Raw genomic sequence first — 288,358 nt, 5'->3', positions numbered from 1 at the left:
AGCTTTCCTTTCTCTATATGCCTTTTGTATTCATTTTTGATTAATTTTTATCTCTACCCATAAATAAAACAAAGCCCAAATGAAAAGCACTAACATAATGCTACCACTTTATTCAAGAGATGTAAAGTACATATTTATATATTAGATTGCCTTTATTTCTGAATGATTTTACTTTATCATTTGACTAGAGGCATTTGTGCACTGGAGAGGTGATCCCTCAAACTGGCCTGTGCCCCTTTGCAGTCTGGGAGCCCTTGAGGGATGTCCAACTGATGGCTTAGGCCTGCTCCCCATGGGGAATGGACCAAAGCCACAGCTGGATATCCTTAGGACTACTGTAGAGGTGTGCCACTGTGCTTGCCAGCCATCAGCCAGGCTTCTGGCTGAGTGGTGCTCACCCTTTGGAAACACACTGACTACTAGGGGGGCAGCTCCTGCAATGAGTGTCTACCCCCCTGGGATGGTCAGTGCCCATCATAGTCACAGGTCTATTTGCATATTATATTATTTTATTATATAGGATAGTACAACTTATCGAAAAGAACCTTATAATGATAAGAAGTATAATTTACATACATAGATAGATAGGTTTAAAATAATTCCAAGGATCTCTTGAAATAGGAGAAATCATAGAAAAAAATGTTTGCAATATTTCCTAAGTAAATATATGTGGTCCCATTGGAGAGATGTCATAAAAATTCAGCTAAAAGGTATAATATTTGATGAGTACAGGTGTTACATTCAGTACTACATTTAATAAAATGTAATATCTCTAGATACATTATTTAAAAAGCAGAGCTGTAAATACATAGTTCATATTCATCTTCCTATCCCCCCACATACAGTGGCTTGTGAGAACTGGAGATATAACTGGAAGGGCAGGAAGGAAAATTAGGAAATGAAAAGAAAAAGAGAAGAAAGCTAAGAGGAAAGGAAGGACAGAAAGAAGGAGAGAATATATTCATATAGTCAACATGTCTCTGAAATTTAAAGAATACTCTAAAGAAAATAACTTCAAACACAGTGTTAGGAGGCCAAATGGCATTTTACTTCATGAGTCTATAGTGCTTATGTACAGAAAATGGACTCTAAAAATAAGCTAACTCTGTGGTCACCTATCCTAACACTCAGCTGATTTTTCAATGCAGACCCATGTGACCTGACAGTTTTGCACTAATGCTAAGATGTAACATTGGAATGTATTTGAATACTTGGAAATAACTTAAGAACTCATAGGTGTATATTTCACTTTTATCTACTATAAGGTTTAACAAGGTGAGTACCAGAGATATAATGCCCAATATAAATGTCATTATTCATCTTAAAAGTGCCTCCCTTCAAAAATTCAGAAAGGAAAAATACTGTGAGGTATATGTTTGATGAAGATTATTCAAGTGGTTCATATAATACTTTTTCCCAGTTAGAATGCTTCTGGGATTGTGATTCTGAATATGCTTACCTAGCTACTATCCTGACTTTATTATATTTTTTATAGCTTCAGAAAAAAAGGTTATTTTTGTATTTACACTAAAGGCCCAGTGCACGAAATTGTGTGAGACCCAGAGTCCCGCCAACCATGGCTGCTGTGGGACTCATCAATGCACCTCCTGGAGAGTCCAGTTGTTGGTCATTACGGTGTTACAGCATTACAGACACAGGCCTTTTATAATATAGGTGAGAGCATCTCTTTTCCACTCTTGTTCTGCATCTAATGTGTAAATCCAGTAATGATGTAATGTTTTTTCTTTGTTTGTTTTGCTTTATCATTTAGTACTAAGAACTGATACCATGGGGTCCCAGAACTTAGCTTGCAGATCTAAGCTTACATACAAGATTTCAAACTTTGTTCCAGAAAATTCTTATAAGGAAGACAAGGCTGTAAAACAATATATAACTTCACTGTTTTCTTCTATAATTTCAGAAAAAGCCATTATCTAACCAATAACGTGCTCAACTAACTCCCTTCTCAGGACAATATATCACTCAACTGGTCAAAACCACTTGCCTATCAGATAACTATTCACCAAGATACACTCCTAGCTTTCCCCTGTCTTCCAATCCTAAACTATTTAATTAATTTGACCAATATCTTTAATACGACTCCACATTGAAAGATTACTATTTATAATTTAAAAAGTGTTAAAATGTAGTGTGAGCTCCCTAGGAGAATATGTTCAGAATCTAGTCTTGCTCTATCAATAGCATCTAGTCTTAGTCAATGGGTAATATGTATCACTATTCTGATAATTTAAAAATGGCTATAGAAAATACAAGACAAATCTTTAGAATAACCTACTCCACTTAATATTCTCCTAGTTAGACTATGAACATAATTGTTATTAATATTTAAATGCCCATTTTTTTTAATATGTTCATTTGTGTAACATCTAGAGAGAATAATGGAAACATTTTTCTTTTATTTAAAAGTTTTAAAGAAAATAATTTAAACATCTATTTCATGTAGTTGTATACAGACTTTCAGTTATAAGACAAATTTATTTTCATTGAACAACTTGTTCTTAAATGTTTGTTTTAAAGATCTTTGTTTATGTGTCAGGGAATCTCTAGTACATAGTGCTTTCTTCTTGAATAAAGGACTTTCAACCTTTGGGGTTCAAAGAATGGGAAATGCAATTAAATGTTATAAAATATAAGGTAAAACTTAAGATCTTGGGACTTTAATAAGACACAAAGTTCAACAACATTTTTTCAAACAGTTGTTTTAATGTGTTTATAAAACCGACTATAATTGAATATAGTTTTCTATATAAACTCCTATGACTTTGTGAACTTTTCCCCAAACAAATAATTTTGGTTTTGAGCTGATGTTAAAGTAATATGCCGCCTCTGTAAGCTGAACCTAAATGTTAATTTATGTGGAAAATAATTTTTATACAATCTTTTGAAAATTGAGATTTTAAAATAAAGTAATGACATTATTAGGACCATATTTATAACATCACAGGATAAATGTGATCCTGCAAAATGTATCCTCTTTCATATTTACTAAGGAAGTTTGACTATATTCAAGTTTGTTGAGTTATACTTCAGTTCACATTTTAAAAATGGTGATATCTTTTTTCAAGGTTATGCTTCTAATAAATATAATCTTTACCCAAATTATTCACCAAATATTTAAATTAATATCTCAATAATTCATTATTTTAGACTTTAATAGCTATCTAAAAAGTGGACATTTCTTTTGACTCAAATAAAAATATTCACCAGGGTACTAAAATTATCTACCAGAAGATAAGCAGCTCAATTACAGCTGGTATTTACTGTATTTTGTAATGTCAGCATTTTTCAAAACAATTTTTCTTAACAGGATCTCTAATTTTCACTAGTTTAAGAAATGTGCTCAATAAATTGAAAAAATATTTTTAAAGCAGCACTGATTTAAAATGCAAAAGCTGGGAAACTACCACCAAGGTGACAGGAGGATTGAAACAGATCTTGGCTTTTGCCAGTAACAGGCATATTGTATGCCACTTTTTACACTCACTTCAGAGGCATATTTGTCTTTTAAATTGTCATATCAAATAAGTAAATTGCACATAAAATAATTCATAGTATTCAAGCTAAAATTAGCAATGGAATAGCAGTGTAATGTTGCTTAGGATGGCATGTAGCTAATGGAAAATATGGTAATGGATGTATCTCGAGTGTCACTCCCAGTCTAAATTCAGTTTACTAAATAATCACAATAATAATCCCCTCTTGCTTTCTCACCACCGACTTCTCCGTATTGTGCTTTATTTTTGCATTGTTTCGGAATCGTCGCTTCTATTTATAAAAATCTCAAATGCCATATTTACATGTGACCTAGAAGAAGGATCAGAATTCATCTCTCTAAAGGAAAGATAATTATCTGTGATACATTTGCAGCCTTTTCTTGATGAGATGTTGCATCTAATATTCACTTCTTTGGGGTGGATGTGCACAGCAGAAAGGCAGGGATGCAAAAAAAGGAGCTGCAATCAATGAGGATTGTTTTCAAGGAGGACAGAATGGCTTTTGAGAAAGCTTGTCCCAAAATAACAGCTACGTGTCCAAACATTTAGGGCTCCTGGTCTGCTTTTCTTACCAGTATCGTGGTGAGTCTTTTTAATTATGTAAAAGTTGAAATTAAAACTGTGACCTATAATGTGTTGGCAAATTTAAAACTTAGAGTTCTTTTTGTAGGTATTATTATTATTCCCCAAAAGATAAAAATAAAGAAAAGGAAATTATATGTTTTGTTTTAAAAATTATATGTTTTGTTTATGATTAGAAATCAACTACTTAGAATCCAGTTTATGGACAAAAACTGTTTCTTTAATTAGTCTATGGTAATTTTCTGCATTGGGTGGTTTATTGGGTAGTTCTATCTATTCATCACTATAATTTAATGTTTTGAAATAGAATAATGCATTAGCTATTGCAAGCTTTCAGATCAGTGGAAGTCAACTATGGCTTTATATAGGCAGGTCATGAGCAATAAAAAATATAGAGTATTTTCAAAACAAATGAGTAGATCAGCATTCCCAAAGTACTGAGTGAATGCATGTGAAAGGGCAGAATCTGGACAGTCTGGTGTAAGGACACTTTGAACTTGAGTGCTGGGGTAAGGTGTGGACTGTCTACCGAAGGAAAGATGTGCGAAGTACTCAATGATTTTAGTAGACAGTGCTTTTTGCTCTATCCCTGGTCATTTAAAAGCAGCAGGTCATCTGCATGGTTTTGACACAGGCCCCTCTATAGTTAACTATGCAGAACATCTGGGCCTCCGGCATTTGTTCTGAACTGCTGGCTTGCCTACCAAACACATGTTTATAATTCTGTGGCCTTTAGATTACCTGGCTTGGTGCTTTGGGTATTGAGAGCTGCTTCCGGCTCACCTCTAAACTCAGGCACCATTTCACGGTTTAGTGGCATTAGCACTTGTGCTCAGTAGCTTCTGTGGCTATTCAAACCATGACTGACTGTCCATTAGCTTTTTAGGAAAGGACAGCAGCCTTTTATACAGAGGTCCTGTTCCTCAGAGCCTTTTGCCAAATATCAGAGCTGGGAAAATGGATGAAGTGTCCTCCATTGCTAGTGATCTGTGTGAGGCAAGACGGTATTGAATAAGGAAGGGCACAATACCAGTCACTTTCATAATTCAGCATGGGTGAGGACAGAATTAATGAACTGGTATTTGTGCATATCCTGGGAGAAGAAGAAGCTGGAACCATGCTGCCTTGACTGTTTTGGAGAGTCAAGGGAGATTCCAGACCAAAGTGAAAAGAAGGCGTGGTCATAACATCTTTTCCCTTCTCCAGGTTCGGGTCCTTCTAGGCTGAAGTAATAGAAGGAAAAAAAAATTTTTTTTCTTTGGTAACTGACACAGGTTCAGGAAAAAGAGCTACATTTAAGTAACACAGATATGCTACCTAAGCTACCAGCAAATACAACCTGGCAATAAGAGATGGCCATTCTGTTAGGTTTTCTTTTCGTTCTTTTATACAGTATATTTTATATATTTTTTTTGTATAGTACTAGACTGCTTTTCCTACCTTGGCTTCACTCTTCTTCCAGCAGTAAAAAAAGAAAAGAACCATAAGTCATATGGGCTGTAATTGAATGGGGAAGAAAGTCCATGAGGGATTGAGGCTGTGTATCTCCTAGTGGTACAGATAAAAGGTGTCCTCCTGATGCCAACTTGATCCTGAAATGAGACCTGATTTTATATTCTTCATGGCCATGTGTGTGTGTGTGTGTGTGTGTGTGTGTGTGTGTGTGTGTGTTAGCTTCACTGGTGAAGATAGAAACTAAACTTGCCCTCTGATCTCAAATTACTGCAAATATCTCCATGATGGGTATACAGGTTGACCTAAAATCCAAGTTTTTTAAAAATGGTGCTGGTTATACATGTTGTCCCAGTGTGTTTAATAGCATGCCTATCATTCAAAGGTGTCATGATTGCTTAATAAATTAAAAGGTCACTTTAATATTAGGAAATAAGTATAAAGCTCCTTGTGGAATCAATGACTGGCTGTTATTGAAGTCTGACTCGTCCTTAATCTTCAGTCACTCTCCCTTTCTGGGTAAATGGCATTGAGCCAGTGTCCTCAGGGTCTCCCCAGGGTGCCCTTTGCCTGCGGTTTATCACAGGAATCTGAGTAGTTACCTGTCTTACACAGAGCTAGTGTACCTGGATATGGCATTTGGGTATGGCATTCATCTCTGCTGCTCAGGGAACTATGTTTGACAGCCAGGCACAAGGGCCATACATTATTTGTCTTTATGTCACAAGAGCCAAGCACTAGATGCCAGGAAAGTATATTATATTTATGGGAAATGCCTTGCTTTTCTTATGCCATCAGGAGATGAGTGCTGTGTCCCCAAATGTCACGAAATGCTATTGAACCTGCCTCCTTGTTCACTACCAGCCATGGAAATGTGAGGATCATGAGTGCAAGTCTAGAAACAACTGGATAGGAAGGTGGTAGAGGATTGGGAGCAGGAAACATGCACCTTAAACACCTCAGGTGGGAGATGAGCTTATTAAGAGTCAAGCAGAGAGAGTCTTCTTTTTGTCAAAGGAAAATTGCCCCAATGGAATTAACAGGCAAGGAAGACTTTATTCAAGTCTATTGCAATAGTAGAAAGGAATTGAACTCAACTCCACTGAAACAAAAGGTGGAGGGTGTTAAACTCTGGGGTGATCTTATGGAAGAAGTACCTGGGGGTCTTTAGGAGGAAGCATAGTCAGTATGATTATGGAACCAAAACATGGGTCTTGAGTCTTTCTGTCTCCTCAATTAGGCATCTCTTTGCCAATAGCCTCTTATCAAAGTTAGGCTTCTACCTTACCACCATGACGGAGGGATTGGGGAACACTCTTTCTTAATAATTACATTTCAGTGGCTCCTAGTTACTTGAGGATAACGTTTTTGGTAACTCTCTTTTACATCTCATTGGGGCAGAGAGTTTACAACTGCACATTTTCTAAAGTAAATATTCTAAGAAAAGGGAGGTTAGAAGCCTATAGTGAGGAAGAAACCTATCCAAAGTTTAGTTGAGCTCAGGGAAACTTAAAAGCCATTTCAGCCACTCCTCACTCTCTGAATAAATGCATCCCCAATTAAAGGTACAGGACCAGAGGGGAAGATTCCCTGTGGCCACCATGTAATTGTGCTGGGAGAGGCGGTAGGACTCATAAAACTAAAGGGGAGCAGAAGGTACCATTGCAAAATGTGCCAGTTTGGCATATGCATTATTTTGAGCTAAAGCCCATCAAGACCCAGCCAACTCAGAGAGCTTTGTACCTCCCCTTAACTGCTTAAAATAATTTAGATGGGGGTTTGTACCAGGACGAGAGCTATTGGCAGAGAAAACTGGATATCAGGAAGACATGTACATGGCAGGGTAAACATGTATTTGCCAAACCTTTGCTCTTATCTTTCTGTGAATCACCTGCCTTCCCTGTGGAGACCAGGCCTCTACCTCCTTCTTCTTAGCTCTGGATGGTATGTATTTTAGCTTGAATTGCCTGACTGCCTTTGAGACTCATGTCTTTGTAGGGCTTTTATACATATGTAATAAATGTGTGGATTTTTTTTCTCCTATTAGTCTATCTTAATGCCAATTTAATTATAAGGTCCCTCAACTGAACCTATTACAAGGGTGGAACATTTTTCTATCCTTACAAAACTTTCTGACAATGAGCTGGAGATCTCTCTGCTTTGGAGATGATTTTGGTTTTATATTCTCCATATTCTTTGATGAGTAAATAAGCATCTTCAGAGGTGATGTGGCTGAAAGGGCTATAGGTGAGACTGGGCTGTGTGGGTAGGATTGTGTGGCATCAGCAAAGGCTTGGCAAAGATGGGGGGGTGTTGATTGTAGTTAAGTTAGAGTCCCCCAGAATGAATTTGCTTATCAGCCTTTCTTCCCTACAAATGTCCCAAAGAGTAAACACTTAGTTTGCTTTTCTAGAACCAGCAGCATCAGCAGCACCCTGACCCTTATGAGAAATCCATGCTCTCTGGCTCCACCTTGGACTTGAAGAGCCAGAAACTTTGAGGTGAAGGCCCAGCAATCTGTGTTTCACAAGCTCTCCAAGTGGCTTTGATGCACTCTCAAATTTGAAAAACTCAATAGTAGCATTATTTACAATAGCCACCAGTGGATGAGTGGATAAAACAGCCGTGGTGCATTTACACAATGGAATACTACTCAGCTGGGAAAAAAAGGAAGAAAAAGAAAATCTTACTCTTTAAGACAGCAAGTACCATATGATTTCACTCATATGTGGAATCTATGAACAAAATAAACTAACAAAATACAAACACACTGAAAGAGAGAATAGACAGAAAGCTGTCAAAGGGGATGTAGCTTATGAGGCTGGATGAAAAAGGTGAAGGGATTAAGCAAAAAACAAACAACACACAGACACAGGCAACATTATGGTGATTACCAGAGGGAAAAGGTGATGGGGGAAGGGAGAAGAAGGCTAATGGAGGATAAACGGTGATGGAAGGAGAATTGACTTGGGGTGGTAAACACACAATACCATATACAGGTGATGTATTATAGAACTGTACACCTAACACTTATATAACTTAATATTTTTAATTTGAAAAAAAATCTTTATTGTTGAAAGTATTACATATGTCTCCGTTTTTCCCCATTGACCCCTTCCAGCCCATCCCTACCCCCCACCCAGGCCAATGTCACCCCAATAAATTCAATGAAATACTGCTAAATGTACCTAGATGGCAACTGTGATGGTCATGAGGTTTATGTTTACTGTTTGAGATACGTATTTTGATAATTGATTGTGGGGAAGACTGTGATAAGAAATCCTCTCAGGCCTAGAGCTATTGTTGGAACTGAGTGTATGGAAAACTCCAACTGAACAATCTCTGACAGAGGGATTGATTAACTTTAAGCACCAGTGATTAACCCTAAGTAGCCTAGGCTGATCCCCCAGGGCCTACAATTGACTCAGAGGCTAAGTTGCAGCTATTTAGCATGTAGCACACAGATTTTCTATTATTTTCTAGAGTCTGTTGTTGTAGTTTGTATCACTTGCTGTTTCTCTCTCTCTCTCTCTCTTTAGTGTAAGTACAAATCTGAGAGAAAGAACACAGGCGGAAAATTAACTCTATTGAGTTCCTACTATATGTTTGGCACTTACACAACATACCTCTTTTAAAAAAGAGTTAATTGACTCTCAAAATAGTTCAGTAATGAGTTCCAGATAAACAAAAGTACTGACAGAAAACTTGGTCTAACTTCAAAGTTTATGGCAACTATTGGGGGGATAGAATAATTCCATGTGACACCATGAGGAGCCTTAATCCAAACACTAACCTCTAATATCTCCCAACTTATTTTTCTGGCTTAAATATAATACAGTAATTAAAATAAAATTATTATTTAGCAATTATTGAGTTCTTCACATGTGTCAGGCACTGTGCGAAATATTTGGCACATATACAATCTCAACAACCTATCTAACCCCTGTAAAAGGTAAAATCTGACACTAGCACCCAGCCAAGACTTCCAGGGAACCCTGGATATTGTCACTTGATGAGAGTCACTGTAATGTCAAATATGAGAGTAGGAGAAAAGTTTAGGAGTGAGGTGTCACTACGGTTAAGAGCATTCAGGAGGCAGTATGTCCAGATATTCATCCCAGTTTCCTAGAACAGTCTGCTGGATGGCTGTGGATTAGCCCTTTCTCTTATTGCTTCAGTATCCTAAACTTTTCCCCTACTCTCATATTTGACATTACAGTGACTCTCATCAAGTGACAATATCCAGGGTTCCCTTGAAGACTAATTCTTTAGAGTTTGTAACTTCACAGTCACACAGTCCGGGTGTCCTTGGGAACTGTCCGATGATAGCTCAGGCCCGCTTCACATGGGGAGTGGCCTAAGCCATCAGTTGGACATCCTAAGTGCTGCCACAGAGGCAGGAGAGACTCCCACCACTGCCGCTGCACTTGCCAGCTGTGAGCCCGGCTTCTGGCTGAGCATTGCTCCTCCTGTGGGAGCAGACTAATCACTAGGGGGCAGCTTCTGTGTTGAGTGTCTGCCCCCTAGTGGTCACTCCACTGTTCAATCTATTTGCATATTAGTCTTTTATTATATAGGATTTGAAAAGCATTTCTGTCCCTTGACAGTCTGGGGAATATTTAGGGATGTGGAATTTAATGCTGGTTGCAAGAAGGTATTGTAACCTAAAGCAAATCAATAGCTAAGTATAATCATTTGGTATAATGTTCAAATGTGTATGTGTATACCTTTGATTCATTTTTAATATGTGTCAGTTTTAACAACATATCTACTTAAATAAATTATGTGTTGCAGAAGCTTCAAATGTTGTCATACTGAAATAGATATTGTTCAAAATTAATTTATTTTAAACTAGAGGCCTGGTGTATGAAATCTGTGCATGAGGAGGGTGGTATCCCTCAGCCCAGCCTGCACCCTTTCCAATCTGGGACACCTTGAGGGATGTCTGACCACATTTTTAGGCCTGATTCCACCAGGCATTTGGACATCTCTCTCACAATCTAGGACTGCTGGCTCCCAATGGCTTGCCTACTTTTGATTGCCCCTAATTGCTTCTGCCTGCCAGCCTGATTATCCCTAACCTCTCCCCTGCCAGTCTGATAGATGCCTAACTGCTCCCAAGTCAGCCTGATTGCCCCTAAATGCCTGACCCTGACAGTCTGGTCACCCTTAACTGTCCTCCCCTACAGGCCTGGTCCCCCCCGCCTCCAACTACCCTCCCTATTGGCCTGATCACCCCTAACTGCCCTCCCTGCTGGCCTAATCGCCCATAACTACCCTCCCCTGCAGGCTAGTCCCCCCAACTGCCCTCCATGTGGGCCTGGTCCTCCCAAATGCCCTCCCCTGCAGGCCTGGGTCCCCCCCAACTGTCTTCCTCTGCAGGCCTGGTCCCCTCCAACTGCCCCATTCTGCCAGCATGGTCACCCCTAACTGCCCACTACTGCCCTCCCCTGCAGGACATCTTGTGATGGCCATCTTGTGTCCACATGGGGGCAGCCATCATGTGACTTGGAGTGATGGTCAATTTGCATATTACTCTCTTATTAGATAGGATAAATTTTTAATTATCTTATGAAGATATACAGCCTTTTAGACTATGGGATTAAAGGATGCACAGATTCTTAAGACTTTAAGCAGGTTATGACAACAAGTTATAAAATAGCATAGGAGAATTAGTCTCATTAAAACTAATTTGGTCATTAAATAAAATTTCATAATGAATTAAAATAACTTGAAATTGTAGCATAGGAATAAAATTGTTTTATTTTTAATGTTATATTTAAATTTTTTTGGAGGAAAAAATACTTCCAAAGACTGAAAGATTGCTCAAAATGAGTTACCATTCATGATTCTTATATATCATCTCTGAACTCTATAGGTCCACGAATGGTTCCTATTGACAATGTAACTCTTCAGCAAACTCAGGACTTGGAAAACCTGAGCCTTGAGTTTGCCCAGGATTTTGCCATGGTTCAGAGGGATATTTTTTCAGCCAGCAACTTATTTACTCTGTCATTGCCAGATATAAAGGTTGCAAAACTTCTGTGGTGTGCTCCATAAAAGGTATCAAATGAAATCTTTTATATCTAAAAAGGCTTAGGATCAAATCAGAAATCTCATTTCTTAGGACGTTTCTAAATAGCTGATGATTATACAATTGTGTCGCTGTTCCACAGCGGTTCCCACTGCTTGTAAACAAATAGGGCCTCCGGGACATCCACTGTCACCTAAAAATTAATTTACATTAAATAGAATTTTAAGGTATTGTTATGAACGTGGTAGTAAACATAAGCACTACTTACCCAATAATACAACCACCAGTGATCAATCTATCTTCAAACAGATGGTGTAGTGACAAATTAGGCAAAATGTAGGAATCATGACAAGATCCTGGGAAATGCAAACAGATGTTTACAGTACAATGATTGTGATCACATTCTACTCATACATTCATACAGTGCTGGTGCCTTCTGCTGCAAAGGGATATTTAGTTTCTGAAAGGAGTTTTAATGTCTACATGAGTGTAATCAACAGTTCCCTCAGCATTAGAAACACTCACTAGTTGCCAATTCCAGCATTTCATACTATAAATGTGTGTGTTTAGAGGAGATAGATGAAGCACATATTCACTGCTCAGTCCTTACTCTTAGGTGTCAAATAATTTGGGTTTTGCATTTTTTTCAATTTAATTTTCTATTATCCTAATGAGAGAGCAGCAGTCATTACATGTATTATTATATTTATATTTATAGTTATATTATAGTTATAGATATAGTTATAGTTATAGTTATAGTTTTATAGTTATAGTTATTTTATTTATATCTATATCTATATCTATATTATGTTATATATATATATATATATATATATATATACACAAAAGCGATCTAACTAATGTTTAAATTCTGTATTATTTTCTGATGGCTAGCATTACAAATTGTCACAAATTGGGAGACTTAAAAAAGCAGAAATCTATTCTCTCAGAGTTTTGGGGGTCAGAAGTCTAATATAAGCTGTCAGCAGGACAATGTTCCCTCATAAGGCTCTGGGAGAGAGTTCGTTCCTTGCCTGTACAGCTTTTCATGGCTTGCAGCGTTCCTTGACTTGTGGTCAAGTCACTCCAATCTCTGCCTCTGTCGTCACATTGGTTTTTCCTCTTGCCTCTTCTTCTGTGTGTGTCTGTCTCAAAGCCCTTTATGAGAATGCATGCAATTGCATTTTGAGACCAACAGGAAACCCAGGACAAGCTCCTCCTCACGTAACCATGTCATTATATAAGGTAATATTTACTCTTGTCATATACAGTCATATTCACAGGTGGGATTAAACATGGACATAACTTTCTAGGGGCCACCATTTGGCTCACAACTTCTTGGTAACTTAATTGTACTGATGAAAAGAGCTTACATTTTTTTTTTTTTCAGGTTGAAAATTGCAGTCCTTATCACACTAAAATAATTTCCACATAGTCATTTTTTATGGGCATCCTTTATCTTACATTCAGTGTCCTTACTAAATTTATACCATGGATTTTAATTTTCATCTTTAAATCTTTTCTCTTTCTTCTCTGATTCAAAAGGAACATTCCCAATTCTAAGCTGGCAACTGGGAGCCATCAGAGAGGTTGCCCCATGTGTTCTAAATGGCCAGGCAGGACTGACCTTACAGAGAACTAAGGCAGCAGCAAAGCCACATAAAAATACAGGAGCTGGGCCGAGACCGGTTTGGCTCAATGGATAGAATGGATAGAGCGTTGGCTTGGGGACTGAAGGGACCCGGGTTCGATTCCGGTCAAGGGCATGTACCTTGGTTGCGGGCATATCCCCAGTAGGGGGTGTGCAAGAGGCAGTTGATCGATGACTCTCTCTCATCGATGTTTCTAGCTTTCTATCTCTCTCCCTTCCTCTCAGTACAAATCAATAAAATATATTTAAAAAAAATACAGGAGCTGGCAGTTCAAAATCAGAGTTTAGTTCATCTCTACCCACAGAACTTATATGCAAAAATAAAATAGATCAGAGTTTGAGAGAGAGAGAGAGAGAGAGAGAGAGAGAGAGAGAGAGAGAGAGGAGACTCAGATAAAAAATACCTAGGGAAAAACACATGTGTAAACACACAGGGTTATTCCTGAGGGAATGGCGCTGCACCCTTGAAACTGCTCACCCAGATTGCTTCCTTTTCAGCGTTGCATATAGTTACTAGGCAGAATTTGCATCTCACTGGTGCTCCGTTCCTCATTGGAGTTTTCTAGGGCAGTGGTACAAGTAATTGCTATTACTTTCCCATTGCAAACCGGAGGCAAAACTTTTTCTTTCATTTATGACTATCTTACAATGGTGGTTGACATTTCAGCTTGTCCAACTGGTACATCTTTTCTTTGTAGCTATGATACACAGGCAGCCAGAAGCACATTCTGTGCTTTGAAGATACCCCAAAGGCAATCAGACTTACAAAATGCTTTAACCCACATGTTATGAGCTTAAATCAGAAGTGTAGAAGGGGCAGCATCTGGAAAAGGACAATCAAAGGGTCTCAAACATAGCGTACACCCATTGTGACACATGAACTAAACAGAATTCACAAAGAGCACAATCTTGCACACATAATTATGAGGACATGCAAATTAAACAGATCCAAATCCCCCATCTTGAAACAATCCCTTGGCCTTTCCTCCTTCATTAACACCCTTCCTGTTTATCTCTTGATTTGTTGAGGAACTGCTGGAAGAAGTTCTTTACCCATGCTGATGTTTCCTATTTAGTAACCCCTTAGCTCACTTCTAGCAAGCTGGCTCTCATCCCAAATTCATCAACTGTGCACTTATTTATTCAACAAATACCCGATGCCAGACACTGTGCTAAGTGTGGGTATACAGGGGGTGAGGGAAACAGATGATGTCACTATTAGGGAACACACAGTCTAGTGTAGGCATTTGAATGTTTTGGTTTTAAATATTGAGCTTTTGTTATGCACGTTACCCATATCAATATTTACAAAAATGTAAGATAAACATACATTTTAAAATAAGATCATGGCTTAGATTAAGAATTAGTAGCAGAAATATAGTTTTTAAATATATATTGAATGTAGAATCCAAATAAACGAAGGATTGGGTGTGTTGGTGTTGACCTCCCAATGACACTGATAACCAAGTGACTAATGCGCTTCATACTGAGATACAATTAAGGGGCACACTAACAATTTGGGAGGCTATAAAGAGTTTTATATTTGCTATGTTAAGTTTGAAGTATGTGTGAAACAGTCAAATACAGATGACAGAGGTCTGGAGCTACAAAAAAAAAAAATCCAGACTGGAAAAATTAAAATGGCCTACCTGGAAAATTTACAAAGCCAGAGGACAAGAGTGGAGGCCCACATACTCTGTGTGTGTGTGTGTGTATGTGTGTGTATGTGCAAATCAAACTAAGGTCTTATTAAATAGAATATGTTTTTCCTACTATTTTAACAAACATACCTTTATAATAACAAAATGTAAATGTGTGTAAAGTCACAATTTTTAAATTAGTGAAACTTGGCAAAAATATCAAAATAAATGACAGTTGACAAAATATCCAAAATGACTGAATTTCATTATTATTGTGCACGTCTAGGTATGAAGGTTCAACAATTAACAGTGTAACAAACACATATAAACTTAATAATTTGGTATATATCTATTTCATTCAAGTTATTTGTTGTTATAATAAGACATCTAATATAACTTTTTCTTGATTATTGGTAACATCAAATTACACTAGCTTTCATGTAAGTTTTTAAATTTTTTTTTTCTTAAATCGAATTGGAAGCAACTTCAATCAGCTGATGTTATAGCAACTGGAACTCAGAAATGAACCATGAATTTTACATACTGTGTTAAAATTTTTGACACAAAAAAATATTACTATACACACATTGTGGTCACATACAGCATAATGTTAACCACTTTTTATCTAGCTACCTGCCATTCCTTAATTTTAAAAAATGTTCTAATGCTTAGATATTATAAAGAACACCAAAATTAGTGGTTTATATTGGGTTTAAATAATGTTTAATTGGTTCAAATATCCCTTAAGAAAAAAATTATACCATATCAATAATGGACAGAAAATAGTCCTTCAGAAATTAATTCTGGACTTAACTTGCTTGTGAATCTTTTTCTCTATAGTCATGAAAATACTTCTATTTTCTTGTCCTAATAGCCATATATGTTTTTTTATTTAATGTCACTTTTGTGTAGTTCACATATACTTTGTTTTAATTTAGAAAAACAATATCCTTTTTAAAAATTGTTTAAAAGTGAAATAGTCACTCTTACCTCTCTTCATCTTTGTTAATACTGCTAATAGCAAGCAGCAGATCATACCCCAAACTCTAGCCAAATGGCATAAATTTAGAATCCATTTCCTTTTCTCTTAAAGACTCTGACTGGCTCTCTTAGGAGGATCTTCTGTTCTTTAGTCTCTTAGTCTTTCTCATTGCTGGTGCACTACACCCAAAAGCTTTAATAGCATTTGATTAGCCAATCTAATCGATTCACACAGGAGTGATTATCAGGTTAAATTTAGTATGTATTTTAGCAAAATTCCTCATCATTTGGCAGGTCCTAAAAAAATCTTCTAAAGTACTTTATTTTTTTGGCACAGTTCAAACCATACATGACATAAAGAATCCTTAAGGATTTTCAATGAAACATAAGATTCTTACTTTTCTTTTTTTTTAACCAACTATATTGATACTATTACAGACACATCTTTGATGATATTTTAAATTATATAAAGCTGATTTTATATTTACTTTAAAGCTATTAAATATTTAACAAACACAAGACTGTCATTTCTATAATTTAATGCTCATATATTGCTCACTTATTTTATCCTCAATAATTCTATTTTGAAATTCTCTCATGATTTTTCCATTGTCTAATGCTAATGTCTGAAAATCTCCTTTCCTTTCACAGGTCTTCATGATTTCATTGTCTTACCTCATAGTTTATGTGTTTTTTGTATGGATATATTATTGGTCTAGATGAGCACAATGTTTGTTTTCCTAGTGCTAAAATAATATAATTTCATCTCTCTGAATAGAATTGAGGATCAGAATTGATGGTGGCATGATCATTGAAGTTTTAGCTACTTTACATAACTTTAACTTTACTATATATGAAAGGTTCCAATTTATCTGTTAAGAACATTAAGATTATTATCTTTATCATATGAGGGACATTGGAAATCTGGAGAGTTATTGGAAAACCAGAAATGTTAATTGATCATAATTTTTAAAAAGGGAATTTTATATTAATCTCTGGTATACTCATAATTGGGTGTTTGGGGAATATTTTATAAAATAGGAATATTGGCAGAAGCCATCATGACTTCAACATAAAAAGTATGTCAAACTACATCCCATTCTATCTCCTGTTTATTAAAGTTGCTTGCCGAATAGAGATGCCTATTTTTTTTCCCTGAATATAATCATAAATGCCTTTCCTTATTACAAGCTCTTTTCTAAATTTTAATGTGAATAAGATATTACTAATTAATGATAAGGTTGCAGTTAAAATCTGTTTAGACTCCTGGCTCAGTAATCTTTTCTTAACATAATGTTTGTCAAGCACTTGCATACTGTGGTGGTTTTAACAGATGTCTATAGCTTATTTAAAACTCCTCTAATCAAAAGGTGAAAAGTGGAAAATATTACCCAAGGAATTGGAATATCTAGCTGAGGAGATTTCCAGGTAGAAATGCTTAAAGTGCTACCCAGATTCTTCAAGTTGCTTCATAGTAAAATGTGAGGGAAGAGAGAAAGATGGAAGAAAGGAAGGAAGATGGTTAAATAGAAAGGATACTGGGATCGCTGGGTTCAAAAATAAAATGATTTTTTTATTCCTAGACTCTCCTGATTGCAAAAGGTGCTATAATTAAATAACAGCTTCCAGGCAAAGGTAAAATCTAGGGCACTCTCAGAAAAAGATGGTCTAAAGATAAAACCAAGGATCTAACTAAAAACCTTTCTTAAGACCTCAGGAAGTTTTAAAGTGCTACCATATAGACCCTTTCAAACAGGCAAAAGGCCCTATAAGAATCCTGAGAGAACTGTCTCCACAGTAGCATTCCAGGAAACCTAAAGTAGAGCAGACTAATCTTGAGGATATTTTTTGAAAGATTTGGTGGCTTTATATAAGAATTCTTTTTTAAAAATTGTATCAGCTTGAACTAAAAGAGGCAGAGACATTATAAAATGAAAAGAGCCCTATGGGCTCTGGAACTATTATGGGCAGTAAGAAGACTAAAGAAAATAATCTGCTACAACACTAGTCAGATTTCATGTGAGAGAAAGGATGACTCAAAGGGCGGGGCCAAGAGAACTAAAACACTTTGAGAACTATTCCAGAAATTAGGACTAGCAACATGTGTGCCTGGTTGGAATTTGACATTGCTATGGGCCAGTGTCTACTGTATACCTCCCATTCTATTTCCCCCCCCCAACTGGTGTATGTATAGTAATTATCCTATGCCTGTTCCACCATTGTTTGTTAGGTGTATAGGGTGTAAGATAACTTTTCATTAGTTCAGGCTTTCCAGATGAAGAGGAACTACTTGAAGAGCTGTAATCAAGGGACTACACCACAAGAGTCTCAAGTCACCTTGACCTAAGATAGGTGATGCCATCTGGTAACTCAAGCTTAAATCTAATGCTATAGGGCCTTTTGTGAGGTCTTATTAAGAGATGAGATATTTTTCTTGTTGAATAAATATAAGTAGCTTGTGACAGAGTAAGGACCATGGTGGCTTTAAAACACGTCCACACTCTTTACATTAAAAAATAAATAAAATAAAATAAAAAGGAGACTCTCCCCTGAAGTAGTGGCTGGCCTTAATGACTTTCTGCTGATAAATGGAAGATGGAACTATTGAAACTGCATGACTAAGAAGCTAGATTAGAAAAGGTACCACAGTTCTTGCTAAGTTCTCTCTAGGGATGCTCCTTGAAATCAGTCTTTGTGTCACATGTCATAGGCAAGTGAGGCCACATAGAGGCCACATTGAGGTATTTTGGCCAACAGCCCCAACCTAGATCTCACCCAATAGCCCAATCCAAAGGAGCAGAGGCAGAGGCTTGTCCAATTACAGATTCAGGAGCAAAATACATGCTGTTTCAATTCAAGTTTTGGGATGTTTGTAACAGCATTAGGTAACTAAAATAGTCATGAAGAGTTAAGTTTATTTACTTAAAAAAAAGTTAAGTTTATTTACTTATGAAAAAAAGCAACATATGGGCATTATATTAGGACCAATCATGTTAAAGATAATTAGATTTTATAATTTTATTCATCATTTTCTTGCCTTCTTTGAGTTTTATTCTTGAAGGCAAAGCCTATGACTTATTCACTACTGACACTGTAACACCAACCAGTTCCTAGAACATTGTAGCTACTAGGTCAAAAATGTCTTTCCTTTTAGGAGCTTACATACTACTGATAAAGACTATAAAGGAAGGAAGCAATAAAGGGAGAGAAGCAGGAGAGAGAGAGATAGAGAGACATAGAGACAGATAAGGGAGGGAGGAAGGAGAGAAGGAGGGAGTGAAGAAGAAAGGAAGGAAAGAAAGATAGTTTCACCTAATGATCAGTGCTATTAAGGCAGTTATAAAGGTTGACTTGATAAAGTGACGGGAGGTAATTAGGAACCACCAGTGTTTCAGATGGTCTTTGCTAAAGCTCTAGTTTTTTAAAAAGCATGTATACTAAAGGTTCATTGACAGTTTTTAATTGTGCTCTTGGATCAAAGAATGCAGATACAATAGCAGACATCATTGAGCTAAATCTCCAGGAAGTTCATGATCTCCAGGGAATGGGGATAGTAATCCAGACTAAGCGAATGTCTCCTCTACCTATGGCCAGTTTAAATACAGTCCAGTGTGGATTAACCTGAGCTCAGGCTGATCATTACTGTGTGGATCCTTTCCAGCTCACAGGATAATGAGGAAATCACCAGACTGGGAATTATCTAAAATCTGAAACAGAGAAGGCATAGCTTGGTCTAGTTTTTGGAGAAAAGGAGCCAGTTCATGAATTGGTATATCTGCTTTTCTAGAGTTACAAGCACACATCAACCCATATTAATCTTGCCTCTACAGTACACAATTAGCAAAAGTTAGAGTCTTAGCAACGGTAACAGCCTCAGCAGTAGATCATTTCCTCAAAGTACAGAAAGGAGTCTTAATCTGATGCATGAATCAACAGAAAAATATAGCTGTCATGAATAGTTTATTCAGCCATAGAATTCATTAGTAAACTACAGTATCCACACAAAGAGGAGTCAGTAAAAATGCTCTATTGTTTGTCTCACCATTTTGAGAAAGATTAACTAAATTATGAGTGCCACAGTCTAACAAATATATGGCTCTGTTACTGAAAATCATAGAAGTGTGATTCAAAACCCTGTCATACCAGAAATAGGCAAAGGACCTGGTTGTTTGGGCTGGAGAAGAGGATCTTGCAAAAACATTGAAGGATAAAATGCGATTTAAAATATGTTAAACATAGTTATGAGCTACAGCGGGGTCAGCAAGCTATGACCCTTAGGCCAAAACTGGCCTGCCATCTGTTTGTGTAAACAAAGTTTTATTGGAACAAAGCCACATTCATTCATGTTGCATATTGTTGATGGATAACTTTTTATCTTACAACAGCGGAGCTAAGTAATTGTGACAGGGACCATATGTCCTCCAGAACCTAAGATATTTACTATCTGACCCTTTAGAGAAAAAAATAATAATTTGTTTTTCTGAGCTAGAGTGATCTAAGTATAAACCTAGAACCAATGGAGAAAAGTCACATTAAGTAAAATTTGGCCAAATAAACAAACTTTCTAGTAATTGGATTAACCTGATAATCCAATTATCAGGTAAATAATCTAGTAATTGGATTATCCTAATATGGAAGAGGCTGCCACTTATAAAAGAGATTTTTATATCACATAATGCATTTGAGACCCAGCTAGATGGTGTGTAGAATATTCATATAGTGACAGATCTTTTTACATTTAAATTCATTTCTTCTTATCCTCAGTTATTTACCAAGTTTTTTTTTTTATTTTGTTTGTTTGTTTTGATTTGTTTCCTCCCAAGACCTTACTAATTCATGCGATTTTTTTTTTCTATTCTCACACCTCTCAATAACGAGGCCTTTCTCTACCTCACCCAACAATTAGTTTCTTCATCCCTGGTTCCTCCTATTTGAATATTTCCTACAAATTATGTTTTAGATTAATGTTCATATGTAGTACTTTGTCTTGACACCCCTCTAGTAGAAATTATCAATAGTTTTGTCTTTTGCCTGTCTTAGACTGCTATTCAAGTCTTTTCACCCTTGGCACTGACAACATTCCCCAACTTTAGCATCTGCACTCTTTCTAGGATACTGACATCAAAGGAAATGATGTTTAACCACTCATTGTTAAAAAACATTTTGTACATACTAGTATTTTTGCCTTGAATTATTTCATGTCTTTACTAGAGGCCTGGTGCACAAAATTTGTTCAGGGGGAGGAAGGAGGAGGTCCCTCATCCCAGCCTACACCCTCTTGCAACCTGGGACCTTTCAGGGAATGTCTGACTGAGTTTAGGCCCAATCCCACAGGAATCCCTGTGGGATTGGGCCTAAACTGGCAGTTAGACATACCTCTCGCAATCCAGGACCACTGGCTCTTAGGCGATTGCCTGCCTGCCTGCCTAATCACCCTTAACCATCGCCTGCCTGCCTGATTGCCCTTAACCACTCTGCCTGCCTGCCTGATCACCCCCAGCTGCTTCTGCCTGCCTGCCTGATCGCCCCTAACTGCCTCTGCCTTCGCCCCCCACCACAGCAGCATTGACCAGAAGGATGTCCAGAATGATGTCCAGAAGGTCCTTCGACTGTCTGATCTATTAGCATTTTATATTTTTATGATTATAGATGCCACTTTGATTTCAAGCTTTTCTAAAAATTGCCTCTGAATCCATATAGTTCTTTCTTCACCAAAAGTTTGGCTCTTAACATGTATGATGTTGTATAGTTATTTACTTCATAGGTGCTCACCTCAAATGGAATTTCTTGGTCCTATATTTAGAAAGGAGGCTCTTGGTCTTGAAATTGTTATTAAACTAGAGGGATAATATATACAAGTAAAATAGTTTACTATATACAAGTAAAATATATACAATATATATTCCTAGTTTAATATATACAAGTAAAATCCCCATTAGATGGCAACAGGTGTTTGCAGCAAAGAAAGCAAGTTTACTTATTGGAAACAATGCCAAACCTGGAGCCTGGGTGAACCAGTGTGCTAAAACCTGCCCCCCTGCCCCCGCCCGCCCCACTGGCTTCTAAAGGACTAAGGCAGTGCTCAGCAAACTGTAGCTCAGGAGCCACATGTGGCTCTTTGGCCCCTTGAGTGTGGCTCTTCCACAAAATACCATGTGCGGGCACGCACATACAGTGCGATTGAAACTTCGTGGCCCATGCATAGAAGTTTGTTTTCGACTCTCAACAGAAATTTCAATCGTTGTACTGTTGATATTTGGCTCTGCTGACTAATGAATTTGCTGACCACTGAACTACGGTGTTAGGGTCAGGAATAGGGTCATGGACTCCATTTATTGGTTGGCACTAGGGTGGGGGGTAGTTGATCATTGCATCCAGTCCTAATGTCAGCCATGGCCCCTCTCTGTCTTGTTTCCAAAGGGTGTGCTTGGTGGACTTGTTTGGCTTTTTGGGGTCTGGAGCTGAAACACAACTGAGGCCTAGATGTTATCTCCAGTTGGACTGAAACTCTGTCTCTGTGGTCAACAGACCCAAGGCTTTGTTCCTAAGGTGATTAACGGTGCTGACCAGAACCTTGTTGTTCTGAGGGCTGAATGCTTAAAGGAGTGAAATTGTAAGGGAGAAGGAGTGTGTGAACCCCGGTGTTGGATGAGGCCAGTTTGAATCAAAAGAAAAGAAAGGAGAAAATATCATATTAAAGAAATGAAGTTTCTGCATGTTTATAGAATGAAGGTTCTTGATTCAGTACATGAAATGCAGATTCTTGGTCCTGTGCTGTTTGACCTTCACTGTGTCTGGCATGGCACCCTAGCCATTGAAATTACATAAGAAATGTTTGTAGATAACAACAGAGTATCTTCTAAAAAAAAAAACCCAACACACACACACACACACGCACACTAAATTGAAAACATGTTTGTAGGGTTTCATCCCTTCTCCACCCCCATGGAAAACTTTATTAGATGAGGAAATTAAGTATTACAACCCCCGCCCCTCCCTTACTTCCCCAGCTGTAACATTCATTATTTGCATCACTGTGGGCAATTAGTTTAGCCTCTTCATGCCTGTGTTTTCCCATTTGTAAAACCGAAATAATAATATGTAGTTTATAGAAATATTGTGAAGCACAATTAATGTTTGTAAAGTGCTTTTTAACGACTTCAATGTCATGGAAATGTAAAATAGCCTTAATTTAAAATTTAAAAATATGTATGCATAATGATTTATTTAATAAACCCGGAAAGACTATTTATATGAATTTACATGTATGAATCTGGTTTGCAATATTAACAATTTGTTTTAACTTGGAAACAGACTTTGCTTATTTCTGACATTCTGCATTTGCATTTGTTATCTCCTTCTAACAGTGACTCCTTATATGGTTCATGCGGGTCAGTGGTTTTGAACCCTGGCTGCACATTAGTATGTGCTTTGGAAATATCCTGATGGTGAGGTTTAGAACACACTGATGACCGGACTTTACCAAATTAGATAAGCTCTCTGGGGATAGGGAGCTCAGGTATGGGTACTTGTTAAAAATTCACAGATGATTGCAATATGCAGTGAAGATTGAGAATGACTAATATCTGTCTTAATGTGTATGCACATTATCATAAGAACTGCCTGATGAAAATATTCATCCATAATGTATTTAAATATATTTTGATTGACATTTTAAACTGCATGATGAATTTATACTAAAAGAACTCAGAATTCCCTTTTGGCCGTAGTGTTTAATGAATCTATGATGTCCTCTTTGAACTTGTCAGATGGAATAGCATAGAACCATGTTAGTAATATTCAACTATTGCTTATTGAAAGGAATAGGATGTTTAGTCCTGTTTCCACACACTTATATTTGTCTACTTGTACACAGATAGATGCTAATGCAGAGTGGGTATGTAAAAACATATGTAATGAGGCATATGATACACCTCACAATTATATTGATTTTACATGAGAAATATAGTTTTACAAATTACCTTTTCTTTTTTAAATGCAAGTTGATTCTCAGTTGTCACTAAGTTGATTGCTATATCTTCTTTCTCTGCTATCAGTATATGATGAAGGAATGCATTTGCTTTTAAAATAAGGCTTTTAAAATATAATCCAGCAAGTAAAACTTATTATAAATTATATTTATGCATGAGAAATCTATTATTTTATTTTCAAGTCTGATATTCCATTTTCAAGTAGATTTTAGAAAGTTGGCCTTAGGCTCTATCTTTACATGAACATGAGTAGAGAGAGATGTGTGTGTGTGTGTGTGTGTGTGTGTGTGTGTGTGTAAATAAAATAGACCTATGGAAGTCTCTGACTTTGTCCAATTATTAAGTGTTAAGAATTATTTTCATAATTATTTGAATCATAAAGGGATTAAGACTCCAACTAGAATATGGCCATTTATAAGTCAGCTACTAGATTTTTCAATTTACATTTTAGAATGGATAGAAATTTGAATTATAATAATAAAAAATGCAACTTTTATTCATCCTGAATGAATAAGTATATTCATTTTGAGTGCTTCAGTCTTTTTAAAAAAAAAACACAAAAAACTGTATTTTTGCTCCCAACGCAGGAAAACTTAAGTTTCTTCTTTTGATGGCACACTATTACCTCTTTTCTTTGGTATTTTTTCTTAGCATATGATTTAAAAATTCAAAGTTCCTAGCCAGAAATGTACAGTATTTTAATAGCATACTTTCTGAATGATCACAGATCATGCTCACAGTTCCTAATTATTCATCATGACATTTAAAACCAATCCACTTGCCTTGATAGGAATAGAATTATATTGTGATGTTCAGATTTGCTGGAGATGACATTTTTCTCCTTTTGTTACATTCTGTTAACAACCTGTCCAGTACAATATAATTTTTGCTTTGATACCAATTAAGCAAATTGCAATACAGCTATAATCCAATTGCTGACGAATTATGTGAAACCATAGTTCATCATAATACAGTTATATAAAACACAACAAAAAGGAGCAAATGGACTGTGACGGTATGGATATTTGCTGAACTGTTTACATGATTAATGCTCTTATAATGTTTGCATTCTTATTGCCGTACATCATTTGTATGTTTTTTAGCTTTGTGTATGTGTGTGTGAATAAAACAATCTTGATGTTGTAAAATGAAAAGTAGAACACCTCAAAGAAAAATTACTCTAGAACAATAAAACAATAGCCGAGTATTGCCTATATAACAAGCTGTTCACTCTAAAACACGTATTTTAATTCTAATTTAAAGTTTAAACACACTGTTTGAATTACTGGAATTTCTTTCTTTGGAATAATAGAAACTCCATGTTTTCTCTTACTACATAACTGGACTTATTTCAAAGTCAACCTGCAATACTTTGTTTTCTTATGAAGCCAAAGAAATAGTCCATTAAGTATTAATAGCACTGGATCCCTAATAAAGAGCTAATTATCCCTCCTTAATAGTGTTTTATTATTAAAATAATAAAGGAATATTTTGAAGCAATGCAGAATTTGATTCATAAAGCTATAATTGTTAGCTTTCTGTCACTTTTTTTTAACTTCTGATTAACCTCAAATATAAAACTATCAACTGTATGTTTTTTCCTTGAAGATGGCTTTATTGTAATTTAGCATTGTTGAAATTTTATCTTAAGATACAGATTTTCTCTATGAGAGTTAGTTATATAGAATACACTGTCAGAAATTAATAATGGGTAAAATTTTTAAAGCCTGGAATGCTTCTGCTATAGGCTGCTGAATTTACATTTTTGGGTTATATTTCTTATAATTTTGTGCAGTCCCTCTATCACATTGCAGGTAGTTCTTGAATTCCATGTTTTGCCAAACCATGTATGTTTCTAAATGTTATAACATTTGCAGAGCTGAATTGATGACATATTTATGTACTAAAGCAAGTATTATTTTTAATTGATACCAAATATAGCAAATGTCATATATATGTGTTAATGTCTAAAAGCTGTCAATCCACTGTGTTTTGAAAGACTCAAATATGTTTCTGGACTTTTTAGCATCTTCTCCCTCCTTTTTTTTTCTTCTTGTAATTATGCTGATTTTTTATATTCTTCAAATAAGAAGTCTGTTTTGGTGTGAGAATGCAAATCCCTCCCAGACGCTACTCTGAAACAAGCTAAATATGCTCCCTGCAAAGGAAGCATTACCCACTTGAAGCCAAAGAAATGACAGCTGAGGAAAAGGCAGTCTGGAAATGGCATAGACTTGGCTATGTTTTATCCTCACAAATGCAATGCTTCATAAATATGGGAGACTGACAATGTCGACAAACCCCTCTGTGTTAAAGAATGCTCCATCGTTTTGGCCTGCTGAGAGACAATAGCAGTAGGAACAATCTGGCATTGAGCAACCAGAAAGGGGGTGGTTCTTTATGAGCAAAGGCATTGACCATGATTCAAAAAGGCAGGGATGCAAACTATGCCAGGTTCTGCAGAGAGCAGCTATAGCTCTGAACTCAAGGATAAAATATACCCTTTTGGTTAGTTCAGCCAAGCCTCAAGCACACCTATGATCTCTTAAAAAGGGAATTGTTAACTGCTAATACAGGGGACCTAACCTAAAATTACAGAGTCTTGGCATGCTCAAGATGTGACATTGGGCAGATCAGGATTAGAAAACCCAGGCATGCTTAACTCAGAAATATTTTTAAACTAAATGTCAATGTTATAATGCAGCATTATAAACATCCAAAGATTTCTTTATCGGATATACACTTGTGATTTTTTTTTTAACGTAGAAAAACAAGAAGATAATTTTTCCCCAATAAGTCAACAAATATTTATTGAGTATATACTATGTGCCAAGCCATTGAATAGTTCCTGGGTTTGGGGAATTGACATCAAGTGATTTCGTTTTGGGGTACTATTCTATTACTTTTCTCAAATCTGTATATTTTTTTCTTTTAGTTTTTTGGTTCTTAAACTATATGAAAAGATAGTTAAATTAGCCCTAAATGGTTTGGCTCAATGGATAGCACATCGGCCTGCAGACTGAAGGGTCCAAGGTCAGATTTCAGTCAAGGGCATGTACCTTGGTTTTGGGCATACCCTGGTAGGGGGAGTGCAGGAGGCAGCTGGTCAATGTTTCTCTCTCATTGATGTTTCTAGCTTTCTATCCCTCTCCCTTCATCTCTGTAAAAAATCAATAAAATATAAAAAGAGAATGTATATGTTATTCTAACTACATTGGTAGCCATAAAAAGATTTAATGCCAGAGTAATAAAGATCCATCTAAGTGAAGATAATTGGCTTCTGTGTTTGAGGTTGGGGATAGTGTTGTATGGGGGCCACTTCAGGGCCAGAGTGGAGAAACGATGACCAACCAGGAGATGATGGTGATTTACCCACAGGTCCTCTAGAAAAAAATAAAAATAAGAGTGGGATTTGGGATATGATTTGGAGATGAGTACAAGTCTTGGTCTTTCTAATTGATTGAATGAGTGCAGTAAGGTTAAGAGGAAGAAAAGAAAACTAAGTTGTACTTGAACTACATAGTTTTCTATTCTATCTGCAATAGGTGTTTCTACTATAGCTTGTAACTTTGTTCACTTCCTCTATTCACTCATCCCCCTTTACTTTCTGTTCTCCACTCGGTAAAGCTCCTGTTGGCATTTCAACCAGCAGCCATGCACCATGTCAAAGGTTCTCGATTATGTTTCTACCTGCCTCTGCATAGGGAATGAGCCTATTTATCTTCTCTAAGAAAACACACTGTTTTACAGGGAAAACACAGGTTTATTGATTGAATTAAAGCAGGAAAGCCATTATCCTATGAATCAGCATTCCAATGTATATTTCCTGAATTTCTCTTAGACACTACAGTCTAGGGGAAGTAAAGGAAAACATTCAAACCTAGAATAAAGAGAATCGCAGAAAAGGTCATTCATTTTTGCTCCCTATGGTGAATTCCAAAAAACATTATGGACATAATGGAAAATGTAAAAGGTGTATATGTTTTATGAAATATACCGCATAATGAATTGATCATTTATATTAAACTGTAGAATTGGGGAGGGAAATAAGGAGCAATCATGTGCAATATCTCTCAGGTGAAAATAATGAGTTTACTGTTAGACAAGGTTTCTGAACAACATTCAGTACTTCTTACAAATATGTAGAGGTAACATTATTTTTCAATCTTTGACACTAATGGGGTAATTTTTGTGATTTCTGCTTATGGCTAGAACATTGACTATGTGGAGCAGGAACTGCTCTCATTTGCCACATGCAATTTAAATCATTTTGTTAGAGGAGGCTCCCTGCCTCCAGATAGCACATATATTAGCTATCTAATTTAAGAGTGACTTTGAATGTTAGAAGTGACTCAAAAAATTCAATGAGTGGTACCTGTTTGTATTAAAGAGAATTTGTGATAACTATTTGAGGGAAAGACTTTTATACACTTAATTGTTTAAAAGCGACTAGAGAGCAAATAAACTAAGCCAAAGTGACAGAAGGTATAACTAGAGTAATGGGGAAAAGCCTGAGTCTGGTATCATGGAAGTCAGTGTGAGAATGTCCACCTTTTCCAATGACTGCTTTACAGGTCAATGTTTAGAACATTTAATGGTCAAAACATAATGCACTTGTTCCTTTATAAAAATTGTCTAGTTTTTTTTTGTAGTCATGTGTTGATAGTCCTCTTCCATTTAGATTTTATTTAAAACAGGGTCAAAGTTTACCTATGTTCTTTCCTATAGCTTCATTATACCTATACTCTAGTTCTTTGCTTAAGACAGAATAAAATGTACTATTTAATTTGCTCTACCCACGAGCTTAGCTTTTAATCCCTAAAGGATATTATAACAGTTCAGATGAAGTACCTGCTCATGAGCCTTACACTAACAGAAATCTGGGCAGCGATACAGTCCTTGTGAGAGTCTCTTTCTAAACTGGAGGTTAAGTACACTATTTCAACATTCTGTTACGCTCATTCTCTTACCAAATTTGAACAATATTGTGCTTCTGTGATGCCTTTATTGAGACCATAGTTTAAATTAAAAACCTGAAGTTTTCTTCCCAAATTATATGAAAAGTAAATTTACATAGTGCTAACAAGCTTCCATTAGAGTTATTTGTTTCAATATTGTGAATTTCTATAACACGCAACTTTTATCTGTTATTTACACTGTTGCAAAGGCATAAGTCGTGCTCAATATTGCTCACTGTCATTGGAAAAGCTGTGTCATTTACTAGTCATGTGTGGGAGCTATGAAGGTTTTTGCTTTATTTCTTCTTATTATGTATTTATTGTTTTAAAATAGTCATTTTTCATAATTTCAAGAATGCATTATTTGAACGGTATGCTGCCAATTTTATAACGTTTCTTTGGGGGGGAAAAGAGATACTATCCCCTTCTTTGTTCACATCAATTGAGAAAGGGTTCCCAACTCCAAACACTTTACAATTTTAGCTAATATCAGACAATTTTAAATGCTATGGTTAGTATCAAATAATGAGATTCAGAAATGCATTGTCTAAATGCTTTTTAAAAAACAATAACACTAAAGTTCTGGACAATCTAGTGTTAGAGAAATGCTTCCTGCTATTTGGGAAAGTAAGGACTAAAAACAAGCGAGTTGGATAAGGCCATGGCTGTGGTACCTAGCAATGCCCTGAAAAGAGTATTTTAGAGGGGTGATAGGGATCTTCCTTGGACTGTTATGATAGTATTAGAGGCCTGGTGCATGAAATTTGTGCATGAGGAGCGGGTCCCTCCACTTGGCCTACACCTTAATCTGGGACCCCTCTGGGGATGTCCAGCTGCCAGTTTAGGCCCAATCCCTGTGGGCAGTTGAACATCCCTCTCGCAATCTGGGACCACTGGCTCCTAACTGCTTACCTGCCTGCCTGCCTACCTGACACCCCTAAGCACTCTGCTTGCCTGCCTGATGCCCTACCTACTCTCCCTGCCATCCTGATCACTCCTACCCACTCTTCCCTGCTGGCCTGATCGCCCCTAACCTCCTCTGCCTTGGTCTCCACTGGGTCTTTGTCTAGAAGAATGTCTAGAAGGATGTCCAGAAGATGTCCAGCCCAATTATCATATTACCATTTTATTAGTATAGATGGCTGCCATTAATTAAGCACTTACTTGGTGCCAGGTATTCTGCGATGCCTCTGCAAGCACCTGAGTTCTATTGTCCTTCAAACAGACTTCTCCAACAGTCTGGTAACTAGCCTTTTCATTTCTCAACGTACCTTCTGTAGTGTAGTCACCATACTGCAACCACAAACAAATTTTTTAAAAGACAAAAATTAGGTCATACTACTTTTTAAAACCCTTCAGTAGTGTTGCACAGAGCTAAAAATAAGTTTAACCTTTTTTAATGCCCTTCAAGGCTGCGTGATCTGGCCCATGCACATCTGACCCCATTCTGTTCTGCTCTTCCCTCGTGGGCTGCTTTCTGCTAGTCAGAGGCTGCCCTATTTCAGCAAAAGCCCTTTGCTCTTGTTCTGTTTGCCTGTGAAGCCCTTCCCCTAGCTCTTCAGTTGTCTTCTGCTCACTCTCCAGGCCTCAACTCATAATCTATATCCAGAAGTGAAGCAAAGACAGCCCTTCTCATACAGGAGTGTTTCATGAGCTTCCAAAACATCCCATTTTCTCAGAACACAAGAAGATTTGAGGGACAACATAGAATTCTTGCTTCCACTTTTCAAATACTGTGATTATTTCAATTGTCGGTTGGTTAGGGGAGATACCTTCAAAGGTGATTGTGATGCCAGGTGTCAGAAACTTGAAACTAGCATAGCAGGGCTAGAGCACCCTGCAGGCAGCAGCCTGGGACACACAGGCCACCTGGGAGTTGAACATTGCATGTCAGCCTGAAACGTTCCCTGCATGCAGTACACACAAAACTCCCCCGCTAATGTGGACAGGGTTTAAATGGCTCTTTCATTTGCTTATCCTCTCCTTGAATAGATGCCATGATGGGGTCCAATCAGAATGAAGGCCCCACTCAGCATTTTTGTTGGCATCAAGCTCTACATACCAGAGGAAGAAATTTAACAAAGCAGAACTGCATTTTCAATAGTAAACTGCTAACCTGGTTTCAAACAGTTTCTTAGTTTGAAATATCCCAATGTGCAATGACTATTAGTGACTCCATTTTAAAGCCCCAGCATGGCCTTCCAAACATTATTCCAGAAACCAGATTTAGTGACCAACAAATCTACCCTGAAAGGGAAGAAGTAGTGGTAGATGAAGTTGGGGTAATAGGGGGCAGCTGGGTATCTAGATTGGAAGTTATGAAAATATAGGCTGTTCCAGCCCAAATGCCTTAATGATTTCAACCCCTGCCCTTTTCCTGACCTGTGAAACACTCAATTATTGTTTCACAATGAATGGGTTAGGGACCAGCAGATTGGCATCGCCTGGGAGCTAGTTACACTTGCAGAATCTCAGACCCCACCCTGGACACATTTAATTCAGAACACTATTTGGTTTAACAAGATCCCCAGGTGGTTATATGCAAGCTAGCACTTGAGAGGCCCTGTTCAAGGTCAGGTGTTTCATTCAAAGTGCACATGAGGATCATCTGGGGAGCTTTTCAAATTCCTATGCCCAGGCCCACTTTGTGTTGATTAAATGAAAAATCCATGAGTGGTGTCCAGGCAACTCTCTTTTTTCCCTCCTTAAAGCATGTCCGATGATTTGAACAGGTGGCCAAGCTGCAGAACTATTTATTTCTGGCTATTAAAGAATTCCTATAGTTTTTATATAATTTCTATATATTGTGATTCACATGACTTGTACCTGACAAAAGAAACATTATTCATTATATCAGACTCTTGCTTATAGAAAATGAAGTATATAAGATGTACTTAAATATGTCACATATAAGAATAAAATTATTAGCGAATATGTTTCTGTAAATGTCATGTGTAACTGTTCTCAGGAGTGACATTCTTGTGTGTTGGTGTGCAGGAATGCGTTTAATGGCTTAAAAGTTGGCCATTGCTATTTTTTTTTCAACTAATATCCCTTAGTTCTTTTCTCTCGGATTTGGCAGCCGTGGGCATTTTTCAACCTAACAGCACCACGGAATAGACACCCTGCTCCAAAATGTTAAATAAAAATTTACTTACAGCCCTGGTAGCTCGATGAAAGGATGTAGCTTCGTTGCTAAAATGTCAGATGCAACCCACTTAGAGGGTTGCTTTTAAAAATCTCTCCCGCAGGCTTCCCTTTTCTTCCACCCAGCAATTGCATTAATAGGTGCTTCTAAAAGGTAGCTGGTCCTCTCAAGACGCTGGCTTAGAAAAGTTTCTTTTAATCAAGCCTTGCCTATAATGCTCTTCGTTTACTTTCTTTAGTGAAAGTGTAACATGAAAGCCAATTCCTAGCCACTGGTGAGCGGGGAGAATCAGGGTTCCAGGGGCTGAAGGAAACAGAGGCCTGGTGCCTCCTCTTTGAAGTGTGGCCACCTGTGCGCTCTGATCGGGCAGCCAGTCTTCAAAGGGACCGGACTGCCCTTCTCCCCCACCTGGCCACGGCACGTTATAACGTTTCTGAGTCAGCAGGGGCTACTTTCAAGTTGAAATTCGGATTAAAACGCTAAATTGTGAGTGGTCAATGGCTCGTAAGGTAGCTTTCAAACAGGACTGTGATTTGAGATCTGCTCAGCAGTCTCTTCCCCACCTCTTTGCTTTGCCCTCTGGTTACCATTTGTATTTCAAAGGTCGGCCTCCTTTCAAATTAGTTTCTAAATCAGAATTCAACGAAGTCACTAACATGAAGGTGAATAGTTGATGTATCCAGAGCAATCAGGAAACTGAAAAACCAAAATAGCTTCCCACCTACACTGATTGACCTTGCGGTAGAAAGGAAAAGTTGGTGGAGAATTGAATTTTTTTTCCTTTTTCTTAACTGTTGGCTGCAATGAGAAAGATGATTTATTCAGATATTTGAAATAAATGTTGACAGTGGCATTTTGTGATTCCATCTATGTACTGAAGTATATGTATTAGGACGGGTTCTAATGGCCCGTTATAATCCTAAACACTCTCAGCTCCTTAGGGGATCTTTTTAGCTTGGAAGAGGGTCAAAGGAGAGAAAAGAAAGCTTAATAAGAAAAGACTCTAACATTAAGGTTTAGCCGTTGAAAATACTTTGCTTTATATTCTTTGAGATTAGTATGTAGTTAAGATTAAAAGACTACTATCTGTAATGATAGCATTTCCCTTCAAATTGGACTATTATGTTAAACATATTCTTAAAAATGCTATCCTCTAAGAAAATACCAATGCTTTAAGTTTTCATTTCCCTTTTAATCCTCAGAAAATGACTGTCTTCATGAGACCATGATTTGAAAGAATTCCTCCCACCCCTGGCTGGATGAATGCCTTAGGCACAAAATATATGTATCTAGAGTGACACCAACATTTCCCTTCTTGGAAGAATATAGACCAGCTTTGGGTAAAACCAGAATGACCCTTGAACATTTGATCCAAATAAGTTGCTAGAAACATTTCAAAATTGTACTAAAATCTATAATCTGGTCCCAGGATTAATTATAATTTATCCTACTTTTCCATTAGAAAGGTATACCAAATCACTTGAATTTATTATTATTATTCATACTGTACATTCTAGTGTATTCATATTATACACTAGTGGCACAGTGTACAAATTTGTGCACATTGAAAGGAAATTAATTAGAAATATTTTATTATCACTATTCACCCTTTCTCTATCATAGAAATGTCAACCAAATTAATGATCGACAATGACAAATCAAAACACACACCTGCAATTAATCTTTATACAATATAGAATAAATTTGCTTAATTAGACCTGCTTTCTGATTTAGCTAAACTTTTTCCAGCCTAGTAAAGCACCCCAACTTCTCTTTTAGGTAAATGTCAGCAACACAGCAGTAAATATCAACATGAAGCAGATTATTATTGTAGATCACATAGCAAGAACAAAGGATAAATTGCAGCAGTGTTTGACTATATTCTGTGCAGTGAGAAAACCTAAAGTCATTTTCAAGGTCCACCATTTCTTCTTTTCAGTCGAGTCAAATTTCTAAGCTTTCTAAATCTCCTTTTTCCAGCTAATGAAAATAAAATAGGGTTCCATCGAGTCTCCTATCTACCTACTCCAGGATTTCTGTGAGGATCAAATGAGATGAGGCATGGGAAAATGCTTCACAGACATTTAATTATAGTGTAAAATGTTTCCACCTGGCTATAAATCAAGTTGTATTCCTAGGCTGAAGAAATTTCAAGGAGGTTAGTTACTAGAGAGAGGAAGCCAAGCATTGCTACTTGACATCATTACCCGGTGCCCACAGCAATCATTTCTGGGCTGGGCTTGGCTGTGGGCCACATTTTGTGCCATGGGTTATCAGCAGTGTGGGCTGTAATTTGGTGGAGTGTCACTCTGAGGTAGTGACAAGGCCTATGTCCCACTTGGGGGAAGCCGAGAGTTGCTTTGTGGGTGCCAGGTCTGAAGTGCTGTTTCTCTGTAAATGGCCAGTGTGTGCATCACAGCAGCTCCTGCATTGAGTGTCTGCCCCTTGGTGATCAGTGTGCGTCACAGTGACTGGTTGGACAGTCAGACACTTAGTTAATATAACTTACTTTTATATTTATAGGTTATTATTATTATTTTACAATATGGCACCTGTCATTCAGAATAGGGCGGATTATAATCTTAGATAAGAACATGGGAGATAAATGGAAAAGTTAGAGAAAGGAAACATGTATAAATATTTCACTCTCTTTTAAGGTATTCATAGCATAGAAATAAATGGCAAAGGCTACCAGAACTGTATTGTCTATTACGCAATTTGTGCAACTTGCAATCATTTTTCAATTTACTAATCTATAGATATAAAATTTTAAAGTACTCCTAAATTTTGCACATTTTGTACACAAAATGGTAATGAGACTGCACTTTTAGAAGAGAAAGCACTGTCAGTTTTTTGCTGCGGAAGTAACATTTCATTTTGCAAACACTAGCAACAATGAAACAATAAAACTTTTTTTTTTTTTTTTTTTTTTAACATTTTAGTTCTATGGCAATCACAGGTTTTTGCTTAGTCTCTGTTAATAGAAATAATGTCGGCTATGCACATGTTATGCATAAGTAGCATTTCCATACAAGGTTTGTACTGCTGCTACAGCTAAGCTTGTTCCTGATTTTGTATGATAAGGTAAATGACCTTCCATATCCTTTTTCATTAAGGATCTTGGAAGAACAGAAATATAAGAATGTCAACCTTCTGTCATTATTATATTTCCTTTAATCTGTGACCCTCTATTTATTGGTTTAAATGTATTTGAAGTGCCATCTTATGACAAGAGTTATGGTTGTGAAATGTAATGCTTCCTAAAATATAAAACATTTATTTAAAAATCACTATTTAATGACGGCTTACCACCCCCACCCCTCCAAAGTGATTAAGGTTTGGGGTAAGTTTTTTGAGATAACTTTTAATTATCAGGTATCTTATTTTGGAGGAAATGAATCATAAGTTTATAAAATATAGAATATTGAATTTATCAGCTGACTACATTTTTAGAAAACAAAATTTATTTCAAAACTAGTAGTCCTACGCATGAATCCATGTGCCAGTAGCTCGCCCATAGCTCACTACCACCCTCCAGTAGCTCTCTGCTCACTGCCCCACCCTCCTGTAGCTCCCCCTGCTCCCTCTCTCCAGTCCCCCTCAAGCTTGCTGCCCTGCCCCCTCCTATAGCTCTCCATCATCACCTGCTTGTAGCCAGTAGCTTGCTGCTGCCCTCTGGTAGCTCCTTCTGTTCCCCAGGGCCTCCCCCACATAGCTTGCTGCCCTGCCCTGTCCTGTAGCTCTCAGCTGCCTGCTTGTAGCTCACTGCCTCACCTTCCTGCTGATCTGTGATCTGGTTATTACATGGACAGTCATTACCTTCACAGTGTAAGGACCATTTGCATATTATATCTTTATTATATAGGATTTTGAAGTACCTGAATTAAGTAAAAGGCTCTTTTAAAATATAATTTAAGAAACAATTTTGATAAAGTTGATAACATTTTCTCACTTTCTAACTAGATATTATACTAAAGTACTTAACAATGCTTAAAATATGTTTAAGTTGCAAATGATAGACAACTACTGAAATCTCCTTTGACAAATATAAAAAAATCAAGAGGCCCCAAGAAAAAGGACTTAGAATTGTAGTTGAAGCCTGGCCAGTGTGGCTAAGTGGTTGAGCATCAACCCAGGAACCTGGCGGTCATGGTTCCATTCCCGATCAGGGAACATGCCTGTGTTGGGGGCTCCTCCCCAAGAGGGAGTGTGCAGGAGGCAGCCAAGCAATGATATTTCTCTCTCATCAATGTTTCTACCTCTCTCCCCTCCTCCCTTCCTTTCTGAAACCAATAAAAATATATTTGAAAAAACTGGAGTTGAAGATGAGCATACCACCCATATATCTTCATTTTTCAAAATCAAGAAACCCGGGCCTTAGACGATTATCTTGAATATTGATTTAATTAAAAACATATTACACAATTCATCACCTAAAACATTTTATGCTGTTCTCATTAATAGGTGAATGTGTAATACATCCCATCATGATAACATACCAGAATGTTAGCATGTGTACGTTTAAGTTACTTCTTATCCAACTTCGGTTTTTATGTACAGATTAGGGGTTATTATTGGTAATAATAGTGATAGTTTCCCGTAGTGATCTAAAATATTGAAAAAATTAAAATTAAAAAAGCCAGGATTCATAAATCTACCTTAAGCTGGAGAAATGATGATAATCCCTATTATTAACACACTCTGTGTCTGTATTTTTTTTACTGCTGTCTCTAAGCAAAGAGGGAAGAGGGCATGAGTGTCAGAGAAGCAAGCGTGGAGCAGCGGAGCAGCAGAAGGCTCCACTTGTGTGTGTATTTGAGATTTTTCATAACGCCGCGGCCCAGAAGTGCTTTTCTTATCAAATTCTCTCTCCTCTTCATCAGTTTCAGAGCCCATGCACTTTGTCATCCACATCATCATCCATTACCCATTTTTCTGCCAGGCCGGGGAAGCCCTGAAGGATGAAAACACTTTCGCTGACACCGGGAGTGCTAAATAACACACCGAACAAGCAGCAGCGCGGGGACGCGGGGCCTTCCTGGTGTGTAAATGACAGCGACCACGCCGCCTGCCAGACTGACGGCCAGGTGAAGGGACAGAGAAGCCCAAGCCCACCAGGCTATTTCTAAGGTAACGGGCCTTTAGGACCCCTGAAAGGACATTTCTGTGTCTTCTTTCTTTCCCTTTTTATATTAGGCTGTGTAAATATTAGTAAAGAGAAATGTCGGAAACATCTGGGATAACAAAAGAAACAATCTTAAAATGGTCACCTCTGCTTTTCGTGTAGCAAGCTTAAAGGAAGGTAAGGAAGAAAAAAAAAAAGAGAGAAAAAAAGGCGGTGTTTCTATGAAGCATGGCCAAGTGATGAGGATTTGGCCTTAACCTAACAAGAATGTGTAATAATCATTTCTACTTTCAGGAGAACAACTGTAGAGCAGCACATGGAATCAAACCAATGTGTTTCAATGTACCAACATTTTCTTTTAGGGGTACTAGAATTTACCCAATACTGAATCCTGTGAAAGAAAATTTTATAAGGAGCAATACATTACTCAAGTGTATGTCAAGTTGGTCATGAAATATTTTATGAAAATTGTTAGTTTTAGAATAGAAAGTGAAGGCCCTTGCAACGTTAAAATCTCAAATGTTTGGGGTTTTGCTTATATTTTCTCAGGTGATAGTTTCAGTTAAAAATGTCCATGGGGCCGACCAAGAAAGACATGGCAGATTCTACTTTACGCTCCCATTTCAAGTCACATTTAAAAACTTACTTCTTACTGAGACTAAAGCAAAATGACTGTTGATTTTCTCTTTCCCTTGAATAGTAGACCCTCTCCAGGAAACAACAAAAGATACAAAGCAACACGCCAAAATGATGCCAACCATTTTCCTTTGCATAGCAGGCAATACACAAAATGTCAGAATTTTGTTAGACACTTAAGTCACTGGTATTAAAAGGATTTTATGTCAAATGGTTTATATTGTATAACATTTGTATAGCATTACAAAGTTCAAAGGTGTAGTTGGCAAAGGAACATCAAATGCAATACAATACAACTTTCAGCCTGATTCTGATATTAATATTAACCCAGACTTTATCAGAGTATATTGTTTGTTTTTATAAGATAGATAAAGGGAAGACAAAAACTGATATAAGGTTAACCTGTATAATGAAAGTTTAAATGTACTAATACCACTGATGAAAAAGCTATATTCTAAAATATTTTTATGGAAATTATTAATATTCATTACCCATCTTATAAACTTTCTCTCAAAAAGAGAGTTCAACAATAACACAATTTAATTTTTTTTGTTTTGAACCATATGTCATTAAAAAAATAAACAAATGCATTTAAATAAATCTGCTTCAATTCTAGAAAATATAAAATACAGTATAGAAACCATTGATAATAATTCATTTGATCCCAACTTTGTAATCACTTATCTTTTAAGAAGCCTGAAAACAGGACTCAGTACTAGTATTGACAGCCCTCTACCTGCTGTGCTGAATGAGAAATATGCCTGGAAGTTGGATGGAAAAGAGCTGGGAGTCAGTGGATTTGGACATTTGCTGCAATGACAGCTGGCTTTTAACCTGCTTTCGTTTTTGTGCTACTGGTACAATTGCAGGCCGATTTGATTTTTTAATAGTAAAAGCAACCACACGGGTGATATATTAGTGTTTTAGAGCATAAAGATATCCCTGAAAAGACAGATTATTTTGTTCCACTCAATTAACTGAAACACCATAATAGGTTATGTTTGAGGCAGTAAAAGTAGGCTCTCTCTCTCTCCCTCTCTCTTCATTTTTCTCTCTCCTTACTTCTCTTTCTTTTTGTCCTACTTTTATTTCTTTGTTTTAACAGTCTTCTTTTTCTCTTCCTTGCTTCTCCTCCTTCATTCCCCCCTTCCTCTTCCTCAACCTCTTTTTTTTCTCTCTGTCACTTTCTCAATTCATATTGCTCAGTACTCAGATATGGAGATTAGAATGTAACCAGAACAATTCATATTGCTCAGTACTCAGATATGGAGATTAGAATGTAACCAGAACGATGACCCTCTCTAAATTTGAAGTTGCCAGCTTACTCTAAATTCACACAGATTTTACATATACGAGGGTCTTTGTTAATTTTAGCCACAGGTAGCTGTTTAGTTTTCAAATTTATTTTTTATATGTTTTATTTTTGCCCCAAAAAGACTAGCCTTACAATATTCACATGTATCCTTTCATTTTTTTTGTTCTGTTTTAATACTGTCTTGCTTATCTCCTAAACTTAAAATTGAACTATATCTACTTTTTCAAAATTTCTTTTATTCCCTTTATATAATTCAGCATTATAGAATCATCTTCAATGTTTATTTTCAAAAGACAGGAATGATTCAGAGTAATAAATCTAATTCTGCTCAAATCCACTTTAGCTGCAAAGCCAAAACGTATTCTTCTCCATGGACTTCGGGTGCTCACTCTCTTGTACTGATTTAATCACTGAGTGTTCCTTTTCTTCCATCGTTCTTGTCTCTGTATCATTTTACATTTTTACCTGCAGTTATTTCATTATGCTATTCTTATACTGCCTTCATCCTTTCCCTTTTTAATACTTGATTTAGATAAAATCTATATTAATAAAAGGATAATATGCTAATTAGACCAGATGTCTTCTGGATGTCATTCCGGATGTCCTTCCTAATGAAGCTGGGGCCAGAGGGAAGCCAGCCCGGGTCCTGAGTGCCCGCTGGCAGCCAGTGGAAGGTAAGGCTACTTTGGCATGAATTTTCGTGCATTGTATCTTCAGTATACTATATGCCCACCTCTAAAAAACCATTAGTTTTAAACGTGGTTTTAAGGTTGTTTTTGAAAACAATATGAAAAACGCAATTACACAATGCATGTTAAATGTGTGTGCATGTGATTTAGTGTGCACCAAATAATCCTAACGAAAAGAGCATGCTGCAATAGTTCTCTGATGGCAAAAATTAACTGGTAAGTAAATTTGTTCCTGAAATTCTCTTATCTTGTGATAAGGTGGGAGACACTCTCTACAGGTCTCTTTTGTTCCAGACGAGGCTTCAGAGAATATTTCAATAGAGAATAGGCTTGGATAGTAGAGTTAATAGCTCCCTCTGAAGCAAGTAACAGGTTTACTTATTGCTCTTGCAGATAGAGATGGTTGTCCCCATCTGGAGGAAAGATTGGCAGGATGTTCACTGTCCAGTATAAAATATTCAGGTTCCCTAAGCTCAGCATCCCTCGCCTGTAACACAAGGCAGGGACCATCTGGCCCAATTCATGTCACCTGCTAAGAATTGGGGCTCAGGAAAATGGTACAAACACTGATATTTTGGCAGTGCTATTGCAATAAACCAACCTTTACTCTGTCCCTGGAATTTTGTGACATCTGACAGCCTCCATGAAGTTTGGCAGGCTAACTCTGACCTTTTAGATTTTTGTTTATTGTTTTTGACAACATAGGTGATATGCTTATACCAGATACATGACTTTCTCAAAGAGGAAAAATGAGGACCTTATAGGCTAATTAATAGGACTTGAACATAATGCATGCGTGTCTGTAGTGACATGTTGACAAAATTTTATAGGCAATATGTGGTCTCCCCAAACACTCTGGGTTTTGCAAACTGCCCTCTAGGCTGGGGATAGGAGAGGACCTCCTTACCAATCTGGCAGTCAGCCTCATGTACCCCCACTGTAACAGCTGATACTAAGATTTCTCTGAGGATTGAAGGAAGGCAAATGTTTCTGACCTTCTTAAGAAAACAGTCATGCACCACACAGGTGCAACAAGCAATATTCATGGGCTTTATTGCAGAAACCCAGAAAATTATTAGAACACTAGGGCTCAGTGCATGAATTCCTTCACCTCATGGGAGGAACTCTGCTTTTGTTACTTCTATATCTGAATGAATAGTAGGAGTCAATATGTTTTTGTATTTTCCTGTTCCATAAATGCTGGAGTTGTCCTGATTGAGAAGAGTGACAGGTATGTTCACTTTGAGTATCCTCAAAGACATGTGTACATGCACGTGCATACACACACACCTCCTTGTTGGCCTGAAACAGATTGAATATTCTAATTGGATATTAATTTTGCCTTCAACTATGGACCCTCAAATGCCTCAGTTAAAATTTTTATTTAACTGATATTATTATTGCCTTCATTATTTGTGGATTTAAAAGTCTAATTTATAGATAAGAATTGTAAGACAATCTTAAAAATTAAAACATTAATATTGTAGTTAAAATTATATTTTAGTGATGCCATTGAAGAGGTGAAAGAAAAGGAGTATTAAGTCATACATAGAAAAAATAGAGTTTTGGAATGTTTAGGTTGAGTATAGGAAAATTATGTATCTTGTTGGCTGTTAGCATAATAGAAGAGGTTGCTGGAAAAAAAAAAAGATTAGGGATTTCTCATGAGAAGTTTATACAATTTTAAAGTTCACCATGTCCAACTGTTAGAATAAAAGTAAGAAAATATCTCCAATTATGAATGCTACATATCTAATACCCTTATAGTTGGTGACACTGAGATATGCATGAGTGGCCACAGGCCCTAAGCATGAAGATGCCAGTTATTTCTGTGTTAGCCTTATAAAAAGATGTTACTTGGGATCTCTGCCCCATATGATCTAACTAGACAAAATTGCCTCAAACAATTCTCCATCTTTAATCCTATAGTTTGTGGAAGTCCTACAACCTCACCTATGATTCAAGATTTCTGTTGATTCTAATCGTCATATGTTTTTGGAAAAGCGTCTTTATGTGTGAGGTTCCTCTTCATTCCTATCTTCATTTTTTACACTTGTATACCATCTTTATACTACTCCAAATCATTCAAGACATGTTAACTCCCTTAGGAGTTTTCACAAGAAATTAGACATACAAAATACTTTATAAATTTCACTTGAATTTATGACTATTTGGAGTAAGGATTACCACATACGACTCTCCAGTGTCTTTCTAGCAATATTATCTCTCTTCTTTCTTCACTGCATTTCACCCCCTTCCTTAATTAGTCCTCTTGATAAATTTCTTTCCTGCTATGGATAAGTATTCTCTCTCTAGATCCTACTTCTCAAAGTGCATATGCAAGAACAACTCAGTAAATAGTTGAAAAATAGTTATTTTTCTTTTCAATTTAAACTTCTTTCAGATTAGATTATTCTACTTAATTTGAATTGTTTAAGTAACTGTAGATTCATATAGATATTTTATATTAAAATATATATTTATTTCTTTTCTTCATAGTTCATTCTAAAAGCAAATAGAAAACTATTAAATCTAGAGAACATTATTGCTCAACAGTAAACAAACTTCCAAGAGTTTTATTACTTCATATTGTATCATTATCATTTCTTTTGTGAATGACAAAATCATAGATATAGTCATTTTTAATTCAAATTTTGAATTTGAGTTGCAAGATAAATTTAATAAAGCTAAGACAACATTTAAACTTGTCAATTTACCCCAACAAAGCATGCATTTCATAAATTTTATACTATAAAAAAACTCTAAAAATCGAATTTCCTTTGAACAATTTGTTCAACTCATTAGATCATAGTAACTTCAAGTTATATATATAGAAAATTGATTTCTTATTAGATAAATCTTTACATATCCTGCAACTTCAGCTCTTTTTTACTTTAAGTTGTTTTCCTATTATGAATATAAATGACTTTCAGGTATCTTAACAACAAGAACATATATTTTTGTAATTTTGCTGTGCTTGTATTTGAAATAGTCAGCATTTTAATTGTGATGGACAGAAATCCAACTCAATCTAGCTGAGTAGAAAATGTGAATTAATGGAAGAAGAATGGGACCTTTCATACAATTGACGGAATTTCTGTGGACAGCAGGTAACTTCAAGTATCTCAGGGAGAGAAACTTCAAACTTGACACAAGCAGTACTCACTCTCTTTTGCATCATCCATCTCTCATCTGCTTTATTCTTCTAGGCTTCCATTATCTCCTCCAAGTATTTTCCACTTGGAGTCCAAATTGCAATCATCTTATTCCATTCAAGAAAGAAGGAATCTCTTCCTGAAAAAAAATTAAAAAAAAAAGAAGCTCCAGAGAAGTACTCTGATTGCCCTGTCTTGGGCCTGTACTTATGCTTTAGAACTCCCCTTCTCCTAGAATAATGAAATAGCTACTATGATTGACAAAACAGGATTGTGTTCTCATCCCAATGGGCCAGGGTAGAGTGAAGTACTATAATTGACACTCCTACCACAACTAATTGGAAAGAAGGAAGGGAAATTTCCACAAGGAAAAGTGTAGCTCTTAGCAAATGAAGGTAGGGAGAGAAAATATATTTTACACTGATTTAAAAACACACACAAAATAATGTATGTCTCTAGTCTGAATTCATTAGAATCTCAGCTGGTGAGCCTCTTGTTTTCAGTCTTATCTGGACAAGTCTGAAGGTCTGTGTGGAATTCATATCCTAAGATATCTTTATATCAAAGACTTGGCACCTTTTAGAAAATATTTTAATCTAAGGACATTTATTTCATTTTATACTGACAATGGGCCAGTATAAAGAAACATCAATGATTATGAAAATAGCATTGTTTCTATTTTTCATTCTATGACTCAGATTATTGTACCAGCCTCCAGGGATTCATGCCTGAGTCTTAGAGTGAAAACAGTGCAATAAAAATGTGAATAAGTCATAAGGGCTTTTTCACAAAGATCTCTGTAGAATACTGAAGTGCAAGAGGTCAGTAGAATTTATGACAATAACTTCTGCAGTGACCTGAGATCACAGCACAAATATCTACATTCTCAATAACAGGAGCTATGGTGTTAGCATAGACATTGGTAGGCACTGTTAACTGTAGTAAAGACTTTGGAGCCTAGACGATTTGGCTCAGTGGATAGAGAGTTGGCCTATGGACTGGAAGGTTCTGGCTTTGATTCTGGTCTAAGGCACATGTCCAGGTTGCCAGCTCAATCCTGAGTAGAGGGCATGCAGGAGCAGCTGATCAATGATTCTTTATCATCATTGATGTTTCTATCTCTCTTTCTCTCCCTTCTTCGCTGAAATCAATAAAAAAAATAAAGACTTTGGAAACTTGAAACATTAATTTAGAAGACTTATTCACCCCTACATTCATTGCAGAATTATTTACAATAAGATGCCCAGTGCACAAAATTTGTGCATCGGGTGGTGGAGTCCCTCAGCCTGGCCTGCACCTTCTCCAATTTGGGACCCCTCAGGGGATGTCCACCCAACATTCAGACATCCTTCTTGAAATACAGGAGCGATGGCTCCTAACCTCTCACCTGCCTGCCTGCCTGATTGCCCCTAACTGCCTCTGCCTGCATGCCTGATCACCTCTTGGTGATCTCTTCCTGTTTATCTTAAGAAGATAAATAATGCAATCAAAAAATGGTCAAAGGATCTAAATACACACTTCTTTAAAGAAGACATACAGAAGGCCAAGAGACATATGAAAACATGCTCTAAGTCACTAATCATTATTGAGATGCATATCAAAACAACAATGAGGAACCATTACACACCTGTCAGAATGGCTATCATCTACAAATCAACAAATGACAAGTGCTGGTAAGGATGTAGAGAGAAAGAATCCTCTTGCACTGCTGGATGGGAATGCATACTGGTGCAGCCACTGTACCAAAAAGTATGGAGTTTCCTCAAAAAATACTAAATGGAACTGCTATTTGACCAAGTGATCCCATTTCTAGGAATATATCCCAAGAAAACAGAAACACTGATCAGAAAGGATATATGCACCCCTATGTTCATAGCAGCAAAATTTACAATAGTTAAGATTTGGAAACAACCTAAGTGCCCATCAGCAGATGAATGGAATAGAAAATGGTGGTACATCTTATCATTTGCAACAGCATGGATGGACCTGGAGAGCATTATGCTAAGTGAAATGAGCCAGTCAGAGAAAGATAAATATCCCATGATCTCACTCATTTGTGGACTATAATGAGCATTATAAACTGATGAACAAAAACAGAGACAGAGACAAAGAAGCATCTAACAGACTGTCAAACTTCAGTGGGAAGGCAGGGGAGCAGCGGGGGATAGTTGTAAGAGATCAACCAAAGGACTTGAAGGAGCTGAACCTCTATTTCCTGTTGTAAGGCAGTGATACACAATGTGAAATCCAAGGACATGGGATTATGAACTGTTTATAGCTGACCTAAGATGAGATACATAATACAGACATCTAGAATAAGTGTTTAGAAACCTGTAACAATTTGAGAGGGCAACTGTGTAAGTCCCAATCTAATGAAAATGTGTGACTTATTAAAAAAAAATGCATAGCAATTTCCAGGATGACTGCTACAAGCTATAAGTGCTGCAGAAATTCAATTAATGCTAAAGCTTTCAGGAAAATAATTGTGGATTAAGTAGATGGAGATTTTGGTCTTAAACAGTGAATGAACTTTGAATGGGAGTGGGCAGAAAAGTCAGCAGTTGGAGTAAGGGGAGATCAAAAGTAATTTACCTCATCCTCTCTTAAAAATAACTTAATTAAGTATCTATGCAGTTAAGTCTACTGAAGAGTCTCTTAGCTTGTATGTTATTAGACTAATTAGAATATGAATGGAATGCTAAAATATGTTTTATTTTTTACCTAAAGTAAAATATGCAAAATGTTTTTAATAGATATTTCTTGTTACTTTACCAGTTACTGGTAATTAAACCAAATAAGTAATGTTAATCAGGGAGCCTCCTGTCAAATTATTTTTCTTTTTATTTCTTAAAAATTTTAAACTGCTTTTATTTTTTAACTCTTATACTGTACCTTATTCCATGTATTTTGTTAAAAATATCCTTACAATGCAAAAATAAAAAATGTAACTTATGGATGATTAAAATTCAAACATCCTATTATTAGTGAATATATCTACAGCCTATTTGTAGTGTAAATAAAACTTTCTACTTTCTGTCACCTTTCACTTACTTTTGCAGTGCTAACATATGCCTAAATATAAATACTGCAGGATCACTACAGAAAATAAAGGTATAATATTTTTTACACATTGAGGGTGGAGGAAGGAGATCTTACTTGTAACCTGTAGTGTTTTCTTGTTCTGTTGACAGACAATGGATTGTTTCCCATTATTTTTTAAAATAACTATTTTTGACTAGAATAGTTGAGAAAACTCTTGTATTATTGGACTATTCGGGGCAGAATCGCCCCAAATAGAAAAGCCTTAGATGAACTAAAAAGGAAGTGGTCTAATTCTTGCTTCATATATTTTTTATTAGAGATAGAATAATTATAGTCTCTTCTATCTTGATTGAGTGTTATTTTTTTTGTTTTTGTTTTTGTTTTTCCTTTTTATTTTTAAATGAACTCTATATTTAGGAGTTTGGATTTAAAGAAAAATTGAGAAGATAGTACAAAGAATTTCCATACCTACTACATCCAATTTTACCTATTATTAACATCATACATTAGCATGGTATTTTTGTTACACCTAATGAACCAATATTGACCTTGTTATTAACTTAAACTCATATTCATTCAGAGTACCTTAGTTTTTACTAGGATCTATCTTTCTGTTTCCGGGTACTATCCAGTATACTACAGTTCATTTAGTTGTCATGTCTCCTTCCAATTTTTTTTTTTTTTTGACAGAGACAGTTCTTCCAAAATATCTAGGTTTTTATTGAAATAGGAATTTTTATGGGTGAAAAAAGGCAAGTTTAGGGAATTTATAAAATTAAGGGGGGTCCATGGCAGAAACATGGGGCTAGAGAGCTACAAAGGTTACATTTCCATAAGACAAGGGAGAGGCAACAATTACATTTCCATAAGACAAGGGAACTGGAAGTAGCCAAAGGTCTATATTTACAAAATAAAGAAGGAGGGCTTCACACATCCCATGTGAGGTTTGACCTTTGAGCTCAGGAGTTGTCCTGACCAAAGTGACCAAATCAAAGGAGAATAGTGGCCAATCAGAGGGGATATCAAGGTGCAAAAAGTGTAGCTTTTATAAACGGGGGTGGGTGGGGTTGGAGGGTAGGGGGGTAGAAAGGAATTTGGTGGGACTCTTTCCCCCTTCCCAAGTGTGAGTCTCTACTTGTTCTTTAATCAGTTTCCACCTTTGCTGTACCATCTTCAGTCTGTGGTTCTATTCCTGGACTCCAAGGGACAAAGTATCGGGGCAGTCATCCTACCCAGGGTAACACCGCATGTTCTAGTCCAAAAACGCTGTATCATTATGACCTCGATACTTTTGTGGAGTACCGGTCAGACATTTTTCCCTCAACTGGAATTTGTCTGATCTTTTTCTCATGATGAGATTGGGGTTATGGGTTTTTAGGAGGAAGACCAGAGAGATAAAGTGTAGCTTTCACTTCATATCAATAGTACAAATTATCAACATAACTTATTACTGTTGATGTTGACCTTGATCACCAGGCTGAAGCAGTGTTTATCAGGTTTCTTCCACAATGCAAAGTTAGAAACTACTATTTTTTCTTTGAACTACACTGAGGAACACTACCTTGCAAGCTTCCAGTCACTATCTACCTTATTTTTCTCATTCTCTACTCTTCACAGGCAATATTTTTTATTACTGAAATATTTCTTTCATTTATCTTCTACAATTCCCACCTCATTCAACACCAGAACTAAACCCCGACATAAAATGGGAGGTTATTAAGCAGTGAGAGCTGAGTTTATTAAACATTGACCTGCGCCAACATTCTGTTAATGTATGAAAATGGCCATCGGAAAGGCCCCATGTATAATTATGTCATCTGAAAAGGATAATAGAGTAGCAAATAAATTATTGTAGCCATAAACTAACTGCTTGAATTAGTTTGTTGATAGGCTGTTCACCCAATTGGAGAATCCTGAGTAGAGCTGGTGCTGGCATTGGAAGAGTCAGTGCAGGTGTTGGCATTTACTGGTGTTGGCTTTGGGACAGGCTAAACCTACTGGAAAAGGGAACATGTGAATTAGAGTTGCAATACTATTTAGCTTCGAGGGTGTATTGATTTTCTAGGGCTGCTGTGACAAGTGCCACAGGCTGTGTGGCTTAAAACACAGAGATTTGTTCTCCCACCTTCCTGGAAGCTAGACGCCTGAGGCTGGCAGATTTGTGTTTTGTTACTGGCAGAGCTGTGTACTCCTCTGAAGGCTCTAAGAGAGAATCCATCCCTGCCTCTTCCAGCTTCTGCTGGTTGCATGAGTTTCTTAACTTCCATGGCTTCCTACCTTCAGTCTCTGCCTCCTTCTTCACACTGCCTTCTTCTCCTTTTCTCTCTGTATTCTCTTTTTTGTTCCTCTTACAAGCTCACTTGTCATTGGATTTGGGTCCCAATAATCTCATCTTGATGTCTTTAAGTTAATTATTACAACTGCGTGAACTTTTTCTAAATAATGTCGCATTTATAAGTTCCAGAGATTAGGACAGAAATATATCTCTTGGAGATATATACTGTTCAACCCATTGCAGAGGGTAAGGGTAACACACAGTTTACTTAATTCCAGTATATTTAAAAGCCAACCTTGGCATTATACCCATGAAATTTTCAGGATAAATGAAAAAATAATGATGATTTAAATGAATCACTCAAATAAGACAGTACAATCCTTGGGGCACTGAAATGTGTAGGAAGATGTAAAAATTTGAACATTATTAGATCTCTTATGAGAGAAAATGAAATGAATAGTTAGAGGATAAGTATATTAGCAACAGTATCTGCCAACAGCCTCTATATGTCACTACATGCTCATTTGTTCCCTTCTTTTATAATAGTATCCATGGGAAATCATCATGTTTCTACTAGAAGATCCAATTTCACATCCAAATGTTATTATTTTTGATAAAATCAGCACCATCACAACCTTGTAGAAACATAATTTAATTTTTCTTTGATATGCGAGTATATTTATAGACATGTTTGCTAGCTTACATTTCATATCTTTAACTTTAGCTAAATGTTATAGAAAAAGTATTCTCGGATTCATGATTACACATGATTCTTTATTTCACTTACCATAATAGTCATCAAAGTGTGTTGTAGTTTTGCATCCCTAGTAAGTAGTAAATGCTTATAAATATTTCTTATGTAAATTAATATTGAAAAATAAAGACAAAATGTGACTGAATTATTTAAATAAAAGTCACATGTGTTTGTTCATGGTAGAAATGCAACTAATAATTTCAATTCTAGTCTGTTCCTCTAATTAACTGAGAGTAACATTATTATGTTATACTAGAGGCCTGGTGCATGAAATTTGTGCATGGGGGGTATGTCCCTCAGCCCAGCCTGTAACCTCTCCAATCTGGGACCCCTTGAGGGATTTCTGACTGCACATTTAGGTCCAATCCCACCTAGCAATTGGACATCCCTCTCACAATCCAGGACTGCTGGCTCCCAACTGCTCACCTGCCTGCTTTCCTGTTTGCCCCTAACCACTTCTGCCTGCCAGCCTGATCACCCCCTAACCTCCTCTGCCAGCCTGATTCATGCCTAACTGCTCCTCCACCAGCCTAACTGCCCTCCCCTATAGGCCTGGGTCCCCCCCAATTTCCCTTCCCTGAAGGCCGTTCACCCCCAACTTCCCTCCTCTGTCAGTCTGGTCACCCCCTAACTGCTCTTTCCTGCAGGCCTTATCACCCCCAATTGCCTTCCCCTGCTGGCCATCTTGTGTTCACATGGGGGCAGCCATCTTTGACCATATGGGGGTAGCAATCTTGTGTGTTAAAGTGATGGTCAATTTGCATATTGCTCTTTTATTATATAGGATTATCAATACTAGAGGCCTGCAGGGATAGGGCCAAAACTGGTTCTCTGACACCTCTGAGGGGTCCTAGATTGCAAGAGGGTAAAGGCCAGGCCAAGGGACCCCACCAGTGCATGAATCCATGAACTGGGCCTCTAGTATGTATATAAGACATTTGGTTATTCTTTCCCCACCCTCCCCTCATCCCCCTTCCCTTTGAGATTCATCACTCTGTTCCATGTTTCCATGCATGTGGTTTCTGCTCCTACATTGAGTGTATGCCCCCTGGTGGTCAGTGTGTGTCATAACTAGTGGTTGGCTGGCCGAAAGGTTGGCCGTTTGGCCAGTTGCTTAGGCTTTCATATATATAGATGTTTAAATGCAGCTACAATTGGTGACAAATAAAAGAGAAATTACATAATATATTTTAAGGATCTAGAGATAGTAATAAATTTAAGAAATATTTGATGATTCCAAACAATGGATCATGTTAGAATCTCTGAAAGGAGAAGTGGTGAAAAGACATGAAGTAGTGCTTTTGTGGTACCTGATTGCTGAGATGCTTTCCGATGGTCCTGCCTCCTGTATTCACACCACTTTACAAAACCCTTCCCACACATTCTTTGTGAACAATAGAATATGGTTAAAATAATAATGATGTCATTTCTTAGATTAAGCTATAAAAGACTTGTTTTGGTTGTGTGCCCATCTCCCTCTCCTACTTCCTTTCTCTGTATCTCTTGCTGCCTCTCTCTCTCTCTCTCTCTCTCTCTCTCTCTCTCTCTCTCTCTCTCCAGCTTGTTCTGGGCAAAGCACTATGCAGAGGCCCACATGTTGAGGAACTGAGGCCTCCAATACTTTCTTAAAGTTTCTCCATTTTTGTTTTTTTTAATTGAAATGTTTCCTTGATTTACACACTAAGTTAATAATACCGGCAACATCTCAGGCTATGATCTCTTTACATCTTGGAAAACCTAACAGCTCTAAATGTAGCCTGTTTCCATGCTTTTATACTGAAACCATGAGAGTCCTACAGTCAGGAAAAGCATTAGGAATTCCTGCCTTCTGCAGTGGTTCAGAAAGAAGATGGTGGACCAATGAAATAGAGCATTGATCCCTTTACTTGGAGGTAGTCACTTTGTGTTTAGTTATTCTCTGTGTTTCTGTATCTTTCCATCAGAAGATTGCTCTCTGGCCCAACTAGATTTCCTAGCAAGTCATGAGCAGCTCTATGTTAGAGGCCCACATGCTGAAGAATTGCGGTCTCTGACCAGAGAAGAACTAAATCAAGAATATGCTGAAGTTCAGGGAATAACTTCATTTGACTAGAGCCCAGACTGACAGCTGGACTGAAACTCACAAGACACACTGAGTTAGCCACCCAGCTAAGCCACTGCTGGATGCCCAACCATCAAAGAGTGGGTGAGATTAAAAAAAAAAAAATTGTTAAGCTGCTAAATTTGGGGGTCATTTGCCATGTAACAATAGATAAGTCATAGCATTTCCATATTATTGGAAAGGCAGTTTTGAATGGCAAAGCACATACACACAACAAGGTAACTACCAATAGCTGCATAAATATTAGATTCTAAACGCATTGTTTGCAAAATAAGTCCAGAGGAGAGAAATATGATATTCAGCTCGATTGGTAGGGAAGGCTTTGTAAAGAGAAAAGAATTGAGCCAGGTAAGATTTGCATAGATCTTCTAAAATGTGTGCATAAATCAATACACACCAGATAGATGTGATTTTTATGTATGCCTTGTGGAAACCAGTCTCATTACTTTATTGTTGAGGCACAGTAATCTATGCAATCTTTCATAAATTCTCCCAGTAATTAGTTTCCTGGAATATTGCTGGGTGGCAGATTCAACTTTTGCTACTTTGCAGCACTCTGGGGAATATGTGAATTATAGGACATATAGTGCTGCTAGAAAGTTATGCTATGATGTTTCATTTACAGAAAATATACATCGTGTATAATCCCCTGCACAAAGACACCGAGAACTCCACAGGGACGATACTCAGCCTCACCTATGGACTTGGCTTGTGGCACTGAATGATGGATACGGGAGACTTTAAGGTTCAGTGCTCTTGACCTTTCTGGAATGTTACCTGTCCATGTAGAATCTTGGAAGAGGTTGGAATTTCCCTTTGAGTCTTTCTTGAACTGAAACACCGCCTTTATTTACATACTCAAGTAATAATGCTGGTTCTGCCTCCCAGCTAACATCTGTGATCTCCTCATAGCGTGGAAAACCGGCTAAGGTCTAAATGTAGCCTGTCTTGCATGCTTTGTACCCAAGACTCGAGAGTCCTCAGGTCAGGAAAATCATTAGGAATGTTTACCTTCTGCAGTGGTTCAGAAAGATGTGGTTGATGGCAGGTAGAATGTAGTATTAATCCTTGTACTTGAAACTAGCCATCTGACTTTTATTCATTCTCTATCTCCCTTTATCTTTTCATCAGAAGATTGATCTCTGGCCCAGTGAGATTTTTCTTGCAAGTGCTCTTAGCTCTTCATGCTGCTCTCTCAGACTTGTAGTAAAATATGGTTGTACTTGTATTGGCTTTGAGGTTGTAAACCTGTAGTGCTCATAAAACTTATGTAAGAATAAACTTATGGGGAGATTTCAGGATTCACTAATGAAACTCTGTATGAATGAATTTCTCTAAATTACATTTTAGAATAGTTGAGGTTTGTATTGCCAATTGGGAGTACTACATAATTAATATGAGTTACATAATTAATATCTACTAATGTGGATATTGCAAGCAAATGCTGTAAAATATAATGACTGTATTTTCTTCATAAGCTTTCAAAAGAATGTTTCAATTTACTGAAATCTTCAGTTTTGATGATGAAAGTGTAAGTAAAGCATGAGCACGCCCACCTACTGTCACTGGTGTTAAATTCATTGCTGTATTATCTACTTAGTCAATATATCACTTTGTTTTCCTATCTGTGCTGCTTTGGAAGAATGGGAGAGGAGATGGAGAAAGAGAGGGAGAGGAAAAGGAGAGAGTGTGCTTATGAAAGAAAAAAACATACTGATGGGAAGATTTGATAATATTTTAAAATAGATACAATATTAAACAATAGGATCATCCACAAACCAGCCTCAGTAGAAGTCAAAGAGATAATTAAGTAAATGCTTTCTCACTTTCATAGTCATCATGCTATTCACTGGCACTTGTTAAGAAGTAGTCAGTGCCAAGTGCTGGGGAAAAATGTAGAAGTACATTTGGCATGCTGAAAATCCTTCTGACACTTCAGAGCTCTTGAACTCTCAATGTAAAAAGTCAGGGGCAAAAGGCAGCATTTTGCTACAATTAGAAAGGTTGGCTCTTGTGCATTCTCTTGTTGGTTTTAATCCAGGAACTTAAAATCTCTAATCCCACTTTTACATTTTACGATAGACCACATTTCAATGCCCCTGTGTAGAGAATGGTCCCTAATATAGCCACCTAACACAGGGAACAATGAGCTAACCAGCTAGCATGGCATAGGCATTTCTGTTTAGCAAAACTAATGGCTTGGTCTCTGCATTTGTTTGTGTGGTTGTCTTAAACTTGACTCACTTCTTTGTGTCTGGAACTTGTCATACTGGCCCCTGGCCAGGGTGTTCATTACCTCTATTAGGCATCCTGTGTACATCCTGGGAAATACTGATGTCACTGACTTTTTGTGTGTCTTTGACTGTAAGTCAGCACTTAGTGTAGAATAATTTATAGGAGGTAAAGAGAAAGAAGGGCCCTCTCACATGCTTCTAAAAATGAAATTAGTATACTGTGGGAAAACACACACACACACACACACACACACACACACACACAGTATGATACAGTCTAATATGTGTTCTTGACAATTGGTCTTTTCATGACAGATATTCTAGAATTTCAGTCTGCCATCCATTTTCCATTTCTCATGCTGGTTTTTATTTCTTTGAGCTCTATATTTCCCTTCCTACAGTTTCCTCCTTTCTCATCACCTGTCTTCTGTCTTCCAGTGAGATAGCATTTTACGAAGATCTCCTTATTTTTTTCATTTAAATAGGATTCTGTCAAGAAACTTAAAGCTCCAGGACTGGCTTGGCTCAATATTACAATCAAAGGACAGAACTCCTAGATTAAAATATCTATTTTTCAAGCATAGCATAGGATTTTTCTCAGGGTAATTATGACATACACAGTGATAACTTTTGTTTACATATACCTATCAAATTCTATGCAAGAACAGTGACTAAATTAGGCATCCTGCATGCAAAAACTTAAGCCTTATTTTTAATGTAATTTAAACTAGTAAGCCTAAATGATGATTGAAATAACTTATTAAAAATATATTAGGACACATTACATGTAATTCTCCCCATCCTGTTGAAATATGGTAGCAATCATCTAAGATAGAAGCTTCTGTTTGGGTTCTGTACTTACTTGTTTGCTAAAACAATAGAAAGTTATTTTGATTTTCTGAACTTATGTATGATTGAATACTCCCTTGATGGTGGTGTGAGTGTCCCATTGATTGTGATCTCACTGGTCATCAAAGCACATTCCTGGAAACCAAGACAGATAAATTATCCTACATTGCCTCAGTAGCTACAGATAATGCGTTCCTGTTGACTCAGTGATCCCAGACTCTGGACAGCACAATTATTCTAAATTGTCCAAGTGGCCCATCTCAGATAATGTGTTTCTGTTGATTCAGTGATTCGTAGATACTTTAGATAACTAACTTGCTCAGTATCACTTCTGTAAAGTCACGAAACCGGTTCCTCATTCCAGACCTAAAGATGGAATCAATACTTTTCTGATATTCTGCCAGTATAACCCAGACATGACAAGTTGTTTGGGGCTGCAAGATTTGGAGCTTCAGCCCCGCATATGCCACCAGCCGGTAATAAATGACTCCATAATTTGACTTTTTTGAGGTGTCCTTTGAAGATGGGGGTTACACTACAACACTGTAACCTACATTTGCCAAAGAGGTAAAAAAAAAAAAAAAAAAAAAAAAAAAAAAGTTTCAGATATTATAAATCTTCCTAAATTTGGTGGGAAAAAAAATCAAAATAAGACCAAAGTAACTTCAGATTATTAAGGTGCTTTTCTACTGGTTAGAACCTCTTATGCATTATCTATTTTAGAAGATTCAATTAAGGTCTTATAAGTGAAACAGGAATTTTAGGGGAACATAGGCAGGCTTAGGACATTTTTAGAATCGGGGTCCATGGAAAAAAAACACATAAAGCTTTGGATGGGGAGAAGATACATCTCCATAACTCAAGGAAGCCAAGTGCAGTTGCATTTCCATAAGACAAGGAAGCAGCAACAGGTATATTTCCATAAGACAAGGAAACTGGAAGTAGCTAAAAAGAAGAAGGAAGAAAGCAGAGAGAAGGAATAGGAGGACAATGAGGGAGGAGGGCCTCAGGAGTCACTATAGTAACCAATTCGAAAGGGAATATTGACCAATCTGAGGAGATGTCAGGACACAGTAACTGTAGGTTTTATAAACCATGAATACAGGAAGTTGATGGGTGGGACCCTTTCCCCCCTCCCCGCGTGGGAGTCTGTACTTGTTCTTCAATTAATCTCCCCCTTTGCTATGCTACCCTCTGTCTGTGGATTCATTCTTTGACTCCAGCGGACAAAGAATCCGGGTTCCAGTGCAACCGGGTTCCAGTTCAAAAATTCCGTTTCATAAGAACCTTTATTTCTTCTGACAGGACTCAGTAATTAACATATTTTGTGACTAATCTATTTTAGTTAACCAAAATATGGAAAAATATGTATTTTGAACTTTCATAGCTTGGATTTCACAATTGATAACCTTCTCTAAGTTTTCATTAAAACATGATAAAAAAAAATAAAACCTCTGCTTAATCTTTTGTAGTTTTGTACAGTTGCTATTAAATATAAACAAAATATAAATTAAAGGAGCATATTTGCATACCTGTCCTTTTTATTCAATTTTCTAGAAAGCTAGAACTACTTGTATTTTTACTGCAGTTTATTGTGGACAATGAATAAATATATGTAGTAAATGATCAATAATTGAATGCAGTCCTATTTCCATTTGTTTATTTGCCTTAGAAAGGCAAGATTAATTTATTGACCACATTATTTATAACCTGTTAAACACAAAGAGGAGTTGTAGAATAATTGTTGCTTTTTGTTCAGCCTTCCTCCTTGAGGATCTATAGCCTCATTATGGGGCGATGAGCTGATAATTTCCAGCTTCTGTTTTCAGCTCTTCTCTTTCCTGCCCCTTCAATAATTCATAGTGTAGACCAAACTGAACAGTTGGGTGGAGGAAGGATTTGTATGCGAATGTCTGAATCGTGGGTATTTTCTTTGCTCTAGATCATGCACACATTTCCCTTTGAGGAATTGGAAGGACAGCCAGCTTTATGTGTGCTTCTGAAAGCCTGGCATTGTGAGCTTCTTTTGTCTATAATAACTGCAGGTGCTTTGTGGCGCAGAAATGGTCCTGCGATCTGATAGCTGTTTTTCGCTTTCTGTGATCATGGCCAGTTCACAGAACACAACAAGGGTGGAAGATTGCTGTTTTCCCCGGGGTTGTCTAAAGTTACCGTGCTGATCTTTTGACCCTTAATTTCAGTGAGTTTGATTGCTCAAGAAACCCCAGTGTTCATATTTGGAGCTGGTATGGCATTTTGCCGTTGAGTTGATTGTCAATATCCTAACACACTCATATTATTTAGAAAGAGAGAGAGAGATAGAGTCATTTATGTAATTGCCTTTCATTTTAAAGAGTTAAATGCAACTAGTGTCACAAACAAACTACCTCACCTCCCCTGATGGAATATTTTGGAGCTGGTGATATATTTCAGCAAATGACTGCTGTGATTAGTGTCACCTCTTTCCCTCCTTGTGAGGCATCACACGGCCCATCCCCAGGCTGCAGGGTCACAGGGGAAATGCAGTCAGTCATCACTGGGTGAAGTCAAAACAAGAATTCCAGTTTTTCAAAAATTAAATTACGAAGACAGGATTTTTAAATAAGTCATGCAACATAGTATTAGAAATCGCTACTCTTACTTTCATGCCTAATCTCAGACCACATTAAAATGAATTGGTTTTAGTAAGTATTTAATTGTTTCCTCTCCTGATTTTCATTTCCTTCCTCATCAGCCAGAGTTTAAAATATTCCCAGAGAATATTCATCCATGTTCATTCCAGGGAAATCGATCAGGCATTTAAAGTATGAATTCGTTTCTCCATAATAACCAGCTTGATCCTACTTGCAAATCATTTAATTTAAGACGGATGTTCCTTTCTGCCTCACTCAATGCTGCCTTGTTCTCAGTTCCTGCTTTGTTTCTCAAAGGTGACTCGGTTGATGGAGTTAAATGCCTTTTAACCACTAGAGGGAAACACCAATCTACTGTGAGCCACGCAGTGTCTTTGTATGGCAGCTATCTTCCCGAAGCTTCAGGTGCCAGTTTGTTTTGTGTTGATTTCCCCCCCTTGAATATTGACAGCATTGTAATGAGAAATCAGCAATGGGTGTATATTGATCAAAAATATTTAGTGAGAATAATTTCCTTTTGATTGAACGCTCTTTGGAGCCTAGTCCTTGCTGTGGTTAATGTATTTTTGAACTAAATAAATGGCTCCAGGTCACTAGGGACATGCTCTTATACAAGCCTTTCTTTTCACAGAAGATCCAGAAAGCAACGCTCTTCAAATGCTGCTGGATTGTGCTCACACAAAACATATCCTGTGAGTAAACAAGCAGTTACTGAGTGTTACTGCATTCTAATAGAAAAAATATATTTTGTAGACAAATCAGATTCTGTTGCATCCTAGAGCCATGATGTTAAAAGTGTTCTTCACAACATCCTCAATATTGTTCTGGACCCATATACTTTATTTATTGAACTTATATATTTTTAATTATCTGTATTTATTTTATAATTTATGTGTATGGATACTTGATATGAACTTAGTTGTAGTGATAGTCTCTTATTACTACAGTTATGTAGTTTCATCTCCTTTCCTTATAACTTTATGGAGTTTAAAAGCAGAAGTTTTGGGACAATGTTAAAGGTTGAGGCTCATGATAGCAACACTAGGTAAAGGGATTTTAGGAACCCAGTAAAAAAAAAAAATACACAGTGAGCCCTGGTGGGTTCAGAGAGCTTTGGCCTGTGGACCAAAGGACCCCGGGTTTGATTTCGGTCAAGGGCACGTACCTGTGTTGCAGGCTACCTGGCACAAGCCCTGGTCAGGGCTCATGCAGGAGACCACCAATAGATGTGCTTCTCTCACATGGATAGTTCTCTCAGTCTGTCTTTCCCTCTCTCTTCCACTCTCTCTAAAAATCAATGGGAAAATTCCTTAGGTGAGGATTGAAAAAGAAATACACAGGTGATCCAGTGGCATAGAATGGCCGTCAAAGTGAATATGCTGAAGCAAGTAAAAGCAGTGAGAGAAAATTAGAACATTCAAATATCATAAGTTGCAAAAAATAAATGTTTTTTAATGCATGTTGCAAAATGTTTTATTTTGCTTGTTTTCAATGCGAAGAAAGAATTCAAGATGCTTATGGATTGTTTAATTCAGTCCCAATTGGTTTCTGTATTAATAAACCTGGAAACATAGCCAGTTAGCCCATTAAAGCAGTGTGTTTGGTACTATTTTTTTTTTATCTTTGCAATGATCTGTCTTGCTGATCACTCTTCCATTCAACAGAGTTGAGAGAAACTTATTTTCCTTATAAATTATACCCACACTTTTAACCGCAATTAATTGGTGCAGGCATTGGCAATTCACCAAAGTTGAGCAAATGCACACCACTGAAGCTGCCCAGGCATTCCTCTTGGTAATCATGTGATGGAAACCAAGACAGAGAGGGAATGAAGCAGATATGCAAAAGGAAATGCAACTCTGATGGTCCTGTTAAGCAACTGTATTTCTGCAACTGCATTTTTATACATTACTTCACGTGTGAGACCTGAATATTCATAAATATATATGCATTTCGATATGTCTCTTATATGTCTCTTACTTGTGGTTAAAAGAATCCCTACTAATCTTGGTATGAAGCAAATTTTCCCTGAGAATTTCTTCTGTGAACAGGCAAAGTACATTTTCAATAGGTAACTATCTTTCTTGTTTAAAACTAGAATGCAGATTTCCCTTGAAAACATTCTCGTTACATTGTGTATGTAACTGAAGTTTCTCCAGTTTAACAGGAGTTAATCCCAAGGTTGGTTCTCTCCAGAAATTTAGTCACCTTCTCCCTCCACTCCTATAACCTCTTACACATTGATAGTGAAAACTGAACATGGAATTATAGAAGTTAGTTTTAGAAAATGTTTATCATTTGCCCATTCCTCCTTGCATCCACTCATTATCCTCCTACCCCCTACTGTGTGGCAGGTCCTGTTCTGAAAACTTGAGATGCAGTGATGTATTTTGCCCTGAGACCTGAAAGAAGAGTTCAGGAGTCAGCAAGGTGAAGAGCTGGATGAGCTGGGATCTGCATTCGTTTAAGCTCCACTGGGTTCACTGAGAATTTGAGTTGTCTGGTTTGTTTTTTTTTTTTTTTTTTTTTTTTTTTTTTTTTTTTTTTTTTTTTACAATTATTGTTTTCTTTTATTGTAGTAAAACACTTAATAAGAGATCTATGCTTTAAATGTATTTTTAAGTGTACAGTGTATTGTCTTAGTCTTTTTATGTTTATTCTAGTTGATTCCTTCAGGTCTTTTTTTTTGAGAGTACAAATTATCTTTATAGTTAGTCTAAATATTTATCTGTTCCACTAAATTTTACTATATTTATTTTGTAATTTATAAGATATATATTTGTTTCTTTTAAAATGTGCCTAGTTTTTGTTGTTGTTATTGTTGTTGTTGTTAATTTTTAGTGGTATCTGCTTTCTTGCTCATTTAAAATGTTTTTGGGTTTTTTTTGTTAAACATATTAAGCACATGATTTTATATTTAAGATCCAGAAATTCTAATATCTGCAGTCATAGGGCATGGATGTCTGCTTTTATTAAATTGGTTTTCCACATTTTTCTTTACAGTGACTTCTTTGGTAAAGCAGTTTGTAATTTTGGATTGTGAATTCAAGTTCATTTTGGGGAATACCAAGTCTTGTTTTCAGGGTATATCCCTTCAGGAAGAATTTGCATTTCTTTCTATCGGGCATACAAAAACTCTACCAACCCAAGATCAATTTCATTTAATTTAATGCTTCTCTTCAGGTATTTAAGACCAATATTGTGGTAGAATATATTAGAAGACAGCATCCAAGCCTGGGGTAATACATTTTCAGAGGAGGCTTTCTCAGTCAGAGAAAATAAATCTCCCTTTGCTTATGCATGATGATTTATACAATATTCTCTTTTTCTAAATGTATATCCTTTTAAATGATCCTGGATTTATGAGAAGTCTCTGTCACAACTCCCCAAATTATGGGGATCAAGGGCTTATCTCCTGACCCCACACAGCCATGAAACTCAAAGCTCTAAATTTCTGATATTGGCACACACCCTTAGTCACTGTGACTTGTCAGACTGTTTATTATTCTGCTGATAAGTTTATAGTTTTAATTCCTGTGGACTTTTCTTTCTGTTTTGGGAGCACAAATATACATTTGCAATAATATTTTGTAGTGCTTTATTTAAAGTTTCTAGGTATTCTGATGTAGAAAGATTTTGCATAATATCTAATGTGCCCTGTACACTTTGCAATATTTTTTTCAGATGAATTATCTTATTTATTCTTAATAACAAGAGGATATACTGTAGCTACCTGGCTTTCTCCATTTCTATATATATTCTGGTTTTATTTGATTGTAAGCTTCTCTGAGAGAAAGAATAAACTTAACTTTTCCATCATTCCAAATAAAACAATAGCTATGTAAATAAAAAAATTTAGCTTAAAGTCTTTGTTTAGAACACTTCTGAGAACATATATGTTTTATTCATAAAAGTGGCATATACACTGAGTGGCCAGATTATTATGATCTCTGAGTGTGTGTGTGCGTGTGTGTGTGTGTGTGCGCGCGCGCACGCGAGTCCAGTGTATAAATTCGTGCATGGGTGGGGTCTGGCTAGCCTCATCAGGGGGAGGTGACATGGGCAGTTGGCCAGCCTGCCTGCTGGTTGAACTCCTGGTGGAGGGAACAATTTGCATATGTGCCTTTTATTATATAGGATATACACTGAGTTACCAGATAATTATGCATTCAGAGATCATAATAATCTTGCCACTCAGTGTATGTATATTTTTTATAACTATCGATAAAGCAGAAAAGCTTATATAGTAAAGATGGTACTACTCCTGCTAGCGAGGACTTAGACAAATATGAAAATGAGGCAACTTTTATTTTTCCAAAGTTTCCTACCTCTGTTTTTCATAGAACCTTCTTCATATGTTCCACTTTTGTCACATACCCTTTTATTATTAGACTAGAGGCTCGGTGCATAAAATTTGTGCACAGGAAGTGGGTCCCCTCAGCCCAGCCTGCACCTTCTCCCATCCAGAACCCCTTGGGGGATGTCCAACTGCAGGTTTAGGCTCGATCCTGGGGATTGGGCCAAAACAGGCAGTCGGACATCACTCTCACAATCCTGGATTGCTGGCTCCTAATCACACAGCTGTCTACTTGCTTGGTCACCATTCACTGTTCCCCTTCCCCCCCAACCTGGCCACCTCTTACTGCCCCTCCCCCGACCCCCCGCCAGCCTGGTCATCTCCAACTGATCCCCTCTGCTGGCCTGGTTGCCCCTAACTGCCCCCCCCCCCCCCCCCCGCGGGCTTGGTTACCTCTTATAGCCCCCCTGCCAGCCTGGCCACTCCATACAGCTTGCTTGTTCAGTCATTTGATTGTCCCTCACTAACCTCCATGCAAGCCTGGTCATAGGCAGCCATCTTGTGATGGTGTGAGGGTCAATTTGCATACTATATCTTTATTATATAGGATTATTTTTTATGATGAAGTTAATATTATTATTTTGTTACATGTTAACTATGAGTTATATATCCTTGATTTTGATTTGTGTTGATGAAATTGTGTCACATCAATTTCTACTATGGTTTAGTTGTTAAGTTATAATGTCTGTTAGAGACAAAAGCAATTATTCATCATCATGGTGATACTGAAATATGACTGGTAAATTATAATAAATCTTATATTCTTAAAAGTTAATATCTGAAACTTTGTATTTTAAAATATGTTTATAATAAAATATCTCAACAAGTTATCTATCCCTGGTGTGACAGTGAGAGTTTTAATCTTCATTGATTGAGATTTTGCATGTGATTCTCTAGAGAAGGTATGTAGAGAGGCTTACATACTTGTTTTAGTTTTGGTGACTAGTCATAGTGGGTGGAGTTATTGTACGCACAGGGTTCTGAGCTGAGTCCAGGCTCAGGAAATAAGAGCATTTTTGGTTATAGATGGAGAAAAGAGAAATGGTTGCATGGGTGCTAGATATTTGCCATCTGTGTTCCTATGAATCGCCTTGTTTACTGTATGGTAGATAATTCTTTTATTTCTTCTACATACCCAGTTGACACTGTGGGCCAGGCTGGTTTCCTATATAAAAAGATAGCAAGTTGTCCTTATTCCTCTGATGAAACCATTCTACCTCTTCCAAACATTTATATAAGGCATCAGAATATACTTCATGATAAACAATAAGAATGAGCACCCAAGGAACTTGTTTGTTGGAAATAGAATTGGAAGTGCATAGCAATTGACTACAGACCATGCAGACCACAAATAGAGATCTCAATTTAATTCAGGGAAGAGAAGGACTTGTTTTCTCTGCTTATTCCTATACCTTCCCAAACCCAACAGAGAAAACCAAATTTAATGCTTGTGATTAATATTAACAAGCAGTAGCCCACAATTTTAGGAGGTTGGCTCTAACATTTTTTTAAGGTGAAACTACTAGAGTAAATTGGATCAATACTGATCCTAAGTAGAAACTAAATTGAAGCTTATATGCTATTGGGAAAATAATTAAAAATCAGATTAATTTTTATGCCTTTGGAAAAGACATAAATTTCTTGTACTTCTCTGGCTGCTATGAGACAATGACATGTGGGAAGATATAAATCAAGAAGAATCTGCACTAGGAAGTGTAATTTCATTTAATGTAACAGAAACAAAAAATGATGATTATTGATTCTGGCAAATTACATAGCCTTATACGGACTATTACATGTGAATATCTTAAATTTTATGCTAAAGGAGAAAGATCCAGTTCATTTATTAAAGAATTATTTAGCACATATAATATGGCAGGCACTACGCCAGTCTCTGGAAACATATAGATGATTAAAAACCAATTTTACCTAAAACAGTTTATAGATTAGCAGATGAGACAGATGGGGGAAATTATTCTTAAAGCAAAGTAATGATGGAAGTACGGAGGTCCCTTTACAAATTAAAGGTTGCTCAGGTAAGCCTGGGGAAAACGGGAAACTTTCAGAGCAGGAGCTTTGATCAAAAGACACATAAAATTAAAAAGTAATTCAATTTAAATCGATCTAAAAGAAATATAAAATGTTCAACATTATATAAATAGCTACTAGTGAAATTAAATTGGAAGTACCCTCATTCATACATTTGAAGGTGGGAGTGGATGAGGAGCATGTATGAGAGAGTGAGTATGCCGAGAAGGGGAGAAACAAACAGATATAAAATTTAGGAGAAGGGAAATGGAGATGGAAAGAAGAGAAGTCCTATGACAATACTTTTAATTGGGAGTGGATCAGGGTCACTCATCTGCCTTTCAGACTAGATTGCCAGTATCATCACTTTTTTTTTTTTTTTTTAATGTATGCCATCATGAGTGTTCCTTACAGAACAATGAAATCATTTTCAAGAAAAAGAAGCAGCCGCCAGTGTGGCTCAGTGGTTGAACGTGGACCCAGGAGCAAAGAGACCACAGTTTGATTGCTGGTTAGGGCACATGCTGGGGTTTTGGGCTTCATGCCCAGTAGAGGGTGTGCAGGAGGCAGTCAATCCGTGATGTTCCTCTCTCATTGATGTTTCTACCTCTCTAGATCTCTCCTTTTCTTCTCTCTCTAAAAATCAAAATAGTAAAAAAACAAAAAGAAGAAAATAAAAATCAACTGTGATTTTATTCTTTGCATTTTAGGTGCATATGCTTTTAGACATTTTCCTTGGCATTTTTATAGTATACAAGTAATACATAAGTATGATTTTTAAAGCAAAATGGCATTTTACTCTACTGAATAATATTTGTTATTTTTATCTTTATTGTTGAGAATATTACAAATGTTCCTCCCTTTTTTCCCCTGTTGCTCCCACCACCCATTTCCCACCCTGCCCCAGGCCTTCACCACCCTATTGTCTGTGTTCATGAGCAATGCATATGTGCATATAAGTTCTCTGGTTAATCCTTCCCGTGGGAAGAGTATCATCACTTCTGCTCATGGACCTACACATAGTTAATACCCCATGATGCCCCTCATTCCTATCAATGAACAATCTTTGATCTTGTCTTTTTTATATAACAAAGAACATATGTCCTACTCAACTATAAATTGAATAATATTCAGAATCCTTAGATTTGCTATTAAGGTTCACCATTATCTGGCACAGAGTTGGATCTCTTACTTCTCCCCTCTCTGAAGCTCTACTCCAGAGGAATGGGACTCTTCATTGTCCTTTGTGCAGGTTTTTGCTTATTTAGGGTTTATGTCAATGTCCTGCCTAGGAAGTTTTTTTTTTTGTTTGTTTTTTTGTTTTTGTTTTTTTTTTTGAGGATTTTTCAATTCTCAGTACCCATGTGTTAGACTTTTCAGATTGCTACCAACTGGTAACTAAGACTATTTTAATTACTAAGGACTTTAAGAGAGTGCATGGACGAGTGAGGGATACAGGAAGAAATACCAGCAGATTCAGAACCAGAATTCATTGATAACTGAACCTTTAGAGACGTAACAGCAGCAGCACCTAGCCTGGAAGGAGCACATAAAACAATGCAGCAACTTTATAGTTCCATTGCCTGAGAATCAGGTAGCCCTAATTTATCCTGCCTCTGTTGCTTCTTGACTCTTGCTTCTTTTTCTCAACAACATTCCTCTCATGTTTGGATCTTATGGCTCACTATTCTGCTTATTTCTTCATTTATGTATCTTTTTTATTTTGTGTCATTGGCCCCGAATGCCAGTCAGGCTGAGGAACTCCACCTGTGCACAAATTTGTGCACTGGGCCTCTAGTATGACAATAAAACTCCCTGAAAGAGAAGATTTGATTGAATTCATAAGTCACCATCAATAATAGAGTAGTAATTAGGGGTACTGTCCTAAGCCCTGTTAGACTTTGAATCAAGTACATAGTTCTTAAAACATACATGGTCAAGGTAATGAATTTATGATAAAAAGTGAAGTAACTGAAATAAGGAACTATCTACCATAAGAAGGGATGTTGGGAATGGCAAGCATTCAGACTTATTTGGCAAATGAATAACAAATTGTTTGATAATATCAACTCTTTCTTTCATTATAGATAAAACTTTTATTATTATTTTATTTTTCATAGGTTTAGGTCTTGTCTCTTAAATAAGAAAATGGGATCATTGAAGACAGGGAATTTAAAAATTTTATATATATGATTTTTTAATTAAATTTTTCTAATTAACATGCTATATATTAGATTCCAGAACTTTATCTTATAGTTAGAAGTTTATACCCTTTGACCAACACTCTCCATTTCCCCATCTCTTAGCTCCTGACAACCAACCCCATTTCTACTCTATTTCTATATTCCACATATAAATGAGATCATACAGTGTTTGTCTTTCTCTGACTTATTTCAGTTAGAGTAATGCCCCTGAGATCCATTCATCTTATCACAAAAGGTAGGATTCACTTCTATTTTATGGTTGAATAATATTTCATTTTTACATATACCACATTTTCTTTCTGCATTAATTTGATGATTGATACTTGGGTTATTTCCATATCTTACTATTGTGAAGAATGCTGAAATGAACATGGAGGTACAGGAATCTGTTTGAGATAGTGATTTTATTCCTTTAGATATATCCTCGGAAGTGGAATTGCTGGATTATATGGTGGTTCTATTTAAAACATTTTTAAAAAGTACCCTCCATACTGTTTTCTATAGTGGCTGTACAATTTTACATCCCAACTAATAGTGCACAAGTGTTTCTTTTTTTCCATAGGCTCATCAACAGTTGTAGTCGCTTGTCTAACTGCTAATACTCATCCTTTCAGGTCTGAGATGATATGTCTTTGTGGTTTTGACTTGCATTCCCCTTATGATTAGCTATGTTAAGCATCTTTCCATATGCACTGCCATATGTATGTCTACTCCATTTTATTGAAATGTCTATCCAAGTCCTCTATTTACTTTTAAATCAGACTGTTTTTTTTTTTTACTAGTGTGCTGTGTTACTTTCTTGTATATTTTAGATATTAACTACTTATCAGAAAGATGGTTTGCAGTTACTTTCTCCCATTCTGTAGGTTGTCAATTGCTTATATGGCCTTTATATAACAACTTATATCACAGATGTTTAAAAAATGTTTATTGATTTAAAAAATGCAGCTCAAAAATATTCTTTTCAAAAATATGTCTAAAGTAATTAATTGTTCATGCATGTTATTTCCTTTGTTCCCATGATAACAAGCTAGCAAAAATAGAAATCACTAGTATCATCATATTGATAGTGATAATGATAACCAAGATTTATAAAATACTTTCTATTTTGAAGGATACTTCTTTAAGTCTTTCCAAACAATTTTATTTTTAATTTTCAGATAAACTTCATGAATGTCAAAGACTACAAAGGGTCTGAAATTTTGCTCTACTTACAAGTTACCAAGTTAACCTTCCATCGTTGAATGGATACTGGCTGTACATACAACATTCTTGGCTCAGAGACAAAGAACAGTGTATTAGTCAAAGCAATAGGGGTTGTCAAAGTAACATCAATGTGCCAGTTGCTGGAGCCCAATAGTTTACAATCAATGCAACAAGGGCTAGGTGACATCTTCACACTTATGGGTTGCATTACAGGAAAACAAAAAACAAAACAAAACAACAACAACAACAAAAAAACACCCAAGTTTTAGAAGCAGCAAACTTTTATAAAGAAGCCGCTAGCAAAACTGTCCAAACTTTGCCACAGAGGGAGACATTGTCTTTATTGCTCTGGAGAGCAAACAAAACTTCCCTCTTGCCCACAAAGTCTCTCTCTCTCTCTCTCTCTCTCTCTCTCTCTCTCTCTCTCTCTCTCTCTCTCTTCCCTCTCCCTTCTTCCCCTCTCTGTTTTGCTAATTCTCACTGAAGGATATTTTCCCCATTGATTTTTCGAGAAAGTAGAAGAGGGCAGGGGGAGAGACAGAGAGAGAGAACAATGGTTGTGAGAGATGAGAGACACATTCATTGGTTGCCTCTCGCGTGTGTCCCAACCAGGGCCGTGGATCTAGCCTGCAACCAAGATATATGCCCTTGACCTGACTCGAACCCAGGAACCCTTCAGCCACTGGCAGATGCTCTATACACTGAGCCTAACTGGCTAGGGCAGAAAAGCATTGTCTTTTAACATTCAGGGCTGTTGGCTGTACCGTGTACAAACATTCATGAGAAGGTAATCCATAGCAAAAGCTGCCTGTGCTTCTGCCCGAAGATGTGCAGAAATATGGGAGATCCCTGAGAATAAATTCCCAAAATGAGATGCACAGTTTTAAGCCCTATCTTATGGGTGAAGAGACTATATTTTAGAAAATTTAAGAAACATGTCTCATAGCAAAGAATGTATAAGTAGCAAAGTCATAAGGTGGCCTCATGTCCTGTGACTGCAGGTCCCTTTTCACTTGATCTTGCTGTCCTCCAGGTCCTCACTGTTCATTGCTAATGAAGAGGCTAGTGGCTCAGGCCTAGGCTTCTTTTCAATTACATGGAACATAGTTAGGAGTCAGACATTGTTTCTACATTAGCTACAGTACCAGTCATCAAGAATTTACTGCTTTTGATTGTTTTGGCTAGTTTCTAAGTGCCAGTGTTGTACCTTGAACAAATGAGTAAGATCATTTCATATAGCCAACAAAAACAGAGACCTAAATAAACCTTCTCATGTCCGTGTAACAATAAAGAATTTGGCCTTTGCTGTTAAAAGCACATTGATTTTCTTGAAACCGTTTTTTTTTTTTTTTTTTTTAAAAAAGCAGACATTGACTTTATTCCAATTAGAACTGAAGGTTACAAGTGTTAATCCATCGGTGTCACAAGACCCAGGGTTCGCACTGGGGAGGACTTTTGACACATGTATTTGTAGTAATTTTTCATGTAAAATATAGCAGAGTGTTTTTGGAGAGAAAAATGTGCCTGGATTATTTCAGCAACATAATTGAGTGTTTTTATGTGTGTCATGGCATTTCTTAAAACTTTGGCTGGGATGGTGGCATTTCACATCACAGAAAAGGAAATAAAGCTGTATTGTAGTTTGCTTACAGCAGTACCTAGAAAAAATTGAAATTTCAAAGGAGCGAGAGTTTTCCTTGTGGTAAGCAGGGGTCTGGGTAGCATTTTCATTTCCTGTCTCTTTGACTTCCAGTGCCCCCCTTCAAAAAGTTCTGAATACAGAAAGCAGAACTTGCCTCCAGCACAAAACCAGAGCTCACTTTTATTATTGTTGTTTCAGGGCTCCTGGATCTCATGCTGAACCTTAAAATCCTATTCGCAGCTCAGCTGCCAGCAAGCTGTGAGCTAGGCAGTGAGAAGTGGAAGAAATAACAGGCTTCACCATGCAATCAGTAGTTCCCTACTGCAACCATATGTCATGCCTAGAATCCAGGAGACTTGAAAAGCCTTGAAAAACTGCAATGCCACTAGTGCTCCTACTGGGAATTAGTGACGGGCAAGTGCCTGTCAGAGGGGTTAGAAAAATAGAAGGAACCAAGCAAAAGAACTGAGCTAAGGGAAGTGATCAAAATAATTGTTCTCTATGGATGCCATCATTAAGTGATTATAACTTCTATCTGTGAAATGCCTCTTGACCCCAGCAATCAAATGCTAAGTGCCTAATGCTAAGGAAGTATAAACACCCTTTATAATAATGTAGCTTCATGTCACAGTAACAAATAGTTATCATAACCACTATAATAAATTCTTTCTGTCTCGTCAACTTTTATTTTTAAAAGGTAATATATCATTTGTGATTAAGTGCAAATGCTTCAAAATAAAAAAGAATCAAATCCTCACGTTATTCCTTCTAGTTAGGCAATATTTGAAAAATGTTGTTTTCTTCCTCCAAAACACAGTTTCTCAGCTGTAAAATGGAAATAATCATACTTAACCTGAAATATGTACAGCTTTATACCATGTCAGGGATATGGAAATATTAAATAAATGATGTTATTAATAATTATAGGAAGAAGCACAAGTATTATTTTTAAGGTTGCATATGGATGTTAATATTTCATTTTGTGGATATGATTAAAATAAAATAAAGTATGTACATTTTAGTTAAAATATTACATTTTTTATTTTACATTTATCAGTGTACAAGGGTCACTGATTTCTATGTTCTATAGAAATTTATATAAGTCAAACAAGTATTCATAATACACACCTACATACATTTAGATTTTTATGAAACTGTGAAAGGCAATTTAAACCTGTAATTGGATTGTGTTTAAAAGAGTTATTTTAAAAAATCCATTATTGGGATCTTGGAACCCATTTTCTCTTTGAAATAATGCTATAAATTGCAGTGAAACTCCCTGACCAGCTCTGAAAAATCTTTTAACCTTTCCTATTCTTAAAATATTGTGTTAGCTGAACCATGCTGAATATATCTGATCATTATATAACAATTTTTGATAGGAAAATGACTCCTAATTCCCTCCTTTAAACATGGAAACATACCAATATATATATTATTTTGAGCGTGCATATAGTGCCCATAGCTGAAAGTCACTATTTGAAGACTGAAGTAAATTATTATATTATATTATTGTATTTTAGATAGATTACATATTCAATTATATACTGTACTTTATTTTAGGTCTATTTTATATTAAATTAATGCCTTAATTCTTTCTGCTTTTAAAATTATATAAAAAAAAGATAAGAAGCAGTTCCCTCTGTGAGTTCATCTTTAAGGCTTCATAGCAAGGCAACATCATTCCTGCCAGTTATTCATAAGAATGCGGCATAGATTCACTTGAAAATAATCATGTCAAACCAAGTCCAATCCTGTTTTACATATGGTTGTGTGGTGCACAGAGGAATGGCATGAGTACTGTGTTATTTTAGGGAATATTTGGAAACAGGATTCTATCCCATCCTTGTGAATAAGATAGCAAAGGTGACCTGGATGCGAGACCTATGATGTGGATTTACAGAAGTGAGAACAGCCAGTTTAATACGTGCTAATTGAATGTTTGGTTTCTGTCTAAAGATAGGATGCTAGGAGTGGTGCATTTCCCAGTCCTTTTCAAGAGCTGTGTCAGTGACTTGGAGGCAACACATACCAACTTTCTACAGAAAGAAAGTTAGAAAAGATGTCTTGTGTGAGGCCTCATCCCACGTGGCTCAGGGTTCGGGATCTGGAGAAGGGCTGCAGGCAAATGACAGGATAAGACAACAAATAATAATTTGGAAATTGGGGGCCAGGCAGAGTCCAATGCAAGGGGAAGGACTTCACTGGTGCCCAGGCCTTGACTACCTTTTATTCAATTTTGGATACACATATTGTCCTTAGGCAAGCAATGCAGGTAACAGACAGACTATCTTAAAGGTCAGTAAATATTAGTAAAGATTTACTTTGAGACTATTTGGTCAGGAAATTGCTTGAGCCACCATTGTCTTGACTAAACAATGGTGCATAGCTCTGGCCCTTGCCAGAGTTCATGGTTCATCAGGGTTTCTGGCTCCTTGTTTACACTTTTCTGATTTTCTGATAGTGAAGACAATGGGTAGTTTCCAACAATGTCTGACTAAATTCACATTCCAAACAAACTTGGAAATAAATGAAAAAATAATTGACTTTAACTAGAATAAATGTAAATTTCTTCATGTAAATTCAGTAAATACTTTACACAAATTATAAATTGGGAGGAGTCCATCCTGATGGCATTGCAGGTGAAAAAAGTATGATGATTTTAGTTGATCAATTAATAGGTAATCAATATTATCCCAGCCTTGGCTGTACCTTCCTCCTTTATTCTGACAGGTTTTTAGAGTAGCTGCTGTATGTCCCACTGGACCACAAGCTATTTTGTTTTGTAACCAAAGCACTTTAGTCCAGTACATGATAGATTCTCAATAAATATCTGTAATGAATGAACTGAATTTATGATGGGGCTAATAAAAAGGTAAGCACAATCCTAAACCACTTTAATAGATTTATAATGCACAGAGCATGAGAAGTTATGATCCAATAAATTTACCATTGACTATTTCTAGCACACTTAGTTTGAGCAAAATATTTAAAAATAGAATTGACCAAATACACATTTAAAGTACAAAAATCAGCATGGCAAAGTGGCTAAAATGATATTTTATGAGAAAGAAGAAATAAATACAAAGAGGCTGATAAGAAAAATGTTTTCGAGTATTTTACGATTTCTCTTTATAGAGTAGACAGACAGATTTATGCTGTCTCCTGAGGCCGGAATAGCACAATGAGCACATGAATGATCAACTGTGGCCTCACAAGGGAACTTGAGAGTGAATGCAAGGGTATACAAATAAAATGTGCTGCCTCAGAGGTAGTCAATTCTTGTTTATTGGAAGTATTTAAGCAGGTAACATCTGTCAGGATGCAGCAGAGGGAATTTCTCGGTGTGTATGATTCTTTTTTCAGTGTGTACAATATGTAAAGTCTTTTTTCAGCTCTCGCTACCCGTTCTCTCATCAGCAATTGCTCACAGCCAGAGCCATATCTTCTTCAGGATTTTAAAAGTGCAGTAACTGTTGCTTGAATTAAAGAAATGGAATGCCTTCAGAAACAACTTTCTGTCAAACTCATTTCTAACATAAGGTAACTTGATAATTTTCTTTCTCCTTCTGCTTCTCCTACTCTGTTCCTCTCTACCTCTTCCTCCTCCTTTTTGTTGCTGTTCAATGTTATTATTATTCTTTTCCTTCATCTTCTTCCATATATTCCCCTCCTCCTCTTCCTTCTCTTCATTTTTTTTTCTTTTCATCTTTTTCTCTCTTGACTTCTTTCTCCTTGCATTCTTGGTAAATATCAGCTGTAAAGAAAAATAATACTGTTTTTCTTCTTTGGAGATAATTTTATTGGTTTTATTAGAACATATTTTGTTATTTTCCATCAATATTCATAGCTTGTGAGATAAGCTAGTTAAAATGTGAATGCACCAAAGTTTTCATGTTGGAAGTGATGGTATTTCTAAGAGAAAAAAAAGTAACACTGTTTAGAGGTAATAATGCACACTATAAAAACCCAGGGTATTGAAGAAAACATTCATAATACAAGAAACAGGAATGATCAGTTATGATATACATATAATATGTATTCCTAAAACATATTAAAATGTTACTGATGAAATTGTGAGAGTATTGAAATGTGTGTGATTGAAATTGCCAGGTTTGATGTTCGTGATTCATTCATATAAAATGATGTAATAAACTATTTTCATTTCTTTCAAAGCTATACATATCAATATGGTTTATAACCGTGCTAATATAGCAGTCAACAGCCACATGTGGTTACTGACCTCTTTAAATGTGACTATGTGAACTGAGATGTGCTCTCAGAGTAAAATACAGTTTTCAAGAGTTGGTGCTAAAAAAAAAAAAAAGAACTGTAATTTGTCTCACTAATACTATAAAATATTCACTATATGTTTAAATGATTCTTTGGATCTTTTAGGTTAAGAATATATATTATTTAAATTATTTTTACTTTCTTTAATGTGGATACTAAAATTTTTAACTTATATGTGTGGTTTGGATTTGTAGCTCACATTATATTTCTGTTGTATAATCCTGATTAATAATGTATTGAAATCAAACTTTCACAGATCTTAACTTGGAAACTGGATGGAAACTTAGTTTGATCACCCATAAAATGTTAAGCACTCAAGATTTTAAACCTCTAACAGTGTTTTTCAACCTTTTTTGGGCAAAGGCACACTTGTTTCATGAAAAAAATCACGAGGCACACCACCATTAGAAAATGTTAAAAAATTTAACTCTGTGCCTACATTGACTATATATAAAGTAATTCTCTTGAATAGGAATCAAATAAACACAAAGAAAGTATTTTATAATTACTTTATTATGAAATATTAAGTAAACAAAATAGTGAAAAATTATAAAATTCTTGTCTTGTCTGCACCTACGGCACACCAGGCAACAGTGTGCCGCGGAACAGCAGTTGAAAAACGCTGCTCTAACAGAGCTCTTTTGAGGAAACATTATGTGCCCAAATCTTTTGAATGCACACCTCATAATTAAATATATCTATATATATCTATATATATTGATATATATCTATATATCCATATATATAGATATATATATGTGTGTATGTATATAGATATGTGTGTATATATATATATATATATATATTCATTGATTGCAATAATTTCATTTTGTACTCTATTAGATTCTGAAACACAGTAGTGAGTTCAGCATTCAATGAGAACAAAATAAATAAACTATTCTCTTTTCTTCCTCTACATAGATTATTTTGAAATCAGCAATTCGGAAGGGAACCACAAACATAACAACTATCAGCTCCAATTCAGGAGGCCTTGTTCTGTTTGTTATCAACTCCCTTTTCCTAAATTGTCCTCCAAACAGAAACAACAGCAGAAATGCCTACAGGCACCGGGAGTTTTCCACTCAGCCTTTGGCAATCAGGTCCTGCAAAGAAGGATGACATTAACCAGAAACTAGGCTATGCAGACAACATCTACCAAGCAGAGCCTAAACGTTTTAGAATGGTGGTTTCAATTCTATGCTCTCTGGCCTTCAGTCTTCATTTCCCTATTCCGCTCCCCACTGTTCTTTCATAGCTTGAGTACAAACTGTAAATATTTCATATTTGATTTCATCTAAAGTACTTGGAAACAAAAGTTTGAATGAGATCCTAAGGGCCTAGATTTTTTTTATAAATAGCTATAGTAAAACATTAAAGAGCCATTCTGCCACCTCAGGAAACAGCCTAGAGGAAAAAGGACTAGGATGATCATTTTACTGGTTATACACCAGGCCCAGAAGGAATGGTAATATCATAAATTATTCTGTGGGTATCACTGATGTAATTCTTCAGAGTTTGATATTCCAGTGAGTCTATAATTGTATTCACAATGGAAGTGGAGAGTTGAAATAAATACAAGAACATTTTAGGCCTCTTGGAAGCTTATGTTAAATTCTAGAATTTGACAAGCCTCTGTTTCATGGAATTTTTTATATCCAAAAAAATGTATGCAATTAGCTACAAAAAAAAATATATATATATATATAAAATTGCAGCTGAGAAAAAAGTTTCACACATGAGTACTTGATATCATTAGGTTTTAAATGGGGCAGGTTTGCCTGGTAGGTGAGATCAAGAAAGATTTTTTTCAAAAGTGATTATCAAGGTGAGGCTGAATGATAAATAAGAATTTAATATGTGAAGAAAGAACTGAAGATTTGTCCCTGAATAATATCATGTACAAGTCTTACAGAGAGAAGGAGCACAGTATGAGGGCAGCAAATCTGTGGCAAAGAGGAAGGGAGAGATTGAGATACAATGAATGATAAGTTGGGGCCAAACCATTGTAGAGCGCTGAGTATTCCATACTTACATGTATGGAATAGTAAGAAGCCATCAAAATGTGTTCAGCAGGGAGTAGACATGTTTGAATTTGTACGTTAAAATATCACTCTGAAAAAAATTATTCTGGTATCTTCATGAAGACAAACTGGACAGGAACTAAAAAAGGGTGCATGGAGACACATTAGAAAGCAATTGTAGCAGTGTGAATGGCAAAGAATGGTAAGGAATTGGAAGCAGTAGAGAGAAATGGTGAGATCTGATGGAATGTTGGCTTGCTATAGGATTTTATGATGAAAAATTATGTTCTTCTGGATTTTGAGAGATATATTGCATTGTTGCCTTCTTATCCTTTTTCTTTGAATATTTTTAGATATTTCTTTTATATTTTGGGGTATTCTCTTTATTCTAATGCTTTCAAATATTGTAAAATATATGCTGGTTTGTGTGTGTGTGTGTGTGTGTGTGTGTGTGTGTGTGGAGAGAGAGAGAGAGAGAGAGAGAGAGAGAGAGAGAGAGAGAGAGAGAGATTTTCATTCATAGTACTCAGCATTTGATGAGATCTTTTAGTCTGGGAACTTGTTTGCCCTTATGTTATAAGAAATAGTCTCTGCTAATTAATTAACTTCACCATTAGCTATTTTTCAAAGATAGTGAAATTCTATTGTCTACCAATATCTTCTCCCTCTTTCTCTTTGTTTGTAGCTATTTGTAACTTAAAAAAAAAAATTATCTTTATAGTAAGGCCTTACAGCATGTGGACAATTCAACATGCTTATTAGAGAGTCTCATGATATTGATTTTTACTGTTTTCTTTTTCTTGCTAGTATTGCTTCCAGCAGTCTTCAAGAGGTTATTTTGCTTTTATAAGACATTATTACTTTATAGGTATGGCTTAAAAAAAACACATGCAAAAGCCATTATAGAGCATTTTTACACCACAGTAAAGAGTTTACAGAATGTAAAATAAACACTAACAGCAGCAACAACAAAAACATAAAGAGGAGGAAATTTATAACTCATGATTTATCAAAGATTTACTTACCTTATACTATTAAATTTTCCTCTCTTACCAACAATTGCCGTCCTTAATGTGATAGAAAACATGGCCATTGAAAGTGCCAAAATTTTACATCTTATTTCTGTTATAGAATGGTAAGAAGCTAGGAAAATTCCAGGAAAAGTGGAATAGGGAAATGAAAACTGATAGTTAAACAGCAGTAAATCCTATCTTCCCTAAACGAAGGACAGTTAAGAGTAAATGTTGGTACTTCTCCTCTCCAGCAAGAGGATAAATAATTTAAATCACCCTACTCAGGGAGTTAGGTAACAGATATCCAGTTAAGTGCCATTTGCCAAACACACCAAGAACAGACAAATTAAGATAATAAATCTCATTTTGCTCTATCAGCATAAAGCTGATGAATATTCTATTGATCAGCCCCCAAGACCTCCCCTAAATGCCCGGCTTTAAAACCCCTGAACTGAAAGTCACAGTATGCACATTCCCTCTCCTCCCCAGCACATATTCCCTAACTTCTAAGGGACCCCATGAAACTTGCAACCAGGGGAACAGTGAGCAGCAACAGCTCATCATTATGGCACCTTGGGACAATGAAATGGTAGAAAACGTGGCAGTGGATTCGAGCATTTTAACATAATCAGTAGTGCTCTAAGTGTCTATATGAGCTAGTTATAATTCCGAAAATAACTCAATCTAGAGAAAGAATAATTTAAAATATTAAAATGACAATACAATATCCCATATCCATGGTTTCACCCTCCATGGTTTCCTATGATTAACTTGGGTCAAAAATTATTAACTGAAAAATTCCAGAAATAAACTATTCATAAATTTTAAATCCAGCAAGGTACCGAGTTGTAGGGAGCAGTTATAGGGTTAAGCCTCGGACTGACCTGCTGGCAAAGTCACAAAAAAGTCCCAGCTTGGAGGGCATAGTCCTCTAAGCATAAAGCTTGATCTTGTGACTGTTCCCTAGATCTTTCCTGGGTGGCGAATGGGCTGTGGGAGGGGCAGCAAGTGCTGCCAAAACAAGTGAAACTTACAAGAACATTGTAAATTACCTTGTTTGCCCCTGACCATAAATAAAGTATTAGCTTTGCAGTCTGGATCTGTTCTGTGGCCTCAGCCAGGCACAGAAGATCCACGTAGTCCCAGCTTATTGTCCTGTCTGTCTTTTTCTTCATCCTTCACTGCCCTCCCTCAGGCTCACCGAACCCTTGGCTGTGCTGGCACCACGCAGCAAGTAGCATAACAAAATCTCTTGCCATCCTGCTCCATCCTATCTGGTATGTGAACTATCCATTTATCCAGCCTATCTATGAGACATATACGCTATCCTTCCCTTTGTCACTTAGTTATCATATAGACTTTTGATATATCACAGTGCCGATGTTCAAATAACCCTTATTTTACTTAATAATGGCTCCAAAGTGCAAGAGTAGTGATGCTAGCAATTCAATGGGCCAAAAAGAAGCCATAATAATCTCTTACTGTGCCAAATTTATAAATGAAGCTTTATCATAAGAATGTATGTATAGTAAAAAACAAACAAACAAAAAACCACTATGCATAAATGCATAAGATTTGGTACTATCTGATAGTTCAGGTTTCTCTTTGGGTTCTTGGAAATTATCCCCAGTGAATAAGGGGGGACTACTGTATACAAACTAAGAATATGTATTTTTTTAAAAAAATATTGATAATAAAATATGGATTAAGTCAATTATTGGAGCATAGGAACAAATTTACTGGTACTTTCAAAGTGATCTTGATTTCTCTTTTAGGCATCCATGATAAATAGGTGATGGAGTCAGTAAGTTTAAAATTAAAGATAAATTCTCAAATGATCTCAAACCAATAGACTGGATACATAAGAAACACAATTGGGTCATGGTTAGAAAGAAAATTCTATTTGTTTTAATCTTTCAAACAGGCTATTCACCTGTTTAATTTTAACAGGAATCCATTACTTAACCTCCTTATGAATTCTAGAATTTGGAAAATGTATTTTACTTCAAAAGCATAGTGAAAATCATTTTTAAAGTTTCCCTTACTTCAGGTAAATGTATTAAATAAATACTGAAGACACTTCTATCGGTCTGTGTTTTTGTTTGTTTGTTTGTTTTAATTTAACCCAACTAAAAAATAAGTAACTAAATTGACTTCTGAGCTGGGCCATGAAGAAGGGCCCCCTGTAGTATCTGGAATGAATTGAAACTCTTTTTCCTTGGGGGCCTAGGGCAAGTGGCAGACCCTTTCTTTTGGTAACCTTTCCTTTAACTACCTCTTCCATTTCCTATAAGCTCAAATTATTACCCTTAAAGAGCATTTGATCTGGAACCATTGTGTACCTAATTAAAAAAAAAAGCATTTTAATTGTAGATACAGATACTGACATACTTAAAATTCTGCTGTTTAAATGCTTTCTCCCTCCTTTCTTTTTTAACTTCCTGGTTTTGCAGGTGAATCATGATTAAATTTCACCTTCAATAGGTCGAATTTGAAATTAGCCCCTATAGCTATATCTTTGCTTAATATTATCACATATTGTTGTGAGGATAGTTATGGAGAAGGATTGAGAGCATATGTTTTAGGTAAGAAACAAAAGAAAACAAACAAAACACCTTAATTTTGAGATACGTATAAACTGTATCACAAGAAATAGTCAGTTTTTAAGTTCGTTGCTAGTTTTGCATCACTTCCACCCTCCAGCAAGATGTCAGGGATGATAATGGAAGGTTGGCATAGAAAAAGGAATTTACATTGTTCTTTCTATTTACTTAGGTTGCAGGGAAGAACCTGGAACTTTATGATTTAAAATATGTTTTCTGGAAAATATTACAAAATCATTAATACACATTAGACCAATTTTTAAGATCTAGTCACATTGGCACTTCAGACTATGCTAATTTTTTATTTGTTTCTTAAGAATTTTTAAAATATATGTTTTGAAATAAGTTCTACTGAAAGCAAAGTAATGATAAAAGCAATTAGTTTTGTTTTTTTTCCTTTAGTATTGTATTCTATGATTTTCAGTTGAGAATTCAAATTTAATGAACTAAGGGAGAAACTGGCTTCTAAGAATTTCATTAAAAATCAAAGCTCTTTCTTCTCTCCAATGAGAATATGCCAAATTGCCTATAGTAATGATCTTCTGTGAAGTTTTCAAAGCTTGATTAAGCTTATCCCATCTTAAGAGTTATGTGTGATTTGTTATATGTAGTAGACAATGTTCAGAGTTGTTAATTAAAATACACATTAATCACGCATGTGTTTACCACTAGTGATACTAACTCAACAACCGTTTCCCCATTCTATTTTGGTTAGATGCACTATTATAATTGGATTTAGATTTTGACTGAAAATATTCTTTGAAGCACTCTAAGATGTAATGATTTTTAATTATGATTAACTGCTAACTGAAGAGTAAATAAACAAACAAACCAAACTAAACACTTCTGTGTATTTTGTCATACTAGTTTAAGATTCTGAAACAATCACAAAATATAGCTTCTTATTAAAAATAGGAGATTAGAAAATCGATTAGTAAGAGAAACTAAGAGTACCAATAGAGAATAAAAAAGACAATAGCACTGCTAAAACAAACTAAATGAGGTAAAAAAAAATGAAAACAAGCTATTTTAACTAAAACATACTGTAAAAGTGAAAAGTGAGTTGTGATGGTTTATATCACACACAGCCCTTTGTCCACATCAATGGAAATTTAATATATAACTAGGGAGTTGGGGAAAATCTAATCAAATCACACCCAGAGCATACTATTTACTTCTAGGAACAAGCCTTTAAGGAAATTACTAATATAAACTAGACTCTATTTAAATGTGCATGACCAGGCAGTGAAGGGATCTGGACTAAGGTATAATAGGGAATGGAGATATTTATTCTATCACAGGACAGAGATTGCAGGCTTAAAATATTTGTAGGGGTGAGACAAAGATAGAAATTAAAATTGTTCTGTGTAATTATCAAGAAGCTGGACTTTACCAAACCGATTTAAAATACTGTGCAAACCAGAAGAACTGGTTTGATTAAAAAATATATATTTTTATTATTCAGACCTTAATGAAGATAAAACAAACTTTCATAAATATTGGGTTCTTCCACCTTGGAAAATATTCAAAACCAGAGATTGAGATTACAAACTGGTGAGGTTAGAAAAGTATTGGGAACATTTTATTGCTATGAAATTTATACTACTGGAGGCCTAGGGCATGAAATTTATGTAGGAGTGTGAGGTGTCCCACAAACCCAGCCTACCCCCTCTCCAATCTGGGACATTCCTCTCACAATCCAGGACTGCTGGCTCCCAACTGCTTGCCTGCCTGCCTTTCTGATTGCCCCTAACTGCTTCTGCCTGCCAGCCGGATTGATGCCTAAGTGCTCCTCTGAGAGCATGATTGCCCCTAACTGCCCTCCCCTGAAGGCCTGGTCCCCCCTAACTGATCGCCCCTACAGGCCTGGTCACCCCTAACTGCCCTCCCCTGCAAGCCTGGGTCCCCCTTCAACTGTCCTTCCCTGCAGGCCTGGTCACCTCCAACTTCCCTCCTCTGCCAGCTTGGTCACCCTAACTGCCCTCTCCTGCAGGCTTGACTGGCCCCAACTGCCCTCCTTTGCAGGCCTGTTCCCTCTCAAATGACCTTCCCTGCTGGCCATCTTGTGGTGGCCATCTCGTGTCCACATGGGGGCAGCCATCTTGTGTGTTGGAGTGATGCTCAATTTGCATATTACTCTTTTATTGGATAGGATAGAGGCCTGGTGCACGGGTGGGGGCCAGCTGGTTTGCCCTGAAGGTGTCCCTGATCAGGGTGGGGATTCCCTTGGGGTATGGGGTGGCCTGGGCTAGGGGCCTGTGGTGGTTTGCAGGCTGGCCACGCCCCCCAGCAACCCAAGCGGAGGCCCTGGTATCTGGATTTATTTATCTTCTGTAATTGAAACTTTGTAGCCTTGAGCAGAGGCCAAGGCTGGCCAGGGCGGGGGGGGGAACCTTGGCTTCCTCCATTACTGGGAGCAATCCAAGCCTCCTGCTTGCTCCAGTTCTATGGCCACTGCCATATTTGTTTGGTTAATTTGCATACTCACTCCTGATTGGCTGGTGGGCATGGCTTGTGGGTGTAGCAGAGTAATGCCCAATTTGCATGTTTCTCTTTTATTAGAAAGGATAATGAAAACATTTTACAAGATATCAAAATTTATATATTTTTGCATACTGTCTAAAAAAATGAAGAATCTTTCATTGTGTATTGAACAACATGACATAAAAAATTACTAATTCAGCAGAATTGTTCAGACTTTTCCAGTAAACATGCATTGCCATTAAGAAATGTTTGAAAAAGTAATGTCTATTATGTATGACACTGAAGATGACTACTCTTTGAAGTCAGCAAGCAGAAGTAGCAAAATCCCTAATCAGAAAAGATCCAAATATTATCATTTCCAGAAAGTAAAATGAAGAAAACAGCGTAAGCCTATGTCCTCATTCTTCAAGCTACAGCTTATTTGCATCCAGTAGGGAGAATGCATGGGGTCACCCATCAGAGCCAGAATTTTCTCCTAAGGACTGACAGTCCTTCTCACCACCATAATGAAGGCTCATAGAATCATATTTCCCTCATGTTGAAGACATAATTAGTATTTTTTTAAAATATAAGAGTATAGGATATGTATACCCTTGAAATTAGATTCTGTGCAAAAATGAATAAGACCAAGAAATAAATATATACAGAGGTGGGCAAAAGTAGGTTTATACTTGTATACAAATAAATAATACAATCCTATCTCATAAAGAGGGAACATGCTAATTGACCCTTACACTGTTGCAAATATGGCAGTACCCACAGCCAATAAGGAGGGCATATGCTAATTGACTATCCCACCCTCAAAGATTGTGGTGCTCACAGCCACAAGATGGTGGCAACCAGTCCCCTCAGCCCCACTGGCACGTCTACCTCCAGAGTCCCCCAGTCCCCTCAGTCCCCCAGAGCCAGCCCAAGTCACAGACAAGCCTCGGATGGCAGCTGCCCAGTCAATGCCCGAGGCACAGGTAAGCCTCAGGTGGTGGCTGCCCAGCCGCCCAGGGCTACCTGAGGCTCAGGAAACCAGAGCCAGCCGAGGCTTGCACTGCTGGCAGTGGCAGCAGCGGAGGTCTGATGAGGCATTGCCTTTCCCTGATCACTGGATCACCTCCTGGCCCTGAAGGCTCCTGGACTGTGAGAGGGGGCAGGCTGGGCTAAGAAACCCCCTTGCAGTGCATAAATTTTCATGCACCGGGCCTCTAGTAATTAATAATAGCACAAGAATAAACTGTGTTTTGCTTACTCACAACTCTAAACCTAGTCTTGCTCACTTCTGTGTGTAACATTCCTTTTAAAATTACCACCCCATTCATGCAAAGAAGTGTGTTTCTGTGGGAAATATGAGTTTTTGTATAACTTTCATGGTGGGAATGTGATGGCTTTGGTAGGCAGACCCTTTTCCCTCCCCCCAAATATTTTCGTATCCCAATTCCTGGAACCTGGGATTATGCATGTTTCATGGCAAGGATGGCCTTAAAATAAAGAGAATATCCTTGCTTATTTGAGTGGACCTAGTGTCCTCACAAATGAAAGAGAGAGGTAGAAGAGTGAGTCGGTATCTGAGTGATAGGATGTGAGAAATACTTCATGGACCATTGCTGGCTTTGGCGATGAAAGAAGAGAGCCATGAGCCAAAGGATGCTAGAAGCCTTTAGAAGCTGGAAAAAAAAAACACAAGGAAGTGGATCTGACCTCCAGTGCTGTAAGATAATAAATTCATTTAGTGTTAAGCCACTGAGTTCGTGGTGATTTGTTATAGGAGCTATAGGAAAGTAATACAGGAGTAGTGTGACTTAGGTTTTGCCCTTTGTGGGGTTTGTTTGTTTGTTTGTTTGTTTTGCACTTTGATTTCTTTTCTTAGAGACTCACTTAAGTATTTTTCTGTAGCCTTTTTACCAGTGATTCACTTGACAGCAAGAGAATGTTTTACAGCATGGATTGTCTATTAAACAACCTAATCAAAATATTATTAAACAATTACCCTGCAGTAGGCTGTTTAATGAAGTGTTTTCAGTGTGGCTTGAACACTAATAGCAACAATGTTAAGCTGCTTTGTGCTCTGGGTATCAACGAGCTTGTAATAATGTGAGTCGAATAAGAGCCAGATAAATCTTAAAGCACCTTTGACAGACACATACTTGTGTCAGTGTAAATCTTGTCAGATATTGTTATTGTGCATGAAAATGGGGAAAAAACAAGACTGTCAAGAGCTTCTGTGTACTGTATATCATGTAAATGCCCCAATAAGTAGGTACTTCCCAAGCTTTCTCCCATCGATGACATGTCTATTAGCTTGATCTGAATTTAAATTTGAACATAAAAGAACATAACCTAAAGTTAAGCCAAGTACTCTTGAACTACCCTCTATGTCAGTACCTAATTTACAAATAGTGACACCCATAGTGAATTGAAAAAAACCTCTTAGAATTGAGGAAATAGCACTATATGACTGATAGACAAATTTAAATAAGACTCATGCAGATATACCTGAAGATGCCATTACAGTGTGCTTTGGTTTTTAAGTAGAAAATTTCCATCTAGCTAATTACATTTTCTTTCTTCTATGCTTCTCCTTTTGTAAGAGAGTTCCAGGTAAGAAGTTTACTATTATATTTTGTTCATCAAAATGATCAGATATGAATTTAAGAATAATCACTATTCTAAATACTATTGATAGTCCTAGAGAAATGGAAAAGGGTATGAACTGAAGGTTCATGCAAATGACTTTGAAATGATGGGCTAAAGTTCTCTCTAGTCCAGGTCTTCTTTTTCCTTTATCTCTTAATGGACAAATAACTGATATTGCAGTTATTATCCTGAGAACAAAAACAATGCATTATTTCAGAATGAAAGCCACTTTCTCCTCTGTGTCTAAGGGCAGTGAGTCCTCAAAGACACAACAGTTGGCGTATGATTTGGAGGAGGTAATTGGAGTATGGACCTCAGACTTTGAAATTCATCCCAGCCATGACTTGGACCACTCTGCTGGAGTGATACACAGCAGTGATGTCCCTCTCTCCTCTTGCCTCGTTAACTCTTCATGGCCCCTCTCAAGAAATCAGTGTAAATCCTTTACATTTGCTGTACTCACTGGTTCTCTAAGAGAACAGTGGCCTGCCACTTCCACTCCTTGCAATTTGTCTGTTATGCAAAAGTAACAGGAAATTACTGCTTAGATGTCTATCAGCTTTCTCTGTTTGGCCCTCTTGATCCCTCTCTTATGAGATATTCAAGCCCACTCAACTCCTCTCAGTGTATTCATCACAGCTATCATTTGTCTCTGTTTTCACTTCCATCACGCATCATCTTAATGCTGAGGTGTTTTGACAAGTGCAATGAATTCCCATTAGCTGTGATTATCAGAAGTGGACGAGAGAAGTTGAGGACAGTGAATGACACGCTATTTCACATTTTACTCTCATCTAATTCACATCTATCAAGAAGGTCTTAGAGTGTTATCCATTCAGCATTCTCCAAATTGAGTCATTTTCTCTAATAGCATCAGTTCTGCTGATGTTTCTCTAAGTCCAGATGATTATTGAAGAACCATGCTTCAATTGTTAATGTGTAAAATCTTTCTGTTTTGAAACTAGTGGAGAAATTTTTGTTTATTTCCCAAATCAGATGACAAAATCTTCCTATAATCTCTCCACATCCCTCAAGCTCAACTTTGTTTTGTTTTTAAGTAAATATTAGACTATGACTCCAACACCCATTTAGTAACTCTTATTAGTAACGGGGATGCTATTGGAATAGTCACAGATTCAATTATGTCTTTGATGTTTCAGTGAAAAGGAAAACACAGCTTATTACTAAATGTAAGGATATAAGCAACCTGCCTAAACATGCGTAGTGGTAAAATCCTTCTGGAAGAAAATCAAATAAAACCAGAAAATTTATTTTTAGATGAATAATAAACAAATGTGTATCATTACATCTTACCAGATGCTGAGGTCTGAAATATTTTATTGAGGTTAAAAAATATTTACTATTGCTCAAAGCGATTCACTATTTAAAGTTCTTAAAATATATAATTTAAAACTTAAGGAATGCCAAAAACCTAATGTTTACGTAGTTTATGTATGTATCAACTAAATACAATTAGAACTTTAGGTTATGGGACCTAGTTAGTTATCCTCTTCCCTTCGCAGATGTTGGTACCCCATGAAATCATAACCAGAGAAGGAGCTTCTTGATTCCCACATCTTCAATTTAAAGTTTTTCATATACACTAATACTATCTTAAATTATGTTTATAATTTTCATGTGTTTGTTTCCTAGAAGTTCCAGTGTTCCCACCTTGGTTTTCTTCTTCTCTCATTTTTAGTTTCTAAATATACCAATTATATGTTATAGAATAAATGATACTTTGATGAGCAAAAGGATAGTATATATGATAGTATTTTCTCATTTTCTTTTTTTAAAATATATTTTATTGATTTTTTTTTTTTTTACAGAGAGGAAGGGAGAGGGATGAAGAGTTAGAAACATCGATGAGAGAGAAACATCAATCAGCTGCCTCCTGCACACCCCCTACTGAGTATGTGCCTGCAACCAAGGTACATGCCCTTGACCGGAATCGAACCTGGGAACTTTCAGTCTATAGGCCGATGCTGTATCCACTGAGCCAAACCAGCTAGGGCTTTCTCATTTTCTTAATGTTTACTAGACAAATGCCTAGTTATTGAGATAAAAATATATTCTTGCTTTCTTACAGGTTAGTCAGGCCTCAGGTTGGCTGCATAAACTCTGAGAGGCTATGTTTGTAATGAATCTCTGCATTCTCAAAACATATATAGCATAAGTCATTCTTAATAGCTATAAGCCCACAAGTTCTAGTTGCTATTTGAATAGCTGATATATTCCCAAAACTGTACTCTGTGTTGAAACAGTGATTAATTATAATATTTTAGAAAGAATACAAATTTAATTTATTTTATTCATAGTTTGAATTAAAAAAAAAACTTTTAGTAAAGAAAAAAATAAATATGTTTAATAGCTGCCATGATGCATTTGAGTGGTTATATTTTTAGTTGCCTTTGTAAGTTTGTGAACTTTGTGATTTATGTAACCAAATCCAATATTTAATAAGAATATTTATATAAAAGTTCTATTTATAAAGTGGCTAAGAAGTTATGATTGTATGCTACTTAACTGGTGTGTTCTTTTTAATATATATTTTATTGATTTCAGAGAAAGAAAGGGAGGGGGAGAGAGACAGAAGCATCAATGATGAGAATTATCAATTGGCTACCTCCTGCATGCCCCCCACTGGGGACTGAGCTGCAACCCCAAGCACATGCCCTTTACAAAGACATGACCCTTCAGTCCACAGGCCTATGCTCAACCCACAGAACCAAACCTACCAGGGCTAGCAGTGTTTTTATTGAAAGAAAAATGTGATACACCAGAAAAATTATTTAGAACCAGAACTGAAATCTGGCAAAATCTCTCACATAGATTAGAATGCAGTAATTTTTTTTTGTTTAATTTGTGATCTTTAACATTTTTAAGCCTAAATTCCCTTGAGATATTTAAATTTAAATGTTTTCATTAAATTCTGAGTTTAGAATAAACTGAAAATTTTCTTCACACGTTGCCATATTGAGCTTAGAGTAGATAAGAATCATTGTAGTGGTGGCATACTTGTTTTCTTTAATGAAATTTAGAAGCATGAGCCTAAAGTAAATGCTTCCCTAGAGGGCAGGTGGAGAAAGTTCATTGATGTTTTAAAAAAATGTATTTGGTGAGTGTCATATCATTGGCCGCTTCTTTCAGTTCCACAGTGGACCTGACTGTATATGTGTCCACGGGATATTTTGGGGTTTTTTTGTGTGTGTGTGCATACGTGCATTTGTGTGTGTGTATATATATATGTTCATGGACTAGCCAAATTTTCTATTTCAAATGTAGTAATGTTTACTTTCATCTCTTTTATTATCATGAGGTGTTAAGGGAGATTTTATTCAGAGTTGTTTTTTGTGGTCTCTTTTACCATACCATACATACTTGTAGATAAAACACCAACTCAGAGTTGCTTATTTTCTCTTCCCATATAAACATCTCCCAGAACCCTAGATGCTAGAGAGCATCACATTACCTCTCTCATTGGGAAACAAGGCGGCTACTGTTAAAGACCATAAGCTCAAGGGTTCACTTTATATTCCTGGGAGGGACAGAGCTGAAACAGAGGCAGGACCAGAGCTCCAAACCCCTAATGGGAGTCCCGCCCACCACAATGTCTTTCCTTCTGGAACTGAATCTTTCTATAAGAAAAAGCTGTTTCCGCCCTGACCTGTTTGGCTCAGTGGATAGAGTGTCTGCCTGCAGACTGAAGGGTTCCAGGTTCGATTCCGGTCAAGGGCATGTACCTTGGCTGTGGCCGCATCCATGGTAGGGGGTGTGCAGGAGGCAGCTGGTTGATGTTTCTCTCTAATCGATGTTTCTAGCTCTCTCTCTCTAAAAAAAAAAAAAAAAAAAAATCAATAATATATATATGAAAAAGAAAAAGCTGTTTCCCGTATCTTTAATGTAATGTCAGCACTCTATGTTATAACTATATTGTCACTTTGTTTCTGGATGCAGCCAGGATTCTTGACACCCACCTGTTCTTGGCATTGGCACTCCAGTAGAGGAGATGAGTTTTCCTGAGTTGGAACTGATTCTCTTTGTGATTAAACTTACACTCTTTGAACTCAATGGAGAACTGAAGTGTGGTTAGTTCTACAAAACCAATGGACCCATATTAGATGGGCTGGACTGAATGTAAAAATGGACCTCTACATATGTGTAAATATATGTCTGGTGTGAGTCCTTACCTCTACCTCTACCACTACTTTCTCTGCCTCTGAAGAATGTTTCAATATGTTAGTTGAAGAAAACTGGAGATGTGGAGATGACATTTGAAAATGTATTAACAAAGAAGAAAGATAAGCCATTTCCTAAGACATATAATTATTTATATTTGATAATTGCATGTATTTGTACATTGGAGTACAACTCAAAATACATAAACCCATAAATTCCAAAAAAAATTTTGTATATTGAATTGTATTTTGTAGATTTTCTGTGTAATATAGTGTAGTAACATATTATAACTATTGGATAATTGCTACAAAGCTCCCGAGTCAGCAGTAACTTCCACATCCTAAAAAAAATGGCTTGGATTAACTTAGATAATAAGGCTCATATGCAATTAAAACTTTGCTTTGGGATTTATAAGTCATGTTATATCCCTAACTGAAAATTTGTTTTAGGCTGCAAAGGTTAGGGTTCAACCTTTAAAAATGTATTCTCCTACAAAATCAAAATATCACAGTTTTGTCTGTATGTATCTATCATGCATCTTTAGCGACACTTTTAATTTACAGACCTCTTTGAGAAACCACAAGTTTTCTTAATGAATTTATAGATTTTTCTTTCTCAACTCTCTTGGAACCACATAGCCCATTAATCTTAGGTGATTTTAGTATCTGTATTGACAACATTGAAGATAGGTTTGGTGTAAATGTTTTTTCCTTGTTTAATACTTTTGGCTTCACTTGGCCTGTCTCTAAAATGACTCTATCATGAAAGGGACAGACTATTTTCAGCATTACTATCAACTCATATTTACTGAGTGTTATTTGCACATAGGGCATTACCCAGTACTCACTCCCATAGTTTTCGACATTTTATTTACCCTTGTAGTTTCATGAAAGTTTATTTCTTTAGCACCAGCTATTTAATATTCCAAAATAACACATCTATCCGATTGACATTTCAGTCCAAAATAATTGTTGGTTTTTTATGACTTCCAACCCTGATCTATCAATAATTCTCATTGTGCATTCTAATAGAAACCACTATTTCTCAATAACTTTGCTTTGGGAAAAAAAAAAGAGAGAGAGAGAGAGAGAGAGAGAACTCAGGTCATTTCTGATACTATGGATATTTTTGCAATTATGTACTTTAAGTTTGCCTGTTCTTTTTCCTACCTTTTGCACTAGTGAAAATATTTTGTTTGTAGACATTACATTATTACATACTAAAGGCCTGATGCACGAAATTTGTGCAAGGAGCTTGGCCCTCACAGCCATAGTGGCTTGCCTCGGCCCTCGCAGCTCCTGCTTGTCAGCCCCTGCTTCATCTGGAAGGTTGTCCAGAAGGTCTTTTGGCTACCCAGTCTAATTAGCATATTATGCTTTTATTATTATAGATTTGCCATTTCAACTTTCTAATTGATTGATGTCTTTTTACCATTTTGTGTATCCTACAATTATCAGAAAAAAAGTGGGAACATTTTATGTTTTTCTTATTACAATGCACTTGTTTCTACATTAGAAATCTCCTATATACATTCATTAAGTTAGATGTGTTTAAGAGTTTGTGTGGCATTTATATGCAACTGCATGCTATTATAGGTTCATAACTTTGAAGGATTTTGAGTAGTTCAGTTTCATTCCTTCAATAGAAGAATCCCAGATGGATGAGAACATAATGTACTGGGTAACTAGCACTCATTTTCAGAGTAAAAAGTGTCCTGCTATTGATGTGAGTTAATCAATAAAGTAGAATTCTATCTTCATATTACATGGGGAACAATTATTGCTAATAATTATTTTTTAAAATATATTTTAACGATTTTTTACAGAGAGGAAAGGAGAGAGATAGAGAGCTAGAAACGTTGATGAAAGAGAATCATCGACCAGCTGCCTCCTGCACACCCCTTTACTGGGGATGTGCCCACAACCAATGTACCTGCCCTTTACTGGAATCCAACCTGGGACCCTTCAGTCTGCAGACCGACGCTCTACCACTGAGTCAAACCAGTTTCGGCAATAATTATTAAGTTAGTAACATCTCAATTCTTCATGAACATTTATAGCTTTCTCTTTTTTAATTTATACTATTTTAAGGTTCTTTTTAAGACATAAAAACACATAAAGATCCTAAGTCACATTCCTTTATCAAATCATATAAATATTACAAATGAAAAATTCAGGAAATTTAGGTTCTAAACTTGTTTTTTTAAAATCAAATATAACTTATAATATACTAATCCTATGGGAATACTTAATTTGATATGAAGTGATAGATCATTTACATGTATTTGAATAAGGTGATGATACTTTCTATTTATATATAATCAATTTGCCCTGGAGACTGCAGAACAAATTCCTAATATTTTCCAATTATCGTTATAACATCTTATTGATGTCATAGCACTAATTTTTATTATCTCTACTGATTGGAAAATATAGTAGTAATTATTACTGATTTGTATACAGAAACTCAATGACTAACTTTACATAGACAGGACCAGGATTGAAATTGAGGTGTTTTAGTGATGATAGGTAATTGAGAATGTAAAACATGAATTTGGCAGAATTCTCCAGAGAAACACAACTAATTGGAGATCAATAGATACTTATTTTAAGGAATTGGCTCACATGATCTAGCAAATGCAAAATCTGTGGGGCTTGTTGGCAGGCTGGGAATTTAGGTAAGAGGTGATGTTGAGGTCTTGAATCTGTGTTCTGCATTGCAGCAGGCTGAGATTTCAGGTGCGGATTCTACGCTGCAATCTTCAGAATTGTTTCTTCTTTGGAAAACCTCAGTTTTTGCTCTTTACAGAATGTGCCTTCAATTGATTGGATGAGGCACATTCATATTACAGAAAGTAATCTAATCAAAATCTATTGATGTAAATATTAACTACATAAAAATCCTATACCTAAACATTTAAATTTTCTAGAAAATTTTTTTTTTCTGTGTTTGACCAAACAGCTGGACACCATAGCTCAATCAAGTTGAAGCATAAAACAAATCATCACAATTCATAAGTTTTATATTTGCTTCTAAACCTTGTGACATGGCTCATCTATTCAGAAGTTCTAAATAATTATTGAACAATGTTCTTACAATGTCTATAGCAGTGTTCATCTTTACCTTTATGCTGTATTGCTGTGGATTTATGGTTAAAATGCATGCATATTTATGGTGTAATGTCTAACTCATCCACACAGGGCATGTGGTTGCTATTTTATCAGTCCTGGTCATTTCATATATAAATTTTTGAATGCCGGGTCAGGTTCTCAGCTAGGCATGAGAGAAATTATAGTTACCAAAATGGCGGTTCTGAACTCATGGACCTTGCTGAGAGTCAGAGTCGTTACTCTGAATGTTTAGCCACTGGTGAAAATATTTTGGCTAAACATGTCTGTGATTCACTTCTAGAAACTGTTTTGAAGGTTGGCTACGTTCTAGGCTCCAAGATGGCAATGTGTTTAGGTATAACCAATGTAAATATCTTAAATTTTATTTTTAAATGCTATTAAAAAGCCAGCACTGAGTAGGGAGTAGGTGGGTTTACTTAACAATTAGAATTTGTGTATCATAGTTGTGGCCTTCTTTAATCATCTTCTCTTACTAGCAAATGTTTTAACTAAGGATAATTAGAGACAAAGCTTCCTTCCTGATTTATTTTTTAAACTTGTATTGTCTTCTCTTGTGTCATAGCCTTAAGTTATCTGTTTACTGGAATATACTATGAGCCTTCCTGGTTTACCACTGATATGCCTGGGCTCCTTCTGCATTCTTCGTGTCTGATTGCTACCCTGACCACAAAAAAAGCACCAGGCTTGATTGTTATGTTTTAACTATGTCCCTTGCTCTTCCTTCCCCGGGCTTCTCTGTATGTTCTGTATGTTCCCATGCTACATATGTTAGTGCTGAGTTTTTCTTTGTGCTCCTTGCTTGCGTTGCTGTGACTGAAGTCAGCACTTCACCAGCGAGACCTTGGTAAGGTGGGGTCTTCAAACTACGGCCCGCGGGCCACATGCGGCCCGCAGAGGAGTCTGATCCGGCCCGCCAGGTTTTTTGGGCAGTGAGCGCAGCCGAGGTGTTACAGTAGGAATTAGTAGTTCATATAGTCCGGCCCTCCAGCTCTCTGAGGGACCGTGATCTGGCCCCCACTTGAAAAAGTTTGAGGACCCCTGGAAGCATGTGGTCCCCTTCACAATCTCAGCACCATGTCATCATGGAATCACTCACCTCAGGGGTTGCACTTCCTTCTTTCGATTCACTACCTATACTTTTTAGTCTAGTTTCTTGTTCAATGAATACTACTATAAGTCTTTTTTAAGATTACATTTCCAGAATAACTAACGTGGCATCATGATCAGACTAATGTGCATCTCAGCACTTGCTTCTGTGTTTTAGGCTCAAAGAGATAGGTTTCAGGTAGACAATATTATTAGCAACAAGAGTGGCTCAGTATTAAAATAACAATAGATAATTTTATGTATTGTCTTTCACTGTTACTTTTGGAAAACTGCTTTCACTGTTACTTTTAGAAAACTTTCCTGACCATTCACAGTCAAGAAAGATATAACATATATCATTGACAGGAATGTAGTCCTGTTTCTGGTCACATCAAACAGTTCTCTCAACATCTGTTTTCTTCTTTCCCTTACTTTGCAACCAAGGGAATGGATTTCAATTAATCTGGGAGCAAAATAGGGTCATCAATACATGGAAAAGTGTTCAGCATCATGGGCCATCAAGAAATCAAACTTCCTACTCTCACTGAATCACTATAATAATAAGACAAGGATGTGCAGAAATTTGAAACCTACATACACTACTGGTTATTATAAAATGGTCTAACTGCTTTGAGAAACAGTCTGGCACTTTCTCAAAAGGTTAAACAGAGTTGTCATATGATTCAGCAATTCTAACCATAGGTATGTACATACCCAAGGGAAATTTGGACATACATCCACAAAAACTTGTACACAAACATAGCAACATAATTTATAATTTATAATGTCCCCAAAGAGAGATAACCAAATTTCCATCAACTGCTGAATATATAAATAAGATACAGTATTTTCATACAATGGACTATTATTTATCAATAAAAAAATGCAATCCTGATACAGGCACACCATGAAAAGACCTTGAAAAATTGCTAATGTGAAAGAACCCAGTCAGAAAAGACAAGCTATTGTATGATTCCATTTATGTGAAATGTCCACAAAAGGAAAATCCATACATATGTAATGGAATATCTGAGAGAGAATAAGAGCTCAATGCACATTTGTTAATGGTATCTATGAAGTGTAATACTAGGTAAATAATTAGTATTTTCAAGAGAAAGGGGATGAGAATGAAGAATCACCAGTAATGAGTATGACATTTCTTTTTATGGTGATATTTACACAATTCTATAAATATACTAAAAAACAGTGAATTAGACTATTTAAAAAGGTGATTTGCATGATATGTGAATTATACCTCAAAAAATCTATTCTATAAAGGAAGATATTATATCTCTTCACATGTAGTATAAGAACCTTAAAATAGTATACTTTCTTTTATTCTCTTTCTGACCTTATGATATTATTGGTATATATTCTGCTTACACATATGTTATAAACCCATATTTTTTTCCTGAAAGATGTACAAATAAATGAATACCCAAGATTTGTATACATAAGCTGACTTTATTTTAATCATACAATTTGTTACCATCTGTCTCAATCCATTCCATTAAAAATATTACACCAAGAGGCTTATAAACAACAGAAATCTATTTCTCACAGTTCTTGGGTCTGGAAGTCCAAAATAAGGGTGTCAGTATGGTAAGCAGAGAGACCTTTTTGGGGTGGCACACTTTTGGTTATACCTCAGGTGGTGGGAACAACACGAGCTCTCTTGGTCTCTTTTATATGGGCACTAATCCCATTCACGAGGCATCTGCCCCAGGACCTAACCATTTCCCCAAGGTCCCACCTCCTAATGCTTAACCATGGGCACTGGGTTGTCAACATAGGAATTTGGGGGAAATGAACATTCAATCACTAGTATCCTATCTTGCACATTCCACACAATTAAAAAAAAATTAAGCATTTAAATTGTTTCACCATTCTTTCTTCCATCATTGTAATTCAAATATTTGTAAACTTAAGTTTTGTTGGCATTTATTAGCTGCCAAATATTGTGATAGATGCTTGGGATACAGGTCTGCATTGCCTATGTCTCTAAGAAGAAAAGCCTGGTGAGAAGTAGCCAGATCACATACCAGAAAGAGCTGGAACCATATTACTGTAATAGCATTGAATGGGATTTAGGAGGGCTCACTATTTTCTACTCTCAATTTCAGTGCTTGACAATTTAATACTAGGGCTAGTCATTCAAAGCATACTTGCTTATATTTCCAGAAGACTGGGCTAAACAAACTACAAGGTCTCTTTAGACATAAATTTTTTTGTCACTTCACATTGACATTTTTGTAGTCCTAATAACTTGAATAACATTTATTCTGACTCTCGGGTACAAGTGTATTTTTTATTTTACATCAATAACTACTGGGCATTACTAAATACTACTATGTAAGATGAGAATTTTTCTACATTTGGCTTTAACATTGGCTATATACACAGATATATTTGAACTCTACCTTTAAGCCACGTGTCAAATACATTATCTCAATTTTTACTTCAATATTATTGTTTTTATCTGTTATGTAGATAGAAGAGCAACGGTGATGGAAATGTTCTATATTATTGTTGTCCCACTGGCCAGTAGTTGCATGTGCTTGCTGAGCACTTGAAATGTGGTCAATGTGACTGAGATTCTGAATTTTGAATTTTATTTAATTTTAATGTACTTAAATAGCCTTATGTGTATTGGACAGAACAGGCCTAAATCCCACTGTTTGCACCGATAAAACTTCACAAGTCCATTGTTTTTTTGCTGTTTTTTTTTTTTTTTTTTTTTTTTTTTTATCACAGTAGTGAAAACATTTTATTTTTATTTTTAAAATATATTTTATTGATTTTTTTTTTTAGGAAGGGAGAGGGATAGAGAGCTAGAAACATCGATGAGAGAGAAACATCTATCAGCTGCCTGTTACACACCCCACACCCCAACACTGGGGATATGCCCACAACCAAGATACATGACCTTGACCAGAATCGAACCTGGGACCTTTCAGTCCACAGGTCGATGCTTTATCCACTGAGCCAAATCGGTTTTGGCATGAAAACATTTTAGTTGCAGGTTAAATTACACAAATAATTTAAATGCTGTAATGGCTTCACAGTACATTTAATTCTAGCCATTGTGCCCTAGCCGGTTTGGCTCAGTGGATAGAGAGCCGGCTTATGGACTGAAAGGTCCCAGGTTTGATTCTGGTCAAGGGCACATGCCTGGGTTGTGGGCTCAGTCTCCAGTGGGGGCATGCAGGAGGCAGTCAATCAATGATTCTCTCTCATCATTGACGTTTCTCTCTCCCTCCCTCCCTCTCCCTTCCTCTCTGAAATTAATTCTAGCCATTGTTTATGTCTCTAAACTCATCTCATACCACTCTTCTCCTATCTTTGTTCCAGCCACTCTGGATTTGATCTATTCCTCAACCACACTATGACAAGCTCCAGCTCAGGGCTTTTCCCTGCCTGGAATATGCACCTTATATTTCCATGTCTATTTTTACTTAGGCCTCATCTCAAATGTCCTTACTTTGAACATGTAACATGTGACCACCTGTAAAAAAAGGTCCTCCCTATAGCTCATTTCTCAATCACAACCAGTTTTGTCTTGTACATAGCATTTATCTTTATTTGAGATTATTATATATTTAATGTTTTTCCCTCTAACTAGAATATGGCAGAGACCATCTTCATTATCACCATCTCTGACACCACTGAGCACTGATGAAATGTTTATTATGAGGAAGGCATTGTGGCAATATTTTTAGATATATATGTAAATTAAGTGGCCTTCTGGGCACCCAATATATAGCTTATAGATAATGGTTGGTCCAAACTCCATATAAACAATATTAAAACAAATAAAAATTAAACTCATAAGCCTCATAAATTTTCTCCACTATATTCACTTAATTTTTTTCTGTAATTCCATAAAGGTGATCTGCTTACATATATGATTATAATGGTTATTTGGGCAAGGAGGGAAAAAAAACAAAAAACCAAAAACCTTTGTATTTTATTTTATTTTCCTGATGGCAGTAACAGTTGAATTAAAGGTTTATTCCTAACCAAAATATATAACCTAAAAGAGAATAACAGCTCATAAGAAAGAAACTAATATGGCTCAACTCACTACAACCATTTTTAAAACTTCAGGAATTGTGATGCATAATGGTAAAGAACTTAGACTCCTGGATAAAAATATTCTTATTTAAACCCTTACTAATAGTGTTTTCAAGGAAAGTTATTAAGTTATTTAATTTCTCTAAGGCACAGTTTTTGTATCTATAAAATAATATAACTATCTGCTAAAATTAATTTGAGAGAGAGAGAGGATAAGAGAGATAATATGAGAGAGAGAGAGAGAGAGAGAGAGAGAGAGAGAGAGAGAGAGAGAGAGAGAGAGAAACTGATTTGTTGTTCCATTTATTCAGCCAATGGTTGATTCCTGTGTGTGCCCTAACCAGGGATCAAACCTGCAACCTTGGCGTATTGCAATGATGCTCGGTTAGAGTCTAACCAACTGTGTTACTCAGCCAAGGACATAACTAACTTCATAAAACTTTATTTCATCAAGCTTAATTGAGATACTATATGTTAAAAAGCCCTGGTACCTTTCACAAAATACATCCTTAATAAATGAGGTTTTTAAAAATTACAAACTTCAGAGGGAAAGTAAGGGAGGATGGGGGTAAGGGGAAGAGATCAACCAAAGGACTTGTGTGCATATGTATGGGCCTAGCCAGTGGACATGGACAATGGGGGTTGTAGGGGGGGCATATCTAGGGAGGGGTTTGGGATGGGAATGGGGGAATAAGGACAATTATTTGAGACCATAATCAATAAAAAAAAATTCCTGATTAATTAAAAAAATAAAAATAAAACTGAGATAAAAAAATTTAAATATGGGAAACCCAAAACATCAATCACTATTCAACAAAAACCAAGTGCATTACAGTAGAGAATATGTGTGGGGGTGCATAAAACCTACTATACAGTAGTTGGTTAACACGTTTTGAATCAATTAGACAAAATCTAAATCAATATTCCAGGCAGTGTTTGACATATAACAAGTACTATTTTTGAAAAATTAACATATAAAATAATTATCCATCAGGAAATAATTACTTTTGCATTATTAGGTTGATAATATTAACTTCAGCCTTCAGAATTTGGTTTTCTCAAATGTATGAGTTTTAAAGAGAAAAGGAAATTAAAATACTTTAAAAATAGAGCTAATGGAATACATAGCATTAATATTTTCGATGCATGTTCTTTTTCTTTTGTTAATTCTCACCCAGGAATATTTTTTTCCATTGATTTTCAGAGAGTGCAAAGGAGGGAAGGAGAGGGAGAGAGCAGAAGAAAGAGAAAAATAAATGTGAGAGACACATTGATTGGTTGCCTCCTGCAAGTGCCCTGACTGAGGCCAGGGATGGGACATGAAAGCTAAGTACGTGTCTTTGACCAGGAATCGAACCTGCAACCTTTGGTTGGGTGGGCCAACACTCTAACCACTGAGCATGCCAGCCAGGGCTTCAGTGAATGTTCTTAGTTTTCCTATAGGGTTACAACATAATATATTCATGTATCCATAAATGTACTTAATGAAATTTGGCTACATCACACCCTACTTGTATAATGAGTAAAAAAAAAAAAATGTTTCTTATAACTCTCAAGATATGGTAGAGAAGTCGTAGATCTTTCCACATCTGAATCATAATTGCTTAGCTTCCCAAATTTTAACTTCAGATGGACAGAACAAGAAATGATGCTCTGAGGAATCTTCTTGTATCTTCAACAAATCTGTAGTCAAATAAATAGTCTGTTGTGTTACTCTGTGAACTTGCATGACATATCCCTTGAACAGCCATTTTCCAGAGAAGCTTGCAAGTTTTCTTTGCCAGACAAATCTCTCATTATCCCTATAACTTAGATAATTGGAGAGTGCTATGGACCGAATCACACACACTCCCCTGCTTCCCTCAACCCCATTCATATATTAGAAGCCCTAACTCCCAATGTGACTGTATTAGGACATGGACCTTTAGGGACGTAAAGTTAAATGAGATCATAATGGAGCAGGGGAGGCAAATCCAGAAAGGCTGGTGTCCTTACAAGAAGAGATGCCAGACTCCAGTGCTCTCTCCCCATCTCCCGCTTCTCCTCTCGCCACAAGCACACAGTAAGTGTCACCTGTGATTTAGGCCCCACTTCCAGTTCTGGGGGACCATCATTTCTTCCTTCTAAATGTTCTTTATAAATGGCGATGATAAATAAATAAATAATAAATGAATAAGTAAAAAAGCCTTTTGTAAAAAGAGGGAATAAATGGTGTTTACCAGGGGATGGGGAATAAGGGGATAGGACAGATGTTGTTAAAGGGTACAAGCTTCCAGCATCTTATAAATAAACCCTAGAGATCTAATGTACAGTATAGTGAATACAGACAACAATATTTAATTAAAATCACCAAACGTGCTAAGAGACTCAAATTTAGTGATTCCAAGCACTTAAAAAAAAAGATAATTATATAATGTGCTAGAGGTGCTAATTATCACTACAACTATTACAATATATAAATGTATCAAATTAACACTTTAAACACCCCAAAATATACAATGTTATAAGTCAAATATATTTTTATTAAAATAGCCTTCCTGACAAAAAATAAGAAAATAAGCATTTTTTTCTACCACATTTCACATTTGTTTATTCTCTCCTGGATTTGTATTTTTCTCTGACAGTTTTTACACTAAAACTCCTCTTATGCTATTTTTCAAGCTGTGTGACCCTGGATTGTTTTAATATTTCTGTTTCAGTCTTTTAAATCTGTAAAATAGCAATAATAATAGCACTTAACTCTTTGGGAGCAGTACATGAATTAATATATCTGACATACTTTAATGAACACATAACAGGCATAATAAACATTAGTTACTCTTTGCAGATGAAAGTCCTGATACCTTTTTAAGTACCTGGCTTTGGAAGACATACTGCTAATTTACTTCTGACTACATTTCACCAAACTTAGTGAATAGCACACTGTTTTCAAAGTGCCAGTTCCCTTTTGCAGAAGTTACTGACTAAAAGGATCTCATTTATGAACTACAAGGAGGAAAAAAAAATGATTCTAATGCATATCTGTGATACTGCCAACTAGTAATGTTTGGTAGTGAGTTATTCCGGAATAATGGAAAACACACTGCGGGAGCCTCCGTCTTTGCCAAACTCCCAGCGAAAGCATTTTGAGTCCTTCCTCTCTGTGCAAGCAGCCAGTGTAAGGGCATTTGCCCTGTCTCACCCCAGCTGAGGCTCTGCTCCAGTGCTTTTTCTAAGTGTGATTTATGTTAGCCCTCCTAGATCATGTTAAATAAACTCCAGTCATCCCTCTGCCCTTAATGTGACTGACTGAAAAGAAAGTGGCCTCATGGTCATAGCGAATTGCATTTAATTACACTTATTATGGCTTGTATGTAATTTGCAATTATTTAGGGGGGCCGTTATTGTTATTGTTTTTGTTGCTTAGAGTAATTTAAGGAACAGGCACTGCCACACAAAATGACACAAATTTGTTCAGATGTTATTTTCTGTCTTGAGGGAGGGGTGTGGGAGGTAGGTAAAGACAGGAGGGAGAAAAGTTTCCCTGAATAGTAAGAGGAAGCAAATAGATTGGCAGAAAACGTAACTCGACTGTGGCAGTAAAACAAAGCTGGTTGATAGTAATGTTTATCTGGGTGGAAAGGTATAAATGAGGCATTGAATGTTTAGTAATAGTCAAATGTGGCAGGATAAGTTGTTTTCTACATACACATTTAAGAGAACATCATTAAGTATAAGTTCCTACTTTAAAATGTTGAAGTTTAAAAAAAGTTTTAATTCCTTTATTTGTTTTAAACGGTTGTGATAAACATAGAGCCATCACCACCTCACCACAACTACCACCACCACCACCACCACTCTTTACTATTTTATGAAAAGTTGAAATTTTAAATTTATGGGACAATAGGAAGGAATCTTAACATAACCCACTTCTCTTATGAGAATTTCAGCTAGCGGAGACTGCTGTTTTAGGTGAAATTGTCAGATAATTCAGAATGCATCTGAGAGACAAAGGGAAAAATGGTTGCTCACAAATACTTTCAAACTTTTGAATGATTCTTGAAACTGTAGGGTAGTAGGAATTATATTCTATTGAATTAGAAGGTGAAAAATACTGGAACTTGTTAGTTATTTAAAAACTGGCACGCTTCTCAAAGTCTATTCTTTCTTCCAAAATAAATAGTACCATGAAGTTTGGCATTGTATTTGTTTTTCTTGCGATTCTTCTGTAAACTTAACATTTCACCCTTTAAAAAAAGACAGTAAATTTGCCAGTGGTGGCTCAGTAGATAGCACATACAGTATGCACAAAAATACATTTAGAAATAAATTGTTAGTCAGATGTAGTAAGGAAGAAACTGAAGTCTGGATTGAGCACCCACTGAATTGACATATGTCTTTAAATATATTGAATGCACATATTCTACCATATTATTACACTTGATTAGAATGAATCTCATATTAATTAAAAGGAAGTCTATTATTAAATTCACCACTTGGATAATCAACCAACAGTTTTGAATGAGTTTATTTGTTTTATTCCAAATAGAAAAGTAATAGATAATCATGAAGTATGTGAAATTTCAAAAAAAGTTACAAATTAAAGAATATATAATTATTAATAATTTCATCTACTGCCAATGGCTACTTAATATTTCTATGGTTTTATTCCAATGTCATAGAAATGTAATTTTACAAATATATAAAATATTGACAAATTTGAATTAATATTATAGTGCCTATAAACTCTGCTTTGATTTTTACTTAACAATATATGTACAGTCGCAAAATACCGTAGTATGAGTTATAAATGCAGATAGCCAATTCCAGCATGTTAGCAGGGCTGAATCATCTGGAGATGGCTGAGGGCATTTCCCCAAATCTAAAAAGGATGCATAAATGATTGCTTACTGCCAGATAGCTGAGGGCAATTCAATCTACATGTTATTGCCTCCTTCAGGCCAAACACCTGAACAGCTGAAGGCAATTCTTCTAACCTAACACTCAGCAGTGTTTTTCCAAAGTGTGGTACGCATACCCCCAGGGGTACAGGAAGAGTTTGGTGGGGATACACATTACACCGGAGTTTGGTGAGGTTATGCACTGCACCGTGCTTAGCTGCGCCTAATTCTATGTTCTCATGAGTATGAGGGGTACTCAGCGTTACGAAAATTATAGAAGGGGTACACATATGTCAAAAGTTTGGGAAACACTGTTAGGAAGCCCTAGCCTTTGATGTGTATATCTACCTCACCTTAGGACAAATTGTGTTAATAAAAAACAAAGGGTCCTGAGATGAGGAGAGCTTAGTTCCTTTAGATACGGTAAGTCTTCTCTGACTCCCCATGATGGCTTTTAAAATTATGTTTTGTCTCTGGATTCTTGATTAATTTATGCACAATGCCTTCTCCAGGTTTCTGAACCTTTCTAGATGCTGGATCTAGCCCACTGGCACTATATAATAATTGATCATATGCACAATATTATTTTATTTACCTTTACCTACATTGATATTTATTTTATAAGTAATAATTGCTATTATGAATGTTTGATAAGCATTCTTATATATAGCTTTTATTTTCTTACAGATTTCTATGAGTGAAAATAGCTGTCAATACACTGAGCTTAACACATTGATTAGTTGCTTCATGCACCAACCAGGGCTCGGGCCATGGAGGAGCCTGCAACCGAGGGACATGCCCTTGACCAGAATTGAACCTTGATGCTCTTTCCACTGAGCTAAACTAGCTAGGACTGAGCTGAATACATTTTTAAGGACTTTGAAATATACCTTAATGCTCCAAAGGTAGCTCAGGATATATATATTCTTGGATATGGGGCTCTAACTGAATTAGAGTTCCACTGATTCATATAGCATAGATACATAAGAGACCCTTCTTAGTATTCTATGTCGGCAACTCATTTTCCATTCGTCATGCTCCAGGTCTTAGTCTCCCATTTACTATTTATATAATTGCTGGTCAATCCCCCAGGCTATACTTCAAAATGTCAAAGAATCCTCACCAGCACTAATTACTTGCTAATCCATATTTTTTGTTCCCTCTCCCATTTGCTGGAAGATGTCAGAGTGTCGTTAGCTTAATTAACATGAAGATTTATAGACTTATACACTTTTTGTTCATTTGCACTACCCACTTTTACAGTTTTATCAGTCAATATGGAAAAAAAACAAAGTAAATATCAGAATGAAAGGCCACAGTGAAGTAAACATCCCAAATTTCAGATCATATGAAGCTTGGGATAGGTTAATGGAGAGCACTTGAGGGCAATACTGTTTGAGATGTTCTAATACTCATTGGACAAAGCATTTAATGCTGTCTGCCATATACTCTCACTGGCTCAGAGCATAAGGTAGCACCCAGAGCATGAAACTAAATAAAAAATAATATTATGCTAAGAGATGTATCTTCACCAATCTACAATTATGTCTAGCTATTTCTCTTTCTCTCTGCTTTCTAATAAAAATGCTTCAGAAAAAAAAGTTTACAAATTCACATTGTGAAGTCTAACATTAAATAGAAGATGCCTGCTTTGCCAGAATACTTTACAAAAAGTTCTTACCTTCACCTTACCAATAATATGTGAGAGTTTATCACACTGAACTCTTATAATTATTTTTCCTGATGCCTATTGGTGGAGGTTGATTATGTTTCCTGTTTACTAGCTATCTGCATGTCTTCATCCATGATTGGTGTATTTGTGGCTTTGTTCATTTGCATTGTAATCAATGCATTAAAGTATGTGATATTAGGTAAATAAGAATTAAGAATGTTTGCCTAATGTATTATATATTTTCAAGTCCTATTATAATATTTTATTTATAATTTAAGAATAAATTTTAGCCGAAACTGGATTGGCTCAGTGGATAGAGCATCGCCCTGCATACTGAAAGGTCCCAGGTTGGATTTCAGTCAAGGGCATGTATCTTGATTTCAGGACACATCCTCAGTGGGGGGTGTGCAGGAGGCAGCTGATCCATGTTTCTCTCATCACTGATGTTTCTAACTCTCTATTCCTCTCTCTTCTTCTCTGTGAAAACTCAAAATATATTTAAAAAATAATAAATTTTAGAATGTGCTTTAATAAAATTTGTAGAATTTTAACATTATACTTTATAAAGGCCTTCCATAAACATAGAGTAAATACAGACTCTCATAAAGTTGCTCTTAGTACTTTTTTTTGTGCAAAGGTCTGGCCTTTTTCTCTCCAAATAGTCACTGAGACATTCTTGCCTCTGATAATTGGTCTGATACTAGTTTTATGTTCAACATGTTTCCTTTTATTTTTTTTATAAAAATTCTCAAACATAATCAAGAAATTATCTATTGAGTGCTTATTCTGAAAAACTATGAATGTGATTACCAACTCTCATGAATTTTGAAAAAATTTAAGGTATAGATGGCTTTCTCAAACAATTAGAAAATAATAAATTGATAATTTCCTAAATTTCAATAGTGATAACATACTTGAACTCTCCAATTTCATAGGTTCCTTTGTACTTGTTCCACAATGTCCTTTAAAAAATCAACTCTTTACCCTGAGTGTCAATCTCGCATTTTCCCCTATGATAGAATAATGCTATTGATTTTTTATTCCTAAATTCAGGTGTAAGTTCTGACATATAGGATTTGGGCTAGAACTATAAAAAAAAGTCCAGTAGAGCTACCACTATGTAGACCCCATATTAAGAAACATTGAACTATTTAAAGAAATGAACTTAGAGACATTCAGAAATAGAAAAATTGCAAGTTAAAATTGGTTTTATTATTTTGCCTTTATGTAAGTTTTCAGGTAAGATCTCTGACATTATGTACTCAAGGGAATTCTGTGCTCAATGAATTATATAAATGAACATCTCTTCCCCTTTCATGTTTCTTATTTAGCATACTTTCCAGTCAATTAGAAGTGTTTGAAGTTTATTTTATTAGTTAAAAATAGCAGTGATTTTAAAAATTTCAATAGTACTTAGAAAATTGAAATTATAGGTTATCATCTTCAGTATATGTATAGTGCAGTGGTCTGCAAACTCATTAGTCAACCAAGCCAAATATCGACAGTATGACGATTGAAATTTCTTTTGAGAGCCAAATTTTTTAAACTTAAATTTCTCCTAACACCACTTGTTCAATATAGACTCAATCAGGCTATGGTATTTTGTGGAAGAGCCACACTCAAGGGGCCAAAGAGCCACATATGGCTCGTGAGCCACAGTTTGCCGACCACGGTATATGTGTTTGTACATATGGCATGAAGAGCAATGAATGAGAGGTAAGAGGCAATTCCAGAAGCTAGTCAGAAGAAGAGATTAGAAAATAATTGTCTATCTACCATTAGGGTGGTTGCTTCAAAGTCATTCAATTCATGATTTTTTTCAACTTTACTTTGCTTTTCATTTGGGGAGTTATCCAGTCGATATGTGTAGGCTTGAGGAGAAACATTGTAGCGTTGATGATGTGGCTCAGTGGTTGAGCATTGACCAGGAGGTCACGGTTTGATTCCTAATCAGGGCACATGCTCAGTTTTAGGGCTCGATCCCCTTTGGGGGTGAGAGAAGTAGCTGATCAATGATTCTTTCTCATCATTAATGTTTCTATCTCTCTTTGCTTCTCCCTTTTTCTCTGATATCAATGAAAATATATTTTAAAAAAAAATTAGCCGAAACCGGTTTGGCTCAGTGGTAGAGCGTAGGTCTGCGGACTGAAAGGTCCCAGGTTTGATTCCGATCAGGGGCATGCATGTACGTTGGTTGTGGCCACATCCCCGGTTGGGGGTGTGCAGGAGGCAGCTGGTCGATGTTTCTCTCTCATCGACGTTTCTAGCTCTCTCTCTCTCTCTCTCTTCCTCTCTGTAAAAAATCAATAAAAATATTTTTAAAAATTTAAAGAGAAACATTGTAAACCAGACAACTTGTCCATTCCATTCCATCACTGCTGGGAAAGCACGTAGTATCTCTGATTTATATGATGATATTAGTCCAGCTCCCTGCCTCATCTCCTGTTTCCACATGGCATTTGAACGAAAGCCTCCATGATTCTGAGGAAGGCAGCCCTTGCTCTCTGTTTTGTGGTTCCTTCTACTTTGGAGCCACTGGGACTTGGCTTCCTGAAAGCTCATCTATACATTTAAAGATGTTTGTTACATTTGGTCCAGCTTTTTTAGACTTTTACTTTATTTTATTTTTGTATTTCACAAAGATGTATAGGTTACCTTTTTGCTGTACTGCCAGAGTATATGGCCTTTTGGCTACTATTTCTTCAGCCATCCATTTGACTATAAGGACTACTGATTTGATCACATCATTTCCATAAGAACCTAACCTCTAATGTATTTATTTACTCTTAAAGTATATGGATTTGGTTTTGAGCATCAGCAGAGAATGTTAGGAATCCAGGTTATTTCAATCCTATATAATAAAAGCCTAATATGCTTAGTGTCTGAATGTCCAGTTGTCTGTTCAACCAATCAAAGCATAATATGCTAAGGCCACCCAACAGCTTGCTATGATGTGCACTTACCACTAGGTTGACCAGCAGTTTAATTTGCTGCTGGGGTCTGGGCTGTCGGGACTGAGTGAGAAGGGCTGGACATATCCTGGTGCCCTCCCACAGTTCCTCCCTGGCTGGTCAACCTCTGTGTCCCTTCCTGGCCCTGGTCTTGCACTGGTGGGGTCCCTTGGCCTGGCTTGTGCCCTTGGGGGTTGTTGGAGAGCCAGTTTCAGCCTGATCCTGCAGGCCAGACTGATGGTCCCCACTGGTGCAGGAATTCATTCACTGGGCTTCTAGTAAAATATAAACTTGAGTTATTTTTTGACAGTTTGGCAGAAACAACATTTAAGGATAAATGCATGCAAAGAAATTCAATGTGCTCAAAATTTAAAAAATTTAACTACAGCTCAAGTCAGAGCATCAGGGAGTACCAAAGTAAAACTCAGTGTTTCAGCTTTTACTATATTTGATGTTGATATCATGCTCCTCAATTACATTGATGTAAACTATAAAAACAATTGCATGAAATTATTTTTTGAATCATAGACAGGATGCGCAGGTAATTTTCCATAAGATCACACAGTACCCAATTTATGAATATTCATTCAAAATGTATTTCAGAACCCTCTGCCAGGAAAATATTCACTTTGGTTGGTTTGTTGTTGTCTCACAAACACTTTAAAATCTTAAAAGTGATCATGATTTTCTTATTCCTTGCCCTTAAAAAGTCAAACTTACTTAATTTTTAGGACTTGTAAAAACATTTATGCATTACAAAAATATCTCATAAATGCATCATTTATTTGTCAATGTTAATGTTTTAAAATATTTTATACTTATGAGAAACTTAAATACTGTATTAATAGACTAATTATAAATAAGTTAATATGGTGCCATCATATATTACCACAAATTTGAGTTTGTTGGGGCATTATCATTAAAAACAATATCTTTTTTCAATTCAGAAATTATCCCTACAAAGTTAGTACAGAGAACAACAACACAGTTATATTTTTAATGAGCACTAAAGCAGAATCTGATATGTGTCATGGGCAACCCGATAAAAGTTTGTAAAACAGAACGATTGTAAAGCCACTCGGTATGACCAAGCAAATCTAAACCATTATATACCCATTTTCTAGATAAACCATAACTAGTCCATGTAAGAGAACTTGACAGCTTCATTTGTCACTCATGGTTCTTCCTGACTTTACCTGGTAACTGGAGTGACATCTGTGTTAGCTAATTGGTTTTGTCCAGAAGAAAAACAAGCTTCTCATGTGCTTATGACAGGAGGTAGTTTTGCAGCTTGGAGCAAGACATTGAGGGAATGAGGCTCCTTCTGTCCCACAGACGCTGGGAGACAGAGGCACTGTGTCCTCAACGTTTATGTATCAAAGAGCTGGCTCCCAGGTCCTTGAGAAAGACATTGTTGGGTCATAAAGATGACAAATGACCTAGCTAATCTTCAAAAGGTGCATAGCTTTCAAAGAGATGAGAAAGTACGGTAGTTATGAATTTTGTAAACTAAATGTTCTAAGAAAAAGAGAGGAGGGAAATGGCCTCCCTTATTTTTAACAGGAAGAAGTAAGCCACTAATTTTAAAGAACGTGCCCTTACAAGTTCTTAATGAATCCATTAAGATAAAAAGTAAGAAATGTATATATTTCAGTTAAAATACCACAAAATTACAGATTACCATTATTTCACTATACTGCTTCATAAAAATAACAAGTCACATAATCAATAAATTGTCTGGAACACTGGCATATTTTTCACAAATTAAGAACATAATCAGTTGAATGGATCCCATGCCAACAAAAAAATGATGTAACCTATAGCTTGAACAAATATATTAATAACCTAAGTTCCTAATGGTAGAGACTAATGCTACAGTGCCCAAGAAACAAGGAGAGAATGCCTCCCTTTTCCTGGGCATAGGACAAACGTGACATTGTGACAAAAAGTGCTTTATCATTGGTGCACCACTGTTTCTTTTTCTGTATTCCACCACCACTTCATTAAAAGATAAACTGAATCCTGCTAACATTTTAAAAGTGTATTTGAGCAAAAATTGATTCAAATTAGACAGTGCCAATCCGGAAGTGGTCAGAGGTACTGTGTTGATGGAAGTTGGGGGGAGAGTTTGGTAAAGACAAAAGCAAAATAAGAAAAAAATTATTGATTGGCTAAAGCTTAAAAACCAGTTGGCTGTTTGTGATTGGTGTATTTACAGGCTCAGATTTAGGTTTGCTTATGTAGGCACCATGGCATTAGGGTTACCTCAGTCTAATGGCCTCCTTGATTAATTAGTCTAACTTCCTTTTATACCTGGTTTTGGTACCGTATGTCTTATAGTTGCCCTAAGCCATGTTCTGTGAAACTGAGATTGTGTCGTACTATCCTCCTCTGATTCAATGTGTCTAATGTCTAAATGTACCTGCTATTCTTCTCTATGTTAAATCTTCCAATTTTTTTTTTTTTACTGAGTACCTCAGCTAAGTATGTGAAAGAGTGCAACCTGATTGCATATATTCAAATATATGTGTGAATGGCTGGAAAAAAATCTATACTCCTCCCAGACATACCTACATACATACATATATATATATATTTTATATTTAAATTTTTTTTTCAACACAGAGAGTTCTACATCAAATGAAATCTCAAGCTTTAAAAAGGTAGCAGTATATCAAAGCCATGCAGGTAATTCAAGTCCAGTGCCACAGGTATTTTGGGGTGCAGTTGTTACTAGGTGGACAAAGTACAATTTGTTTTCGTTTTTTGTTTGGGGGCAAATCTGTCTAAATCATTCCTGACTTTTTTGGTTTACAGAGCATGTGTCTCTTCTTTTCCCATTTCCCTGTAAACAAATTCTTTCAGGATTTCGATTGTTTGTTAGTTTCACTGTTACTCTAATGGAGTGACAGCAAGGCCTGAGCAGTCAGAGGCCAGGACAGAGCAGGAGTGGTTATTTGTATGAGCACAATCTTGTAAGTGACTGCAAGTAAATGACTTAGTCCAACACATAGCCAGGAAAATGAGTTTCTCTACCAGGACATGAAGAAATGCCGAGAGGATATTTTTCTAGAAAAATTAAATATAGTTTGTCTTCTGTCAAAATTAATTCAATTGAAGAATAGAAAACTACCCTTCAATTCCACTTTAGAGTACAACATATGGTAACTGCTTTCCTTTGTAATTGTCTTTATTACTCATGTTGCAATTAGTTTAGCCTAATCCACCTCTCTGTTATTAAGAGTGGATATATTACAGAGCAGAAAGAGCACTCATGTGTCAAAAAATTATTATGTATGAAATTAACTGTCTAAATCTAAATTCTCTTTTGTTTTAATGAAAAAAGGTCAGGTTCCCTTACTTTCGAAAGAAAGGGAAAGATGCTGCTGAGCTTTGTGAAGGCTTATCAGGCGGGAAGACTTCATTTCTTTGACAATTAAAAATATTGTGGTGGATAGAGAAACATGCTAATAATGTTCTTCTCCCCTTGAGACAAGAAAATGGAAAAAAAAATAATGAATGCTAATGAAGAATAAGATTTTCAACTTATCCCTTCAAACACAATTTTCAGTAGATGCAAACTGAATATTCTATATTTTGAACTTCCTAGCAAATGCCTAACCTGCACATATAGATAACTATTTTTAAGTGTCAATAATGAGAAATAAATAAAAATTAAAAAAATAAAAACAGAGCCTTAAAATTCTTAATAGTAGGAGAAAGAAGTTATAAGAGTATAAATTAATATTAAAGTGATTTTTAACTAAGCCATAAAATAATTCACAGTGGAAATGATGCATTTGATATTATAAAAATTAAAAATAGGTAAATAAAAACAGCAAACATTCACATATAGCTTACTATGTGCAAAACATTGCTTTAAAATTTTTATACCTATTAGCTCACCTAATTTTTATAAAAACATTATGAGCAAAGAACTGCTATTATCCTCATTTTACAGATGGGAAAACTGAGGAGACAAAGAAGCATCAAGTAACTTGCCCAAGGTCAGCAGTTATTAAACAGTGGAGCTGGGACTCAAGCAGAGACAGTATGACCCTTGGTAATGAAAGATATGTAAATTAAAGCAGTAATAATCTAAAATTTTCACTTCAAAATTAGCAAAAATTAAAATAATGAACTTTAATATTACCAAAAACGTAGGGACAAGAGCCTTCTTAAACTAGTGAAAATATATTTTAAATTGATCTTTCTGGTAAGCAATTTCAAAACATGTTCTACCTCTATCATACTTCTGAATTTTTAGAGAAAATTATAGATACAGTAAGATTTATGTATCAGGAATTTTTTCTTGTGAAATTATTTCTAATAATGAATCTGGAAATAGTCTAAAAACTCAATAAAAGAAGGATAAGAAGTAAATTATGATTCATATGTTGATGAAAATTATATAGCTATTATAATTATTTCAAGAAAAAGTGTCAAGGTAAAATGTTAATTAAACAACAATAAAAACTGTAACCTTATATTTCCAATTTTGACAAAACCATTGATATATATATATATATATATATATATATATATATATATCCATTTTGTTTGAGTAAATCCAAAATTTGAATTTCTTTAAAAAAAAAAAATACTCCTCACTTGTCTCCTTTTCAAACCATTAACAAGGATCATTTACCAGGAAGTTAAATGTAGTTTTAAAAGAGAATTATGTGGAAAAATTGACTTTAAAATGTTAATTTTATAGCACAACTTGAGTTGCTTTTAATATTTTCTCATGGAAAATACAGTTTAATTTTAAAAATTGCACCTATAAGCAAATCAGGTTAATAATTTTACTAGGCTATTAAAAATGTCACTTTCACCTACAATATGCAAGCCACTGTGCTAGGTGATAAAAGAGTTATTATTAGGATTACAAAATGATCTTTCACCTGAACAGTGACCAGACCACAGCGGAGCTCACTACAGAATTGAGAGAGGAATGGATAAAGGGGATGCATGGAATGAAGGGAGGGAAAGTAGAGGAGAGGTAGGGAGGAAGGGTGGAAGGAAGGGGGGATAGAGAAGGGATAGCGAGATAAACTTGTATGAGTTCAAGGTATAAACTGCAATATTTAGGTAGAAGGCAATAGAGGCTAAAATCAAAATGTAAACAAACATGTAAATGCTGATTACAGTTTAGTGGTCAGGTGATTTTTATGGATTGGCTTATAAGAACTGGATTTAATTTCAGCAGGCAGAGACTGAAATGTGGATTGTCTTAAGCAAGTACAATGAAGAGCACAGTATGGTCTGAAATATTGAATGGCTTGATGGGTCTCCCTGGGATTTTTACTTTTAGACTTATTCATATCCTCTCTCAGCAGACAAAAATGAGATTATACTTCTTAACCCTATAGAAGTATATATTCGATGGTTTGCTCTTACACTTGTAATAGAATTACCCAACGCCTTTATCTTCACAGTAAGGCCCCACATGTTTCAGCCCTTCGCAACATCTTATTTACCTCTCTCCCCTTTCTCTGTACTTTAACCATACTGACCCTGTTTTATTTCCTCAGATTTAAGTGCTTTGTGTATTTTCTTTCTTCGTAGTAGTAGACTACCCCATGTTCTTTGTTTTGTTGTCTCTAGTTTTGTTTGATTCTTATTGTTCCGCTTAATATTTACCCCCTTAGAAAGGCCAACCCTGACCACTTTCATGGCACTTACCGCCATTTGTTATCATGATAAGTAGCCATTCACTTGCTTACTGATAATTAGCGGATTGAGAGATTCATTGATTTCTCTCTCCCACTAGATGTTGATACTCATAGTCAGACAACATCTCTGTGTGATTCAACATTTAGTTCATTGGTATCACGTAGTAGGGGTTTCAGAGGTTATTTGAATATTTAATGACCATTGTATTTAATGAATGATGACCTGGAGTTGAAAGGGGTTTTAGAAGTTTGCCCATTGAAGAAGTGTTCTATCTATTTAGGATAGGAAATTACGCTGTGAATTAAAATGAGAGAGATTTCACAGAAAGTGCCAGGTAATACCTAGAAGGTTCAGCAACGATTGCCTGAAAAAGAAGAGACAGAGATTGCTCTCGTTCAGTCTCATGTAAAAGGACAGTGACTCTGCTGGTAATACAGACAGATTTAAGGAGGATGAGCAGGTTTAGCTTCTGAAGATAATGTCTGCTTTTGCTTTTTTATGTCAAAATTGAGATTCTGGCAGGAAATCCTAATTGCAAACACTTGTGGATATCTCTAACCAGAAAATGGACTTGGCCAAGTTTTAAGGACATTCAAAGCATGGCAAGGACCAGAGGGTTAGGTCAGAGCATGGCAAGGACCAGAGGGTTAGGTCAGCTGTGATTGCTGGGTTCAGGAAGAACTTTCTATGAATTTTGAATGTCCTTAAAACTTGGCCAAGTCCATTTTCTGGTTAGAGATATCCACAAGTGTTTGCAATTAGGAGGCAGATGCTCAGGAAGGTGGTCAAATTAGGAAACAGTTTGCTGTTGAGCCTAAACAGTGAAATGCCCCTAAATGTAATCACTACAGTTTAACGTGGCTTTATTAGAATTCAAGGAACACTATCTACTGGGTTTTATATAAACAATACGCTTAAAATATTTCTAATCCTGTCAACTTACACTCTTTAAGGTATGTGTGTTACTGTGTATATATCTAAAAACATCACCCTTTTAAAAATCATTTTTTGTCTCTGCTTTGGCAGGACATTTGGGGAAAACTGAAATGTTTATGATAGCGATTTCTAAAAATTGGACTTCATTAAGAGGATTTGGTTTAATGCCACACATATCATCTCTCTTATTCCGATGCCAATCTACAGATAAATGAGTTACTGTTCAAAACTTAGAAAGCGGAAGGCAGCATTTGCCAAAGACATATACAAAGAAGAAAGATGCTAAATGATGCATTAGCAAGAAGGAAAAGGCATATGTTAATAGTAAAATTTGTCAACTGTGGGCAGGATTAGGGGATAATGGAAGTAAACAAAGTCAGCATGCTTCAGAGCATGGCAAGGACCAGAGGGTTAGGTCAGCTGTGATTGCTGGGTTCAGGAAGAACTTTCTATGAATTTTGAATGTCCTTAAAACTTGGCCAAGTCCATTTTCTGGTGTAGTGCAGTTCTGCATCTTGTTGAGAAAGACTGTTTAGCTTAGAGGGGCCCAGAAAGAGCTGCTGAGGAAGGAACGTGCAACAGAAAAGGGAGAAACAAAGGAGGCTTTTGGACTCCTGGGTAAACCATGTTGCACCAGTTTTGTCAGAAATAGATACCCCACCTACGGTTGCTAGATACAGAGCTGGGAGTGCTTTATGTGTGGTTTTCCTAATATTAAATGAATTTTTGTGGTGCAGGTGCTGTAGGGGAACTGCTCACATTTATTAACAACATGCAGCTCATTTGGATTTGGGGAAAGTAACATTTTTTCTCTCTTTTCTTCTTAGACTTATTAATTCAGGTCCACAGAATGGTTTTGTTGATATTCTGTGCTTGCCGATACCATGTGCGTCATTTATCCTCTACCTGACTGTTTTCATATCCAGAAACTCAGTTGAGTAAATGTAGTTTGTTTGCCCTTTCTTATTACTGTGAAGTCCTTTCTGTCTTGAGTCTGTTAAAGTATGCTTCTCTTAATGAGTCTTTCTTCTTGTAACCAGAACATCTCTCCTGTGTACCTGATACTTCATTTCCCCCCCCTTTGAACTCACAATTCTAAGGGTTGGAACCCAACTGAACTGCATTAAAGGCCATATTTTCTTTGCCCTTTCCATGTACTACATCTGACAGTAATTCTGCCAGGCAGTGTGAAGGCACCTTGCAAGCTATTTAAACCAAACTGTAAAATAAAATAGAGGCATCGGTTTTCTTCTGCTCTGTTGTTACTTGCTTTTCCCCCCTACATACCTAGATCTTTATCTTATTACCTTACCTTTTTTTTTAAGATCAAGCTTATTGCATTTTCTTACTTTTCTTAGAGAGTAAAATCTATGGAAATCTCTCTCTCTCTCTCTCTCTCTCTCTCTCTCTCTCTCTCTCTCTCTCATCCTTCAAACCTTTTTTTCTTTCATTTGTTGTGCTCTTAACTTAAATTGCCAAAGCATTCAAATCTAGGCAAATTTTATCCTAGCTAAGACATGGTGAAAAGAGAAAATATTCTTCTTGGGTTTGATGGTTGGTTTATATTTAGAATACTAGGTAGACATCTTTTGGATAATTTAATCTAATTCAATTAACTGACCTTTCAACACTTGTTTAGGGCACAGTGAGTTTTCTCCCTCAGTGAACCAATTCTAAGCCATCTTTGAACCACAGATCTGAAAGCCTGATAATCTTTTGAATCCCATGCTTGCCTTCTGAAGAAATCCAGGGCTTGGTTTCAGACCTTCCCCTGAGGCTAATACCCCCAAAGGGTTTAATATTGTTATTACATGATAATAAAGGCTTTGTTATGCTCATCATTTTTCAATTCAATTTCTTTCCACAACTGTTCTGCTTTCTTGCCAGTTTACTGTCACATTAGTTTTCCACAGTTAACTTCCTGGACAAATAAATGTGGTGGATTTATGCAATTGTGCTTTGGAGCAAGACTGGCCATTTTGGCTATGACTGCACTTGCTCGTCATCCTGTGAGAAATGGCATATCCTTTGGCAGGGGTTTCTGAACCTTTGTGATTCATTACTCTGGTCTCCATCACCCTGATGGTTTTCTGATGATTAGAATGTTGAAATGGAGAAAGAAACAGATAACTGGGAAACAAAAAGACAAATCAGAGAGTAAGTTCTGCAAAAACAAAACAAAAATACCTTATGATTATTATACTTTCATACTATCATTCAATTATGAATATCTTACTAATAGAAAGGACTTTTTAAATGTGGTCTCAGTTGAAAAATGCTTTTAGCATTTTGGGAAATCTTTGGAACTATCATTATTTTAAGAAAAATTAACCAGGCCATGCATGGATTTAGAAGATAAAGTTTATCCATTTACATCGTCTAAAGATAAAACATCTGCAAGATCACTTTCTAGTTTCCTTGAGTATCATTCCTTGAGACCCTGCCAAGCTTTAATGTAAGTTTCCTTTAAGACAGAGGGATCTTAGCCCTACCTCAGAAAGACATAAATTGGGCTACATCACTTTGAATCAAGAAATATATATTTTTTCTATTCAAATCCATTATCCATTATCATGGATTTGTTTTGATTTTTATCTAATAGAGAAAAGGCAGTCTACCCATGAAACTAGACAGATTTCAAAACAGTGCAAAGAGGGTCTTCATCCCTAATGCAGACCTGGAGCGGGTGTGTAGCCGGAGTCCTGACGATGACAGTGGCACTGGAGGAAAAGATTAATGACACCAGAGCCCGCCAGCGTGGTGCTTGCTGTGCGTCCTCTGTATTAAGGGACAAGCTGTTTGTTTTCCCTTTTGCATTACTCTCTGCTCCTTGATTTAGTTGGCAGCTTAATGAAAACAGGATTTTAAACAGCTGATGTGATTGCCATTCTTCCTTCGTGACTCATGTCTGCAAAAACACAATATTTTCACTTGAAAGGAATAAAACAATCATGATTCCCTAGTTTTAAGAACATGTCTTCTACTCTTCACTTATAAACTAGGCCTTCGATAATCTTTTTAGTAGCATTTGAAATCAGAGGGGGGAAAAAAAAAACAAGGCTAGCCCGAATCTAAAATGCTAGATGCATTCTAGACTTCAGTAGATACAACCTAGGAGAGTTGTAGGAACAAATTGAAGATAATATAACTACGAGGGGGTTAATAGAAGCAGATGATCTTTGGGAAAAAATGTGGAATGTTGAGTTGTGTTCAATGCAGTTATAGGAGATGCACTTTAAAACACTCTGGTACTGGCTGCACTCATGTCTAAAACAAACGCTGGTCCATTTAGCTACATATTTGCACTTGTAATGGATTTGGTGAGCGGAACAGCATTCCATCTGTATAAACTGAAGAGCTTGACAAAACACTGCACACTTGTCACTAAACGCCCTTCAGAATTGTAATCAGGAGGGAAGGTTGTAAACCAACATGAATTTAGATGTCTTAACAGCGAGAAGATGACTGTGACACACTTTATAATAAATTGTCATCTTCCAAGATACATAAAAATCAGTTGTTTTTACTGTGCACCAACTCTGTTTTTGCAGGGTTGTTTTTTTTTTTGTTTTGTTTTTTTTTTTTTAAGAATCAACCAAATGACTGTCAGTCCTGTACTGCTGCTTACATAATTCAAATAACATTTCAGTGTTTGTGACTCTATGCTAGGGGTGTCGAACTCAATCAGAGAAGGGGCCAAAATCTAAAATCCAGCCTAAATCGCGGGCCGAATGGTTTACTGAACAGTCATAAACTGACAATGTCATAAACTGACAGCGGAGTGCAGTGATGACAGCACGGTGTGGGCCACATTGCAAGGCCTGGCGGGCTGGATTTGGCCCGCGGGCCTTGTGTTTGACACATGTGCTCTATGCAGTCTGAGGTGGGTGATCCCTCAGGGAACACTTGTTCTCTTTTTGACCTTGATCATGAATTACCGATCAAAGGTGAGACTAGATATTTTAACAAAGATTTGCAAAGTTTTCCACAAATAAGAACTGGGAAAAATTGAAACCATACCTTTGCATCTCTAAAGCTTTCTGTAAATTTAATTTGGAATTAACCAAAGGGATCATCAAGTCCTAGAGATAAACAAGGGGATTCTCTACCCTGGGGAATTTTTAATACATACACTAGTATATGAGTCACACTGAATACCAGTGGCCTGTACAACTGTAGAAAAGAAAATTGGAAAGGAATATAGCTTGCCTTAAAATTGTTCTGCTCATTTCCTTGCTCTTCCCATTAGTCACACAAGAAAGCGTAAAATGAAAGTAAGCAATATCAAATGACCAGCTTGGTGTCTATTGTGCACTTCTAACATAAAAACCTACTGTATAAAACAAGGTTTCATGAATATTATTTATGAGGTACTTTGTTTTTTAAAAATTTTATTTGTATTTTCACGAATATGTTGTATAAATTCTTTTTTGTTCCTGAGTGTTAGACTGAAGGTGACTTATAAACTTGAGGTAATAGCAATCTTCTCGATAAGAGGTCCTGAGGTAACTGCACCTTTTGATATTGTCTGCCTAATCTATACTACCATCTGAAGCTATATTTCTTAAAATGTAATGAGTTTAAATATTCATTGTAAACTAAAAGAAGTGTTTTATTCTTCACCTGAAAATATTATAACATCTTATTAAAAATTTCAACTAATATAAATTGAATGTGATTATTCAAATATTTTTAAGTGCTATGATGAAGTCATCTTAATAAATAAATGATAAGTCATTGCATCTATATGCATCCCCTAATAACTGATATATGTTTTGGTGCTAATGTTCAGGTTAATACCTGTTCCATTGTTAATAATTTCATTGGCTGGAAAATATCAATTTGGATTACTCAGTATAAAATGCATGCTTCTCTGGTTAACAAATTAGGTTACAATGAAGTAGTGTTTAAAGTTCAGGTTTTTACAGGAGACACCATGTGAAAAGTTGTTCAACCCCAAAGGTTATAAAGAAAATGTAAATTCAATTAAAGCCTTGCTTTTATTCATGGGACTTGTAAAATGTAAAAAAAAAAAAATACATAAATGATCACACCAACTTTTGATGATTATTTGGAAAGAGTGGCTATTGGAAATGTAAATTGCAACAGTAACTGTAGAGAGCAATGTGAAAGATTGTATGCATGCATATAAAGGTAACCAATGGACACAGACACTGGGGGTGGGGGGGAGGGGTGAGGGCATGTGGGGGGCGGGGGAAGGGTGAGATAGGGGAGGCCGGGGGAAGGTCCATGGGGGAAAAATGGGACATATGTACTACTATTGATAAAAAAGTAAAAACAAACTAACAACAACAACAAAAAGTATGTATTCTATGCTTGACATATAGCAATTATTTCTATCAATATTAACATTATCAATTTTTTGATTGCCCAATTTAATGGATGGCAAATTAAAAGAACTGAATATTTATGTTCTACACTCAAAATGTATTTGTTGAAACTCCACCTCAATCTGATGATATCACACACAGTCAAGACCAGAGGAGGCCATGAGGACAGAGCCCTCATGAATAGGGTTAGTGCCCTTCTGAGAGTCATGAGATGCTTCTTCTCTCTCTTTCCCTGTGAGGATCCAACAAAAAGCCAGCCACCTGCACCCAGAAGAGAACTCGCACCAGAACCTGGTTGTGCTGACACCAGCATCTCAGACTCCAGCCTCCAGAATTATAAGAAGTGAAATATTCTGTATCTCCTAGTAAGGTTTTGTTTTGTTTTGTTTTGTTTTCTTTTTTGTTTGTTCATTTTGTTCAATGGTTTCAGTTAGGAGGTGGGTTGAGGGGCTGGGTGTACAGGAATATAAAATACAGCATAATATTGTAATAACTATGCATGATACCAGGTGGGTATTAAATTTATCAAGGGGATCACTTCATAAATTATATAAATTTAACCATTAAGCTGTACACTTGAAACAAATATAAAATAATATTGAATGTCAACTGTGGTTGAAAAATAAAAAGACAGAAAGTAATAATTCAATTCAGTTATAGATCTCTTAGTTTTATGTAAGAATAAAAACATTATGGCACTGGTATAAAGACAGACATACTGACTAATAAGATGGAATAGAAGTACAGAAACAAATTCATACATATCCAGTCAAATAATCTTTGACAAAGATGCCAAGAACATTGGAAATAGGATGATCAGTTCAACATATCCTGTTAGGAAAACTGGATATCCATATGCAAAAAGAATGAAATTTGACCCTCATCTTATAACATACAAATCTATTCAAATGGTTTATAGACTTAGGTGATCAGAAACTGTAAAACTTCCCCCCAAAAAATAATAAAAAGCATCTTGACATTGGTCTTGGCAATAATTTCAAGGATATGACATCATAAGCACAGGCAACAAAAACAAAAATAAACAAGTGGACAATATCAAACTAAAAAAGCTGCTGCACTGCAAAGGAAACAATAAAGTGAAAAGTCACCCTACATAGTGGAGAAAATATTTGCAAGCCATTTGATAATATACTGATTCCCAAAATGTAGAAGTAACTCATACATCTTAATAGCATAAAAACTAATAACCTAATTTAAAATTGGGCAAAGGGCCTGGATAAACATTTTTCCAAAGAAGACATACAAATGGCCAACAGGTATATGAAAAATTATCAATGTCACTATTCATCAGGGAAATGGAAAACAAGGTCATAATGAGATATTACCTAACACCTATATTTATAGGCAACCAGTGTTGGTAAGGATTGTAGAACTTGGAAACCTTTCACACTTTCTTTGATGGGGATAGAAAATGGTGTATCCCCTAAGGAAAATAGTATGTAGGTCTTCAAAAGATTAAAAACAGAATTAACCTATGACCCAGTGATCCCATTTAGGTATCTTTATCCAAAAGAATTGAAATAAAAATCTCAAAGAGATATTAGCACTCCTGTGTTCATTGAAACACAATTTACAGAAGCCAAGATGTAAATTGAAAAAATAAAAAACAAAACACACACCCACAAAACCCCTTCCATGTCCATTAACAGATAAATGGAAAAGAAAATGTGCTATTTATTTAAAGTGCAATTGCTGGATCCTATGATAAGTGTATGTTTTCTTTTTCTAAGAAATTGTCAATACATTTCAGAGTCACTGTACTATTTCACATTCCCATTAACAATGTATAAGAGGTCCAATTTCTCCACATCCTTGCCAGTCTTTAGTATTACTACTATTTTTTATTTTAGCTCAGTCTGGCTTTGATATCAAGGTAACACTGGCTTCATAATAAGTTTCATAAATGTATTTTCTGAAAATATAAAAGTGTAAAACATTTTCATTATTTAAAATATTTGATAAAATTCACTAGTGAAACAATCTGGTTATGAAAAATTGAATTCACTTTAAAAAAAACTCCACAAAAATAATTTTAGGCTCTATGTCTATTCATATCATCTATTCTGTGTTGGCGAGGTGTGTAGCATTTACTAGTAGTTTGAAAAGATTCCATCTTTTCAACTATGTTGTTAAATCTATGTGTGTAGACTTATTCATTGAATTCTCTTATTATCATTTTGATATCTACAGAGTTCATAGAGATGTATTCTATTTTATTACTGATACTTGTTATTGATGTCTTTCTCATCACTATAGGGTGGGGTCTAAAGTCCCTTTTCCCCACTAGAACTATGTGGATATAATCCTGTATGGAAGGATTGCCATGCTACTGTTCTCAGATGACAGATTGGGAGTGTCATTGTTACTTCTCAACCATGATGCATGTCCTGATTTCTACTGGGTATCCTCTGACACCACTCTGGCAGGGAGGAGGAAAGGTGCCTATTTATCACCAGTTGGGACTTAAAATCCAGTTTTCTTACATGGTCTCCAATGGCATCATAAAATGAGGAAGGAGCTTTATTATAAAATAGAGGCCTGGTGCATGAAAATTTATGCACTGGAGTGGGGAGTCTCTCAGCCTGCCTGCCCCCTCTCACAGTAGGAGAGCCCTCAGGGGTGGGAGGCAACCCAGCAATCAGGGGAAGGCGACACCCCATGACAGCTCTGCTGCTGCCACTGCCAGCAGAGCAAGCCTAAGTCAGCCCTGGTTACCTGAGCCTGGGGTGGCCCTGTGTGGCTGGACAGCCACCATCTGAGGCTTGCCTGTGCCTCGGTCTGGCCCTGTGTGGCTGGAGGCTGAGGGGACTGGGGGATTCAGAAGGCAAGTACACAGAGCGGCTGAGCCCAACCCCAGGTCTTGCCGAGAGCCTACTGCCCCAGAGGGGCTGAGGGGACTGAGTGTTACCATCTTGTGGCTGTGGATGCTGCCATCTTTGAGGGTGTGACAGTCAATTAGCACATTCTCTCCTTATTGGCTGTGGGTGCTGCCATCTTTGTGATGGCTGTAGGGTCAATTAGCATATTCCAGCTTTATTAGAAAGGATAATTAAGTGGTGATAAATGCACTCATTGTCTATTCAATATTCTATGATACCACCTTGAAAGAAAAGTTTTGATAGCTGGTTATAGCTTGGTAAGTTATATGTCACCCTTTTGTGGGAGAAGGGTCTCTGTTTCCTCTGTGGTGTTTGACTGTTGTAGAATGCTTTTAGCTAAAAGTCTTGTTAGGCTGCTTTTCCCAAAAACTTCAATTAGCTGGAGGGAGGAGAATTTTCTTGGAGCTTGTTTATGAGTTACTATTGGCATTGCAATATTTCTACCTTTTCCACCCAACCTGGCATAAATAAGGCAAAAAGAAAATGCATCTCTATGCTTTGCCTTTGGTCTGAATGTCCCTAGCCAATCTGCTGCCTTCTCTCCCTTTTAGATACTTCTAGTTTGTTATATATATATAAAGTCTAGGTTTTTCAGATAAACAGAGACATAAAAATAGGGAAATATATATCTACTAGAGGCCTGGTGCATGACTTTGTGCATGGCTGGGGTCCCTTGGCCTGGATGTCTATCGGGACTATCTCGCCCAGTCCTGATCAGGGCTGATGGGGGCTGGCTGGCCAGGGGGACCACAGGGGGCAGCTTCTGTGTTTAACGTCTGCCCCCTGATGGTCAGTGCATGTCCTAGGTACTGGCCAGTTATCTGGTCTTAATGATTATATATATATATAATATTATATTCTCCTTATTTCCTGAAGTGGAATGCATCTTTATTGTTTAATTATTTTTTCTGAATTTTATTTTTGGTAATTTATATAGCTATATCTTCAATTTCACTAATGTTTTCTTCTGCAATGATAAATCTGCTGTGTTCCCAACCAACACATTTTTCAACTCATACATTGTGGCTTGACTTGGGTCTTTTTAAAATGTCTTTCAGGTCTTTATTAAGCATTGAACATGACATATAGTTATAATAATAGTTTATTGTCTTTGTTATTTTCAATATGTGTATCAGTTTAGTTAAGCTTTAATTGATCAGGTGTGTTTTTTTTCCTATTCATTATGGATTATATATTCCTGTTCATTTGAATGACTGGTAATTTTCATTAGATGCTAGACACTGTGGATTTTATTTGATTGGGTAATAAGTGTTTTTGAGTTTCTATAAATATTCTTGAGCTTTTTCTTGAATGTAGTTATTTGGAAATAATTTTATCATTTTGGGCCTTGTTCTTAGTAAGAGAACCAGAGCCATATCTAATATAAATATTCCCCATTACTGAAGCAAGACCCTTTACAGTACTCTACCCAATGATCCGTGCTAGGAGCAGGCACTATTTCCCGTACTTATTGAACTGTGCAATTTTGGAAACTTTTGTGGTTATAGTTGGACATTCATTTTCTATAATAACTTGGATATTATTCTGTAGTGAAAAATATTGATTTACAAAATCAATATAAGGGTACATTTTCTTTCTTTGAAGTGAATTTATAGTGGTAGAGCAGACTAGATATACAGGGATATATGCACAGTGTGATGTCTAAATTTGTGATTTTTAGAAGCTGCAATTTTATAGTTTAAATATAAATTGTGTTTAAAATGTATTATATCTATATTTTAAGTGCTTGTATGTTCTGGTATAAAATATAGGGAAACTTTTTAAACCGGTTTGGCTCAGTGGGATAGAGTGTCAGCCTGCGGACTCAAGGGTCCTGAATTCGATTCTGGTCAAGGGCATGTACCTTGGTTGCAGGCAAATCCCCAGTGGGGAGTGTGCAGGAGGCAGCTGATCGATAATTCTCTCTTATCGATGTTTCTAACTATCTATCCCTCTCTCTTCCTCTCTGTAAAAAAAAATCAATAAAATATATTTTAAAAAAAGATTTTAAAAAAAGATAAACTTTTATTCTTAACATAAAATACATATGGTTTCATGAACCTAAGCAATGTTCTTTTAAAGAGTATTTTAAATGGTATTTTATTTTAAAAATCATTAGTAAAGTTCTCAGGTGGTAAAAATCCCACCAATTTATTTTGGAGATTATTGCATTGTGTGGAGACAGTTTCTGATATCCAGCCTAATTTTATCTTAATTTCTTTTCCAGAACATTATGCTACCTCTACTATCATAAATCATTCTGCTCCCTGCTGAGTTCTTAATGTTTCCAATATAGGTAGAAAATGATATCTCTTCTTAGTTTTTAGCAAAACTAGTATGTAGATCTTTTTTCACTTAACTGGCAAGTTTAGTACATTAATCTGTATCATGTGGCATTCTTCATTGTGATTCACATGCCATCTGCTTCAATTTTTATGTCTCTATTTTTAAAAAAGTAAATATTAAAGTAATGAATATTATTTGGTTCATTTATAATTCAAAATATTGTGTTTATTAAGTATTCCACATATACGAAGATACCAATATTTTATGTGAAATTGACCTACTGATTAGGTTACCAACTAGCACAAGTATATTGATCTCTGATTTATGATTAGTAGTCCTAAATTGTTTACCACAATTATATTACACTGTTGTTTTATATTTATTTATTTATTTTTTATTTCAGAGAGGAAGAGAGAGAAGGAAACATCAATGATGAGAGAGAATCATTGATCAGCTGCCTCCTGCACGCGCCCCACTGGGAATCAAGCCTGCAACCAAGTTATGCGCCCTTGACCAGAATTGAACCTGGGACCCTTCAGTCTGCAGGCCAATGCTCTATCCACTGAGCCAAATTGGCCAGAGCTACACTGTTAGTTTAGTGTCAGCAAGCACATTTAAAAAATATTTGATAAATAGTTATATTAGTTTCTAATGTTGCTTTAACAAATTACCACAATTTTGTGGTTTAAAGGAATACAACTGTACTATTTTATAGTTTTGAAGGTTATAAATCCAACACTTACTAGGGTAAAATCTGACTAAGCTAAAATCATATGTCTGCAGGTGTGCCTTCCTTTCTGGAAACTCTAAGAATAAATCAGTTTTGTTTTTCACCTTTCCCACATTTCAGAGACTGTCCACATTCCTTGACTCATAGAGTCCTCCCTCCATCTTCAAAACCAGGACCCTTGACTATTTCTGATCAGTTTCTGTTGTCACATATCTTTCTGTGACCTTCTCCTGCTTCAGTCTTCCCACTTCTCAGGACCTTTTGATAATACTGGGCCCATATGAATAACCTAGGATAATTTCTCTCTTTTTTATATCAACTGATTAGCAATGTTAATACCAACTATAGCCCAATTCCCCATTGCCATATAACCTATATATGGGTCCTGAGGATTAAAACATGGCCATATTATGGAGTCATTATTTTTAAATATATATATATATATATATATATATATATATATATATATATATTTGATTTTGTACAGAGAGGAAGGGAGAGAGAGAGTTAGAAACATCGATGAGAGAGAGTCATTGATCAGCTGCCTCTTGCACACCCCCCTACTGGGGATATGCCCGCAACCAAGGTACATGCCCTTGACCGGAATTGAACCCGGGACCCTTCAGTCCCCAAGCCTACTCTCTATCTATTGAGCCAAACCGGTGAAAACCCTCATGTGTGGAGTATTGGTGAGTCAGGGAGCAGCCTATATGTAGCAACTCATGAGAGATTAAATTTATGGATATTTCTTTTTTCTCCTTCCCCAGGGATATTTAGTTTCATTGTTTTTTGTTTGTGTGTTTGTTTTATTTTTAGTCCTATTATGAATTTATTCTCTAGTTTATTGGTTTATGATAAAATATGTCAGATCAATCCTAGGTACTAATAAAATCTCAGTCAAGTTAAAATAGAATTCTGAGGGGTGAAGTTTATATTCTCAATTGAAGAACTATATAATAAATTATGTGGTGATTATCCTCTTCTTAATCAGCCTAACAATTGTATCAAAGGACAAATAATAGCATATGTGTACAAATTAAGTATGGTATTTTCCCCAAATATATAAAATATAGTTGAAATTCTGCTAAAGGCTGCTATGTATCCCTCTATACCTGATACATGAAAATGGAGAATTTCTTCTGGATTTCATGGACTGCAATAAGATGTTTTGATATTTTGGGAAGATCAGGTGGGAAAAAAAATCACAGTTGAAGCATAAAATCCTAGATTGGAGAAAATCATGTTAGTTTTGTTTTTTACTTATTAAATGTAAGCTATCTATATACATAAAAGCCCAACAACCAGAATGGCAGAATGACCAGAATGACCAGAATGACTGATGGCTATGATGAGCACTGTGGCAGCCAACCAGCCTGATCTGGCCCTGATTGGCCCCCAACACCCTGGTCAGGGGCGGGGCCAGCCAGCAAACTTCTTGTGGCCCTTCTACCCCACTAGCCCATTGATAGGTCCCCATCAGAGCAGGCCAGCAGGACCCCACCTGTGCACAAATTGGTGGACCGGGCCTAGAGTAGTTAAATATTTCCTCGGGAGTATTTTCTTCCTCCTTTAGAAAAAATTATATCTAGTATGTCCATTTCCTACCTTACTTGCCAAACAATAAGAAATTATGCCTGCAAATGTGAGTCTATTGTAAAGAAATTTCTGTAAGCTTTTAGAAATCAAACACAAGGTAGGTTATATGTGGTTCAAAACAAAAAGGATAGACTACAGATCTCCAGCCAAAAAGTTGGCAATCCCAATGCTCCACTGAGTGGAACCCAATGAAAGAAAATCTTGTCTGTGGTTGACTACTGAAGGGTTGGCAGAAAAGTCAGGATCACATTATGTGACATAATGGGGAAAATATGTTGATTATGAGGACAGAGATTCCTATTTCTCTTCCATTTAAAAAATTCTTTCAGTATTGAGAATTTTATCCTGGATACATAGAGGAAACTAGGATTGGAAATGTATTTCCAAAATATCCACATTTTAATAATCTCAAAAATATGAATACTTGCATACTTCTTACAATTTTTTGTTCAGTTGTTTAGGTTAGCTTTATAGCTCCAGGCTAAGTTTATGAAAAGTACTTCTTTTTCTTTTTAAAGTTTTGTATGTTTATGTGATTGCTTATACCTTTCCTCTGATTTTCTTGGATTTAAAACTGTTATGAGTCTCCCAGGAGTAAGTTAGATTTTAATATGTTTACTCTTCATACAACCTTATTTGAGTGTAGCAAGCAGAGAAGTTATTTCTACAATGTAAGGAAGAGTGACTCCCATGAGGTTTATGACATCTGTACTCACCAACAGAAAAGTGCTTGTTCTTGAAATTTTCTATAGAATAAATGAATATGTTAGTGTTTCTCAGATATCCTTTCTTGATGTTTAGAAACCTAGAGGAATGGGGAAATTTCTTGGAAAAGAAATGTAGTGGACCCAGAGACACAGAGACATTATCCTATATAATAAAAGCTAAGTGTCTGGTCCACCAGTCGGCTGTTCAACCAAAGCATAGTATGCTAATGATATGCTAAGGGCACTCAACTGCTCACTATCACATGCACTGACCACTAGGGGGCAGACACTCCAACTGGTAGGTTACCTTGCTGCTTGGGTCCAGCCTACTGGGACTGAGCAAGACAGGCAGACACCCTGAAGCACTTCCAGAATCCCTCCCCGGCTGGCCAACCTCCTGCATCTCTCCTGGGCCCTGATTGTGCACCAGTGGGCTCCCTTGGTGGGCCTATGCCCTCTTGCAATCCAGGACCTCTCAGGGGATGTTGGAGAGCGGGTTTAGTCCTGATCACTCAGGCCAGGCCGAGGGACCCCACTGGTGCACGAATTCATGAGCCAGAACTCTGGTATATGTGTATTTCTTCCCCCATCTCTCTCTCTCTCTCTCTCTCTCTCTCTCTCTCTCTCTCTCTCTATATATATATATATATATATATATATATATATATATATATATATATATAAACATCTATATATATGTGTGTATGTGTATATATATATATATATATATATATATATATATATATATATAATATGACTAATCATTTCCCAGCCAATATTTTTTGTTCTTTGTGTTCAAATTGAACATCAATGTGCAATGTTTATTATAATAACTCCTTGCTTAACATATTATACATCTATCCTGTGCTATCTTAGCTTACCTGTAGAGAGAGATGTGAGAAATATCGATTAGTTGCATTCCATGCTCTCTTGCCCTGACCAGAGGTTGAAACCGCAATCTAAGTATGTTCCCTGACTAGGAATCAAACCCACAACCTTTTATCCTATGGAACATGATCCAACCAACAGCCAGCTGGTCTGAGCTTTGTTTTCCTTTTACACCCAAACTTAGTTCTTAAAAAGGACCCAGATTACCCCATTCTCCTGACCCCTTTCCTTGTTCCAGTGAGAAGAGCTCTCAGAGTGGAGTGAGGAATGACAGATCTCCCTTTCCCTGCAACTGCTGTTAATGTCACATCTCTAACGTTAACAGTATTGTGCAAAGAAAATGCAGATTCAGATAGAATGCCTGCAGCTCTGGGTCAGGTAAGGTTATTATATTAATATCAATACAGATGGGAGATGTAGATAGAAAGCATGGAGCTGAATGTCAAAGAAAATCTAACTGAGCATAATTCTAATCACCACTTTTACTCACTGGAAGAACATGGTTTCTTCAGGACTACAGGTGCAGTCAGTGATGGAATTCTGAATGTCACATGTACCTCAATAATGCTGGCTTTGTGTAATCTCTTTAATGGATGGACAGACGGACAGAGGTTAGATAGACACATACTAGTAGATGGGTGTTAGTTATGGCTAGATAAACTGAAAGTCATGGCTATTATTATGTATTTTTATCATTCTTTAGCTTTTAAAAAGTTAATTGGGTCACAAATTATTCTTTAATCTATTCCACATAATATAATAATAATTTTAAACTGTAAGTGATCAAAATAACTTTAATCTGATTGTTAATTTATTCAAATACATGGCACTTTGAAGAAATTCACATTAACCTGTGGCTCATTTATTCAGCAGTGTGCAGTTTTAGGATTTATTGGAATTTGCACATGAGAAATGCATACACTTCTGTTGTTAGTAGGCATGTTGGAGTGGGGTCCTCTCCTCTGTCTAAAGTATGAGCACATCTGTCCTGGGGCACACCACTGTGTGGTACTATATGAGAGAGGGAGCAGTTCTGCTTTCTTATGCATCCTTATGTCAGCTGATGGGCCTATGTCTGGAGCAGATTCATTCTCTTCTCCATCACATAGGAACTATCACCTTAGAGCTGTCACTGTGGATGGTGGGAGGAAGCCTGCAAAATCTCAGAGATACAATACTTACAGTTTTCTAGACAAAAATGACTTAAATTAATCTCAAGTATTCTCTTGCTCTTTTGTAGTGTGATTTAATCTTTAGACCCCAATCATGTTTAAATGATGCTATTTAGCCTGTGGGGTTAGGAAGGAATAGATTTTGGATAAAATAAATATAAAAAACATTTTCTTAAGTAACCATGACATCAGGCTATATATATATATATATATATATATATATATATATATATGTATATATATATATATGCAGTTTTCTGAAGGTTTTGGTTCTGAATTTAAAGCTCTATATAGCCAGCCAGTGTGTGAAAAATTGACATTAATATGAAAGTAATAGATATCTTCTAAGTGTATTTTCCATTAGAACTATATTTTTATCTACATTTTAAAGTATGCTTTTGTTGGTTTCTGAAATTTATGACAATATAAAATGTATAATTTTGAGAATTATATATTGTAGATCATCATGTTACTGGCATGGGAGACAAAACAAGATCATCTTGTTCAATAGGGTAAATCACTTTTGTATCTTCAGTAAACTCTTTGTCAAGAAAATGTTCATTGTTTGTATCCCTGCCTGCCAAGAACATTACAGCAATGTCTAAGAATTTGAAATATCACATTTTTAAAATTTAATTAGGAGCCGATGTCATCTCCTTTCTCTACTGTTATATGTATATAAAGCGTTCTCAATTTTATATTATCTTGGTGTACATATCACACATTTAATCTTCCAATACATCTTAACAATGTTTTAAAATACTTTTAGCCCTAATATTTTTATTTCATATCATTTATTTCTCAATCGCCATTTTAAATATGTCTGGGATGGTCATGCTTAAGGGAACCAGTTCCATTAGTAAATAACAATTGTGCTCTAATAGCATGGGAATTTCAAGGCATAAGAATATATTAACCAGTAATTTTCATGAATTTGTAGAGAAATTTTGACTAAGAAAATATAGCACCACAAAAAAGATAGCAATTATCAAGCTCAAGGTGAGTCATTTGACAATTAAATGTAATTAAATATTTTTCTTTTATTTCAACCTTGGTGAATAAAAGGTATGCATATTTAAATGACAATAGTACTTCTCAGGGCCCACATTTCTCTATAAAATGTTTTTTACTAATGTGTGTCATCGGAAGCCAAACAAACATTGAATATCAATATTCAATAGCAGAATATGTATAAACACCAGCCATATATTTTACTGGTAGTTGATGAGTAATTTTCTGTTTATAGATGAAGGCTATCTTATTTATATATCATTTTATGAATCAGAGTAGTTTCTATGCAGTGCTAGAATTCCATGCAAAAGGCTTATCCAAATGTGATTATTCCAGAGGATTTGCTACATTGTGCTGTAGAAATTTTATTATCTGATGTAATACTGAGGGACATGCAGTTGTGTTACCTTATGCAATTCAAAATTGCAGACAAATGCAAGGTTTATGTAATTATTTAATTGCTGGGAGTCTTCAAAAAAGTATCATCAGAAATAGTTGCCTTGCCGAAGCCGGTTTGGCTCAGTGGTAGAGCGTCGGCCTGCAGACTGAAAGGTCCCGGGTTCAATTCCGGTCAAGGGCATGTGCCTTGGTTGCGGGCACATCCCCGGTGGGGGGTGTGCAGGGGGCAGCTGGTCGATGTTTCTCTCTCATCGACGTTTCTAGCTTTCTATCTCTCTCCCTTTCTCTCTGTTAAAAATCAATAAAATATATTTTTTTTAAAAAGAAAGAAATAGTTGCCTAATACTTTCTTGTTTAGTTTTTATTTCTGTATTGAAGCATCTTTGAATAGTATTTTTCTATTATAAACATTGAGATTTATAAATGTGAACACATTCTAACATTATTGCTATTTTTCACCAGAATATATTTTAATGGTAAATCAATGCTGCAAAATGCAATGGTATCATCATACACTTTTTGATAACATTTAAAGTGAAAGAAAGGAAACCCTATTTGTTTTATCCAAGGAGAATGCATTGTTCATGGTGTGTATATTTATAGGACATTCAGAATGCCAGGCACCAGTGCTTAGTGCTGTGGGGATGATTTTTCCATCCCAAAACCTTGAAATCAAATAGAGGTCTTAAGATACACATGCACATAATTATAAAGCAGGATAATATGTTAACAATGATACATTAGTTGCACTGAAAAACATTCTGAAGCAGCTCAAAGAAAACAATCTGTGAAGGCTGCAGACAGGGAGAGGCACTTTGGCTGGATTTTGAAAGATGAGTGGCATTTAGAGTATTGTGTAGAGACTGAAATTTAAAACAAATTGAAAGAAACAAGTATGAGGAAATCATGGAGGTAAAGAAAAAAATAAATAAAACAAACACAAGCCCTGTTTGAGGTTGACATAGAACTTGTTTGGAGTGGTGAACCGTGAGAAGAAAAGGCTAAAAATTAGACTTGGCATTTTTGTTCTTGAATGACAAATACAAGAGCTCTATTCATGAAAGTCATAGTGACACAAAAGTTTTTCAGGAGGGGAATAAAATAGCCCAAGTGATGTTTTAGGACAGCCAAGATGGTAGCATCGTGCACTGTTACATAGAAGAGATGGAGGATTTAAAAAGAGAGGCCAGCTGAGTAGATACAGCAATAGCTCAAATAATAAGCAAAAACGGACAAAGGTCAGATATCATTAGGTAAGAGCAAAAGGAAATTAATAAGAAAAGAATCAAAGCTAAGTCGCCATTTTATTATTTTTTATTTCTTGGCCTGAAGATAAAGGGACTGGGAAGGGGCATAGGTGATTCATAAATCTGTAATCTGGTTGCAGAATTAGATTAGAGAGCACTTTTTACTTCATTGAGTTGAAATCTTTATCTTTCCTTTTAGATAACAAAAAGAATAGAAAGCCAGGGGCACACAACTTAGGCTAAAGTAAGTTTTAATAGTCTTTTTTCTAATTTAATTTTAAGGTAATTTTATTACCCTATAAGAGCAATAAATAAATAAATAGGAACAATGAAGGTGACAGATAGAAATATTAAACTGGAACTTAAAAGACATCAGATTGAAAAATTCCATCTGCTAATTTTATGTAAAAGAGGTGATAAAAAGAAAATGAAATGTACCTAAACATGATTTAATGTTTTTTCGGGTAAGGTCTATCTTATATTATAGTGTTTGTATGACTTAATTTTCTGCTTTGTGGAAGGTTTGAAAAAGATAGTTGGATTTAAATAATTACAGATAAGTTGACTATCCTAATAAGAAACTGGCTAAGTTTTACAATTTGGTTCTCTCATTTAGGCCTTATGTTACAAAAGAAAGAAAAAGCAAATGTTAACTGTTTAAAGAAACACTGAGGCAAATATTTCTTCACACTTTTTTTTTTTTAAGGTTAGAGTAATTTGGAAACAGTTTACTTAAACAATTATAGTATCAAGAAAACCCTATACAATATATTGCTATCTTATATAATAAAAGGGTAATATGCAAATAGACCAAAAGGCAGAACCGAACAACCAATCAAAGCATAATATGCTAATGATGTGCTAAGGCCACTCAACCACTAGCTATAATGTGCACTGACCACTGGGGGCAGATGCTCTGATCAGTAGTTTAGCTTGCTGCTGGGGTCCGGCTGATCAGAACTGAGTGAGATGGGCCAGACACACCCTGAAGTCCTCCCACAGTCCCTCTCTGGCCTGATTATGCACCTGGAGGGTCCCTCAGCCTTGTCTGCACCCTCTGGAAATATGGAAACCCTCAGGGGATGTTAGAGAGCTGATTTCAGCCTGACCCTGCAGGCCACTCCCCTTGGGAGGATGCCAGATGCAGGGCTTATGGCTGGCGAGCTCTGCTGTGGCAGCACAAGCCTCTCCCGATTGGGACTGATTGGATGCAAGCCCTTGGCAGGCACAGAGGGGCCGGGATAAGCAGGAGCGGCCGTTAAAAGCTGCAGGCAATGTTGATTGTGGGTTTTGGCCTTATTCCTGCAGGCAACTCAAAGGGCCCCCACCCGTGTACGAATTTGTGCACCTGGCCTCCAGTCTATAATAATAAAAACATAATATGCCAATTAGATTGGACTTCATTTCTGACGTGAAGCCAGGGCTGCAGCCGCAGGATGAAGTAGCCACTGTGGCTATGAGGGACGGATCCAGGCAGCTGCCATGGCTGCGAAGGCCTACTCTTGCACAAACTCCCTGCACTGGGCCTCTGGTTTAAGATAATCGTTAAGCAAAGCATCAGTATCTTTAATTTGAAAATAAAGATTTTGTGATGACACATAGTAGGTAAAACTTGACAGCATTAAATTAATATAACTCTAAAAGACTAAGCATATATAAATATGGGTTTTTATATATAAAAACCCTGGGTTGTAATGAGCAGTAACAACCAAAGGCTGACCAATCAGAAGTCAGTACTGGCCTGGTCCCCAAGCAGCCAGTTAGGAGCAATCAAGCAGGCAGGCAGAGTGGTTAGGGGTGATTAGGTAGGCAGACCAACAGTTAGGGGTGATTAGGTAGGCAGGCCAGCGGTTAGGGGTGATTTGGTAGGCAGGCCAGTGGTTAGGGGAGATGAGGTAGGCAGACGACACCTCACTGAGCTGGCCCTACTGCTAAACAAGTGGCTAGGAGCAATCAGGCAGGCAAATAGAATGATTAAGGGTGATCAGGTAGGCAGACCAGTGGTTAGGGGTGATTAGGTAGGTAGGCTAGCATTTTTGGGTGATCAGGTAGGCAGATGACACCTCACAGGGTTGTTTCCCACCCCCCCCCCCCATCAAAGAAAGAGGGAGGCCCAGGCCAACCAAGTCATTGCACCCCAGTCTGTTTCCTGCAAAGGGAAGCCACTGGTGGCAGGGGAGGGGCGGGGGGAGCAACGCTGCCCAGATGGCAAGCAGTGGCAGTGGCAGGGATGGGGCCAGCTGCCTGCAGCCTGGGGAAGGAAAGCCCCAATAGGCCCTGATCTCTGCCCAGGCTTAGGTACCCTACCCGAGGGGTCCTAGATTGTGAGAGGGTGTCGGCTAGGATGAGAGACCCACCTGAATGCATGAATTTTCATGCCCCGGGCCTCTAGTATATTAATAAAGTATCATATAATCTCATTCATCTGTGGAATTTAATGAAAAAGTAAACTGATGAACAAAATAGATCCAGAGACACAGAAGTACGGGACAGACTGACAGTTCTCATGGGGAAGACAGGGGTGGATGGCAGGAGGGGAGAGATTAACTGGGGACTGTTTATGCATATATGTATAGTTCATGGACACAGACAATAGTGTGGTGAAAGTTTAGCAGGGGTGAGTGTGAGGTGGAGTGTGTCAATGGGGTGAAAAATTAATTTCACATATAATATGCCTTATTATAATTTAAAATGCTGCTAAATATATATTCTACCTCTCCTATTTTGCAAAGTTCCACAAAACCAAATTTCAGAAATACATTTTTTAAAATTTAAAAAAACTTATTATACAGTTACCCCTTTCCTTTCATTGCAAAAGTTTTCTATTGAATGATCTATACTTATTAAACCTAAACTCTCTTCTGGTTTGAATTTCAGAAATCAGTGTTCTGATCAAATATTTATAGTGCATGTTATCTGTCATCTTGCTCTTAAATCTTGGTATGAATTATGACCTCAGCATCCCTGCCTTATGAACACTCTTGTTCCATTGATTTGTGATTCTGTGACCTTTAGCCCTTTCTCATACTTTTCTATCTATTCCTTCTTTACCTGTTTTATACATTACCTTTCTTTGAAGTTATTCTCCAAAGTTACTTCCTTGGTTTTCATGTTAGCACTCTATACTATAGAATATGAAAAGCATGCAATATATTTAGAAAGTGTTTAAGGAAATGTCAGTGCAAGATGTCAGATTGAGCACCTGTGTTTATTCCTTCTCCCCACAGCACATTATCAAAATATGATAAAGGAGAAACCTCTCACAAGAAAGGTCACAGGCAATGACAATGAGAGAATCCAATAGATATTTTGAAGATGCAGTGTAGATGAAAGGGTGATGACAGATGACAGAGAACGGAGGAAATAGAAATTGAGGATATGCACTCTAGTGGAGGCAGGATATCTTTCTGGAAATAATCCTGGAGTCACCCAGACTCAGAAGCAGCAAGTGGGAATGGTAGCAGAGATTATGGAACACAGGGCTTCATCAGATAGCCAGGCCCCATCATCCTGCCTTACCCAGACATGAAGTGAGATCAAACTCCAAGCATTTCAACCCCGGAAAAATCCCTAAGGGATCTTCTCTAAAGTACTATTCAAACTGATGAGAGAAAAATAGACCTTTCAGGAGACTCTCATTCATCCAACAAATATTTACAGTTTGTATACTCAGTGCCAGTCCCTGATCTGGTTGCCAAATACATTGTTTAACAACACAAGTTTCAAATTTTCTTTCTTTATGAAGCTCACATTTTAGTAGGAATGACCAAAACAAAATAAAAATAAAAAACTACAAGCTAATATCAGCTAACTGAAGAAAAAATTAAGCAGATTGTGTGTGTGTGTGTGTGTGTGTGTGTGTGTGTGTGTGTGAGAGAGAGAGAGAGAGAGAGAGAGAGAGAGAGAGAGAGAGAGAGAGAGAGAGAGAGAGATTGATTTAGGTTGTATAATCAGGGTAAGCATAAAAGAGAAAGGTGAAGTTAAACAGAAATTTCCCACAGAACAATAGGTAAAATAGATAATTAAGGGCACAACAGTTGTAAAATAAGTGTGGAACATTAGTTAAAAAGAAACACAGAACAGGAATCATCTTAAAATTAAATAAAAAGATTTAAAAGATAAGGCACAACAATCTCTAAGAATATAGAGTCAATATGTAAGGATTCAGACAATATGAGATATAGAGGCTCAGATCAAGGTTGAATTGCAGCTCCAGGTGATTCCAGAGTCTGTTATATACTGATCCAAAATAAACATTTGCTTGTCCTTAAAATGGGTATGCTGATAAAACAGCCAGTATTATCTGAAGTTGAGAGATAATGCACATATAGGACAATACAGATAAAAAGTAGTAATTGGCCAGCTTGAGTGGCTCGCTCAGTGGTTGAGCACCTACCTAAGAACCTGGAAGTCAAGGTTTGATTCCTGGTCAGGCCATATGCCCTGGTTGCTGGCTCAATCCTCAGTGTGGGGCGGGCAGAAGGCAACCAGTCAATGATTCTGTTTCATCATTGATGTTTCTATCTCTCTCTCCCTCTCCCTTCCTTTCTGAAATCAATAAAGATATATTTTTAAAAAGATAGTAACTGACACAGAACAGTTGTTTTCATAAGTGCTAGTTTTTATTTTCTGTTTAGACATTTTATTTTTAAATATCACTTTATGATAATAAAAGTGAAATACAAAATAATATAGATCTTTTGAATTGTGTAAAAATAGAATTTTTTCCAAATATGTTTTTTAAATGTATCTTTATTATTGAAACTAGTACAGATATACCCTTTTTCACCCTGGAATCTGGAATTACCTGGAGCTGCAATTCAACCTTGATCTGTGCCTCTATATCTCATATTGTCTGAATCCTTACATATTGACTCTATATTCTTAGAGATTGTTGTGCCTTATCTTTTAAATCTTTTTATTTAATTTTAAGATGATTCCTGTTCTGTGTTTCTTTTTAATGTTCCACTCTTATTTTACAACTGTTGTGCCCTTAATTATCTATTTTACCTATTTAGAATATCATTTAGCTTTTTAGTAGATAAAACCAAAAAGCTAAAGGTATAGACTCAACCATATAAACATTAAGTCTATACTGTTTTAATGAAGTTACACAGTACTGAGACTTTTTGGTCTCATTTGGCTGAAACAGAAGGGTTATAGAAAAATGGAAGCTAGCAATTTCATAGTGGACAGAGAAATTGGTTCTTGGATTTTTAAATATTTTTTAATTATAAATAAATGGATCAATACATCTTCATTTTAAAAAATTAATGTACCAAAGAAGCATATTGAGAAAAATGTAAAAGCTCTATTTTACCACTTTCTTGTACATGCAAAACACAAACAAATATACATATACACGTGTACCCTACCTTTTCCTATGAGCACACATCCTAGAGTCAGTAACATTTGTTAATTTTGTATGTACCATTTCTGTGCTTTTACATGCATTTTCATGATGGAAAGGGTGGAATCACGGATGACTCAGATTATTTTGATAAGAGCAGGATGAAATTGTGTAGTAGAGATTCAATAGCTTTATTTGAACATATGTTTGAAAGCTATTTAAAAATCAATATTGAAATTACAATGAAGTATATAGCTATATACTTCCGGCTTTCAAGGTAAAAATGAGGGCTAATGACGTAAATATGTATGTCAATAGCATTTGGATAACATATAAGGACATGTTCTCAGATGAGATTACTCAGAAACTTTATGCAGAAATACACAAGGACCCATTGAATTCCAATATTAACAGATCAAGTAGTGTGATAGAATCCACGAAGGAGGATTAAGAGGAACTGGTCACTGAGAAAATGGGGCAATCAGAAGTTGGTGGGAAACCCTGGTTGGGTAGATCAGTTGCTTAGAATGTTGTCTCCATATATCAGAATTGCAGGTTCAATTCCCACTCAGGGCACATACAAGAATCAACCAATGAATAAAGAAGAGGAACAACAAATAAAACTCTCTCTTCCCCCATTCCTCCCTCTCTAAAAATAAACAAACAAGCAAACAAACAAATAAATAATTAATAAGTTGGTGGGATAACTAAAACCAAAAACAAAGAAACCAAAACAACAACAAACACATTTCAAGAAAGTGTTCAACTATTTGTAGAAGCTCTTATTGTATATAATAGAGACTGAGAACTGGATATTTGATTTGCAACATAACTGTCACTGGCAGTCTTGGATAAATTATTTTTCCTCTCTGTTCCTTATTAGTATAGTATGAAAATTAATAACATTCCATGCTATTGACATAATACATTGTCACCATCCAATGTACCTCATAAGATTAATATGGGTTAATTCATAGAAAGCACTTCGGACAGTCCCTGGCACATAATACTCACTGAATACTAGGGAAGTGAAAGAGTAGAGAGAAGCCAGTGGTGCTGTGACCATAGATACCCTTGAAGAAAGCATGAAGAGAAAAGAATAAGGGTGCTTTAACAGTCCCAGCTTTGTACTGCACATCAACTTGGACCTCATCAGTCTGAGGAAGTCTGAGGAAGTGACAGGTACATCGCTTTCTTCCGAAAAGCAGGAAATCAATAAAGTGTGGAGACAGTCCTCCTACCTTCAGGAAGGGCCTCCCTAATACCAACTATTTCTTGTACAATAATATTGAATTTATATAGATTTTTGCTTAGCAAGCTCCTATGTGGGTCAAAAATATACTGTTAATGAAACTACCCAAAGCTGAAAAATCCATTCTCTATTATATGTTTCATCACAAGTTGTAGCCAGTCATGTTATCCAATAGAGTCTCCCAGCGATACTAAAATGAAATTAAATGACAACATTAACATACTTCAAATGCATATTTTCCAATAATAAAATGTCAACAATGCATTTTGCTTCAAATGCAAATATAATGTCCCCGAATGAGTTCCAGGAAGAAAATAAAATTGAAAATTAAATTCTCTTTTGAGTTAAAATGCAAAAACATTAAAGTGAGAGGCAATAAAGTCTGAAATCATAATACTTTTGTGCTTATGAATTAAAGTTCAATGATAGTAAAGCCTCAAACTCTTTTTTTTTTTTTTTTTCAAATTTCTTATTTTTAATCCAAGTGTTTCAGGATGTCTGGGTCAAGTTACCCTTTACAAGAATGCAGATGCTCCCTTCAGGGTTATTAGGGTAGTGTTGACGCAATACCAAGTCATCAGTGAGAGGCACATCCAGGACCACAAGGAATAAAAATAAGTGATATATCTGATGTAAGGAACTTTGAAAATCTGGGGTTTTGGAAGAGATCAGCTGGGGGGAAAATGGTATGAAAGAAACAGAGGACACCTAGGGCCCAGTGCAGGACCTGAGATTCTCTACATGGGAACTGAAGGGTGAAATGTCATTACTCCAGGAGCCTTCAAAGGTAATGACAGTCTTCCTGGGAGACAGATAGGTTTGTGTCATTGGAGAAACTTGAAATGAATAGTTTAAGGACTGACTAAATTTTAAAGGGCACAGGGTAATCGGGTTGAAGAACAGACAAGTATGGGAGATTGAATGACTGTCAAGGATATACGTGCAAATACAATATGGGAAAAAGGGTCCAGGAACCAGTGATAATGATGACTGGGAAAGCAGGACGAAAAGCAAATTGGGATGAGCTGTAACATGTCTTAGAGGAAGATCAGTAATTCCTGAAACTAGAAGCACCGTGGGCATTAGATGAGTTCTATATTGGTCTCATTTTGCAAAGGCAGTTCTAATGCCTACTTAATATCAATGTTTCCCATCGCTTTCAGCATCTGTCTAATTGTGTTTTTTCTTAATTTAAAAAAGTTTATTAATAGTTTTATAGAGGGATATCACACTTGCCCTGACATTTTATATTTCCAGTTTTTGCTATCGTCTCTTCTATTTGTATGTGCGACCCATGAGCAAAAGAACAAAGTACTTACTTTAACACATGATTAAATCTGAAAAACAACCGGCATTAACCTTTCTCTCTCCAATTCTTTCCAGATGCAATTTATCTAACTTGTCCCCTCAAGGACAACATTGTAAGGTTTTCACTAATAAAATGAAAGGCCTTTGAACACAAGTGGCTAAGAAGAGTCAATTTTGATCTCAGGTGATAATGGGAGAAGTATTAGACATTGCTGTCCCTGACAGCCACTTAGTATACCATCCAATAGAGCCATGACCCATGCCATGCTGGGGAGATATAAGAAGCTTGCAAGCAGGGTCAGCTGTAAATCATTGGTTGGAGGTGAACTAGAGGCTGAGCGATCCTTCTATGTCTGAAGTAGAGGCTGAGCAAGACCTCCGGCAAAGGCATATTGATATCACTGCACAAATAATGCTAAGAAAAACAAAACATCTGACAAAGTAGCAATCATAATACTTTAAAAGCGAAAAGTTAGTAGTCATTTTAAAGCTGTGCCCCCAAATAAGAATAAAAAATGTGGTTGCAGAAAGTGTGATATATTTTACTCCGTGAAGCATGACTTTTTATTTAGATCAAATAATGTCTTCCAAATTAATTTTGTCCATTTTCAATTTCAAGTTTTTTATGCATGTGTGAAAAATGAGGCAGTAACTGTGAATATACTGTCTCCCTCAGCAGGAGGACTTCTTGGTTAAATATGCCAGTTATTTATTGTGGCATCAAATACTCCAATAGAAAAACCAGTTACTTTGAATCTGATGATGATTTGATTTTTTTAACTCAAAAGATTATAGCAATGCTTTTAAAAATTCATTCTGTTGAAAGTGAATGTTGAATTTTTTAAAAATTTTCTTTGCTATGGAACAGCAGTCTGAGTGAAACCATTTCATATATTTTCCTTTCCATTTCAGTAATTAAATCCCTTTGTATACAAACATTGATTTTGTAGCAAGTTTCATCATAATATGGAAATAAAGACCACAGAAACATTTAAATTTAAGAATTTTTTTCCCCCTTAATAATAAAAAGGTAATATGCAAATTGACTGAACAGCAGAGGGACTGGTTGCTATGATGTGCAATGACTACCAGGGGGCAGATGTTCAATGCTCAATGGTGGTCAGTGTGCTCTCACAGAGTGTGCAGCACAACCAGAAGCCAGGGAGTGCAGCAGTGGTGGCAGGAGCCTCTCCCACAGCTTAGGCAGCGCTAAGGAGCAGCAAGCTGAATAGTAAGGAGCAGCGAGCAGGTGGGCAATAAGGAGTGAGGGCTCCTGGACTGTGAGAGGGTGCATACTGGGCTGAGAGACCCCCGCTCCCCTCCCCCAGAGTTCACGGATTTTCGTGCACCAGGCCCCTAGTCTGTATATAGAACAAAGGGAAAGGAAAGAATTGGACTTGCTCAGTTCCCATTCTCATTTGTCCCTTGAAGTTGAATATACAGATATAGAAACATAATTTGAACAGAGGGTCAGGTTCTCCTCCAGAATTCTCTTTAGGGTCAAGGATCTCTCTACCAAACGATTGCCTTTTATTTTTTTTTTCTGTTATCAGAGGTTTCCTTGGTGGGGGAAATGTGAGGCTGCTGTTGGTCCTATATATCCTGGGTACAGATGACATGAACATTTCTGTAAGGAGAGGGTTGAGAAGCCTTCTCATCAATGTTCATTACCATTATTGCAATGTCCCAATTTATCCTCATTGGTCTTAAACCAAGAATATAGATCTAAGGAATGGACAGTGTATAAATACTGGATATAATTTTATGTTATAAGAAATATAATATTTGTACATATCATAAGTTAATGTAAAGTGTCTTGTTATTGTTTTGGAATGTATAGACATAAGTTACCTGTCTCGTTAATATAAAAAATTAACTTGCTCATTCCTTTGTAATACAGCTCAATTGGTCCAGAATCGTAAGGCCAGTGAGTTGGTGGAATTACATTTGTCTCCTGGACAAAGCTACCTGGCTGGACCCTGAAAACTCTGATTTCATCTACAGTAATATAAACTGGTTAAATGTTGTCTCTTATGTCTGTGTTTAACAAAACTCACTTTTAAAGACAATTCCAACTTAGTTCTAATGTAAAAGAATTCTGGATAACATGAATAGAATAAATTTATGCTATTATCAATGAAAATAAATGTGTAAGCAAGAGGATTTACAGAAGGTACATAAGCAACAAAATGGGTTTTAATGCCATTCAGAGGAAGCCAAAGTGCCCTAAATCTAAAGAGCATATTGAATATTTTGTACAGGAAAATCAATTGTACTCAATACTTCATCTTAATTATTTTCATGCTCAGGTATTTAGAGTCCAGGGAACTATTCCAAAACAAACTGTAGCAGCAGATTTCCAACAGTTATGTTACACTTAATTGAGTGATCAGCTAATGTGAGATATAAAAGAACATAACCAAATTAGACACAGCCTAGAAAACACAAGGTAATACACTTGGAGAACACTAATCTAAAGCAAAGAGTTAAACTGGTGTTTTGGAGCTGAGAGATACATGAGAGATCAATGGGGCGGTGAAAATAGTAGATATCCAATTTGATATAAACTTGATACATGGTGACAATAAGTGGAATTTTGTGCTACTAAGGCAGCCTATCATACCAGGATCTATAATAATAAAAGGGTAATATGCTAATTAGACCGGATGTCTTCCAGATGTCCTTCCTGAGGAAGGTGGGACTGGAGGGAAGCCAGCCCAGGTCCCAGCTGTTGGAGGGAAGTTGAGGCCGGCAGCTGAGGGAAGGAAGGCCTACTTTTGCACAAATTTCCATGCATCAGGCCTCTAGTTTAAAGATAATAGCTTTCTTTACACACCATCAAGAATGTTGGCCTGAATTAAGTCTCAGCCAACAGCCAGAGACAAATATCTGATAAGTGTGTGGAATCCATAGAGGTAGAGGAATAGTTATTTAGGGCTTGATCTAAATGAGTAAAGAAGTTGTGGTTTAATCTGATGGCATACACTTAATGTTTGCTTTTTAAAAATAATTTCACTCTTATCTATAACAACACCCAGATATTCATATCCCCTGTATGCCTAAGAGCATAGTTACTAAGTAGTAAATAAATATTGTTCAAGAAATAAAATTTTGCTGGATATTTCATTTATATTTTTTGATCTGAGATTCTCACTTATCGGAATTTATAGTAAGGGACTGATTTATCAGTAGCAAAAGTTATATCTGGAAGATGTTTGTTGTGGTATTATATTAAATTACAGAATAAATTAGAAATAATTTCAATAGCAAACAATATAAAGAAAAGTTTAGCAATTTATTATATAGCAATATGGAAATGGATTAAAAAGCATTACATTCATTTAAAGTAGAAATAAGAAGCAATGCAAAAATTGATGTGGTTAAATGGTATGTTTTTAATTGCCTGCTTTAATATTTTTATGTTACTATAATGGTTCTTTTGAAATATTTTCATTACTCCATTATAAAAAGCACTATATGTTTTAGAACAAAGAAAAATATACAAAAAAATAATACAGGAAATATGTTCCTTATTCAGAAAAAAACATCAGTTTACCTGCCTATAATACAATCTTATATGAAGTATAACTAAATTACTTTACATACTTCTTTATAGGCATCTTTTCATTTAATATTTTAAAATAACATAATAGTAGTCAGAAAAATGCCATTTAAGTGCATGAATGTAAATGGGTTTGAACATTTCATCAATATCCATACTGTAATATAGTTACTTAAATATTTATTTATCTAAATAATTAGTTTTAAATTTCTACATATAGAAATAACTTGGATTAAATATTCTTCAATATAAGCCTATTTTTATATTTCTGATCATTTCTGTAGGAGTGACTCTTGGAAATTTTGGTATTTGATAAAAAGGTATCTATTTTGTAAGCTTTTGTTGGATATCATCCAATTGCTTCCAGAAAATACACATAAAGTTCTAGTACATTAAATGATATAAAAAAGTTCCTGTTCCATTGCTAACTACAGATACTTCTGATACATGAAGATTTTATTTATGTTTTTTCCCATAAAATCTTTATTGTTATACTATTCACATTAGATTTAGCCCATATGGGATTTATTTTTGTGTGCTGTGTGGGGTAGATTAAGATTCTTTTTTTGATGTATAGGAGGATATTATGGTGATTAAAATTTTAAATTTGTTCCAGCATCATTTATAGAAAGGTCCATCATTCCCCTACTGCATTACAGATGCACTTGGAAAAACACACAAAAACAACAAAGAACTCAGGTGATATATACATGAAATTTTTTCTGTTTTGTTTCCTCAGCCTATCTTCCTCTTTGTTCTAGTACTGCATTATCTTCATTAATATATCTTTGAAATTAGTCTTAATACCTGAGAGCATAGATCTTCAAGTTCTTTTTTTCTTTTTCCTTTTTAAGATTGCCTTGGTAATTGTTGCTTCTTTGCATTTTCATATGAATTTTAGAATTAGCTTATAATTTATGGCTTTCATTTTTTATCATGAGAAGCCAGCTGTTACTCCTATTGTTACTAATTTGCAGTTAGTGTGCCCTCTCCCAACCCTCCACAGTCTGAAGATCTTCATTTTGATTGTTTTTCAACAGTTTACAATGACAAACATAATTTTATTTAGATTTGCATTGCATAACTTCTATGCTTTGTATAAATTGTCTATTGGGACATTTAATTTTGTGGAATATATTACGGTGATTGAAAGTTGTCATAGGTATAATAATATGTTGGAAATTTTCTACTTGTGTTTTATTGTGCTTAAGTTTGGCTTAAAAACATTTATAATGTAAAAAGAATTTATGTGTCTTATACTAGTAAAACTACTCAACCATACAAGAAAATGTAAGGGGGGAAAAACAAAAACATCCGCAATCCCACCATGCAGAGACAAGCACCTTTCCCTGTACGGGAACATTATCCCAAGCATCTTTCTGTTTACACAGACTGAGGGAACAAAATACAGACAGACGTCCTGGGGCTGGATAGTGTTATCCATTAGTTCCTACTGCAGAAGAAAACCCAGGATTTCACAAATGTGATTGAGCATCTGTGTGGGGCTTTTGAATTGTCAAATTGCTTTCAGAACTGCCATTCCATTTGAATTGTACCATGACATGCAGAGCAGGCAAGGGACTTATTATCATAAAAACAGAGATGATGAAACAGACGTAAGAGGTGTTGATATCCTGGCAAGGGCTGATCTGGGCTTATGAGTCATGCTCCAACATGGAATGTGTTCTTAGCGTGTCAGGGGCGGCAAAATATGGCACCCTAAAATGTGTCACTTTGGCACATTGACTGTTTTGGGCTGTAGTCACTTGGACAAATAGTAAAGGCAGAGAGAGTTCTTTTCTGAACTCTCCTTCTCTGCATTAAGACACATCCTCCAAAAGAAATTCAGTCGTCATAAATTCCTTCCCAGGATGCACTTGGAGTTTCATCAACCAAGAAGACAGGCTCATCACCGGAGTGGAGACTAGAAGGCAAAACCACACACAGAAACTTCATCACACACTGTCATACTCCCCATCTATTCTGCTTAGAGCCCCTTCACCTTTCCTAAAAATCGTTGATTCTCCCCGGAGAGGCCGACACGCCTCTCCCAGGAACAATGATTACCGCATGGACAGGCATGGACTTCATTTCCTCCTCACTACAGTGACCGGACCATGTGCATCCTTCACATTGAAAGGAACCAATCCATTTCGACAGCCAGAATTCTCCATTTCCATAACGGCCTAACCAACCCCAGCTTGTTTACCTCATATTCTTTGTTTAAATGGAAGACCTTAGTGGGAATAACTCTTCTTGTTGTGCCCTTTGGAATCCCTGTGGGTTTTTGTCGTTTTTGTTCCCTGTGGAGAACAGCTTAGGTGGTTACCTGAATCTCTGCCCTAGATTGCAATCTCTCCTTTGTTCAGATAAAAGCTTTTCATTCTTTATTCACAGCCTAAATTGTTTGTTGCTGTTAAATAACATTACCTGTTCTATCCTGGGTCACTAATTTGGTTATCAGCATTCAATCTCTTGACAGTTACCTTTACAAAGTGCGTGCGTGTGTGTGTGTGTGTGTGTGTGTGTGTGTGTGTGTGTGTGTGTATATATATATATATATATATATATATATATATAACCATTTTAACTGTTTTTTATATTTTGTGTTATTTATTAGGTTTAGAGTAGAATATCAAGAAAGGAAATGACATTAAAAATGTCAGCAAATATTTTGCTTATGTTGTTCTCTGATCCTGTAAAATCAAAATCATTCCTGCCATATAAAATGAAAGGGACATATTTTAAGTAATAGCCATTTTCATTTCATACAACTAATGCAATCTTGTTTTATGGTCCCTTGGTATAATTTATCCTAATATCTGTGCTAGTTGTTAAAAAAAACAACTTCTATTTTTTAAAAAATAGCTACAATTTTTGGGAAAAGTATACTGGAGAAAAGTTAAATGTAATTAATTTATCATAATACTAGTTTTTAAAAAGAATATAAAGACTTTCTCCTGAAAACATTTTTCTTCTAGTGATATATATATATATATATATATATATATATATATATATATATATATAAAATGTTGTTGTTAATCTTCACCAAAGGATATATTTCCATTGATTTTTAGAAAGAGTGGAAGGGAGAGGGAGAGAGAGAGAGAGAGAGAGAGAGAGAGAGAGAGAGAGAGAGAGAGAGAGAATCGATCTGAGAGAGACACAGCAATTGGTTGCCTCCCACAGGCACCCTGACAAGGGCTGAGGATCGAGCCTTCAACCCAGGTACGCCCTTTACCATGCCTTGACCAGAACTGAACACAGGGCCTTTCAGTCCCAGGGCCAATGCTCTATCCACTGACCCAAACCAGCTAGGGCTATATAAAAATATTTTTGCACTTAACTACAAAGTACACACTTTTATTCATTTTCCTTTTCCAACTCCACACTAATCTTAGGTAATTTGATGTCCATCACCAGGTCATTGAAGATTGTTTTCACATAATCTGATGCTTCCAACGAAAGGAAAACATACTTTGCAGTTAATCTCTCCTTAATATATGTGTGAGAAGATTAAGTGTACATTGTAAAGGGGAAGAAGAGGTTTCTAGCTGCCTTCATTGACTTTAAAAAAAAAGTTTTCTTTATGTCAAAGAAATCACAGTTAATTTCACCAAATGTCATTGTATTCAGGAATATTTCTGCTGTTTCATTTTTCATCTGGAGATTCCCTAGTACATATGAGAATTTTTAAGTATCTCATGGCAATAATGAGTGTTAAAACCTAAAGAACTTAAATACTTTTGACTTATATCTATGTTAAGAAGCACTAAGGTTATTTTTGTTAAGTTTCAGATTTTCTTATTTCACATTTATTTGAGAAACCCTTGGGAGTAAAGCATCTGTAAATATAAATTGGGATGTTACAGTATAGTCTTTGGGACACACATTTTAAATCAGTTTACTATTCATCGAAGCCCAAGAAAATGTGGACTTTTCTTCCCTGAGGTAAACAGATGGTGGCAGAAACACCGAGAATACTTTGGATATGAATTATTGTTGAAAGTATGAAATTTTATATTGTCAAATAAGCATATTTATACCATTTGAATTTAAATGATCACAGTTTTAGTGCTTTCCATTTTCCTCTTGTATTAATTAGAATTATTGTCAAACTTTTTATTTTAAAAGTAAATCTTTGTAATAGATTACTTTCATATTGAAGTTGGGAGTCTTATTGGTTAGAGCAGTCTGAAACTTAAGAGAATAGAAAATAATCTTTAAAATAAAATAAACTTCCTCTGTAGGGATTGCCCAGAGTATGGGAGCTTGCAGCAGAATCTGAGTGACGGTGGAACACACGCACGAAATATACATTTGGGTTTTCCCTGGAAGGAAATACTGAATTCTGAATGGCAAATAGGAATAGATTTGAGAACCAGTGGAACAGAGCAGTGGGTAGAGGGAAGTAAAAACAAATAAAATAAAATAAGACAAAACAGCCTTCCCCTGCCCCCTCTCCACAACATGCGGATTCTAAACAACATGTCAATGTATGCAGAGCTTGCAGGACAAGAGAGGATGAGCTTCATTTGTCCAAGAAATGGTGGAGGAACTTCAGCAAAAAAGCAGGTGGTAAGTACAAACTAATGTACAATTGAGGATCTAAGATTAAAATAAGTGGGTAGTAAGGAGAATAATGTGTCCTTGTTGTATAGTTCAACAAGTATTGTAGAAATATTGTAGCAAAAGAAAACTGGAGAAGAGAAAGGAAAGCAAAATCGTATTTGATTGTCTCTGAGATCAAAGATGAAAATAATGGCAATACTTTGGAAATAAAATAAGACACAAAGCCAGAAGACACCAAAGTAAGGAAAAGATGTGTATAAACACTGTGTAAAGACATTAACATAAGGTAACCACTAGAAAAAATGCTTCTTAACTACCAGAAGAAGTTCAAACCAAACCAAACATATTTATAAACCAAAGGGGATGCAAGGAAAAGCAGAAATAAACTAAATAGTATAGAGCCTTGATTTACCACTCTTAATCTAAGAGTAACAAGTTTATTAAAGAAATTGAGCATATAGAAAGCATAAATAGCATCATCAGAAAGATTTTTTAATGAACACATATATACTACTATTATTGAGGAACAATTATATTTATGAATATACTTCTTTCAAGTGCTCATATATGTGTGTATATATATTATTTCAAGAATTCATATATATATGAAGATATATTTGTATATACATACACACATTTATGAATGAATATACCTTCTTTGAAGTGCTTATAGAATACTTGTGAGATCAATTTATTTAACTTCTTATGTACCTTTGTCTATATCATGGCATACAAAAAAACTTCAATAGCCCTACAGGCTTGGCGCAGTGGTTGAGGATCAACCTATGAACCAGGCAGTCATGGTTTGATTCCTGGTCAGGGCAGGTGACTGGATTGTGGACTGGATCCCATGCGGGGTGTGCAGGAGACAGCAAATCAGTGATTCTCTCTCATCATTGATGTTTCTATCTCTCTCTACCATTCACTTCCTCTCTGAAATCAATAATAATATATTTTTAAAAACATAGCTTCAATAAGGACTGTGATATAAAAATCATAACAAGCAACATCATGATGGTAATGAAATTAAAACTAGAAATTAAGAACAAAACAAAATACAAAGATTCTTTTATCTGACAATTGAAAAATTGTCTACTAAATATTTCTTTAGTCAAGGGAAAATACAAATGAAACTTAGAATTATTTCTAGAAAATAATTACCATGAGCTCTTTATATATAAAAATTCATTGGACAGCTAAAATAATGGTCATAGGAAAATGTATAGGTTTAAGTAATAACTATATTAACAAGATGAGAGACTAAAAATAAACAAATTAAATACAATTCAAAAAATTTTTTTAAAAAGTAAGATATTAGGATTTAAAATCTGAAATCAATGAGTTTGAAAACAGAAACAACACAACTGATACATAAATTCCAAAGCTGATTCTTTGAAAAATTGCAAGATAAGACAAATCTACTAGTTAAACTGATCATTAAAATAGATGACCGAATACAGAAAAAAATAAGAAATTAAAGGAGTTGACTTTTACAATAGAGCAACTAAAAATCACAAAAGTGAACTTTATACAGTTCTATGCAAACAAAATTTAAAACCTACAGGAGTGGGTGACACTAAAATGGTGATAAAAAGGGAGGGCCCATTGAAATTGGATAAAGAAATCAGTGATACAAGTGGGTGTTATTGAGCAAATTTTACATGCTATCTGTTTTTGAAATAGAGGAATGTTTCACATGAGAAAATATGGACGTCTTAGCAGCTGTGATAATAAAAATTTACAATTGACTCTAAAACATTGGATAAATAAAACTGTGAATCTTGAGGAAATTTTTAAAAGGAGAGGAAATGAGAGAAAGATAATAAATAAATACCTTGAGCCAGCAAAGCTTGAAGGCAGATATCCACCCCTGTGCTTCTGAAAATGATCTGAGCTGTTATTTTTCATTTGTAATACTGAGCAACTTGGAATGCATCTTAGAGTTTAGTCTATGAGGGCTTATTTTGATAAAGTTTGAATTGTGTCTATATCTCTCTTTTTCATGTATCCTGTTTACATATAGAAAAATTTATCAAGATTGCAATTTATTCTCCTAGTGAGATAAGTTGTTTGAATGGAAAGTGTTGAATTATTATACACACATGTATACAAACCTCTATAAAATAATTCTAAAACATTGTATTTGGCACCATTTTCAAAAGGGAGAAATTTCCCCAAGAACCATACAATTCCCTGCAGTTTCCCAACTACCAACCAATACTTGCTCTCAGTAGCCTGACCTATGTGAAGGTGCAGGGTCTGACCAGAAGACCCTGAGTGACAGATGAATGATTACTCTGACAAAAGATTGGTGTGAAAGAGATAGCTAAGGGACTGCCTGGCTATAGGAACCACACAGCCTTGTTCACCTGCCTTTTTAGGCTTTTATTGTAACAGCAGTTTGAGATAAAGTTTAACTTTTATATACAATACAATCAGTAGGGTAAGCATTCTTGGAAGGGCACATGTGTCTGCAGCGTCCTTTATGCAAGGGTATCTAAAGATTAAGCATAAAGATTCCAGAAAACACTCAAGAATCTGCATGTGCACATTCTTGTTTGGAAAGGTCAAGGAACAATTAGGGATGGTTGCCTTCAGCCAACTCCCCTAGGTTGGAATTTGCTCCTTCCAAAAATTCCAACCAGGTTTCCTGTGCTTCCCCACATGAAGGTATTTCATTGTTGACATATAAAAGCAGTTGATAGTGTAAAGGACATCAACAGACATGTGGTCAATACCAGTAGATTTTTAGAAGGCAGATTTCCCCCACGTATGCCCTGTGATTTTCATGTCACATCAAAAAGTACTCTGGATCCAAACTGCTCTTTCTATATGTACTTCTATAACTATCACTGAGAAGTTAGTCTAGGGATCCTGCTCAGGAAATAGAGTTTGAAGTTTCAGCAATAAATGTTGTAAAATATATGGTTGCCTGAGCAGGGACAAAGCAGCTATGTACCTCAGAGAAGTTAACACTGATTGTTCTGAGTAGAGGTAATAATAAGGACACCTATTATGGGAACTCAGACACTTGAGTGTCTGAACCTACTTTTCAAGATAGAGTTAAATAATGGGAAGAAAACAAAATTTTCTTTTTTCTTCTCATACTCTAAATCAATTAATTTACTTAGGCAATAGAACTGTTTTTGCTTCATTTCCCTCTCAGATGCTTTGCCTGCAATACTCCAGGCAATTCCAGCCCTGAATTTCTCTTGAGAATACAATTCATGCTGAGAAATGCTGCATTTTGGGCATGTTTGGTAATATAGAAAAATAGATACCAGGGTCATATAGACTCATTTGATCAATAAATAATATACATTGAAATGTGGGCAATCTGAAACTTTAATGCGAAGCTCCAATATAAAGCTGCCTTTCATAAACACAAAACAGAAAAGGGTAAGTAAAACTCAAAGGTGCCATTGACAGATTTCCTCCCTTTACAAATGCAGTGAGGTCATTAGGGGCGTTACCTAAAGAGCTTTTTACCCAGAGTAAAAAGGGAGAATGAAAGATAAAAGTAATGATGGAAGGAAAAAAAATGAAGAGAGGGTAGGAGGCTGGGAAGAAGGACAGACAGGAGGAAGGAATGGACAGATGAAGAAAGGCAGGCAGGCACAAAGGAAGGAAAAAAGATGAAAAAATAAAGTTTTTGAATGATCTTTATCCTTTAGCTTAAGAACAAACTAAGTAAATTGGCTGATCAATCTCATTTGAGGAAAACACCTAAAGCAATCTTAATTTTACTTCAAAGTTAAGTAATTTAAAAATAAAGCTCATATACTATAAAATGTTATTTTGTGGCAATAAAATTATTCTGGATTAATTATGTTCTTTAATAAATGATAACTTGCATTAAATTATCTGCTGAAAATTTTACAGTAAAATAATAACAAGTTTTGAAAGTTAGAACTGTAATGACAATTTCATTTCAAATGATTTTTTTTAATCACTCATATGTGGTTGAAATTCTGGGAAGTTCTGAAAAGCTAAATAATATTCAAACATAGGTATTCTATACTTTTCAAAAATAAGTTTTTAAAATTATGATTCTTCATACTCTTATGTAAGTTTTTATGCCAATAAGACTTCTTTTTTAGAAAAAAATATTTCTTGGTATATTTTTGAAAATTAAATGATATAAATGTGAACATGTGGCTACAGAAGTCACCCAGTTTTATCAGTTTTATTCCTCAGGTTACTGAAACCCTTTTTTTTTTTTTTTTGAGGATAAGACATAATTTAGTGACACACAGTTCCTTTGCAATTGACTGGTTGAAAAATGATAGCTGCATTTTTGATTCAATCTATAAAGAATATGTAGGTTGCATTTTGCAAAGACTTTAAAGATTATTTACTCTTCAGATAATACCCTCTGTAATGCATTTTTGCAAAGTTTCCCTGTAAATTGATAAATTGTTCATGTCAGATTTACAACATTGTTAATGCCAAATATTTCAGTATTTGATGTAGAATCTCCGCTGTCGTTTCACTAGCTAAGAGAATTCTACTCTAAGCTGTTACACTAAAACTCAGTGACATATTCTGGCATAGGAAAGAGCAACATAATATTAACCAGATTAAACATTTATAAGTACATCCCTGCTTTCTTACTCCATACAGCAATGATTTTCATCTGGTGTTCCATGGTACACTGGTGTGCTGCAATAATTTTTAAAATGTGCAATACCTCACTCTTCAGAAAGGACCACTGATCTCCTTTCCTTTTGATTTGATTATATATATATATATATATATATATATATATATATATATATATGATAACAACCAGCACAACAATAGCCATCCAATTTGAATAAATAAAATTTATACTTTTCTTTTCAGATCAGCAAAAATATATTACTTGGTATGCAGCTGACTTTTATTTTCTTTTCTTATTTCTTATTTTTTAAATTATGATGATCATTTTTAATTGATTTCAGAGAGGAAGGGAGATCTAGAGACAGAAACATATATGATGAGAGAGAATCATTGATTGCCTGCCTCCTGCATTCCTAATACTGTGGATGGAGTCCTCAACTTGGTCATGTGTCCTGACCAGGAATTCAGCCATGACCCATGCAACCATGAAGCTACATCTGCTGGGCAGTGCAGCAGAATTTTAGTAATTAGTTTATGTGTGCTAGGAGATGAAAAAGGTTGAAAACCTATGCAATACCCATCTTTTCTCTTTCTTTTTTTTAAATTAACCTTTATTGTTGAAATTATTACACGTGTCCCCTTTATCCCCCCATGGTCCCCTTCCACCCTGCTTCTGCCCCTTCCCCAGGCCTTCACTGCACTACTGTCTGTCCGTGGGTTATGTATACATGCATATAAGTTCTTATATGCATATAAGTCTGCAAGCTGACAATCTACCCACTGAAGCAAACTGGCTAGGGCTAAAGACAAGTGATATTTAATATGAATAGTGTTTTTAAATGGCATCTTAGCGTTACCAATTCTGCTCACCTCACCCCCTCTTTTTCCTGAAATATATCATCTTATCTGAGTAACCAAGCTGTAACAACTACCTTGTGTAGAACAATTCTATGATGTTCCTAATAGAGTATATTCCTGCACTTGAAGATGTCATTATCACCCATCCATCAACCATAGTGAAGTTATGAAACTTCATATTACCGAAGGCCTTGACATTGCATTGCTCACTGTTTGTTCTACTTGTCAGCACTTCAAGTCACTAATGGACAGGGAGTCATATTCAAAATCTCATTTTTTCTCATAATGGAGATATGTTTTTCCCCATTCAATCATCTGCTCATGTGGTTTATAATAAGCCCGAGGGTAAACAGCCAAATCTGGGTAATAAGGTCTGTTGAGCTTGACTGAAGAATGGTATTAGATGATGGAGCTAATTTATGTGCCCTGATAATGCATTATTCTGTTACGTTTATACTTTGCAGTTAATAATAAAGAAGAGTCTTAAAATGTGATTATGTATTTGAATTTCTGTTAATTTACACTACATAATTGTAAAAGAAAAGTTATTTTATTTTCTGCAAATAATTGGGTACTATTCAGGGAGAGCAAATTTGTTATTGCAGGTAAATGGATATTTAGGGGGGAAAAAAAGTCTCCAAAACTCCTGCTATAAAGACAAGTTACACACACACACACACACACACACACACACACACACACACACAAACACACACACACACACACGTATATATGTTAATATTTTATTGTATTTTTAATTATCATCTGAGGATATTTTTTTCCTACTGATTTTTTGAGAGAGAGGTAGGGAGTGGGAGAGACAAAGAGAAACATCAAAGTGAGAGAAACACATTGATTGGCTGCTTCCCGCACAAGCCTGCAACCAAGGTTCATGTCCTTGACCGGAATCAAACCTGGGACCCTTCAGTCTGCAAGCTGACAATCTACCCACTGAGCCAAACTGGCTAGGGCTAACGACAAGTAATATTTAATGCAAATACTGTTTTTTAAATGGCATCTTAGAGGAACCAAATAATATTCTTAGCTAATCAACCCTGATTTCTGCATGAATGACAGGCAATGCTGAGAGAAATAACTAGAAAAATTTTTCTTTTGAAAATGAGAATTAAGTTGAAGCTAATTTCCAAGTGTTCCCTGAAAATTCTACTTGGCTAATCTGGTAAAAAGAGATGATGCAGCACTTTCTAATGACTGGACTAAATAGCAGCTCTGCTTTAGCTCACAGTTCATTGGTTAACTTACCACATTGGTCTCTTTGCAGAAAATTAGAAAGAGAGAGAGAAAGATTGATATTAGTTTTGAATCAGATAGGCCAGAGATTGTACAATAGCTAGGGGCCTGTGCCTTGTGTGACTGGGAACCAGCCTGGTACTCTATTAGGGCAGTTGGCTGGATGTGAGAAGGGACTATTTTCTCATTTTAATTTTGTATGTTGGAGTTCTTTCAGTGTTGTTTATTTCAATCATCAAATGATTATGGAAAAATCTCAAAAATGAAATATGAGAGGAAATGTTGATAATGAGAGTCATATAGGAGTGTGTAGTGGGTTGAATGATGGTGACCTTTAAAATAATATATCCATGTCCTAACCCCTGGAACCTACAAACATCCTATTTGGAAAAGCTCTTGCAAATGTAACTAAGTAACTTGAGATCATTGTGGACTAACCTGGTGGTCCCTAAATCCAAAATGATAAATTCCTTATAAAAGACACACAGAGGTGAGAACCGGAGAAGAGAAGGCCTTGTGAAGATGAAGGCTGATTGGAGTGATGCCGCCTCCAGCCATGGGACCTCTGGGGAGGCCAGAAGCAGGAAGGGTAAGGAAGGATTTCCCCCCTAGAAAATCCACAGTGAAACCAGTCCTGCTGATACCTTGATTTCAGACTGCTAGCACCCACGATGACAGGAGAATCCATTTCTGTTTAAAGCCCCCGGTTTGTGGTCATTTGCTTCCACAGTCCAAGTAAATGAATACAAGGTGATGTGGTCACCACAGTTTCTCTTCTCCAGAAGGGCTGATGAAGGAAGCCTCATGATATGCACACTTGCACAAATGACAGTCTCCTGGGAAAGGCAGCGTTGTTTCAATACTGGTACGCAGTCTACCTAACCCAAAACTTTCCCCCGACCAAGGGTTTAACATCTGGGCAAGTGCCCTTGGAGGGAGCCCTTCACATCTTTGTGATAATCTCTTTGAGGCTTGGGAGATAATGGACATGCTGAGAAAGTAAAGGAAGACTATGCATTTCCCTTTGGAGCTGTTTGAGTACGAATAGACAGGATTTTCATATTTTTTTCTTTATTTTTTCTGTTATACATTTTAAATAATATTTATTGTGATTTCTTTTTTGAAATTACCAAATTACAAAAGTGTCATTTGTTTAGTTTCTTAGGTAACTTATTGTCAATTTCCAAGAGTCTTCCATTATGGCGAGATAATTTACTCTTTAATGGTTTTTTGTTTTTGTTTTGTTTTGTTTTTGTATTTTTGAGATTGCTATTAAGATAAACATATGGTCAGTTTTCTGTATGCTCTAAATAAGTTTAAAAATAGTATGTACTCTATTTTGTTCAGTGCAGAATTGTTTGGTTATTAAAGTCTTCTATGTCCTAATGTTAGGAGGAGTTGTATTTACTTGCCTTGGTTTCCAAGAGAAGTGTGTAAAACCTTCCATTATGAGGGTGGATTTGCTAATTTCTTCTTGTAATACTATCAACTTTTTTTCTCATAAGTTTTAAAGTCATATTGATAATTTGCCATCTAATTAATTGCTGTATAATCTTCTGAACTGTTTCTTTGATCAACATGTAAAATCTTTGTTATTGCTTTTAATGATTTTTCACTTTAAATTCTATTTTTTCTTATATTAGTTTTATTACATCAACTTTATTTGGTTATTATTTGATTGGTATTTTTTGTCCCTTTATATTTAAGCTTCACTCGTTATAATTCTACACCTAAAAATCTTTAAACATCTGATTCGAGTGGTAAATTCTAGGAAACTCTAGTTGATATTTTTTTCAAATCTATTTCTTCTGTTTGTTTTTTTATATCTTTACCTTTTATTTCTATTCTTAGATGAATTCATCAACCTTGTGTCTCTCCTTCATTTCTCTTATTCTTTGTTTATTGGTGCAGCCTTCTCATAAAAAAAATTCCTCAAGTCAGTGTCAAAACCTGGTAATTAGTTCTTTAAGAGTGTCTATTTATCCCTTTGTGCCATCTATTTGAGTATTTATTCAATAGTGTCTTTCTCAAAATATCTGATAGATTTATTTTCATGACTATTTTTTTTTTCATTAACATGTGTCATCCTTCTAATGATATTTATAATGACTATTCTAATTCTCTAGTGTTTTTTTTGTTTTTTTTTAATAGTAGGTCAAACTTTCCTTTTGTAGATTTTGAAATCACTATGTTAAATAGATTTTTTTTCTTAAATATTTTGGATGTTGTTTTTATCTTCTATGAAATAATTCCCCTGAACTTTCCTTAGTTAATTTTTGCCTTCTGGCTTATACCTGTAATCTTAGGCATGCTACTTAAATCTCATCTGAAGTTTTTGACATGGCTATGTATTTATTAACTCTAATATATATTTTCTAATATTATAATTCTATAGCTCCTATAAGAAGGCAGACATTTTATTACATGTTTAGTCCATCACCTTGAAATTTTAAGTGGCATGAACTTTTGAGTCAGATTGTTTTCAATAAAATTAAAAAATAACAAATATATTGTTAAAGATTATTTACCCTTTGCTATGATTTTATTAATTAGTAGCAAATTTATCACTAATTACTACATAATCAAATATTTTCTATTATACTGCACTAAAAGTAAATGCCTCGATAATGTTGCTCTTACAATTTACTAAACCCAAATGTTTGTTCATATTTTTATTTCTTTATTATAATATTTAGAAATTAATAAATTTGTTACTAACAAGTTACTAATCAAATATTTTCTATTGTACTGCATTAAAAAGAAATGTTTTGATAACTTTGTTCTTTGAGTTTACTAAACCCAAAGTTGGTTCACACTTTGGCTTATGTACCTCCCAGTATATATAATGACACTGAGTCAGAGGCTAGGGAAACTGGCATCTTCCATTCTAGCATTTGCTACATTGCCAATGTGAATAAATAGAAACTAGGAAGGTGACAGCATCAGGAAATGAGTTAAAAACAAATAAATTATGTAGAAAGTATACCTCTTTATATATGATGTAATTGTGAATCATAGTTATATTTTTATTTACATTAGTAGCAATCTCATTTGCTTGCCTATGAGATAAAGACTGCCAAATATGACCATTGTAAATGACACAGTGGTTCATGAGAGAATATTTATACAGAATTATACATATCCTAGAATTAGCATGCTTTTCTTAAAACATTCATTATCCTGAAAAGATACTGAAACTAGGCTGGGCTTATAAATTCCACTGACATAGGGGGAAAGCAGGATCTCAGAAACAGTGTGGTGCTACAACAAGAATGTCAGCCCACAGGTTTATCAGACATCTTCAGAGGATGGGAAAATAATCAAACAGAAAATGAATGCTTTTCATTCTGATACTCTACTACTTCCTGGTGTGGGAAAGGCATTACGTCTGAAAAATTCAAAACACTGTTCAATGAAAATCAAAACAAGTATCCCAAAATCTTTATTACTAGGGAAAAGTAAATGATTCTGCCCAATTAGCTGTGGGAAAAGAAGGCAGGCAATACAATAAGAAATGTGAAAAAGGCCTGCCTTCATTCTCTCAATCACTGCCTCAATGGCCACTGCTGAAAGCCTGAGTGAAGAAGCTAAGGCAGTCACCACTTGCTCAGTAAACAGCAGGAAACAAATCAACTGGTGTTGAGTATAAAGACTGAATACATTGCTCACAGGCATGAAGCAGAATTGGGGGAGCCAGGAATGTAGGTGATACGTATTTCATATACCGTATTTTCCAGCGTATAAGACGACTTGAAACGAAAAAAAGCCTGCTCAGATTGGCCAAAGTCAGAGAGGTGGTCTATTAAAAAAAGAACTGGTGTTGCCTCGGAAGTAGGGGGTAGTCTTATACAGCGAATATAGGCCTAAACCTATGTTTTAACTGTAAAATTAGGGGGTCGTCTTATACGCCGGAAAATACGGTATATGTTATTGCTTTCTTTAAAGAGAGAGGAAGGGAGAGGTAAAGGCAAAGGGAGAGGGTGAGGAAAAGGGAGGGACAGAGGGAGGAGAGAGAGAGACAGAGAGAGAGAGAGAAACATTTATGTGAGAGAGAAACAAAACACTGACCAGATCAGTTGCATCCGGTAGGTACCACAACTGGGATCAAACCCACAACTTGGTATGTGCCCTTACCAGGAATCAAATCGGTACACAGGGCATGCTCAGCCAACTGACCCACAGCAGCCAGGGCTAAAGGTGATATTTCCAAAACTGCAATAGTACAGCTATTGAGTAATTTTCTTTTCACTTCACTTACTGCATGGGGCTTAAAACTTTTTGAAAAAATATTAGATGGGCTTCTGACATATGAAGTTTGCCCATATCAGATATGGCTGCAGAGGGAAAAGACTTCAGGAGATGGGAGGTTCCCAGATATGCTTTTATTTGCTGTGGAAACTGGAACAAATAATTGCTTCTTTAAGGCTCAATTTCCCCATTTAGAAAATAGGGTAGTATAAATAATTACAGCAGATAATGTGAGGATTATGAAATGGGCTAAGTGCCATTCCTGGGATGTGCCTTAAACCTCTCCCTGTAGTTTATCTCAACTATCCATTGCACTCCTGACTTTTTAAAATGACAAGCAGGCATTTGAACATCCTCTGACCTGCTTTTATCATTTATAACTTATTAATATTCATTTTAATGATATGAATTTAATTCCCTGCTTATTTCTCTATTCACCCCAATCCCAAAAAGGGATCCACTTGACTACTTTTAAATGGACATTATGCTGCTTGGTTAATTAGCTGTAACTCTCTATTGTGTTCAGAATTTAATATTGGACTGACTATTTGTAGAACTTTACAAATATGTATTTAAGTTAGAAGAGTTGTTTAGAATCAAAATCTCAGTCCTAACTTATGTTTAGACATGGAAATTAAGATTTTTTTCCCCTACAGTTAGCTTTGGGTGGACACAGTTACTTCAGAAAAATGCATTTTGGTTAATTTTTAAACTGTAGTGACTGGTAAACTTTGGTATTAAAACAATAAGCTGTGAAGTATGAAATCAGTGAGCACAATTCATTAAGACAAATCTTGTTAATTTTGCTTTTACTTTTAAAAAAGCCATGCTATTTTTATTTATTTACTTGAAATTTGGATTTATCTTAATATTTTATTTTTCTTAGTTTTTCCAAACTTTATTGATAATGATTTCATATCAGTATTAAGTATTGGGATTAAAATTTTCATTTATATTTAATAGATTCATTCTTTCTTCCACCATCTGCCTTCTATTTAACCAGGTATATCTTTAGTCCACACTCACACACACACAGAAATGAAATGTTGTAGTTCACTTTTGTACACATGGGGTTATAAACAATGAGAATGTCAGATCTTTCAGTTGTATTTGGCATCTTTTAGAAATAAAGATACTTTTAATATGTAAATTTAATGTATAATTTATTATAAGAGCAGTACAAATATTAGGGTAAGCTCCTTTAATACAAAATAGAGTATTTTAAAATAATTTGTTTAAAAGGTTTAAATAGCTTCAGTTAAAATTTTATATAATATATTACTAAATTTTAATATTCCTGTATTTAGAGAAAAGATCAAACTAAATTTTATACATTACTAAATAAATCAATGAAGTATTTCCATTGTTCATCTATTTAAATTGAAAAACTATCAAGTATGAATAATTATTCCATTTTTCTACTCTATCAGCCTTTTCAGTATAATTTTTATTATTCTTTTAATAGTTACCCTGGAGATTATGATATGCATCCTTGACTTATTACAGTGTACCTTAAATTAGTTCATTAACTACTTCCACAAAATGCAAGCATCTTAGAAAAATTTAAGTACATTTTACCTTTTCCATCTTTATTTTGTCATGTAATTTATTTCGCATATATTATAAACTTCTCAGATATTATTATTGTTGTTTTAAGCATTAATTTTGTTTGACTTTAATTGAATAATTACTCTTCTAGTGCTTTTAATTCTTTCCAGGGACTCTTAGTTGCCATCATCTTTAAAAACTAGCTTTGATGTTATTTTTATTGTGTTATCTATTGGCAATGAATAATTATAGATTGTGTATATCCAAATATCCTTTGGAAGGATTTTTGCTAGGTATAAGATTGTAGATGAAAAGAAGAGCTCTTTCTTACTTAAACATTTTAAAGATGCCATTCTTATATCAATAGGAAGGCAAGGGGGAGGGGTGGGAGAGAAGGGTAAGAGATCAAGAGATCAACCAAAGGACTTGTATGCGTGCATATAAGCATAATCAATTGATACAGACACTAAGAGGGGGTGAGAGTGGATGTGGGGAGTTCAATGGGAGAGAAAGGAGATATATGTAATACTATATGTAACTAGAGGCCTGGTGCACGAAATTCATGCACTCAGGGAAGGGGATCCCTCAGCCAGGCCTGCACCCTCTCACAGCTTGGGAGCTATGGAGATGAGAGAGTTTCCTGCCACTGCTGTGAGCCCGGCTTCTGGCTAAGCAGCACTCCCTCTGTGGAAGTGCACTGACCACCAGAGGGCAGCTCCTGCATTGAGCATCTGGCTTCTAGTGGTCAGTGTGCATTATAGCAAATGGTCGTTCAGCCGTATGGTCAATTTGCATATTAGCCTTTTATTATATAGGATACTTTAAACAGTAAAAAAGTTATTGAAAACAAAACAAGTGAACAAAAAATAAGGATGCCATTCCTTGCCTTTTATTTTTATTTATTTCATGGAAAAGTCATTGATCAGTTTACTCTTATTCTCTTGAAGGTAATGTAAATTTTTAAAACATCTGAATTATCTTCATTATCTTATTGTTTTCCAGAAGTTTAATATGAGGTGGTAAGATATAGTTATCTTAGTATATTTCTTGCTCATTGTTCACAGTTTTTTAAACCAATGGGTTAATGTATCTCATAAATGTAGGGATATCCTCAGTTATTATTACACCTTCACATATTGCTTCTTCCCATTCTTTTCATGGGACTTGAGTTTTATTATATTAGACTATTAACTGTGTTCTATATTTATTTTGGTATTGGCATTGTCTTTTATCTCTGTTCTTAGTTTTGATAGTCCCATTTAAATTTATTTCCTGTTCACTAACTCTCTCCTTTACCATTTTAGGTTGTTGTTAAGGTCAACCAATTAATTATTAATTTCAGATATATCATTTTTTTCAGTGCTATAATATCTATTTGATTTTATAGACTTAATTTGCCATTAAAATTTTTCTATCTTTTCATATCTTAAATAAAGGGAGGTGCTACCTTTTATACTGTCTTTTAACAAAACTCAGACATAGTAACTAAATCACGTGATGAACTTTAACAATGGATACATGATGTATTATCCTTTAGATGCCCAATAAAAGACTTGAACATGGAAAAGTCACCTTTTTCTCTCTTTTTTAAAAATATGTTTTTATTAATTCAAAGAGAGGAAGGGAGAGGGAGAGAGATATAGAAACATCAATGATGAGAATCATCAGTCAACTCCTCCTGCACACTCCCGACTGGGGATCAAGCTCACAACCTGGACATGTACCCTGGCAGGGAATTACACCACAACTTCCTGGTTCATGGGTTGACATTCAACCACCAAGTCACACCAGTCAGGCAGTCTATTTCTACTGAAAGGCCTATAATATTGTGGCAAAAACAAACAAACAAACAAAAAAAACCAAACTTTTTCATCTTAGTAAAAGTTTAGAAAACCAGATTAACTTAACCCTTAAGTTTTAGTTGTATTTGTTACTTTAAAATAAAGTTTATATTACAGTAACAATAAAAATAAGTAAACATTTATTAACAAAGTATGGATATTAAAAGCTAAGCATGTTGAATCACATGTTTTGTTCACAGTGTGTGAGTGAGAAACACAAATATTTCAAGGATTATAAGATTTTCATTGATGGGATCTATTATTTGCAACATGTTAGGTTCAATTGATGGTAAAGTACGGTGACAATTTAATATTTTGAACACATTTAATATAATAAATAAGATGTACTCAATATTTATTAAAAGTTTACTCATTTAAAATTAACCTCAAAATCAATATTCAGGAGTATTTAGTATTTGGTTTTAAGACATTTTTATAGACTTTTAAAATATAATGATTATTATTTTTCATTAATAAACCAAAACTAGGGTCATATTATAATTAACATTTTTAATGAATGTTGATTTTATGATGACAGTAATGAAAAACAGACAGGTTTAATACTCTAACTGGAAGTTGAATATAAAATACCTTAAAGGAAACAAACAAAAATTCTGATGCTTAATTTGTTGTAAACATAATTACTTTTGTTCAAACAAATGAGGAACAAAAGCAGAGGAACTGATGCATTGCCAAATACTGCTTTTCCCCAAGATGAAAATAATTTTTACAAAAAGAAATTACATATTATAGGTTGCTCAGCTCTTGCTGAGATAGTATCACTCACCCACATGGAGTACACCACAAAGAAATGTGTTTTGTCTTTGTTGTTGTAGTTTCTAATTTGAAAGATAAAAGTTTTCTCATAACATACAAAGGCATATTTATGCTGCTTTGGAAAAGCAGAGGCTGTGACTTTTTAACGCCAAAACAATTGAATAAAAATGAATGATATAGTCAATTAACTAGTTGTTTTATCTATATGAACCCCAACTACCTGTCTAATTGGTTGACTCAACTCGTTGCTTTCATTTCCGCTGTGTAAGAAAAGCTTAAAAGAAAATCGATGGATGCCATAATGAAAATATTTCAACACCCCCTGGCATAACTAAATTAAAAAAGAAGGCACTGTGGTTTGTTCCTACAGCCAGAGAAGCTCCCCAGAAATAATGATTTTTGTTAAACCAGGCATAAGTTTTCCTGAGATAGAGACTTAGTGAACTCATTCCTAATTCTTCTGTTGTGTATTGACCATAGGAGACTTAAACACAGAAGCTTATGGAGAAAAATGTAACAGAAACCTGGAAGTGCAATTCAAGGGATACTTTTCTTCTCTTTAATCCTTTCTCTAATATTTTGATTTATATATAAGCATTGTTGAAGAGATCCTTTAATTTAAAGCAGTGTCACAAAAAAGTGTGAAAGGAGAAAATGGGTGAATTAACCTGTGGGGCATATGGACATGTTGGGCATCAAGGTACTTTAAACTTTTTAAAATAGTTTTGAAGTATAACCCTGAAAGTATTTAATGTGATTATTCACTTATAAGAAGCTTCCGAAGAACATGTATTTGTAGAATGTTAAATAATACCAAAATACAGGGATCTGGGACTCTTCCCTTAAGAGAATATGAGTAATTGTAGGGTAGGGTTAACAGTGACTCTTTGGAATCAGACTGCCTGGCCTCAAACCCTTGCTTTTTCACTCACTATATGTGAAACTATTATTGGGAAGTTATTATCTTCTCTCTCTGCTTCCTCAGTTTGCTCATCCATTAGAAGGAGAGTTATGCCAAGACCGGTTTGGCTCAGTGGATAGAGCGACGGCTTGGGGACTGAGGGGTCCCGGGTTCGATTCCGGTCAGGGGCATGTGCCTTGGTTGTGGGCATATCCCCAGTGGGGGGGTGTGCAGGAGGCAGCTGATCAATGACTCTCCCATCGATGTTTCTGACTCTTTATCTCTCTCCCTTCCTCTCTGTACAAAACCAATAAAATATATTTTTTTTAAAAAAAGGAGAGCTATAATTGAATTCCTAACATATATGATGAGAACCTTACAAGAGCTACTGTAATAATCCTAACACAATGCCTGGCAAATGGAAAGCACTTAGTAAATATCCATGACCATTATTATGTTACCCTGTCTGAAGCTATATTCCAGTATATCCCAATGTAGCCACTTGACATTGACATCTGAATCACATTCTGCTTCATGATATTCTGTGGTGAAAAGAATTTTTTTGTGTCTTAAATATGCAACTCAGATGATCCTTAAATATAACACAACTTAGAGGCCCAGTGCAGAAAGTTGTACACAGGTGGGGTCCCTCGGCCTGGCCAGTGATCAGGGCCAATTGTGGCCTTCTAGCCCAGTCCCGATTGGGGCAGCTGAGGGTCAGCCAGGGAGGGACTACAGGAGTTTGGTCAGCCCAACAGGAGGGCTCCAGGGTGTGTCCTGCCCATCTTGTTCAGCCCCACTAGGCCAGACACCAGTAGCAGGCTAACCCACTGGTCAGTGTGCAGCATAGTGATTGGTCAAGTGGTCGACCAAAAGGTCTACCAATTGCTCAGAAACAGCATATCATGCTTTAATTATATAGTATGTCATTACCCATTTATTCACACCTTTATTCATTCAAGTATTTACTGAATAACTTCAATGAGCCCCTTATTGGCTAATTCTAAGTTGCAAAGCAAATAATTTTTCTTTGGAAAGTTCACATATGAGAAAACAAGAATCCCTGAAAATTCAACCATTCTTTGGTAAGTAAACACTGAAATGATGGTGATATCCACACACACACACACACACACACACACACACACACACTCACACACACACACAATTTTAATAATGACAATCATAGCATATTTTAGGGTTTTCTCACATATGATCATATTTTACATCATTAAATGCTAGAGGCACAGTGCATGAATTCGTACACAGGTGGGGTCCATCAGCCTTGCTGGCAATTGGAGCTGATTGGTGCCATCTCTCCCAGTCCTGATTGGGACCAGCAGCAGGGGTCAGGGACAGCAGGAGGTTGGCTGGCCCCAGGAGGTTGGCTGTGGGAGCATACTGAACACCAGGGGTCAGCTCTTGCATTGAGCATCTGCCCCCTGGTGGTCAGTGCACATCATAGCTACCGACTGGTTGTCCAGTTGTAACAGTTGCTTAGGCTTTAATATATATAGACAAAAGACCAGATGCATGAAATTCGTGCATGGGGCGGGGGGGGGGGGGGGGGGGGGGAAGGATGTCCTTCAGCCCAACCTGGACCCTCTCCAATATGGAAACCCTTGGGGGATGTCTGACTGCCTATTTAGGCCTGATCCCTAAACCTGCAGTCAGACATCCTTTTCACAATCCAGGAATGCTGGCTCCCAACCACTTGCATGCTTGCCTGACTGATTGCCCCTAACTGCTTGTGCCTGCCAGCTTGATCACTACCTAACCACTCCCCTGCCAGCCTGATCAATGCCTAACTGCTCCCCTGCCAGCCAAGTCACCCCCAACTGCCCTCCCCTGCTTGCCTGGTCACACCCAACTGCCCTCCCCTGCTGGCCAGATTCTCCTCAACTGCCCTCTCCTGCAGGCCTGGTCACTCCCAACTGCCCTCCCCTGCTTGCCTGGTCACACCCAACTGCCCTCCCCTGCTGGCCAGATTCTCCTCAACTGCCCTCTCCTGCAGGCCTGGTCACTCCCAACTGCCCTCCCCTGCAGACCTGGTTGCCCCCTGACCGCCCTCCCTTCAGGCCATCATGTGGTGGCCATCTTGTGACCACATGGGGGAGGCCATCTTTGTGCAAGGGCATGATGGTTAATTTGCATATTACCTCTTTATTATATAGGATATTTAAAGGCTATATAGTAACGTGAAGATGCAACTTATTTAACCAAGGCACTATTATTATGAATATACAGCTAAATTATGCTAAAATTTCATACATAAAATATTTGTGCAAATACATATTTTTTAGAATAAAGTTCTTGGAAATGAATTACTATAAAGAGAAGGACTTTGTTTCTTATTGATAAATGGCCTTCCATGAAGTTTGTCTTTCTTTACATTTTTTCTAGTGTGGGAGATTTCATTACTGTAGAAAATTATGCAGTCTCTCTGGTAAGAGAGACTATACTCCTTCTCATTGCCATGATTTATTTAGTGAAATATGCCATAATCTCCATTTATTATGTGTGTATGTTTGGTGTTCCCATAATTTTGGTGTTTATCAATGAATAGATAGTTTTTTTTTTAATTGATCCTTAGATTTTTATTCTTCTTCCAGTAGGAAGTGTATACTTTCCAACACAATGACTTCATACTTAGACATGTAACTTGCTTTAGCCAATTAACTGTGGATATTAAGTACTTAGCAAAATCTTTTAATAGACATTTCATGTTTCCTCTACCATTCTTTCCCTCTCAGACATGAGCATGTCCCCAAAAATGTCTGTTATTTCACCCAGTATCCCAGAATGAAAAAGCCACATGGAAAAGAGCAGAAATTGAGTTCACGGTTTATATAAATTGTGCAATCCACTGAAAATTTGATGTTGTTACCACAGCATAGATAAGAAAAAGCAAACTGATTCACATGACAATGTTCATTTTGTAAAACCCTGGTTAATCCTGGACATTAACATTTAAAACAAAATATTTGTTTAGTTTGTTATCACTCATCTTCTTACTGCTAATCCTTTATTTTATTTTATTTTTTTCAGTGTATCTTTTTAACCAAATCTGAGACTCTGCTTTTATAACTTGGATAGAGTTTATGGAATTTCATTCTTATTTATATATTTTGATTTTTCTTTATCTATTAATAATTTCTTAATGGCATTAGTTCTCAATCTTCTTTCCTTCTTAAATTTGTTTTTTTTTTTTTTAAGTAACTTGGAGAGGAAAACATCCTTACTTATTTAATTCAACTATTGATTTCCTTAAATTTTAAAAACAAATCATACATACATAATTTTCTTAATATCAATCTCAAACGACAAAAACCAATATATTTCAAGTTTACTTTCTCAACTCCCATACAGCTATTATTATATTTCTTTGCTTTCTTACATGCATGAAAATTAATGTTTGTTTTATAACTCTTAGATCTAAAAACTTTTTAATTCAAATGGGAAAAAAAGTCAATCTGATTATTTTATACTTCTGGTGAGTTGATTAAAATATTTCAGTCTGCTGGCGTGACTAAATTCCTATTTCATGAAATTTCCTTCAATGATATATAGTGAAGAATTTGTATATGGCCACTGAATTCCTCTCACTTCAGGATGGATTCCTTATATAATATTCTTGATTATCTCTTTTGTTTGTTCTTATCAGGTATAGCAATTATGCTAATGTGGACTAATCTCTGTTTTCTCTCTTCTTCATTTCTAATTTTTTTTCTAATATTTCCCTCCCATTTCTTAAATCCTAGAACACCTTTCCAGCTCTCCTCATCATGTACTTAAGCTTATGCATGCCAGATCTGATTTAACAATCCCTAATACAGTTACTAATACAGAAAATAAATGTTTTGTTTGTTTTTATGTTCTATACGTATATTTACTCCATTTTTTGGCCTACTTCTCTAGCTCTTAAGTTTTGTTTGTTTTCTTCTCCAATCTTTGATTCCTTATTTATATTTCTTTTTTTGCTTCTTTTGAGACAAGAAAATAAGTTGCATTCAATTTCTTCTGTTCTATATATTAATTCATTTTTCCAATTAAAATATTATAATTAAAAGTTTGACTCCAGAGACTTTACAACCACTGAATAACAACAGCCCATTTTCCTTAGCCCCTGTAGTCCCTAGCAACCACTACTGTATTTTCTGCTTCTATGAATTTGGACTACTTTAGATACCTCATATGAGTGGAATCATACAGTATTTGTCTTTCTGTGCCTGGCTTATTTCACTTGGCATGATGTCCTTTGGGTTCACTCATGTTGTCACAAATGGCAGGATTTCCTTCCTTTTAAACACTGAATAATATTCTATTGTATGCACACACCACTTTTTTATCCATTAATTTGTCCATAGACTCTTGGGTTGTTTCCAGAGCTTGGCTACTGTGAGGGGTGCTGCAATGAACATGGAAAGATAGATATCTCTTCAAGATTCTGATTTCAGTTATTTTGGGTATATGCCCAAGAAGTGAGATCATATGGTGGTTCTATTTTTAATTTTTTGAGTAAGTTCTGTATGCTTTTCCATACTTGTTGCTTCATTGTACATGTCCACTAACAGTGTACAAGTGTACAAATTTTCCACAGCCTTACCAACAGCTTACTTTTGAGGTTTTTAATAGTAGCCATCTTAACAGTTAACAATATGGTATTGTGCACTTCAAAATTTGTTTATAGGGTAAATCTCATATCAAGTGTTCTTACCGCACATAAGAAATAAACAACAGGAAACTCTTGGTGGTATTGAGAATTTATAATTCCTTGATTGTGGTAATGGTATTGCCAGTGTTTTTATAGGTCCAAACTCAACAAACTGTACATAAGAAATCTGTGCAATTCTCTATAAACCCCTAATACCTCAATAAAACTATTTTTAAAAGTTTGAGTTCTGGAAGTCATACTGTTTGGTTTTAAATCCTAACTTTATCAGTGACTGGTTGTGTAATACTGGAATCCTCACTTAATTACTCTTGACTTACTCATATGTAAAATAAAGACAGTACTAATAATTAAAATAGGTGTCATAATCAAACAGGTGGTGCTGTGCCAGACAGTTAGTGGTGCTTCATAATGTTAGCAATGTTTTTGCACACCCTCCTCTGTGCTTTGTATTCCTGTGCCCCAATGTCTCTCAACAGCCCTACACTGCTCCTTGATTTTCCATTGCTAATTTTTTGTCTATTTATTTTATTAATTTTAGTTTTATTATTTATATCTGTCTACCTACTTTAAACATAAAAAAATCTAACCAATTTTTTATATATTTCCCAACCTGGGGTGACCTGGTTTCCTGAGAAAGCAATGATGGCATAATAGAAAGTAAACAGAACAGAACTTGATCCCACAAAACTGACTGAAACCTTGTAAGATGTGGGGCTAGGAGGGGATAGATGAAAAGTATTCTACTTATGGCAATGTTACTACTGCAGATTGAACAAAACAATATGGGATAGAGAACTTCAATGTCAGATTTACTATCCCAAACCAATAGTTGACAGATGTGGCTACTGATAACTCTATGGACCTGGAAGATTCTATTAGACTTATATTCAGAGTAGCTAGAATATATATATATATATATATATATATATATATATATATATATATATATATATATATATTTCAAATACAAATTATTAAAAATTATATATATATATATATAATTTTTTATAATTTGTATTTTAAATACATTTTTATTGATTTCAGAGAGGAAGGAAGAAGGAGAGAAAGGGAAATATCAATGATCAGAAAGAATCATTGATTGGCTGCTTCCTGCATGTCCCTTATTATGGATAGTGCCTGCAACTTGGGCATGAGCCCTGACCAGGAGTCAAATTGTGACCTCCTGGTTCATAGGTCAATGCTCAACCACTGAGCCACTCTAGCCAAGCTGCACCTACTATTTCATTTAACTAGAGATCTGGTGCACAAAATTTATGCATGGGGGCGGGGGGGGCAGTTCCCTTAGCTTAGCCTGCGCTCTTTCCAATCCTGGACCCCTTGGGGGATTCTTCTCACAATTCCTCTCACAATCCTGGACCACTGGCTCCTAATCACACACCTGCCTGCCTGCCAGGTCACCCCTAACTGCCCCCCCACATCAGCCTGGTCACCCCACTTAGCCTGCCATCCAGTTGTTTGGTCACCCCTCACTAATGCCCCTGCTGGCCTGGTTGTTGGTAGCCATCTTGTGAAGCTGTGATGGTTAATTTGCATACTCTTTATTATATAGGATTAGTGAATTCTCTATATATGGGATAAAGTTCTTCATAAAATATTCTTCCCATTCTACATAAGGTTTTAACTGTGAATCTATTTTTTGCCTCCAAAATTATTTTAATTTTTTTGTCTATTTACCATTTTAGTTCCCCTTGCTTTGAGTTTGCTTTTTTTTTTTTTCTTTTTAATATATTTTATTGATTTTTTACAGAGAGGAAGGAAGAGGGATAGAGAGCTAGAAATGTCAATGAGAGAGAAACATAGACCAGCCACCTCCTGCACACCCCCACCAGGGATGTGCCCACAAACAATGTACATGCCCTTGACAGGAATCGAACCCGGGACCCTTCAGTCCACAGGCCAACCATCTATCCACTGAACCAAACTGGTCTTGGCAAGTTTGCTTTTTTATATCTCTCTCATCCCAAGGACTTAGAAATATTAGACTCTTTATCTTCTTGGGACTGCTTTAATCAGAACTCTAGCTTCATCTAGATTTTGCTATCTGATTCTTTTTGCTCATGGCTACAACCAAAGGACAGAGTCACTCCATCTCCTGAACATAGCCTCACCCAAGGAGATCAGGGCAGAATCCCGAATGTACTTCACCCCTCTAGAAGGGAAATATAAACACTTTTAGCCAAGTTTATTTCTGTACAGAGTAATACAGGCTATATATAATACCATACCGGTTTCAAATATCTGAAAGGCTATTATATAAAACTAGTGACCTGGTGCACAGATTTATGCACATTGAAAGGAAATTGCTCCCACAGTGGGGGCACTGCTCAGCCAGAAGCTGGTCTCACACTGGCTAGTGCAGCGGCAGTGGCTGGAGCCTCCCTCATCACCATGGCAGTGCTAAGGATAAGGATGTCCAACTGCCAGGCTGAGGGACTCCCCACCCCACGAATGCATGAATCCTGTGCACCGGGCCTCTAGTATATAGATAATCACCCAAAAGAACAAGAATAATATAATGGGGAAATATTACTTCAAGGTTTCATATAGGGAATACTTTCTTATATTAAGTATGATACATTTCTAAACAAAAAATGGCTCTCTAGTAAGGTACCAAGGCCCTGTCCCTGGAAGTATTACAGGAGAGACAGTGTGATTATCTGTTATAAAGTGTTTCAGAAGTGTTTTAGACAATTGGACAAATCAGCCACATCAATGGTAATCAAACTGTGCTTTGGGGAAGTTCAGAATTCTGTGGCAGGGGATGAGGGCAAGCATACTTCTTCCTCCTAACCCAAAGTTGCTACCCTTTTCATCTGTTTTATATTTGGAGTCACATATTTGATATTATTTGGAAAAAGTTATGGTGGTATAATAAAGTCGTAACTGGCTAGCCTAGATGACATTTAAATGCACTTTCATCTCAATAATTTTCTGATATGATTTTAAATGTATATGATTCAATATAAAATATAAAAATATAAAGTTAAGAAACAATTAAAAAGGTTGTCCTATCATTCCCCTCCATTTATTTTTAATAACTCCTTATTTAAATAGCATAACATAATAAAAATAATAGTTTTGAGACAGTGTAGCAAATGTATTACTCAAGATAAAGGAGTTTTAGCCTAATGTTTGCTTATGTATCAGGACATAAATTTAAAAAATTATTAAGAAGTCACCAAATCCATAGAGTATAAAAATTATTCCCTAAATATTCAGTTTATTCTATAGACAGCTAAAATATTACTTAAGATATCCTTTACAAATATTTAGATCCATTATGATTCAATTGTAAAGCAATGTGCTGTTTTCAAAGGAACCAAGCATAATATTTGTGGTAAATAAATTTTCCTTGTAATCCAGAATGCTTGTAAACGATGCATTATACATTATGTAACAGCAAGATCTGGCCTCTCTTTACACAGTTTGCAGTAATAAAAATAGACTTTTATCCTGGTTTACTCAAGGATTAGAAATTTCCATATGAAAAGCCACGATTGTGAATTTCAATAAGAGTAAAATTCCCAGTTCCATAAAATGGAAACATCCAATTACTTAAATTTATTTGTCATAAGGAACAAATAAAATAAGAATTTGACTCAGTATTTATTGAGTGCAGATGATATAGAGGAAGTATGGATGCTGGTTTCCATTTTCTTATTTTCTATTGGTAACATGAAACATTCTCACTGATATTGCAGCTTCTGTGGGTTACAGAATTTCTACCACCCTGTGACTTCAGATAACTATGGGAATCCTGTAGTCAGTGTTCTTGAATGATGTTCTGTCATTAACATTTTCTCATTGTGGTTCTGGTCCTGTCTTTGCATACTTGAAAGTACTGGAAAATGGATTAAGAAAATAGGCATGTGTTCATAGAAATAAAATTCCATTCTGTGTGAACAAAAATCTTACTCCTATGGATGAGGACAATGGGGATGGTGGGGTAAAGGAATGGGGTGGGGTGGGAACCGGATGGAGGGGAGCTATTGAGAGGGTGGGGGAAGAGGAACAACTGTAATAATCTGAACAATAAAGATTTATTCAAGAAAATCCTATTCTATGAATATATATGATTGAATACTTGATGAATCAACAAAAGGCATATCCAAAACAGGAATCTCAGTATTCCATTTTCTATGTAATTCCTGAAGAATTAAAATTTCCACACTTTTATGAAACTTTAAAGATTATGTTTTATTAGAGATCCATAACTTCCTGTAAGTATGGGGCATAGTAGTATTAATTAAAAACATAATTCTGGTACTTCACAGGCATGTTTTCTATTTGTTTGTTTGTTTGTTTCATTTCTACTTATGTGAAAACTTTGGGATTTTGGGGTCAGGCCAAATAGCACACTAAACATAAGACCAAAAATAAGATATGCTTGGTGAGCCACCATTTGTTTGCCCTTCTTAAGCAAACTTGAATTTCTTATAGTGACCAAGTAATGATCAGTTTCAATGACCAAGTTAAATACTCCCCAGCTGATTCTGTCATCAATGTAAACTTGTTTTGTAACACTGTTTATGTATGTGCATCCGTGCAATTACTTTTTGTTATCAATTTATTATTGTATATTATGATAATGCTGTATTCAAACAACATTTTTAGAACATGTATTTATAGCATACATACCATATGCAAGATACCAGAGCATTAGCCACTCCTGAACTTCACACTCCCGTGAGAGGGTTTAATCTTGTAAAGCACCAAACGCTTCCCAGGGAGTAATAGGTGCTCTAAGAGGGAGTATGGGTAAATTCCTATGAATAATTAGAAGACGCAAACATGTATGAATGTAGCAGGTTCAGGGACATTCTTATGAGAGATGGCACTGGAAATTAGCTTGAAGGAATGAAAGCATTTAGAAAGGGAGAGAAATAATGATGGGAGAGTTGGGGGAGAAAAATATACTAGGTAGAAGGCTTAGTATAGGGGGGAGGGGGAAAGAATTGTAGAAGCAGTTCTCCAAAAAGAGTTATGGGATGAGGTCAATGCCAAATATTTCACTCTATCATTCACAGGATCAGATCTAGAAGAGGCCAGTAGGGAATTTTCAACATGGAATTTTTGGAGCTGTTTTGTAGGACCATTTCCTGCCCTTTGAAAGGACAGTGAGTACAATGCCCCCAGGACATACTCTATTTTGAAAATATCCCACTCTGAAAATGGCACCAAATGCTCAATGTAATACTTGAAATCCAACCAAAACATACAAGTTAATGCATTCCAATTTCATGTTTATGTGTCATTTGCAAAATAAAACAGCATACTGTTTAGAAGGGAGTTTTCGTTTTAAAAAAAGTAAGGTTACAAGGATACAGAAAGAATGCTTTCTGTGAGGAAAGAAGCCATTTTAACAACTATTTTTCCAAATGCTTTAAATTCTTAGGGGGGGAAACGTATTTGTGAGCATAAGGATTGATTTAGCCAAAGAATAATCTTGGTAGGGGATGACATAAGCATCTCATTTAAGTGAGCTTTGTTTTATTTGTAATTGGAAATAGCTATTTCATTCAAACGTAAACATCTGAAGCATACATTCAGGTAGCCCTATGACTCACATACTTTATTCCAATTCAACTTTTGCCTGCTCTGAAAGTACTTTAAACAATTAATCTACAACTTTACGATAGAGGTCACCTTATCAACAAGTCTGTGCTTTCACTTATTTACTTATATCAAACCTTTTTTTCTGACAAATGAAAGATGTTTTTATTATGCCAAAAAAGTTCTGGTCAAGGGTACATGCCCTGGTGTGGGCTCAATCCCCAGGAGAGGCCATGCAGGTGGCAGCCAATCAATGATTCTCTCTCATCACTAATGTTTCTATCTCTCTCTCCCTCTCCTTCCCTCTCTTAAATCAATAAAAAATATTTTTTAAAAATGCAATCAACAAAAAGAATGAAGATGTTAGAAACAAAAAAATATTTTAAAATGATGCCTGCATATATTTTCTCAGCAGTCTCCAGTGACTCACTCTGATTTAATAAGTCCTTTCCTTTTTTTTTCTCTTAATGTTGAAATAATATTATTTGTCACATTACATATTTACAGTATCAGAAACATTAGTAGATCTTTATAAGTACATACACTAAAATCTCTATGAAAAGATGATTCAAAGCAGTTCATTTACTTCTGAATTTCAACATATTCTGAGACATTATAATGAATGTATTATATTATAGACTCAATAACTACTTTGAATGATGCAATTGCTTTTTTTAAACAATAATGAAGGTAAAAGGAAGAAAAACTTTCCACACATAATGACTTTCTGGGGACAATTTCTAAAATTATGTAAAAAGCAAATAAGTAAATTGTTTGTGACTGCTCTTGAAGGAAATAAACCAAACATAATCAGAATTAGTCAACTATAGTCAAATTATAGCTGTTCTACACAATAGTAAACACATGGGTTATGTATTTCAAAAAAAAAAAATGCCAGACAAGCTCTTGTTCTAGCTTATGTTTTCCTTTTGTGGAAAAAAAGAAAAGGAAATAGAAAATAAAATGTACATTGGGAAGAATATATAACAATTAAATTTTTCAAAACAACCCCACTGTAACTATTCTGAGGCTAAATAATGCCCTTTGAAAGGACAGTGGTCATTGTCACTCAACTCATTATAGCTCAGAACAGAAAAGCATTATGTACTTTAATCACTGCACAGGAGAAAAATCAAAGATGGACTATAATAAGAAGAGAACCACTGAGGTAGAGCTTTTTATTTTGTGAGGTGTTAGCTACAATTATTAAGGACTTTCTACTACACACAATATTAAAGATTTTATATCTAAGTCATCCTTTCATCTCCACAACACTATTAGGTGTTACTACTAGTATTTCTGTTTTACAGATTATGAGGTCAGAGAGATCAAACAATGCTCTAGGTATCAGAGTTAGTAAAGTGACAAATGGGAGCACAATCTGCACACTAGATTTATTTGCTCAGAACTAACTGGTTTACTCGGCCAAGGCTTCTTGAGTAGCATCTGAGCAGCAAGCAGGTAGATGTGAGAACATAGTGCTGCCTGGGCAAGAGGGCCCTTGAGCCACATTCTGAATCTTGAAGAATATTTGAGATGGAGGGAAGGGAGTAGATGGAATCAATTTATACCCCCAGGGGTTATGAACATATCTCAAGTAAGGGAGCCAGAGGAATATGGCTAAGATGATGGAAGCCTATGACCCAGCAGAAGGCAGAAAGCCTATGGCCCTCCTTCCCAGGTCTATCCCAAATAGAGTCTCCCAGTCAGAGAAGCAGAGCTTCATCTACCACCAGAGATTCAAAGGTATGTTGAGCATTCTCACCACCCAACACCAGAGTTTGTACACTGAGACATTCTTAGACTGACTGACCAACCACAGTACCTTCTATCTTCTATATAGCAAATGTTTTCAGTATTTTCCCCAAAGTTCAGTTGGGCAAGATCGTCATCTGACCACACCAGCTATTGGATGCTGAAGCTGCCAGTTGTCACTCAACATCTCTGCCTGTGAACATGCCAGCTGATGAGCAAGTAGTATTGATTTGAAAGACTTTTATGCATTTATGAGATCATATTTATTTACTTGTCAAATTAAACCTAGAATTTTCACAATGAGCATGTATATTTGAATGCAAATGCACATTAAAACAATTATTAACATTATTTTAAGGGAAAAATCTGGCACGATCCTAGTTTTAGACATTCTGTCCATACCACCCAAAACTTGACTTAGCCATTAAATGTTTATTTTTTTCTAAGGAATGTGTTTATTTAATTCCATGCTCTTTATAAGGGAGACAGCAGAATAGAAACACAGAGGGATTAAAAGAATTTTTAAACAAAACTGTAATTTATCTAAGCTTCCCTTTGAAGTCTGGAATTTTAACAATTGATATGTATTTGAAGGAAATCTTGGCAGTGAGCAAAGATGGCCATTGCCACATGGAGAAGACTGGGGTTGATGAGTGCCCCAGAAGGATATAGTAACCATATTCTGTGAAGCACATTACCAAGCTGCATGTTCCATTTTTATTTATTTCACTAAAGGCCCAGTGCATGAAAATTCATGCACTCAGGGGGGTCCCCCAGCCTGACCTGAGATCAGGGCCTATCAGAGCTTTCATTATCCAGGTTGCAGGCAGCTGGCCCCACCCCTGCTACTACCACTGCTTGCCATCTGTGCAGTGCTGCCTCCCCTCCCCTGCCACTGGTGGCCTCCCTCTGCAGGAAATAGGCTGGGTACAATGGCTTGACTGGCCCGGGCTTCTCTCTTTCTTTGGTGGGAGGTGGGGCCAGCCCTGTGAGGGGCCATCTGCCTACCTGATCACCCCTAACCACTTTGCCTGCCTTCCTGATTGCCCTTAACTGTTGCCTGGGGGTGGGGCCAGTCCAGTGAGGGGCTGTCTACCTGATCTCCCCTAACTGCTGGTCTGTCTGCCTGATCACCCCTAACCCCTCTGCCTGCCTGCCTGATTGCCCCTATCCCCTTGCTTGGGGTGGGGCCAGCACTGACTTCCGGTTGGTCAGCCTCCAGTGGTTACTGCTCATTACAACACAGGGTTTATATATATAAAGCTAATATATACAATATATAGTTTAAGTATCTCAGCTTTATTTAAACAACGAAATAAAAAATAAGGGGGAAAGCCACAATCCTATGCTTAGGTCAGGAAATGTTGAAGTGAAATCAACAACGGTGAGATGAAATTGATCATCCAAAGGTGTCAAAAGAAGTGGAAACCAATGGGATGAGAGTTGGCATTCCAAAGTTCAGCCACTCCTTCTGGGAGGTGAATGTATCTTTTAAATGAAATTACTTGAATTGTGTGTTTTTAATGAGACACAGCTGTAGGAACCCATAGTCAGACTTTTTGTATACTCAATCAGGCTATAGAAAAAGAACCTGGAAATATACGTTTTGAGGTGAGCCAGAGTTTCCCAGGTGGAAACAAGGCCTATCCTGTGTGTGGAGCTGCCATCTCTAGCCAAATGGCAGTAAGTCTAATAGTTCTCTGCTCTTCAGAGATGTGGATTGGCGACTGAACCTAAAACATATTTTTTAAGAAATGAGGAGACACCGAGCATGGAGATTATGTGTATATCTTCAATTTGGGGCACACCATTTGAACAAGCAAATAGAAAAGTTGAATAAAACCAACCAAAAAATGGGTCTGAGTCCTCATTATTCTTGCTAATAGTGGAACCAGAGACCAGCCTTTGTGGTCTATCTTAGCTGATCAGCAGTTTCCTTTCAACTCATATTTGAGCAATCTGGGTTCTGTCCAAGTTCAGCATTTTATTATCTCACTATTTTGGCACTAATCTCTTGGCTTCTGATCTGGCTATAAATCAGTTGACTTCATACCTGAGACTTAGTCAAAAGAAAAAATTTTTTTTTCACTTGGGTATTATGCAGAGACAAAACTAAACAAACCTTAGTCTGGAGGAAAAGAGGCAGTATTTTCTTTATTCATTAAAACATCATCAATTCATACTCAGTCCTTCTTAGGAAGCTATCATTTATTACCAACACTTGAAGTCTCTGTGACTCAATCCATATACACACCATTAATAATCGCCCTAAATGCAGGAATGCCATGCTACTCCAGGCTTCTTTGCCACATTTGGCTCTAGTTGCAGACCAGCTGGAATGCTACTTTTCTAATTGCATCAGAGACGGAGGAGTTCTAAGAGAATATTGCATCATTTACTTTTCCAACAGAGCTGTATCCAAATCACTGAATTAAAGATATGAATATTTTCTATTTTATCTGTTATCATAGACAAGTCTTGACAAAGCTTTTTTGATTTAAGGTTGAGAGAAGAAAAAAAGGAATTAATCTTAGGTGAGCAGAATGTTATGTACAGTAAGGCGCCATTTGAGAGCTAGCAAATAGCATTTCATAAGTTTCCACCCAAGTTTTATTGGCTCTAATACTAAAATAGGTGTCTTCTTAAAGTGAAGGCTGTTCAGCATTATGTTTAGATTAAAAATGCAATGATGTATATGCATTTAGAATATATAGAGAATCTATCGATAATAACTTACTCCACTATTCATTTCCATTTCCACGTTCAAAGCTAAACTTTAATATGTGTTCTTGATAAGCAAGCTAACATCACATAAGTATTACCTTTGATTCTCAATAGTTGGTAAACCATTTTGAAATGAACTGCCTGTGCCTCCTGACAGAAGCTTGTCTTTACTGTAACTCTTAGCAATAAATAATCAACAACTGGATATCTTCCACTATATTCATGTTAAATGGAAATACAGAGAAGTTTTAAAAAATGTTACATCTTGCTGTGAATGAACAAATCATTTCCAATGAGTCTCCATTCTAAGCATGCTGCCTTTACCAAGACCATTAGCACTATGTAATTGTGTAAAACAATCTTTACCTTTACTTATCTATTCAATTTTCATTGGTCTTTCTTCCCTATGTTGTAAGTTTGGAAAAAAGTGTTAAAAGCGGTAACAATTCAGAACCAAACTTTGATATGACACTGGCTTTAAGAGCCTAAAGGTGAAGAGGAGGAAAAAGCCAGTTTGAAATTCAATGTAGTTACTTTTCCTTCCTAAAGTAGTACTGAGACAAAGAAGCATACATTTTAATCTAAGCCTTTTTACTGGAATTGGGAAGCAATATATTTAATTCATAGCACATTAAGGAACCATCACAATATGCAGAAGAAATGTGAAAACGGTCCAAGAACCGGAGTGGGAAAGGGGAGCCGTCTTCCTCACATAAGCAGCCCCAGCTCCGCTGAGGACACGAGAGGAACAAAGGGAGGGTGCCAGTAGCAGAGTCATTTGCCTTTTATTCTGAAAGATGTTGGTGATGAATTAATTGATGTCTCATCTTTTTTTTTTTTTTGCTGCTACAGAATCAGCAAATAGTGATGAAAAAACCTTTTTCTGTGCAACCCACAGGAAGAACAGTTGGGGCTTATGGTTGAGCTGTCAAACTCCTGGCCCTCTGTGGAGAGGTCTTGTGTGTGGAGTTGAGGGATCTACAGGTGGTGGAGGCCAGGAACCACTTTCAGGTGAACCTGGGAGAGGGCAGGGCAGCAGAAGAGATGGCTGCTCAGGATGGTAGGTGGAGCAGCAATGTAGGGGGCACAGGGAAGGACCAACAAGAGATGCTTTTCTGTTTAGAAGGAGAAATGGGAGCCATATGGGCCCGCTGGGGACAACAAAGGTGGGGGAGGGGGCATTTGGGACAGGATGAGTGGGAAAAGGGAATATCAGGACTGATATAAGAGGTTTTACTAACTCTCCCAAGTGGAGACTCAGAACAAGATTTAATTTGAATTTCATAAACAACAAAACAAACATTTCTTATACCGAGTGTCCTAGAGCAATTCATATATTGTAGTTACACTGTTAACACCTCTTTAAGCTGAATCAGCTCTCATAAGTAATTCAAAAAAGCAAATCTACTTTTTCCTCAGTTCCTGTGTGTTCCCCCAAAGTTACTAGGCTTTTTAGGATGTTTGCTAAGAACGTCAAATATCTTAGGAATAGTTTCCAGACACCAGAGTGCTACTGACACAAGCACTTGTAAGTTACCTATACAACTCAATACAGAGTCTGTTGCCATAAGAACTGAAATAGGAGGGGCGACATTTATGTTCTATAACCATTCCTGTCCGTATGTCAAAGCTGTGCATCACTACTTCACTGTTTCACGAGCCCTCTATGTTTGTAACAGTTTTATTTTTAACTGAAAACTTTAAAAATTTATTTTCAAATAGAGAACGTGTATATCTTCTAAGAATGGGGATGATAGGTCTGCTGCAAAAATTATAATAAACCAAATAACTAGGTTACTACAGCCTGTTATACTTGTTTGATGGCAAATAAAGATCCAAGGCAAAAGAATCAACAATAAAACCACTTCCTGCTTCACACTGGTCGGTTTCACCACAAAAACTCTCTAAGAATGCCATTCATTTGTCTAAAGATTCATAACTATGCAATGCTGCCACTGAGGATCCTTAGCCACACACAAGGTTCTTTTCTTACTCCACCAGTTTGGATGTAGACCTCTTCAACTAAGTGAATAACCAACCAATTTTTTCTTGAAATATCTGTGAGCTACCTAGTAAATAAAAGGTGGTAAATAGGCAGGATAGAAAGTGTACTTTTTACTACCCAATGGAAATCAGGCAATGCTTTTTCCACTACAATGTGACAAAATATATGTGGTTTTTTAATTTAATCTATTTATTTCTCCCTTGAAAAATATTCTCCTAAGTTATTATCATAAAATAATTACTGATTATTACTATGCATTCGATACAGTATTATTAAAGTATGTTTATTTAGGGTACTTCTTCTCTTGTTGGATATTAAAACAAAATGTTCTAGACATGCTGACTTTATACAAAAAATATTTGTGTGCATTTAAAAATTAACTAACGAGCATCTTTTCATAGATATTTTTAATTAAAGAATATAAAAGAGGCAATCATAAATAAAGATGATCTAATGCAAATGTTAATTTAAAGATTTTTTTCTCTATAACCACAATAACAATTATTCAATATGCCTCATTCATTGGAATTAAACAATTTATAAAAGGACATTGCTTTTCCTTGTATATAGCAATCATCTACATAGAACCCTGACCTAATGTCTGACTTTTAGCAGTTATTTATACATTAATTAACTACATGCACAGGGAAGTTGTGCACACCTGGCAAATTCTGAAGTCAATTGTTTCTTCTGCCCTCTTATTGAGTGCTGCAAGACATCCTGAGCAAGCAATTCAATTATGCTTCGGGGCTGCAGGTGAAAAGAAAGGCCCATTTGAGATGGTTTCTGAGCTTTGGCCCAGTGACAAAAAGTAATCAAGATCTGATATTCAACCTTTTCCCACTCAAAACATATTTTTTAATTGAAATTGAATGAATGAAATGTGAAATTATGTGGCCTTTAAACTTAAGGAGAAATATCAGATTGCCCCCTATACAAACATAACATTACTCTCTGGGTGGTGTTATGTTGGGATTCTGTATGTGAAGTGACAAGCAAAGAAACATGACTCCACTGCATGTTATTATGTCCTATAAAATGCGACACACTGATTGAAAGGAAAACAGTATTTTCAATCTACATTCAAGTAACCACTGAAAAAAGTTAATACCCAACTTCTATTCTTCCTAAATGACCTTGAAATTTTTAACACATCCACAATTATGGTGTTATTAAACTTTATATGAATTATAAATGATATGCATGTATATATATATATATATATATATATATACAGATATATATATATATATATATATATATATACAGATATATAAACATATATAAATCCTATATAATAAAAGGCTAATATGCAAATCGACCAATTGCTATGATGTGCACTGACCATCAGGGGACAGATGCTCAGTGCAGGAGCTGCCCCCTGATGGTCAGTGTGCTCCCACAGGAGGAGCACTGCTCAACCAGAAGCTGGAAGTGGTGCTAAGCTGTCAGGTGGATATCACCCAAGAGCTCCCAGGCTGCAAGAGGGCACAGGCCACGCTAAGGGCCCCCCACCACATGAGTGCATGAATTTCATGCAGCAGGCCTCTAGTATATACATAATTATTGTCAGGATAAAGAAATCAAAGAAAAAACTTTCCAGGTAAATCACTTTATTATTTTCTAACTCAGGAGCCACTGACTTATTTTCTTGAAAATGAAATGCTTTTTAATTCCTTTAAATGTTTCTTATGTTTCATAATAGGCATTCATGAATAATGAAGAAGCAAAGGTCTGATATAAATTGAACAGGTAGGTTTCTAAAGAGAAAGTACAACTCAACCGAGAAAAGAAAAAGAAAACATTATTCTTTTTGCTAGAGACCCTGGAAAATTGAGCAAAACTAGTTGTGGAGATGGCATTAACTTCCAATGAATATTCTTAGGGAAACCATGTGAACCCTGAACTATCTTTAGGTAAAAGCACATGAGTATACATCATTATAATACAAATATTTTAATTATATTTTTAATTTAAAAATCTTATGCTATGACCTGTTTCCTGATACAGTGCCATAAAATATAGAACATGTTTTTCATAACAATGTTACATTCAATTTTGCAATTCAAAGATTTATTCCTAATACCAAGGACTGGAACCTTTAAATTTTGCCCAAATATCCACCAAATATTTGAAAATGCTCCCAAGTTTCAGAACTTATTAATATACTAGTGTCCTGATAGGCAAAATTCATGAAGCATGGGGGTCCCTCAGCCCGGCCTAATCTGGGGACCCCTCAGGGGATGTCTGACTGCTGGTTTAGATTTGGCCTACATCTGTAGTCAGACATCCTTCTCACAATACGGAATCCCTCCCTCCAGGACCACCCACGTGCTCACTCCTAACTGCCTGCCTGCTTGTTGCTTACTACTTGGCCTGCAGCTCCTTAGCACTGCCCCAGGCAGGAAAGGCTCCTGCCACCACCACCGCTGTGCTCACCAGCCCAGCTTCTGGCTGACCTCCTGATGGTCAGTGCTCAGTGACCGGTCATTTTGGTCCTTCTATCATAAGGTTCACTGGGCTTTTAATATATAGGATAACTGCCCAGAGGATCACTGTACATGGTTGTATTAATATTGCCTTCAGCTGCCAAGCCCAAAATTTAATTTTTATTCTTTCATCTATCTATATTTATCCTAATTTACAGATGTATCATTAGAATTCCTAATCTTCTATATTTCCCTGTATTTCCACCCAACCCTCTTGCCCCCACACAATAGCCTATCAGACATTTTCAATCTATTTTTCTTCATAGAAAGCATATAGTTTTATATACTTCTCTGATTTCATTTATTAGGTATCGTAAGTATTCTCCTCCACTTTTTTTTGTGAAGAAAATGAATTGTACTTTTAAAATTTATAACAAAATTAGTATATAATTATCTCAAATATTAAAAGCTATCCTGCAAAAAAAAAAAAAGAACAAAGTCAAAGCTATCATACTTCCTGACATCAAATCATACTGTGAAACTACAATAATTGAACAGTATGGTACTAGCGGAAAAAAAAAAAATAGACACACAGACCATCTAATATAATTGAGAGCACAGAAATAAACCCACATGTATATGGTCAATTGCATTTCAACAAGGACTCAGAAACATATAATGGAGAAAAGAAAACCGTTTAATAAATGGTGTTGGGAAAATTAGAATACCACATGCACAAGATAAATCTAGACCACTGTTAGACATCACAAACAAAACTTAATATAAAATGGATTAAAGACTTCAATATAAGACCTAAACAATAAAAATATATAGAAGAAAACATAGGTACTAAACTTACGGACTTTGACCTCAAAGAGGATTTTGTAAACTTGACTCTAAAAGAAAGGAAAGTAAAAGAAAAACAAATGAATGGAACTTCATCAAACTAAAAAGCATCTTCAAAGAAAAACAAACCATCAACAAAACAAAAAGGAAGTCCACCAAATGGGAGAGATATTTGCAAATGATACCATTGATAAGGGGTTACTATCCAAAATGCATTAAAAATTCATACAATTCAACAACATAAAAACAATACTATTAAAAACTAGGCAAAGTACTTGAACATACACTTTTACCAAGAAGACATACAGATGACCAACAGATATATGAAAAGATGCTCAACTTCACTAGCTATAATGGAACAACAAATTAAAACCACAGTGAGATACTGAGATATCACCCACACCTGTTAAAATGGCTAATATCTTCTGACAATGGATTAATGATTCTCAGAGGGAGCGGGGGATGGAAAGAGATTAACCAAAGATTTTACATGCATATGTGAACAACCCAAGTGTCCTGAAGGCCTGGAAAAGAGGCAGGAGTGGGAAAGAGAGAGTCAATGGAAGGAGAAAAGGGGACATCTATAATACCTTCAACAATAAAGATAAATTTAAATAATAAAGTACTGTTTAAGGATATTCTACTTCTTAAAAAAAGAAAGAAAGAAAGAAAAGTAATGTTGGAGAGAATATGGAGAAAAGGGAAACCTAATACACTGCTGATGGCAATGTAAATTGCTGCAGCCTTTATATAAAACACCATGAAGGTTCCTTAGCTACTACCTGTCTGATGTGGCTCATTGAGCATCTACTCTAGAACCAAGAAGTCACTGGTTTGATACCCAGTCAGGGCACATTTCTGGGTTGTGGACTCAATCAGCAGATAAAAATGTGGTACATATATGTGAAATATTACTCAACCAGTAGAAGAGATGAAATACTTCCATTTGCAACAACATGGTTGGATCATGAGAGTATCATGCTAAGTGAAATAAGTCATTGAAACCATATGGAATTACACACCTGAAATGTATATAATGTTAACCAATATCAATATAGTAAATTTAATTAACAAAAGAATCTATTATGTTGGGACATACTTCATTCTTAAAAAAATAATCCCCTTCTTCCTTTCATTGGTTGTTCTGAATGTTAGATATTTTTTTCCAAGGGGATCAAAAGGTACCTACGTATATTATTGCAAATAAAAAAAATAGAGGGAAAATAAAATTTTGTTAGTATTTCCCTACTTAGTTTATGTGTGAATTTTTAATATAATGGAGTGATGTAAAGAATTAAAATGTCAATATGTCAGTGAACAAGTTTTAGCAGTTCAACTTTATAAAAATTATAAATAAAAATGTTAAAATTTCTGAGAAATGTCAGCATTTGGATTTTTTTAAAGAAAAAGTAAAATTCAGTATTGTTTGTAGCATTTTTATAATACAGTAAGTAGGTTCCATCCTTTCACTATTTTTTTTTTACTTGACCTACATGCAACTACATTCTCTTAATGTGTCTCCCATGCTAGTCCTGCACTTTTGCTGTTAAAATAGCTAAGTACAGGGCAAGGTTAAAACTCTTTTTAAAAAGCACTATACTTAACCAAACAGTGCACCTAATAGTGTGGCCACTTCACTTGTACAAAGAGGCAGAACAAGTTAGTACATACATATAAGAAGAAAACTTCTAAAAAATTCTGTCCTACATCCACAATAAGACACCAACTAGGGACGAAAAAAGTTTTAAGTTTGTAAGTCATTAGAAAATCTATAATAATTATAGCCTGAAAAATCATGAAATTCTGTTAACTTTAGCCATAGAAAATTATCAGTTTAGCTCCCATAGTATTTTTCATGTAATCAATGTGGCTTTTGTTAAACCCTATAAGCTTGTTCTCCTAGGATACTGCATGATTGGATCAGGTGAATAGTTTCCACTAAACATAATTTTAGATTAAGATTAGTTGGCTGAATTCAATATGAAAAAATTCAATGCCATGAAAGCAATTAAATGAGGAACCCTCCTTTTCCTTAATAAAACAATGTTTTAGGTCTGACTATAGTTAGAATTGGTTTGGGGATTCTGCTTGTATCCCATAATAAAGCCATATCCTCAGCACAAAGGAAAGTTTTACCCTTTTGTGTTTAAAGTCAGGATGGAAAGCTCCAAGTTCAAGAGCAGTATGAAACCTGGTCCCTCATGCCCTGACTGGTCCCAGAAATATAGTTTTTATTGTTGTTATTTTTAATTAAAATTTTAACATGGAAAGGGTTGAAAAAAAAAACTAGAAAATTTGAAAGTATTTCTGTGATAATGTTATGTGAAGTTTCCTACTAGTCTTGACCCTTATACTGGTATTTAAAGCCCCAGTTCTTTTATAACCATCAAGAGACACAGGTTAGAATTGAGCTAATGCTCATAACCAATTCAATACCGCAGTGTTGAAGTTCTCAGAAAGCTTACCAAGCTTTCCAAATATTTCATGATGCCCTTAAGGCTATCTACACACAGTTTTAGAAAGCATGGGAATTGTCAGAGAAGAGGTATTATGGCTTAATTTTGCTTGCTCCTCAAATAAAATATTGACCCAGACAGATACGTAAGGATTTCTTAAGAAGCAACAGGCTCAGACTTCGAAGCAAATTGAAATAATATGATTTTTTTGTTATCTAGAAATACAAATTTCCCCATTAAATGACTCATCCAGGCAGGACTGTATATTTCCTAAAAGCAAAATAGATCATGATGATCATGTTTCCTATTATATCCTCAATGCAGAGGGTGGTCCTTAGCATATAATAGGCATTCAACAAATATTTGGGGGAAAAGACAAAATAAATGTACTATATACATTCATTACTCCTTACCTGGATTATTAAAATAACAACTTACTTAATATATCTGCTTCACTTCTGCTCCTCTTAGATCTATCCCTTGCTCTGCTGACAATGTAAACTTTCTAGATTACAGGGCTGATCTTTTATTACATTTCATATTGTATTTCCTGAAGGTTCAAGTCTAAGTGCCTTAGGATATAAGGCAAGGCCATTCTCAAGATGGACTCCCCTAACTGTCCAAACGTTTTTAGCAGTACCCTTCACATAGCTGTCTTTCAACAACTTTGAAAGTTATTATTAAACATATTATGTAGTTTCAAACTTCCTTGTTTCCTCATAGTGCAACAAATCCAAGGTGTTAATAGTCTGTTTGTTTGTTTATGTACTTGAATTATTATCTGGCAGCTAAAATTCAGAAGAAATTCAGAGGGATAAAAATAGTTTTGTGCCATAGCTGGTTTGGCTCAGTGGGTAGAGAATCAGCCTGTGGACTAACGGGTCCCAGGTTCAATTCTGGCCAGGGACACATTCTGGGGATGCAGGCTCGATTCCCCAGTGGAGGGTGTGCAGGAGGCAGCCAATCAATTATTCTCTTTCATCACTAATGTTTCTACCTCTATCTCCCTCTCTTTACCTCTCTAAAATCAATTATATATATATTTTTTTAGAGTTTTGTCCCAGTAACAAAACAACAAGAAAGCCCACTACATGAGAGAACACATTTGCCAATGTTACTTCCAATAAGGGTTTAATCTCCAAAATTTATAGGGAACTCATACAACTTAACAAAAGGAAGATAACAATCCAATAAAAAAAAATGGGCAAAAGACCTAAATAGATACTTTTTGGAAATGGACAGACAGAAGGTCAACAGGCATATGAAAACATGCTCAAAGTCATTAATCTTCAAGAGATGCAAATCAAGACAACAATGAGATATCACCTCACACCTATCTGAATGGCTATTTCCAACAAATTAATAAACAAGTGCTGGGGAGGATATAGAGAAAAAGGAACCCTCATGCACTGCTGGTGGAATGCAGATTGGTACAACAGTATGGATTTTCCTCAAAAAATTAAAAATGGAACTCCCATTTAACCCAGTAATCCTACTTTTAGGAATATACCTCAGGAAGTCGGAAACACTAATCAGAAAGAATATTTGCACCCCTATGTTCATAGCAGCACAGCAGCTAAGATTTGTTTACCAGAGCTAAGATTTGGAAACAGCTTAAGTGCCCATCAGTAGATGAGTGGATTAAAAACTGGTGGTACATCTACACAAATGGAATACTATGCTGCTGTAAAATAAATAAATAAACAAAGAACTCTTACTATTTGCAACAGCATGGATGGACCTGGAGAGCATTATGCTAAGTGAAATAAGCCAGTCAGAGAAAGATAATTTTCATGTGATCTCACTCAATTGTGGAATATAATGAACAACATAAACTGATGAACAAAAACAGATCCAGAGACAGAGAAGCATCAAACAAACTATCAAAACGCAGAGGGAAGGCAGGAGGGGTAAGAGATCAATTAAAGGTAAGAGATCAATTAAAGGACTTGTATGCATGCATATAAACATAACCAATGGACACAGACAATGAACTTCATGTCATCATATTTACAGAGTAGAGTTCTTAAATAAATTTAGGTCAGCTTAATAATGTTCAAAATGGATAGATGTATTAATAAGCAAATATCAAATTTCACAGTTTGGTTGTTACAAATTAGAATAAAGATGTCATTAAAAGATATTCTTAGAAAAAATATGTATTTGTTATATACATATAATGATTATGACAAAAATGTTAAAGGAATGGAGCTTTGTATAAGAGTTTAATGTAATGACTCTTCTTGTCAGTAAGTTGTCTATGCAACCTATTTAAAGCATTAGTAGAAATTAAATATATTAGATGTTAGCTTCAAAAAAACTGAAAACAAACAAACAAAAAACTTTATTATCATACTTCAGACCACAAAAGCACTCAAGTTAAAAACAAATTTAAAAAATGTATAGGTAACATATAGGTAGATAAATTTCCCACATTTCTCCATTCTTAACTTTGCTGACATAATTTAGATAAATTACAGTTTAAGTTACTAATTAATTATTAAAATACATTACATTTTATTTTATACAAGTACAAAATGTATATATTTTATGCATTATGTAAAAATTGTCAGTATTTAACAGATATTTGCATTAAAGTGCAGTTGATTTAATAATTAAATTACTTAATAACATAATTATTTTACTAATAGAGTATTCTTTCATATTTCTTTATAGTTGAATTAAATTATTTTTCTGTGGATTTCATGTATGTTTAATAAAACAGAAAAATAATATAAAACAGATTAATTTCTTTTGCTCTTATCTAGAATTTATTCTTAAATAACAGAATTTATTATTTCTGAGTTAACAAAATTATAAGCCTAAATTCCACAAGTTTTCTCAACTAGGAAAAAGACTGAAAAATAAAGTTTATCAAAAAGTAAACACTGAAATTTAAGTAATTACTTTCTTTGTATTCTTTATACTTTATTCATAATATATTTCAATTTTTGTTTTTAAAATAATTGAAATCAATAACTGAATTAGTATAATAGAACTTATTAGTTTTGTTAGTTCAGTTTATTCTTAAAAGGCAATTTTAGAAATTCTTTTTCCTCTAGAATGCTTTCTCAGCATAGGCCTGTCATATTCCAAATTTTCACTTTATCATTTATATGTAAAAAAAAGTGGGTTAAACCTAACTTAATATTTGCATTACACCCTTTAGGAAACTCACCGAGTACTGTTTTTACATATATATTTTCCTGTCCTTTTAAAATATATTTTTCATGGGCATACAGGTACTAAATAGTACATCCTAGTTTTGCATGCATGCCCATCTGATTTCAAAGCTTATCTTCTTATCCTATTACTTGTACATGTCATTCTTTGATTCTGTTAAGTTACCCATTCAAGTAAGCAATTGCTGCAACTGTGCGGTGAAGATCGTAGCTATGTAAAAAGAGCAAATTACACATACCATCAGAAATCTAAGTATAAAGACGAGTTGGTGAACCAGCACTGAGTGGCAACAGTCTTTATTGTTCTTACTTCTCTAGGTGAGGACAAGCCTTGATTTCAGATTGTGATCTTTTAGGAACTGGTGAGTAGAGTTGATAAGTAGAGGAAGTACTACCCTGATTATTCTTTTAAAGATAACCTTTTCAGATTAGCTCAACAGAACAACAAAGAACAAAGAATCGGGATGCAACTCTAAAGCTGCAGCCCAATGGGACTTAGCTGGGGACCCTCCACCCACTGTGTAAGGGCCACCTACATTCACTTTGCCTACAGGAAACAGAGTTTTATAGTTTTGTATTTTGCATTTAGGCCTATGAAACATTTTGAGTTAATTCTTTTGTGAGTGGTGTGGGTTCTGTGTATTAGATTAAATTTTATTTATATTTTTTGCACATGCTGCCATTTGCTAAAGATACTATCTTTGCTCTATCATATATATATATATATATATATATATATATATATATATATATATATATCAAGTGATTTGTTTCTGTCTTACCAAATTAAGGATGTTCATTTAGACATCTAAAAACATTTTATATATCATAGCAACAGTGTTCAGCAAGAGGAGTTGATTTCAGTGTACAGATTTTTTTTTCCTCCACCAATAATAGATAACCAATTTTATTCTTTTCTAACACATTTATTTTGCAGTGACTTATGTGCTCATTCTAAACAATTTCACCAAAGAAACTTCCACCCCTGAACATTAAACATTTGATCAATATAAGTTTCATTGTATAAAGTAGTGTTAAAAGTTTATTCATTCAGTGCACTCTTTAGAGATGATTAACTGTCTTTATTATATTAAAGCAAACCCAAAGCCATCTGCCAAAGGCGATTGTGTCCAAGCACTGAAACCATTTCATGTGAAAACTCATTTTCAGGCTCCTAATTATTTTTCATTATAGTGGCACTGTGGAATAGATTGGAATTGGGCAGTAATTGCCAGGTCTGAGCAGTGTGGACCATTGCAATGTATCAGTTTAGATGAAGTGTGACAAGGATACATCTAGCTACTATATAACTTCCATTAACCAACTTCCCTGTCCCTGATCATGTAACACTTCATAGAATGTGGTCAGCACAAGGTCATAATAATGGCTTTCTGACTGACTTCAAGTATTTTGTACAAGTGCAAGCTGTTAACCCCCTGTGTTAACATTGTTCTAGTAATGTCCAGTTATTGCAGTTGTCAAAAATATCTATTTCTTCTAGGAGACAAGTAAACTTTTTAGAAGTACAAGTTTCAAACTCAAGTTGGCTTCCTCCACATGTGATGTTTCAAAAGCCTGAAATTAAGACAATTTCATATGATATAATTGTAAGTGGTTAATTACTTAGTAGTATTACTCAGTCAATTCAATATCTATAATAATAAAATCATAATATGATAATTGGATCAAAAGCAGAATGACCTTCTGGACATCATTCTGGATGTCCTTCAGGAAGAAGCCACAGTGGCAGGGGCCAATGCAGAGGTGGTTAGGGGCGATCAGGCAGGCAGGGGTGTGGTGAGGGGCCATGAGGCATGCAGGCAAAGGGTTAGGGGCGGTCAGGCAGGCAGGTAGGTGAGAGGTTAGGAGCAGAGGTCCCAGATTGTGAGAGAGATGTCTGACTGTTGGTTTAGATGCCTGTGGGATTGGACCTAAACCAGCAGTTGGACATCTCCCAAGGGTTATCAGATTGCAAGAGGGTGCAAGCTGGGCTGAGGAAACTGCCACCCCTTTGCATGAATTTTGTGCATGGGGCATCTAGTACTAATATAAAAGTTCAGTTCAAGCAGGAAACACTCTCAAATTATATCTACACATGCAATCAAGTACATCATTTTTAAGCAAACTTACTAGTAGAACAAAACGGCCATACTTTATAGATAAACCCTTTCCATAAAGAAGTTTTCTCTACAATAGTAACACTATAGAATATATAAGTAATTCTCAACCAAATAATATTTCCCCCAAGAGAAATTGGCAAATATCTGGAGACATTCTTTGGTTGTCATAGCAGGGGTGGGGAAGATGTGTGGTACTGGCATATAGTGGGTAGAGACAACAAGGAATTATCTGGCACAAAACTTGGTTTCAATTTGTTTCCCTCATACCTGAGATGTAAAAATTATTCTTTCATGATTGACATTTCTAATATATTTGCCCTCTGTAAACATTAAATGATTAATATTACTTATTAATAAAATTTCCATCTATTTAATGGTCCATTTTACCTGTAGTAAGTTCACACATACTACAAATTCTAATTTGAGTCATGGTCCTTTAACTGCTTCCTAATGGAATGCTTTCTTTTACAAGGTGAGTTGAATCAAACACATCTGAGAGAAGCAGTCCTTCTAATTTGATGTGAGTCTTCAAGCTGCTATAGAGCGATGGGGTGGAATAACACCTATTTCAGAAAGTGGCCACAGATGCAGCCACTTTTTAAAAATAATTTTTAAGACTTCAGCATTATTTAAATAATTTTTATTTATATATTTCTGTAATAGTCATACAGCCATGATCACAGTTAACCAACATTGTCTTTCTTATATATGCTTGATGTTTTATAACACTTATTTTTTCCTAACTGAAAAAATATTTTGTCAGTTGTTCTTTATCCTTTAGAACACATGTGTCAAACACAAGGCCCGCGGGCCAAATCCAGCCCGCCAGGCCTTGCAATGTGGCCCGCACCGCGCTGTCATCACTGCACTCCGCTGTCAGTTTATGACATTGTCAGTTTATGACTGTTCAGTAAACCATTCGGCCCGCGATTTAGGCTGGATTTTAGATTTTGGCCCCTTCTCTCATTGAGTTCGACACCCCTACTTTAGAATGACCAACAGCTTTATTCATATGGTGTTTATATCTATAGTCTCCTCCACATGCTTCAAAGTCTTTTATAATGTTACAAATAGCAATACAAAATAAGTAAAAAAAGAATAAGGACTTAAGGCAAAAAGGGATCAATATTGATATATTTAATTAACATACTTAATCTTAAATATAAACAGAAACGAGAAAAATTGGTGTATAATATGAGCAGTCATTATTTAGTAAAATAGATATAATGACCAATAAAAACACAAAAAAAATTTATATTTCACATGTAACCAGTAACTTGCAAATTACAATTAAGGAATAATCATTTTTATCCAGTAGGCCAACATTATTTAAAATATAGTGTTGTAATACTGTACGGAGGTAAATTAGTAAAACAGAAGGACTTGGCAATATATCAAGCTTTGTGTAATATATATAACTAGAGGCCCGGAGCATGAAATTCATGCATGGGGAAGGGGAGTGTTATCCCTCAGCCCAGCCTGCACTCTCTCTAATCTGGGACCCCCTAAACAGGCAGTCGGATATCCCTCTCACAATCCAGGACTGTTGTCTCCCAACTGCTTGCCTGCCTGCCTGCCTTCCTGATTGCCCCTAATTGCTTCTGCCTGCCAGCCTGATCACCCTCTAACCACTTCCCTGCCAGCCTGATTGATGTCTAACTGCTCCCCTGCCAGCCTGTTTACCCCAAACTTCCCTCCTCTGCCGGCCTGGTCACCCTAACTGCCCACCCCTGCAGGCTTGATCGCCCATAACTGCCCTCCCTTGCAGGCCTGGTGCCTCTCAACTCCCCTTGCCTGCTGACCATCTTGTGGTAGCCATCTTGTGTCCACATGGGGGCAGGATCTTTGACCACATGGGGGTAGTCAGCTTCTGTGTTGGAGTGATGGCCACTCAGTGTGTTTGTGTGTGTGTGTGTGTGTGTTATGTGTGTGTGTGTATGTGTGTGTATACACACACATATACTTATAGAATCATTTGATATATAGCATGGTACTGAGCTGGCTTGGCAGAAAGAAAAGCGTTAGAAAAACTCAATTTACTTTAAATTATTTCTTCCCAATTCCTCTATTACAACAACAATCAATTGGCCTTTAACTACCTCATGAGGCAAGGTATTCTCCTTTAAAGTGATCTTTATGAGTCTTATCATGTTCTTATTCATAGAAAACACATATTTTAAAAGAATTTTTCTTTAGGTCTGCCATAATAATTGGAAAAATATAGATTTTTAAATTAAATTACCAATACATACAAATTTTATGATGGGGAGAAGAAGGCAATGATTGATCTCAATATCCAGTTAATGAAATAATAAATCATCAATGATCCTGAAAATTGGAAATACTCACAAATATTCAAAATAACTTGTGAATTCACTAAGATACTTTAAAATCTAAGAATTGATCAATTTTTTCAATAGGTTAACTACTGTCATATTAATTGCTGGTTTCACACATATATGGCTTCAGTTGAATTTTTAGGTTTGCAGACGTAGTACAAATGTAAAACACATTTTGTTATTTGATAGTTGGCTATTCAGCTGTTAATCAGTAAAAAAAGTTTTTTGATCTGTTTTGTAGTTTTCGTTTGGCGTTCGTTGAAAAATGGAAAATCAAAAGGAACATTTTCGTCATATTTTGCTTTTTTATTTCAACAAAGGGAAAAACGCATCGCAAGCTCATAAAAAGTTATGTGCTGTTTATGGTGACGAAGCCTTAAAAGAACGGCAGTGTCAAAATTGGTTTGCCAAATTTCGTTCTGGTGATTTTTCACTCAAAGATGAAAAACACTCTGGTCGACCAGTTGAAGTTGATGACGCCCTAATCAAAGCAATAATCAATTCGGACTGTCACAGTACAACATGTGAGATTGCAGAGAAGCTTCATGTATCACATACATGCATTGAAAATCACTTAAAACAACTTGGCTATGTTCAAAAACTCGATACATGGGTTCCTCAAGAACTGAAAGAATCACAGTTAACGCAACGCTTTAGCAGCTGCGATTTGCTAAAGAAACGTAATGAAAATGATCCATTTTTAAAACGACTGATAACTGGCGATGAAAAATGGGTTGTTTACAACAATATCAAGCGGAAAAGATCGTGGAGCAGGCCAGGTGAACCAACTCAAACAACATCAAAAGCTGATATTCATCAAAAGAAGGTTTTGTTATCAGTTTGGTGGGATTACAAAGGAATTGTCTACTTTGAACTCTTACCACCCAACCGAACGATCAATTCTGATGTCTACATTGAACAACTAACGAAATTAAACAATGCAGTTGAAGAAAAGCGGCCCGAATTGACAAATCGAAAAGGTGTTGTATTCCATCATGACAATGCAAGGCCACACACATCTTTGGTCACTCGGCAAAAATTAATGGAGCTTGGTTGGGATGTTTTGCCACATCCACCATATAGTCCTGACCTTGCACCATCTGATTACTTTTTGTTTCGATCTTTACAAAACTCCTTGAATGGTAAAAATTTCAATAATGATGATGATGTCAAATCGTACCTGATTCAGTTTTTTGCTAATAAAAACCAGAAGTTTTTTGAACGTGGGATTATGATGCTGCCTGAAAGATGGCAAAAGTTCATTGATCAAAATGGGCAATACATTACAGAATAAAGTTATTTAGTTCCATAAAAAAATTGTCTTTGATTTTCTTTTAAAAATCCGCAATTACTTAGTTGCCGACCCAATACTTTTAAAAAGCACTCTTTAATACATACATACTTTCATCAGTAAGAGTTTATTTAAAAGTTTATTTAAATAATTCAGAATGCAATTATAATTATAGTGTAGTTATTACTGAATAATTTCTGAAAAATAGTATATTGCTAACTTATCCAATACAGGAATATTTGAGAAATATTTTATCCATTTAAGCTATTATTTTAAAATTATATTATTAATTAGAAAGAACACAATTGAGATTTTACATCCTAAATATAATGCAGCATCATTCCTGTAAAATGCTTTTCTTTATTTTTGAAATCTGCTACACAAATCAAAACTTAGAAAACAGTGAGTTATAGAAAAGCAACATTTTTCTGTTCCTCAAAAACTTCCAATGTTTCTAAGAAATTACAGATTCAGCCTCTAATATTCTCCATAAAATTCCAACATTATTATATAATTTCAGGGTTTCAACTAATTCAAATGTAAATATGGATAAAGTAAAATATGTTCTGCAGTCACCTTTATGCTTGAGAGGCTTATTCAGCCTCAAAATAACCTAGCCTAAGAATACTGTTATTTTTTAATATACGCACACATAACAAATGAATGCGCTGGTATAAATGCAATCCTCTAATAATTACAGTTCCAAAGTGCTGAATAATGGTAATAGTTGTCACCACCATGACCTTTCCTAAGAAAGTCAATCACTGAGGGCCTTCCATCTCTGTTTTTAAACTTGGAAGTAAAAATATTATTTTGGGTCAGCATTAAACCTTTTTACTCTTGAATGGCTTCTCTTGAAACTTATTCTGTATTTCTTTATTAAAGCTGTTGGTAAAGTGAAGGTCAGTACAAAATTTATATAGAGAGAAATAGTAATTTTTATCATCTTATTCCACTGAAAGTATTATCAGCATGACATATTTTCATGTGACCCTATTGTTCTATAACCTTGAAAATCCCCATATGTTCCTGGTTATATTAAGATTGATTGTATGCGTCCGTCAGAAAGATATCATGGTTTATATGCACAATAAAATCCAGGTTCATGCTTTTTAAATTGACATTAAGAAAAATTATGTAAAAATTATGTGTACATATTAATGTGTATTTATATTTGCATCTACCCATATCTGTTTATATATATTTATAAACATATATAAATTATCAAAGTCAATAAATCTGGCCTTCATAGGAATTTACTACAGTTATAATCCAGACAGCTGTATATACATTGTAAATGTTGAAATTCCTATTGATTGTTATTTTCAGCATGTACTGAGAGCTAAATGTTTTTCCTATAGCAGGTCTTCAAAGTTCTGCAAATTTTCTAAGTGAAAAATGAAGATAATATATTTATGTTGATTAAGTTATATATTTATATAAACAGGGCAGGCCAAAACAAATATTGATCTTCCTAAAACCCTTTCTTGATAATGAGAGTGATCTTACAAAAAAATATAACTTTGCATTAGCACAAAACCAAACAAACACAAAGACTAACTTTAAATAGAAAGATAGCATCAAAAGTCACAATAAAACTTTAACACAAAAGTTGATGAGAGCAGAAAGAAATATATAATTGCATTTAATAATACTCTTCTAAGAAATTGTCACTTTTTAAAAACTCAACATTTTCTATAAAAATATTCCTGAAGCAAATACAATGCTGCTGTTAGAACTTTACATATTTTTAACATTTTTGTTTCAAAAGTACATGCATGTCAAATTAATTATGAAATCTTAAGTCCGTGAAATCTCTTGAGTTTTTAAGTGTTAAATTTTTTTAAAAAAAGATATGGTATATTCTAATAATAACTCTCAATTTGCTTAAACTTACTTTTAAAAATAATTTAAAACAAATACTGAATATGTTTATTTTAAACTGAGGCCCAAACTTCATTATTGTAACATTTTATAATAACTTTTCACTTTACATATTCTCACAAACATATATGGCTATAATGACCACCACCTCTATCTTATTTCAAAGTTTATTCCAATTGACACTGCACTCTTATGCACATTTCATATATTTAATATAGAATTGAACTACTCCTATTGAACATCTTGCATTCACCTCAAAGTCAATAATTCATGACTCATCTCATCAAATTCCTCTTAAAAGAAGTGGATAGACACTTTGTGATTGCACTATTTCTCTAAATGACTAAAAACCTAAATAAATGACTTCTAAGTCATTTTAATATGACCTAGGGATTCGGAAGTAGACTCCTATTTATATTGGCTTTATTTTTTACATTTTATTTATTTATTTATTTATTTAAAATATATTTTATTGATTTTTTACAGAGAGGAGGAGAGAGGGGTAGAGAGCTAGAAAAGTCGATGAGAGAGAAACATCAACCAGCTGCCTCTTGCACACCCCCTACCAGGAATGTGCCTGCAACCAATGTACATGCCCTTGACTGGAATCGAACCTGGGACCTTTCAGTCCGCAGACCGACGCTCTACCACTGAGCCAAACCAGTTTCGGCTACATTTATTTTGATGCAATGAAAACACAAACACACAGAACATACATAGTAGCTGCTGTCTTTGTGTTGTGTTAGTTCAGCTAAGCTGGGTCCAGATGCTTGACTGGCAACAAGTATCTCCAGCAATTCAACCAAATTATCTCCTCCAGCCTCCCAGGATCCTGGGCCAGTGGCAGGTGGAGCTCTGTCATGAATGCATCAGGCATGTGCTTTATCCAAGATGAAGGCTTAGAAGTTGGGAAAGATGAATATGGGCTTCAATGCATCCTCTGTAGTTCCAGCTCATACTTGCAGGTTCCTGTTTACCTGTACTCTCCTCATTTCACATCCAGAGACAGGGGCAGCAAGACTTCCATAGATCGCCCATTCAGCTCTCAGGATCTCATAAAAAAATAATCTCTATAATAAATCCCTTGTATCACTCATGGTAGTTTTGCTTATTGGATTGAATTCTCAAGTGTAGACAATCTGGATTTCAAAATCACTCTTCCATGCAATGTTTGAGTCTATCTCTTGCCAGTCATTCCCACGAACCATCACCTTAGTTTGATTCTGATCATCTTTTCATCTGAATAACTGTGGCAACTTCTTATTACTTTGTTTTTATTCCTGAGTATTAGAAATAGCTACACAGAGTTTTATTAGACATTCTTGGAGGATTATACAATAGGTCATATATGGGCTTAAAGCCACCATGGAGGCACAGTCATGTTGAGCTAATCAACCAGGAGAAAGTGGGTAGTGTTATTGGTTACATTATTAATCATCTTTTTCTTTTCTACCTTGTTACAGCAAAAGAAAGAGGAATACTAACATATTAGTGGGGATGCTAACTTCTTGTTTGGGGTCCAGGAATAAATGCTGTTTTACTTTCTTAAGATATCACCAAGATCTTTGTGTATCTCTTTGTTTCATGTCTACACCAGAGGCCCGGTGCATGAATTCGTGCACAGGTGGGGTCCCTTTGGAGAAGTAGGGATCTCCTCTGAGTGCCATGTTCTGAGGCTGAACTAATCGGTTAAGCTGAGGCAGAGGTGAGTGGCCATACCAGCCATCTTTGGTGCTGTTTACCCTTTCCTACCTCAGCTCTGTTGTAAAACCCCAGAGCCTTAGATTCCAAAGGCCCCATCCAGAGCAGAGGCCCTGGAAGGGGATGAGAGGCAGTGAGTAGGGTAAGTTTGAAAGCAGATTTGCTTGTGTGCTAAGGGATGGCCAGAGACAGTGGTGAGAGGTAGCAGGGGAAGGGCTCTCATACATACCCTTCCGTGGGGGCCACAGGTGAAAGAGGCCAGGGAATCAGGGTAGGGATGGGGCACCATGGCCCCAGTCTCTTAGGCATCCCTGTCTGTCCTCTGCAGTGTACATGGAGGAAAGGGCTGCCTCTGAGGAGGGGCCAGGCCAGGCCAGGTGACCATCTTGAGTTCTGGCTGAGGAGACAGTCCTCAGCCTGAGATGCCATCTAACTGGTGATGGTAGAGGGCCCAGTGCCTCCTCGTTTCTTGAAGAACATGCAGTCAATGAGGAATGTGGCTCCCAGCCGTACAGCCTTCACTCTCACATCCAGATTCAGTGGGAACTGCAAGCTAAAGTCATCTGCATCCAGGAGGGCTTCTTGGAGCAGCCTCCTCCTCCTCTCCCACCCTCCCCCATTTCTGCCACTGCTTACTGATGCGGACAACACTGTGGGACTCATTCGTAGTCTTCACCTCAAAGTTGGTGCTTGTGCCACAGCCACAGATCCAGCAGGGCCCCACCACTCACAGGATCCTATGAACATTGACATCTGGAATAACGAACCTGGGGAGGAAGGAATGCTAGGTCTGCAGCACATGGCCAATGGTGGTGCTTGGTGGCAACTGTACTTCCATCTCTCGGTCCCTGGGGTCCACCAGACAGATGTGAAGGTGCCTGCAGGCTCACAGCACAGACGTGCACAGCAGTTGCTCTCTTCAGCTGCCTGACCCAGGGGCTGTAGAGCCCCTGAGCACAGTTCATATTGGTTACTTGTCTTCTAGCCTAGAAGTGTTTATACTAGCCCAGCCCTCTGGGGAATCAGGATCTGATCAATTAGCACCAAGAATTCGAGACCAGAAGGCACCCTGGGCAGTGGCAAGAGGGAGGCAGCAGGCCCAGCAGCAGGCCCCAGGGCACTGGGGGCAGGCAAGGGGAAGAGATCTAAGCTGGGAGCAGGGGCAGGCATGTGGGTGGTCACTGGTGCTGGTCCAGGCCCAGGATGCTGCACCTTCTCCGGTTACCCAACAGTCACAGGGTAGTGAGGAGGCGGCTAAGGGGTGTAGCCTGTGGGGGCAAGTATCCTGCCATAGGAAAGGAATGAGGGTTCTCAGGTTGTCTCTGTATCAGAAGCTTAGTTCTAGAAGAGGAGGCAAGGTTGGGGACAGCCCGACAGACACAAAGGCAGACACAAAGATGATCAGGAAAACGTGGAGAGGTGGCTGCACCAGGCACCCACTCAGGGTCTCTCAGGCGGTGCCTCTGACTCAGAGAGAAACCAAAAGTGTCAGGCGGGTGGGGCAGAATACTTGGGACCCTAGATTCCTTCTGGGTTTTGCAGAACCACCCCTCCCCCACCCTTTGTTCTCCCATTCTCCGCGGAGGTGCCTGTTGGCAGATGGCAGGATGGATGAAGCTGCAATCAGACTGATGGCTTGACCACCAGGAGGTTTCCTCACCCCTCTAGTGCCCTGCTCATCCGAAGGCCCTAAAATAGCCAGGGTGCCCAGCGCTCAGAGGCTCCTGAGAGCTCGTGGAGACGGACCCTTCGTCATTGGTTTTTGTTTCTTCACTACATTCCTTCCACGTGCAGTGACCACACTTCCTCTGGAGCGGGGCGGGCTCGAGTGACCTGGAGGAGGCATGGGGAGAGCAGTTACCTCTGGTCGTTCTTGGTGCTGCAGGTGACATCCTTTCTTGCTTGTGGAGCGTCTAGGGAGGGGAAGTGGCTGCAGTGCCCAAGGTCAAGTTTCAGGAGGGCAGCAGCACTGTCAGATCATGCTGGCAGTATTGGTCTGTTGGTGCCTGTCCTGTCCTCTTGAGATTGAACCTGCAGTACCACTAAGGGAGCCAGTCCGCAGTTCCGCCCTGCCTCCACCACCAATTGATTGGAGTCTGAGGGCCAGGAGGAGGGACCAGGAGGTTTGCCTTCCAGCTGCTCATCAGTCAACACTCGCCAATCAGGGCTTACCAGTCACCCCTGCCACCAATTGATCAGTTTCTGCTCCCTCAGCTCCCTTGTCTGTTGTTTGGTCATCCCTCCGGTCATGACAGCACCTGGGTTTTATATATATTAGGATTGTGTGGTGACATACTGTGCTGTTTCTGGTTTAATGCTTAATAAACTGTCCTCTCACTGGCAGATATTCATAAATTATTTGTGTTTTTATCTCCAGTGTTTCTATCATCAGACTGACCCAAATATTTTTTCCCCTATATCTATTAAAAACTTTAATACCAACTAGACTCTTTAACAGGGTGGATTAAAGTATTTGTGTTCTTTCTGTCACTTGCACATACTATTTCTTCCACAGGCAATATCCTTTGTTCTTTTCCTGCCAAAACATGGCTCAAAGCTCTCATCACAAATCTTTGATGATTGGCCCATACATTACCAAGATTTGACAAAAAAAAAAAAAAAAAAAATGATGGACATATGTATGTAAGGAAATACAAAGAGTGATGAGAAAGGAAATTTGTCATGTTATATCCTAATTCATTAATCTTTATTTCAACCTAAGTCTATATTCGCTGTTACATGTTACACGCACTTAAAATGAATAAATTACTTGACATTTTAAAATGGATTTTAAATTAAATGAAGGAACTAACACTAGGAATGAAAGTTAGTATTAAGAAAAATAATTTTTAAATATGCATAGAGGAAAATCTTAGCCTAAGTAGTAAAGAAGTAATTCCTTAGGAAAATATTAATGTACTAGAGGCCTGGTGAATGAAATTTGTGCATGGGGGGGTGTGTCCCTCAGCTTAGTCTGCAACCTCTCCAATCTGGGATCCCTCTCACAATCCAAAACTGCTGGTTCCCAACTGCTCGCCTACCTGCCTTTCTGATTGCCCCTTACCACTTCTGCTTGTGAGCCTGATCACCCCGTAACCATTCCCCTGACAGCCTGATTGATGCCTAACTGCTCCCCTGCAAGCCTGATTAGCACTAACTGCCCTCCCCTGCAGGCTTGATTGCTCCCAACTGCCCTCACTTACATGCCTGGTCCTTCCCAACTTCCCTCCCTTGCTTGCCTGATCACCCACAACTGCCCTCCCTTGCAGACCTGGTCCCTCCCAACTGCCGTCCCCTGTTGGCTATCTTGTGGCAGCCATATTGTGTCCACATGGGGGCAGTCATCTTTGATCACATGGGGGCAGCCATCTTGTGTGTTGGAGTGATGGTCACTTTGCATATTACTCTTTTATTATATAGGATAGCTGTGCATTTATTTTTTCTGTATAGCTTCCTTCCCCAGGATGGACTGTGACAAAATACCTATGTTCAATAAACACTGGTAGACTGAATGAAAGAATCAACTAGAGATAAGTATAAATTAGTCCTAAAACTGGCATTAATAAAATGACAATTATTAAACTTTAGTTTGGCCTTCAAATATAAACATAAAGAATTCAATCTATAGTGACTTTCCACTGCAAATAAAATAAATCAATGCATCAGTGTGGCATCCAAAGCCTTCCATACCATGAACCTAATTTTATATGAATCATGCATTACTGTCCTCCTTCCTAGCATTTAAATCAACTTCCTTTCACTTGGTCATGTCTTGTGTTTTTTAGCCTTTAAGTATAGACTTATTCTGATTGCTCTACTTCAATCCTTCTTTGACTTCTACTAATTGTGTAAGAAAGCCTTTAAATTATATGTGTGTAATGCATGTGGTTATCCAGTTTTCTCAACACCATTTATTGAAGAAGTGATATTTTTTCCATTTTATATTCTTTTATGTAAGTTAATAGATTTACTTCTCAGTATCTCTTTTGGTTCATTGGTATTTGTGTTAATTTTTAACCACTGCCATATTGTTTGATGACTATAGATTTGCAATATAGTTTGAAGTCAAGAAGTGTGATGTCTCCAGCTTTGCTCTTCTTTCTCAGGATTTCTTCAAATATTCAAGATATTTTTGTGGCTCTATACAAATTTTAAACTTAATATTTCAACTTTTGTGAAAAAAAAAAAACAGGAATTTTGATAAGGATTGCTATAAATCTATGGATGGCTTAGGGGAGAATGTACATTTTAACAATATTCTTTCTACAAAACCAAGATCATGGCTTGCATTTCTATTTATTTGTGACTTTTTAAATTTGTTTCATTACATTCCTATAGTTCTCATTGTACAGATCTTTCACATAATTGGTTAAATTTATTCCTCAGTATTTTACTGTTTTTATGTTATTATGAATAATTTTTTTTTTATTTTTAAGATGTTTTATTGTTAGTATTTAAAAATGCAAGTGATTTCTGTATGTTGATTTTGTATCCTGAAATTTTTTTGATTAATTCTAACAGTTATATGGTAAAGTCTGTTTATGTAAAAAATGTCCAAACCTGTAGAGAATTTTTATTAGCTTATTTGAGACAAACTGATGGCATATGCTTGGAGCAAGATTTCAAACTCTCCAAAGAGGAACAGTTTTGCAGCTTCTTTTATGCATTTGAAATTAAAGAGGGGTGTAAGAAAGATCACAAGGAGGTGGGACAAAGCAAGTTGAACAATACAGGATAGTTAGGATTCTGTGCTTTCAAGAGGGTGGGTATGGTTAATTTCAAGGGTGGGTTAGCCTATACTAGTGGTTCTCAACCTTTCTAATGCCTCAACCCTGCTAGCGGTCCTCAATCTGTGGGTCGCGACCCACAGGTTGAGAACCACTGCTTTAGAGCCCAAGACCATCAGGAAACACAGATATTTACATCAAGATTCATTAACAGTAGCAAAATTGCAGTTATTATTTTTTTAAAATATATTTTATTGATTTTTTACAGAGAGAAAGGGAGAGAGATAGAGAGCTAGAAACGTCAAAGAGAGAAACATCGACCAGCTGCCTCCTGCACAGCCCCCACCGGGGGATGTGCCCGCAACCAACATACATGCCATTGACCGGAATCGAACCCAGGACCCTTCAGTCTGCAGACCGATGCTCTACCACTGAGCCAAACCGGTTTCGGCAAAATTGCAGTTAGGAAGTAGCAATGCAAATAATTTTAAGATTTGGTGTCACCACAACATGAGAAATTGTATTAAAGAGTTGTGTCATTGAAAGATTGGCGTACACACATGGAAACAAGGGACAGGGTTTGCTTAAGGCAAAGAGAAGTCTTTCACGAAAAACATAGGCCTGGGCATGACTGCCCACCATCACCTGCCCAGTCAGAAATTAATTATCAGATCACCCTGTGAGATTACTTTTCAGAGACACGTTTTTTTGTTGTTGTTGTTGTTGTTTTCATTTACAAGTCTCTAGGATGTTCTGTATGTAAGACCATGTCATCCGGAATAGAAGACAGTTTTATCTTCTTTTTCGATCTGGAGGCTTTTCATTTGTTTGTTCTGACTAGAACTTCCAGTATTATGTTGAATAAGAGTAAGGAGAGTGGTCACACTTGTTTTGTTCTTGATCTTAGTGGAAAAGCTTTCAACCTCATACACAACTTGTATTGTGTTGAGAATATCCCTCCTATACTCAATTTGTTGAGCATTTTTATCATGCAAAGATGTTGTTCTTTGTCAAAAGCCTTTTCTGTATCTATTGAGATAATCATATGATTTTTTTTAATTTTTCACTTTATAATATGGTTTGTCACATTTATTGATGTGCATGCGTTGACCATCTGGCATCCAGATGACAAATTCCACTTGATCATACTGTATGATGCATTTAATGTACTATTGAATTCAGTTAGCTAATATTTTATTGACAACTTCTGAATCTATATTCAACAGGTATCTTGAACTTTAACTTTTTTTTTTTTCTTTTAGAGTCCTTATCTGGCTTTGGTATCAGGATAACACTGACCTCATAAAATCTTATCTCCAAATATTATTCATCTTTGGATATTCCTAACTCTTTCTTCACTTGGCTTGTTGCTGCTATGAGTGTGTTTACTGCTGCAAGACTCCAAAATTTGCCAGCATGGAAGTATTCCCACATAAATAAACTTATTTCTGCATGCCCCTAATTATCGCTGTCTCACATCCTATCCTAAGCTCTTTATCTTAATTCTGTAGCAAAAATTTTTTCCTTCTAAGAGGAATTCTGGTAACAATTATTGAGATAATAATACATTTTTTTTACCTCTGATACATTTGTTTACATGCCAATCACCTGCATTTCAGTTTTTGTTCCAGATTGTTTGTGGGGTTTTGTGTGTGTGTGTGTGTGTGTGTGTGTGTGTGTGTGTGCGTGTGTTTTGTTTCTACCTCAAATGCAAAAATCAAACACATGGTAGGTAGTCAAAACAATCAGGTAAACAAAAAGAAATGCACTTTCTAGGTCTAATGTTTCTAGTTAATCATATTACAGAACAACATTATAAGACTAAGGTATATCTTTTGTTAAAGTAGAATGAAGGCATATGTATATTGTGCTGTTGATAAGCAAGGAGGCATTTTCTTTTCAACATCTTTGCTGGGTTCAAACCTCTTACCTTGTTAAATAGTGGACTAGTACATTAATGATCAAATCCCATAATTTTGAGTCACAGTAAGTCCATTTTAAAACCTAAAATCTACCTCCAGAGTATGCTATGCTGTAAAGAAAAGTAGAGAGAAGGCTTTTATTCTTCTCCAAACACTGTTTCTTGTTTTTAGCCTGTGTCTGTCCAAAGATGTTTTCTTGTGTTATTGTCTTTGGCAAGTAAGCTGTTTTTAAATTATTTATACCTTTTAACTGCCTTATTTAAAAGATTCCACATGAGTGGCTATGAAGTTGCTGCCCGCCCCCTTTTTAAAATCACCATCTAGATGAATAAGTACCACACTTAGTGGGGTCAATTTCTTTTGGCTCCTTTTGGCATCTGTGGTCTCCACTAAGATTTCTGTGGCTTAGCTGCCTCCCAGCTGACAGCATCCATCCTCCTCCTCCTGATACCAAAGAGCTGCCCTCCAAGCTCTCATGATACCCACCACGCCTGTAGTCATTATTTCTATTGACTTTTTTCAAACTAAAAACTTGAGAATGGGATTCGTGTGCTCTCCATCTAGACTTATCACTCTTTCCTCTCAATCCTTGAAAAATAAGAAAACCAAAAATTGAATCACCTAACAAAATGAGGAGGAAAATTATAGCTACTTTAAGATGTTTTTCAAATAAAATCCCCTCATGGTCAATATAATGAACAATAATATATCAGCCCTCTATTAACTAAGACAGTATGTCACATATTTAATATTGCTTAGATTTATTTTTTTAGGGTTTAAGGCTATGCAGACAGATGTCAAAGGAAAAAAAATAAAAAAGCTTGACTTTGTGAACCTCTCCTTTTTAATGTTTAATTCCATCCCAATTTTAAAGGAAATTTAATTTAAGAGAATTATATCCATATGATTCAAGTTCATTTGTATTTAACTGATCAATGTGTTGTTTTACAAGGCCTGTTTGATGTAAAGAAAGCAAAGTGAGTCCCTTTTCCCCTAGGCTTTGAAATGCATTTTTCCCCTTAGAAGTATTTGGCAGTTTATAAATCCCAACTACCAGACTGAACTTTGGTTTCAAATTCGGAGCATTAAAACACGGAACAGCATCCAAAGGGCAGTAAATTTCAATTTACTGAGAAAATAGCCTCCAACATAATGATTTTTCATGTCTTTCTGCTTATTTTAATTTTTAATTACAAAACCAATTTCTTAAGCAAAAAAAAAAAAATGTCACAGTGAAAGCACTAGAGGAGAGAGAGAGCTCTATCACATTGGAAAAAGAAGAGTAATAAATAATTCATTAAATAAGATAACTTTGGAAAATGGTGTCCTTGCCTCTTTTTAATTATCTCCTTTTATACAGAGGAAACATGTTATATTGAGGGAAACATGGACATTGTGAAATCTGCCATTTTGTGCTACTCAAACTTAACACACTCATGGATTCAGAAGAGTTTCAACCTTTGTTTCATCGCTTTAAAAACGGGGATAATATCACTAATCTCTCGATGAACTCAATTAGAGTGCATGCCTTTCCCCCACTCATCTTTCCCTTTGTACCTGGGATGGATCTGAGTCTGACCTTACATTTTTAACTTGAATTCTTTCCAATATACGTGGCTTTGAGGAACATTTCCTTGTGGAGGAGGGAAGGTAGGTTTTGTCAGAATCACTTATTCATTCTTGTTATGTATTAGGGAAATTAGCAGTCTTAAAGCTGTGTGTTCATTGATTTTAGTACAGGGATGCTTAAAGATAAATTTCAAAATAACTTTTAACAAGTTTAAGGAACACATAATCTCCATTTTTATGTGCTGACTTATTATTATTCTTTCTTGCCTTTATTTTTCTCCTTCACTTTGATTCTTTTAACAATTATTGTTTTGAATCGGACATGTTTTATAAGGTCTTTTGGTTCATTCAGGGTAAAAATGTAGGAATAAATGCACACATTTATGCATCATCAGTTCTGAGCCTGGACCTTTATTGTGAAGAGAAGGCTAAAAACAAACCTTAGGAGTTCAGGCTACGAGAGAGGAAGAGAAGAATATCTGAGAAAAAGAGAGTAAGACTATGTTTATATTTAAAACTAATATGGACCTCTCCCAAGCATGTTTGACCAAACCATTATTTAACTCTACGTTAAATATGGCTTTATAAAAATTCCCATGCTGTCACGTTTTTACAGAGTAACTTGCCAGCATTAAAATCCAAATAGTTCAAGTGTATATATAATCGATCAGCATTACACTGAGAGTAGGTTCATAGAGAAACAAAATATCTGGCATACCATATGTGACAATTCTACTTCAGCTGGAGCACGAAGGGAGAAGCAGCCATTTCTCTTTAAGAATTCATTTTTCTAATATTTTTCTTTTTTGCCTCATTTTATTGTGATTATCATATTGTCTAATAGATAGGAAGTAGAGAATAAATGTTTATAGAATTTTAAAAGTTGTACTGATGAGAATATTCCTATCACAAGTATAGCTATAGTTGTAAAAATCTAAGCCCAGAAAAATAAATAGAATATTTTATTTATTAGTCAATGTTGTAACACTGAGAACTTTGAAGTTCAGTACTAGGAAGAGGTACAGGATAAAGGCTGATCAAATTTGAGAATTCTGGAAGTAGGTAGTTCCAAAAACTGGCTACTCCATTTCTTCCCATTCATTTAAATATATATATATATATATATATATATATATATATATATATATATATATATATATATTGATTTCAGATAGGAAGGAAGAGGGAAAGAGAGAAAGAGAAAAATCAATGATGAGAGAGATTCATTGATTGGTTGCCTCCTGCACGACCCCAACTGGAGACCGAGCCTGCCACCCAGGTACATGCCCTTGACTGGAATCGAACCTCAGACCTTTCAGTCTGCAGGTTGACTCTCTATCCACTGAGCGAAACAGGCTAGGGTACCCCTCATCTTTAATGCACTTAATTCTTTGAATTTTCCCAAACCAATATTTTTGTTCTATCAGATTTTTTTGCGTTTTCAATAACCTTCCTTTTTCTTATTCCCTCATGGTATTGCCTAGCCCTTGTGGTCCCTGGGTGACTAGTGCTGGTGTTGATGTGTGTTTGGAATAAGGGTAAATGATACTTAGGAGCTACAATTATGTTATTTAAAATTATTACTATGTATTTGAACATGTCCTAGAGTATGTAAATACCAGTAGACTGTCCCTTATCTAAATTCCATTTAAACAATCTGCCAAATTAATCAATGTTCTCATTCTATTGATAATTTCCTAATTTAAAGCATACTATCTAATGCCAACAATGCAGTTAGCAGGCAGCTCATTAGTGTAGCTACACATTTCTCCTGGCCATTAAGTTGTAGTCTAAAAAGACACTGTTCATTCCATATATGCTTACTATTATAATTAGGCAAATAAATAAGTAAACTATATATAAATATATTAATAAATTATCAGTATGAAAAGAGGCTATTTCAATTAATTTGAATAATTTGGAAAACACTTAAAACCAAGTCATTAAAAAAAAAGGTATTAAATGTGGATGAGAAAACCAAAAAAAAAATGTTTAAGACTATATCATCTTTCTTTTTAAAAATCCCTTACTTTAACCAACTTGTTTGCCTAACTGATAGACTAGTTGTCCCAACTGTACAGGTTAAGACACGTACGGTATATGTTGTAATGAAATGAAAAGAACTGATTCAATTCATCCATCCAATACAATGGAACAGACACGCAACAAGCAGTCAATCATATCAGGCACATTTTCTCTCTTTCCAGCCTTAGACAATGTCTGATTAGGCACGGCTCACTTGTACAAAGCGATGCATTTCTGTAGCCGTGAAAAATGAGTGTTCTGCATAAATATTACTCTCCTCAAGGCACATCTTTAAATAAAAGAGATTTAAAATTTTGGTCAGATTTTGGAGCGTTTTCTTTCTGGTCCCCAAAGCAACTAACAGTTTTACACTCCTCACTCTCAAATAGTGACCCATTTTGATTTCCTTCTTGCTATCAAAGGCATTCTAGTAACAAATGCTTCAAACCTAGGGATCCTTGGAATCCTCCCCTCACCCTTCTGCATAGTGGCATTTTGCGGGTTTAGGTCCTTTATTTGATATACCCCACATCTTATCGTTTCCTTTTATTCCACTTCTTATTAGGCCCTTGGTTCTCCATGCAAAAAAAACAACACAAATGTAAATTTGCATTATAGCTATAAATAGGTATAACGATGGTGGAGATATGTTCAGAAACAATCCATCTAGAAGAATGTGTGAGAGACAAAAGGGACTGAAAACAACATCAAATTTCAAACCCATGCTCTTACTTCTGTTTGCTTCATTGATTCAATTCTCCCAACATGGAGCTCCCCACACATAGACCTTTCACTATGGCTCCTCATAATAGGGGTGGGGTTACCTTTATATCTGTACCTCAGGACATTTTTTTCAGCTCCACCTTTTATTGGCCTTCTTAGCACTACTTTCCTTTTTGTTTGTTTGTTTTTGTCCTTGTGTGTAAAATCAGTCAGTATTAACTTAATACATTTATATTTTTCCTAGTCCGGCAGATTTAAAGTTTAGCTCATCTCTGTGGTTTCTAATCTGGCCTCACCACTGACTCGTTGAAGTTCCCACTCTGCTGGAAGCTCCATGGCCTCAGGCTACTCCCACCACTTTCTCTTTCCCAGTTCAGTTTCTAGAATCCCAACCAGATCTGTGTTCTTCATCTTGCTTTCCCAAGGTAAGTATTGGGAATAAACTTTCTGAAGGAAATATGTCCAAAGTAAACTTTAAGAAAGAATAAAAGTCAAACTCTATATAAGGGAAAGGCAATGACTGATAACTCTGTCCATGTTGTCTTTGGACAGACTTCCAGGACACCCTCTGCTGTCCCCTTAACATTACAATTCTCTTTTTTTTTCCTCCCGTCTGACTCTGTATGGGCACATCTACTTACAGAGCATTAAGCAGCATCTGTAGGATGAGGGCACTCCTCTGAGTTATGCAATTTTTATTCTAAATTCCTCATTGAGCTCTTCATTTCAATGTCTCACAGATCTCACACTTAATATATCCCAAACTAAACTCTTAAGTTCTCTTATAGCTTATTTTTACTACTGTCTTTCCATCCTCAGTAAATGGCATGACCATCCACACCATAGGAATGATCAGGTCCCAAATCTAGGTTACATCTTTGATCATCACCATCCACACTAATGCAGCACCAAAACCCCAAAATTTTGTCTCCATGACAGAGCTCATATCTTTTTTTTTCTAATCCACTACCATATTTTGTATTCTTCACAGCAGTTTTCTTTATGAGAAATGTTGTTATTATTATTTTACTATATTGTCCGTTTCTCCCAACTAGAGGCAAAATTGAGAAAGAGCAAGGCTTCTGTTTATTTTCAAATTGTAAATGCTTAAAAAAAACAAAAAACAAACAAACAAACAAACAAAAACACCTGCCATACAATATATGTTCATTAACAACTATTTTTTAAAATATTTTATTGATTTTTTACAGAGAGGAGGAGAGAAGGATAGAGAGCTAGAAATGTCAATGTGAGAGAAACATCGACCAGCTGCCTCTTACACACCCCCTACCAGGGATGTGCCCGCAACCAATGTACATGCCCTTGACCGGAATCGAACCTGGGACCTTTCAGTCCGCAGACCGACGCTCTACCACTGAGCCAAACCGGTTTCGGCTCATTAACAACTATTGACTGACTGGCTATTCAGGTCAAAGTTGCCAGATCCTCGCCTGTATTTTTGCAATGACAACTATGTATTTCTTTTCTTATATTCTTCAAAGCCACTCTCCAGGCAGCAAACAAACTACATTTTTAAAAGTTAACAGAATATTTAACAGGGACATTTATTGTTGCCTTGAAAGCATAATGGCCCAGAGCCAGACCCTACAAACTAACAACAACCAAACACAGGGCTTTAAATCCAAAAAGAAGACTCAACAATTGAGTCTGTTTAGCCAGGGGCTTAGCACGTACTGTCAGAACTGGTCTTAGGAAAATCAAATTCTTCACCAGCCTCCCTTTGCCAAGTCTTTAAAGTCAAAGTAGTTGACCTAACAGGGGTTGCAATGACTTTTTTCTGGCATGAAAAAAAAAAAAAAAAAAAAAGTGGAATATGTTCCCAGCCTCACAGAGCCAAACTGGCTAGTGTCCCACCCAAGATGCTTGTCCACTTTAAGGTGCTTTAGGGAATACAAGTGAGAATGAGAGTTTGGGAGACTGAGAAGTAGGATGAAAGATTCAAGCAGGACATGGCTTCCTCATGGGTCTGGCTATTGCAGTGCAGAGGCCCTGCAGGGCCTTTGGAGAATTTACACCACCTCTGAAAAAGCTAGTGTTTGAATTCCTGCCTTGGAGAAAGCATTGGTGGCCTGCTGGTATTGGCCAATGAATCAGTAAAAACTGCTGATGAGTGAAGTGACAGTAAAGGCTGGAGTTGTCTCAGAACCACAGAACCACCTCGCCTCATCCCCAACTCACTTTGCATTCAAGGAGCCAATTCCAGCTCACTCTTAAACCAAGGGAGGAGATGCAAGTTAAAAAAAGAAAGAAAGAAGTTTGAGAACAAAGATTTAAACTGACTTAGGCTTTGACTATTTGAAAATGAGTACTTTATATATTATATATATATATATATATATATATATATATATATATATATATATATATATATATATATATATATATATATAAATTTGGTTTGGTTCGGTTTTTCAAAGAACAGGGAAAAAAAGAAAAAGAAAAGGGCCGAAACCGGTTTGGCTCAGTGGTAGAGCGTCGGTCTGCGGACTGAAAGGTCCCAGGTTCGATTCCGGTCAGGGGCATGTATGTTGGCTGCGGGCACATCCCTGGTAGGGGGTGTGCAAGAGGCAGCTGGTCGATATTTCTCTCTCATCGACGTTTCTAGCTCTCTATCTCTCTCCCTTCCTCTCTGTAAAAAATCAATAAAATATACTAAAAAAAAAAAAAGAAAAAGAAAAAGAAAAGGAAGTTACCAGAGTAAGAGATCAAAGAAAAAAATGATTAATAGGTCAATTAAAAAATAAATCAGATTATTTCATGATCTGGCTCAAAACTCTACTGCTCTCCCTATCTTTCTATTATCTTTAGAAAAAGTCAGTGACCTGGCCAGCCTGGCAGCACTGGGTCTTCTGGATCCAGGCAGAGAGTATCTCCAGCCTATGCTCTCTGTCCTCGGGCCAGACTCCCCTTTGGATTCCCAGGTCCCCCCACATTCTTCTTCATCTCAAGGGTTTTTGTCACTATTTCACTGACTGGATTGCCCTCCCATGACTCCTTGCTTCTCCTGGATCTAGCTTACATGTGACCTTCTTATGAAATGTGGGGTTCGGGTGCAAATTTCTTCTCATGGGTTCTTGATTCCTGGACTAACAGATTTCTTTAAGAAAAACGTAGAAGTTTATTGGAAGCATGTATAAACTCCACCTAGGCATGGATGTCCCCAAAGGGGACCCCTGGGGAAGTGTCCCCAAATGGAAAAAGCCTGCACAGTTTCTCTCTCTCTAATGGGGAAAAAAAAAATCTAAATCCAAGAAATCTAAAATCTAAAAATATGAAAATCGGTAATCTGTCTTATGTCCCTTTGTCTTAGTTTATTATAGCTCTTTATTTGAAACTGACCCTTTCTAATTGGACCCCTTCCCCATTTTATGACCCTGTGCTCTCCTAATTGGTCACTCGTTTGTTTCAAAGTCCGAAGCCCCTTCCTTTTCTCCCCCTTACTTACAACATTCCTCTATCTCCTGTGAAAATATGTTTCCCTCTTTCTGGCATCTGTCGACATTTCTGTATCCCCTGTGAAAGTATGTTTCCTTCTTCCCTGTACTCTGTGACTTTTCTTTATTCTCTGCGAATGTATGCCTTCCATTCCCTTTATGCTGTGGCATTTCTCTATCCCTCACATGTCCATCTTATCTGTTCAGGTTGGGATTTCTTTTTATCTCCCTCATGGCTCTTTCTCAGTTGTCCTGGCCAGAGATGTTTTATTACCTCTATTGCTATCCTAACCGCTCAGGTCAGGGCTACTTTTGATCTTCCTTATAACTGTTTTAATTCTCAGGCCAGAGATACCTCTGTTCTTCACATATGCATTCCCCTGCCCCATGGATCCTCTTTATTCCCTAAGCCTGCCTGTTTTGTCCCTAGAATTCCTTTCACTCAGATGTTTAACATGATACCTCCCTCCCCAACTTGCACCCCCATTAATTTTTCTGTCTGGCTTTCTCTCACATGCCCATTTCCTAGCACATTATCTTGCAGGAAGTATAGATTCAATAAATAGGAAATAAAAGAAAGTCTTGCACACTTACCACTGTGAAGGAAAAATGATCTGATTGAAGCTTTGTTTTTCATATAACTTTTTTTTAACAGTACACTGCATCTACTTTCCAAACTTTGTTTTTCCTTGCAAGATTAGCATTTCTGATATAATATTTGATAGTCTGATGGAGCGACACAACATTATGACCTACTACATTAATGACTCACCCATTCGTCTGACTCTCAGATGACAGTGATCTTTTACATTTTTTTTATTATTTCCATCCTAACTATCATTATCAAACTATCCTCTTCTCTTATAAAATACATTTTCTGGGACAGAATTTTGAAGCAGCATAGCGATCTCCCCTTGCAGCAAGCAGGAAATAAATTTTGACATGAAAAATAATTAATTTGTAAAAAAAAAAATTAAAGAATTGTGGCAATCCCATAAATATCTGCTTGCTTCCTGAGGACCACTCAAGTAAAGCCAAGACCATGCCTGGAGAAAGAAAAAAAGAAAAAAAAATGTCCTAACAAAAAATTGACAGATATTCTTTGTCTCCAATTTTCCTGATGCTGGGATCAACCAATGAGGTTTTGCTGACACTCAGTAAACTTGATTCATTTTCAGAGCCCTTGTTAATCAAAAGTTTTGTGGCTATTTTTAGGATGTTTGTCCTATTGAATTTGAGACCAATCCACATTAAGAATATTGATGTATAGTTTTGGTTAGTATATAACCACTCCTCAGAGCGAAAGTCTACAGCAGGGATTTCAAATTGGGTAAGTCTCCAGCAGGGGAGCCAGGTGCTGCACAATAGGCTTCTTGTCAGTGTTTTGTGTCTGAAGGATTCCTGGATCTTTGAGGAATCACATGACTAATTAGAGTTGGCCAATGTTTTACATTTGAGAAATTGCATGATGATTTTGAAGAGTCCCATAGCTGGGGTTATGTTGTTACAGAGAAATAACCTTAGTCCTTAGAAAGTCTGGATGGTTGTGTAATTATAGTAAGAGATGTTTTGGCTGCAGACAGTTATTTTGTGTTTTGCCTACAGAGTTTTGCTTGTGCATGTATTTGTGTCTGTTTTTGCAATTATCTCTAGCTAATTGTATAATTGCTTCAGCAGTCTTCTGTATGCCTGCTTGTCGCTGTAAGCAGTGACTGGGAGTCCTTTATTTTGATTGTCAGTGAGCTACCTTGGGCAGCCTTATGTTTAGAAGCTAGGTCCCCACTAACCAATGACATAGAGAACTAGCATGGGTTCTAAAAATCTTGACTTTCAGTTTTTATATTCACTCTAACAATGACCCATTTCCTTTTGTGTAAAACGTTCCTACCAAGAAACATACTTGTATTGGTCTGTTGTACTGTTTTATCTCATGTCATGTTGAAATAAAATGATTACTCAGGCCAGAGGTTTCTTTACGTGCCTAAAAAAGTGTTGCTGTTGGTAAACATTTGCTTTTGTTCTGTGTTGTTTCCGTTTGTGTGCTTGCTTGTTTTTGTATTGAAATAAGATGCTTACTACTCTGTCTTCTCAAACTTCTCAAAGTCCTAGGCTAGGCTTTATTGATCATGTATCTCTAGCACATAAGAGGTACTCAGAAACATTTATTGAATAACTTGGTGTACCTTTTTCATAACTGTATCCAGTGCTTAGCACAAGCTTACAACATGGTTTAAAAATGTTGGGTTTTTTTTTGTTTTGTTTTGTTTTTTAAATAAAGATCTAAAATGAATTCTAGCACAATCCACCCACATGAACATACTTGCTGGCACATTAATGTAAGCTGGGGAGAATTTTTTTGCATCGGCCTCCTTCCCTTTCTCTTCTGACTTCAGAAGAGAAAGCACATGATGTGCTTTCAACAACTCTATCTTGGGGGCCTAATGTTCATGGTAGCTTTGATATTAGCTTCTAGCCTCCTCAGTTGTAGAATTTCTAAATTAGCCTCATTCCATTTGCATTTGGCCTGTAACTCAACCTGTTTACCCTGCTTCCTTAGGTATTTCCCATCAAACCCAACCAACTTAAACTTTGAACCTGTGGGAATCAGCTGTCTGCATACAGGCACTATTTCTAGAAATGAGGCATGAGAGGATAAGAAAAGGTAGTCTGGATGACCAGGAAATGACACAGTATCCAATAAAATTTTCCATGTAATGAAAAGATTCTGGCAAAAATCTTGCATTATTTTTATGAGAACAAACTGGCTTTAAAAATCCATAATTTAAAAGTTTAAGCAGTTTTTAATATTCTAGAAGCAGACGTTTGAGTTTGCTTTTAAGATAAACTAACCTTCTTATACCATAGCCATTTCCAACCAAATAGTCCTTTATTTATAAAAATATGATGCAATAATATTATCTTTGAATGGAAAGAATTTTGTGGCTATGGCTTTAAGGAGATAAACTGCTCTGTATAATAATGTAAACATTTAAAAAAAAAATCAAGGGCAGCCTTGCAACTCTAAAAAGCACCTCTCCTTTAATAATGTGTTTAATTTCTAAATAGCTCTATAAATTGCACAGGCTCTAAACATTATTTTTTGTTTTCAGGAAATATAGTCAATAAATATTGGCTTATTACTTTTTAAGTCATAGTTAGGATTTTTGAACATCATACTTGATATGGATTCACTTTTTTTTTAAGTTCACATAAATTTCTGTTCTCTTTGTATTTATCATTTTTATGAATGACTACTTCTAGTTTTCATTTTCACTAATTCAATTTCAATTGAACATTATCAAAGCTTGCATTGTAATATTTTAACATTTATGTGAATAAATACATTTTTTAAATCAGATGCACTCATCTAAAAGATTACAAAATATTTTCCCAATATGCCTTCTTTATTGTGCTTATGTAATTTGTACCTTTCAGAAATATTTCTTGAGAACATATAGGACATGGATCTGAAAAACAAATGAAACAGAGGTGGAAAGCAATAAAAAGTGATGTTTATTATTTACTTCATATTTCTTTTTAATAGTTGCAAATATGCACTGTTGGGAAAATATTTGATTTAATTTACAAAAGTTAAATGAGAATGATATTGAATACAGATGCTAATTTTATATACACAAAATTTGTGCACAGAGGTGGGGGGGGGGGGCTTCCCTCAGCCTACCTAGCCTGCACCCTCTCCAATCAGGGGGCCCTTGGGCAGTCAGACATCACTCTCGAAATTTGGGACCGCTGGCTCCAAATTGCTCACCTTCCTGCCTGCCTACCTGATCCCCCCTAACCCCCTCTACCTGTCTGCCTGATCGCCCCCAACTGCCCTCCCCTGCTGGTCTCTTTGTCCCCAAATCCCCTCCCTTGCTGACCTGGTTGCCCCAACTGCCCTCCCCTGCCAGCCTGATCGCACCCTCTACTGCTCTCCCTTGCTTTCTTGATCTTGACTCCAACTGTCCTCCCTGCTTGTCAATTTGGTTCTGATTGGTCATTTTCTATGCCAATCAGCACCAAAAGCTCTACCTCCTAGGCAGCCATTGGCTCGTCACAGTTCACCCAGATTTGGTTCTAATTGGTCAGTTACTATGCCAGTCAGCATTTTCAGGCCTGTCTCCAGGCCTGATTAGAGAGGTGGGGCTCATCAGCAGCCCCCCGCGGAGGCTCAGAGAGAAACAGAGGCATGGCTGCTGGCAAAGCCCAGAGAGAAAGAGAGAGGCAACAGCTGATTAACATATCCCACAGAGGCTGCATATCAGACCCTGCATCTCTCTCTGAGCCTCTCTCCAGGTCTGATCTGCAGACCCCTCAGCAGTCAGTGAGGACTGACTTCCAATGTTCGGTCATTTTGGACATTGCAGACCCTGGGTTTTTTTTATATATATATATATATATATATATATATATATATATATATATATATATATATATATATATATATATATATATATATATTAGGATACCATAACCTATATAATAAAAGGGTGATACGCAAATAGACCAAATGGCAGAAGAACTGAGCAACCAAAGCATAATATGCTAATGATAAGCAAAGGCTGCTCAACTGCTGCTATGATGTGCACTGACCACCAGGGTGCAGACAGTTGACCAGTTGAACAGTCACTCTGATGTACACTGAGCACCAGGGGGCAGATGCTCCTACTGGTAGGTTAGCTTGCTGCTGGGATCCAGCCGATTGGAACTGAGCAAGATGAGCCAGACATTCCTTGGAGCCCTCTCGTGGTGCCTTCCCGGATCGATCATGTACTGGTGGGGTCCCTCAGCTTGGCCTGTGCACTCTTGCAATCCGGGACCCCTTGGGGGATGTTGCAGAGATGGTTTAAGCCTGATCCCACAGGCTACTCCCCTTGGGAAGGCCACAGACACAGGGCTCATGGCTGGTGAGCACTCCTGTGGCAGCACAAGCCTCTCCCAATCAGGACTGATTTGGCATGAGCCCGCAGGGGGCAAGTGTGGCCGGCATGAGCAGGAATGGTAAGTAGGAGCTGCAGGCGGTGTTGGACTGGGTGTATCAGCACAGTCCCTGTGGGCCATCCAGAGGGACCCCGCCCATGCATGAATTCATGCACCAAGCCTCTAGTTTAAAATAATAGACAATTTTTATATTTCCCTCAATTGGGAAGATAATCACTAAATACTTAAAGAAAAATTAAAATGTTCCCATTCTTTTAGAGCTGAAAAAAGAATTCAAAATATATTTTTACATTTTGTTCCTTAAAAGCACTTTACATGTGCTTTATATAAGGTAGAATACATTTGCATATACTTTAAGTCTTTTATTTTTGTTTTTCTCAATTTTTCATATAAGATTGCTTTTTTAATATATCTTTTTATCGATTTCAGAGAGGAAGGGAGAGGGACGAAGAGATAGAAACATCAATGATGAGAGAAAATAATTGTTCAACTGCCTCCTACATACCCCACACTGAGGATTGAGCCCACAACCTGGGTGAGTGCCCTTACCATGAATTGAACCATGACCTCCTGGTTTATAGATAGATGCTCAAGCACTCAGCCACACTGGCTGGGTTAGAGAAACCATTTTAATATGAAAAGTATCCCATCCATTGTCATGGTAAATCAAGCTCATATCCAATTTTGGGTGTTTTAGAAACGCTAGATAATCACAGGATTTCATTTGCTTTCACAAGCCTTTAATTGCATGATAGTGATAAACAATCACTCAGTGGGACAATTTTGCATTATTATTGACTGTTCTGAACATCTCTTTTAAAGACAAATTGGCAAAAATTAGGAAAACTTCTTTGGACTAGCTCTCTTGTCTTGAGACCAGACTTTAGCATCTTTTTAGATGTTAAGAGTTCCTCAGTACTTTCTGTGGGTGACACATTCTAATAATGAATGTAACTGATGTAAGCAGGTCAATTGGAAAATTGGAAGTAACTTACAGAGTTTAGAAGAGTGGAAAAATAAAATTCTGAGTGTCTTAATTATGTGAAGTACAAATTATATTAGAGTTTGTGGGGGGGGGGCATGCTGATTGATTGCTTATATTTATTTAAATATGTATTTATTTTGAATGTATTTGCTTTTATATGCTCTGACCAGAAAAATCATTTTTGTATTCATCAGAGAGTGAATATGCTGCATATGACAAAACTGCAAGTGAAAGTAGATTTAGATTGAAATGGATTTACTGGCTCAAATGACTGAAGAACCCAATATATTGGCTTTAGTTGACTTGAGCCAGGGCTTAATTAATGTCACTGGGAACTAGTGCATCTATCTATCTGTCTGTCTCTCATTCTCTGTCCCTCTCTTCTACTAACTCAGTTTGAGTACTCTTCTTAGGTGTCAGGCAATTACAAGATGAATTCTGTAGCTCCTGTTGCTAGTTTCCATTAGGTTGAAATTTAGTGATGAAGTAGTGAGGCTCTCTTTTCCAGACCCCCCTTTAATTTCATCTGTAAAGAAGTACACAACAATGTGGTACCATCTCACACCTGCCAGAATGGCTATCATCAACAGATCAACAAATGACAAGTGCTGGCGAGGATGTGGAGAAAAAGGAACCCTCATGCACTGCTGGCAGGAATGCAGATTAGTACAGATGTGGAGAACAGTATGGAGTTAACTCAAAACACTAAAAATGGAACTCCCATTTGACCCAGTGATCCCACTTCTAGGAATACATCCCAAGAAATCATAAACACCAATTAGAAAGGACATATGCACCCCTATGTTCATAGCAACATAATTTACCATAGCTAAGATTTAGAAACAGCCTAAGTGCCTATTAGCAGATGAGTGGATTAAAAAACTATGGTACATCTACACAATGGAATACTATGCTGCTGTAAAAAGGAAGGATCTCCAAGCATTTGTAACAGTATGGATAGAGCCAGAGAGCATTCTGCTAAGTGAAATAAGCCAGACAGACAAAGATAAATGTCACATGATCTCACTCATTTGTGGAATGTTAATGAACAACATAAACTGATGAACAAAAGCAGATCCAGAGACAAAGAAGCATCGATCAGACATCAAACCTCAGAGGGAAGGTGGGCAGGTGCGGGGGGGGGGGGGAGGTAAAGGTGGGAGACCAACCAAAGGACTTGTATGCATTGCATATAATATTAACCAATGGACACAGACACCAGGGGAGTGAGGGCATGAATGGGGCGGGGGGTGAGGGGAGCAATGGGAGGATAAGGATACATATGTAATACCTGAATCAATAAAGAGAGAGAAAAAAGAAGCACATGAGTAATATGCCTATCCCATCAAACCAATATATGAAGTATTCTGATTATTTAGACCTAAGTAACCAGGGTTAAGGTCAACTCAATCAGGAAATATGGGATAAGAATGGGGTTGTGCCCTAACCAGTTTGGCTCAGTGGATAAGAGTGTCAGCCTGTGGACTAAAAGGTCCCAGGTTCAATTCTGATCAAGGGCATGTACCTTAGTTGTGGGCACATCCCCAGTAGGAGGTGTGCAGGAGGTAGATGATTGATGTTTCTCTCTCATCAATGTTTCTAACCTTCTATCCTTATCCCTTCCTCTCTGTAAAATATCAATAAAAATATATTTAAAAAACAAGAATGGGGATGCAATTGACCCTTAAAAGAAACTTACTAAAGTAACTAGAAAGATAAAACTGGATAGTGTGCAACACAAATGGAAATTGTCCATAGAGTCCACTATTTTTAATATTTCTCTCACACACACACACACACACACACACACACACACACACACTCATATGTACATCTACACTAATAAAAGAGAAAGACGAAAACTGACTGTACCTTCGTGATGCCCACTAGCCAGAGTGAATAAGCAAATTAATCTCATCACCCCCATGGAGACACAGAAAGGTACAAAGAGCCCTGCTTGGCCATTGCCACAGCAACCGAGGGGTAGGCAAATGTGGCTGCAGGCAGCACCCAACATGGGCTCAGAGACCTGGAAGCAGTGAAGTGCAGCCTGCAGGTAGCTCCCAGCATGGCCTGCTTAGCAGTCTGAGAGAAGGCAGTACCCATTATGGCCTGCTTGGCGGTCTTTGTCCCCACAGAGAGCAGAGAGCCATGGGTAGCGGGCCTTAGCTGTCATCCCCTGAGGGCTCTTGGATTGGAGAGGGAGCTGAGGGCCAACCCCCCTCCTCCCGCCACATGCATAAATTTCATGCACTGAGCATCTACCCTGTTTCCCCCAAAATAAGACAGTGTCTTATATTAATTTTTTCTACCAAAGGCACACTAGGTCTTATTTTCAGGGGATGTCTTATCTTTCCATGCGCTAGGTCTTATTTTCGGAGGATGTCTTATTTTCAGGGAAACACAGTAGTATCTACAGAATATACATGCAGGTTCCATGAATACATCTGAAAATGCTCACATCTCTAAAAAGCATTTGCTAGTTCCCTAATCTATTCAACTGGGAGTCTCATTCCATTCTTGTGTACAACTCCAAATGCCAAAACTTTCAACATGTCCTGTCATCATTGAAGGCACCCAACACACGTCATATACATAGTAAAAAGAAAAGATTTCAAACGTGCTAAAATTTGACAGTGAAAAGGAATACTCTCCTGGCAGTGAACTTAGTTTCTTGACCAGCCAGCCTCACAAGCCCTGGTTATAATTTCCGAGAGAATCTACCCTGTCTGTCATGTTCCACAGCCCCTTTGGAGAAGGGCAGGCAGCAGAATGTCTTCTCTGGCACCTCCATTACCTTAGACTTAGAACCCCCTTTCATCTCATCATGGATTTGTGAAGTCAGATAGTTCACTACATCATTATTGTCAAAACATGAAGTTTTTCTCATACAACATTTTCTTTAAAAACTAGTATGGTTTCAATTAATTCTCATATTTTGAATGTCAGAGGTCATCAAGGAAAATCAAAGGCTTTGTTGAGGCTTTAAATATGGAAACTTCCTAGAAATGTTTAGTTCCCAGTCATTAAATATATATATATATATATATATATATATATATATATATATATATATATATATATTTAATTCCTTTCCTTATTGGGTGCATTCCAACTTAATCTCATCAACAAGGGCAACTGTCCTTTTATCTGGCAGAGAGAACCAAACAAGAAGTCTCTGAGAAAGATCTGCCAGTATCAACAATTTTCAAATAAACTGCCAGATAGTAAATATGTTAAGCTTTTCTGGCCTCATAGTTCTATATTCCATCTTCTTCTTAGTTGCATTTTACACTTTAAAGATGTAAAAGCCACCATTTGCTATGGGTGGTACACAAAGAGGCCTAGGACCAAATCTAATGTATAGATTGTGGTTGGCCATATCCTGGGTAGTGAATGAAGCTTCTAGCAGGATCTGATCTTCCTTCCTGTTATGGATCTTACTCTAACCCCCTGCCCCCAGCCCCCAACCTCTGCTAACAATAATTTTAGCTTAAGATAGAGATTCTCTCCCAGTACAAATTAATGGATTTAGATTACAAAAGAGATAGAAGGGGGTTATCTTACTAAAGTCATATTATCTTTCTTAACTTGAAGTGAGATAGTTTCTGTCTTGGCCATTTTTTTTTCTTTATGTAATGCTCCTGAAGATCTTTATAAGTACTCAACATATTCACATTTCAACATCTTGAATGTATCCTACATAATCATCTAATGCTGGATCAGTGGAATGCCCAAAATCTAATTCCTCAAAAACTAGAGGCATTTGTTTGCTAGTAATTGTTTTTCTGCACTATAAAATCAACTAGCAATATTCAATCCAGGCTAGAGAATTCCTTTTTATCTTTTACCTGATTCCAGATAATCCACATCACCATGCTAGAATGGTCTATTTCTTACTGTCTGAATCAGTTGGGGTCCTCTTGTTTTCAAATGATGGAAAAACTTTTAAGCCATGAATAGGTAAGTATACATATTTAATGTCATATACCTCCAAAAGCTACTACATTTTACTTTACCTACACTTAAATAACCTTCTAATACTATACTTCCATTTCTCCACCAAGTGTTATTTAAAAAAATATATATATTTTTTTTTATTGATTTTTTTTTTTTTTACAGAGAGGAAGGGAAAGCGGTAGAGAGTTAGAAATATTGATGAGAGAGAAACATCAATCAGCTGCCTCCTGCAAACCCCCCACTGGGGATATCCCCACAACCAAGGTACATGCCCTTGATTGGAATCGAACCTGGTACCCTTCAGTCCGCAGGCCGACGTTCTATCCACTGAGCCAAACTGGTCAGGGCCAAAAAGTGTTATTAAACCTTTTACATTTACATGGTATAAACTTTATACAGGCAGTTCTTGGGTTATGTTGGACTCAATGTGCATCATTTTATGGTTACATTCCCATCTCCCATTTATTTAAAAAAAATGTTCCATCATTTCGATGTACGTAAATATGTGCTTTATATTTTTTATTATTTATTCACCATAAATAAAGGTCAGGAATTGTTATCTTTCTTTTAATTTGTTGTTGCTGTTTCACTTCATTATTGCTGTGTATGTGCTCCATGTGAATAATGTAGGTGCTTACGAAGGTGGATTCCAACTTACAGCAAAAACCGCATTATGTCACGTCATAGGAACAGATCTCATAGGTAACTAGAGGTCTGCCTATACTACATTGTTATTACCTTTATTAAACTACCAATTTACTTTTAAAGATATACAAATCATAAGGAAGAAAATTATCTTAGGTATTTAACTGTGTAACTATAATTTCTATGATAGTTCTTGAGATTTGTTTGTATAGAACCGTGTTTCTGAAGTTATCGTATGTTTCTGCCTGAAGAACTACCTCAAACAGTTTTTTAGTATAAGTCTACTGGTAATGAAAGATCAGCATTTTTTATGTCAGGAAAGATCCTTATTTACCTTCATTTTTGAAAGATATTTTCAATGGGTATAGAATTCTAGGGAGAGAGTTTTTTTGTATGCGGTTTTTGTTGTTGTTTTTTGGGGGACTTTAAATATGACTCTACATTTTTTCTTAATTACATGATTTTCTATAAGAAACATTTTGTTAAATCTTTCTCTGTGCTACTATATATAACATGCCTTTTTTCCTTCTGGCTGTTTCTAATAATATTTTTTCCTTATAATTTTTTAAGCAATTTAATTTTGACATGACTTTTAGGTGTTTTATCTCTTGTAGTTTTCATTAAATTTAAATATTTTCATGCCATGTTTCTTCAATTATTTTTCTGTTCTCTCTGTTCTCCTTTCGATTATTACAGTAACACACATACTAGGACATTAAATGCCATAATTTATTAACAAACTATTCTCTTTTAATAAATTAATATTTTTCTCTTTGGGTTTTATTTTTAGATGCTTATAGTATGACTAGAGGCCCGATGCACAGGATTTGTCCACGAGGAGGCATTCCTTACCCCAGCTACTGGCACTCGCTTCGCTCTGGCACCCAGGACCCAGGCCTCTCGCTGGCCCCCACTTTGTCTGGAAGAATGTCCAGTCTGATTAGTAAATTACCCCGTTACTATTATAGATACCTTCCAGTTCGTTATTCCTTTCTTCTGCATTATCTAGTTGGCTGTTCAACCTATATAGCATATTTTTCATATGAAACATTATAGTTTTTAAACATCTTTAAATATTCAATTTGAAGGTCTTTGTATTACCTATTATCTAAGGATATATTTTCTATTTATTTTAAGATAGATAGATAGATAGATAGATAGATAGATAGATAGATAGATAATAGATAGATAGATGGCAGATATAGATAGATAGATAGATGATAGATAGATAGATAGATAGATAGATAGATAGATAGATAGATAGATAGAAACATTGATTAGTTACCTTCCATATACACCCAGACTGGGGATTAAGCCTGCGCACTAGATATGTGCCCTGACTGTGAATCAAACCTGCTATCTTTTGGTGTACAGGACAACACTCCAACCAACTGAGCCACCCAGCCAGGATGAGATAAATATTTTTTTTTTTTCTAAATGCTATGTGTTATAACCAGAAGGGAACAATAAATATTATTTTGAAGCGATGGTCAGGTAGCTTAATTGGTTAGAGCATTGTCCCAATATGCCAAGTTTATGGGGTAAATCTCCAGTCAGGGCATACAAGAAGCAACTAATGAATGTATAAATAAGTAGAACAACAGGAGATATCTCTCTCTCTCTCTCTTTCTCTCTCTCTCTCTCTCTCTCTCTCTCTCTCTCTCTCTCTCTCTTTCTCTCTCTCTCTCTCTCTCTCTCTCTCTCTCTCTCTCTCTCTCTCAGGAATCAATAAATAAAAATTTAAAATAATGTATTATATTGAAAACTCATAGCAAATATCAATCTACTTGAATTGATACCCCTCAAGAAAATTAAGTAATTTATCTAAAAAATGAACTTATTTATTCTTATTTTCTATTGTTTATACATTATATGTTTTACAAAATATATATAGACATAAACATGCAAGTAACTACAGACACACATCCATTGTGAAACCTTGAGTGTACAGAAACTTTAGGAAGTGAGTCAACTCTTCTATATAGGAGAAATTTTGCTAAGTTTCTGATTGATGAAGAGAAACTTTATACTTTTTAAGTGTTGTTTATAAAAAATACTCTCCCCTGAGCATAGTACTAAGAACAAGTAAATACACAACTAATATTTGACTAGACAAAATAGATGACTTAATTCTCAGGCACTGATAGCTAAAACTATTCATAGAAGTCTTTTACTAAATAATAGTATATGTCTTATCCTATTAGTGAGAATAATACATACTATTTATTAAAAATCTATCATGTGCTAGAAACTTTGTATACACTATGTTTATTCACAAAAATGCTAAAAGCATTTTAATAAATTCTTTTATAAAAAAGAAAACTGAGTCAAAGCATTTTTTTTAATTGACCTAAATTATACAAGTATTAAATAGTGAATTGAATCTTTTCAAACAAGTTCCTTTATTATGAAGACAAGGGTCTTTTTACAAATTATTTTCTGTGGGTCCCTAGAGTTATATAATGTGAACTTAAAGGATGGCTCTCTGCACCCCTTTTCCAATACACCCAACATCTCCCCTACCTTCCACACACACACACACACACACACACACACACACACACACACACTTCAATAGCTCCCTTTTTATCTGCCTTCCATTTAAAGTACTTGGCAAGGTTCAGATTGAAAATAATCGAGAAAATAAACAGAAAAAAAAGCAATGCACTAAAAAAAATTGTGCCTTTCTGCTCTCCTACCTCTTTCTTTCTTCCTTCCCCCTTTAATCACCCCAATTTTCCTCTTCCCTGCTTCTCCTTTCCACATTATTTCATTCCACCATAAAGCTTCCTAAAGTCAAAACAAATAATCACACATAAGTGTAAAAATTAATTCAGTAAACATTTATCATGTAGGGGAAATGCAGAAAATATTTATTACTGACTTCTACAAGTACTTATCTCTAATACCTGAAATTCTGTTAAACTCTCTACACAACAGTAGCTTGGCAGTAACTTATCTGTGAGAAGTTATTTATTTATCTGGTCTGGGAACAATGGTTGAAGATTGTAGCTTTATTAAATGTCATTGAGGTCAATGCAAGATTTGTGTGTGATAGAAAATATGTGTCCCTAAAGTCTTGCCAAAATGACAATTCTGAGCTCAATTAGAGAGGCTTATTGGAGCTGTAATTGAATTTAGGGTTCAAATTCATATATGAAACTGGATGTACTGAAATTGTCTATGACATAGAACAGAGGTTCTCAACCCTGTGGGGTGAGGGGTGTATCAAAATTACCTGTGAAACTTTTCAAAAGCATACAGAATTGAGATTCATCCATACCCACTGCAACTAACTCTCTAGGAATTACCTTCATATCTCAAGTTTTTAAAGCCTTTGAAGACTTTATGATTCATAAGATTAAGAGCAATTTAAATATGAGATCCTTGAAGCGCATACATTTAAACATTAAAAATGCATGTATATATGCATCTACATACTCATGCATTCAATGTTTATATTCAAGTTCTATATATTTATTTATCAGTCTCTTAGTTAGGAATACTTTGCCTTTCACTTTGCTTTTACTTTGTTCTTAATAGCTTAGATTTAATTTTGACCCAAGCTAAAATTTAAAATTGACAAAAAGGTCAATGATAATTATAATGGGACAGATTTTCACTGAGATGTTAATATATTGAACTGAACTCCCTTTAATATTAATGAGAGCTCAATGGGAAGATGACAGTGATAAGTATGCAATGTGCATTTTCTTCCTAAAATGTAAATGTAAAAGCATTCTACTTGTTTATAACATAAAAGGAAATACTTCTTTCATTATTCCAATCATTTTGAAGAATTAACTAAAATTCCACAATGGTAAATATTTGCTTCTTTTAGTCAGTCACTTTAAAATTAATACGCAGGGATAGATTATTATAGATAAAACTTAAAAAAAATATTAGTTGATTGAATGTATCTCTAAGAACCAGCATAATAGGAGTCTATAAGGAGAACAAAGTTCTATTAATTTAATAGTTGAATTTACACTGGTACTAAAATGAGAGCCTAATTTCTAAAACCTAAAAATTTTAGGCTCCACTTTTAGTAAGTCAATTTACAAGGAAGTTTGCAGATAAGTTTTAGATAACTAGTTACTAATTATTCAAAGAATATTTGGATCTTGCCTTTTCATCTTCTATCATATTATATTTCATTACATTTCCACTTGGTAACACAGATTACATTTCTATGACATTTTATAATTAAACAAATAGGTTTTTTGTTGTTGTTGTTGCTACATTAAATCTCTATGAAAGTTTTGCAAAGCAGGTAGAGAGAGATTAACTCTGCTTTATAGATTAAGACACTTAGTACGCTAAGACTAAAGGCCAAAGTCTCCCAGCTAAGAAGTCTAATGTCAAAACTGGAACAAAAGTCTTCTGACTCCAAGATCATAAAAGAAAAGCTGAGATGATAAAACAAAACAAAACAAAACAAAAAAAACAGCCAAAAAACAATCAATAAAATGTTATTTTTTATTTAAAGACATCTAAATGAATCATAACAAATTAGTTGTGGTATTATCCTTGAATTTTATGTTCTAAGTGCTTCTACCCATTTTTCTAAATAATTTTAAGTTGGCTAGCAGCAAGTTTACTAATTGTATAAAAGGTTACACAAGTCTAATTTCTTGATATATTTATCAATTTGTTTTTATCTTCTCATGGCTTGCTGGAAGCCAATTCCAGCATGTCAGCAGAGCTGAATCATCTGGGAATGGCTAAAGGCATTTTCCCAAACTTGAAAAGGATACATAAAATTATTGCTTGCTGCCAGACAGCTCAGGGCATCTTAATCTACATGTTATTGCCTCCTCTTGGCCAAACACCTGAACAGCTGGAGGTAACTCTTCCTATCTGACAATGCTTGTGTGTACAGAAACCCTACCCTTTGATATGTATATCTTCACTTTGCCTTAGGACAAATTGTGTTAATAAATAGCAAGGGGTCCTGAGATGAGGAGAACTTAGTTTCTTTAGCTAAACTCCTCCAATTACCCAAATGCCTTTCAAAATTATGTTTCCTCTCTGGACTCTTATTAATTTATGCACAATGCCTTCTCCAGTTCCTAAACCATTCTAGGTGCTGGATCAACACCATCAGCATTAATGGCTATTATTTGTACATTAACTCTTAAGTTCTTAGCACAGTTTCTAGTACAGGAAAGTATTCAAAAGTTTAAAATGTGATTTAATTACATATATATTACTGACTATTTCAGTTATTCATGACCTATCATCAACTATATCTATGGGTGTAAATCAACTACTAATCATTTAATAAAAGACATCATAATTATTTAGCATACTAACATAATGAACATTAGTAGAGATTAATATTATGTGTAATATGCAAGTAAGTAGGATGTAAGTGTATACTTGACAAAACTTGAACACAAGCAAGTTGAAAGGTGTCATTATGATTCTATTTCATATTTATCATCATATCTGACAATGAGAATGGTAGTATGAAGAAAACTTCATCTTTTGTAACCTCACCTTACCTACATACACACTATTCTCTTTACCTTTCCTGGGATGTTTGTCATATGGACTTAAAAATCTCATTGATAGAGTTAATTTTAATAGTGAATTCTTTATCCATTAATAATTTTAGTCAATAGAAAAATGTCTTTCTTGATATCACCATTAAAGATTGGAAAACAATAACAAAATGAATAATTTACATTTACAAAATAATGCATGCTTATGATTAATAGATTGAACTAGGATTTAGGGGTAATAAGTGAGAATTATTTCTAGGTTGAAATCTAAATATGGAGAGGAAAAGGCTATGGCAAAATACTACATAATGCTAAATATTATTTATGTAAAATTCAACTTGAATGTGACCTTTAAAATTTTTAGTTGTATAAAAAATGTGTCATTTATTTCTTTGTAGCAAACAGCATTTTAATTTACTGCTAAAATGCATTTATAAACTTAAATATGTGATTTAAGATTTCCTATGTAATATACTCAGTTATAAAGTTCACTTTGTCTCTGGTATAAAATGGAAGACTAGAATATTCTTGAAACAGAGTACACTAAGGGAGAAGGAGGAGTCACAGAACCAACTGGGCCAAGAGAACACACAGGTACAAGATCTAACAACACTTCTCAGTGTGTCATTTCTCACATGTAGAAAACAGGTTAGTTTCGATTCTTGCTGTTAGCTAGAAGAAATTAAATTATTTTATATATGCATGTATGCTTACTTCATCCATAATATGATTATTTAGATGCTAAATAAAATGACATTAAAAGAAAAATTTAGAAAATCATGCATCAATTCTATAGATTTTGAAATCAGACAACTTAGTAATTAGCCCTAATAAAGATCTGTTCTGAATTGTGATAACTAGAATCACCAAATATTATGTCATTAGTAGTGAGCCAAACAATTCCATAACTAAAAGTCATTCAGTTAAGATACACTTTCAAAGACTTAAAAAGTGTTTATTGAATAATTATATGATTTCCACTTTTCCAAAGAAACTAGCTTATGATCCAATGGTGGATTTTTTTTTACAAAACAATATATCTTTAACTGAAAATCAAAGTATTATAAATAAATTGTCTGAATATTGATCCAGTAAAAGTTTTTTAAAAAAATTGCCTCTATTGAAACAAATTATGTTAATTGATGCTCTAAGATTATCTCCTCTTATTTAATTACTGTTAAAAATAAACTGGTATAGATTATTGTAGACACAAACACAATTATAGTAATTTATTGGTGTCTCAAGCACAATTAATGTTCATGATTAGTGACAGGATAGAGAACTCAGAAATAAAACTACACAAATAGGGTCAATTAACTTTTGACAAAGGCACCAAGACTACACAATAGGGAAAGGATAGTTTCTACAATAAATGGTGCTGGGAAAATTGGATATCCACAAGTAAAAGAAGAAAGTTAGACCTCTACTTTACACTCTACATAGAAATCAACTCAAAATGGATTAAAGACTTGAATATAAGACCTGAGACTATCAAAACTCTAGAAGAAAACATAGAGGATGAGCTCCTTGACATTAGTCTTGTCAATGACTTTTTTTTTATTTGACTCCAAAAGCAAAGCCAACAAAAATAAACAAATCAGTGGGATCACACCAAACTAAAAAGCTTCTATTTAGGAAAGCAAACAATCAAAAAATGAATAGGCAGCCTATGGAATGGGAAACTATATTTGCAAACCACAGATTTTTATTACCCCCAAATAAACCTGTAACCTTTAAAAGTCACTCTCCATTAACTGTCCTTCTGGCAGCTATAGGTAATATTCATCTACTTTCTGTCTCTATAGATTAATCTATTCTGGTCATTTCATAAGTAAATGGAATCATACAATGCACATTGTTTTGTGATTGGCTTCTTTAGCTCTGCATGTTTTCAAGGTTAACCCATATTGTGCAATGAATCATACTTCATTTTTATTAATAAATAACTTGCATCTTATCTATACTAATAAAAGAGAAAAATGCTAATTGACCATATCTTCAATACGCCCACAGCCAATCAGAGCAAGTATGCAAATAACCCCAACAAAGATGGTGGTTAATTTGCATACACTGAGAAAGGGAGGAGTGAAGACTGAAGACAGAATAGAAGGAAGAGGGAGGGAAAGCAGAAAATGAGACAGCTGCATGTGAGCTGTGGCCACAGCACCCACTTGCAGGAATCTTCCTGCAATGGACTCCTAGTGTACATATAATTTTATTCTGTTCATCAGTTGTTGGTCATTAGGGTTATTTTCACTTTTTGGCCAATATTAATCATGCTGCTGTGAACATTTGAATATGAATTTTTGTGTGGACTCATTTTTATTTCTCTTGAATAAATAGCTAAGAATAGAATTTCTGTGTTATATGGTAACTGAAAGGTCCCGGGTTCAATTCCGGTCAAAGGCATGTACCTTGGTTGGGGGCACATCTCCAGAAAGGGGTGTGCAGGAGGCAGCTGATCGATGTTTCTCTCTCATCGATGTTTCTAACTCTCTATCCCTCTCTCTTCCTCTCTGTAAAAAATCAATAAAATATATTTAAAAAAGCACATAGATCATTCTATCTCCAAAGAGAGCTGAGGACTTATCAGTTATCTCAGAGATGGGGACCTTGTGATGTATGTTTTGAACAATAGTCATAAAAACTGACCAAATGACTCCAATATGATGCATTTTCACCAGGGTAAAACCATTACTTGGTAATCATAAGAGTCATACACAAATCCTCAAATTCTAGACGAAAACCTATAATTATATAATCAAGTTTAAAATGGATTTACTAAATTTGGGATGAATATAGAGTGGGTAATTTTGATTTTGAAAGAGAGACAAATTGGAGATTATCTCCCTGGAAAATACAGAAAAGCCCCAAATCACCAAGATAAATGACAAATTGCATTAAGCCCAAGAAATGCACGAGTTTCCTTAATATCCCATCATTCATGTGGTTTCAATTATAGCCACTGTGTGTCCATTAACAATTTTAGCCTCATATGCATTGCAATGACATTCAAGGGATAAATTACATTATTCACTCATAATTTTATTTAGGAAGAAATTGATTCCCCTTTGGAGTAACTTCTCATTTTGTCCATGGAGTATTAGTACAGTTCCTAGGAGAAATCACTTGGTCAATGCCAGCAGTCTGCTTCAATTTCCTACTATCCAGGGATCCTGAGATTCCAACATCTGTGAAATTTCCAATGGCTTCTTCATGCCAATGGAAAGTAAAAAAAAAAAAAGTTCTTGCTTTGATGGTGTTTCCAGATGTCCTTAATGCTGCACATATGGCAAGGGCCATTCTTTTCTAATAAGCTGAGGTTTTCAAAGAATCACACAAGGCAACTGAAATGTGACAGACCCTGAAATCTACCCATAGATTGGCTTTATCTCAAACACATTTATATCCCTGACAACCAATATAATTATCCCAATACCTATATGCGAGATTTTACACAGTCATAATGATGGAACAATTTGTAAAAATACCCTTAGTTTCTGGCACAAGGAAGCAATTTAATTACTGAAAAAACCTTAGTTTGCTAAAATTTCCTTTTCAAACTGTATGCTTTTCTATTGTTGCAGACCTATTGAGGATTCAGTATTGGGAGATTTTTCAGGGGCATGCAGCTGGTAAAGAGAAGCTGCCTTTGGTTTAATAGCGTAATTTGATGTGACCTTATCTGCAACCTCAACTGTTGTATTCAGTTAACATTTCTGAGTTACATTTTAATAAAAACAAGTACAATTATTTAAATGGAAAACAATATAGCCTTTTCCAAATCTATAACAAATTGTTCAATTTTGGAGGCTACTTGTTATCTGAAGTATTTAAATAGTCTGCTGGCCCTAACACGTTTTGCTCAGTAGATAGAGCATTGGCCTATGGACTAAAAGGCCCCGAGTTTTACTCCAGTCAAGGGCATGTACCTTGGTTGCAGGTACATTCCATGTAGGAGGTGTATAGGAGGCAGCTGATCGATGTTGCTCTTTCATCGATGTTTCTAACTATCCCTTCCCCTTCCTCTCTGTAAAAATTCAATAAAATATATATATATTTTAAAATACGTAAATAAATAAATAAATAGTTTCCTAAAACTATTAGATCAGTGTGTTGTTGTTGTTGTTTTTTTTAAATGTTGGTGGTGCAGTACCAGCAGTAGAAGTATCACCTGAAAAGCTGTTAAAAATGAATATTCTCTGGCACCACCACTGATCTTCAGACTTAGTAACTCTGGGTGGGACCTAGCACACTGTATTTTAACAAGAGGTGACTCTGAGGCAAGGTAAAGTTAGAGGACCTATCGATTACTAGTAGACTGAAGTGCTATAGCAGAAATCCATGTTTATGGTGGGGCAGTAAAGGAGAAGTTAGCTAAAACTAAGAGGATCAAGGCTGGCTTCATGAAGACTATGGGATTTAAACAACTTAGAAAACATATTTTACAAGTTGAGGATGATTTTGATGAAGAAAAGAATATAGAGATTGAAAAAGAAGTTCTAACAAAAAATGCATTGAGTTGTTGGGGCATCTGGGGCTACTTAGTGGGAAGCAATATTAAGAAATGGTGGGGAGAGTTTTCCATAGTTCTCACTTCGCAAAAAACTGTATACAAACATTTTTATTTATTTATTTATTTATTTATTTATTTATTTATTTATAGTAAGAAGAAGCCATCTGAGGTTATCAAACAAAAAATATTCTTCAAAAAAACACAATTTTGGTAGCAGTGTGGTGGATTGAGTTATGAGAAAGAAACCAATTAATCAGTTATTTTTATATCAAGCTGAGAGATGATGAGGTTTCAAATTATGATCATGGTAACCAGACAAATCAAAGTATGAAACAGTAGATCCCATTCTAGATAAAATGTGTAAGGTAGCAATAGATATTTCTCTCATTTTACTAACATGGAAACACCAGACAGATAAACTGTAATACACACTTTTCTTAAAAATCTTTAAAGAGTGGTAGACATAAGTTTAAACTACCTACATCAAAAGGAAAACCCTACATGGGTGAGCAAAGAGCGAAAGCATCTTATATTCAGAAATCAGCTGAAAGTGAAAGGATGGACAAAAGACACCCCATGTCAAATCGATCATCAGAAAGCTGGTGAATCAGTCAGAGTCTGTGCAGCAGACAGAAACCACATCAGTCATTTGAGCAGAAATAACTTAATATAAAATGTCTTTATAAAAATGTGATATAAGAATTCTAAAAGATAAAAGAATTACATCAAAAATTATATAAGATTAAAAAATCACAAGGGCAGGAAGTAGTTATTACCTACAGGCTGAGGGAGAATGAAAAGAGAAGGAACTAAGAACTTAGAAGAGCCCCCACAAGGCTAAGAGTTAGGCCTCTTTGGTTAGGGTGTGATTGCAACTGGACAAAGCAGCCTAATCGTAGCAGAGAATTTGTTCAGATGGTGTTGTTGGGTAAGACCAGGTTGTACTTAAGTCTGGCTTTCAGAGTAAGTTAACAAGATGTGCCAAATGAGGGTGGTAATTAAAGTAATAGATGAAGATGAGATAACTTCTGGAGATACAATAAAACATGAATAGAAGAGGACTCAGTTGAGACAATCAGTGATAATAAACCCTTGATTAAAAAAGATTAATAAGAATGAAAGGAGCAGAAATAGCAAAGGGCTATCTTGTAAATAACAGAAAAATAGCTCAACACACAGTGTATCATATTTACCAAAAAAATTTAAGCTGGCAGCCATATCTATATATTTTACCAAAAACCTCTTGTATTGATGGGGAGAATATATATTAGTTGAACCTTTCTGAGAAGAAATATAGAATTTATATACCATCAAAATATTCATATCCTTTCACATACTGAGTCCACTTCCAGGAATAAATAATTAGAAATTTAATTTGGTGCCAGATGAAGTTTCTTAGTAAAGACATTTTTTTTTCATGTATTTTCTAAAGTTCTAGTACACTGTGGGGACAGTGCAAGATAACATGAGAATATTTAGTTGTCTTATAAACATTGCTGTAAACTACTATGTGATATAAAATACTTAATATTCTTGAAAGGAAAATATGTGCTGAATACTGGCACCATGGGAATACTTTTTGGAATTTGTGTGGGTTTTATGTTAAAGGTGAAGTAATTGATTTATTGCTGCATTTCACATATCTGCTCCAGTCATATTATTTGAAAAAGTTCTATGGAGTGAAAAAAAATAAAAATGGTAGACTACAATGGAATACTATGCTGCTATAAAAACAGAAAGAACTCTGACCATTCACAACAGCATGGATGGACCTGGAGAGCATTCTGCTAAGTGAAATAAGCCAGGTTGAGAAAAATAAATATCACATGATCTCACTCATTTGTAGAATATAATGAACAATATAAACTGATTAACAAAAATAGATCCAGAGACAGAGAAGCATGGAACACACCTTGAAACTTCAGAGAGAAGGAAGGGGAGGGAGGGGGAGGTAAGAGATCAACCAAAGGACTTGTATGCATGCACATAAGCATAGCCAATGGTCACAGACACTAGAGGGGTGAGGGCATGTACTAGGGGTGGGGGTAGGCAGGGAGAGGTCAATGGAGGGGGGAAAGGACACATATGTCATACTATATGTGATGGTTTAAACAATAAAGAATTTTTAAAAAATGGTAGACTTTTCTTGCTCCCCTTTGCATTACGATGAACTGTTTGAGATTTGCCACGTTCTGCAGCTTGGTAATGCCTTATAGGGTGAATACAAAGGAAAAGTCAAAGTTGAGTCATTCTGTTGAGTTAAAAAGAATAGATTTCTGGCTATGTAGAAACACAACTACAAGATTGATTATTCTCATTGAATTGGCTGATCAATTTGGTACAACAAATATCCTTCAGTATATTGATTAAATACACTGGTTGTTTTCCTACATTTGCTTGCATGCAGACAGCGGCAGCAAAGTTAGTTAACGTGGTCCTTGGAGTCAGAAACCTCAGCTTATATCCTGCCCACTCCATAAATAAGTTATCTTTTCTTGTGTCATTTTTTTTCCTATGTAAAATGGCTATAATAATGGTGACTATGAGAATTAGAAAGTACATACGATGGGCTTAAAGAGATCCTGAAATATTGACTATTGTTTTATCATCATAACTTACTTTTGTGTCTACATATAGTACACACACACACACACACACACACACACACAAATTTAGTATGAAGTTATGTATATATACTACAAATTTAAGATATTTAGTTTGAAAACTCATTATACTAAATACAATTTTTAATTAATGTATTTAATTTGACTTGTTCCTTAAAACCATGTGAAGGAAATAACCAGATGTTTGACAATGTTAGTTGTGTCAACTTGCCACAAATAGACCAATTCAATTAAAAATGTAATTATTCATTCCAATGATCTGTTTACACAGCACAAGGCATTTAGTTTGGCCACATTTTTGCTTAATTGCTCAAATAATTGGACTTTAGGTAGATAGAGCCTACAATGGTCAAATTTGATGCTACTGAATGATTTGGTTGTTTAGATTTGTCATGACTCATTAACTATAAGTAGCAACAAAATTATTTCTGGTTTCCTGCCATTCACAGGACTATGTAGTTAGGTTGCAGAAAAATTTGACATCAAGAACATTTTTTTGTTATATCTAATTATTCTCCATCCAAGAAAATATAATATGAATTTTCAAAAAGTCACTACTTTTACATTTGTGAGACTACAGATATAAATATATGTACTACATATATATGTATATAGATACATAGTCTTCACATGGTACATGTATGTATACATAATGTGTGAAAATATATATGCAACACATACACAATTATACTCATTAACAAAATTTGTATTATATTTTTATAAATGGTTAAGAGTGAAATTTGCTCACTGCATTAAAGTTAACTATATATATTTCTATCTATACAGTAAAAATATTTTTAAATCTTTAAAAGACAAATACTCACATTTACTTATTTATATAACATGACACTGTGATATTCTTGTCATTCAGAATTACACAAATAGGGTAATAACAAACAGTGAATAAATAGAAATACATGAAAAACAATTTATAGAGAATTACCTAAAATAAAAGTTGTCACTAAAGGGAATTCAAACAGGTACAATCCGTGAATTCCTATTTATTTAGGAGTTACTGTTAGCCTTAACACTAGAATCAATATGTAGTTATTTCTTTTGTCCCCCAACTAATCCTAATGTTTTGTAATATAAATTGTAATACAAAATAGACAAAACCACAAAGGGATTCTCTTCTGACAAGGGCTTAAATAAAAAAAAAAAATTACATAGTTTGAAAAATCAGTTGTGCATTAACTCATTTCAAAATAAATTTAAAAGAGGGAGGAAAGTTCCAGACATTAAAAATTCCAATTAAAAAACACACAAGAGGAAATATTGTGTAGTTTCAGATTTTGTTTTTTTCATTGTTCTTTTATTTTATTTTATTTTCTGTAAATTATCAAGGAACACAAAAAGCTTTCATAGTTGTATTATAAAAAATATACCAAAGAATATACAATATATGTCTTTATTCATTACCTAAAATATTCTTATACTGTGAATGAATAATAAATGGAAAAGGAGAATTTGCTTGCTACACTACAGCCTGCCTAAGCAGAAAACTAGTTTCTTTTACAGAGAAATACTTCCTCTCTTTCCACTTTCTAGACAAGGTCTTTGGTGACCATCATAACCCCCAAGTGGATCTGAGGTGAAAAAGGAATATCATTTAAGTGGAGTTGTTTTCCTTCAAGGCATGAAATAACTGGAGAGAGTCTGTACCTTTTTACCTTTTCAACTAAGTTGAATGTGTTTGGATCTGATGTGTCAAAAATATTTATAATAGATGACTCGGGGCCTGATGCTGCAGCCCTCAGGCAGTCAAAACTCCAATTGACTTCAGTGAGAACTTTACCTGTCCGAGACCCAGCTGCCTTAAGCCTGAAGGGTAAAAAGAAAGCTTAAATGAAGCACTGGTTCAGGGTTTCAAGAACAGGAGTCAAAGTCTTAGGTGACTACAGAAAGAAATCTGAAGGTGGTTGCCTGTCTGTGAGCTCTAATTGATTAAAGTGGCCTGGTCTACTATGAAAAAAGTAATCTTGATTGATTCTCCTCCATTTACTTGGAAATCTGTATATTTGAGTAGTGAAATAAAATACCAATTCTCCTAGACTTTTTAATTCTATTTTGATGTCAAGTATTCTTAATAATTATTCACAAAGAGCCCATCAACTTCCTCTTTTCCCTAAATTTATCAATTATGAGGCACAACAAGAGAAATATAGTAAATATAAATCAAATGCCAAAAGATCATTGAGTCAAATGTTAAGAAAGATTTTCCAATCAGAGAAATTCAAGGTGATCTAAGATGCAAGTAAAATGTGGGGTTCGGGGCGCAGAGTTGCCTTGTGGGTTCTTGCCCTACGAAGTTTGAAGGATAAACTCACAGACTTAAAGCATCTTTAATAAAAATGTGAACGTTGATTAGAAGCATATACGAACTCCCCCTGGAGAAGGGTCCCCAAAAGGGAACCCCTGGGAAGGAGGTCCCCAAATGGGAAAAGCGCTCTCTCTCTCTCTCTCTCTCTCTCTCTCTCTCTCGCTCTCGCTCTCGCTCTCTCTCTCTCTCTCTCTCGCTCTCTCTCTCTCTCTCTCTCTCTCAGAAAAAAATCTAAAATTCAAAAATATTTTGAGTCTTTGTTTCTGTGTTAGCAAAGGCTGCAGCTCTTTGTTCCTTCATGCCCCTTTCTAGGTGATCCTATCCCTAATCTATGACCTCTGTGCTTTCCAAACTGGCCATTCTTCTGCATAGTATCAGTTTCGAAGGTCAAAGCCCACAGACCACATGCTGTCCCCTCTTTCTCTTCCCTCATCTTACAATATTCTTCTGTCCTCTGTGAATGTGTGCCTTCCTCTTGTAACATTTCTCTACCCCTGGGAAGCAGGTCCCCAAATGGGAAAAGTAAGATAAGCATTCTGGTGTCTTGGAGCTAGCTCCTTCCCATCACAAATGCATTCCTCTCCCATGAACCCCTCTTTACCCTAAAAGTGCCTGTCCCGTCTCTAAATTCTTTTCACAAGTACATTAGAACTCCACTAGTCCTAACATATCACCATGTGTAACTAGAACTTGGAGGCTGGACGGCTTCGTCTTTCCTCTCTACCACCATAGCGATCACTTCCTTTGCCATTCCTCAGGCTCTTCTGTTTGGCTTTACTCCCTGACCCTCCAAAAAACTATACTCTTTTCTGGGGAAACCTTTCTGTTTTTGTTGAAGAGATATAAACTGAAATTAAAAGCCACTGTACTGTTTAAGTTATTGTATTTTAGACTTGTTTTTGTTATCTATTATGTAGGGTGCTTTTGCTAAATTATTTTATCATTTAACTTCCAAATATATTATAATTCCTTGTCAATCTCTTTTCTTACAGGTTTTTACTTACTGCATTTTCTTAATAAAACTGGTCTGGAGAAAAAATCTACTGAGCAACATTCTGTTTGGTGAGTTCCTTGCTTTTTTTCTTTACCATCTCCCTTCCTACTTCAGATTCCAGTACCTTAACACTGTCCTGTCAAGTGCAGTGAGTCTAGCTGTGGCCTCCTGTGCTTCAAACATTAACTATGACCCACAGTAAGAGATGTGTATCTACCTGCGATTCAGTGCACCCTCACCCTTACATATAACTTGGAGAACATTTTCTTGAATTAATACTTTTTCTTTTTATGTATAATAAAAGGTAATATTTTTCTGTTAACCAGAATTTAATTCCATTAAAAATTACATTATAAATGGATTTTATAACCCATTAATAAGTTGCAACCTAAGGTTACTAAAATATTAAACTTCTTGTTACTTTTGTTACTGTTGACTTAATCAGATAGACATCTTGGTATTATGTTTGAATTTTAGAAAAGATAGATGGATGTGTGGTGCTTCTAATAAAGTGATATCCTTAACAGTGTGAGTCTCTCATGGGGCAATAGTGGAAGGAAAATTTGAGAGCAATAGGCATTTTGCACTATTGACCTCTTAGATGTTGATAACTTCTTCATGACCATCAGTGAGGCCTCTCCATGTGCTGTCAGATTGCCACTGTATTCATTACATATAATTGGGAATTCTTGGAAATAGATATCAAGTGAGGTTACACTTGACTCGGTATGCTTCTCGTAGAGACCACTCCTGAAATGACAATCCAGATAACTGGGAACACTGATTTTGTTTCTTCCATAAGTTCTGGTCCTACTTATTCTTATAGTATGTCCAAAAATGACCATGAATCCATATGGCCTGCTTCCATATTTCCCCCAAGATTTATTTGTGCCTGGGAAAGTTAAGTGTTTAGATAAGTTAAGAAGTCTAGATTCAGAGGAAACATCTGAAGGAATTAATAAATATTTTTATGTTTCCCATTTGCTAGAAAGTAAGCATAGGGAAATGGAGTCTTTGTATGGAGCAGCGGAGCGAGTATCACCAATATCTCCCCAGACTAGGCACACTGGACAGCCAAGAACCCACTTTCTGTAACGTGAGCTATCCTCATATCCTGAGATTTCCCCAAACCATAGGTCATATAAGTCTTCAAAAGTGTCCATTTGGAGTGCCATTCATGTATTCAATGCTCATTTATTGAGCACCTGTGCTGTACCTGGCCATGTTGTAAGTGCTAGGGAGTAAATGATAAATGAAATACATGTTGCAGCATGAGGAGATTTAGGAGGAAAGAAGCACTAGAGATGCTTATTACGTAGCAGCACTGTCACCAGACTAATTCTGATGACATTCCAGCACGTAGCAACCAGAGCGCTGTATCATTTTTTCAAACCGTGTTGTGTTCTGAACTGCAGTAAAGCTGCTGACAAGAGAATGACGCAAAAAGGGAAAGAACTCAAACCCTAATAATTTTACTCTATGCTGAAATTATAAAGCTTTAGAGTTATTTTGTTAACAAAGTAATTAATTTAAAATAGCAAGTGACGATTTTACAGTTACGCAGGACCCATTCTTCAGAATTCATTGTCCAACAAAGCATTTATAAGAAAGTTTTTAGGAGTATAAAGTGAGGGAAATAAAGCTTAAGAGAGAACAACTACTGTTAGGAGCCTCGGGTAATGTTTCCCAGTGGGAATATACATTGTTATAAGAAAAAAACACTTACAATAAAACATTACAGAGGGGAGTGACTGAAATTATGTCCCCTCCCCTAATGTTTCCATAATGTGAAAACAACCAGTTATATCAGTCCTGATTTTTAATTGCACCTAATGAAATGGCCCAACAATCACTGACTGAATCAGCCACTTTTCAATTTGTATTAGGAGGGAAAAACTTAAGTCTGTCTTTTAGTCAGTTCTTTACACAATTTGCCGAAACCGGTTTGGCTCAGTGGATAGAGCATGGGCTTGCAGACTGAAAGGTCCTAGGTTCGATTCTGGTCAAGGGCATGTGCCTTGGTTGCGGGCACATCCCCAGTAGGGGTGTGCAAGAGGGAGCTGATCGATGTTTCTCTCTCATAGATGTTTCTGACTCTCTATCCCTCTCTCTTCCTCTCTGTGAAAAATCAATAAAATATATATTTTTAAAAAGTTCTTTACACAATTTCAGTTAATAATGTCAATAATTGGTTTAGTTCATAGATTTTACATAGGATACCTATTCATTTATCAGTTAGAAACTGTCCATTTTCTTGATTATGTGGGACTATAAATGTGTGCCAGTTGTCCTCTTGGAGAGGCAAATTGATGCAGTTGTCCACAGACACTCAGGATTATGAGGGGAGAGAAAAAAGGAGACTAGCAACTGGTGACTAAAATACAATAATGTCAATATGTATAATATAATTAGCTTCAGATGCAACCTGCCCCTTGGCCTGCCTCAGCTGTCTTTGGTTCTCTGTAATACCCTTCCCTCCAATCATCTGCCTGCCAACCAACTGCTCTTCTTGATGTTTGTGTTTACTAACTATTGGTTACAACATTCAGCATAAAAAAAATCTCCAAACTTAATCTGCATAAGATATTAAGCTTATAGAACAGATCGCTTAATAATATGGGTCCTGCACCTTCACAGGCAAGGTCTACTTATATCTGAACTTGGCTATAAAGACTTACCTTATTAAAATTTATCATCAAATTAAGGACATATTTGTCACAATAAATCATTGTAGTTTAAAACCACAGGAGCTTTTACTACCATACTGCCATGTTATTAAAAAAAAATCAGACAGCTAAAACCTGGGAATATTTATATTTATAAAAAGTAACAGAATATCTTATTAATAAATCATACTCAAACGTGTTAAATTTTGATTGATGTTATGAAAAGCAAAAAGTCTGTTTGTGATAATTAAGATGAAGGAAGATGAACAACTAGTAAACTTTTCCTCTTCAATAAAAGTAACAAAGGCATTTATCAATTTAGGTATGAAATCGGTTTAAATAAATTTAAACATTCATTTAGTGAACTATTTGTTTGGAACTTAGAGTGTGGTTTCATAGAAACATTGGGTTTAACATGAGTTTAAATTTACAAGGGAGATAAGGAAAGTATCTGAAATCTATAACACACCTGGGATATGACAAAAGCCTAATAAACAGGACTTTTCTAAGTTTAGGATCTTGCAATTTCTTAATGTTATAAAATTCTTATAAAGCTCACAGTTCATATCAAACTTCCACCTCCTTCCTTTTTTTTGAGGGGGGAATAACATTTCAAATTGAATAATTTTGCATTGCTGTACAGATTTACATTATAATTTCCCAAGTGATTTCATTTCATTTGCATTGACCCTCAGTTAAATACTACCTCCACACACAGGAGATTAAAAATCTTTTCTTAACCCATCATCAAATTTATTTCAAAAATTATTAATACACTGGAGGACTTAGCATTGGATGAAATTTCAGTGACTTACTTTGCAAGAGAAATAAGCCTTGTAAAATGCAAAGATAAGCCATTGGTGCATCTCATTTTATTCTCCAAAGCTGTTGATATTTAAACATTAGCCCCTGGTATATTTTGAGAAGTACATGTATAAACAATGCTTAGTGTGATGCCAATCACACAGAAACACCGGGCATGTATTTGATGAGTGCTTGGATCTGTGCCACAACCTTCATGGCCAGGGCTCAGCATCTGAAGAAGAAGGGACTGACGCACAAATGAAAATACTATACAAGAAACATGAATTTAGAAGGCATGGGGGGTCAGGTGGAGACCTCTCTCGTGGGAAGGCATGCCAGAATCTGGCCTTATCCACTTTTAATTCAGTTTTAGATACACATCTTGCCCTCAGTAAAGCGCGGCAAACAGGTAGCAGACAGACAGTCTCTAAGGTCAATAAAGATCAGTGAAGATCAGTAAGGTCCAGTAAACATTTACTTTGAGGCTTTTAGGTCAGGAAATTGCTTTGAGCCACTGCTATCTCAAACAGAAACAATGGTGCTTAGAGTTAGCCCTGCCAACACCGGAGGTTCATTGGCCTTCCCAGTTCTTTGGTGCACTCTCAAGATAGTATCAGTATCAGCAGTGGGTGGCTTCCTGCAGATCTCACTGCCATTTTTATACCAAGTTGGTGCTAACCTTGCGTCCTCTGCCAGGGGCTATGCTATGGGGAGTCAGTTCCTGAAGAAGGTCATTCTGGCTGAACTAGAATATCTGTAAAGCTTGTGCAGGCCTTAACTACATGTAGATATCAAGTGAGTGGGGCAGGGGCTGGTGTTGAGATAGCAGCCAATAAGAGCTTGTCAAACAGGTGTCCCGTTATGAATGAAGCTGAATTTTATAAATGACAACACCTGAAAGCCTTAATCACCAGATACCACATTTATTTAAAAAAAAAACCTACATAAAACAAACTTTTAATTACCATAATCACCAAATGAGTCAAATGTCAGTTTTATTTAAAAAGCTAGTATCCTGCTCAGCCTGCTTGGCTCTGTGGTTGAGCATCGGCCTAGGAATGAGGAAGTTATGGTTAGATACCCAGTAAAGGCACATGCCCAGGTGGTGGGCTAGATCCCCAATGGGGGCCATGCAGGAGGCAGTTATCAGTGATTCTCTCTCATTATTGATGTTTCTATTTCTCTCTTCTTCTCCCTTCCTCTCTGAAATCATTAAAAATATATTTTAAAGAGTAAAAATAAAAGCCAGTGTTTTCTGGGGAAGATACTATCCCTTATCCATCCTGCTCTAAATCCCATCCAATAGTCAACTTCCTTGTTTATTTTGATTTTACTATCTATTAGGGCTAAAGTATAATAAAATGTTTTTTAAGAGGTGGAATCTCATAATTTTCATAAAAATATAAAGTTAACATGTGTCACTGATTTTATTTAATTAATTAAAAAGAGAATTAGTGAGATTTTACTACAGGGTCAAAATTTCAGCCACACATAGGCCATCTGAAATACAGAAATGAATTTAAAAAATAGATAAGTACTCCTCAGTATCCACAGGCCCAAAGTCAATTGCATTCTACCAGCCACAACTCATCTTGCATACCTATGGACGAGTCACTTGCATTATCATCTGATTTCTACAAAATACAAAATTCTAGAATAGTTCAAAGATAAGGAATGGTGCACAAACCCTAATGGGTGCCCCAGAGAGGGCACCTGACATTTTTAAAAACATTTTTAAAGATTTGAGAACAATTTTCATAACAGAGGCATATGTCTCTTTAAATGATTAATCTCAAATTCAGAAGCAGTATGAGACAGAGATGCTTGGAATGATTTTATTTCTCTAGTAGGAAGATGTATACTGTCTTGGACTAAAGTACATTTTCTGTCAACATAATGGCTGACAGATTTAGTTCTGAAGTCAGATTCATAGACTCTTATTTATTAACTGTGTGACCTCAGAGAAGTTACTGTACTTCATGTTTATGTGCCTATATAATTATCATCAAAATAGTACTAGTATGTAAATTTGCTAATGGGGGTTTCTATATTAATTTTAATAAAATATTTTTATGACTCTATTGTTATTTCTTTTGTTGGCTTTTTGTTATATCTTTAATTTTTTTTTTTTTGCTTTAGGATGTGTTATGTATCTTTATTTTATCACACTCTACCTGCATGACTATATAATATGAAAAATATATTTTATTTCCATGTAGCCTCAGTTCCTATTGATCTTCATTTTTTTGTGTAGACATGTATTTTATATCTAGTATGGTTTTTCTTGTGCCTTAAAGGCTACTATATATATATATATATATATTATATATATATATTATATATATATTATATATAGTGCTTATGAAGAATTCTTTCAATTTTGGTATATTTGAAAAAGTCAATTTTATCCTTACTTTTTGGAAGATTATTTTTGCAGAATATAGAATTCTAGATTGACAGTTCTATTATCTTTATTTCAAGTTACTGATCTTTTCTTCTAAAATGCATGTTATGATATAATTCAGTGTATTTTCTTCAATTCAGATATTATATTTCTAAGAGTTTAATTTGTATCTTTATATAGTTCACATCTTTTTGAAAATATGGAATATATGTATACATTTAATATATATTAAAACATTTATGATAACTTTTTAATGGTTTTGTCTGCTAATTTTACATTTATATCAGTTCTCAGTTTGCATCAAATGATTGATTTATTACTTCATTATGGACAATGTTTTCCTGTGTCTTTTCGTGTTTGCCATTTATTTGCCTTTTTTTTTTTATTGAGTGCCAGACATTGTGAATTTTGCATTGTTGGGTGATATTTTTATTTTCTTATAAACATTCATAAACTATATTGTGGGTCATGGTTAAATTAACCACTTGATTCTTTCAGACTCTATTTTTAAGATTTGTACCACAGCAGTGTTAATCTAGTGTTTTCCCTCTTCTGAGGCAAGATCCCTGTGAGTACTCCACTAAGTGTGAATTGTGAGAATTTATCAGTCTGGCTGGTAAGACCAAGCACTATTCCTGACCCAGCTTTGCACAAGGTAATCCTTTTGGGTAGCTCTTTTTTACAGCTTCACATTCATGATAGTTGCTTCACATTCATGATGCAATAAGCACTTGACCGAATGACTAAGTATTACATAAACAGTGTTCTCTTTCTGTAAAGTTCTCCCTCCACTTCTGTCCCGTGTATTCCACACACTTCAATCTCACCAGACTCTCATCTTAACCTCCTTAGTTCAGAAAGTATGTGGGGCTCTGGTTAGCTTCTCCTCTATGCTAAAGCCTAAAAACTATATTAGAAAATAAGCTGCCTTAAACATCAGGCTGGCCTCTTTATTTCTTATCTCTCATGCATTACTGCCCATTGTGGCCTTATATCCAATGGTTTAGAATCATGTGAGGGTCATGAAAAATTATCAACTTAAAAATTAGCCTGCTGTATTTGGTCAAACAATTAATTAACTTACCCGTAATGCCTTGATATTTTTTCTTCAAAATATGCATTTTTCCAACTTAAATCTCCTTTCTTCAAATGAGTCATTAAAAAATGTTCAAGCTTTTAATGGAATTCATAAAAATAATTAAAACGAGCATATATAAAGAATAAAATCAGAACCACCAGAGAAACAGGAGAAACATTTTGGCAAAAACAATAGAGAAAAAAATCACACATATGATCTGCTCACAGAGCACTTCCCAAATAGCACCAAAGAAGCACAGATATATTTTTAAAGATTAGGACCAACAATAAATTAAGCAATAAAAAGAAGGAGGAGGAGGAGGAGGAGAAGGAGGGGGAGAAGTAGGAGGGGAAGGGGGGAAGAGGAGGAGGGAGGAAAGGGGAGAGGGAAGGGGAAGAGGAGAAGGAGAAGGAGGAAGAGCAGGAGGAGGAAGAGGAGGAGGTGTGGAGGAAGAAGAGGAAGCCTGTGGAATAAAATTTCTTTCTTTCTTTGCTCAGCCTTATACTTTCAGCATTGTAGTTAGCTGATCTTTTTTCAGATGTTTTTCTTTTATATATTTAGTATGTAGATGCATATTTACAGACTTATTTGTTGAAATGATGCTGACACATTTTTAAACTCTATTCCATTATTCTGTTTTTTAGAATATTATTTTTCTTTATTTGTCAGAAATTCCTGATTATTGGTTGTTTTCCATTGTTTGCAGAAATTGGACAAAAACATGGCCTAGTATCTTTTTTTTTCTTTTCTTTTTTTTTTTTTTTTTTTTTGCCTGGTGTTGTCTAAAAATCTGATAATTTTTAGGTTTCTTCATTCTTTCAATATATTTTATTTAGATCCTATTGGATGGGGAATATACATTTTATGCTTTTAAAAATGTACATCTTAGTGGGGTAATAAATGAGCATTATAAGTGGTACACTAAAATAGTACAAAGAGCCAATAGAGATATTATGATAGGCCAGATTTCCTATAAAAAATGAAAAATAAGAGAAAATAAAGAATTGGATTACATGAAATTTGATCATAATCAACTTTTACCACTCTATACCTGTTATTTAAGTCAGTTTTCTTAAATTTCTGAGATTAGTGTGTCAATAAAGTGAGAATACCTATATTTTATAGAACTGTTTTAAGGGTTAACTGAATTAATTTATAGATTCCAGTATGTAGTAGGTACGACATTATATTAGTTACTTTCATACTAACTAGGGGGGGTTAGAGACTTCATATAAAATTGGAGCTATGCCTAAAAAGGAAGTGCAGTTGATCATGTTAAAATAATATGCAGTAGGTAATCTAGAAAAAGGTATGTGTGAATAAAATAATAGATGAAGGAAAGTGCTGGGCAGATCCAATAGCACAAAGCTCAGATTACTGGGAAGAATCATATAATAGGAAAGTCCTGAAAGAAAAGTCTGAAATAGAAAGCTGAAGCACATGAAAAAAATTCTTAAGTGCCAGTATTATATATGAATGTATTAAGTTAGCAAATCCGAACTAGTGAATATTTTAAGCCAGCGTCATTGCATAAGTAACTACAGAGAAAAAGGGCTAGACATATTGGCTTCCAGCTATGTTTCCTGTTATAATAAAAAGTGTACCTGTGGTTAGGCTTCTATTTGCATATTCTATATAGTTTTAAAAAAGAACCACATCTTTTGGTAGTAATATTATATACAACTATAATATATGTATAAACAGGTGAAAAAAATACACTCAAATGTGTCTTTGGACACAAGTGGCATACTTTTTAGTTTACATATAAATATGCAGATTAGTGCCTAGCACAATGTCACTATTTAATAATAAAATTTTGAGCAAAAAAAATATATTAATTAAAGATATTTTCAAGTACCATTTAGTTCCAAATTCATTTTCTATTAAAAAATAAGTAGTTAGCACACAAAATCTAGCTAGCTATGTGCAAATTCAACATATGATTATTGATTTCTCTTTGACAAAATTTTTGGCTTAAATTTTTTTTAATATTATTTTAGAGAACTGTGTATTATAGAAGAAAAAGTCCTAACAATTTCTACATCCCTCACCTTTACACATTATGAAAACAAAATCTCTTTAACAATATGCTCTAATAACAAATAGCATATAAATTACTATGATAGCTGAGGTAAAAAAAAAGACAAAATAGAAATTAATAGAATTTAGTGGTTTCTAAGCATAAAGAATTTTACTTACATGAATCCCATTACATTTCATAATATTCCTATATTTTAGGTATTAATAACTCAATTTCTTAGACAGCTTAGACTAACTCAAGCTTAGACAACTTAACATCTGAAAAGTAAAAATAGTGGGTGTTTGACTGACTCAAAATGATATATTAGTTTTTAACGAGCCATGCTGTCTCATAAAATTTTACCTAATGCCAATATTACATGTATACCTTGCCAATGTACCAAAATTAAAATACTTACCTGAGATATCTAAGGGAATGGTCCACAAATGTAACAGTCAGGCAAGTGACACAAAGTTTTGGGCAGTAGAGACAAGTAAATAGAAGTCTCAAATATATTAATTTTGATATCTAAGCCTTCCTGTATGTTGATAATTCATATCAAGTGATAAAGTTGGAGCCCAAATGACCCTATAAGATGTTATGTTGTTCATTCACAACAAGCACTTGTTACCTTACTGGGTTTTACCTGTGAGTTTTATTTAAAAAAAAATAATATATTTATATTGCTTTTAGAGAGGAAGGGAGAGGGAGAGAGACATAGAAACATCACTGATGAGAAATAATCACTGATTGGCTGCCTCTTGCATGCTCCACACTGGAGATTGAGCCTGCAATTTGGGCATGTACCTGACCTAGAATCAAACGGTGACTTCCTGGTTCATAGGTCAACACTCAGCCATTGAGCCATACTGACTGGTCAGTTTTCTTTCTTAACCACAGCTAGACATGTGTATTTTGATTTAGATGCACAAGCCATACCTCCTAAAAATTAAATCCATAAATGATAAGTAATTCAGAAGAGCTTTTAGCATTCTGTAAGTAAAAAGCATCACTCTTCTGTCTATGTGGTAGATGCCCAATGATGCTAGGGGAGAAAAGAAACAGATACTGCTTTTTACTTGAACTGATGGAACGTTTGAGAGTCATTTGTTTTATAGATGAATTAGAACAATATCATGCTGTGGTCTCTTAAAAATAAACTTAATATGTACTTTGGGAAATAAAAAAAAAACACAGACACAACAAAATATTTTTCTGCTGACATATAATTCCACAAAAGTTAACCCAAAGGAGAGTAACAGAGTTGTCAAATGACATTTGAATGCAAAGGGAAATTGTATATTGGTGGGCTTTTTAATTTCTAGTCCAAGAAAGCATTTCTGATGAAACAATAGTTCAGAGAACACATCCAAATGCTTAACACATATGTAAGTATATGTTATGCGTTGATGAATGGTCAAACTACCTCATATCTGGATATTTGGTCTCTATGATCTACATGGGAAGAAGTTTTACTTTAATTAAATGAATACATGGTGGTCAGGTACTGAAGTTGAGTCAGGATCTTGTGTAAATACAGATACACACACACAGAGAGAGAGAGAGAAAGAGAGAGAGAGAGAGAGAGAGAGAGAGAGAGAGAGAGAGAGAGAGAGAGAGAGAGAGAGAGATATGCAAACAACTCCATGAAATTCCAATGAGGTGCATTATGTACAGGATAAAAACAGCATGAGTGGCAACACTGAAATGAAAACAATTATAATGCCTACGAGAACCGACATATAGTGAGCTAAACTTCCTGTAGCAATGTATATTAATAGGAATTGTTACAGAACCACTAGGTCTACTGTGTCATCTGTAAGCTACAGAAGCTGAAAATTCTAGACTCTAGAATCTAGAGCATTAAAGGTTACAACACAGAATGTTTTTAATATTTGTTACTCCTAAAACCAATTAAATACACAAACATTAATATACTACATGTGAATTAGCAGAAATAAACGCTATGACTTTGTACAGTATCCTTCATCTCATGTGAATTAGCAGAAATAAACACTATGACTTTGTACAGTATCCCTCATCTCATAATAGATAATTATATAATTTACAACTATAACAATAAAAGCAAGAATAAGAAATATAATAGATATGGATATAGAGATATAGCTACATAGTAATCTTTTTACCATCATTACAGTATTAGATTCATAATAACAAGTCAAACCAGCACTTAAATTCTTTTTGATAGTAATTATTCCCAAAAAAAACAATAGATCAAGCCAGCATACAATTATTAATTATATACAAACTCAAGAGGATTTCTCAGAATTTGTGTTCTTAGAAAGTTAATTTATAACTCATGATTTTATGTGCAGGCTTCAGATAACTGAGAAGTGCTCTATTGAAGAAGAACTATAGAATATAGTATTTGTTTTCGCTGATTATTATGAGGTCTTTCAGGTAGCTAGATAAATAAATAAGATCACTGCCTATTAATGAGTAATGAATTGCTACTTATCAGCTTAACTGATATAATTATTTATATAAAAAAGCCACATAAATTTTCATTATACAAAGGAAATCAGGTAATTTCAAAAGACTTCAGAGTTATAGATTATTTTAATGAAGGAAGAGTAAAGACAGAGGGAAATAGATTTTTATTTTTTTATTTTTTATTTTTTTTAATATATTTTATTGATTTTTTACAGAGAGGAAGGGAGAGAGAAAGAGAGCTAGAATGAGAGAGATACATCGACCAGTTGCCTCTTGCACTGGGGATGTGCCCACAACCAATGTACATGCCCTTGACCGGAATCGAACCCGGGACCTTTCAGTCCACAGACCGACACTCTACCGCTGAGCCAAACCGGTTTCAGCGGGAGATAGATTTTTAAAAAAATTCCTGGCATTATAAGAGCTCAAAAATTGTTTTATTATATTAAAAAATAGATGTGTAGACCCCTGAATGAAAAACATGGCAGCCAAAACCGGTTTGGCTCAATGGATAGAGCGTTGGATTGGTGACTGAAGGGTCCCGGGTTTGATTCCAGTCAAGGGCATGTACCTTGGTTGCGGGCATAGAGGCAGCTGATTGATGACTTTCTCTCATCGATGTTTCTAACTATCTCTCTCCCTCTCTGTACAAAATCAATAAAATATATTTTTTTAAAAAGAAAGAAAAACATGGCAGAGCATCGATTGCAAAAATGGCCCCAATTCTTTATGTATCCCCAACCATAGGTAGAATCTGTTTCCCTGCCCCTTGAATGTGGGCTGTCCTTGTGGCTTGCTTGTCTGATAAAGTGTGGCAGAAAGGATGCTGTGTGAGTTCTGAGCTTAGGTCTCTGAGAGCCCTGCAGCTTCTGTAGTCACTCACCTGCTGCAATGTGAGAAATCCTAGGCTACCCTGTGCCTACCATAGGCCAGGAAAATGTGCTGAGCTCAGAAGGGTTTTCTGGAGTTCATTTTTACCAGGAAAGTACTCAGATTTTATAAGGCATGAGGGACTCAGTAACTGGAGATTTCAGAACTGCCTAAAGAAGGATGAAGTCAACACAGGAAGTCAAAGCACAGTACATGACATGCTGGACTGTATTTATTAACAACTAAACACGTTTTTATTGGCTAATGGAATTCATGTCATCTAGTCTAGTAACAGAAAGATGCCTGTCTAATTAAATTGAAGATATATTCAAAATTAGGCATTTTAAACAAATTTATAAAGAAACAGAATAAATGTACAGCCAAATTTTTTAACAAATGAACAACATGAGCAGTGTAATTTAAAAATGCGTAAATTGGGATAATTCAAACATCTGAATGTTGCTTTTTTATGATGCAGTTTTAGGTTTTTAGGTACTCATCAAAATGATAGCATAGATAATACCATCAAATACTTCTTGCATGCATCACTGAATTCCTGCATTACAGAAACTAAACAAAATATGACCCAGCACTTTTGTAACAAAATGGTGCCACTTTAAAAAGTAGATAACAGAGAAAAAACAAATACTAGATATTTATTTTAACCACATTATCCAAGGATAACTGCTAAAATTTAAGCATCTATTATGTCTTTTTTATTGTTTTATTTAACACAGTATTTAAACTCTAAAGTGCAATGTCTCTATGAAAAAATATTCTCATATAGTTGCTGGAGAGCAAATTGGCACTAACTTTAGAAAGGGAAATTTGGCAATACATATATAAAATGTAAATATGTATACCTTTTGATTCAGAAATTCTGGAAATATATCTTAATAAAACAATGACAAAATAAGTTACAGGGATCCCATTATCTAAATAATAATTTTTAAAGCATGCATATCTGACTAGAAAGCATTGCCAGATACTCCGTAGTCCAATCAAATATTGGACTATCAGAATAATGTGGGAAAAAGTAATGAGATTTTCATGTTATGATGTATCATGTAAAACACTTAATACAGGAGTTTCTTTTTAGATGTTTTATTTTTTTAATATATTCTTATTGATTTCAGAGAGGAAGGGAGAGGGAGAGATAAAAACATCAATGATGAGAAATACCGATTAGATTGGCTGTCTCTCACATGCCCCTACCAGGGATCAAGCCCACAACCCAGGCATGTGCCCTTGATGCAAATCAAACCCGGGACCCTTCAGTCCACAGGTCAACCCTCTATCCACTGAGACAAACTGGCTAGGGCTAGATTTATTTTTTTCATTTAATAATACTCCTACCATAGGCTAAACACTTCAGAAGTAATAATTCATTCAATCTTAAATCTTCCTAATACACACGTGAAGTGGGTACTATTGTCTTTCCTACTGTATCAATAAACACACTAAAGAATGGACAAGTTAAATGATTTCCTGAGGTGAGACAACTACTGAAGAGAAGACATGCAAACCCAGCCGATTTACTCCAGAGTGGCTAATTTTAATATGCTATTATGTTATGTTGCTGTATATTCATCTGTGCATAAATGTGTACATGCATATCCATGCATATAACTTCTTCATGTGCTTGTTTAAACTCATACTTAATATATGTACATACATACTTATAACCATTTTTAAATATGTTGTAACGTTTTAGGCAATTTATTTTAATCTAAATTAAGCTACATTCCTAAACTTTGTGTTCCTGAATACTATTAGAATCTATTAAATAAAAATTAAAAGGCTATAGAAAGTGGGTTACTAAGATAATAACTTATAATGCAAACAGATTCTATTGCCCTTTCCAACATGTGACATTATCTTTTATACTGAAAGAATTTTATAGAACATTTCACTAGAGTGAAAGCATGAAAGAGAAGAGGTAAAATAACATTGATGTTCATAGAATCTCATATGCAGTATACCCAATATTTTTGCATATAGTCTCAAGTAACACTCCTTATAAAACTCTTTGAGTTATTATCATCCTTACTTTAAAATGAAAGGAATTAAGATTGAAACAGATTCCTTTGTCTGGTCACACACACACAAATAGACAAGAACTTGCTGGCCCTAAATTTCATGTTCAGTTTCACCTTTTGTGTTTTTCAGTTCAAGCCTTACAATTCTCACCATCTGACTGAAAGTTGAGATGAGATCCAGAATTTTCCAAAGTGCCTCACTGAAGAGAAATTGTTTTCCACCAAAAAAATGTTGCCGTTTTCAACTCTAAAGGAAAGAGTGGCTGATATTCTAAACACCACATGCGTGTTCCCCCTTCCTCCCAGCATTATAACTGGTACACATTTATTCTTTGGGAAAATATTGTATTTAATGGGAATGACTCAAATGCTTTCTGTGATTGTTCCAGTATGTTTAACCAAACCAAAGAAAGCATTACTGTAAACTGCTCTTATTAAGGCAACACGTTTTAAAATAAAAACGGATGCTATTTTTCTCCTTTATTCTCAACCGAAAGGTAGCTCCCTGAAGGCAGCAGCGGTGACTAACCAAGAAAAAAATGATGTAGTTTAAACTGGACCATGGATTGGTTAAGCATACATGTTCTATAATAGTAATTAACTTTTCAACATGTTAAATATCACATGTTTTCTTCTGCCAACTTATAGAAGTAATCTCTTTGTGTATCAATGATATTTTATTTTTTAAATATATATTTTATTGACTTTTTACAGAGAAGAAGGGAGAGGGACAGAAAGTTAGAAATGTTGATGAAAGAAAAATCATCAACCAGCTGCCTCCTGCACACCCCCACCGGGGATGTGCCCACAACCAATGTACATGCCCTTGACGGGAATCGAACCTGGGACCTTTCAATCTGCAGACTGATGCTCTATCCACTGAGCCAAACTGGTTTTGGCTTCAATGATATTTTAACTAACTTATTTGATCAAAAGCAATTGTCCAGACAGTCAATATAAAATATCAGTGAAATCGCTGAGTTCAATTTGAAATAGTTTTTAATTCCAATAACTCACACATTATCTCTCATCTCTTTTTACTCTGATTACCTAAATTTTAATGCAATTGATGATTTGCTATTATGATGATTTTAGAAACTATATTTGATTTTTGCCATGCAGTATGCATTAGCAACTGGAGATTTAATGGTAGGCTTCAGTATGGGAGGATGTTGAAACTTCGTTACATTATGACCTTAGATCAGGTAGAGCCAGGATTGCATCTAAAACAGGATTGGCTAGTATATCAGGAATAATATTAGTCAATGAAATATGATGATTCTCTTAGTTAAAAAGAATGTACCTTTTATTTCTGGTCATTAAGTATCAATAGTTCCTTGAGCTATCAGTAATGAAACATTTATTTTGTGCTCTAGATATGAGATAAATCCAATTAAAAGCCATATTATGCAGTTGCATTTTAAAGGTCTGAGTGTCCAAACACTCTACAAATTTAATTGCATAGACATCCTACCCTCTTAATCTTCATATAATGGCATATTTGATGTTAAAAATCTTTAAATTTAAGGTTCTGTAGAATTGGATTTGGATTAAAATAAGAGAGGAGATGGTAATTACCCAACTTGCAACTAAAAACATGAAATTATAAGGTTGAATATGAATTAGGGAGAAAAAAATTCTTAGGCTAATGAAGGGGTTTATTTGTAAACACGGATCTGGAAAAAATATTAGCGTTTAGCTAAATAAACAGAATTTAATGTTCTTTAAACTCTGGGAAACTGAGATCTTTGGTAAGTATTCCAGGTCCCCCCCCCCCCCGCCCCTTATGGATATTAGACAGGTTAGCACTTTCTAGACCTCTTGTAATTGGGTGAGGCCATGTAATAACAGTTCTGGGCAATGAGTTTCTACTCTTACCTCCAGACTGGAGCATTCAATTCCTTGTAGAAGTTCTCCAAACTGTATTTTTATTGTGACGCAGAGGCTGGGAACAAAGGAAAGGGTTACATAGGAGGTATACCTATAGGGCTGTGTGGAAGAGTTAGTCTTAATATCCTGGGAAAGACATGAAGCATAAACATGCAGAGTATTATCTTAAAACACTAATAGTTAGTGGCTGTTTACCATTGCAACATTAGCTATCCTATCTTGATCTATACATAAATTGGTACCTGGAAATTAGGTTCAACTATACAAAAACCTAAGTTATATGTCATTGGCTTACAGCCAGGCTATAGGTGGTAGAGAGACTACCATTGAATGGCTGAATAGTGAATAATCATGTTATTGTATTATGCAGTGGCAAAACATTTGGTAAAGCTGTTGCCTATAATAACTTGCAAGGCAGGTAATTCATCTCATGATAAATATGATCACACACTGTACACACACACAAATATAATGATACATTATTGGAGAAGAGATGGGAAAACAGAAGGCAAGTGGTATGTGTTGGTAAATGTCGGTGGCACTGACAAAGTGTTGTAAGAATGATGAGAGGTCATAAAAAAAATCACCTGGTCAGCAAGCAAGCAAGAAAGAAAACAGCGTTCAGAAATTCCAATTTTATAGTTTTTTTTTATTTTTTTAAGCAATTACTTCTCATACCAACCCAGTAAAATGCAATGGAAATGGTCATTGAGCAACAAAAACCTATTAGAACTCACCGCATGGCAAAGATCAAATAAAGAGTATGGCTGTCACACCCACTATTAAACCTCTGAATGAATTAATGTAGCACCCAGTAAATCTTTTCAGTTGGAAAAATAGCTCAGAGAAAAGAGATTGATTTCCTAGAAGCATGCTGAGAAAGCTGCCCAGTCCTTCCAGGGAACACGTTCTCCAATGCCCACTTCAGAGGAGCCACAGAGGTTCATGAAAATGAAAGTGCTTTTCAGAGGGAAGAACTGAAGGCAAAGAACAACGGAGGGGAGGCCTTCCCAGGGAACAAAAAGAAGCCTACCTCCCTTCCTGCAAGATAGTGTACCCTCATTCTTCTGCAGAGCTCAATTTCAGAATTGTTAAGGTACAATGACTCCTTTCCTTTTCACCAACAAAAAATATGGTTATCCTGTCCCTGTTTTATTATACATTGCATTTTTATTTCATAGATTTTCAAACCAAAACTAATCCTTTTAGTTTATAAAGTTCCAATTAAAATGAATCACATTTGAGTTTGATACAGAAACCGTCATGCATCTCCCAAAGATTCTGAATTTTTATCTTAACCCTGTGAACCTGGGAACTTTGGATATCTCCCTTAGGGATAGCTGAGTAATTTATGTGATTATGAAGATAATGGGATATTTTGTAACCAGAAGAGTGGAGTTAGCCAGTAATTATTGCTGCTTATCAAACTGTTTTCCACTTAGCTTCCTTTCTTAGAACATGACATCATTGAGCTTCTTGGCTTCCTAAGTATTGATAGGCCCATGGAACTATATCTCATGACATATAGGGTTTGCTTCATACTTTTTTACAAAGCACAGTAACTTTGGCCCTGTCCTATTTGTGTCTCCTTACTTAGATGCAATTTGTTCTTCCTACAGTTAAATAAAAGTTATGACATGAACATCAATCCATTTGGGAAAGGAGATCAAATCCTTTTCTCTTTTTTCCAGGAATTTGAAGCTGTCTTTCTTCACTTGTCAGCTATACTTCTGTTTCAATTAAGTAATATGATAGGTTTTTGTTTGCAGATACAGACACTACTATTTTCTGGAAATTACGATGACTATGTCATACAGTCTAACATGTGATCATATTTTTATGTTTTTAATTATTTCAGAGGAAGGGAGAAGAAGAGATAGAAACATCAATGATGAGAGCAAATCATTAACCAGCTGCCTCCTTCATGCCCCCTCCTGGGGATTGAGCCCACAATCTGGGCATGTGCCCTGATGGGGAATTCAACCATGACCTCCTGGTTGATAGGTTGATGCTCACCACTGAGCAACACCAGCCAGACAACATGTGAATGTTTTTTTTGTTTGTTTGTTTGTTTTGTTTTGTTTTGTTTTGTTTTAGTCCAACTAAAAGTGTAGTTGAAGAGATTGTAGGGTGACATAATTCATCTTGGAGAGTTATCACCCTACTAGTAAAAATTTTAAGAAATAAGAGCAAGAAAGAATAAATGGATAAAATAGGTTTCAGAAGGAAATAGACTTCAGAATGTCAGATTAAGATATGGACTCAGTCAAAGACATAATGTAAAGGCCATAAAACTTTGTCTGAATTGGTTTATATGACATAAAGACAAGCAAAATTAGGTCATAAGAGTAGGATTTGTGTGCTAGAAAAGTACATAAAAACAGGTTAACTACATGCTTCAAATCTAAGCCACGTGGCCAAGTACTTCATCCTTACACAGTTTGCACTCCTCAGCACTCAATTTTTTTCTGGAATTACAGTGAGTGGCCCACTTGCATCGTGTATGGAATTAATATTTCTTGGTCAAAAGTGAGATGGTTAATGAATAGGACAAGAAAGAATTCAGAGGTTATATTCTTAGGATCATTGTTTCAACCTTCTCCCCACACTCCATTTCCTGGTTGATGGTGGCAAAAATATTACTGAAACAATAAAATCTTATTTAGGGATAGTATCAATTTGGGGAATATCACTTAATATATGTCCTCTTTTAGCATAATTGCTCATATGGATAGATATCATTGATAGCTAAATGATTAATAAAGTGGAAGGGAAAAGGAAGGCAGAGAGAGACAGAAAGAGATAAAGAAGACAGGGGAGGAGAAATTTACAAAGTAGAAATTCTATTTGGTCCCAACAAACAAACAAACAACAAAAAAAAATATAACAAGAGGGTGCAAAAATCTATTATGAAAGACAAGAAGCAGGTAGAAGCAGATATACCAACTACATGCAATACCATTCTTGAACTTAAACTTAAAAAAATGTAGGTTTGTGTGTGTGGTGTGTGTGTGTGTGTGTGTGTGTGTGTGTGTGTGTGGCAATTGATGAGATTTAGAATTTTAAATAGCTCAGATGTAAATTAAAAGAATTTTCAAAGTCAGCTGATTTCAGTTATAAAAAAATAAGTTGCAATTTATGTTATTGGTACCTTACACTAAATCTCTGAGTCTGTGTATAAATTTCCAATTTATATTAATACGAGGGGAAGTGGGGAAGGGGTGGTGGTATCCTTCAGCCCAGCCTGTACCTTCTCCAATCTGGGACCCCTCAAGGGATGTCCACCTGCTTGTTTAGGCCCAATCTGGGATCAGGTTTAAGCAGGCAGTTGGACATCACTCTCATAATCCAGGACTGCTGGCTCCCAACTGCTCACTTGCCTGCCTTCCTGATTGCCCCTAACAGCTTCTGCCTGCCAGCCTGATAAACCCCTAATCACTCCTATGCCAGCCTGATTGATGTCTAACTGCTCCCCTGCCAGCCTGTTTGCCCCCAAATTCCCTCCTCTGCTGGCCTCCTTAACTGCCCTCCTTTGCAGGGTTGATCACCCCCCAGCTGCCCTCCCTTGCAGAACTGGTGCCTCCCAACTGCCCTCCCTTGCAGGTCTGGTCCTTCCCAACTGCCCTCCCCTGCTGGCCATCTTGTGGTGGCCATCATGTGTCCACATGGGGGCAGGATCTTTGACTACATGGGGGCAGTCATCTTGTGTGTTGGAGTGATTGTCAATCTGCATATTATTCTTTTATTAAATAGGTAGGATTGCACATTTTACACAATTTTACACATTAGCTTATTACTTTTGCATTAATCATCTCCTCTTTTTATGGGAAGAAGAGTGACATAAGAGACACTCAAAACCATGTTTCCTTATGTTCAGTCCATTGCTTCATTCAATAATCTTACAAATTATGAGGAGCTACAAAGTTTAAGCAAAATTATAATACGTAATCTTATACTACCCTTGAACTACAATATTCAACAATACTAGGGAGAAATATGCTCATTTTGTAGTTCAATTAAGTATGGGGCCAAACATTGATAGGATCTCTCTGATCTACACACTTTAAAATTATTTAAGAAAATTAGTGTGTATCCATAGTATAAGGGAAACATTTTTGTCTTGATATGATAGAGGGAGGATATTCTGTGTACAGTGTCAGGGAATTCACTAGCAGGCTCATCCATCTTCTCTATTTTTTCCTACACCACCCCCCACCACTTTGCCTGCTTCTCAGTAAGCAGCTTGTATATATGAACAAAGCCATTCTGGTGGCTGATAATGAAGAAAACAGAGATGTACAACATGGTTTATATGACTTGTCAGTCATTACATGAAAACATATTTCTGCTTTTAAATAAAATTAAACAATTTGCACATGACAAAGTTTTCTTCACTTTCATATGGAAATGTTACAAAGACATTCTTTATGTAAGCCTTGTAATTTCTCTTCCTATCTCATATTTACAGTACCTTCTTCTTTTTTTTTTCTCTCTCTCTCTTTTGTCCAGAACCTCTCCACAAATATTCATAGCAGCTGCTGACACCATTTCTCCCATGAGAATGTTCATGATTTCCTTATATCTAGTAAGAAGTTTCAAGGAAACAGTTCAGTCAACAGAACTTCCCAAGGAACTGAGAAACAATAACTTGGGAAGGGTATTCATTCCTTGATATCTGAAAAATCTATTTCATTAATATGAAATGCTAAGGGTGCAAATTAGCCTACTCTTGTAATTTGGTCCTCGGCCCATTAATGTAAGCTCAGGAGAGAGCAATGTTTGGCCATATTAAAAAATATGGGGGAAAAAAGCTATTGAAGCTTAAATCGCAAGGCAAAACAAACAAAGAAAGTATTAGGTAGTTTTCCCTTTTAATTTTGCTGATGAAACAATTCTTGAACATTATCCCCATGATGGTTTGCAGTGCTATTAGGAAATCTAATTAGCTATTTAGGGCTGCATTTGCAAAGAAATGGTTTACTTAATAAAGAAAAGTAAATAATTGACAATGTGTATTTTCAATTTGTGGCAAGAAACCTGTGGATTCTATATTTAAAAGAAAATGCATCTGTGCTGTTAATAATAAAATTATAATGTGATACCAGAAGAAAATGTAATAGTAACAATCTTTTTATTATTTTGTTGGAAATATGTATATCTACTTTTTTATATAAATATTCAGAAACTTAAATGAAAAAAAACTTTGTAAGAAAATTATTTATCCAATATGTTGCCATTAATTATTGTGTCCTCCTTTACATTCATTGAGACATCTAATATTTTTATTGAACTCCTAAAATTAAATTTTTAGAAACTTTATTTTTGTTAGTCATTTTGAATTTACCTTGTATTAATAAACCATGACTAATTCTGGATAAAATATATCTTTCATATATAGGCTTTATAAATACAAAGAAGTTTTCTTAAGTCAGAAAATTATATATTTTGATTTTAAATAAATTTATAATTTTGCAGGTGTCTGTGTGAGAGAGCTCACTCATCTCATTTCTGTATTGTATTCCTGTATTCCTATAATAATTGTAACTTTATAATGGGTTAATCTTTATATAGTTGTCTCTAGCAATACTTATTAAGTGCATATTTTCAGATTAAAGACATGTATGCTGTTTGTTTGTGTTTTTTTGGTGTGTGTGTGTGGTAATTATTTGCATGGAAAGTGATTTCCTTCTTTTACTTTCAATATTCCTGTGGCCTTATATTAAAAGTGTGTCTCCTTTAAGCAACATATAGACTTTTGGTTTCTTTGTTTCTCCTGTGGAGACAGTCTGAGATTTTTCTTTGTACACTTGGTTCCTTTTTATTTATTAGAATAACTAATATATATGGATTTTTATCTGCTATTTAAGTATTTGCTTCCATTTATCCTACCTTTTCTGTTTCTTTAATTCCCTTTCTTTGGATTCCTCTGTATTAATCAATCTTTTTATTATACTTTTTCCCTTTTTAAAAAAATCTTTATTGTTGAAAGTATTACATATGTTTCCTCCCTGCCATTGACCCTTTCTAGCCAGCCCTCACCCCAAGTCTTAACCACCTTATTGTCTGTGTCCATGGGTTATGCATATATGCATATGAGTTTTTTGGTTATGTATATATATGCATATGAGTTCTCTTCCCACCCACCTACCCACTCCCTTCTTCCCTAAGAGATTTGGTAGAATGTTCTATGATTCTATGTCTCTGATTTTATTTTGTTCATCAGTTTATTTTGTTCATTATCTTCTATATATGAGCAAAGTCATGTGATATTTATCTGTCTCTGACAGGCTTGTTTTGTTTAATATAATACTCTCCAGGTCCCTCCATGCTGTCTCAAAGGATAAGAGTTCCTTCTTTTTTTACTGCTGCATACCGTGTTTCCCCGAAAGTAAGACATCCTCCAAAAATAAGACCTACTTACAGGTTTCCTTCTGAGTGAAATATAAGGCATCCACTCGAAAATAAGGCCCACCCTAAGCTAAACATGAGAGATTTAGTCCACTGATTCTGAAAGAAATGGAGTCACAAGAAATTCACAGGAAATTCAGGAATTGGATTGTTATGATAATGTTCCAGAAGATGATGACATGATTGTCATTGAATAAATGAGTAAATTCTTGATACTGTAGGATTCAGTTTGTCTGGTTTGTGTTGACAACTACCATACTACGTACCATATACAGGTAATAAATTTCCTTTATTTTCATTTAACCATAAATGTGTACCGTATTCTTCATGGAAAAATAAGACATCCCCTGAAAATAAGACTTAGCGCATCTTTGGGAGAAAAATTAATATAAGACACTGTCTTATTTTCGAGGAAACAGGGTGGTATCCCATGGTGTAAATGCACCACAGCTTTTTTCCCACTCATCTACTGACAGGGAGCACTTGGGCTGTTTACAGATCTTAGATATTGTGAACTGTGCTGCTCTGAACATAGGAGTGCATACATTTTGTTGGGCACTTCTGGTTTCTTAGGATATTTTCCTGGACGTGGAATCACTAGGTCAAATGGCAGTTCCATATTTAATTTTTTGAGGAAACTCCATACTGTTTTACATAATGGCTGCGGCAATCTGCATTCCCACCAACAGTGTGCTAGGGTTCCCTTTCTCCACTTCATGGCCATTACATGTCATTTGTTGATTTGTTGATGACAGCCATTCTGACAGGTGTGAGGTGATACCTCATTGTCACTTTAATTTTATTATTATACTTTTATCTCCTCTATTTAGTGATAGTTATAAATGTTTTTATTATGTTTTAGCACTCACCTTAGATTTTAAAACAGGAGTCTTTGATTAAATAGAATATAAACTAAATAAGGAATTTGTATTATAAATTACTGCCTGCTATTACTGAGGCAGTGCTAGGACCTTTGCGAACATGCCAGCATTATTTACTACATCTTGCCTTTTGCATTATTATTTTTGGGTATTTTAATCCTGCATAAGAAATTATTGCATTATTTTGTGTAATCAATATTAATATGTATTTACCCACATAATTCCAAATTCTGATGCTCTTATTGTCTTCTTCTATTTGCCCGTTTTGTTTGTTTTGTTTTTCATTTCCTATATCATGTTCCTTCGACATGCCAAGCTCTCTTTAATATTTAGCTTAAGTTTGCTGGTGGCAAATTTTATCAGTTTGGTGATTTGAAAATCTATCCCTTTCAACGTCAATACTTAAAAAATGTTTTCACTGAGTTTGAATTAAGTATTTAGACATTTTTCTCTTTAATATTTTAAAGATGCCATTCCATTTTTTTCTAGCTTCCATTGTTTTTTACTGAAAAATCAACCTGAGGTATTATATTGTTCTTTGGGAATAATGTGTGTGTGTTTTCTTCTTCTTCAAGTATCTAACGCCCTCTCTCTCTCTCTCTCTCTCTCTCTCTCTCTCTCTCTCTCTCTCTTTAATTTTCAGTATATATAGTTGTATTTTTATGTTAGTTTTCATTTGGGTATATAAAATCTGTGGAGTGATATATTTCAGTAGTACTAGAAAATTTTCAGCCATTATCTTCACATTTTAATTCTGTTCCCTTCTTCCTCTCCTTACATTGAGAGTCTACAATTACACAAGTTAGGCCTTTAAGTATTATCCCTCTCTGTTTCAGTTTATATCCTCTTTCTGTGCTTTTTTTTCAGGATATTTTCATTCACTGCAAGAATCTTTTCTCTTCTGTGTTCAATTTAATTCTAAACTCACATACTTCTATTTTCCATTATTGTATTCTTATTCCCAGGTTTTCCATTTTATTTTTTTTAGAAATGCAAGCTTTCTGATGAAATTCTTTTTGTTATTACTTTTTTTCCTAATTTTATAAATTACAGTTATATTAGTTTCCTTGTGATGGTTCCAATGGCTCAGTCACAAATATGGGTATGGTTCAGTTTTCTGCACTTTCCTTCATTCTTTTCTTGCTTCTTCTGGTGTATTTTTCATTTGACACCCAATATATTACTTGAAAAATGTTGAGGTTGTTGGGTGGTGTTATCTCCCTACAGAAAAGGCATGCACAGTCTAAACAGGCAATTCCCTGGGAGCAGTTAACTTCAACTCAATTTGGGATTTAAATGACTGAAGGCTGGATTACAGTCTATATAAATTTGAGTTACCATCAAATTAGCTCTATTCCTAAAATGTAGCTGTCTAAGGTTCCCAAATGAGGATATCAGATTACGTACGAGGATCTAGTTTACTTCTTCTGCAGGTCTTGAACTCCAATTTTTGTATCCCCAACATGGCAAGACTATAGAAAACTCTACTTTTAAACTACTACTACCATTTGTATCTTTAAAAGCAGAATTTTTTTTTTCATGGGGAATTCCTTATATTATTTGGCTCTCACTTCCATGCTCTCTAGAGAGTCCTGAACTCCATTTTTATCTCACTCTTCCCACAGATGTTCACAAAGTCTGCTGGCTGCCTTTCTGCCTGCTAACACTTGTCCTTTGCCTGACCTCTGTCATTTTCCAGAATCAATACTGGTAAACAGTGAAAAGGAAAACACAACATATAGAAATCTGGGTTTTTCTTAATGAGTTTTCTTCTTGGGAGGATCTTGCTTCCAAAAGTCCTGGCTACCTCAAAAGCTTTCTAATGCTAATAACTTCAAAAATTTTTTGTTATTGTTTTTATATTTTGTATGTTATCTAAATTGTTTAGATTGGAGAGTTTTATCTGGATTTTTTTCAATGGGAGGTTTGTTATCACATAAACATTTCTATTATAATGAAACTAGAGGCTCAGTGCACTAATTCATACACAGGTGAGATCACTTGGGCTGGCCTGCAATCAAAGCCTATCAAGGGGTTAGCCTGCTGGGGGGAGGGACCCCAGGAGGTTGGCCGGTGGGCCCCTCAAATGGGGCCTATCAGGGGGACCAGTCAGTAGGGGGTGGGAAACACAGGAGGTTGGCCAGCTGGCGCCCCCATCAGGGCAGATTAGGGGTGCCAACAGGCCAGGAAGCCAGGAGGGTCTGTGTGAGGTTGGCCAGCTGGCAGGGAGAGGCCACAGAAGGTTGGCTTTGGGAGTGCACTGACCACCAGGGGCAGCTCCTGCATTGAGCATCTGCCCCTGATGGTCAGTGTGCATCATAGCGACTGGGTGACCAGTCATTCTGGTTGTTCAGTCACTTAGGCTTTTATATATATATATATATATATAGATAGATAGATAGATAGATAGATAGATAGATAGATAGATATAGATATAGATATAGATATAGATATAGATATAGATATGTAGATATGTAGATGAATAGATATATAGATATATAGATATATAGATATATAGATATATAGATATATAGATATATAGATATATAGATATATAGATATATAGATATAGATAAACATTCTTAAACTTTCAAATAATTCTAGAAAAATTAGTAATAGGTCTATTCCTTAAACATTCAAAGATTTATGTGACTTCTCTAACTCCAAAGTATATAACTCTTTTTATAGCTATAAAATCATCCTTTAAAAATAAAGACTAATACTGGTAACAGAGACTTTTAAAAAAATAACCAGGCTTAATTAGAAATGCTGAGATATCACTAATATTCAACATCCCTTCAAAATAAACAAGAGGTAAAAATGGAAAATAATAAGGGAAACACTACTATTTTGCTCTCTAATTCCTGACACGGTATGAACTGATTCCCTAACAATTGTTATTCAGATACCTATAATATTAGCCAGAGTGTTGGTACTATATAACTGCGGACTGCTGGTTAAGGCTAGCCTAGGCAGACAGTAGAAGATTTAGAAGGGCTGTGCTTGTCTTGGAGTTTAAGGGTACAAGTTAGTAAATTATTGCTGACATAGCTTGCAAATTAATTTTGAGAAATTCTTAAATGGAAGAGAAACTATAAAAGCTGATCTAGTTGGTAGAATAAATTATATTAATTTACCTTTGAAAATGATAGAATAAGAGCATATACTTAAAGGTGAACTGAAGTAATGCCATTAAAGAAAAGGAATAGTAATGTTTTGAAGGGCAGATACATTAATTATTGTTTGGAGGGGGGGAAACATGATTAATTTTATGAGAATTTACAAATAGTTTTGTAAAGGACTTTTGTAAATTTTCTTTAAGTTGAATCAATAGTTAATATTTTATTTTGTATAAAATATGCTTACCAACTTAGAATATGAAGGAAACATTATCTACTAAATTTTTAAAAAATCTAATTCTTAGAAATGTCTTTTATGTGACAAGCAGAATATATATTTCTACATTTCTATCTCTTAAGTTTTTAGTTTGATTTTTCCCTTTCAATTTCCATAGACTAACTCCAATCCCACATCACATGAAATCATTTTTATGTAAAGGGAACTGGTTAGATTTCCAAGAATTTCTTATCTCTGGGTTTATAAATCCTGAGTTCATAAAATGTGTATGAAATATTCTCCCTTTCAGCTTCATACTTTTCACATGTTCAGAAGCAAAGTTGAGATTTTTGAAAAGAGGAAGTACAATCTAAGAATGGGAGAGTGGAGAAGTATGAACAGAAAATAAGCCCGATTAAATATCTTGAAATCAATCATGAAATTTACCTAGGACATTGATAATGAGCAGGTAAGATATTTAAGAGTATAGATTGATAATATCACTATTTAATCAACAAATATTTACTGAAGATATATTATGCCAAACCAATATGTTAAGATCCCAGTGCTATAGTAGTTTTGTTTACCACTGTTTAAAAATATATAAAATAAAATGTCAGGGGGAGGGGAAAGTATTGTATCCATTTGTCAAAGTAGGCAAATCAAGGGAGGCAAGGGAAAAGACCAAGAAAATATTAAATTCTAGAAATGTCTATAATCTAATCTAAGAAATGTGAATATGTTTAAATCACACAAATGCAAAATTTTAAATACATTGTAAATTTTGGCAATCTGAAATAAAGAGCTAAAATTCACCCTACTAATATTCATAAAAATGTAACTCCTTTAAAGAAAACTGAACCAAATATGTAACCCTTGGTTTTATATGTTCAAAAACACCAAATCTAAACACCAACTTAAAAAAATAGAGGTGTTGCTGACACCTTAAGGAAGTCTTTAGATTGCTTCCACAACCAATCTAATCAACTGTGGAGAAAGTGGACATTTAAATAGAAAGAAAATATCATGACCATGGTAAATTTCGTCTCTGATGTTCCCTCTGAGACTGAGTTGTAAACACAGGTGGAATAGGTAAATAGCATCTGCTTTCATAAGCCTGGGGGAAATCTTTCTGAAATACACAGTGGAGATACAGCAGCATGGCCACACTTAATAAGAAAAGGATGTAGTTTCTACACATGCATATAGCCATGAAAGTAAGTATATGTGTGTGTGTGTGTATTGATATATATATATGAATATAGTATATGTATTCACGTGCAATATATTGCTTTATTTTTGCTTAGTTAGCTGTTTATAATCTTAGTAGTTCCAGAGTATTTTATATTCTATCTGCTAATATGTGCACTATGAAAACATCCTAGACTAGACATTAGGAATTTGGGTTTGTTACTAACAGTAACCATAACACTGAGCACTTCAATATGGCTATGATGTAGATTATTTTATTGTCATTATGCTATATAAATACAAACTTGATAGACTGCAAGGGCTATATAAAGTAATTGAGACTGGCCATTTTTATTTTTATTTATTTATTTTTTTTACCATTTTTATATTCTATTCTAGGTGATTTTCTATTGCAATAAGGTGTCTAACAAGATCAATCTGCCTTCAATATTTCCAGATTTGTGAATTTATAAAATATGTTCAGCTTATTAATGAGTTTTAAGCTTGTACTAGTATGCAACAGGGAAGCATCATATGCACAGTCTCAAGGTAGTTTTTGTTTTGTTTTGATTTTGGCAGATACTGAATTATAGTCCGCCTCTGTTAGCAGTCATGTGCTTTGTAAGTAATGACAAGATGATGTAGCCTGGTGCAAGACCAAAGGTAAGGACCTGAGGTCACTGGAGTAGAACAGCTTGTTATGTGCCATCTCCATGTGCGAGTGTGAACAGTGTGTGTGCTTTTCAGGCTAAAGCAGAAGCAGTGGTTTTAAGTTAAGCCTCAATTAAAAATAATCAATTAGATCATTAGAACAGAGGTATTGTTAGTAAATTACATTCATTAATGATTTTAGAGTGGGATAATGCCTTCAGTTTCAAGAAATAAGTAGAAAATCTCAGGTCTTTCTACTTCATAGGCAATTTCCTGGGCATCATTAAAAATAAAATAAAACGGAAGGAAGCATGATAGCTTACATCACAAAAAAAGTTTCTATCAAAGCAAAGCATCTATTAACTTTCACACTAGTACTGTGAATAAGTTTACTCATAAAGTGCTAATTTCTATTGCTTATGTTATATTTTTGAGGCCCAATGTGCGAAATTTGTGTAAGAGTAGGCCTTCCTTCCTTTCCCCAGCTGCCTGCACAGGCTTTCATCTGGCACCTGGGATGCAGACTTCCCTTGTAGAGGGAGGCCCCGCCTACCAACTGCAGCCTGCAGGTCTGTGGTGGCCTGGGCCTCCCTCTTTGGGGCAATCATAGAGGCCCCCAACTGATCGTCCCACCAGCCATTGGCATGGTCTTTCCTCTGCAGGGCGATCATGAGTCAATGGCCAGGCCCCCAACCAAATGCACTGCATCCGCCTTGGCTGGCCTGGCATCAGTGGGTGTTATAGCATGGTCCTGGAAGGTCCTCTGGATGGTCCTCTGGATGGTCGTTCCGCTGTTTGGCCGTTTGGTTGATTGGCATATTATTACGCTTTTATTATATAGGTTTGTGTTAGTTCTCACATCATTACTAGTAGCTTCACATGTACTTTCCTATGGCATATTTTCCTATGATTGGAGAAAAGCACTTTATTATTTATTTTATCTCTTGTCAAAGGGAGTCCTCTTTTGACTTCTTAGTCAAGAAGAATTATTTTAGATTCCTAAAGATATCAACATTCCTATCAGCATGCCTGTTTATCAAGGGAGAAAGAGCAATTAGTAATGACATATTGTGGTAGGGTTGTTTTTAGCTATGTCATCATTTATGAGTAGTACTTTGGGATGTAAATTCTCTTTTCTAAAAAATACTTAGCAAGAAGTCATAATTAACATTAATTCTGAAAAAATTTGCTTTTTTAGTTTTTCTTTCTGGGAAGAAAATTTTACCAACAACTTCCAGAAAAGTAAAGTGAAATGTCTATTTTTTTTTCTTTCTTTTGAAAAAATCCTCACCTAAGAATACTGATATTTTTTTTTTTTTTTTGAGAGAGAGAGAGAGAGAGAGAGAGAGAGAGAGAGAGAGAGAGAGATCGTTAGTTGCCACAGCACATGCCCTAACTTGGAATCAAACCTGCAACCTAGGTAAGTGCCCTGACCAGGAATCAAACACAACCTTTTTTGGGTACATGGGACAATGCTCCAACCAGCTGAGCCACCTGGCCAGGTAGTGCAATGTTTATTTTTTTGTGTAATTGATTACTCAAATTTCTCAACATCTTCATGGAATTTTGTACAAACTTTATGACTATCTCTGAATGAATCATAGAACACATAAAAGTTGACTTAATTGGTATAAAAATATATTGACCTCATTACTAATTTTAATTCATCAAATAAGCACCATTGTTGTTTGTTTTCTCTCCAAAAATAATCTATTTGTCCTCAAAAAAAAGGAGAGTACTCATTTAAATAAGCACATTTGTCTCTGGTTATGGAGAATGTAATAGAAGACAGCATTTTTTTATAGAGTCTATTTTTTAATATATTTTTATTGATTTCAGAGAGAAAGGGAAAGAAAGAGACGAGAGAGAGAGAGAGAGAGAGAGAGAGAGAGAGAGAGAGAGAGAGAGAGAGAGAGAGAGGGAGAGAGAGAGAGAGAGACACGGAGAGGGCGCTCAATAATGAGAGAGAATGATTGATTGGCTGCCTCCTGCATGCTGCCTATTGGGGATCGAGCCTGCAGCAACCCTGGCATATGCTTTGACTGGGAATAGAATCTTGACCTCCTAGTTTGTAGATTGAAGCTCAACCATTCTGAGCCATGCCAGCCAGGCTAGAGTCTAATTATTAACAGTTTAGTTTGAGCTACTGGGACATTCCTGAGAACTGCTTTTCTGTGGTAAATCCTTTCCATCAACATGAATACTCCCTCAAGTTCTTACCTCACCCTGCTACTCCAAAAATAGTAAAATAATTAAAATCTCTCCCTTAACCCTATTTCCTCCTGTTGTTACTACCTCCTCTTTCTTTCCCATTACAGATAAACTTTTAAACGAAATACAGGTCTAAGCACATCTCCATTTTCTCAGTTCCTCAACTCATTTGTCAGTTTGGGATCTCCAGGACAGATACTGGTATGGAGGTTGAGATGGAAGGTATTAATTAGGGATCAACACCTGTGAAAATAAGGGGTAGGTGCAGGATGGGAAAGAGGGAGAAACTGAACTGTATGCTGACTGGTCAAAATCTCAGTTAAGCCAGCAAGAAACTCAGGAGCTGTATTTCATACCCATCAGAATATCTCATAGAGTTTAAAATGCCTGCACCTTGCTCAGCAACTTGATGCAGACTGCCCCTGGAAGGGCACAGCTAGGGCTGAGGCAGCTCTCAGAAGCCACCTTGAAAGGACTGTGCAGAAGAAGCTGTCTGCTAACTGCACTCCCATTGAAGAGGTATCTGGACAGCAATTCCCTCTGTAAACCACATCATTCCTTTATGGCTTGACTATTTCAGCATAGCTGCTCTAGCAAACATGACCAATGCCTATCTCTCAAAATTTACCAAACAATTTTTGGTCTTACATTATTTGACCACTCTTTCAAGCACAAGCATTGTATTAATTCTGCCTTGGCTATTCAAACTCATCACAGGGAAAACTCCATTTATACTGTCAAGGTCTTATCTACAAGATACTCATGAGATACTATATGTACAACACAAAAAATAGAAATATTTACATTATCTTCTGCAATTTTCCCTCCATCAAAATGATAGATTTTACTGCTTTGCTTTTCTTAGTTGCTAAAATGTATAGTCTGTCTAGGAAAAAAGTAGCCATTCTATATAGGATGTGATTAAGGAGAAAAATGTGTGTATAGTAGTTACACCAAAGTTATTAGAAAGATCTGCAAACCCTGATTTGCAGTAAATTTCATGTTTACATTTAGTAACATTTATTGTATTGTTTATTTGGTTGCTTTTATTGAACTATTACAAGAATTATGGGGAAAATGGCTCTTTAAAACATTTTTGCAATCCCGGCCATTTTTTTTTTGGTTTGTTCTTTCCTGCCTATGCAGTTAGTTGAGATTGGTACAGAACACCCAGTTTCTTGGGTATTGCTTATTGCTAAACACAACCATCCCATTAAACATTGATTTGTAAAGTAGGAAAATAAAATATAATAAATAACCAGCAGCAAACCAAATCTAATCTCAACAGTAGCCTGAAACAAAGTCAATTATAGTAATAGCTGCTACCTATAAAAAGCCTAATACGTAAAAGGCATATATTACTATCCTATCTAATAAAGAGGGAATATACAAATTGACCATAACTCCATCACAAATATGGTGGTGTCCAGTCCCCTTAACCCTGCCAGAGTCCCCCAGTCCTTTTAGCCCTCACCTTGGCTAGGGGAAAGCAGGCCACTGCAGAGAGCAGACAGCAGGGCCTGCAGCGGTGTTGAGCAGGCAGGTCTGCAGAGAGCAGAGAACCATGGGGAGTGGGCTTAAACCATCAGTAGTACAAGCCCTGAAATCTCCCAGATTGGAGAGGATACAGGTTGAGCTGAGGGACATACCCACCATGCACAAATTTCATGCACCAGGCCTCTAGTCTTTATATATAAATAATAAGATAGTGTTTTAATACCCATCTTTTAGATGAAACAATAGGGCCTAAAGAGGTTATTTTTTAATGCCTAATATGGCAGCCAATAATCAAATTCATAACCACAATGAAACTGATTCCTTTAACAACTAACTCAGTTCTCACTTTGAAGCCAAGAAGTTGTTTATCATGTCCTCTCATTTCATGCCTCCCATTTATGTACCATCCACTCTAAACTATATCAACCTCTTGAGATAGTCTTATGTTGGAATCTGTTGATTCTTTTATATAACACTCAAAATCTCCCTTCTCGTTCTTCACCCATAGCTCCCTTTTCCTCTCTTCAGATTAAGCTTCTGGCTCACTTGTTTAGTTACAGAATGGACACCTCCAAAGAATGATGAAGAACCTTTGTATATGAATCAAGAACACCTCTGATATTACCTTCAAAGAAGTTATCTCATAAACTTAGTATTCTCTCAGTTAACTTGAACTATTAAATGAAATATATAATCTGGGTTAAAATTAAAGTATTAACAAAGAGCCTAATAAAAATTTTTTTCTCCTCTTTTTCCCAATCCTACTTCCTAAAGTAATAATCAGTAAGAATTATCAGAAGTAATAATCAGTAAGAGTTAGCATTTTTATATTTCTATTTCCTTTAATTCAGGGATAATCATGCATATTTAGAGGCTTTTATAAAAAGGTGGGATGGTGTTATACATTCATATGTGTATACATGTAGTCATTTTATCTTATTTAGTAATATTGTTTGGATTGCTATATATATATATATATATATATATATATATATATATATATATAATTTGTATTTTATTTCACAGTTTGAGTTTACCAATATTAATTTAATCACCCCACCATTGTTAGAAATGCAGGTTGTTTCTAGTTTATTGCTACATTAAATATCCTTGTACATATGTCTTTACTTTCTATTTCTTAGCATTTCTACTTATAGAAGTAGTATGGTCAAATATGAGAAGTAGTAAGTAATGATATATGTACAAGTATATGTAATGTAGCAATAAGTCTGCAATGAAAAATAAGCTTCAGGGTTCCTACTACCAAGGTTTCCTTTCAAACCTGTACCTAATAAGTATTTAAAATTTTAATTTTCTCCTTAAGGGATTGTCCCTCAAATTGTATAAACTCCAAGTACTACCTAAATCTACCCTTAAAGTCCACCCAGGTGCTTTTTTTTTTTTTTACTTGCTGTGTATCATAATCTCTCTGTTACACTGGATTGTGTACATCTCTTCTTTGCAGATGCTACTGTTACTCTACTGTTACCCTATGAATCATTTGTTGAGTTAGTCAGTTCTGGTTCTCTACTTGAAAGTTTGGAGTTTCCAAAATAAATTACTGTTTATTGCAAGTCTTCATTATCAACATGCTTGATGTGATGATCAACCCTATCAATATTTAAGAAAACAAAAACTTTAAAATGTTATATTCATTTAATAGCTCTTCATTTTTACTTACTAAGACTATTAATTGCTTCCATTCATTGAAAGTCATATTTATTTTTTTAAATGTTTCAAACCATAATTTATCTATCACTCTGCACTAGTTTAATGCATCAATGTCAATTTTGTTTTCTTAACTCTGTTATATCCTACTATAATCCAACTGACATGACTAAAGGACTTTTTCTGAATAGCTGTTTTCATGTATTTGTTTCCATATTTAAGAATTTGCAATATATGTACCTATCAAACCAAACACAAACTTCATAATCTAACTCAGTTATATTATCCTCTTCCACTTAATATCTCCAACCCACATCAATGTCAAATTTTATCTCCATAGTCATATCCACTATTTTAAACTAGGTTTTCCTAATCTCTATACTATGATCATTTTGGTCTGGAAAATACCTAGCTATTCTCCACATTCTAGAATATTTAGCTGCTTCGTTGACCTCTATTCACTAAATGCCAAACGCACTCTTCCCCTGCTCAATTTCTACAACTAAATGTATTTCCAGACATTGCCAAATGTTTCCTGAGTGGAAAATCCCCCCTGTTGAAATCATTGCTTTAACCATAAATTATTATCAGACATTTCATATTTTAAAACAACCTACTAGTTTTATTTTATTTTATATTTATGTATCCACTCTTTTTTAAAATGTCATATTTTTGTATTTAAAATATTTATTCTGTCATGCTTTTTGCATTTTTACATATTTTACACATATTTATCTAAGATGAAATTTAAGAAGAAACTCTGCGTTGAAAATTTTATACATACTTGATTACTATCTAATCAACACTATAAAAATGAGGTATTCAGAGTGAAGGAGCAGTTTATCTATCTCATGGCTGTCTTTCAGTGAGTAGAATAATGTAGTATGTGAAATGCATTTCTGAAACATAATGAAAGAGCTGAAACATAATGTTAGTAATGATATTTAATGAATCTCAACTCATAGTCCTGGTAACATTATTTTAGTTCTTTCATTCTATAGTAATAACACTAATTTTCTCAGAAAGAATTATTACTTTTCTTACAACTGATTCATCTTTTTGGTTTTGTAAGGTAGTGTGAACTTATAGCTTAGCATAATTGAGGCCAATTATAAAAGGGAAGTAAAATGTTTCTGATAGTTATTATTAAGAGAGAACAATAGTCAAAGCTGCATTATGAGAATAGGAGGTTGATCAAACATACTCAGTCTATTTAAAATCTAATTATGTGTTGAATAGAAACCTTTAAAGTGCGTTTGGTTATTGAGTTCTGTTTCAATTTATTTTTATATTCTAAGTAAATAAGTTTTCTTAAACAAATGGAATATATGTATTCATGCAATATATAAATACATATGCATGCGTGTGTACATATAAATATGTACCATGCACACATCATTAATCATACTGGATCTAATTATTTAGAAAAAAGATGTAGTCCCTTTGTTCTCTCCTATCAGATATTAAATACATATGAAAATCAAATTTATGGACATTTACCAGATTGTGTTGAGCTTCCCCATGCACGTACATGGATTTCTATGTGTTCAGCATATGACACACAGACTACCAATTTAAACATTAGGAAAAATGCAACGAATTTTCCATTAAGTGTGCTCCCTCATTGAACACCCTCTGTTTTTCTGGCAGGACCCAGCAGGATCTGAAAAATAAGCAGCATATTGGGAACAATAATGAATATTTATGCTTTATGGAAGCCTTTAACATTCATTTCCCATCTGCACTTCTAGACCCCAAAACACTAAATTAGTAAAGGGATAGGAAGAACTGTGGTTTGGTGACAGAAGAACATCAATGAAATTGTGAGCCAAGGGATACCTAGTCTACAAGGAAGCACAAGTAATGCAAACCGAAGCTTACTGGCTATCTGCATTTCTATTGTATTTAATACCTCTCCATCACATGATCTCAATTAAATAAACTTTGGGTCTATGTAATTGTAGAATAGATGAGAGAATATATCAATATTGTGTAAGAAGAAAAAATGTGAAAGGAGATGAGAAAGGCCAAAAAAGGATATACTAGTAAAAAGAATGGTTTTGCTCAGTGGATAGAGCATCGGCCTGTGAACTGAAGAGTCCCAGGTTCGATTCTGGTTAGAGGCATGTACCTTGATTGCGGGCACATCCCCAGTAGGGGGTGTGCAGGAGGCAGCTGATGGATGTTTCTCTCTCATCGATGTTTCTAACTCTCTATCCCTCTCTCTTCCTCTCTGTAAAAAATCAATAATATATATATATATATATATATATATATATATATATATATATATATATATTTAAAGATACTCCTCAGGCATAGTTATAGCCATTAATATGTTAATCCATAGGTTTAAGAAAACCTTATAGAAATTTATAAAGACAAGCCTAAGATACATATTGTTCAGTGAATCTATTTTAACTAAATAATTCACTTCATTTTACTGTAAGGGTCTTATTGATTTAAATGTTTAAGCCATTTTCCTGCTTTAAGCTTCTATGACCTATACTTGGTAGCTGATGCTTCTAAGTAATCCAACTATGGGCAATAGAGTGTAAAACATCTGGATGAAAATTAGAAATTACTTTTCTGACAATTTATCATTTCAGAAAATCCAGAGGATGCGTATCACCTATAAGAGTTGTTATTGCTTGATTTACTTCTTTGTATATTTGTTTATTGTTAAATGATAGATAGTAGAATCCTATATTTCCTGGTAAATGCTAAATTTGATTAATTAAAGTGAAAACCATAATAGTGTAAAAAAACATACAGTTTCTAATTGATAAGCATACACATTTTAACAAAATGTAATATTTCTAATCACCACTAACGTTTCCTCAGTTTCATAAATAGATCTAATTTAAGTTACTTCCAGAAATAGAACACTAGGACAGAAATACTTGGTGTGTTGCTGAATAACAAACAAGACAAGTCTTCAGCTTATTTTAACATTCTAACTCCCAGAGATAGTGCCCATAATTCATGTCTCAATATGGAAATTGTAGTGAACCATTCAGTTCCTAAACCATATACACAAAATCTCAAAGCAACCCGTTTCAAATATTAACTTTTAATTGTTTATGTATCTTTATTGTTGAAAGTAGTACAGATGCATCCCACCTCCCCACCTCCCACCCCTTTTTTTCCCCCAAATACTAACTTTTAGCTATTATGAATTGTTAGGACTTACAAAACGTGCTTGTTATAATCTTTGATCAATAAAACAAAGGAAAACAAAGTTTTCCCCAACCAGTATTTGTTGTCCTCTTAAATGCAAAAGTGTGACTTGATCACATAACAGAGCTTAAAGAATGCTCGCTCCATAGAAAAGAACTACCATGAAGGAAATTGTGGCTGTGATGCTAGTATCCTTCTGCCCTGTTTTTTTTTTTAAAAAAAATAATAATAATGTTTGAACAGCAAAGACTGTGACAGAAAAGTCTGGATGTTCTAGGTAGGGTCTCTCTCAGATATTTGTTTGAAGCTTTGGTCAAGCATTTTAAGGCTAAACCACCACTGGATTATCCCTGTTGGGAGGACACAGTGCTGAGAGATCACATGCACAGGACTGAGCTCAAGAAGTTCCCCCTCAAATTGTTTACCCCTTGACCTCGTTTCCCTCCTCTGCTGGGCTACACATATTCTGTTTCCTCTAGATTAAGAAAAAAAATCAATTCCACTAGTGAAAAATGCTTTTAACTTAAAGCTAAATTCCCTGAAGTTGAAAAAATAAAAAGACAAAATCTCTAAACTTTTTCATAGACTGCACTGAAGACCACAATTCTTGTTACATGATGAGGAAACCTTTACCTATATCTCTGACTCTGTGTTTCCCACTTTTTAAAATCAAATATCTGATATCTAATATCTCCATAAATGGAAAGCCTACTACTTTGACTTTGAAGTAGTATATTCTATCATCAAAGTGTAACCTCTGAACTTACATTACATCTTTCATAATCTTTTAAAATGTATTTAATGTCATTAGATATTTTTAAACATTCAATTCTATTACCTCAAATATGCTGGCTATAATAATAAAATGCCTGGTGTTCTCATCATAATGACATGAAAAGCTAGTGTTTATAGATTGAGTAAAAGTGAAGAAGAATAAAAAACTGAAAGCATATCAGTGTGAGAAAATAGGTCATTACATTCCTCACTGAGTCCTTTTGGAGTGTTGCACATTCATTGGTTTGTGTGCCTGACTATAATAGAATCAATTTGACTGAAATATTCCTAACACTCAGACTGCTTTCATTCTTTAAAACTCTTGCAATATAAGCAACAGAGAATGAAGTTTACTAATATTTGTGAAATTTTGAAACTGGTCATGATAGATTATACTATGGAATATTTTAGATCTTCTGCATTTTCTTTTACTGGTCAGATCTCAGTAAACACCTATCCATCAAGAATATGGTGCTGAAAAATGTCTGCTTCTGCTTATGAACCAGAAATAATATGAACATGGCCCATATTTAAGATAATACTATGAACATGGTCCTTATTTTAAATTATTATAAATTGTCTTTCAGTTTGCGGCACAGAATTTAATTCAATTAAACACAAATACAGACATACATGGATGCATATAGAGAGCACCTATGAGGTATAATATCTTCAGAGATAATTCTCATATTTTACAGTGTTGTTTTAGCCAAAGCATATAAAGTTTTGCAAAAGTAGGTTTACAGTTGTTCTCATGGAAAATAATAATTAATAAATAACACAAGAATAAATTCTTTTCTGCCCACTCACAATTATATATCTACTAGAGTCTCAGTGCATGGATTTGTGCACCAGTGGGGTCCCCTTGCCTGGCCTAGGGGGATCGGGCCAAAACTGACTCTCAGGCATCTCCCCAGGGGTCCTGGCTTGTGAGAGGGTGGCTCTCGGATGGAACATTCCAGAATTGAGCTCCCTCTTCTCTGGTTCTGGGTGAGTCACACAAAAACCACAGCTGCCAAGTCACCAGAGCTAAGTAGCTCCTGCATTGAGCGTCTGCCCCCTAGTGGTCAGTGTGTATCATAGTTACTGGTCAGAGTGTTTGCCTCCTGGTGTTCATTGCGCATCATACCCTGTTTCCCCGAAAATAAGACAGCGTCTTATATTAATTTTTTCTCCCAAAGTTGCGCTAAGTCTTATTTTCAGGGGATGTCTTATCTTTCCACACGCTAGGTCTTATTTTCAGAGGATGTCTTATTTTCAGGGAAACATGGGTAGCTACCAGTCAGACAATCAGATGGTCAGAAGGTTGCTTAGGCATATATATATATATATATATATATATATATATATAGAATAAAATACAGGGGGGGAAATATATATTTTCCCCCTCACCCTGTATTTTATCCTTTATATTTTCTATGGCTAGTTAGAATGATTTAAATATAAATTGATTGAAATAATGTTTAACCTTCTTTCTTTGAAGTCCTGTAAGCCTTAGGTATTTTATCATTAGCCCTGGACAATCATGACATAAACTATATACAAATACATATATTTTTTGAAGAGGACTACCTCTGTGAAAACTATGCTCACTGATCAGCAAACAGAAGCATCTTTCCAAGTAACCTCAGTCAATATAGAAGAATTAAAGGAGTAACAGTTTCACAGTAAAATCACACATCTCAGTTTAATAGTTTAGAGAAGTAAATAAAGCATTTACTATATAAGGAATAACCGATAGATGAACAGTTAAATCAATATATTAAAAATGTTGATCTACTATCTAAACAGAAGTTATAAGGAATGATTTACAGGTTTGTTATAAGTTACTCAAAAAGTTTTGCTGACAACTTATATATACCTAAAATTACGTTCTGTAGCACATCACTCTCTTTATATTGAAATAAATGTTATCTAAAAGCACATGCCCCAAGAATGGGACTTTCACTTATAATCTTTTGTTTTTTTGTAATATGTGATATGACAAGAAATTAAATAAATATAAAAATAAAACTGTCCTTTTTACGTCCTGTATATGTCAATATACAGGAAGTTATTATTCTTTTCCTTAAAAGAAGAAAAAAACTGAACAAACTAAAAATCAATAACTTTTCTTGGACAGATCACAGAACTAAGGTTACAGGGCAAAAGGCAAAAGGAACTGCATAACAACAGTTTTGGGAAACGGTAAGGTTGTTTTCCACAAAGGGGTTTAGGTTAAAATTTTTGGCACTACTAATAATATATACTGGAATCCAATAATCAAGTAAATTCATGGCAGATGGTGGGACCCAGGTTTCTCCCTATGTTGGAATGAGAGTTTATGGGTAAGCAAAAGAATGAGGCTATAATGATCCATATGATAATGGATTTGAGTTGCAGACATCATTCTAAACTCAAGTTTAATTTGTCAGAAATATGAATGGTAAATGTCTATAAAGAAATATTTAAAGATATGTGTGTATACATGGCTTAGTATACACACATATTATTCCTTGCTCTGTAGGCCTAGAGGCAATAATATATACCCTAGTAGCAATGAGCACATCTAGTTCTGAGATTTTTGTTTTAAAATATCATATATATTTATATATATATGCCTAATATGCATAGTCTCCCTGTCAGTTCAACTGACCTAAAGTTTTATCACTTGCCATGACATGCACTGACCACCAGGGGAGGATCAAAAGAAGGGAGGCTGCGGCTAGCACCCAGCAGTTGCTAGGGACCTTACCTGTGCACAAATTTCATGCACTGGGCCTCTTGTTTCCAAATAAAAGGAACCAGGGATCCAGGGAGACACAGCTGACACTAAGGTAGAATAGAATATATCTAAGATAGACATGGAGCAAATGGTAGTATCAGAAAGTGAGAAAGTACTCAAACAAACAAAAATTAACATATTGACAGTAGTATGTGAACGCAACACAGGATCCAACCTAAAGAGTTCCCTAATGCTACATCTAGAATAATTTGAACAATAAAATAAAGCAGTATTACATATAAGCCAAAATTTAAATTAGATAGCTATGTGTCAATGCTAATGTAAAAATAAGTTCTTAAATAATGATAGAGAAGACACAGACCTCCTATACAAATGAATTCCAGATAATTTATAAACATCCTCTGGCCATAAGGAGGTGGGGGTATATATCTCTACTTAAGTCCAGGCTGTGCAAAGTGACCTCCTTCCAAAGAGTACAGTATTTTTAAAAAATGGAAAACAATAGTTAACAATAGGGAAATCTGACAAACACTATTTTAAACGGATGATCAAGGTCACCATAAATAGTGGTAAGTCTTTTGATTGTATGTATGCTTGCCATAATGTAATAAAAATAGCATTTTACCTCTGTAGTCTTCCTTCCCCAAAAGATATAATCCCAGTCTAATCATGAGAGAACCAAAATATAAATCCCAATTGAGACATTCTACAGAGTACTGGACCATTACTTCTCAAAATTGTGGAGGACATACAAAATAAGCACAGTTGGAGAAATTTTCTCAGTTAAAAGGAGCCAGAGACATGGCGACACAATATAATTTTCTATCCTGAATGAAATCCTGGAACAGGAAAAAGGTAAAAACTAAGAAAAAATTAACTGACTATTGACTTTAATAAAGTATCAATAAGGGCTCATTAATAAAAATAGACTGTGTTAAGGTAAGATGATAAAAATAGAGGAAATAAAATATAAGGTATATAGGTGCATAGAAACTCTTTGTAGTATCTTTGTAATTTGTCTGTAAATTTAAAACTGTTTTTAAAATAACTAGTTTATTATCGATAACATGCTTAAAATGAATGTGCAATATAATGTTGTCAAAAGAACCTCATACTCCCCTACCAATACAGCTAGTCCACTTGCAAGGATCAGCTATGAACTTGACCTTTGAGAATTCAAGCCCATGACCTAGTTCCAAAGGCTGTTCCTAGTTCCTAGTTCCAAAGCAGCAATTTAGAGCAGCAATTTTCAATCAGTATGCTGTGTGGCACACGAGTGTGACACAAGAATTTTTAAAACATGCAATATCTGAATATTTAGTCTGAAACACTAACCTCTTTTCACTTAGATTGTTAAATTAAAAAAAATAACAACAACCAATACAACAATAGTTGTCCACTGTAAATGAATTAAAATTATACTTTTTTTTGTCAGAACAGTAACAGATATATATATTTTTGGTGTGATACAGAATTTTAGTAATTGGTTTATATGTGCTGTGAGATGAAAAACGTAGAGAATCACTAATTTAGAGCATAAACAGACAGGAAGAAAGGGCACAAAGTGACTCAGTGGCAACTATTCTTTGGATCAAAGGTTTTCAGTATATGGAGAGTATTGTCACAAGAGCTCAGTTGTTGAAGGGAACAAGTAGGGATAATTTAAAATACTAAACAAAATATTTGAGTTATTGATTTTTTTGAAGTAGATGGATGATGATGATGCCAGCAAAATTGTTACTGACTTTCACCTGCTGTCTTCTTCGGCTTACTAAGCTATTTCTGGGAGTGTGTCTAAGAGATACAACACTAAGCAGTTAAATGCAGTGCAATATTTAACATATAATACATAATGGTTATTTAAGTAATTTTGGCATTTACTATTTTAATTATTTTCATGACGTTAAATTTCAATTATGGATTGAATTCATTATAAAAGTAGCTTTTAGTATTTTGATTCAGTTAAAATTGTGATTAATGTTAACGTGTGTGTGTGTGTGTTTTAAAGTCCACAACATTTTAACATTCCGTGTCAAAATAAAATTAATTTCAGCCCTTAAGAAAATTATTTATCTAGGTTTTTCAGTTTTTGTGAATATATTGAGTTATAGAAATCTGTATTTAGATATAAGATGCAAAGCCAAGACTTGAAGAAGTCATGAATGAGTGAACACAATCTATGGGGTGTGCAAAATACCCTTTCTTCAGCATTAATTTAAATATTTACTGAATGTTAATATTCAGATCTATATGTGTGGGTCTGTGTGTGTGTTTTCCCCTAAAGGTCTAGGAAAGAAATGATGAATCTTGAGCTCAGAATTAAAATAGCCTATTCAAGAAAGATGAGGGTTTTTTGTGTCCTATTATTGTTCTTTTGTGAAACATGATTTATTTTCCCCACTGATCCCTTCCCTTATTCTTATATGTCAGTGCTTAACTACAAACTTTAGATTAAAAGTGTATTCATGCATACCATGGTAAAGTATCAGAGATATTTGATAATATAAATGTGAAATACATTACAGAACAGGTGTTTGTGGGAAAGGAAACTTAGAATGAAAAAAAACGTGAATTTGAGGTTTATTTTCTAAGTTACCTAAACTAATAAGGGTTTTCTGACTACTATTGAAATTAAAAGGTGTAACTTGCAGACTCTGTTCTATATTAAAGTGTATTTTATCTTATACTCATAGAGAAAGGATATAGTAAGGCTTTATAAACTTAATTATAAAACTAATTTGCTTGTATTTATAAGTGTGTTTTCTTCTTAAAATCACTTCTAGGTAAATAATATTTAAATACATCCTAAAATATTGTTCAAAATGTTACATGATCTTCACATACAGTGTTGCCCACAGACCCAGAAAACTGGAGCCTCTTACTTGGACCCCATATTTTCCAAGGCCTGCTTTGGTCCATCTTTAACTGTGCTTTGTATTAGTTTCTGAAGCCAAGAATGTGTTCTTGAAGATCTCACACCTGCCTGGAACCATGTTCCGAGCTAGAAAGAGCAACCTGAGCCATTTTCTAGGTCTGCACTTGGTGTACACCCAGAGGTCTAACAGTAGCCATTGGGTGGTTATATGTAGGAGTGGGAGCATAGAGCATAGACATTCAAACTGATGAGATAATAAGCATATGAGGAGATAGGTGTAGAAAGAGAAAGGAAGGTACTGGCAGGAATATCCATTTGTGCACATTGAAATGTTAAGGATGGATATTTTCACAATTAAATTTCTCTCTTCTGAATAAGAATACTAGTTTATTCTGCAAAAGAAACATTTGAGTTTAACACAAAGAAATGATACCATTTAGGCTTTTTAGACTTGCCTATGAAAAGGTAATTATGCTGTTGAACACTCTTTTTAATTGGATTATTGTAAATTTAATATGCATGTGAATCACTTGTGGGTCTTAAAATTTAGAATTTATTCTGTCCCATAGATATCTGGGGCCTGGGATTCTAAATTTCTAATTAACTCAACTACAAATGATATTTTGAGTAGCAATATCGTAGAAAACAAGGCAAAGTAAGACTAGTTTTATTGTGGTGTAGCTATTCCTAACCATATTATAGGAACAGGTGAGATAACAACAATTCTATTATTTTTATAATCCTTTTAAATCAATTAAAATATAACTATGCAAAAAAAAAAATGAGCATCTATTTCACTTCCTTGCTGCTAAGACAGCCAATCATTGCAACTGTTCATAGTTGCCAAAGGTATTTCATAATTTGCTCTTATTTATTAATGATATTGAAACCTGAATTAAAAGAAACTATTTGTTAATTTTCATTTAAATATTTGCTTTCTCCCACAGAGATAATAAAATACCACCTAAGAAATCCATTAACTTATGGAAATATTTATTTTAGATTTAACAATGGCTCAATTTAAATTATTTTCTTCTGAGACAATGATGGTTACTTACATCTTTGTAGAAACAATGGAGAGCAAAGCAAAGAAAAATAATTATGTAGATAATTTTATTAAAAATGCAGAGCAAACAAACAAAAGGCAGAAAAAAATGAAATAAAAATAATGGGAGACATGCAATCTTATCAAAATTAGAAGACATTTTGATGAACTCTTGACTAAACTAGAGCAATTTGAACAATTTATACACAGTCAGCAGTACCTTAGTTCCCCTTTCTGCTTTTACCCACGTGATACCCTCATAAAGTACGCCATAAACTTCAAATTGATTGATTTTCTGTGTTATCTGTTGTTGTGGGGAAAATATGGTGACTAAATGTATAAAAATATTGCCTAAACTAATGTCTAATATTCTGCTGGTTGCAATGATTTAGGTGTATAGATAGTTTAGAGTTTGTGTCCATTCTGATTTGACCATTATCCAGTCTGATAAGTCAGTGTATGCCTCTCCCGCTCCAACATCTTTAAAATTAGAAAGCTCTAAATTTAAATGGCTCATTCCATTTATGTTCCCTTTTACTTTAACAAGAAGTTATTGAAATATGTATCCAATTTTCATTTAAATTTCATCCATATAGACTATTTCATAAAAATTATAAAAGACAAATCAGTTGAAATATTTAAATGTAAATCAAAATTTAATAAATATTATCTATCACCTTATTATCATAGATTTCATGGAATGAATTATTCAGGTCAAGTCTCCCAAATTTAAAATACATACCTAAAATTGATTGTCCTTTGGTTTTCCTAATAGCAAGTATTTTTTACATTAATTTTAAATAGTGGTAATTTTAACTTAGGGATAATAATTCCTAGCTATTATAAATTTTATAAAAATTTTCCTAATATGTAGGATTAATAAAGTGGAATCAAATGTACTATTTTATTTTATGATTAATGCAATTTGCACATATGGACATTAAGTACATGGTAAGTTTACTGTCTTTTTGTAACAGACTGTAGCTATTTTTTATTGGGAAGTAATTTACACATTCTTCATTTATAAAAGTTTTATAAGTTCAAAAGGTAATGATGTATTTAATAAGTAGTCCATTGAATAAGTTATATATTTTAAAAATATAAGGCTCATAAAATTTTAACAAATTTAATCCCTTTATGACTGTAGACTGGATAAAGTCTAAGGTGGATTGCCTTTTATTGCAGACCTCATAGAAGAAAAGATTTTGATCTACCTTTAATGCAATTCAAAAAGAACTGATATTAAAATACGTAAGAAAGAAGTGGAAAGAGGAATTAGGGTTGAACATATTTAGGGGATATGTATTAAGCTAAAACCTAATAAAACCATCCTATTCTAACACAATCTAAATTAATAATGCTTCTTAGTATTGTATTTAAATAAAAGTTTTCAATTTGTTAAAATATGCCCAAATAACTGAATTAAACTTGAAGGGATTTATGCCAAATATGTAATTATTTGCCATAAAATAAATTGAATAATTATATACACATCATCATGTTATAAAGAAGAGGATAGTCTTACTTCAGGTTTACCCTATGTCATGATGAAAATCATGCTAAAATACAGATTGTTAATATTTCTGTCTTTTTAACTTTATGTTTTTAAAACTTGGTTTAAGCCTTGGTATTCAATATATATATATATATATATATATTTCCCATTCTCTGAATTTTTTATATATCTTATTTTCACAATTATTTTCTTTCATATTTCTTGAAATTTCTTATTTTTGGGGGTGAGGAGTAAAATACTGTTTACATTATCATCAGTTATTCCTTCAAGATCATTGTTTCCATACACTTATTATCCATCTAGACTTTCATGTTCTGGTTGCTGTATTGCGGAATGCGAGAGTCTGGAAATTACAGGATGAGAGTCATTTTGACTAATGCTTCCTTGATATACTCCAAAGTTTGTTTTAATCCAGAAAAACTGTACCTTAATTGCTTATTGGATAACTGACTCTGTTTTCAGGAACATTACCTTTCCCATTTTAAATACTATCATTTTTATTTGGGCTCTCCCTTCCTTCCCCACAAATATTTCATTTGCCTTTAAATTTTTACCTCTATGATTTTCTTTGGCATTCTAGTATATATTCATTTTTCAACATCATAGATTTACACAGACTTTATCTTGTTGATCCTTGTGTTTGCAGCACTCAGAACAGTGCCTTACATGTATGTATTAGAGTCAAGATATATCTATGCTTAATGAATGACATATACAGTATTATTTGTGTCCATTGCCACATCCAACGTCATTTCTAATTCTCACAATTTCAATTTCCTGGCAATTCTACCCCATCTTAACCACCTTCATTTTCATCCATTTCAACTTATGGTTCGGGCAGACTTTGACATGTTCCTCTCATCCTTCTTTCCTCAATATGGTTGGCTTTCTTCATCTACGATGCCAAATATTTGTCAATATTTCTTCTAGTTCCTATACCACCCTAAAAAGGCACTAGGAGAGAACACCAGGATGATATTCTCCTTTCCCTTTTCAAAGATCCCATGTTTGTTTGCTTTCCCACTCTCAGTCCCCATGTTTGGTAAATTAAATGGAATGGCTAACCTTTTAGCTTACCTAATGTTTCGCCGTTAACCCATAGATGGAAAATTGGATCATGGCAGATTTATATAGCAGCCAACTCAATTGACAGATTCTTTTGTAATTTTGCTAACCAGAGTTGACATTTTCTACTGTCCTCATTACTTGTTCTTGGATACCCTGGACTAATGGCATTGATAGTAATTTTCAATTCTCTCAATGCCCTGGTCTCCTTCTGGTCCTCCACATTTTACTTAAAGAAACAACATCTTAGGATAGAAGTCTCAATGGCCAACTTCATTCCAGACCTTTGTTTCAAGGATTCAAAACGAGAAAGATGGATACAGCATAAGATTATTGCTCTGGCCACTCAAAAAGTGTGTATTGGAAAATGGCATGTTTAGTTTGGTATCAATGCTGGGACTGTGGGAGTGAACCTATACAAAGAGAAAGAAACACTCTATATCATAGAGGTTGACGGTACCATTATGTTTCATAAAATGAAATACAGATGTATTTTCTCAATTCAGTTCCACTGACTTTACCATTATGGTGAATACTCCAAAAACCCAAGTTATAATTTATCTATAAGGTAAAGTTTCAGGTGTTCTGGAAATTGGTATTTAAGAAAATAGTTTTTTAAAAGTCTATTCGCTATTTAAGTGGAAAGTCTAAAAGGCTGTGTTAAAGGTGTTATTTAAAACAGAAGTCTGTACTTGTGCTCACTTTCACTCTCTAACTCTCCATAAAAGTTTAATTTTCTGACTACTCAAGGTTTTAAAAATTAATTATAGTATAATGTGAAAAAAGTGTAATATAGAACATTAAAATTCTTAAATTTCTGATTCTCCAGAATGGCCTTTTAAAATTTGGTATATCTCTTGATTATTTTTTTCTTCCTAGTCATGCACAGCAACACTTTTGGAAGTAAAACAGAGTATTTGCCTGAAGATATTTCAAAGAATTACACACAATTATTAAGTAATTAAAAATAATTTGATAAAACAAAATTATTTTATGAGCCATTTTTTTGCAGCTTATAACATTTTGTTGTTTCAGTTTTGGGTTTTTTTTTGTGTGTGTGTGGTTTTTGTTTTTGTTTTTAATTTGTATGTTTGTTTATTTGCTTTTTCTCCTAGAAGCATTATTCCAGTCTTTGTTAATACTCTTTGGCTAGAAGCTTATTATCTGCTCAGACAAACCCAGAGAAGAGGAGTTGATACATAGAATCAAATGTCCATCCAGAAAGTGGGTATGAATTTGCACCTTCCCAAAAGAGGATATGAGCAAAAAGTTTTCAACACTTGGCACGGATTTTTCAAATATTTCATGATAAGTGGGATTCATCTCAGGAATGTAAGAATGGCTTAACATTTGAAAATAAGTCAACACATTAACAAAATAAAGGAGAAAAATATATCAGATGCTGAAAATAATGAACCAATTTAGCCCTTATTTATGACATTTTCAGAATATTTCATGTAGAACGTAACTTCTTTACCCTAATAAAAGTTAACTATTATAAACCTAATGATAACATCATAGCTAATGATGGAACATTAAACTATTTCCCCTTAAGATTAGGAACAAGACATGGATATTAGCTCTTACAACCTCTACTCAGTTATAATGGGAGGCCTAACTAGTACAATGGGTAAGATAAGAAATATAGAGATCATAAAGCACAAGGTGTGTTATGGTTTGTGTTTGTGTGTAGGGGTGTGTGTGTGCTTAAAAATGGCATGTTTTTAAACTGAGAAAACCTTATGAAATCTACAGAAAGAAAACTCTAATGGAAATAAATTTAGCAGGTTGCACTTGTACAAGGTCAGTATGTTATACAAGTCAATTGTATTTCTATAATGAGCAAAGTTAGATTCTAAAAATGATTATAATAGCATTAACAATTCAAATATTTAATAATAAATCTAACAATGGTGTGTAACAACTATACCATAAAGTTCAAAATGTTGCTGAGATAAATATAAAAATAAATAAATAATTGTAAAAATCATTATGTTCATAGATTGAAAGAGGACATGTTAATATATCTACTCAAGTTTAACAAGGGATCCAAAGTAACCTCTATCAAAATGTCAATGAGCTTTGTCAAGTGCCAAGCTTATATAAAATTTTACAGGGAATATGAAATATGGAAAATCACAAAAACAATAAAAATATATGGGTGATTTATACTATATTATTTCCAGACTTACTATAAAGCTAAAACAATCAATATAGTGTTGTAATGGTGTGATAACAGAAAAACAGATCAGTGGAGGAGAAAAGAAAACCAGAAATAGACTCACACTTAAGTGGGTTATTGGATTTTTCTCCCAAGTTAACAATGGGAAAAGTTTGAAGGTGTAACAACTAGGTTTTTGTACAGACAGAAAATAAATTTCACTTCTTTCATTACCTATCTGCGCAAGGTAAATCATAGATCTAATTTTTAAAAACAAGGTAAAGATTCTAGAAGAAAATATGAGAATACCTTTATGACTCTAATTCAGTCAAATATATCCACATTTTAAAATTTCACTTGATTAAAATTGAAAATGTGTGCTCATCAAAAGACACTATTTATTAAAATGAATATTTAAGCTAAAGATTAGGAAAACTGTTTTCTCTCTCTCTTCGTGTGTGTGTGTGCGTGTGTGTGTGTGTGTTTGTGTGTGTGTGTGTTTACAGTTCATTTATAGTTCAATTGGAACATACAGCTGTTATATTTACATTTATTGTACATTAAAACAGGTCATCCTATTGAGATGTTTTGTGAACAAAACACTGAACAAATCAAAAGGTGCATCATTATATTATCATCAGTGACTTATGAGACTTGGGGATTACTTGCAAATGAGTATTTCTGTCTCAGAAAGAAAAACATGTTCAGCAGCTGAACAGTGTGAAGAAGTATAATTAACAAGTTTCTGTAAGTAAAAAATACATGATGATATGCCTTTAGAAGTTCTGACATCATCCAGCATACATCCAGCCTCACATGTGTGTGAGGGAAACAGGGGCATATTTGGAAGTGGATAAGAAATGATGTTTTCAGT

General features: G+C 35.6%; 1 protein-coding gene and 1 pseudogene across 2 annotated transcripts; both read right to left on the bottom strand.

Annotated features, from left to right (window-relative positions):
• Positions 1–71,487: 71,487 nt before the first annotated feature.
• On the bottom strand, positions 71,488–273,755 carry LOC311625610 (uncharacterized protein). Its single transcript, XM_084890117.1, has 3 exons — positions 273,644–273,755; positions 254,289–254,355; positions 71,488–71,954 (listed from the first exon to the last, which is right to left on the bottom strand). Exons 1-3 carry the CDS (start codon positions 273,664–273,666, stop codon positions 71,625–71,627), a joined length of 420 nt encoding a protein of 139 aa, XP_084746243.1. The 5' UTR covers positions 273,667–273,755; the 3' UTR covers positions 71,488–71,624.
• On the bottom strand, positions 196,660–198,454 carry LOC311625990 (phospholipid scramblase 3-like; annotated as a pseudogene). Its single transcript has 2 exons — positions 198,169–198,454; positions 196,660–198,040 (listed from the first exon to the last, which is right to left on the bottom strand). The product of its transcript is annotated as a phospholipid scramblase 3-like (transcript).
• Positions 273,756–288,358: the final 14,603 nt, after the last annotated feature.

The sequence above is a fragment of the Pipistrellus hanaki genome, assembly GCF_964339955.1.
Source record: "Pipistrellus hanaki genome assembly, chromosome: 7".
NCBI lineage: Eukaryota > Metazoa > Chordata > Mammalia > Chiroptera > Vespertilionidae > Pipistrellus > Pipistrellus hanaki.
Note: the sequence above shows the minus strand (reverse complement) of the source record. Positions and strands in the feature narration are given on the sequence as shown.

Coding starts and splice junctions, on each gene's coding strand:
- LOC311625610 (XM_084890117.1), bottom strand. CDS start 273,666: ATGGGGAAGCTCAACACAATCTG. Junction 254,356..273,643: donor GGGAAGCTCAACACAATCTG/GTAAATGTCCAT, acceptor CTTTGTTCCCAG/CCTCTGCGTCACAATAAAAA. Junction 71,955..254,288: donor TTGAATGCTCCAGTCTGGAG/GTAAGAGTAGAA, acceptor TTTTCTTTACAG/CTGATATTTACCAAGAATGC.